The sequence below is a fragment of the Marmota flaviventris genome, chromosome 12 (assembly GCF_047511675.1).
Source record: "Marmota flaviventris isolate mMarFla1 chromosome 12, mMarFla1.hap1, whole genome shotgun sequence".
Lineage (NCBI taxonomy): Eukaryota > Metazoa > Chordata > Mammalia > Rodentia > Sciuridae > Marmota > Marmota flaviventris.
The window spans coordinates 96,851,272-97,133,273 of NC_092509.1; the positions used below are offsets into that span (position 1 = coordinate 96,851,272).

General features: G+C 36.9%; 1 protein-coding gene and 1 pseudogene across 1 annotated transcript; both read right to left on the bottom strand.

The window, feature by feature from the left end:
* Positions 1-12,613: 12,613 nt before the first annotated feature.
* Xpr1 (xenotropic and polytropic retrovirus receptor 1) lies at positions 12,614-192,965 on the bottom strand. Its single transcript, XM_027934953.3, has 15 exons — positions 192,724-192,965; positions 165,370-165,421; positions 92,113-92,214; positions 80,341-80,564; positions 77,474-77,623; positions 77,122-77,205; positions 72,161-72,242; positions 63,101-63,291; positions 62,707-62,886; positions 56,212-56,383; positions 54,875-55,069; positions 29,388-29,554; positions 26,082-26,221; positions 20,792-21,013; positions 12,614-18,557 (listed from the first exon to the last, which is right to left on the bottom strand). The coding sequence occupies exons 1-15, from the start codon at positions 192,790-192,792 to the stop codon at positions 18,497-18,499; spliced, it is 2,091 nt and encodes a 696-aa protein (XP_027790754.1). The 5' UTR covers positions 192,793-192,965; the 3' UTR covers positions 12,614-18,496.
* A 39,998-nt stretch (positions 192,966-232,963) lies between these two features.
* LOC114092325 (PIH1 domain-containing protein 1 pseudogene) lies at positions 232,964-233,808 on the bottom strand (annotated as a pseudogene).
* Positions 233,809-282,002: the final 48,194 nt, after the last annotated feature.

The window sequence follows — 282,002 nt, forward strand, 5'->3', positions numbered from 1 at the left end:
AGGCGGAGGCGCGCTCGGGGCGCTGGGTCCCCCAGCTCGGGGCTGGGGACGCCGCTCGACGCGGGCCGGAGCGGAGGAGCGACAAGCTCCTGCACTCCGCAGCCGCCTGTAACTCTACACCAGGCTCTGCGCCGGGTGGACGCCGAGGAATGCCTTTTGTGTAGGCAACTTTTTGGCTGACCTCTCGGTGGGGCCATCTCCGTGGTCTTAGGGCGCCCTTTCCTCCGAGGTCAAGGACATTGTCTCCCGCTTTGTAGAGGAGCTAGAGTAACCCGCTGTGGACGTGGGTTCGCTGGTCCGGTCTGCCAAGGCGAGAACTGGTACCTGCGTGGCCCGCTGCTTTGGGCGGGTATCGGTCCTCAGGATCAGACTTGTCACTTTCTCCATACCTGGGAGAAAGGAGCAGCAAAGGACTTAGCCTACAGCTGTGATCCAAACTTGCGATGGACTTCTTTCTCTCTCCTGGAAGGAGGTGACCGAGTCTAAACTATTACCGGACCCATTTTTCCACAGAAGACAGAAACAGTAAGAGAGGATCCAGGAGATTCCAGAAATCTCTACAAAAAAGGAAGTGTTCGTTCATCCATCTTTCCTTTCGTAAAAAGCTTCACTCTCAGAATGGAGTACTTGAACCTGTGAACTGAGTCACCTCTCAATGGCAGGTATAGCAACAGGAAAGGCCATGGCAGTGTCAAGTGCATGAGCAGATCATGGAAGGGGAGGTTCCCAGAGGGGCTGGCCTCCAATAAGGAGGATTTCCCTGCAGAAGGTGAGGAGGGGCAGCTGGGCAGGCAGAGGCACCCAGGGCTGACAGCCACCATTGGGGAACTGCCAGTAGTTTACAGTTACTTGGCCTGGGGCCAATTTAGGAACCTGAGAGATTATCCAGGGTAAATCCTCTATGTAAAGGAACAGAGCCAGGGTCACATAGCTCTGTTATGGGTAGTCTTCAGGGTCTGTGACCACTTCCTCCATGTTTCTAGAGCTAGTAGTTCCTCAAACTGGGCATTTACTGTTCTGTTTATTAGTATTGATCCCATTACCATATAGTTATGGTACCATCTGTGGATGGTGTACCTTGCACCAAATGTATGGCTAAGCACTTTAATCCCATTGCAATCTTAAGTACCGTGGTCTCCCTTTCTTCAGATAAGGAAACTGAGTCTAGTTGAGTGTCCAAGGACATAGGACCAGTAAGTGGCAGGTCTTCTAGAGTTCAAAACCCTCAGACAACACACTGTACAGCACTGTCACCAGTATCTACAAGTTCAACATGGAAAGACAGAGTTAAAAAAAAAAATCAAAGAATTTGTGAAAAAAATCATGAAAGGTTGTGATTCTAAAAACATGCTGCCCGGTGCTCTGGCCTGTCCTTTCTGGATTCTTTGATTTTTCCTTATTCTTGTAGTCCAGTGGTCAAATCCTGCACACCACACGAGACCCCTTCTTTTCTTCTACAGGCAATGTCAAACCTAACAGCATTGCTGTTACTATTACTGGGAACCTCCTATAAGCGAAGGCACTTCATAGAGGTTCTTCTAAATCTTTACAACAACCCTGTAAAATAAGAGTAATGGGTCTCCATTTTAGGGATAAGGAAACCTGGGACACAGAGAGATTGAGGGACTTACCCAAATCCACACAGCTAGCAGAGATAGAATCTGGACCCAGTTTTGCCTGCTTCCAAGATTTTCAGAGAGGCCTTCTCTGAACTCAGACTCTAAAAGGTAATTTCTCCATGACCCCTGCTCCCACCCTCCTCTAGAAGTTAATGATCTGTAAGGAATTTCTGAAAATTCCAGCGAAGGTTTAATGTTTAAAGGAAACCTGCCCCCCCACCTTTGGGGATGCAAATAATCACCTCTGGTTTACTCATTAAATTTGTTATTTTGCAAGGAGAGGGATGGGGTATCACATCTATTCAGAGGCTATAAAAGTCACCCCTCCTAAAGATACCAATAAGCTTTGTAGGATGCTATCAGATTATCATGGCATCCACATTCAGAGGGCATTTCTTATTCATCTGTATTCTGCTTGGTTCAGCAGACATTTGTTGAACTCCTCCTGTGTCGGGGACTGGGGAACAACATGTAGCACCACAGATCCTGCCCTGGAATTCTGGTCAAATTGAGCAAGGCAGGGGCAGGGGCAGAGAGTTCTGTGTAAGTGCTCCCACTCGGGTTAGCAAAGGGTGGCGCAGGTAACTCTCAGGAACAGCTAGATTGAGGTGGGAAGGGTATGCTGGGTAGGATGGAGGTCAGGGAGAACTGGGTCTCAATGAGCAGATAGAGGGGAAGAGACGGGTGGGAGAAGGCATTTAAAGCAGAAATTAGCATGTGCACTAACATGGAGGTATGCAGGCCTGATAAAAATGAAACCAAAAAATGCCCAGAAAGGACAGGATGAGACTGCGGAGGAGGGCTGGTGTGGGCCTGGTTGAGGCCTCAGGGACTCTTCAGGTTGAGAAGCTTGGTCTCCAGAGTCCTGTGAAGTGGGAGCCCTGGAGGGTGGTCTAGTCCACCCCCTCGCCTTAAGCTTGATGCACTCTGGGCTGGGGCTACTTATTTCCTCGTAGATCGGAAATGTTTTGTTACTATCTTTTGGAGAGAAATCTAGGAGGAAAAAACACATGGCAAATAGTGACCCTGTAGCCCTCTTCCTTCATCTGAATGAACAGGGAAGGCCACCATATCCCGAGAAGCCTCAGATAAAGCACAGCCTCCCCTCCTCCCCACCTCTCCCAACATGCCCTGAACACTCAGCCTGAGCTAGGAGGAGCAGTGTGGCATGTGAATTCAGGCCCCACATAGGATGAAGGGAGAGATGAGATGGCCTTCGAGGTCATGCAGTAAGGGCCCAGATGGAGTAGGAATGGGGTGGCAGGGACATCTCTGCCATGCCTCTACTGTACAGCATAAAGGAGTTTGTCCAACGGAAAACCTGAGTTCCACCGTCACTCGCCTTAGCCATGGGCACGTGTTGCCATGAGAACAAGAAGGCTGGGCAGCCATTATTCATAGCCCCTGGGCCTTCAGCAGCCCCCAATTCTTTCAACAGAGGGACAAGAGAAGTCAGGGCGGGTCAACCATGCACCTGCTTTGTCCCTGCTTGAAACCCTCCCTGGGCTCCCTCAGAATTCTAGGCTGGAGATTGCCCAGTTCCTGTGTAAACTCTCTGGGGTGCTACTTAAGGCTGATTCCAAGGTCTCACTCATGGAGATTCCAGTTCCGTAGGGTGGAGGAAAGCCCAGGAATCTGTTTTCCAATAAGCGTGCCAGGTGATTTGGAGGCCGTTAGTTTGGGGAGGAATAGGTCCTTGGGTCCTCAGCCTCATCTCTCACTATCACCAACAGTGCTCTTGTATTCCCGCCATATTGAGTTGCCTCTGGATCCTGACAGGCTCTGGTGGTGCTTGTATCCTTTCCTTTGTCCAGGCTTTTCTTCAGCCTGAAAGACCTTGCTTCATTCCCCACAATACACATGCTGCTATGACTGAATTATGCTCCCCTAATTCATAGATTGAGATCTAAGCTCAATCTTGGGTTCTTGGGAGTAAAGTGCATCATGAGGATGGGGCCCCCATAATGGAATTAGTGGCTTTATTAAGAAGAGACACCAGGGAGCTTGTTCCCCACCTCCACCACTATGTGAGGGCATAGCAAAAAGGTGGCCACTTGCCAGCCAGGAAGTGAACCCTCCTCAGAACCTGAGCAGGCTGGCACTTGATTTCTGAATTCCCACCTCCTGAGCTGTGAGAAATACATTTCTGTTGTTCAGATCCCCAAGTCTGTGGTAATTTCTTATTGCAGCCCAAGCTGCCTAGCATACATCCCCATCCCAACTTGTCTATCTCCTGACCTTCCACACCCAAAGCTCCAATGTCCCCTCCTCAGGGAAGCCTACCCCCAACACACCCTTCAGTCTTAATACAGCACTCATTATATGGAGTTGTCCACACCTGGTGCTGTGTCCTCCATGATCCAGAGAGCTTCTTGGGTGAAGTATTGTGTTTAATCCTTATTGTGTCCCTGGTCCCTAACGTGTACTCGCCACACAAGTATTGAATAAAGGACAGATGGCTTAATGAAGGAAAAAAATTCCCACTGGGTAAGGATACCTAGCTAAGAGAATCGAGGCTACTTCCAATGGATTTGGTTTTTCCATTCAGTGTGGCCAGTCCTATCCCAGGCCCTGTGACAAAAGTGACCACAGGCAGAGCCAGGACCAACCAGTACCTGGGCTCCTGAACAACCCCCAGGTACACACTGATCACAGAGAGTGATGGGAGCTTTGCACTTTGATTCTGAGTGAGCCTGAAAATTTGGGGGTAAAAGAGCTCTCCAATGAGATGAGGGATGGGAGAGGAGATGACAACAAGAGAGAGAAACACAAACAACAGGCTGGGAGAGAAGACCAAGATGAGTGCAGTCAGATGACATGACAACCGGACAGCCCCAGCCAGCAGCGCTATGTTTTCTTGCTGTGCCTCCCCACGCACTCCAACACTCACACACACACACACACACCCCTCACCCAAACCACACCAGCCTGGATCCTCAGACCCAGAAGTATGGTTCTTACCTGGTCAGGGTCAGCCTGCTCCACTTCTTCAGACTGGCAGGAAGGAGCCCACTGTGAGGGGACAGGGACCTTCCCCAGGAACTTTGACTCCAGACCTTATTGCCTTTGACGCCTGCTCACCCTGTAGGAAGCTGACTCTGCCAGGCATTGTTCCCTGGCTAGAACCCAGGCTGCAGCTTTTCATTTAATATCCTCATCCCAGGCAAAGGCCAGGATTGGGAAAGTATTGTAACTCTCTCCCTCCTAGTTCACCATTCCTGTTCAGTGCAAGGTCATCATCAATATGAAGAGAGGACGTCTGAGTTGGACCTGTCAGTCACTGTATCTTGCCAAGTCAGTTTTCTCATCCATGACAGGGAGGAAGATCTTGTGGGATCACTGAGGTCTGATGGCATTTTTGTGACACCTTTTGCTCTTGAGAAAAGACAGAAAATGATTAATACTGTACTAATGATTGGCTTGATACCCATGAGAGACTATGAAAAACTATATTAGATACTCACACCTACAGTTAAGTGAAAACAACAAATACTTCAAGGGAAGCTGGAAGAGTATTTGGCAAAATTCAATACTTGTACGGAGAAGTAGAAGCCTTTCTTAACATGGTAAAAATGTCCTTCTCAAATCCAAAATGTAACAGCCAACATGTTACAAGATGATACAACTCCAGGATAGGCCCATATTAGTGAGAATGTTTCCCATCACCATATCCATCTATAGTGGTCTTTGAAATGTATCATTATTTAAAAGGAGTGATCAAATCATACACTGTGGTTGATCTGATTGTTTACATGGAAGACTGAAGCAAACTGGACACAAGAAAAATGTTAAAATCTAGTTTCCCTAATACCAGCACTGATAAAGTAGAAGACAGAATTGAAAGAAAAAATACTCAGAAATATAATCCCCTATTTAGAAATAACCTTTATGCTAAGACATTTACAAAAATGTTAACAGTGACATTGCTCATAACATGAAAACCCTGAAGACAACTCAAATGACCATCAATGGTAGAAAGGATAGTTTTAGCATAAATGAAAAATGAAATACAATGCATCCATGGAAATGAAGAAACAGTAGCTATGCTGAAAACATGACTGATTCTCACCAATATCTTGCTGAACAAACAAAGCAAGTCAAAAAAGAAATATAGAACTAAGTGATATATTTTTAGGGACATACACATATGAAGGAAAACTAACAAAAAGCAAAAGAATTATTAATATAGATTCACGGTAGTATCCTTAGTGTGGGATGAGAAAGCAGATGGCAACTGGGGAGAAGGACTCAGAGAGGTTTAAGTGCAGAGGTGAGGGCAAGGGATAGAGCTCAGTGGTAGAACACCCTGGGTTCCATCCCCAGCACCACAATCAACAACAAATGCAAATGAAATGCTTTATTAAGTGGGTGGGGATACATTTTCTTCTTCTCATTCACATTGTCATACATATATTTATTATATATAATATTTCATATGTATATAGAATACATTTCATAATTTAAAATATGTGGAAGTCATATTTTGAAAAAACTTTACCATGGATATGACTAAAAAATCGACAAATGGAAAAATATTTACTCAGTGCTGCTGGACATTTACTAGATATGAAGAACATGGTGCTTTTTTTTCAAGTTAATTAAACTATGTGATGTAACTTCAGTCAAAATTCCATATATCAGTAAGAATATTTGAGAAAAAAAAAACTGTGAAAAAAGAAATACAGGAGGGGCTGGGGATATGGCTCAGTTGGTAGAGTGCTTGCCTTGCATGCACAAGGCCCTGGGTTCAATCCTCAGCACCACCAAAAAAAAAAAACAAAAAAAAAAACCAACAACAAAAAAAGAAATTGCATTATAAGATTACAATAATTAAAATAGGAAATGATGTAAAAATAACCAGATTGATATAACGTAATGGATAGCATAAAAACAGACTCTAAACTTTGAGATACCTCTCTGATAAAAGGTATCTTTTAAAAAACATGAAGTTAATCTGATACTTTGGTGAGATTTTGAACATTTCCCTAGTTCAGGTACAAGGAAAAGATGTTCTATTTCTATTTAATATTGTAACAGAGGTCTTCACCAGCATAATAAAGCTAGAAAGTATAAATGATGAAAGAAATAAAAATGTGATTATTTGTAGATGACATGATTTTGTATGAAATCCAAAAGAATCTCCAAACTCTTTTTTTTTTTTTTTTTTTTGGAATTTAATTTTCCAAACTCTTAAAATTAAGAAGTAAACTATCAATTTTTCTGAATGCAAAGTCACAAAAAATCAATTATAATTCTATACACACTTGGCAACAAATAAATAGAAAATGAAATTTATAAAGCAATGCAATTGTCAGAAAACATCAAATACCTAGGAGTAACCTAACTAAAGGCTTTTAGCAAGACCTTTACAAAACTACATAACATTACTGAGAGAAATTAAAGAAGATAAATAAATGGAAGGATATCTCACTTTCATGGATTAAAAGTACCATAAACTGCACGATTTAAACAACAGAAATTTATTGCCTCACAGTTCTGAAGGCTTGAAATCCAAAATCAAGATGTCAGCAGGACCATGTTCCCTCTAAAGATGCTGGGGAGGGTTCATTCCAGGCCTTTCCCCTGGCTTCTGGTAGATGGTTATGGCAGCGTAATTCCAATCTTCATGTGTCATTTTCATGGTGTGCTACTTGCCTGTATCCGAATTTCCCCTTTAGATAAGGACACAGTCATGTTGCATTAGGGTCCCACCCTACTCCCTTTATCTTAACCCACTACATCTACACAGATCCTGTTTCTAAACATCATCACAGTCTAAGATACTGAGGGCTAGGTTTGTGACATATGAATTCTGGGAGGAAACAATTCAATCCATAAGAGTGTTAAATGTATTCCTGTGTTAGTCAGTTTTTTGTTGTGGTGACAAAAATACTTGACACAAACAACTTGGAGGAGGAAATGTTTATTTTGATTCACAGTTTCAGAGCCTGAGGCGAAGCAGAACATCATGGCAGAGGGCATGGTGGTGGACAGCTGCTCAACCAGGAAGGGTGGGGGAGACATAGTCCCCAAGGGTGTGTTCCCAGTCACCTGCTTCCTCCAGTCATGCCCCACCTGCTTATAGTTTCCACCACATTCCAGGAGTCCATTCAAAGTATTAATCCATCAAATAAATCGATCAACTGATAAGGTCCGAGAGCTCTCCTGTTCCAAGCATTTTCTGAAAGCCCACCTCTAGACATTGCTGCACTGGGGACCACGCCTTCAACACATGAAGTGGGGTGTGGGCAGAGGCACAAGTCTTCTTGAAGAAGTGAAGTAGTTTTTACAGGCAAAGGGCAGAAGGGAGAATTCTCTGGAGAAATCGGCCTCATGCATGGAGGCAGGGAGAGATCTCTTTTTTCTTTGGTACTGGGGATTGAATCCAGAGACACTTTACCACTGAGCTGTACATCCCCAGTCCTATTTATTTATTTATATTTTGAGACAGGGTCTAAGTTGCTTAGGGCCTAAGTTGCTGAGGCTGAGTTTGTGATCCTCCTGCCTCACCCCCTGAGTGGCTGGGATTACAGGTGTGCACCACCGCACCAGGCTGGAGACATATCTTTCTGCAGGCTCATTTTGAGGTCAAAGATGAGGTTGGACTGCATAAGGGCCAGATCCCATCCTACACAATATAGGATTCATTGTAGCTAACATTTTAAATTACATAAAAGAGCAAAATTGAGCCTTTAGGTCAAAAGTATGTATTTTTGGCTTCTCACATCTCCTGGTACAACTATCAGTTGTGGCCCAGAAACTGCCCACAGCTGTAGAGGCTGGTTCATCTTGCTAACCTCCCCCTCCTAAGCTTCCCTCAGGAAGAGGAACCCCCAGAATCCTGGAGGAACTGCTGTTGAATACAGTGGACAAGGGAGCCATGTGGCACAGAGTGAACTGAGGTGGACACAGCAGTGCACGGCCAGGTCAGAGGTCTGTCTTCAAGGAGGGCCTTGCTGGGGGGAGAGGAGTGCCATGAGCACACGGGCTCCACTGGCCACAGCTGCAGGGGCTGTCTCAGCAGACAGCCACTATGCCCCACACCATGCTACTTCTGGTGGCTATGCCCAAAAGGCACAAAGCCCAGCCATCTTGTCCCATCACTTGACCCTTCCAAGGGGCAACACTCGCTGGCGATTTCCGCACTGGGTTGGCTGAGGTTTTGTCTGATCTCAGTGCAGTTCAGTTTCTCCCTCTGCCCCACCCTGCTTCCTCCCCACCACTTCACAGGTGTTGTCCTCTAATAAACACTGCACACTGCACACCCCAAGCTCCTCTCAGTGCCTTCTGGGGAATCCAACCTGTGGGGCTAGGCCTCTTGCTTCTAATCCATCCTCCCACTACAATCCTGAGTTTGTTTTTGAAAACAAAACCATGTCATCGCCAGGCTCAACATGACATTTTTTTCTACATCTATGTACCAGATATATTCCTCCTTTTTCTCATTGTGTAATAGCAGACCCGCCTTCTTCTAGTGATCAGGGCCAATTACCCTACCAAAATGAAGTCACTCTCTGCCTGTGGTCCCTGGTCACAGGCAACCTAAAGATCCCTACCTCATAATGCAAGAGGCCCAGGAATTCCCACTCTGCAGCTCAAAGATAAAGGGACAGAAAGAGAACGTGAATTAGTGGCCATGACAGTGAGTTGGGCTACTTGGTCCACTTCATGCTACTTAGATCCAGGTGTCCATCCTTGGGGGTATAGTAATGGAGTCCTTAATTCAATGCATACATTGACTCTTGCAGAATGTCACTCATGCTCATGGAGTCTTGTTCATGTCATCAGTATACCATTTCGGTGCCTTTCAGGTGGTGCATTATGTGCAACCATCACTAAATCCCATTTTCATGGGCTCATTGTCACCCCACCTATGGCTGTCAAGTTGGATCTCTGGTCTGAGGTGGTGTTATATGGAACCCCACAACAGTGGATCCAACATTCTCTAAGGCTTTGGAAGGTCATTCAGGGTGAAGCTCTGATTAGGAAGAGCAAATGTTTGCCTGTTCTTGTGAGAATTAAGAACAAACTGCTGGGCCTTCCAGGAGGGCAAGGTCTCATTTTGCTGATGAGACTTGGCTGGTTGGTTTTCTTGAGAAATTGTGTCATGTTGAGGACTTTGGTAGCAGCAGTAGACAAATTAGTGTCTTACTAAATGACACTGTCTGCTGTTGCCTGTGAATAGTTACCATCTCTGCCACCACAGCCACTTTGTTCATCTAACCATTGTGTCAACATTGGAGTGGCCAATGACAGAGGCTGGCTGAATCAGTGGGTTGAGGCCACCACTTGGCTATTCAGTTTTTAGTCAGTGATAGCTGCATGACTTTTGGTAGGATATCAATCTTTTCCTGCTTCTGTAAGTCTGTCCACATACCTCTACCCCAGACTCCCTTCCCTGATCTACTTTTTCTGACCAGAAAGATGGGCCATTTGCCACTAATATGCAGACTTTACGTCACTTCTTTTTTCCTGAGTGGAGGGGAGGTGCTCTATTCAAAACTCTGACCACTGGGAGGATTTTTTTTTTTTTTTTAACTACCATCTGATTTCATCTTGCAGCTTGCATCACTCCCGTGTGGAGCTGACCCACCCATAAAACAAACTAAGGATTTTTTCCTTTTCTTTCAGCAGGTCTTATAGGATAATGCCATCGGTGTGTCCTAAGGGAGGAGCTTTGGTGCAATAAATTGGCAGGTGACAGGGAGGTTTAGATATCTGCTTATGCCCTCTGATCCTGCTCGTGCTCAATCCTGGAGGTATCACTTCCATCTTATGGTGGATTGTGGCTGGATCTGCTGATGGGAAACAGCATTTGTTGGGAAGTTCTAGCCACTAGGTCCTTGGTGACCTATGATCAGACATTCGTTACCAGGTTAGGAGTTGTCTTTCAAAGGTATACCATTCTTCACTGCATGGCACAGTCTTGCTCTGAAGCCTGAGGGCCTTGCAGTATGGGAGGCTTTCACTAGGGCTTGCCGCAGACTCCCTACTTTCCCACTGTTTATACTTCCACAGGGTCTGTAGATCATAAGCTGCAGGATCGCTTGCATGAAGGCCTAGGCCAACTGCAGAGACCTTTCTTGTTCTGGATTCAAAGATGGGTCCCAGAACAAGAAAGAGCAAGGATGGAGAGGAATATGGTAAGAATTTGAGGCTTATCTATGCTGTGCCATCTTCTTCATAGCAGGAGGTACAATTTAATAATTTGCTTTGGGCATGATGTCTGATTACTAGACCCATGAAAACATTGACAGGTTCCTAATGTTTCCAGGTTTAATTTTCAACCCTCTGGCTCATGCATATCTTACTTGTCTCCAGCATGCTAGCCACCTCTTGCTCAACCCACCCAATTAACAGTGTCATTGATGTAATCAATGTGATATTCTGAGGATGTTCATCTGGTCCAGATCTCTTTGGACTTACCATGGCTCTTTGGAGCAAAACTATTAATGTATATTGTTATTTTCATGGAAATGTGAACCATTTCTGATTGTTTTGATTAGAAAAGAACACCACATCTGGTGCTGCATCTAATCACTCCCCCTAATTCATTTAGCTTCTTCAGGGACCAGATTTGTACAAGATGTGTGATCATTTCTATTCCTCTACCTCTTCCCGCACAATATGGCCCACCTCCCTTCCTGCACTGTTGCCACCTCCCTGACTGGAATTTCAACTTTGCTCAGCCCAGGCCATCACATTTTCCGTGCCTCCAGGGGCCATGTTAGTAGCAAGTTTGCACCAAATCCTGGATCCTAGCTAGGGAGTTAAATTCTATGTCTCGGGAACACTTCCATATAAAAAACTGTCCTCTATCAAACCTGCTCTGCTCTAGTATTTGTTTCTTCATAAAGAAACTCAGTGGTTCATTAATCCCCATGAAACTTCAATGCTATCTATTTGGAAAATGTAAGACTACAGGCATTCAGTGTTGAGTATGTTATCAAACTGTAGAAAGAGTGTTCAGTATCAAGTGATTCATATTCATAGCCTATCTTGACTTTGGCTTGGAATCTCCATATTAATTACATTATTGTTCAGCCTACGTAGAAATATAGGAAAAACAGAGCTTCTGGTATTAAAATAAAATAAAAAGTACCCCCCGCCCCTGCACTGGGGACTGAAACCAGGGGTGTTTTTTCATGAGCTACATCCCCAGCCCTCTAATTCTTTTGAGACAGGGTCTTGCAAACTTGCCCAGGCTGGCCTTGAACTTGTGATCCTTCTGCTTTGTGTGCCACTGCACCAGGCTCCTGAAAAGGCTTTAATGCTTTACTTAATAAATTACTTTACTCTTTTCAATTTTTGGAATATTCATCTTATGGCCAGGTAATTTTATAATTTTTTTCTAGACAGATCTTGGAAGTACTAATTAGTTGAGGAATTCAGCAGAAAATGCTATGCTCCCACATAGGGCACAGAAATGTTGTGACAAGTGTCCAGCTTTCCAAGATGTAATTAAACATATCATTTCACCTAATACTTGAGATTCTTTGTTTTGTGAGTTACTAAAAAAAACCCCCACCAAATTTGTTGGATTAATCTCATTGCTTTAGAGTCATATCTCATGTAAAAGGCCCTTTAAAATTATTTTTTAATTTAGTAAAATAATTTTAAAAAAAATTTCACCATGGTAGTCTGTTTTCCCTAAACTTATATGCTAGTAAGTCCCAAGGGGAACCAAGTTCAAGAATTTAAGACTCTCAGGCCAGGCATCATGGCACATGCCTGTAATCCCAAAGGTTTGGGAGGCTGAGGCAGGAGGATCGTGAGTTCAAAGCAGCCTCAGCAAAAGTGAGGCACTAAGCAACTCAGTGAGACCCTGTCTCTAATAAAATACAAAATGGGGCTGGGGATGTGGCTCGGTGGTCAAGTGCTCCTGAGTTCAATCCCTGGTACCAAAAAAAAAAAAAAAAAAAAGAGAGAGAGACTCCCAGAGAGAAAACCACAGTAAGACAAACCATTCACTAGTGACAAAGGAGTCAGCAAACTATTGGAAAACAGAGAGCTTGTAATAATGAAAAAAGGACAAAGTTTTGTAACCAATCACTTATTTTCTTTTAAAAACACATAACCACATTAACTTTTGCTTTATACAACCATCTAGAAACTATAAAACAGTACCACATTGTGCATTTAACCTACTTATCAAGAAGGGAAATCCACGTCTTAAGAATTCTACCCATATAAGAAGGAAAAAGGAGACAGCTAAGAGCACAGTCACAGATACATCATGGTCCAAGCAAGCATCAGTTCTTTGACGTCACCTTTTCCATTTACTAGAGTGGAGAGTAAGAAAGAAAGCAAGGGAGAAAAAAGAGAGAAAGAAAGAAGCACCCACAGAGGACTAATCACAATCCATAGTTACTTTGACAAGGGTAGTTCAGGGTTTCATAGTATCATTTACCAACACAGCGTGGAGGAGGTTGGGTATGTGAAGGAAACAGAGGGAGAGGGTCTGAAAAGAAAAATACATTTTCCCACCCCGTTCCTCTCCTAAATACTCTTCATTGATACAAGCTTCTGTGCTAATGCAGAAAATGGCAAGAAATTAATCTTTACAATCTGATAAAGCTTAGTTTTGTAGTAAATGAACTGAGTGGCTCACAATTTTACCGCACAGTTTGGAGCAATAAATGTCATGAATAATTACTCTTCAGTGATTTCCCACAATTTCTCCTTGTTCCCACCATGCTGGTGTTGCTACAGACAATCAGGGAAATGCAGGCAGGGATCTGAGGTAACAATCAAGGGACAGTGAGGTGGAATCCTTGCTCTCTCTTAGAAGTCCACATCTATCTAGTAGTGCTGCAGTCTGTCCTCTGATTTGCCATGTTACAGAGAAAAGGGAATAGAAGGCAAGTAACATAACTGTTTTGAAGGTACACAAGGTGAAACTGTGTAGCTAGCAGACATACTGAATCCAAGGCAGACAATAGGTTATTTGATTGTCCTTCGGTTGATGGCACCGTACAAAAAAACTGAAGGTAGCATTGATTTAATAATAAATAGGCCAAAGTTTTGCTACAAGGAAACACACTTCAGAGGAAAATTAGCATAACGATTTTCCCCCCTTCAGGGAAAACTCTTGTCCCTCATGCTTCCTCTTCCACCCTAAGTAAGAAATATTGTTCTGAAAGATTGTTTCTGAGGGGCAACTCAGTGCCAGAGTTTTGACAGTCGGTAAAAGAAAGGTTTCAGGAGCCATACCAATCAGCAGGTTCTTTCCCATTCCCAGGCAAGATCCTATGTTGCTTAACTTAAGCTTTTCCAAACCTAATGAGATGCTTTTACTTTTTCATATTTGTTGACTGGTGTGTGGTTAATGCTGGTTAGAAACTGTTGATCCGTAACACTGAACAGCAGACAATTCTTATGCTATAATACAATTAACTCTAACCCATATCACCATTGCCCTAACAAAAAGACTTGAAATACAATACAGAAAGTCAGGAGCTTTTAAGATTTAGTATCAAGACTGACATTTGAAATGCAGAAGTGTATGTATAAGTAATTAAGAAAACTTTAAAATGACGAGCGAAAAAAAAAATTTATATCAATGAGGAAAAAAAAAACTAAGCTGATATAATTTATTTTTCTTTACCTTTTTCAAAAGTCCTACCAAAACTTCTATTTCACCTGGTCACTTTAGATATTATCTGTAATGTACTGGTTTCTTATTAGATTTGAGAAAAGTATGGTGATTTTTGTAGTTGAGAGAGCCATGGATTCAACATGATTTTGCTTTAACCTAAGAAGCTATTTTAATTTAAAAAATTCAATATGTTGTTTATAGTAAGAAGTACTTATTTCTTGAAAATTAGGCACCTTTTATGCAAACTGTTAAAATAACAATAACCTGAAACCTGTTTATCAAATATAGTGGTAATCATTTCCAAGAATCCCAAGTTTCTGAATAAAATAACACTATGGATAGGGTTATTTTCTGAATTCTTTTCTTTAGAATAAGAAAATGTTCTAGTTACCTGCTTAGAAAATTTCACGTGGGGATAAAGAACAATTTCGTGAATAATGCAAAGTAATGGAAAATAATGATAGGAGAGTAAAGGCAGCTCTTTCTGGGCAGCATAACAACTATTGGTGAGGGATGGAGATTAACACCTGCATACTAAGCTCACGTACCTCCTACGCCACCCTGCTTCTGCTGCCAAGGGCCAATATCCTCTTGTATTTTGTTATTTCCAAAATTAATTTAACAACAGCCCTTTAGTTGAAGAGGAGTAATCTGCTGACTGTTTGACTCAGTACCAGGTGACTTTATTCTATTCTTATCTTGCCTTAGTTTATCACTTCAGAAATGGATGAATTGTTTTCTCTAGTTGTGAATGTACTTCAGTCAAACCATGGTGCAAAGATACAATGTATCAACAAATTGCCATAGTAAGAGCTCAGTTAAATAGTAGAAATCTCATGTCTAGTATATTTAGGAATTGTGGATCCCCATTCTCCTTCCTTAAGGGTTTATACTGGTCTCTACTGGCATTCTCCTCCTACACCCTTGCTTCTGAATCTGAACTTACGCAGTTCACTTAAGGAGTCTAACAACAAAGTACTGGAAAAGAAGATTGCAGTAGGGTTTCAACTTCTTTCCAAATTAAAAATGACCATCATGATTAATGATGACTTAATCTTTGACCATTTTATTGTCTATATGATATGAAATTGCCAATTATTTGTTATAATGGTATGGGCAGTCTTAAATATAGGCACTCATTTGTGCATAACAAATAAACCACTTTTCTGTTTTTCCATTTCTCTATGTACATCAATGCTTTCCATATTATCATAAAATAAAAAATGAATTTTAATTTTTTATTAAACACCTTCCTTTTCATTCTTCTGGGGTAGGATTTTAACTGATATTAAAAATTGAGTGGCTCTCAAAAATAAAACTAGAATTTTAAACCTAAAATCAGATCGAGTTTCTTTCACCTTTGGTTAGACTGTAAAATGACTCTGTGACAGTTATTTTTAAGAAAGCCATTGAGAGTTTCAGTGTACAGGAGTCTCCAGTAAAATTTTAGGTAGGACAGAGCATTCACACTGCTTAGGCATATACAACTGAGGAGAGAAAAATGAATATAGACTTTTTTGAAGGAAAAAATTTAAATATATACTTTGTCTTCCAAAGTCTCTTGATGAGGAAAATTCCTTTTTTCTATTTACAGCTTTAAAAGGAATGTGGAGCTGTGTGTTTAAATACATATTTGAGCATCTGTCATGATAAGCTGAAAGTTACATACACCTATTTTTGAGTAGACTACGCCAGTAGGACAAATGCAGCAGAGAATACATTCTATTATTGTATTTTATATTAAGAAGTAATGTGGATGAGAGCCTAGAATCATAAGAGTTGGAGAAAGACCGAAACGGCCATAGGATACACTGAAGTAGAAACATGGGGGGTTGAAATACCAGAAGCTAAGTGTAAGATTGTGTGTGTGACATCATCTAAATTTACTAATAGAGAATGAAGCTGACAATTCAAATGGCTCTGGATACACATTAATATCACCAATTTTATTTGTATAAGAGATGACTGGTCACTGGACTTTCTCTATATCCTCAGGATAATTACTGCTATTGCTTGACAGACCAGTGATATCTCCCTCATAGTTTTAAAGTACAAAACCCAGAATAATCAGGGGAAAAAATCCTAAATAGAAAAATGCAGTCTTTAATCCAACAAGGATCATTAAATTGGTACCACTGATTATTATCAAGGATTCAATTTATTTAATTTTTTTTTTTTTTTTTTTTTAAAATAAGCACTTTCTCTTCAGTTTTGGGACAAGGGGCATACTTGGCAAAACAAACAAAAAAAAGCAATAGAGGCCACAAAATTGTATGATTTTTTTTTTTCCAGAAAAAAAATCTTGATTCAGAAAGGGAACAAAGGGAAATAATTTTGGAGAGTTGTCAGAATAAAGATGGAAGAAACTCCTTTTAAAAGAAACTGTCAGTTAATTAGAATAATTTTGGTAATAACAGTGACTTTAATGTAATCTACTGGAATTATGACAAGGGTTGAGTAAAGATTTATGATGCACACAAGAAGAGCTGGTGACAAAAGGGGTGAACTAAAGGGCAGTAGCCATTTGTTTTTAAGACAAAGCAAGTGACAACAGCTGCCTTCCTACTTATTTGTTCCTTTGACTTAAATGAAGCTGAAAATGACAGAAGTAAGTTCAAGTTAACGAGTCTACAGATGGTGACTCTGTAATCTTCACCTGCGTCTTGGAGGGGTAATTAAAACACACTTTACTTTTTCCTGGTATTTATGTTAATTTTGTTAGATAATGAAATGCTATTTTTAACTATTTTTGCCAGGCTGCAGACTGAGCCCCAGGGTCCTGTACATGCTAGGCAGACATTCTACCACTGAGCTACACTCCTCACCAGGCCTGAGATGATAGATTTAATGCTAATTATATTCAAGAAAGTAAAATGTCTTATAGTTTCAGGGCTTATTTGGGAAGAAAGGGAATAAATGGGACAAAAAAGTGAAAATGGGCACTGCATATAGACTATCATAGACTGAAATTTCTAAGAAATATATGTTTTATGTCTGACTAGTTTTAGGCCCTCAAAAATTTAAAAGCAGGTTTCTATCATGGGAGGGCATGAAATTCCTGCATTAACACTGCTGGGAGAAATGGCTGCCAAGTTCTTCTGTATAAATGTAATATGAAGGAGGAAGGATAATTTGTTTCACATGCTCAAAAATATCCCATTATTGGACTTTTAATTTGATCAGACTCTGGCTTAAATGGGTGAGACCAGAGGAAAAACTGTCTAAAAAGGGAGTAAAATAGCCCTGCTTTCCAGAGTTAGTAAGGATTACACTACAATCACCCTACATGCTGAAGCATAATAAAGTGTAACTTCAGTTGTTATGGTTGGAATATGAGTAAATATTCCTAAACGAAAAAGTATCAGATTCTCTTATGTAATAAATTTCAATCAGTGGGGTAAAAGTGTGTGAAATACATGCCTTGTTATGAGAGATACTCTACAGCAGCAGCAACTTAAAAATTTAGTAATAAAACTTTGGCTTAAATTGAAAAGAAAAAAAAAAGTCAAACTGGTGCAAGTTGTCTCCCTAAAGAGGTATGTGGGACTGACCCTCATAAATGTCATCCACATTAGTTTCCCCCATCTTCTTTCACTGTTATCATTTTCATTGCACAGGAGTTATAGCATTCTTTTATGGTTAATTTCATAAATAATGAGAAAACTATATGTAACAAATACATCATATTTCCCACCCACCCAGCAACCCTTCCCAAATAAGAAAAGTTACATCAAATTAAAAAGTAGCTTCATGAATGAAGGTACTGCTCCAAGTTGCACTTTCCCTGCAAGTGCAGCCAGTGCCTTTGCGCTGGGTATGAAGGAAAGGAAAAAGATTCTCCACATAAACTGACAAAAAATTTAAAAAACAATGTCCGGTTTCAACCAGTCAAAACCGGGCCAAGCAGAAGCCAAGCTATCTCAGTACCATCCCATCAGAAGGTCCTTGCAGTGCCTGTTCTTCCTGATAGGTATCTGTGTCCTTGTGATTGTAAACAATCCATAAGGTACAATGTTTTTGTTCCTTAAAACGTCCTCTGATTGGCAAAATGAAGTAAATATTTGTTTTAAAAATAGAAAATTAAAATTAAACCAGAAGAAAAGAAAAGAAACACAGTGAGCTTGTTTGGAGTCCATAGGATCCGATCTGGAAGAGCTCGGAAAATGTGTTACGTGTTTTCTCCTGTTTTCAGCTGGAAAAAGGTACTAGAGGTTGCGTTGGTCGAGGAAAGAATTGTAGAGTAGGAAAACCAAGGATGTTAATCTAGACTTCAGAGAATTCAAGTGTTAGCTTCATCATCTGTGTCTTCTATCAATACCTTAGTGTCACGAGCCTTGGATCTGGTGGTAAGAAAGGGAAAGAAAAGCATTTAGTTCATTACTACATTATAAACACACACACTCACAATGTTAGGTACATTTCTAATCTCACCACCATTAATATATATAATAATAACAGGTACCATCTATTGCACAAGATGGTCTATTCCTGAAGTTATATGCTCAATTTCTGGCATTATTAGAAAAACACTAAGAGGAATGTAATAAGAACAATAGCAGGACATGTTTAACAGAGAAGAAATTTGAATAGGACCATCTGAGTTTGAGCACTGACTTTGATTTATGACATTAAACTCTTTTGAGTGCCCCTTTCCATATCTCTAAAGAAGGAATAAAAATAACTATTTCACTTAATATCCCTTTTACCCTATGTTCAGTATGCATATCAGGTGAGAAAATAGATGTAAAAATCAATAAAGCATAAACAAATAAATCAGGATGAAAGAAAGAATACCATTTGAAGTATGCCTGAAAAATTAGGAGCTGGCTAGCAGAAGACAAGACCTAAGGAAAGGCATGATAGTTGTTTGTCTTCAAATAGTTGGCAAAGCCTGATGCAGAAGAGGGAGGAGACTCATGTGAGAGAGCCCAATCAATGAGAATCAAACTGATGAAGTCATAGTTTAATCATAAGGACATACATTTCAACCCAATATAATCTATCCACTGCTATAATTATCCAACAATAAAACCAGGTCCCTCAGATTATTATACAGTTCATTAACACTGTTGATTTTCAATCAGCATAAAATGATCATCTATTCATTTTATACAGAAGGGATTCCTAAACTGGCTGAAAAATGGGATTAGGTAACATTAAAGTATTCTGGAATTTCTTAAGAGTCCATGAAGTCAAGTAGCAACTGGGGAAATAACAGTTAATATTCCTACTTGACAGAAGGGGAAATTTAATTCAAAAGGTTAAGGATGTGCTAAAGGTTGCATGAGTCATAAAGTCAGAACTAAGATCTTATTTTAGATTTCCTTCTCTCTCTCCATCACACAAAACCTATTCCAATCTAAATGTCTTTCCTTGGTTGCAACCTAAATTCTCAACGTTTTCCCACTAAACACCTGAAATTGAATATTATTTATTGCCAAAGGGTCTCTGTGTTTTTCAAACAGAAATAGTGTATGTTCAGATTGCCCTCTGCTGGTAACTAATAAGGATTAGACTTTCAAAATCAGGAGCTCAACAAGACTCTAGACTATATACAGCATTTTCTTCCAGCCTGCTGTGCTACTTACCTTTCTTCTATGAAAAAAATGTGATTTTCCCCCATGTACAAGATCAAGCTTTTACTTTTTGATCTTTGATGATATTTCATCTAGTCAACTAAAATTTTCTCATTATAGTTCTGTCACATGGTTTTCCTTTCTGCCCCTCATTTCTACCTTGATAGTCTTCACGGAGTCTCTAGCCTATTCAAACACTCCTTATCCGTCTCCAAACTGCTGCTCATGCTTAAATCTCCTCCTTCATTTCAGTCTACTGTGCTATCCACTATCTCTAAACTTCAAATGCAGTCACCATATATCCTACATTTATTATTTTGGGAACATACAAAGTCAATGACTGATAAAAATATTGTAGGTATTTAATAAGATAAAATAGTCATTGCTTATATTTATTGGGGACTTTCTGTGAAGGAACTGGAGTAATTTCCATGTGATAATGAACTTAATCCTCTTAATCACTGTATGAGCACAGGCTGTATTAATCCCAATTTATAGAAGAGAGATAATATTAAGGAATTTAATCAAGGCTATAAAGATGACACGATTCCTACAGTTTATAACTGTGTAAGTTTTATACAAAACTACTGAAGAGTCAAGTAAATCCTTCCCCAACAATTTTGTCCCCAGTGTACCTTGTAATGTCCATTAGTGCACTAATAACATTTACTCTTTTTTAAGAAATATTTTTTAATTGTAGATGGACACAACACCTTTATTTTGTTTATTGTTATATGGTGCGGGATTGAATCCAGTGCCTCATGCATACTCAGTAAGTGCTCTACCCCTGAACCACAACCCGGCCCTATATGCGCTAAGACATTCTGTAAGTTGGATCATATGAAACTGCTATTACTTTTTTTGTAGGTGAACAATGGTTAAATGCCTGTAATTTCATTCAGGCATTTAACCATTGTTAATTTGATAGCTTCTTAGTCTAATGTTACCTAATGCTAAAAAATAGAGGAATGCCTTACACTAGTAGCAGCTATACATACTGAGAAGCGAGGCGAGGCCGGCGCAAGGAGATGCTCTGGTTGTACTTCCATGACCGATTCTTCTGGCGGTTTCGTACCCCATCATCCTGATCCATCATCTGTTCTAGGAGTGTCTGATCATCTGCGTTCAGGGGGGCCACAGAGATGTCTCGCACAGCACGAAATTCACCACAGTTATTTAGATGTTCATTTTCCAAGCGGAAAAAGTTCCACACAAACCGCCTTAGCAAAATGGGGTAGAGCAAACACACTAATTATAAAAGTTGAATATACTACTACTATCTGTAAAGCTCCCAGAATATCAAGTTTTTACTGATGAAAACAAAACAAGGAATTAAGAGCTAGAATATTTAAATGAAATGGAGAAAGACAGCATAGAGGTGGGAAAATAAGAGTGGACTATGCAAAAGGAAAGCAGTTTTAGACTACTCATTCTTTCACTTCATCCAACAAATATTTACTGAATGCCAACTGAAGGGAGGAAAAGGCATTGAATGAGATAGATAAAACCTTTGTTCTTATTTTATGGTGAAGACAGATATAAAAATCAACTGATGAAAAGCTGGGGAAAGTAAAGCAGGAAAAGGGCATAAAGTGTGACATATGGCTGGTGAAGGAGAGTTGTATGCATCTAGCAAAAAATCTGAATATAAGTAAGCAAGTCATGGAGAAAAATATCCTCATTGTGGGCCTGCTCTTAAGAGTATACTGGGATCCCTGCTGCTTTCCTTCTCTTTTTCTGCCTTCTGTCTGCTTGGAGGTGAACAGCTTTGCGCCATCACATGCACCTGCCCATGTTCTGCCACACATTCTGGCCTGGAAACCATGGAGTCAGGTGACAGAAATCTCTGAACCATGAGCCAAAATAAATCTTTCCTGCGTTAAGTTGGCTTTTGTCACAAGTGTAATAGCTTTAACTCTGGGAGACTGTCTAGATTCAAATCATGGTTCTGCCACTTACTAGCTATAATGATCTTGGATGAGTTTCTTAGCCTATGTTTCAGGGTCATCGGTAAAATGGGATAATGGAAGCTACTTCATAAAACTGTTGTGAGGATTCAATAACTTATTAATTATAAAGAGCTTAGAACAGTGCCAGAGACATAACTGGTACTACATATAGCGTTTGCTCTATCATCATCATCATTAGTACAGTTATTAATAAAAATGGTATAGTTTGAATATTGGGAACAAATATTTGAATAGCAGATGATAAAAATGGAGAGAGAAGGAGTGGAGACAGGAAATGTAGACATTTCTTGAAGAATTTTGTCATAAAGAAGAACAGATAGACGGGCAAAGTTGGAGGGGGTAAGAAGATTCTAAAGTGTTTTGTTTTTGTTTTAAATGGGTGACAGAAAATTAAGCAAATGAGTTCTTTACATTTTTTTAATTTTCTTTTTTATTGTTGCATTTGAATTATACAAAATTATGGGTTTCACTGTGGATATTCATACATGCAAATAACATACTTTGAACATATCCACCAAGCAAATGATTTCTTAAAAAAGACTACCAAGAATTTAAAAAAAACTTTAAAATATATATATATATATATATATATATATATATATATTTAATTTACAAAGTAGCATATGAAAAAAAGAAGTGGGTGGAAGAGATGGTGGCATGATGTAGGATTCAGGCCCTAGACCTAGATATTTGGGAGAGTCAAGAAGGGAAGGAAGGGGAAAAATGGTCTGGAGAGAACACTGACAGCTACAAGAACACCGATTCCAGAGTTATTCTTTAACTTACAGGCTTTTAGTTTTATGTTTCCAGCTTTGATTACATTTTTATCAGGTAGTGTATGCCCACCCTGACTCAGAAATGTTATACACCTATCTGAGAATATCTTAGTATCATTTCATTTGTGAAAGATTCTCAGTGGGTGAAGAGTTCTCATTTTCTTTTCTGCACACTGAAGATTTCATTTTAATGATTTCTGACTTTCATTGTTGCTGTTGAGAAGTCAGCTGTTAGTCTACTGCCACTGCTTTAAAGGTAATCTTTCTGGCTGCTTTTTTTAAAATAAGCATTTTTATTTTATATAATATACATATATAAAAGTTTGCAAATCAGAAGTATGCAAGCTTAATTATCATCAAATGAAAATCTTACGTAATTAATATCTAGAAATATGAAATTTATTAATTACCATATAATTCACTGAAAGCTACCTTTAGAGCACCCTACTATGCTAACTTGATTTTGTATACAGTATACAGTAGAATTCAATATTCATTTTTTTCCATATGGATATCCAGTTGACTCATTTTTTTGAGAGGGTGGACTGGGGTTTGAACTCAGGGTGCTTTACCACTGAGCTACATCCCCAAGCCCTTTTAAAACTTTTTTTATATTTTAAGACAGGGTCTTGTTATGTTGCTTAGGGCCTTACTAAGTTGCCAAGATTAGCCTTAACTTGTGGTCCTCCTGCCTCAGCCTCCTGACTCCCTAGGATTACAGGTGTTAGTTGACTCATTTTTTAAAAAAGGTCTTTCTCCTATGTTATGTAGCTATCTTTGACATAAATCAGGCAGTGTCAATATATACATGGGTATGCGTCTAAATTCCCTGTTCTGTTTCAGTGGACTTTCCTTTCATCAACATAGTACACTATTTTATTCACTATAGTTACATGATCAGTTTGTATCTGAGAGTATAAATTTTTAATCTTGTTCTTTTCAGGATAGTTTTGACTATTCTTGATCCTTTATGATTCCATATAAATTATCAATTTTTACACACATAAATTTTTCATTAGATTTATGTCTAGGTAATTGATATATTCTAATGTTATTCAAATGTATTCCTTGTATTGAGGGGTATGGAAAAATGTAATAATTTATTTGTAAACTCGTTTGAACTTTATGTATATGTAATCATGTCAGTGAGTAGTTTTATTTTTTTCTTTCTAATCCTTATATTAACTTTTTTCCTCACTATACCAGTCATACTTAGAGCAAAATGTTAAATAGAAATGGTGATGGTAAATTCCTGCCTCATTCCTAAGCTCAAGGGATATTTCATAGTGTTTTATGTGGAAAATATTTTTTTCATGAACAGGTGTTGAATATTGATTAAAATTTCTTTCTTTCTTTCTTTTTTCTTTTTTGAGACAGAGCCTTATTGTATTGCCCAGGCTCACCTTGAACTCCTAAGTGCAAGTCCTACCTCAGCCTCCCAAGTATCTGGGACGATAGTCGCACAGTCCCGGCCAGGTCTGATTTTTAACAGAGAGGTTCTCTGCACCCCCCACCACTTTATTCAGTTAAAGTAGTAAACTATATTAATTTTTGAATGTTAAGTATTATATTTCTAGATGAACCTAATATGCTGGATTCATTACCTAATATTTTATTAGAACTTTTGAGACTATATTGCAAAGACAATACAGTGGTTGAGACAGATTAGTATATTTTCTTAGAATATTTTTATAGGTTTAAGTAATAAAGTCATGCTTTTTCACAAAAACAAACTGGAAAGTGTTACCTTTTTTTTTGTCCTTTTTCTCTGAAGCATCTTCTTAGTAAAGGGTAATATTTCACCTTCAAATATTTGGAAGAATTCCCTGAGCCTGGAGTTTTTATTGTGGGAGGTACTTTAGTAAGAATTTTATTTCTTTAATATATTCAAGTTTACCAGCTTCTCTGTTTCTTCTTTATTGGTTTTGGTGAATTATGCTTTTTGAGGAATTTGGCCATTTTTGTCTAAATTTTTAAATTTAAGACATAAAGATGCTTCTAATATCATCTTACTCTTTTAAAAAAAGAAGTCTTTAGGATTTTTTAAATAATTTGTGCCTTTTTTTCTTTATTCCATCAATTTCTATTCTTCATATTTTCTTCTGGGTTTGACCTGCTGTTTTAGTATTTTTTTTTTTAATTTCTTACACTATATATTTTTCCAATATACACACCCTCTAAGCCTGGCTTTAACGTCAGTTGATATTTTCCTTTTGTTATATTTTTAATTTCATTCTATTCAAGATATTCTGACATTTGCATTACAATTTCAACTTTGATCCTCAGGTTATAAATTTCTAAACATTTGGGAATTTTATCTTTCTGTGATTTGAATCATCTGAAATCTGTTGTGACTTCTTTTATTGTACAATATGTGCTTAATTTTGGTAAGTGTCCTATATGCATTTAGAAAAATGTTTGTGTAGTAGTTTATGGATGCAATGTTCTATATATGTAAATCATGTTAACTACTTATTAATCTATATTAAAGGAAATACATTAAAATCTTCCATTAAAATTCATCTACCTATAGTTTTTAGCAATGTCAACTTCTGCTTTATATATTTTCAACTTTTATTTTACATATTTTCAAGATATGTTATTAGGTATATATAAATTTAAATTGGCAATCACTCTGAATCCCAAAGCCATCAGATCTAGTAAATTTTTAGAAGTGCAAAAGTAGCTTTAGTGTTCTGTTTATCTTGGGGTTCCTATTTTCACTTAGATTTTGTGCTATTTTGGCAGATCACTGATACTTTCGGAAGACTTACTAAACCTTTTTTTTTTTTTTTTAATTTTTTTTGGTTGTAGATGGACACAATACCTTTATTTTATTTATTTATTTTATGTGATGCTGAGGATCAAACCTAGTGCCTTACACATGCTAGGCAAGCGCTCTACCACTAAACTACAACCACAGCCCCCATATTGAATCTTTTATCCAGCATTTTTGCCGCTTTCAAGTGAGAAAGTTTGTCTGAATAACTGAGGCTACCAAATTGCAAAATATAGTCCCAAAATATTTAAATTTCTTTTTAACACCCAATTTTAATTTATCACTCTCAAACGAATAAAAAAAAACTTTAAATCATCATCAATAATTATTTTAACTATAAGAATTAACCTCTGCTAGGTGTGGTGGTGCATGCCTGTAATCCCAGAGGCTCAGGAGGCTGAGGCAGGAGGATCGCGAGTTCAAAGCCAGCCTCAGCAAAAAGTGAGGTCCTAAGCAACTCTGTGAGATCCTGTCTCTAAATAAAATACAAAACAAGGCTGGGGATGTGACTCAGTGGTCAAGTGCCTTGAGTTCTATCCCCAGTACCAAAAAAGAAAAAAAAAATTAAAAAAAAAAAAAAAAGAAAGAATTAACCTCTAAGTCTTTTAGATAGGATTCTCCAACTCTGGGGCTGATGAGAAGTTTGAGAAAAGTTGGAAATTTAAACTTTTCAAAAATAAGTTATATTAAATTCTAATTTGTAAGTACTGGGCATCTTTTTGGTAGAAAGAATCTTTGATAAACTTTTCAATGGTTTGCTTACCGGAAAACCTCGAGAGGAGCAAAGACAGTAGCAATGATGTCCCCAGCATGAGGCAACAAAGTTGTAGAGGTAATTGAGATTTGGATAGTCCAAGCAAAGCGTAGTATCACATCCTCTATGATGGCACAGTAGTAGTAGGCCTAAGGAATAATAAGCAAATTGAGTATGTTTTCCATTATCTTTCTCACAAAGAAGCATACCTACCAAAAGACTCATGCATGTTCTACCAATAGGCATAGGTTCAAGAGGAAAAAGTTATATTCTATTTAATTTTGCATAAGTATATATTATATTTTAGGAAAAACTCATCAATTAGTTTTCTTCTTAAATGATGTGATATTCAAAACAAAATATTACTGAGTTTCAGTAATCATTTAACAAATATATTTCATTCCCATATTATATACCAACTCTCTTCTAGGCTCCAGAAAGACAAGCTACATGAGAAACTTGATCTATTGAGGTTACATTCTAGCAGCTACATGATAATGTCTTAACAGATAATATTAAGGATCATTAGCAGATTTACTAACTGTGCTTTTTGCATTTGTGTTTTCAAATTGCCTTACCTTGTATCTGAAGAAAGTTTTGCCTTGTTTTTTGCTGTTAGTAAATGAAATTAAACTAGGATAAATTTTTTATTTGTTCTAATTAGTTTGGATGAGTTTTTAAAATGATCTATTTTTTTACATGGAGAACATAGTACTCTACTAATACTTCCAGGTACTCAGCATGATTTAGGATTCTAGTTCTAGCTATACAAATGTCTTAAATACACAAAATACCAACATATATTTCAGGGATTTGCTCATTATTAATAAAAATTACCTCTTTAATACATTTATTTAAAGGTTGTGATATTTTGGGAACTAGAATTGCTATTTATTAAGATATAATATTAATTTAATTTTAACAAAGTAATACTAGTCATTGTTAGGCTATTAACCAAAAATAAACAAAACAATTAACCTTTGCTACCTTCTTTTTCCATTTCCTAGAGATGTTTTCAAAATTTGTAGTTACTCTACTAATTACCCTGTATATTTCTAAGTAATGTGTATATATGGTTTCATCTTGATTAATCAATTTTATACAATATCCATTTAATGCTGGTTATTTAGATTTTATGAGGATTTTAACACATTCTCATATCTCTGTATCCTTCCCCATCTTCTCTCTATAGTGATAATGCAATTTTTGGACAAATCCACATTCACTACATTCCTTCTAGACTTAAGAAATAACTACAATTTCATGAACCTTTAAGAGTCAACTGATATGCTATCTATAGCTGAGTGATGGCACTGTGAGCTTATGTTATCAAAGATGTGAAAGAGTTTTGGGAGAAAACACAAAACTTGGGATAAAGAGACACAAAACTTAAGTTTGAATATGGAGATAACAAAAATGGTTCCTGGACCTGGGTGCTCAGTATGCATTGCTAATTTCTAGGAACTAATTAATTTTTAATGAAGGTTCATTGAACTTCACAAATAGTTTCTTCACTTTTCAAGCTGGATGGATTTTTACCTCAATATTTTCCTTTTTAAAACTGAGAGGGATATGGTGATTTAACAGAACATTTTTCTTATAAATTTACAAACTAAAATACAGGAAAACATATTCTTTTATTTCCTAGCACAATGAAAATATATAATAACAAAGAAACTAAAAAGATTCTATTCACTTTTTAAAAAAATATTTATTTTTTAGTTTTAGGTGAACACAAAATCTTTATTTTATTTTTACGTGGTGCTGAGGATTGAACCCAGTGCCTCATGCCTGCTAGGCGAGCACTCTACCACTGAGCCACAACGCCAGCCCTATTGATTAATTTTATTACATAGAAACCAATGTCATAATTATTTGAAAAAAAATAACATTTATTTAAAGATATAAATAGTTCATCTAAGCAATCATTATAGTGAAAAACAAATATAGCTCTAACGCAAGAATAATATAAGCAGTAATAAAATACAACATTTTGTGAGCATAAAGGGCCAGTTTTATCTGAACTCATGACTATTCTCTGATTACTGATTTTTTTTCAAATGAGACTTATAAAAATACGTCTGAGGTCTTGAGCATATGTAAATTTTCACATTGGGATTATTGCTATAGTTTTAAGTTAAAAAAAAAAAAAAAGATCAACATCAATGAATGCCCACGCCCATCCCCTTCATTTGCTTATCTGAAGTTAACTTATATATACATCATTTATCTTTACTTTCCTATAATTTATCTTTTAATCTTCAGGCTTGAAACAGCCTTCCCTACTTATCAACTGACACATTCACATACTTTTAAAAATATAATTTTGAGTTATTGAAGACATTTTGGTATAGTATAAAATATTTGTGGCCCAATCTATACTTTCTTACCATAGAGGAATTTCAGAACTGGAAATACCTAAAGAAATAATTTAATCTAACACTCTTACCTTTTAGAATCTTTTGTAGTCTGGATGCCCAATGAGACACAATTGGTTAGTCAGAGAGCTGGGACCAGAATTCATGTGTCAGGATTCCCAATTCATTGTTTAATCTCTTTCAAGGTTACTAGAACATCTGAGTAAAGATACTTTTGGTCTTTTGACTTTTAAATTCAGCCTCTCTTGTCCTTATTTGTATGTAGGTTTAAATAAATGAGAGTTAGGCCCTCCCTTTCCTTTGAGTGTCCATAACACTGCTCCTTCAGGGATGTAAACATTCATTCATTGCATAAACATTAAGTGTACCACAGACCAGGAACTATGCTTGGCAGTGAGAAATAGAGATACCTAAATAGATAATTATAATACAATGTGATAATTGCTATAATAGAAGTTTATATAGGTCAAAAAGGACTAGTATAAATGGCTAAATATGCTAGGAAAAATAAAGGCTTTTTAGAGACAGTAACACTTAAACTGACTTAAAAAGGAGGAACAGGAATTTATAAAGCAAATAAAGAGGAGAAAGGGTACTTCAGACAGAGGGAATTCTATCTTCAAAAACAAACTGTAGTAAATTATTTATTCTTCTAGTCTTTATCATACTGTACTGCAATCTATTTATTTATCTGCTTAGATATAGCTTATGGCCTCCTGGAGAACCAAAATTTTATTTTATTTTTATTTCTTATAGTGCCTATCATATAGTAAGCATTTGATACAATTTTGCTGACTGAAAAATTTAGGTAATTATTCTTCTACTGTATTAGTTTAGTATAATTAGGGACTGGGTCTATAATTTTGATAGGACTTAACTAATGATTATTTATTTATTATTTTTATTTTTTAAATGAATACAAACACTTTGTACATACTTTTTGAGGGTATACAATCTCTTCTCGGAGGAAAGTGTTTTCTCCCGCATTCCTGTCAAAGAGACCCCAGTCCATCTTTAGATCCCAGATGAGGGTATAACAGGAACTAATGATATAAAAGACAATCCACAGGTAAAAGAATACCATGGTATCTGAGTGACCTCGTTCTGAAGAAGGAAAGGGGAAAAGGAGAAAAAGAGAATTACTAAAGTTAAACAAAATTCTTAACTAAATAAAACTATAATTAAACAGCTGATAATTTTTATAGTGCCCCATAAAGAAGTAAAACTTTAAATGAATCTCCTTAGTAGTATCACTGTTTAACAAAGGTTAAATAATACCATTTTTTCCCCCCTGTGGTCCAAAGTAATCATAAAATAATCAATGGGGCTGGGGATGTGGCTTAAGCGGTAGCGTGCTCGCCTAGCATGCGCGGGGTGCTGGGTTCAATCCTCAGCACCACATAAAAATAAAATAAAAGATGTTGTGTCCACCGAAAACTAAAAAATAAATATTAAAAAATTCTCTCTCTCTCTCTAAAAAAATAATAATCAATGAACATACAGAATTTGTACAATGTGAATTTGGAGTTTAGGAGGCTCTATACTGAATACATAAAAATCCAAATAACTGCAAAAGAGGTTTTAAAAATGTCATTTTAATTTTTACCATCAGGTGGCAGCTTAGGGTAAAAGATGAAAAAAAAAATTAGAAACAAAGAATGTGCTGCATTTGCTTTAAGCAAGTGTTGGGTTGTTTTTGCTTTAGAACATTTCCTTTGTACACTTACATCTTGTCAACACTTAATGTGGAAACAATCAAATAATCCTAGAATAAATGTCAGAAAGCAAAATTTAAGGACATATGAAAGTCAAATCACAAAGCAAAGCATGATATTTTTCTTTTATGGGTATTATTGATACAAAAGCCTAATTTGGCTTTATCCTGGAAACATGATAAAATAACTTTGGCTTTATGCTGAGAACACTATCAAACACACTACTAAATCAGAATAAAAATATTTTTCAAATGTAGTTATACAATTTAATTTTTTTTTGGCTTTAAGTGTTTCACATATTCTCTAAAACATTTCTTTGGTAAGTTCTAGAGTCATCATGATGCTCTAAGTGTTATTTAGATGCAGGATACAGGTATAAAAATACTAATTTGGTTCTGAATTACCAGAAAAAAAAAAGATGTAAAACATCTAAATTTTAAAAAAAGTTTCAATTTTGATCAGTTTCTCAAAGGTAGAGAAAACAAAATCTATATCATGCATTATCTATAATATTTCCTATTTACCTAGATAAGCATTTATTAATCATTTTAAGGCTATTAATATTATGTATAGTATGATTTCAAAGGTAATTATTGTAAATTTGTAATCTAGTATGTGAAATAGACATTTGTTATTGATGATAAATTTGAGCTCAAAATGAAGTACACACAAAGTTCTGTGAGAACATCAAGAAGAACGGGAATATTTCCAACAGTAGGAAATGAGAGGAAGTAGCCTTTGAGCTATTTCTAGTAGAACAATAAACAATATCATAAAAGTCAGATGAGGTAAGATCATTCAAGAATGAAGGAAGATAAAGAGAAGGCATGGGGCAGGAAAGCACAAGGTGTGTTTAAAAAGCTACAAGTAATCAACATCAAGTGAAGGTGACACACCGAGGATGTGAGAGAACTGGTATGATTTGAAATGAAAAGGAATTTTGGGTCTGACTGTGGAAGGCCTTCTTGGGTCTTAGGAAAGGGGAAAAGATCTGTATTTTGTAAAAATAACTGGTTGGTAGGTTACTTACATCTGTATTACTTAGTTGTTTTAAAAAAATAGATACCTCAGAGCTCTAATGTTATGTCAAAGTCAGTTTGTATCAGCTCATAAGAATGGATTTGCTGAATTTTTAGAAATTTTGGATGCTGGTTGTTAAATACAAAATTAAAAATCAAGTCACAGTGATTTATTATTAGCTATATTAAAAATAAAAGTAATAAATATAGTTCATCACTTCCTAATAGTACTAAATTTCACTGTTATCTATTTTTTGAGGTTATATATATTTATTCTATTTGTATGATGGAAATACAGTGCTGTGTTCCTGTATACCTTTTCCTAACTCTATATATTCAAGTTATTATTTTAGTAACCTAAAACTGGCTACAGTGGAAATATTTATACCATGGAAATCAGCAAACACTACAAATCAGTGCTCCCTATCACCACTCCCAACTAAGAGCTGGTTTGTTAAAGATATACTAGTATACATCACTGTTGAGCTTCTTCTCTTAGAAAGTCAGGGGTAGAGAAAAGCATCTGCTATTCAAAAAGTGGTTCACAAGTGATTCTTATGAACACCCCAGCTTGGATAAACATATTTTCAGGTTTAATTATTTCCATAGAAACTTTTCTTTATCAAAAGCATACTGGGAGTCGGGTGCAGTGATGCATGGCTGTAATACTAGCAATTCAGCAGGGTGGCGCAAGAGGGTCACAGGTACAAGGCCAGTCTCAATGAGATCGTGTCTCAAAAAACAAAACCAGCATGTTGCTGCACACATGTAATCCTTGTAGCTCTGGAGGATGAGGTAGGAGGATTCCAAATTCAAAGCCAGTCTCAGCAACTTAGTGAGGCCCTAAGCAACTTAGTCAGACCCTGTCTCAAAGTTTAAAAAAAAAAAAAAAAAAAAAGAGGGTGGGGGGTGGGGGCCGAGTTCAATCCCTGGAACCAAAAAATAAAATAAAAATAAAAACAACTAAGATATAGTTCAATGGTAGGGTGCCCCTGTGTTCGGTTCCTACTACCATATGCACGCGCACGCTCGCACATACACAAATGTTGAATTGAATATCTATACGACATTGTATATATGAATTATTAATTTAAAATGTCAAATTATTTATAACTAAATAGAGTTGGATGTATTCTGACACGTTTATTTCATTCTATACAGAAATACAGTCTTGCTGAGTAGAATCATTCAATCACTCCTATCATGGTTGTTTTAAAAAAGAATGCTATAATTCATATACAAAGGTTTGCAAAGAAGAAAGTAAATTTAGTAACTTAATAAAATTCATTCTCATGTTTCCACAAGATGAACACAAAGAGATGAAGACAAGCACAACTTAACTATAAATTATACCAGCAACTTTTAAGTTGAATTCCTAGCATGTGCCACTTACTCTACAAATATTACTTTACTAAATTTTCCAACACAATGATACCATTTTGTTTGCTAGTACAAGTGAGGACATGAGAATAGAGTAATAGATACATTAGGTAGAAAATTACAAAATGACTATTTTCAAATGAGCATAGGTACTATCAAGTCCTACTAGTGAAAACTGATTCTTTCTTTACTAATTACTGAAGAAATAACTGAGTTTAATTTATCAAATAAAATGAGATTGTAGAAAAAGTGAAATAAAAACAATAGATAATGAAACTAAAAGCAATGTACTAATTTTTCAGTATTCCTAGATTTTTAATCCTATCCTTACAGTATAATTCTTAAAATGGCACAATGGGTCAGGTATTTCTCTTATTCAAGCCCATATTATTTCTGTGAAACTTTAATGAAACACACATGAGGAATGACTTTTAAATAAACATATATTCTTACAGAATATTTCACAGGAAGCAATATTTATCTTATGGACTTCCTCAACGATTAGCATATACTTGGTCTACATTTTAGTCTCATTTTAATTATTGCCCTAATTTGATCTTCCCCATTTCCCAAATGAAGACTGCCTCTTCCTGAAATCATCTGCCTTCATTGGTATTCAGAGGATATACTGAAAAGATATTATCACTTTAGGCAAGCAATTACATCTTATTCTCTCTTGGCTAACCCCAGTAGTCCACTTTAGTGATGTTCAGAATCACAGAAAATCAAGTCATTGCTATTCTACCCTAAGCTTATATCTATTACACACCTGCCACATTAGAAGCATAATTCATACTGAACATATTTATGGTAATAACATCTGCTGAATCAAAAACAAACAAAAATAAATTTCTTAGAGCTGTGTACCCACAGTCATTGTAGGAATGATAAAAGTGAAATAATGAGTCAGGAAAAGTGGTAATAGAGAAACCAGAATAATTACAGAAATCATTCTAAATCATGTTTCAGGAAAGAAATTTTGAAAAATGAAAAAAAGCAATACCATGTAAAGAGAGAAAGTAAATAGTTTTCTTTTCACCTTGTATCTTTCTGCTGTGGTAAGCTTATTAGTATTTAATCTGAAATTAAACACAAAAATGAAAGAGTAGACATAACTTTCAAAACCACAGCCTATGATTGAGCTTTAATATCTGGAAAATCCTCAATCTATTCTTATAACCTAAACAAACAAAAAACTTGCTGAATTATAATTAGTGATGTTTTCTGAAAAATGAATTAATACACAATAGTTCCCAACTTATGATGGTTTGACTTCCAGTTTCTGACATTATAAGAGCGTGAAAGCCATATGCATTCAGAAGAAATCATTCTTTGGATTTTGATCTTTTCTTAGGCTACTGATGACAGGCAGCAGCAGTGAACACAGATATGGTAAACCATGAGACTGTGATTGTAAACAATTAACACTATATTATATTGTGTTTCTAAGCAAAGATGTTTAGAAGATTAGGTGTATTAAATGCATTTTTCACTTTGCAATAGTTTCAGTCTACAATGCACTTATTGGGCTCCAAACATACAAAAACTTGTAAGCTGAGAACTCAGTAAATATTCTCCTGATCTTTACTGTGTTTTATTTAAAAGGGGAGATCACATGTAATTACTCCCTTGGTGATTACCATTTTTAGCCTGAGGGCATTATTATTCCCATTTTACAGTTTAAGAGTGTCAGTAAGTGGGAAGATAACTGAATTTGAAATCAGAGAAGATCTGGGTTTGAATCCAGACCCCAACTTTGTGATTATAGAAAATTTATACTCTTAAAATGATTGACACAAAAATGGAACTGATTAGGACTAAGTATAAAAGGGAGAACCAGAAATAGGAATCCTCATGCAAGAAGTGTTTTGTACTAGACGGTGTTGTTTCTCCAAGTTCATCTTGACTTGAATATGAAAAAACAGTTTCACAAGACTATGAACATTAAAAACATTTCTAAGAGTACTGGGGGAATGGCTCAGAGGTCAAGTGCTTGTTTAGCATGCAAAAGGCTAGGTTTGATCTCTAGCATTGAAAAAAAATTTAAGATAGTGTAGAAAAATTGAATTTAAAAGCCAAGCACATGGGCTGAGGGTATATAATTCAATGATAGGGCACATGCTTAGCATGAGTGAAGCCCTGAATTCCATCCTTAGCACCAACCCACTTCATCCTGCCCCTCCAAGAAACCCGCAAAATCAAAACCCATACACAAACCCCCCAAACTATATACATATTATTATTTCACATTGTATGGAAAATTATGTCTATAGGAAAAGATAAAAGTGGTCATCCTAGATGAAGGATAAGATTAAAGGGTCTGTATTTCTAAATTATTTGAAGTTTACAGTCATATACGCCTATCCATGTTTTAATTATATAATTAAAACTAAAAGAAACAGCTAAAGTTCAAGAAATAAAACCAAGAATTAATAAGTAGGATAGCATAAAATTAAAGTTTCTTCACAGCAAAGGAAACATGAGCATGAATAGAGAGCCTAGAGTGAGAGAAAACCTTTGCCAGTACTCTTCCAACAGGGATTAATATCCAGAATAAAGACTTCAAAAAACTTCACACACACACACACTCCCCCAAATAACCCAATCAAAAGACCTGTTTAGATATTTCTCAAAAGAAGAAATACAGATCACCAAAAAAATATAAAAAAATGCTTGACATCCTTAGCAATCCATGAGATCCAAATCAAAACTACACTGAGATTTTATCTCACTCCAATCAGAATGGTAACCATCAAGAATTTAAATAATTACCATTTCTGATGAGGATGTGAAGGAAAAAGATAAACTTCTACACTGTTGGTGGGACTGCAAGTTGGTATAACCACTGTATTCCTGAAAACACTAGGAAATGGAACCACCATATGACCCAGCTATCCTACTCCTTGGTATTTATACTAAAGAACTAAAATCAGCATACCATAGTGATCAATGTTTATAGCAGTAAAATTCACAATGGCCAAGTTATGCCTAAACAGCTTTTTTCTTTTTCTTTCCCTCTCACTTCCTCACCCATTCCTCTTCCTTTCTTCCTTCATGCCAGGCAACTGTTCTAACACTGACCCTATAATAGCCACATTATGGAAACAACCTCAGAGTCAATCAACAGATTAATGGATAAAGAAAATGTGGTATATATACATACAATGTACACAAGCTAGGCAAGTACTCTACTGCTGAGCCACAACCCCAGCCCTGATATATTGTTTTTTATAGTAAAAAATGGCATGTAGGTACTCCTTTATTAATCCAACAAAGGTTTACTGAGGGTCTACTATAAGCTGCTTTGTTTATCTATTTATTTTTGGTACTGGGGATTGAATCCAGGAGCTCTTTACCATTGAGCTATTATCACCAATTGTAAGGAAGAATTAAATTATGTCATTTGCTGGTAAATGGATGGAACTAGACAACAATCACTGTAAGTGAAATAAGCCAGACTCAGAAAGTTAAAGGTCAAGTCCAATGAACTTCTTCTATTTTCCCCTCCCCTCCCTTCCTTAATGGATGTTAGCATCCACATATCAGAGAGAATATTCAGCCTTTGGATTTTTTGGGGATTGGCTTATTTCACTTAGCATGACAGTCTCTAGTTCCACCCATTTACCAGCAAATGCCATAATTTCATTCTTCTTTATGGCTGAGTAATATTTCATTGTGTACATATACCTCATTTTCTTTATTGACAAAGGGGAATGAAGGGAAGGGGGGAGGGAAGGGAATAGTAAAGACAGGAGAATGAATTGGACATAACTTTCCTACGTCCATAAATGAATACATGATCAGGTAACTCCACATCATGTTCAACCACAGGAATGGGATCCTAATTAGAATAAATTATACTCCATGTATGTACAATATGTCAAACACATTCTACTGTCATACAGAATGACAGTATATTTTAGATATACTGTCATGTATATCTAAAAAGAACAAATAAAAAATTTTAAAAAAAGAATTTTAAAGGTGGAATATTTTCTCTCATATGTAGAAGGGAGGGAGAGGAAGGAAGGAGGAGAAAGAGAGAGAGAGACAGAGAGAGGGAGGAAAGAAGGACACTGGGAACTACTGGGGTACAAAATCTACCAAATTATGCTATGTCTATGTATGAACATACTACAATGAGTCTTGCATACATATATGAACATATACATATTTATAATCCATTAATGAATATATAACATGTATAGTACACTAATTAAAATAATAATAATAAAAGGGAGATTAGTGGAGGAGGGGAGAGAAAGTGAAGGTACTGTGGAATAAGGCTGATCAAATTATGCTATATATATGAATATGGCATAATGAATCCCAGTACTATGTATAATTATAATACACCAATAAAAAGAAAAAAGAAAAAGGAAGACAGTGGACTAAAAGGAAACAGTTGTTATTAGGGTAGTTACATTAGTGATTTAAACAAGTCTTTTATATTGCTATATTGGTTTTTTCCCCTTCACCTTTACACCCATTGTATTATGACACTGTTAACAATAGCCAAAATGTGAAATCAGCCAAGGTGTTCAACCACATATGAACAGACTAAAGACTGTGTTATTGTGGTGAATAAATTGATATTACTTGTTGCTATACTGTTTTTTAAAAAAATATTTATTTTTTTAGTTGTAGCTGAACACAACACCTTTATTTATTTATTTTTATGTGGTGCTGAGGATCAAACCCAGGGCCTCACACGTGCTAGGCAAGTACTCTACTGCCGAGCCACAACCTCAGCCTTGATATATTGTTTCTTATGGTTAAAAAATGGCATGTAGGTACTCCTTTATTAATCCAACAAAGGTTTACTGAGTGTCTACTATAAGCTGCTTTGTTTATTTTTTTTTTAAAGAGAGAGAGAGAGAATTTTTAATATTTATTTTTTAGTTTTCGGCGGACACAACATCTTTCTTTGTATGTGGTGCTGAGGATCGAACCTGGGCCGCACGCATGCCAGGCGAGCGCGCTACCACTTGAGCCACATCCCCAGCCCTTCTTTGTCTATTTATTTTTGGTACTGGGCATTGAATCCAGGACCCCTTTACCATTGAGCTATTATCCCCAATTGTTTTTTATTTTTTATTTTGAGACAGGGTCTTGCTTAATTGCTGAGACTGGCCTTAAATTTGTGATTCTCTTGCCTCAGCCTCTAGGTTGCTGGGATTACAGGTGGTGTATGACTCCTGTTTTGTGTGATTTATTGCCTAGATATAACACTTAAGATTAAATTTAAAGGAAAAATCTGCAACCTGGTATGTTCTGCAATCATTGGCTGAATGTCTATGGGGAAAGCAAGTATATTCTGGTGAATTAGAATGTACAGAAGAACCATTAAGGGTTAAGCCTAAAAGAGGAAGAGACAAAAACACAATGTTTAAATACAATTTTAGAACTATGCTTAGAGGATTTAGTTAGCCAGGCTTTTAGGAGGGAATATAGCTAGGAAAGGCTTCCTAAAAGATTTGTTACTTGAGCTGAACCCTGAAAGGACTTGAGTTAAACAGGTTTATGGAGCAGAGACCCATTTCCAGCAGAGTAGAAACCATTAATTCATTCAACAAATGGGCACCTGCTATATGTCAGGCACACAGTAGTGAATATTTTTCACAAAAGGGCAGACATATTCCCTGACTCACTGAGGATCACTATTTATCATGGGTAGATAATCATCATATACACACACAAAAATCTAATACTTCAGAGAGCAGAAAGTACCATGATGAAAACAGAAGAAAGTGATATGATTGAGATGGGCAGAAGTGTTAAGGCACAGGCAGTGTTCAGGTAGAGAAGATCTTTTTTTTTTTTTTTTTTGATACCAGGGATTAAACTCAGGGGTACTCAACCACTGAGCTACATTCCTAGCCCCATTTTGTATTTTATTTAGGGACAGTGTCTCACTGGTTTGCTTAGCACCTTGCTTACAGGAGTGCACCACCATGCCCAGCAGAGACGATTTTAAGTAGCGTCTTGAGGAAGAAAAAGGAGCCAGTTATATGAAAAACTGAAGCAAGAGTCATATATGTAATAATATATTTTTTTTAGTGGCCATATTTGAAAAGGTAAAAAGAAACAGGTAAACTTAATTTTAATAATATATTTTATTTAATTCAACATATTTAAAATGTTATCATTTTAGTAAACATTTGATATACATTCAATGCAAAATTATTGAGATCTTTTACATTATCTTTTTTATACTAAGCCCTTGAAGTTGAGTTTGTACTTTATACTTACAGCATGTTTCAATTTAGACCAGGTACATTTTAGGGTAGGGGAGCTAGAACTCAGTGGTAGAGCATTTGCCTAGCATATATGGGGTCCTGTGTTTGACCCCATGCACTAGAAAAAAAGAAAAGAAAACTGATAGACTAAGCACATTTCAAGTGTCAATAGTTACATGTACTAGTAGTTATATCACCGAGCAGTACAGTTTAAGATATTGTAGGGGAGGGGCTGGGGTTGTGGCTTAGCAGTAGAGTGCTCGCCTTGCACACATGAAGCACTGGGTTCCATCCTCAACATCACATAAAACTAAATAAATAAAATAAAGGTATTGTGTCCATCTACAACTAAAAAATATTTTAAAAAAAGATATTGTAGGGGAGATGAATTGGGGGGTAAAGACTGAAAGGGCCCTGCTAGGCAAATGCTCTATCACTGAACTACATCCTAAGTACCCAAGTATGTTTTAATTATTATACTAATAAAGTTGTCAGTTCAGTGAGAGAAATGATGAGGACTAGAATTGAGCATGAGTATAAGGCACAAATATGGAAGGCAAAATCTGAAAAACATTTAGGAACTAAAACTGGCAGGACTTGGTACATTTTGAAGGTGAGATAAAGGATGCTTCCTACTTTTTAACCTGGGTAACTGAGTGGGATGGTACCATGAACTGAGAGACAGAACATGTCACCTAAAGCAAGCTTAGGGAAAAAAAAAATGAATTTTGTTATGAATATTTTGACTTTGAGGTATCTAAGGGACAACAAGGTGCAAGATGTCCAAAGATCAAAGAGAAATAAAAATAAGAAGCTTAAAATACAATTTTGGGAGTCATATAGACAGAGATTGTAACCATTTTGGAATCATCATAATAATTGATACTCCTTCAAGTTACTATTTCTGAGATAAATAAAAATTCAATAGTATAAGTTAGCAAAGGACAAAATGTAAATTTAGAAAGAATCTCTCATTCCTATGATATTCATTTTTGCACAGTACCTTACATTTCAACAAATATTTGGAGAAGGCAACAAAGATACTGAGCAGTCTACACATAATGTGTTCCTGAAAACGTATATAAAATTAATGTGAAAAACACAATGAACAGACTTATATGTTACACAGAGATTGTTTCTCCAGAATTAAAAGGAAGTAACATAAGCTGAGCATGGTGGCACATGCCTGTAATTCTGGTGACTTGGGAGGCTAGCAATGTTGATGTTAAATTGTCAGTTTCAGAAATTTAACAAGACCCTGTCTCAAATTTAAAAAAAAGGAGAGGGTGCTGGGGATGTATCTCAGTGGTACAGTGCTTGCCTAGCATGAGCAAAATCCTGGGTTTAATCCCCAGTACTGTAAACCAACCGACAAACAAAAGTAATAACAAATTTTAATAATACTGGATAATACTAGGCTGGGGTTGTGGCTCAGGGGTAGAGCGCTTGCCTAGCACACATGAGGCACTGGGTTCAATTCTTAGTACAACATACAAATAAATAAAAAATAACAACTAAAAAAAATTAATACCACCATCCCTTGCCCTCTAGTACCATCTTTAATGAGATATTTCTAAAACTTTATATGCATTATTTGTTTTTCCCTTTACAACAAACTACTGTTGAACTTGAAATCCAATAAGTACCATATTGATAAAAAAAATTTCTGATTTTTTAACATCTTATAATTTACATCTTTGTTTTAATCGTGTTTATGATATTCTGTATACTAAGAATTCCCATGCATTTCAAGAAAAATGGACAAAATACAATAAATATTCAATTACATAAATTCATTAGTATTTGTGAAGAAGTGATGTTGCCAAAACTCATTAGTTGGCAGTTAGTCCTATGAAGCAAAAAAAAAAAAAGAAAAAAAATATTAATCATAAGAGGTGTGTGTGTGTGTGTGTGTCTTTCTTTCACCCTCTCTTTCCAATCTCATAATACCCAAATGTCCAGGTTTCAACTGAAAATCATTAGTCACACCATTAACCAAGAAAGATCTCAAACTGGATGAAAAAAAAAATTAAAAGCTGTCAAAACTGAGATGCCAGTGTTGTTGGGATTATTGGATAACGATTTTAAAGTAGTCATGATAAAGAAGAGCCAAATGGAAATACTAGAACTGAAAATGCAATAAACAATCAAATAAATAAAAAACCCAGAAGCTCAGCAAAACAGAGGGGCTTAAGGAATAAATCAGCAAGTGGAAAGACAGAACAACAGTAATTATATAACTTGAATAACAGAGAGAAAACAAACAATGTGCCCCTGCAACTTGGGGATCAGTGAGAGCATCAAAAATGATCTAACATTTGTTTTATTAAGATCCTACAAAGAGAGGAAAGAAAGGATGTGAAAAAGTATTTGAAGAAACAGTGACTGTAAATTCCACAAAATTGGGAAGAGATATAAACCTATATTTCAAGATGAGCAAACCCCAAATAGAATAAATCCAAAGAAATCCATGCCCGAACACATAACTGAACAATTGAACTTCTGAAAAGCAAAGACAAAACAATAACAACAACAAACAAACAAAAAAACCTCAAAGTAGCTTAGCACCCCCACCCCCATTGAGGAATAACCATTTGAATGACAGAAACCTTCTCGAGGCCAGAAGGAGGCAGCACAATATTTATCAAGTACTCAAACAAAAGTCCTGTCAACTGAGAATTTTATACCCAGTAAAAATATCCTTTAAAAACGAAGGAAGCCAGGCGCGGTGGCGCACACCTATAATCCCCAAGTCTCAGGAGGCTGAGACAGGAGGATTGAGGGTTCAAAGCTAACCTCAGCAACAGTGAGGTGCTGAGCAACTCAGTGAGACCCTGTCTCTGAATAAATACAAAATAGGGCTGGGGATGTGGCTTAGTGGTGGAGTATACCTGAGTTCAATCCCCAGGACCAGCCCCCCACCCCCTGGAAAAAAGGAGAATTCCAGACATCTTCAAGATAAAGGAAAGCTAAGAGAATATCACAGCAGCAGACATACTTAAAAAACAAACAAACAAACAAAAAAAAAAACGGTGGAAATTCTCCAAACAGAAAGGAAACACCAAGAGAAAGAACCTTAGGACATTAAGAAGGAAGAAGACATTAAGCAAAAATATGGGTAAACACAATGGGTTTTTCTTCTCCTAAATTCTACATTACACTTAACCATTGCAGCAAAAAATATAAACACTGTTTGATAGGGTTTTAATATGTGTAGAGAAGGCATTTAAAACCATTATAAATGGGCAGGGCCAAAGAGATCAAAGGGAGGTAAGATTTCTACCACCATTCAAACTGGTAAAATGATGGTTAACAGAACATTCAGTCATGTATATTTAATGGAATACTTAGAACAACCACTAGAAAAGCAACATGAAGAGGTATGCTAAAAAGTACTATACGTAAATCAAAATAGAATTATAAAACAGTATAAATAAAATCATAAATTAAAAATAAGAAAAAAAGAATATACTTCAACATCTAACATTCGATAATTACATTAAATGGCAATGATCTAAATACACCAATGTAAAGAGAGATAGGCTGAATGGATTAAAAAACATGATCCAACTATATTTTGTCTATAAAAGGTTGGATGTAAAAGAATGAAAAATACATATTATACAAACATTAATAAAAGGAAAGCAGAAGTGGCTGAATATATAAAACTATCAGATAATATAGACTTCAGAGCAAAGAAAATTACTAGAGACAAAAAGGGACATTATGATACAAGAGTCAATCAACCAAGATGCAACAATCTCAGTTGTGTTTGTACCAAACAATAGAGCAACAAACTACATGAAGGAAAATCTGATAAAGAAAATTCAAAAAAGAAGCTGACAAATCCACAATTGTAAGTTTTGAAATTTCAACATTCCTCCTCAATAATCAATAGAACAAATATAGAAATAAACAAGGAAAACTCAACACCATCTACCAACAAGATCTAATCAATATTTGATAGTAACTCACCCAATAAACAGAACATATTTTTCAAGTGCCCACAAAATATATACCAACATAGACCAAATCCAAAGCCATAAAACAAACCTTGACAAATCTAAAATAGTTCAAATCATACAGAGTCTCTTCTGTGATTATACAAGTTAATCTGAACTAGAAATCAATGAGAGAAAGAGAAGAGGATTTGAACCAGAAATTAGCAACAGACAGATGGTAGGAAAATCTCCAAACAGTTGAAAAGTAATCAGTATACTTTGAATTAATTCACATGCCAAGGAGGAAGTCCTAAGGGATATTTTAAAAATAAAGAATTGAATAAAAAGGGAAGTATGTAATCAGAATTTGTGGGGAACAGCTATAGCAATGCTGAGAAGAATTATTGCATTAAATAGATATATTAGAAGAGAGGGAAGTCTCAAGTCAAGAATCTAAGCTAAGCCCCTATCTGAAGAATCTAGGAGAATCTGCTTCCTGGTTGCCATATCCTGAACTGCTTTCTTCCTCCATGTCCTTCTGCCATGATGCTCTGCCTCACTTTGGGCACAGAGCTACAGAGTTACCCTATGGTCGGAGACTTCTGAAACCACCTGATTTCACCCAGTACAAAACAAAATAAAACATGAGAAGTCTGAAGAGTGGGATTTTTCCAGGAAGGCAAAACAGTATATGGATAAGAGTCCCATTTGCTCCCCCCCCCGAACTTACCTCTGGATCTTGTGCCCTATCCCGAAGCCAGGTCATCTCACAATTGTAAGACCATGGATTCCCATGGACCAAAATCACTGGGCAATGACGATAATCACTGTTGAAGATACACCCCAGAATAAGGAATGGAGCTCTGAACCATGCTGCTACATGGATGAACCTCAGAGACACTTGGAACTGAAGCCTGTCACATATTGATTAATTCCATTTATAGAAGATATCCAAAATAGTTAAATTCATAGAGACAGAAAATGCATTGGTGGTTTTGAGGAGGGGGAAGGGGAAACAACTCCTTATTAATTATCCCCTCTGGGGATAATTAAAAATTTTGGACTAGATAGGTGGATGCACAACAGTATGAATATACTAAATGCCACTGAATTGTACTGACATTGCCTTTAAAAAAAGCAATTTACAGATTAACTTTGTATGTGACTTCAGGATGTGGTTTGCTCTATAAACCAGTTCCAATGCTTTTGAAGATGGAGAAGTGAAAAGAAAAATAATGGTGGTGCTTGAATTTCCCTCAATTGAAATGGTACTTGGTGCAGAACATTCCTGATGTGAAAGCCACCAAGGATTTCCTCTATTTATTCAATGCCTATTACTTGGGTTTGGGGACTTCTTTTTTCCTTTGGTGCTACAATAAAGTTCCATTCCATTAAAAAAAAGAAAAAAAAAGGTATCTAGGAAAAAAGAACAAACAATCCAAAAATAAACAAACATCCTACAATAAGCAGAAGAAAGGAAACAATAAAGAGCATAAATTAGTAAAATTGAAAATAGAAAAACAATTGAGGGGAAAAAATAAATGAAATAAAGATCTGGTTCCTTGGAATGATAAAAATGACAACTTCTAGCAAGTCTGACAAGGGAAAAAAAAGACACAAATGATCAATATCATAAATGAAACTGGAAATATCATTAAAGTCTCTGCAGAAGTCAAAAGGATAGTAAGAAAATACTTAGAGCAACTCCATATGCATAAATTTGGTGACTCAGATGGAATGGGATAATTCTTCCAAAAAACACATATAACAAATTAACAAATACTAAGTAGATTACCTGAAATAGCCTATTAAGAAAATCAAATATGCAATTTAAAAGACTCCCAACAACCAGTCTCCAGGCATGGATGATTTACCTTGAGTTTAACACTGTATCACTGGGAAAGGATCAGAAAATTCTATAAACTTAGAAAGCAGTATTGGGAGAACAAAAATAATCACAAGGTCTAGGTGTAAATTCCAGCTTTGACACCTACTTGCTATTTGATTTTGAAGCTATATTGTCTGCATCTAGATTGATATCCCAGGTTCTTCTACTTCTTAGCTGTATGAGTTAAGCAAATAACTTACCCACTCTGTTTTCAATTTCCTTGTCTGTAAAATGATAATCAAGTGCTGACCTATACTCTCTTTTACCTAAGTCTTACAAAGACTCTTTTTTACCTAACTCTAGTCAGACTTCTCTACCCTCTACATCTCTACCCTGGCATCTTAGTGTCTGCATCAGCCAGTTGCATAAGAATCTTGCTAAGTCAGTTGAGAATCCTACCACACTGTTTTTCCACCCTAGGTATCTGATCACCATATACTGCCATCAGCAAGAATCCTGTCAAGTCAGTTTAGCCAGAAATCCCCCCTAACTCTAATGTTTTCTTTTAGTGTTTCCCACCCAATGACCCTCACTCTGCTTCTTGGCTAGAAATCTCCACTTTTTAATGATACAGTTCTATGTGGAGACAATTTTTCTTCAAATGCAATAGTTCCTGAATAAAATTTTACATTTTACAGTTCTGTCCAATTCTGGTTTTAAGACCTCAGCTTTCTGTGAGCATTAAATGAATTAATACATGTTAACTGCCTTAAAATAAAATATTCCATAAACATTAGATTTCAATAACATCACTATTCTTTATCTACCATTTGTACATGCTTTGCATTACTTTTTAACAGGCTACCAAATAATATTTCTGTTACTATAAATAAACTATTCTATTGCCGGACACCTATTAGATGATTTCAGTTTTTCACTATATAATGCCATAGAGATACACTCATTTTTGCCAACTTTTTTACTTGCTTCTGGAGAAGTTATGGAATGGGAGTTACTAGGTCAGAAGGAATGAATGATTTTAAGACTCTTACCAGAATCTCCAAATTGCTTACCACTTTTTACTCTATCAATAGATTAAGGGTTCATCTCTCCATACCCTTGTCAACAATGAGCATCATAACTTCTTTGATTTAGTATTATTTTAACTTTCATTTCTTTGACTATTAGTGAAGTTTAATATTTTTCATGTTTTAAAAAAATTTTTTAGTTATACATGGACACAAGATCTTTATTTTGTTTATTTATTTTTATGTGGTGATGAGGATCAAACCTGGTGCCTCACATGTGCAAGGCAAGCGCTCTGCCACTGAGCCACAACCCTAGCCCTATTTTTTATATTTATTAGATATATATATTCTGCAAACTGTTTATGTCCTTTGCCCACTGAAATCAGTTAAATTGTTTTCCATATAATAGTGGATTAGATTATTGCTAAAAAATAGCATCTGGACCACAGAAATATTCCACAAATGGGGGAAGATAGCAGATATAAATCAAGTACAGGTTTTAAATGTACTTGTGAAGTAGGACTTGTTTTTGTCAGTGACACTTGAGAAGCTTCCCTGGAAAAATGCTGTTGCTTTAGTTGGGGTTCCAGTATGAACACAGAACAGACCTGAACCTAACCTGCAGTGAGGCCCCAAGTTCAGTTGAAAAAGAAGCTGGAAGCAGTGCTATCAAAATAAGCCCAGTCTTGTTCAGTCAATACCTAGCAGTCCTGAAGATGCCCAAACAGGAATAAATTATAGCTGTTTTAAGCTACTGAGTTGTGGGGTTGGTTTAATAGGTAAAAGTAGCAGATGAGCATACTTACCATATTAAACTATAAAACTCTGATGGAAAGAGATTCATATACACTCGATTACTAAGTTCCCTAGAGTAACACATAATAGTTCTTAGCAGAAATTTAAGGCCTTATAGTACATTCACCTATTCCTTTGTTTCCTTTCTCTTTCTCTCTCTCTTTTATTTATTTATTTTGCTGAGAACACCTAGACACAATAACATCATTTGATGTTTATTCTGATCACCAATAGCATTCTCATGTAAAACTATGTATGATATAAAACAGTACATAATAAAAATTAAAATTCTGTTTTCAAGCAATGGTCTTCAAATGTCTTTCCAACTTTTAAACAACAAAATAGTATAATTTTTGTGTATGAGTGTTTTAAAAGAACATAATTATACATGGAAATTCTAACTCTATCAGTTGTAAGAGCATTTAAGACTAGAGAAAATACAACAAAATGGTATCAGGGTGTAATCACGTGTCATTTTTTTAAAGTCCTTTTTTAAAATGACAGAGCAGACACAAAGGGAATTTAATTTACTCAAAGCTATAATTTTTATTATATACACATATTTAAGCAGATTTTAAACATTTTTTAAATTTATTTTTTCAATCATTTTATAGAGAAACAATTTTAACTGATTTTAATCGGCAAAGGACATATATTTTATATATTTATTTTATATACTTATTATTATTAATTTTTTTGTATGATTAAATCCAGGGGCACTTTAGCTTGAGCTACATTTCCAGCCCTTTTTTATTTTAATTTTGAGACAGGTTCTCACTAAGTTGCTTAGGGCCTCACCAAATTGCTGAGGCTGACCTTGAATTTGTGATCCTCCTGACTCAGTCTCCCAAGTCCTGGGATTACAGGCTTGTAATTAATATTTTAAAAGTTATTACTAGATATAATTATAACCATTTTAAAATTAGTACAATGCCAAGTACATTTTTGAATTAAAATCAAAATAATCAGAAAAAAAACAATATCTTTTTTGGCTTTATGATGTCAGTAGGTCTCAAGCAATACTGTCAAGATGAATACTAAAACAATCCATTTCTTTTCTTGCATTATTAGTCAGACTAGGACAATTACAGCAGAATATATCAAGTTCAAAAGCATTAAAAGTTTTGAGCTCCTTTCAATAATAAGGGAGAAATGGGAACATTTGTCCAAATGAGTTTAAAAAGTTTTCAAAAGCTAATGGAACAAAAATTTCCCTAGATAATTAAAAAAAAAAAATTACCATTTCTATTAAGATTAAAATTTGAAAATCTGGTATAATAGCCTATTCCCAAGGGTAAAAACAGGGTAACAAACTGACCATACCCCAGAGAAGAAGTACTTCTGGACTACGTGGATCCAATCAAACCAGTGAAATGGCTATTGCACTGAAGGCACTTGACTCCTGTAGAGGAATCCTTATTCGGTAGCACAAGACCCCTAGAGAATGTTAAACAAGAAGGGATCTAGAAGGGATTTGGACGCTAGAAAACAATCAACCTCTCAGATATAAATGAACCCGGAATGTGCACAGAACCTCTCTTTATTTTTAAGTATTTAAAAAAGTTTAATAGCAATGCTAACAACAAAAACAAACACACAAGAAGTCTATAGGAAAATATGTAGTATTTTTTAAAAGAAGGTCCCTTCACATAGTTAAAAGAATAGCAAAGAATTTAAAAATTAAGAATTTATAACTATTTGAGAATGTTAGGAACTAAATAAAAAACAGAAAATCCAAGAAGTGCTCTCCTTTAATAACTGGTTAGAAGTAACAACATAATGGCCTTTTCTGTTATTGTATCAGGGTGTACCTCCCACAGGTTTTTTCCTTGCCAAAGCCAAGAAACCTCAAGACACTTAAAAAAAAATATTTAAAACATTTTCCTGTTTCCTCTAATCCCAATTCCAACACTTGTGAGTTGGCTTCAAATTTAGCCATATACTGAAATGTGAATTCTTAAATACAGAGACTGGCTGCTACCTAAATTCCTTTGCTTTTGAAACTCAGTGAAATATTTCAAATGTGCTTTCTTCTTAATATAACAAATGAGGACTGACTACAATATTATTATATTCAGTCCCCCTAAAATGGGTTGCCTAAACCTTTTCCTTCACTTTCTAAAAAATGATTCTAAGTGCAGAGCTAACTCTTATAACTCCATTAAAAAAAAAAAAAAAGTCATGCAGTACAACGTAAAATACAACCTTTGAAGCAATCTTGAAAACTCCCCTAATATAATGCTGTTACTATGGTAACTCTTGCAGGCTAGTTCTTTGACTAGATTGTTGAGTGTGAACAAGGTTACCTCACTATCTTTTATTCTATTCTTATGAAATGTTATCCTTTTTAATAGCACACACATTTAAAAGAAAAGTTATCTACCCAGTTAGCCATACTGAACCTATTCTTTTGATTCAATGCTTATTTCTAAAGTCTATGTTTTCTGATGACTTTTCTCCTTGAATACTATTTCAAGAAAACAACAGAAATCAAATCTTAGTTGTGATCATCAATCAATGCCATATTTTCTGCTAATCATCCCTCTGAGTTTTCTTTGTGACATTTTCCCATTCTAGGCTTTTTGGGTAGAAAATTTCAGTTATAAATATTAAATATGTGGCAATTCAAATTATTTTTTAAAATTTTGTTGTTGTTGATTGACCTTTATTTTATTCATTTATTTATATGCGGTGCTGAGAATTGAACCCAGTGCCTCACACATGCAAGGCAAGCATATTCTGTCAGTGAGCTACAAACAACCCAAGCCCTGAAAATATTTTTAAAAACATTAGGGATAGGATTAAGGTACATAACCAATGATTCCTTTTTTTAAAAAGCTTTAAAAAAATTGATGGGTATGTGAATTGTGTTCAATGAGTGAACAGCTATATTACTTAGGCAAAATGCCAAAGACATTCCTAACTGATACTTCCCCTGTGCAGCCTCCCAACCCACGACAATCATGAGTTTCTCTTAAAAAGACTACAAAGGAAGACACACATAAACCAGCTCTAGTCAGCAAAGGGAGCTATATTTCATTTTAGCCTAAATTCCACTGATGTAGTACATTATAGTCTATAAGGTAATTTCATGAGTACTCCCTTACTGAATCCCATGACCAATGTGTAAAGTATACAGGATAGGTACTATTACCTCCATTTTAAAGATGTGGCTTTGTGTGAAGCACCTCCCCTCCTCCTCCACTAAAAAAGCCCTAGCTGATGAACAGAAGTAGTAAACTATCACTTCTACAATGCACAAATCACATGGCTAGGTAGCTCCATGGCCTAGGATTGTCTAGCATACAGGAAGCTCTGAATTCAATCCCAAGTACTACTTACACACACACAAAAGACAAAATAAAAATCATGGCTTTGGGCAAAGCACATGATGAGATAATTAGAGTCCTCTTAATATAAACAATAGGATGTAGTTCTCACAGATGTTACCTTACATACATAGGTCTTCTCTAAACTTCCTGATTCTATGGCATACAGGGCTGGGTCAGAGACTTGTGTTATTGGTTCTTCTGGTATTTTGCTTCTCTCACTGCATTCTATGTAAAGTTTTTTTTTTTTTTTAATATTTATTTTTTAGAAGTAGTTGGACACAATACCTTTATTTATTTTTATGTGATTTAAAAAAACAAAATTTACCATTTTAACAATTTCCATGTGTACAATTTGGTAGTGGTTAAGTATAGTCACATTGTACAACCAATTAATGCCTTTTCGGTTGTCTATTTTCCCCTGGTAAATTATAATTCTTTTTTTTTTTTTTTTTTTGTAATGCTGGGGATTGAACCCAGGCCTTGTGTATGCAAGGCAAGCACTCTACCAACTGAGCTATATCTCCAGCCCTAAATTATAATTCTTTTTTTTTTCAAACAAAGAATAATAATTTTAATGAGATGAAAATTACCCTGATCTGATAATTCTTAAGGGAAGAACTATGTTATGTTTTTAGTGCCTAGTACACCCTATTACACAGAATAGTCTTATATACTTCTGTGTGTGTGTGGGGGGGTGGTACTCAGGATTGAACCCAGGGGTGCTCTATTCCTGAGCTTGACATTCCAAATCATTTTTATTTAGTTAGTTTTTATTTTGAGACAGAGTCTCACTAAATTGCCCAGGCTGGCCTCAAATTTGCAATCCTCCTGCCTCAGCCTCCTGCGTGGCTGGGATTACAGGCATGTGCCACTGTGCCCAGCTTAATAAATACTTTCTGAATACAAGTTTCTGCTGCATGTTTGTCTGTCTATCTATCCATTCACCTAATTCAGAAACAGAACTAAGGAATGAGGTATTTCCACAAAAATGATGCAAATTTGTTAACCAGAAGGAAAGACTTTTTTCGACTAGTTTCCCAATTAGGGTATGAAGAGAATTAGATTATGTCCCCCCAAATATGCCACCTTGTCTAAAGACTAAACTAGAGCAACTGAAAAAACAGCAGATGCAAGAGAATCTCTTTGCCCTCTTCTTTTCTGTCTAAAAGCAAGGCAACAGAAGTTTTCATTCAAAGTTGTCTCTCTCTCTTAATTATTACAGATGACTGACTCTTAATGAGGAGACACCATTTGAGTCTGCACAACAAACATTACTAAAAAAATATTTTTCTTCTGTTAGTTTTCCCATAAATTTAACCTCCTACCATTTATATTCCCTAGAAACCCAATCACCTCACCCATGTCTACTTACTTTTCCACAATTTATTGCTCTCTGTAAAAATGATATATAAGCCCCTTGGTCTAACCACTTCTTTGGATCTTCATTTCTTTCCTATGAAGACTTCTTTATATATAATAAACCTTTTCTCCTGTTAATGTATCTTCTGTCAATTTAATTTGCAGGACATCTGTCATTAATCTAAGTTTGGATCTGGAGTGTCCTCCAAAGTTTCATGTGTTAAAGGTTTGGTCACCAGTCTGTGGGCACTAGCGGAAGGTGGTGGAAAGTTTAGGAGGTGGGGCCTAGTTGGAGAAAGTAGATCATTGAGGCCATGTCCCTGAAAAGAAAAACTTTTCTCTCCCTTCAGGTAAATTGCAGATATTTTCATAAATTTGGATGAGTATAATCTGTAGTTTCAAGATTTTTCTCAAATATACATTTAAATAATGTGATAAAATCAAAGTAGTTTAGCAAACAGGTATTGATATTAACATGTTGCCAGGTATGGTGGCACACACCAGTTATCCCAGAGACTTGCTGAGGCAGGAGGATTGCAAATTTGATGCCAGCTTCAGCAACTCAGCAAGACACTGTCTTAAAATAAAAAAGGCTGGTAATATAGTGCAGTAGTAGAGTGTCTCTGTCTTCAATGCCCAGTACCCCCACCCCTCCCCGCCAAATTAATATTTTAACTTTCCTATTATTTAAATATGTGGGGCTAAATAAGGATGGACTATTGTTGAGAAACTAAAAATGTTAATAACTAATGACTGGTTAACAGATCAATTTTTATTCAGTTTATGATCAATTCTTTGCTTTAGTTTATTTCTAATTCTGTTTTCAAAAAGGAAAACTTGCTTAGTATAAATAATTCATAGACTACTATGTAATTTTGTTGGCATATAACTGAATTTGTTCAAACACCTGAGTGACATCTGCAACATTCTCCTCTTCACAGCAATGTTAATAAGATTTTTCAGACTTTATCTAACTGAAAAAGGGAAAAGTAACATAAATTTATTTCATCAACAAATATTTATGTGCACCAGACACAGAGGCACATGCCTGTAATCCCAGCAATTAAAGAGGCTGAGGCAGGAGGATCACAAATGCAGGTCAGCCTCAGCAACTTAGCAAGACCCAGTTTCAAAATAAAAAAATAAAAGGGCCGTGGATATCCCTCAGTGGTAAAGCACCCCTTGTCAATCCCCAGTATAAAAGAAAAACAACAACAAAAAAAAAAAAAAAAAGGAAGAGGAAAGAAAAGAAGGAAGTTTGGTTGACTTATGTGCAATTTTTATTTTATTAAAACTTGTAATATATTTGTAAAGGTGCTTTGATCAACCATAGATAATAATCAGGATAATAATAATTACAACCCAGAAAAGAAAAAAAAATTAATCTTTAATCAGCACCTTGTAAAGAAGTAAAGAATTTAATTTCAATTTATATACATACATAGATGACAAAAGTCATTAAAATATAAAAATGTATTACATTTGTTACATATAGTTTGGAACTGGAGTGTCCTCCAAAGTTTCATGTGTTAAAGGTTTGGTCACCAGCCTGTGGCACTAGTGGAAGTGGTGGAAAGTTTAGGAGGTGGGGCCTAGTTGGAGAAAGTAGATAATTGAGGCCATGCCCCTGAAGGATATATTGGGATCTCTCTCTCTCTCCCCCTCTCCTCTCCCCTTCTCTCCCCACTTCCGTCCCCCCATTTCTGGTTACCATGAGCTGACCAGCTTTGCTCTACTGAACATTCCCTGCAACGATGTTTTGTCTGGTCACAGGTCCAATATTGATGGGAACAAGCAACCATGGACAGAAACCTCTGGAATTCTAAACCTAAATAAATCCTCCTTTAAGTTGATTTTTTTTCCCCAGGTATTTTGTCATGGTGATGGAAAGATGACTAACACAACATTAAAATAAAAATATATTACATTAAAATAAATGGGAAAGAGATAAACTTTCTATCGTAGACTGCTTAATTTTTTAATAAATTATGCTAAATATCAGACTTTTTTATTTAGGCAACCTGGATATATTTAGTAGAAATATTTAGCAGTTTTATTTTAAAATATGTTTTAAATGTACTAGTAATGACATATTTTATATTTTTTAAAACTTCAGATGAAAAATTTCAGCTGTAAATTTAAAAATGTTCACGAGATAATATAGCATATAAAATTAATTGTAGGGACTCATGAATGGCCAAAAATGTCTAAAGACCAGAAAACTATTAAAATTATTATTTTTCTGGCTTTGACTTTTTTAGATTCAGAGTGCCCCCCAATCTTACCTCCACACTAGGGATTTAACCTAGGGGCTCTCTACCACCGGGCCACAACTCCAGCCCCCTTTTAAATTTTGAGATAGGGTCTCACTAAATTGCCCAGGCTGTCCTCAAACTTGGAATCCTCAGCCTGAGCATCTTAAGTAGCTGGGATTATAGAAGAATGCCACCGTGCCTGGCAGGATTTAGGAGTGCTTATAGACTTAAGGAATTCAGGTTTTTGGCTTCTTAATGAATGGTATTAGTATAGTCATAGCTACATTATGTTCTAAAATATTCAACCAAAAATACAATGTTTACTTTCACCTAGGAATGGGAGAATGGTTCTTAATAATTTAGTAAAAGGAATCATAAAATACCATGTATCAAATCAGCTGGCTAATTTATACATTTATTATAACAACCTTCAAAATGATAATGTATTCCAACACTGAAAGATGGCATTTCTCAGCAAGAGTTAAAATTATGGGAGCTATGGGGATGTGTTTCCTTCACTGAGGTCCCTAAATTATATCAGTTAACACGAGTACCTATTAGTAGTAAAATTATTGGCCACATTTATCACTACTACTCTAACCACAGAATCTATTGCAAAAAAATACAAGTATGTTATAATGTGTTCTGCTGGACCAAATCTCAAAGCTTACTAAAATAATGCCCTAATCTTTCATGACTATCAGACACTTTTGGTAAGTATTTTGTAGCATTAGCTAAGGCTCTTAAAATACAGTCTCTCAATTAAAAAACAAAAATCACTGAAAAACTTTTACGCAAGTATTTAAAAATAACTACAATAATTTTAATTAGTTACATTTCCTTTACCAACTACAGATGAGAAGCACAGTATCTAAGGTGTGGGCTAATATTGATTTAAATAGATAAAGAAGGAATGCATTTTAGTAAAAGGAAGTGAGATCATTGATTGACATTTCTTGGAAAAAGGTTAAAAATTCAAAAGGAGTGACTGCATGTAGCTCAGAACTTAAAAGCTTTTTTCTTTTCCAAACAGAAGAGCACGAGCAAGTAATAACGGGTTGCCATGGAGACAAAAAACTAGAGGGATCTAAGAACTCAATTTGCAGTTAAATGGGCTGGAAACAATCCTTACTACTTGGTGAAGGAAAGCGATTAAAAGTATACTTGATTGCCAGAGGGACTCTTTTTTTACCTAGCCATTTCCCCACCTCATTAATGAGCAAGGAAGTCTAAAAAACCAAATGAAAACCCAAGGTATCCTTAGACTGAACCCATTAAACATAATTCAGGATTTCAAACATTATCACAATCCTTCCTATTCTAAGCGACGATATTACTTTTCAATGGTATTCATCAGTAAATATTAGAATGAGACTAAAATTACGTTTAAGAACAAACTGATATAAATGAAGGAACCATAATTGCAGTGAGAAAAAAGAACATGACCAATGGAAAAGTAACCAGAGTGAGAAATAGATTCAAGAAGTGAAAATTCAGACCCTGAAAAGTCTCTTTAAGTCAATTATAGTATACCTTTGTGAGTGCTGTAAAGGGCTGCAAACGTCACCATGAAGAAAGTTGTGGAGTATTTGCCAGCATTAACTAAATGAGGAAAGGCCCTTCTTGTGTCACGGTATCGACGCAGGCACTGGATGAAGCGAAGCCAAGCAGGAATGCACTGAACAATGGCTCGCACACCATATGAATATTTATGGCAGATTTCTGGTTCTGTGAAGATTCCAAAAAAGAAAAAAATTACAACTAAAAAATAAGCATGTTTACAACACATAGTCATACAGGGTAACCATTAGCAAGTTCACAAAGGCAAAAGGCTTAGGGTTCAGAATTACTTCCTTCCTTGCAACTATTATATTCTCAAGCCTTTTAGTGGTAGTTAAACCAAGGAAAAGAGGTAAAAATCTATAGAGGGGACTAGAAGGAAAATCTGCTCTCAGATTTATGGATATGTGTTCTAGAATCACTTTCTTTGGAGTTTGCCAGACCTTTAAGAAAATTAGAAAATGAGTACACTATAAAGAGGGGAAAACTAATTTGCTCTATAATTTGAAACATCTGGAAAATTAAAAAATGTCACAGGTGACTTCAGATAATTCGATGAACTGCAAACCATCACAGCATAATACATCCAACAGTACATGCTCTTGTGCTAAAAACAAAACAAAACAAAATAAAAACCCCAACCAAGAATAAACATTCTATTTTTAAATGAAAAGAAAAAGTTAATAAATTGTTTCTTGAATTCTGGTTATATATTGTTGTGTGTTCAACATACAATAGGGTTGTGATCCACTGGAAATCACTGAAAATGTGTCTGGCACAGACTTTATCAAACTTTTATTAGTCAGATGTTACATAATCTATCTAGATGCTTGTCATGAACATAAAATTGAATTCCTGGCACAAAATAGTAGTGGGACAAAGAGTCAGAGAAAATCAAGGTCCCAAATAAGAATTAAAAGTCATTATCATGAATTACTTGAAGCACTTATTCTGATTCCATATAATCAGAATTTTTGATCGCTGGTATAACATTCTAAAGCATACTGTGATGACACTTCGTTGGCATCACAGTATTTGTGATATATTAGAGCTTTAAAAAAATGGTTTTAGAATTCTTTAAGTATAACTTGTAAATCTCTTGGCAAACAGATGACTAAAATCATAGCACAATTTAAAAGCCAAATTATTTCAGATAAGGAATTGTTAACAGAGTGCCAAGTACATTTAGTTAAGTTTGTAATATTATTGGATGAGTTTTCACCATGACCTTAACTTTCTCAGTTATCATTCCCGATACTTCTTGGTTTACACTGGCAATTTTGTAGTGGGAATGCAAGTTCATATCCTACCTTCTGAATCATTTGGCAACAGGCCCTTACTTTTATTCCATTCAAGCTCAAAACTGTAGAAGCAGATCATATATTCCAGGTCCATTAGGATCACTGACAGGCTGTTCAGCTGATCAGCCAGCCAGAAATCAGCAAAGCCTACCTTATGAAAGGGGGCAGTAAATACTCGAAACTGAGAGAAAAAAGAAAAAAAAAAATCAGAAAACACAGAAAGAAGAAAAGTCATATTAGATTTCTCTAATTCATGTCTGAATACTTAGCATTATTACTTTAGTTGATAAAATGAAAATCAGTGGACCAATCACAGACAAACACAAGGACCAGGAAACTGGCTTGGTAGGGAAGGGAATGAATTCAATGGACAACTAAGAAGGAAATGGGCATGGAGGCAGGATTGCTACAGTTAAAAAACAAAGAGAAGAGGTAGGAAGAGTTGAAGCTGAAAGTGAAGAGTGGCAGATGGTATAAGTACTGAGAGGAAGTTTAATGTTAGGCTCTAATGGATAATTTGCTGGACAGGTGAATACTATGATCATTTCCAGAATGTTTTACTATCTTAGATAAATGAATACAAAGCTCTGTGCCTGCAAAGGACAGGTAGGAAGGAACACTATTTGAAGCACACTTTATTCTCTAACCAAAGTGAATTTCATCTCACTAATGTTATGGTAATAGTGTGTTCATTTTGAAATCAGCCCTCTTCACACTGTTCTAAAAACAGTGATAAATGTATTAAACAAATTAAACATTAAGATAATAAGTTACAGGGCTTATGTGTGCTTTAACCCTCATAACAATTCTATAAGTTAGATACTATTCACGTTTTCATTTTCCAGAAGACCTACACAAACTTAGCCTGCCCTGTTCTGTGGAAGCCTGTTTACCATGGCAAAGGGGGTGATTAATGCAATCATCAGAAACAGGTTCAATCTGCACAGACTGCCTTGATAAGCCTGTGTGAAGTAAAGATGAGATGAAGGGAGCTTTATTCACTCTTGGACCTCTGCTATCTTACTACAACAGGAGAAAATGGACTCCTGAAACAAGGAATTCTGACAAGCAGCAGTTTTGAAAAAATGAGTAATTCTCTTGCTCCCTAGAAATCTAGCTATATATATTCTTTTAGTAAACAAAATCAACCTGGGAGTATATGGCATTTCCCTTTCAGACTTGTTTTTTTCCCCCCTAAATATTTCTCTTTATTATTTTAGGAGGATAAATGGCTATATATAAATGGCTATATTATGAATCAATCCTGGGTGTCAACTTTCTATGACAGATATTGCCTTGGATCCTTGGAGAATTGGAAGCTAGACCAGGTATTTGTGGGATACAAAGCAGGTTTTGAGATGTTATTTTTCTGGAGCTGATATATCTTGGTTCCATGACTCAGTCTCTTGATTACTCTGACACTTTTTCAGTGAATCTAATAAACCAGAGAGAAAAGTTATACTATTTGTGACCATAAGCTCCAGATACAGAAAATTCTTTTGGATGGGTGTTGTAGGGTAGTGTAGGATGGTAGTTATCTATGCAAGTAGAGATTCTGGTGCCAGTTTTTATAATATTTTAAGAAACTCTAGGGTACAGGATAGACTTAAAGACCAAAGAGACAAAGACAGGATGATAATTAAGAATATTAATGCCCCCCCCCCCAAAAAAAATCAGGAAGTTTACTCAATCTCTTTTTTAAAAATAAAAATATATTTTTAGTTGCTAACAGACCTACATTTTATTTATTTATATGTGGTGCTGAGAATCGAACCCAGTGTCTCACACATGCTAGGCAAGCGCTCTACCATTGACCTACAACTCCAGCCCAAGTTTACTCAATCTCTAGTTATAGACTTTAGTGAAATTCATAGCCTAGGGAAAATTCTTCTGACATAAAGACATTCTCTCACAATCTGTCAACCCCATCCTCAAAACATGGCTGATATAGAAAGTCTCCATAGGAGCAGCAGCAAAAGATAATGCATTAAACAAGAAGCCAAGGGATGGAGAGATAGCCATAAAAAAAAAGACTGGTATGAAAATAAAAATGAGAGGAAGGGAAATTTTACAGAAGATGAAAAGAGGAAGAAATGAGGGAGTAGTAAATGTTGGTTTAAGACAACTAATGAAGGAAAGAATGCAGTTATAGTCATTAATGCATTTAACAAAGACTTATTAAGTATTTATGTCAGGCATTGTGGAGGTAGAGATAAATAAAACATAGTCTCTATCTTCAAAAACACACAGTCTAGGTGAGCAAATAAATACCCAGACATAAAATTATAACACCATATAGTAAGTGCTGTAATAGAGATAGACATATACTACCCTGGACATACAGAGAAGGGAACAAGTACATCTGTTAGAGGTAAGGTGACATGGAGAAAACAAATAGATAATACTTACTCTGACATTTACACATAGTCAAATTCATTTCAGATTTATCTGAACTCTCCTTCTGAGTGAGAATCTAGTAACTTGTCTTTCCTTTTTCTTGTTCTGGCTAAGGCCTTTCAAGTTCTCCACTTCTACTTTGTGATTATGATAAAAAGGATAAAGATTTCTAGAGTAGTAGTAGTATGAAATTGAGAGTTCTGAATATCTGATGTTTTACTATATACATATAAAATACCAATAATAAATTAGTCTAGGATGAGTATTCCTTATGTGAAATGCTTGAGGGCCAGAAGTATTTCAGATTTTGGAATAGTTGTATAGATGTAATAAGATATCTTGGGGATGGGACTCAGGTCTAAAGATAAGACTGAGATTCATTTATGTTTCATATATACCTTATACACATAGCCTGAAGGTAATTTTATATGACAGTTTTAGTGTGGCTGCATTCTGACTATGAAATGTAGAATTTTTTTTCTAGTAGCTTAATGTTGGTGCTTGAAAAGTTTTGAATTCTGAAGCATTTCAGCTTTTCAGATTTGAAATGTTCAGCCTATGCAAAGAATATGTTAACATGATCTTCTAAGTTAATATGAATAAACAGATAAGAAGACAAAGTTTTAATTTCTACTTTTTAGAGGTTTGTCAATAAATACAATACCTTTCCAAATTTGATTTTTATATTCCACTACTTTTATCCACTAGATCAAATAAAGTATTTTAGATAAAGTGACTAACAGGTCTAACTGCTAAATGTTAGTGTTCAATAGAACAGTTTATGGAGCCAGATGGCCGGGTTTCATATCCCATCTCCATTACTTACTATGTGATTTTAGGCAAGATGTTCAATTTTTCTGATATATAAAAAATGGGGATTAACAGCAGCTCCAATCTTAGGGCTTACTAAAAAATTTAAATAAATTATTACATATAAAATGCTTTATTAACTAACAATACATCCCTATACACTTTTTTCAGTGCTGGGAAGGAACCCAGGACATTGGGTATGCCAGGCTAGTGCCCCACCATTGAAGTACATCCTGAGCCTTCTATTATAATAGACATGTAAAAATTTTACTATAGAACTAAAGAAAATACTGTTAAAAACTGATTTCTAAATTATATAACAGAGAACTCTTAAGTTAAAAATGAATTAGCCTATTTTAAGTTCATGTTTTTGTTAGAAAATATGAGGCATTTTTTATGTTTTCTAATTGGATTTCTGATTGGGGCAAATACAGATTTAGAGAAAAGAATATATGATTTAATGGATGTAAATAATCTGCAAAAAAAAACCAACCTGCACTAAATTTGACATACAATATCAATATCAAAATAAGTCAGTATCTGAAAAAATTTTTCATCTTTTTTTCAGAAGTGGGGAAAGAATAGCATATATCAATTTCATAGACTCCATTATAAATATGACTATAACCCAGCTGCAGTGGTACATGCCTGTAATCCCAGTGACTGCGTGGCTAGGGCAAAAGGGATCACAAGTTTAAGAACAGCCTCAAAAACTTAGTGAGACCCTGTTTCAAAATAAAATAAAATAAAAATAGGTTGGTGATGAAGCTCAGTGGTAGAGTGCTCCAGGTTCAATCACCAGTACTGGGGGAAAAATATACACACACACCACCCAGTGCCTACCATTATGGTCAAGTGACAAATGGAATTTTCCCCACTAAAAATTAAAAGAAGGGGTAAAAAAGAGGAACTAATGAAATATAGTTTATTTTAGGATGAGGATTTACAACATAACTAAAGTGAAAACATTCTTGTTAATTTACTAAAAATAAACCTGGATTTCTCAGTGAGATTTGAATTAAAATAAGTCAACAGGTCAATTGATATTAAATGACCTATACGTAATAACATTAATAACAATAATAATAACAAACCACAATGTTGCTTTCTGTATCTCACTGTTTTTTGAAGGAGCATTTTATTATTCTATTATTTCTTCTTATATCATCATTGCCAACCTGTTTCATAAACAAGTCCTCATTTATCAACAAACATACAGCAGATACATAAACAAATGTCCACTCAATGGGAAACCCTTCTCTAGTAAGAGTAACTGGTCATGCATAAATCACAGCTTGCTATTTAAACAAAGAAGAACGCAGGGGGGAATGTTCACTTCACACACAATGAACACAACTATATTATTATCCTGTTGTTACAATGATGTAATTATAGAAACACCTGAGTTTTCTGAGTCTACTGAAATCTCATTTTAAAATAATTTTACAGAGATTTCACATTGAGGCAAGAAACAATAGTGCTTATAATCTAAAAGATATTTCTCTGGAACTAGAATAATACTACATCTTTTGTGGAAATAACAGCTGAAAAATTCCAACTCTAATAATAAAATGACAGATCATCTGAAAGAAGAAAGGTAATCTAATATTAAACTGACAATGACTTATTTTTTTGTACTATAAACCTCAAGAGATAAATAAAGGCTCAAATTTGTCTTCTATCTGCAAAAACAAACACAACCCCTGACAAAATGTATTAAAGAGAATGATTTTCTCATGACTGATCAAAATGCTTTTGTACATTTAATTTCCACAAGCAGAAGTCAAAGGTGGGTCTAGTGGTACTATTACACTTAAGATTTATGTCCCACTCTCCAATGAAATGGGAGAAAATCCCAATTTGTAATAAAAATCTTGATGAAAGGTGAATAAATTCCTATAAGAAACACAAATAGAATTCAATCAGCTTTGGAAAATAAAAGCCAAGGATCTGAGGTCCATTGCTTTGCTATAAACACTTACTTGTCTGTAACAGGGATTGAGCCCAGGGGTGCTTAACTGCCAGGCCACATCCCCAACCTTTTTTTGTCTTTTATTTTGAGACAGGATCTCACTTGCTAAATTGCTGAGTCTGGCTTTGAACTTTTGATCCTCCTGCCTCAGCCTCCTTAATCAGTGGGATTACACGTGTGTACTTAACATGCTTGGCTTTTTTTTTTTTTTTTTAAATCATAGACTGTTAAAGAGAAAACAAACAGCAACAACAATAAAAAAACACCAACAACAACTCCTCTGCTAACCCAGAGGGGCATAACAAAGGCAAACAAAACAAAATCCAAAAAACCCCTACATTTTTCAGGGAGTTATACTTATGTGGTTAAAGAGAGAAGACAATTATGGCAATTCTAAAGTTTATATGGGGACTTGTCATTTTAATCACTAATTCTCACTCTTGCTGGTTACAGTTTACAATCTAAGAAGTAATTATATGGGCTGGGGTTGTGGCTCAGTGGCAGAGTGCTTGTCTAGCATGCATGAGGCACTGGGTTCAATCCTCAGCAACACATAAAAAGAGATAAATAAAATAAAGGTATTGTGTTCATTTTTAAAAAAATTTAAAAAGAAGTAATTATATGACAGCATTCTTAATTGATTTTTAAACAGAGCTGGCCTAACTTAGGAGTAAGCAGAACAACTCTCCCAGAGCTACCTTTGTGCTACCACAAAACATACAGCTATCATTTTTATGGAAAACTTTATATCCTATTATTGAGAATAAATGATTTTGGAGACCATTAAGAAACAGCTAAAGTGGAAGAAATGATATTTATTACAAACAACAATTAAAGTTTGTTTCTCAAACTGAATGTGGTGATCTGATAAGAAATCTACCAGTTTTAGAAATCAATCTTTCCTAATATAAAGTACTGATTACTTACATCAATAACAAGAAAGTCATAATAGTTTTAACAATTTTTTTTTAAAGAAAGAAACTGACAAAGCCCTACATGTTATCACAGCTGGTTAAATAATCTATGTAATGAATTCATAAATCACTATAATTTGCAAAATCATTTCAATATCTGACCACTTTCCACTTCATTATAGGAGGAGGGGAAAAATGCATGAGCCCTTTTTCCAAGGGCCACCTTACTACACACCTTTCAGGAATCTCTGCTACATACATTCTTTGCTTCTCAAGCTGAGGTGCCACTCACACAGACACAATGTGAGTACTGCCTCTGGAGTTGTACAACCACATAGCCTTAGTTTTATCTTAGAAGAAGGCAATAACCAATATACTATTCTAAAAATACTACCAAGTTTCTGGACTTACCAGCAGTTTAAGCAGCCAAAATCGGGACTTATAATAGAAAGTTTTAGTGGGGTTGATAAGAAAGAAAACCATAAATCCATAAAGGGCAAGTGGATACACATATGTGGGGATGACACTAATTGGAGAAAAGAAGCATGCCAGAAGGCTCAGGCACCACAATATCCCCAGGAATCCAGCAATCTGGTAAAGGACAAGGAAGACAAAAAGAGAGAAAATTATTTCTATTTTTACCATTACTTAGAAATATCTCTAATAAACAAAAGTAAGAAAAATAATTAGTAATTAAGCAAATAATTCCTTTTAAGTAGAAGATGGATTTCAGTACTCTAATATTAAACTAGCTATACATATAAAGCAAACTACATTCACGGGTCTAATGTCTTGCTTTGATTACCTCAAAGAGATGCTGATGAGACAAATTGTTTCTTGGATTAAGTTCAAAGATGAGCACATGATTTACTCCAGCCTGTCTCCAACCATACGTGTTGATGCCCAGTAGAAAAAGGAATTCGATCAGAAGAAAGCCACCCCGATAGATTCTTACCAAGGGCCATATACTTTGATTTGTTTCAAGTTTAAAAATAGCTGAAAGAATATTAATATATTAGTTAGTTATAAAACCCAAAAAGTCTCCTTTAATTATTTTCTTCATTTTCAAAGACTCCGCTAGGAATTTTTCATAAATAAAACCCATACCTATGTTATTTCAAGAGCCTGATAAAGTTGCCTCCAGATTCTTTCCCTTCCTTATTTTACTCTGCAGAATATTATTACAATAATTTTTTTATTCCACTGGTTTCTTATATTAGAGTGAGGTACGGTGAAATAACTGAGAATCATAAGATCAGCTTTATCAGTTGGGTATTTTGGGTATGCTACAAACTCATTGGTTTTATTGTCTTAATGGTGAACTACAGTTGCACATAATGATGGGACTTCTTGATACCCATTCATACATGTACACATATAATATAATTGGGCCAATATCACTCCCCGGCATTTCTCCCTTCTTTCCCCACCTCTTACTCCCTGCTCCCTTTCCTCTACTGGTCTCCCTTTGATTTTCATGAGATCCCTCCCTGCTTTTCTTTTCATTTTTCCTCTTTGGATTTGTTTTCTCCACCATCAAACTAGATAGAATAATATCTACCTCACAGAGTTGCTGTATAAAATAAATCTTTGCCCCCTGCACCTCAGATAGAGCATTAATCTCCAGGATATATAAACAAACTTAAAAAAAAGTTAACACCAAAAAAACACAAATAACCTAATCAATAAATGGTCAAAGGAACTGAACAGGCATTTCACAGAAGAAGTAATATATGAGAAAAAATTCAACATCTCTAGCAATTAGAGAAGTGAAAATTAAAACTACATTGAGATTTCATCATACCCAAGTTAGAATGGCAATTATCAAGAATACAAGGAACAATAAATGTTGGTGAGTATATGGGAAAGATACACTCATACATTGCTGATGGGACTGTAAATTGGGGCAACCAGTATGGAAAGCAGTATGGAGATTCCTTAGAAAACCTGGAATGGAACCAGCCAATGACCCAGTTACCCCACTCTTCGGCATACACCCAAAGGACTTAAAATCAGCATACTATAGTGATGCGGCAACATCAATGTTTATAGCAGCTCAATTCACAATAGCCAAGCTATGGAACCAGCTTAGGTGCCCTTCAACAGATGAATGAATAAAGAAAATGTGGTATATATGCACAATAGGATATTACTCAGCCATAAAGAAAAATGAAATTATGGCATTTGCTGGTAAATGGATGAAACTGAAGACTATCATGCTAAATGAAATAAACCAATCCCCACCAAAACAAAGGCTGAATATTCTCTCTGATATGTAGATGCTAACAAACAATAAGAGGGCAGGAAAGGGAAGAATTGAAGTTCATTGGTTTAGACAAAGGGGAATGAAGGGAAGGGATAAAGATGGGAACAGGAAAAACAGTAGAATTAATCCGACATAACTATCCTATGTTCATATATGAATACACAACCAGTGTAATTCCACATCACGTACAACCTCAAGAATGGGAAGTTATAGTCCATGTATGTATAATATGTCAAAATACACTCTACTGTCACATATATCTAAAAAAGATACAACAACAAAAAAAAAGATATGGAAAGTACAAGTTTTGGTGAGAATACACAGAAATAGAAACTTTATAAACTGCTAGTGGAAATGGAAATGGTGTTGCTTCTACAGTTAAGAGTTTGGTGGGTCCTCAGAATGTTAAAAATGTACTCAAATCTAGTTAGATCCATGTTTGCAGCAGCATCATTCACAAAAACCAAAAGGTAGAACCAACCCAAATATCTGTATATAAACAAATTGTGGTATGGAACCTTATTCAGCCACAAAAGGAATGAAGTATTGACACATGCTAATGGACCCTGAAAACATATTTAGTGAAATAAGCCATACAAAAATACCACATATTATATGATTCTAGTTATATAAAATATCCAGAATAGTTAAATTTATAGAGACAGAAAGAAGATTGGTAGTTGTTAGCAGCTGTGAGGAGAGAAATTCAGGATTGAGGTTTCTTTTTAGGGTGATGAAAATGTTTAGTTAGATTGCAAAAGAATGTCAATGTACTCAATGCCACTAAACTGTTCATTTTAAAATGATTAATTTCATATTACATGAATTTCATCCCAATAAATAAAAATAATTGCAGAGGGGAAAGTAATAGATACAGTAATAATACAGTTAGCATTACTAACTCCAATGCTAGGCACATGCTCTGAACTAGTAGTAGTGATAGATTATGATTCAAAATTTTCTAACTGTATCTAGTTCGCATCTGTGGTCATGGATAAAAGAAGGCTAAATAGCTTACTCAAATATTTATAGCCCTAATAGCTGGGGTGTTCTGCTCCACATATGAAGGAAATTTCCATGAACAGGAAAATATAATACATATTTATAAAACCTAAATGCAGTCTGGCACAGGGTGCACACCTATAATCCCAGCAGCTCGGGACACTGAGGCAGGAGGATTGAGAGTTCAAAGTAAGCCTCAGCAAAAGCAAGGCACTAAGTAACTCAGTGAGACCCTGTCTCTTAACGAAATGCAAAATAGGGCTGGGGATGTGGCTTAGTGGTCGTGCACTCCTGGGTTCAATCCTCGGTAACCTCCCCACCCTAAAAAAACCCTATTAAGTTCTACTTAATAGTGTAAAAACTGGAAAAATCTCTAAAGGTTTTATAACTATGATCTTGAATAAAATAATATCCTTGAATTCCACAATTGGTAAGAAAAGTTAGTAAAACAAAACAAACAGCAACAAAATACCAAGGATTATTTGTAAAATAATAAATTTAAAAGATAAAGCCTTCTGAATGAAAATATAAAACTACATCTTGTAAATGAACTGATTTAGTTTCAAAAAACACATCACAATCTTAATGATTCATAGTCAAGTTATTAATCAAAGACCAGAAACTTCAAATTGCTCAAAATATAAAATCTAAGAATATAGATTAACTTCTTTCTGAAGCAACATTTTGTAGAGGTACTGGAGATTAAACCACAAAAATTCTTGCTAGGATAATAATAGATAATCTGGGAAATTCCAATATATTAAAAAACAGAATGAGTTAGCATCATTCTTTTAAGAATAAGGATATCATCTCTGTGATCCATTGTTCCACAAAATAAAACATATATATTGTTCCATTTCAAACTCTTCATGGCTTTATGAATTTTTAATTAAAAAACCCTAACATTCATAAAGCATTTATTCTGGGCTAAGCAATGTGCTCAGTGTCGTACATGAATAATTTCATTAATTCTCACAGCAACACTCTAAATTGGTTTTCCTTAGCAGATACATGAAGAAACTGAGGCTTAGTTAAATTAGGTTCCTTGCCTAGGGCCACAAGGATTTAATATTGGCAAAGTGGCTCCAAAGCCTGCACTTTTAATAATAGGGTTATACTGTATAGAAAGTAATATGTGCTTACAGAAAAACAAAATAAAACAGAGGCTTATCCTAAAACTTTTTAAAAAACTAGTCTTCTCTTTACTGTACCAAGTTGCCAAATCAGTTTTCTTTAAAAGAACATTAAAAAATTTTTGAACAATTTTAAAATTAAATTTTTTTTTGTATTTGAGAAAAAGCTCTTCAAATCATTAGAAAGGTGATAAGAAGCCTCTTCTTGCTCTAGGTCCTATTCCCCTTTCCTAGAAGTTAACAATTTTGTTTATTATCTTCCAAGAAATTCTTTTTTTTAATATTTATTTTTTAGTTATAGTTGGACGCAATACCTTTATTTCACTTATTTATTTTTACGTGGTACTGAGGATCAAACCCAGGGCCTTGTGCATGTGAGGCAAGTGCTCTACCGCTGAGCCACAACCCCAGCCCCCAAGAAATTCTTAATGTACAGAGAAATACTCACTGAATAACTTTTAAAACAAAACAACTCTGGGCTGGGGATGTGGCTCAAACGGCTGCGCGCTCGCTTGGCATGCGTGCGGCCCGGGTTCGATCCTCAGCACCACATACAAACAAAGATGTTGTGTCCGCCGAAAACTAAAAAATAAATATTAAAAATTCTCTCTCTCTCTCTCTCTTAAAAAAAAAAAAAAAAACAACTCATCAGATACAATAGGAAGCATGCTACACATGTTTTAAAACTTGCTTTATTCACTTATATTCTGGAATGACCGTATCAGTACATAAATTCCTTTCTAATGTAAAGTTCAAGTGTTACATGCATGTAGAAAAATGGATAAATCATAAGTACACAGTATAATGAAAAATGGGAAAGTATATTAGAAACCAGAAGAAAAAACAGTACAGTACACTGTAGCATTCCAAGGCCCACTGTATATCCTCTTTCACGGTGCTGTCCTTTCTAACATTGAACTAGAAATTGCACCCAGGGGCCTTACACATCCTAGGCAAGTACTCTACCACTGAACTATATGTCCAATCCTTCTTTTTTTTTTTTGGTGGTGCTGGGGATTGAACCCAGAGCCCTTCTTAGTTTATTTTTCAGACAGTATCTTGCTAAGCTGCCCAAGTTGGTCTCAAACTTGTGCTCCTCCTGCCTCAGCCTCCCAAGTCGAGATGGAATTACTGGTGTATACCACCATGCCCAGATGTGTCTGGCTTCTTTTGCTCAATATCTGAGATTCATCCATGTTCTTGTATGTAGTTAAATTTAATTATTCTCACCACTATATACTATTCCACTGGGCACAGATGTACTATTTTTTATCCATTCTATGGCTGATGAAATTAGGCCTGTTTCCAGTTTGGGGATAATTATAAACAGTAGTGTTATTAATGTTCTCATACGTATCCTTTGGTGAAAATACGTAGGCATTTCTATTATTAGAGCTGGATCACAGGTTATTATATGTTCAGTTTTGGTAAACAGTGCCAAAGGGTTCTCCAAAGTGCTATGTCCATTTTCACTTCTACCACTATCTCCTTTATTTTAACATCTCCACTGTATTTCATTGTACAGGGACAATATAATTCATTTAAATAGTTCATGACTGAAAGATATGTAAGTGGTTTCTAGGATTTTGCTATTATAAATAAAATGGCAGTGAATACCCTCCTTGGATATATTTTTTTGCAACCACGTACAAGTATTTCTGTAGGTTAAATTTCTAGAAATAAAATTACTTAACTGTATTTAAACTTTTTACATAGACTACCAAATTACCCTCTAAATAGATCACAACAATTAACATTATTACCACTAGTATACAAGTGCCTACTTCACACCCTTGTATCTACCATAAATGGTCATACTAATAAGTGAAATATGGTATATTGTTATTACATGAAATTAAGGTTACTAGGAATCTGTAAGAGAGACAAGTTTTTAAAAATTTATATAGGATTCAGATAGAGCCCTAATATCCAGAGTATACAAAGAAGTCAAAAAATTAGACAATAAGATAACAAATAACCCAATCAACAAATGGGCCAAGGACCTGAACAGACACTTCTCAGAGGAGGACATACAATCAATCAACAAGTACATGAAAAAATGCTCACCATCTCTAGCAGTCAGAGAAATGCAAATCAAAACCACCCTAAGATACCATCTCACTCCAGTAAGATTGGCAGCCATTATGAAGTCAAACAACAACAAGTGCTGGCGAGGATGTGGGGAAAAGGGTACACTTGTACATTGCTGGTGGGACTGCAAATTGGTGCAGCCAATTTGGAAAGCAGTATGGAGATTTCTTGGAAAGCTGGGAATGGAGCCACCATTTGACCCAGCTATTCCCCTTCTCGGTCTATTCCCTAAAGACCTAAAAAGAGCATGCTACAGGGACACTGCTACATCGATGTTCACAGCAGCACAATTCACAATAGCAAGACTGTGGAACCAACCTAGATGCCCTTCAATAGACGAATGGATAAAAAAAATGTGGCATTTATACACAATGGAGTATTACTCTGCATTAAAAAATGACAAAATCATAGAATTTGCAGGGAAATGGATGGCATTAGAGCAGATTATGCTAAGTGAAGCTAGCCAATCCCTAAAAAACAAATGCCAAATGTCTTCTTTGATATAAGGAGAGTAACTAAGAACAGAGTAGGGATGAAGAGCATGAGAAGAAGATTAACATTAAACAGGGATGAGAGGTGGGAGGGAAAGGGAGAGAGAAGGGAAATTGCATGGAAATGGAAGGAGACCCTCAGGGTTATACAAAATTACAAGTGAGGGGAAGTGAGGGGAAAGGGAAAATGAGGGGAAGTGAGGGGAAAGGGAAAAATAATACAAGGGGGAGAAATGAATGACAGTAGAGGGGGTAGAGAGAGAAGAGGGGAGGGGAGGGGAGGGGGGATAGTAGAGGATAGGAAAGGCAGCAGAACACAACAGACACTAGTATGGCAATATGTAAATCAATGGATGTGTAACTGATGTGATTCTGCAATCTGTATACGGGGTAAAAATGGGAGTTCATAACCCACTTGAATCAAAGTGTGAAGTATGATATATCAAGAACTATGTAATGTTTTGAACAACCAACAATAAAAATAAAAAAAAATTTATATAGGAAACTTATAATTTCCAAGAAACTAAATTCTGGAATATGTGATTTTTCAGACAAATTATCAAACACCAGGTCATCTCCCCTTGAGAAACCATAGCAATTATGCACATAATTTTTTTGATGTGAGTGCTGAAAAAAAAAAAAGACTCATGCTTGTACATGCATTATTACTGCTGTGTTTCTTTGAGACTCTCAACACTTATCTTCTGAACACCAGCTGTGAGACAAATAAGGATTGACAGCTGGTTTTCAAAATATTTATCCTGCCCCCCCCAGCAAGACACACAAAGATCAAACAAAGATAGGTTCTGAGGTAAGAAAATACAATGCACAACACTAAATGCATAAATCACATACATTTAAAAAACACACAAAATTGTATCACAAAAATATTCTATACTTACTATACAAAACTAAACCTCAGATTGTCCTGAATTAAAAAGATAAACCTTTCTTTTTAAAAATGAAAATAAAGAAGTTTGTTTTTTCTTATGTCGTACTTAACTATGACGATGATAATACCACCATAGCATCTTGGAAATAAAAAACAATTCTACTCACAAATGATTAAAGGTGTTTTCCAACAGAAATAACAACCTCCACCACAAATACCACATATACCTTTTATTGATGTACTGCTCTGCAATTAAAAGCATATTTTACTAACACTTCTTATCTGATCCCTATGAACTGTTATCAAAGCTAGATTTTCACCCTTTTCAACTAACATTCCCTGCTGTAGGTGCATTTACCATTTTTCTCTTTGATAACCATTTGCTTCTCCTGTGTACCTCCCTTACCCAGGATCAACTAACTATGCTCATTTCTTTTCTCCTCTTGGAATGCCTTTAATCCATTAATGTCTAGCATAAATTCCCTTTCTTCCATAAAACCTTCCGTAATGTTCTCATTTCAAAGTAATCAGGGCTAGCTTGGTGGCACATGCCTGTAATCCCAGCTGCTGGGGAGGCTGAGGCAGGAGGACTGTGAGTTCAAAGCCAGCCTTAGCAAAAGTGAGGTGCAACTCAGTGAGACCCTGTCTCTAAACAAAATACAAAATAGAACTGGGGATGTGGCTCAGTGGTCAAGTGCCCCTAAGTTGAATCCCTGGTACCCACTCCCCTCCAAAATTAAAAAAATAAAAATAATCAGTTGTTGGGCTGGGCTTGTGGCTCAGTGGTAGAACACTTGTCTAGCATGTGTGAGGCACTGGTTTTGATCCTCAACACCACATAACACACACAAAAAAGTTAATAAAAAAAAAAGTAATCAGTTGTTCTTTTGAACTGCTAAAATATTTAACATCTTCAATCTCATAGTGTATTATTATTGTTTTAATACATACCTTAATCTCTTTAGCACAACAAAGTTCATAAGGAAAGTGATTTTCTTTTCTATTTCACAGGTATCAAGTATAATCATGAGACACATAAAATTTACTTGTTGAATAAATGAATAAAGTCTAAAACAACCCTGTAAATTTAATATATTAAGTTCATTTAACAGATGAGAAAACTGTTTTTAAAAAGTTAAGGAATGTCCTTAAAGCCAAAACAACTAACAAACAGTGAAGCTGGGACCAAAAAGGCAGACCTTTCGTTGTTTCCACAACAGCTAGCTAGACAATCTAGACTTAGATTTTTATACAATTTCCATGTATTGTAAATATGTAGATTGTGTTCACCCTAAAGAAACAGAACAAGCTTAAAATGTTATTATAAATTACATCAATATATTAAATCATAAGCTTAGGTGTATAATACTTATTAAAGTTAATTTTTAGTAACTGGTCAGAAGAACTCAAATACAGGTAAAAACACACTATTAATAGGTTAAGTTCATATATTCTCCAAAAGCATTAGAACTTTTGGGTTATAATTTCATAATGTAAAACAGACAGTCTTAAGAAGAATGTTTATGAGGAATAATGCACTCTGCAAATTATTTCTCAAATATCTGATATATGCTTGGAACTTTAAATACAAAAATTATTTATATATATATATCTCCTGCAAATCAAGAATAGGAAAAAAAAAGAATAGGAATAGTGTGATAGTATATTAACCGTCTTTGTTCAGGTATTATTATGATTACTAAAAATCCAAAATGGAGTATCATGGATATTTATATAGTAATGTCTATTTTTAAATCATATTTCTTTGCAAACTTTACTGAGCAGAATTTACTTTAATTAATAATCAAGTTATCATAAACCTAATTCTATGACTCCTGAGGTACATCATGATTACTTGCTCTTAAATTTATAAGAAAAAAAATACTTATCCCTGACAAGTTTCTTTCAGTAACATTGGTAGATGTACACTTGATTCTTTACAGAGGAACAGAATTTGACACAGAATTAATTCAAAATTTAAACTACTTGCCTGCAAACACAAGGGTAATATTCAGCACAATGAATATTCCACAAAATAGGCCAACTCTAAAAGTAGTCCATGCTGGTGCAGGCTGTGAGCAGAAAAACAGAAGTGTAAATTTAAAAAAAAAAAATCAAATACATTACTTATATGCTGTAAGTCAATAGTAATAAGCCTCAAAATTTTATCACGAAATAGTACATTATGATCTGAATTTTTATAATCTGAACCAGAGAATCATTCACCCCTCATTATCCTATAAATAACTACAGAGTTGCCAGTTGAATTCTTTTACAGAAACCTGAGTCATGAAATAAACAAGATTATAATCTTAGGCATCAAATTACATATACACTGCAGTTTTCTAATGAGATTTAAAATGTCATTTCATTTTTCCAATGTACATACCTCTAAAATTTCCCAAGTTATTATTACTCAGAGCTTACATATCTGGTACTATGAATAATTAGAGACCTTGGTAAAATTAAACATTTATTTCACGAATTTTCTGCTAGTATTTAATTATTATATTAGGATAATTTTAAGTAAAATTTTCAAGACATACTAGAGATTTTTGACAAACTGGTATATCAGAATACTTTTAGAGTGTGCAGGTTCAAGTAATATTTTTCTTTATTATAACTTAATTTTATATTTATAATTGCCTTGAAAACTACTATTTTCTAAAAATAAAGAACAGAAAGTATCTGAGATTTTAAACATAAAAGGATGAGAAACACAGATAATCTTATGGACTTTTCAGAGGTGATATTATACTTCCTATATTTTAAATATTTTCTAAAAACTTTAACCCCTCTCCCCCCCAAAAAAACATTGAAACTTTGATCTTTTTCAGTAACAGATATCTGAATTAATGAAAGCATCCAAAAGGAAGATGGTCATAAATCTTTAAAAAAAAAAGCTATCTTTAGTTTCAAAAATGATTCAACATATACATACAAAGGAATGTATTTAATGTATTTGGATTATAAGAAATGATAAATAAAATAAACCTATATAATGCCTATCACTCATCTTTTTTTAAATATTTTTTTTTTAGTTGTAGATGGACACATTTATTTTATTTGTTTATTTTTATGTGGTGCCAGGAATCGAACCCAGTGCCTCCCGCATGCTAGGCAAGCACTCTACCAATGAGCCACAACCCTGGCCCCCTATCACTCATCTTTAGAAGGAAACTATTTGCATCAACTTTGAAGTCCCTTATCCCTTATTAAAAAAACCTTCCCTACTCATGGGAGAGAACTACGGCCATGTTTTCTTCAGCTTCACCTCCTCTAAATACATTCCTATTTTCTTCTTCTTCTTTTTTAAAATAGTTTTAATTGTATATGAACACAATATCTTTATTTTATTTATTTTTATGTGGAGTGGAGAATCAAACCAGTGCTACACACGTGCTAGACAAGCACTCTACCACTGAACTACAACTCCAGCCCAATATGTTCATTTTTAAAAAATTAATTTTCTCATTTTTAACAGCTTTATATTTATCCAAATATAAATAACACGCAACAAACTGCATATATTTAAAGCATACCATTTGTGTTTTTTCCTCTCTAGATGCTTTTAAGATTTTTCTCTTTATCTTTAGCCATTTGTGATATAGCTATTTTTTATAGTTCACTGAATTAATTGATATACAATAAACTGCATAGACTGTATTTAAAATATGCAATTTGATAAGCTTTAATATATATATACGTATATATATATATATATATATATATATATATATATATATATATATATATATATATATAAACACCTATGAAACCATTACCACAATAAAGACAATGAACATAATAATGACTCCACAGTTTCTTCAGGCCCTTTTGTAATCCTTTCCTCTCACCCCAACTCATCTGCATTTAACCACTAATCCACTTTCTATTATTATTGATTTGTCTGTTCCAGTCTCAGTAAATGAAATCATGCAATCATCACTTTTTAAAAATTATTTATTTATTCTAATTTGTTATATATGATGGCAGAATTCAATCCATTTCATAGTAAGTACTTTTTTTTTTAAGTCTTCCTTCTTTCTTTCAGCATAATTATTTTGAAACTCACCTTGTTATATGTATCAATAGGTTATTCCTTTCTATTGCTGAGAAGTATTCTGTTGCATGGATATATCACAAATTGTTTATCCATTCACCTACTGATAGATGTTATGGTTGTTCAGTTTCCGGCTATGAACATTCATGTAAAAGTCTTTAATGTACATATGCTTAGATTTATCTTGAGTAAACACCTAAGAATATAATGGCTAGATCATATGGTAGGTGTCTATTTAACTTTTTAAAAAATTTTTTAATATTTATTTTTTAGTTTTCGGTGGACACAACATCTTTATTTTATTTTTATGTGGTGCTGAGGATGGAACCCAGCGCCCTGCGCATGCCAGGTGAGCACGCTACCGCTTGAACTACATCCCCAGCCCATCTATTTAACTTTTTAAGAAAATGCTGAACAGTTTTCCAATGTGGTAGTAACATTTTACATTCTACCAGGGATATGAGATGAGAGAGTTCCTGTTCCTCTAACATTTAATATGATTGTTTAATTTTAGTCATTCTAATAGGTATTTTCTCACTGTCGTTTTAATTTGTGCTTTTCTATTGCCTAATGATATTAAGCATCTTGTGACATACTAATTTTCCACCTGTATATTTTTTATGAAGTATCTGTTCAGGTCTTGCCCAGTGGAAGTTGTTTTCATTATTGAGTACTGGAGTTCTTTATATATATTTTGTATACAAGACCTTTATCAGATATGTTTTATAAATATTTTATCCTAGTCCACCGATTTCCTTTTCATCCTCTTAACAGTGAATTCTCTTATATATTTATTTATTTATATGTGGTGCTGAGGATTGAACCCAGGGCCTCACGAGTACGGGGCAAGCGATCTACTATTAAGCTAAAACCCCAGCCCTTAACAGTGTCTTTTAAAAAATGTAAGTTTGAGCAACCAAAAATCACTAGGATTTTCTCTTACATGTCCTTCTAGAATTTATAGTTTCTTTTAGGGCTATGGTACATACAGAAACACATAATGTAAAATATGGATAAAAGTTCGATTTTTTTTTTTTTTGCATATAAAATCCAATTGTTCTAGCACTGTTTGTTCAAAACACTGTTCTTTCTCTAATGACCTGCTTCTTTGTATTGAAAATTAGTTGCTCATATATGACTATGTTACCCTATTTTTGGACTCTATTTTGTTCCATTGAAGTATTTGCCTACCTTGATACTAATATCACACTCTTTTTTTTTTGGTATCAGAGATTGAACCCAGGCAGGGGTACTTCACTACTGAGCCATATCCCCAGCCCATTTTTATTTTTTATTTTGAGACAGGATCTCACTAAGTTACTTAGTAGGGTCTCGCTAAGTTGCTGAGGCTGGCTTTGAACTTGCCAAACTCCTGCCTCAGCCTCCCAAGCTACTGGGATTACAAGTGTGTGCCACTATGATTGGCTCACACTCTTGATTACTGCAGTTTTAATAATAAGCTCTGATACAAGGTAGGTAGTGTGATCTTCTAACTTATTTGTTTCAAAGTTGTGTTGGCTGTTCTAGGTTCCCTGAATATCCATATGTACTTTAAAACTAGCTTGCCAATTTTTATATGCATACACAAAAAATGCCGCCTGCTAAACTTTTTAAGCTGAATTGTTGGTATCTATAAATCAATTTAGGAAATAACATCTTAAAAAAACTGGGTATACCCATTAAATCTACATAAACATGATGTTTCTAATTTAGGTTGAAGTTTTCAATTTAAAGATCTTTTACATCTTTTGTTAGAATTCCTCCAAAATATTTTCTATTTTGATGATATTATAAATAGAATTATTTAAAAAGTTTTGGTTTTGTAATTTTTTTTTTTTTTTTGGTATTGGGGATTTAACTCAAGGGCAATTGACCACTGAGCCATATCCCCAGCCCTATTTTGTATTTTATTTATAGACAGGGTCTCACTGAGCTGCTTAGTGCCTCGCCATTGCTGAGGCTGGCTTTGAATTAGTGATCCTCTTGCCTCAGCCTCCCAAGCCACTGGGATTACAGGTGTGCTCCACCACACCCAGTGATTTGTAATTATTCTTCCTAATTCACAGATGTACAACTGATTTTTTTTTTTTTGTAAATTGATACTGTATTCTGTAATCCTGCTGAACTCTCTTATTGATTCTAATAGCTATTTTATAGATTCACTGGATTTTTTTACATGGGGAAAATTTACACTGGATTTTTTACTGGCAAAACAAACAAACAACAAAAACCCAATTCACCAGTTTCACTTCTTCCTATCTATATAGAAACACATAATGTAAAATATGTGTTTCTATATAAAAATCTGAATGCCTTTTATTTCTTTTTCTTGCCATATCACACTGGCTAAGTCAGTACAATGTTGGATTAAAAGTAGTAAGAGTAAATATGTATTTTTATTTCTAGTCTTGGGGAGTAAGTTCTTGGTGTTATACCACTAAGTTTGATAGTAACTCTAGGTTTTTTCATAGATATCTTTTATTAGATTTTGGAAGTTTTTTCTGTTATTAGTTCAATTCCACTCTGGTCACAGAAGATACCTTGTATCAGTTAAATTCTTTTAAATTTATTAAGACTTGTTTCTGATACAGACATGTTTCATTATCTAAACCTTCCACACCATCAAAAAAATCTCATCTTAATGGTTTAATGAGACCAAGAAGTTCACATGTTAATAAGAGTAAACAAGAGAAGGAGTACAGAATAACAGAAAAGCCGGAAGGAATTTAAATTTGTCATGAAGCAAAAGCTGACATCTAGTTGTTTAAAAACTTGAACAACAATAGTAACAACTATTTATAAGTTTTGGCTCAAAAAAATGTAAGGTAATAATGCCTGTTAACAACCAGATTGTGCTGATTATTAAACAAGCAGAAGCAAATACGAACCTGAGCAGCTCCCAAAGGGGGGACACGTAAACGCTTCATAGCCTTTTGTCTGTCACCATCTTCAAGTTCATTGGTCACTACAGCCTAAAGAAACAAATTATTAAATTTCAACACAAGTTATTCTATACTTTAGTAATGTGTAGATAATTCTGTACCATTCTTATAAACTATATTTTGATAACCTCTTGATTAATGTACACTGACATATAGCAAAAGAAGACAAATCACAAGTAAGACTATACATATCCAAAGCTAACAACTATTTACAAAAGAATAGAAACGCAGACCTCTTTCTTTCAAGTAAGACATGAATGTTATTGAAAACGAGTTTAAAAAGGTAGGATTATTATACCTCAGTTTCAGAGATGAGCTGGTTGATTTTTTTGCATGTATAAAATGGAGCCACTTCTACATGAGCCACTCGCCAATCTGCTCCACGAGAAGTTTCCAGGATCTTGTCATGCTTTTTAAGGATTTTTCTAAACCCTGTAAAATTCAAATTCTACAGAAAAAAAAAAAAAAATCAGAAATACAACTGTAATTCTTCACCATCAAAAAAGATGAAAAATAAAAATCACTAAGCACTGACAGAGGTGACTGGATAAAGATTGAGTACCCAGGGAGATAGCAATGTTTTCATAAAAGTACTCACTACTAAAAGGATAAGATTCTTCTGTCTTATTTCACTCACTCGTTTCAAAGTAGTATGTTATTAGTCACACAAAGAGATACTGAACTACCAACAATTTCCCTTCCAAGTAAATTAAAGACCTAAACTGAAAACATTTTTAAAAATAGTTATCTTTAGTTGTAGATGGACACAATGACTTTATTTTTAGTTATTTATTTTTATGTGGTGCTGAAGATTGAACCCAGAGCCTCACACATGCTAGGTGAGTGCTCCACCACTGAGCCACAACCCCAGCCCAACATTTTTACTTTCATATTTTTATATACAACTATTGTCAAATTAGCTTAATTATGTTACTTTACTGCTTTGGTCAAAAATATTTTCAGAAAATGCTTTTTATTTATTGTGATCAGAACACATTTATTTAGTACTTTGCTTTTTGAAGGACTGGTATAGAAGTACATTTTCTCTTCTATCAGGTAACCCATGTAAGCACGTGCAAGGAAAATGGATGCTCATTTAGTTTGCTCAACTTTCCTTTTCCTTTCATTTATCTCAGATTGGGGATAGGAATGCAAAAGTCAGTAGGAAGGAAGAAATGAACTCAGTTGATAGTGTAGAAATTGAGGAAAAGTGGGTTCGTACCCTATAAAAATAGTATAAACACTAAACTTTTCCACATTTTCAAATTCTGTTGTTGTTTGCCCATTGTTTGAAAAAGCTAGAAATCATGGATTTCTAAGGCTAGATCTATAAACTAAACATCTCTCAAATCTGATGATTACACACTTCATTAATAAAAAAGAATGAGCACATACTCCAAAATAAGCTCTGCTTTCGTATTTTTAAGATTTTTTTTCCCTCTCAGGCTGGGAGTGTAACTCAGTGGTAAAGTGCTTACCTAGTACTTGTGAGGCCTTGGGTTCAATTCCTACCACTGGAAAAAAAATTTTTTTTCTTACCATATTTTACTGTTTGATATTAAACTCTCCTTGGGGTACACGTATTATAACTTGGACACCGCTTTTAATTTCCCCTTTTCCCTGATTCTCAAAATAAATGTACTCTTATAGTATAGAAACCCCCAAAGAATAGAGACGAGAGCAGAACTTTCATGATTAACAATTACTTTTGTTTTCCCAAGAAGCTTTTTTATAATTTCCCAAACAAAAGTTGCTGGAAAAAATTGATACAACAAAATTTAACAGGGTATTTTCCTGAAACATAAAAGCATGTTAAGGAACTATGAAATACTGTTTTTATAACATATGGGAAAGTACTTTGTTTCTTTTAAAGGTTAAGTTATGAACTATAAATTTAAAAATTAAAATTAAGTTATAAAGCTATAGTTTCAAAACAAAGGAGTTTATCATTATACATATTTTATTTCTTTTCTACTGTTATTTTCCAATTGAGTTCTTCTTTAAATGATAAAATATTAAATCATCAAAGAAGGTAGAATGATGAGGGGGCAAGTTAGAAATAAGTATATGCATTAATGACAGATTACTATAAATATGGGACTTTAATTATTTTTTATTTTAAAATTCGAATTCTTATCTCAGGCAATACTTTTGTTGAACTATCTTTACTTTTTACGTGTTATACCATCCTATGATGGTCTTAACCACTCAATACAATAATCACAAGACTAAAATGAAAAACAAATAGTACACCAGATCTAATTAGATGCATTTGCTTATTTAGAAGTTTATAGTTGAAACCAGATTTTTAAAATAATATATTTTATTTTTTAGTTGTAGATGGACACAATGTCTTTATTTTATTTTTATGTGGTGCTGAGAATTGAACCCAGGGCCTTGCATGTGCTAGGTGAGCACTCTACCGCTGAGCCACAACCCTAGCCCTGAAAACAGATTTTTTGTTCAATAATCTTTTATAATTTAACTATGTGAACAAACTTATAAAAAATTATAAATGAATAAATGCTCTGTATTTCCATAATTTAGCATACTTGGAAGTTCAATTTTTTTCAGACAGGTTTTTAAAATATTAAGTGATATAACAGCCGAGATGTTCAGTCTCAACACATCTGCTGTGACTTAATTCCTCTCTTTAGATTTTTTCTTTTAATTTGGTTATACTGAAGTCTGTGAACAATAAAATTGAAAGGATTCTGTTAGTGGCAATCTGAAAAAGTCAAGATCTTTTGTTTTATTAGTGCTAACTGCAGGAATGTTAACTGTTCAAATTTTTTTGTGGAAATTTTGCTATTGGTTAATAGGAACATAAATGCTCTTACATAGCCCAAAATGGTTAGATAGATACTACCAGAACTGCTTTAAAGAATAGAGCGTAAACTGTTAGTCCCTGAGTCAAGGGATAACCCCTCATGTAGAATGCTTTTTAGAAAATTAATGTTCAAAAATACAAGTCTTTCCTACCATTTTTTTGCTCCATGGTTTTTAGTCAATAAGGACATCTAAAATCCCAATAAGAACATCAAGAATAAATGTATGCTAATGACTTTCCTTTTTGGATTGACTCATTCGTATAGTTCAAGATAGTTCTATTAGAATTTCTCATTTACTTAAAAATACAATTCTCCAAGATGAGAATCTAAGTACCTGATAGTTCTGCAGCAGGATAAGACTGAGGTAGAACTCGCTGAAGGCCAGTTTAAGGTCTTTAATATTCCTATGTTGGACACGCTCTTCATGGGACAGGTGGAAGACTGGCTTTCTGCGCTGTCGCAGTGTAGTAACACCAGTACTTTCTTTCTGGGCATCCAGTGATGACTGAAGCTCATTCTGAAGTGTAGCAAATCTACGCTGAGCCTCTGCGAGTTTCTCTATTAGAAATAAAACAGAATTGTCAAATCAGTTAAGGTAAATATTTGATAATAAGAGTTCTCACTGGCTTATGAAGTTTTATTAATTATTATAATTTGCTTTCCTAGAATTTCTAGGGGAAAAATGTTACATGTAATATTTAGAACTGGATAGAAAAAATATTTTAATGTAATATATTTTTCATTCTACCCCATAATTCCCTTCAAACAAAAATGCTAGTACCCTTTCTTTATACAGATGAAGAATAAAATGTAAAGAGTTACTAAGAGTCAGAATTCAGAATGGTACCTCCATTCTGAAATTTGAAAAACAGTTTGACTGATCTCAAAAAGTAAAACAGAGTTACGATATGATTTAGCAATTCCACTTCTAGGTATATTACCTAAGAAAACGGAAAACATATATATATAACACATATTGTATTATTCCATTTATATGAAATGTCCAGAACACAGAAATTCATAGACAGAATATAGATTAGTGATTGCCAGTGGCTTGGGGACAAGGATATTGGGAAATGACTGCTACCAGGTATGTAGCATCTTTTGGGGATGATGAAAATATTTTGGAATTTGATCATGGGGATGGTTGTATATCCTTGTGAATAAAAATAAAACCACTGATTTATACATTTTAAAAGAATATCTTAATTTTAAAAAACTAATATGAAATGTTTCTGGTTGTACAGTTTAGTGGAGAAACAGGATTAGAATTTGGGACTTTAGGTTTTTAATCTTGTATTTCCTACCATGTATTATTACTTCTCTAAAGCAGGTATTCTAGGAAAAGACCAAAACTAAAAAATTATGTGTTTAAAAAAATTAGGTATATCTGGATGTATGTGCTTATACAGTTGTCCCTCAGTATCCCTCAGTATTTACTTCCAAGGACATACTGGAAATGATTGTGGGGAAATGATTGTGGTACCCCAAATCTGTAGATGCTCAAGTATCATTTAAAATGGTATAGTATTTGCATATAACATACAATTTATTTCCCAAATACTTTCTTTCTTTGCAGTGCTGAGCATTGAACCAAAGGCCTCATACATGCGAGGCAAGCTCTTTACCACTGAGCTATATCCTCAGTCCTCTCCCATAATATAAAGTGTCTCTAGATTACTTGTAAAAGCTAATACAATGTAAATTATTTATTATACTGTATTTTATTTAGGAAATAAGAAAAATGTCTGTACATATTCAGTACAGATGCCATTTTCTCCAAATATTTACCTATTTATAGCTACATATCTAAAATATTTAATTTAAAAAATATATATTTCTTTTTGCAGTGCTGGACATTGAACCCAGAGCTGCACTTATGCTAGGCAAGCATTCTACCACTAAGCTACACCCCCAGCGCTCCTAAATATTTTGGACTTATAATTGGTTGGTTAAATTCATAGATGCAAACCCACTGACGTGGAAGGTCAACTGTATTTAAAAATAATACTCTGGGGGGGGGGGGGAAACAGAAAAACAAACAATTACAGCAATTAAGAATAAAACTCTGTAACTTTACTTCCAAGGACATACCGGAAATAGGTAAATGTGGTTTCAAATCTTTGACTCATTAACTAGTCAATTTTAGTCTAGAGATTTTTTTTTTCAATTTTTCTACTCCTTTCATAGGTGAAAGAGAGAATGCTAACTCCCTCATAAAATGGTTGCAAAAATGAAAAATGACAAGGAACTTGCCACTCAGTAAATAATGATGTTAATGATTATGTAATAAAAAGCATTACTTATGACTCCTTTCTCAAGTTCTTCCCTTCCTTTTTTTTTTTACTGTTATATGATCTTGTCTTACCCTAATCTTTAGTACTGTTGTCTTGTCTGGCATTGCTTCTTTATTATTCATTGCTCTCTTTCTTTCAGTATCTTTCCTTTTTTGGGGGCAGTACTGGGGATTGACCAGGCCTCACATGTGCTAATAATAATAAGCAAGCCTTATCCACTATCATGGTATTCCACGTAGTCTTGCTTTTAAAGAAACTATTTACATAGCAAAGGCAACAAAGCCATGAGTTCATACCCATGGAATAAACTAGTCACAGAAGAACTTATTTCTCATGTTAATGTCTGTATGTGACAACCCAAAGCCAATGTCATACTGAACAGAGAAAAACTGAAAACGTTTCCTCTATAATCAGGAATAAGACAAGGATGTTAACTCTCAACTCTCCTAATCAATACAGTTTTGAAACACAAACCAGACCAATCGGACAACACAGAAGCAAATTAAAGGGATGTGAACAGGAAAAGAAGTCAAATTCTCTGTTTGTTGGTGACATGATTTTATACCTCAAGGACCCAAAAAAGTCCATCAGAAGACTTCTAGATTTGACAAATTCAGCAAAGTAGGAAGATACCAAATCGACATACAAAAATCAATAGCTTTCTTGTACTCCAACCATGAATCTGTCAAAAACTAAATCAAAACTACTCCATTCATAGTAGCCTCAAAAAAAAAAAAAAAAACTTAGGAATAAATCTAAGAAAGTGAAAGATCTCTATGAAAAGTATTATAAAACAGCAAAGAAATAAATTCAAGATGACCTTAGAAGATGGAAAGACCTACCATGTTCATGGATAGGTAGAATTACTACTGTCACAAAGGCCATATTATCAAAAGCAATCTATAGATTCAATGCAATCCCTATCAAAATACCAATGACATTATTCACAAAACCAGAGGGGAAAATCCTCCTAAAACTTATAGAGAAGAACAAAAGATCTAGAATAGCCAAAGTAATCCTGAGTAGCAAGAGTGAGACTGATGTCCAATTATTCTACAGAGATAATAAATATAGCATGCTACTGGCATAAAAACAGATGCAAAGATGAATGGAAGAGACTAGAAGACAGAAAAATCCAGAGTCATCTGATCCTCGACAGAGATGCCAAAAGCATACACTGGAGAAAAAATAGCCCTGTGCTGGGAAGACTGTATGTAGAAGAATGAAACTAGATCCCTACCTCTCATACTGTACAAAAATTGACTCAAAGTGGAGTAAAGACCTAGGAATTGCAACAGAAACAGTGTAACTTCTAGAAGAAAACATAACTCCAATATACTGGCACAGGTACTGACCTCCTTAATAACTCCTGAAGTTCAAAAAATAAATCGACAATCAATAAGTGGGATGGCATTAAAATAAAAAGCTTCTGCACAACAAAAAAAAAAAATTAAAAAAATACTGTGAAAATCAAATAATAATAAAAAAGGAATCAAGAGCATGAAGAAAGAATATATAGAACAGAACAAATTCTTTGCCACCTACTCTTCCTACAGGTGATTAGTAACAAGAATATATAAAAAACTCAAAAAGCTTAACCCCCCCAAAAAAAACTAATAACCAACTCAGTAAATGGGCAAAAGATCTAAAAAGACATTTCTCAAAAGAAGACATACAAAACTGGGGAGATGCAAATTAAAAAACCTTGAGATTTCATCAATGGCAATCATCAAGAATCTAAATAATGAAAATTGTTGGCAAAAATGTGGGAAAAAGTATGGTAGTTTATACATTGCTGGTGGAATTGCAAATTAGTACAATTAGTTTGGAAAGCAATATGGAGATTTCTCAAAAGAACAGTAATGGGACCACCATATGACCTAGCTATACCACTCCTCAGTATTTATCCAAAAGAATTAAAATCAGCATACTATAGTGATACATGCACAACAATGTTTATAGCAGCACAATCCTCAATAGTCAAGTTATAGGTACCCATCAGTAGACAATTAGTTAAGGAAAATGTGTTATATATACACAATGGAGTTCTACTCAGTCATAAAGAATGATATTAGGGGCTGGGTTGTGGCTCAGTGGTAGAGTGCTTGTCTGTCATGTGTGAGGTACTGGGTTTGATCCTCAGCACCACACAAAAAGCTATTGTGTACATCTACAACTAAAAAAAAAAAAAAAAATTTTTTTTTTCTTTTTGCCAGGTCCCCAGCCCTTAAAAAAAATAATAATAAATAAGAGATTAATGCTTTAATGGAGGTGGCTGTGGTAAAGATTTTCTCCCAATCTGTAGGCTTTCTCCTCACTTTATTGTTTCCTTTGCTGAAGGGAAACAAAAAAAAATTAGTAAATGGGATGAATCCATCCCATTTACTAATTCTTGCTTTTACTTCTTGAGCTTTAAGAGTCTTGTTAAGGAAGTCAGATCCTAGGCCAACATGGTGAAGATTTGGGCCTATTTTTTCTTCTATTAGGTGCAGGGTCTCTGTTCTAGTGCCTAAGTCTTTGATCCACTTTGAGTTGACTTTTGTGTAGGGTGAGAGATAGAGGTTTAATGTCATTTTGTGACATACGGATTTCCAATTTTGCCAGCACAATTTATTGAACAGACTATCTTTCCTCCAGTGAATGTTTTTGGCACCTTTGTCTAGTATGGCACCTTTTTTTCTAGTATGACATAACCACATTTATGTGGGTTTGTCTCTGTGTCCTCTATTTTGTACCACTGTACCACAAGTCTATTTTGGTGCCAATACCATGCTGTTTTTATTACTATACCTCTGTAGTATAGTTATGATGCCTCCTGCTTCACTTTTCTTGCTAAAGATTGCTTTAGGTATTCTGGGTCTCTTATTTTTTCCAAATAAATTTCATGATTGCTTTTTCTAATTCTATGAAGAGTGTCACTGGGATTTTAATAGGAATTGCATTAAATCTGTATAATGCTTTTGGTAGTATGGCCATTTTGACAATATTAATTCTGCCAATCCAGGAACATGGGAGATCTTTCCATCTTCTGAGGTTTTCTTCAATTTCTTTTTTTAGTGTTCTATAGTTTTCATTGTAGAGGTTTCACCTCTTTTGTTAGATTGATTCCCAGGTTTTTTTTTTTTTAAGGCTATTGTGAATGGAGTAGTTTTCCTAATTTCTCTTCCAGGGGATTCTTTGCTGATGTATATGAATGTGTTTGATTTATGATTATTGGTTTTTATCCTGCTATATTGCTGAATTCATTTATTAGTTCTAGAAGTTTTCTGGTGGAATTTTTTGGATCTTCCAGACATAGAATCATGTCATCAGCAAATAGTGATAGTTTGAGTTCTTCTTTACCTATTTGTATCCCTTTAATTTCTTTCTTCTGTCTAATTGCTCTGGCTAGAGTTTCAAGGATGATGTTGAATAGAAGTGGTGACAGAGGACATACTTGTCTTGTTCCAGTTTTTAGCGGGAATGCTTTCAATTTTTCTCTATTTAGAATGATGCTGGCCTTGGGTTTAGCAATATATAGTTTTACAATGTTGAGGTATGTTCCTACTATCCCTAGTTTTTCTAGTTTTGAACATGAAGATGTGGTGTATTTTGTCAAATGCTTTTTCTGCATCTATTGAGATGATCATATGGTTCTTGTTTTTAAGTCCATTTATTGATTTCCATATATTGAACCAACCCTGCATCCCTGAGATGAATCCCACTTGATCATGGTACACTATTTTTTTAATGTGTTTTTGTATGCGATTTACCAGAATTTTATTGAGAATTTTTGCATTTGTGTTCATCAGGGATTTTGGTCCAAAGTTTTCTTTCCTTGATGGTCTTTGTCTGGTTTTGGTATCAGGGTGATATTAGCCTCATAGACTGAGTTTGGAAGGGTTCCCTCTTTTTCTATTTCATGGAATACTTTAAGGAGTCTTGGTGTTAATTCTTCTTTGAAAGCCAATCCCACAAAACCAAAGGCGGAATGGTTTCTCTAATATGCAAATGCTAATTCACAATAAGGTTGGGAGCACTAGGGAAGAATAGCATACCTTAGATTAGGTAGAGGGAAGTGATGGGAGGGGAAGAAAGGGGATGTGGGGATAGGAAAGATAGTAGAATAAAACAGACATTATTACTGTATGTATATATGTGACTGCATGACCCGTATGATTCTGCAACATGTACACTCAGAAAAATTAGAAATTATATCCCATCTATGTATATCAAAGTGTATAAATGCATTCTACTGTTATGTATAACTAATTAAAACAAAAAAAAAAATTAAAAAGAATGAATTCATGTCATTTGCTGGTAAATGGATATAATTTGAGAATATCATGCTTAAGTGAAATAAGCTAGACTCAGAAAGTCAAAGGTTGGGTATTTTCTCTCATATATGGAACCTAGAGAGAAAGAATAAAAAGGGGGCTCTCATGAAAACAGAAGGGAGATCAGCAAAGGCAGAGACCAAGGGGGAAAGGGAGGAAGGAAAAGAAAGAGTAAGAAGTAGGAAATGAAGTTGGCCAAATAGTTCTATGTGCATGTAAGAATATATCACAATTCATCCCAATTTTATATAACTCTAATGTACCAATTAAACAAATAAATAAACAGAAGGAAGACTGATAGAGTAGAGGAAGATGATTAGGAGAAGGGATGAGGGAAAGGAAAAAGAACGTACTGCGGAGTGAAATGGAGTAAACCATGTTACATGTGTTTATGAATATATCAAAATGAACCCAACTATTATGTTTAACCATAATGCACTAAAAAAAGTTAACCAACCTTACCTGTTCTTTGCTTTTAGAAAACAGTTATTTCAGAATTACAAGCTATTTTCTGAAGAGCAAAGCTATTATATTTTTAAGCAAGTAAAAAATAATTCTTTATAAAATAAAGTTAGTGTCTAAGAATACTTTTATTACTTGTCTACTAGTCTTGCAATGTTATTATCTTGCTGATTCAATTTACGGACTTCAGTGTTGAAGCCTATAAGAATGTTCACCTATCACAGATGATTCAAGATAGTTAATCTTGTTCTATTACAAGCAATGTTTATACTGCTTTCATCTGAAATTCTTACCACTTGATACTCTACAACTCAAGTACCAAATATACCAAGAAGACTTCTTAGTCACAGATTAGTAATGTTTCTACCACAAAGGCTCCCCTCCTTTTAAAATTCCCTGCTCCTCTGGTGGTATTCAAATACTAAAATACTTTATCTATTAAGATAAATAAATGCCCAATCCTTATTAACCAACAACATAATAAAAAAAAAAAACAATAACTTATATCAGGTTTCCTGAATATTGACTGAATATAGCCTTTGACTCTTAACAAGCGGAATCCCAGAGGGTTAGGATCATTTTGCTCATTTTATAAGCAAGCACATGGAGGCCTAGGGAGTTTAAATAGTAAACTTCTTCTAAAGAAAAAAAAACAACATAAGATTCAAAAATTCAAATTGTAATAGGTAGATAATGACAGGTACTTTCATTCAGTTTTGTTTGGCTTTTTTGAGTGTGATTAGAAATAGAAACAATAAAATGTAATTTAGAGGAACATATGTCACTTAAAAACTGATCATTTTTAGATATAAATAATTTGGTAGATGTAAGTGGATGGAGGTAAGTTAATATTATCCCTATATTATTTATTATCCTTATATTATTTATAGTTTTTCATGTGCCCTAGAGTCTGAAGATTACAGTCTACAAGACAATCTCCCTTAGAGAAAGCAGCTAAATAAGAAGCAAAATGATACTGTTTACATCAAGTGCCAAACTCTATTTCTGTCAATCATGTCTTCATATTACCCATTACTTCCTGACCTGGCAAAAAGTCAGTCTGTAGACTATCCATTTATACCTACTCTGATGACATCAAGAGGTATGCCCCAATAGCCCTGCCAATACACACAAAAATGTAATACATCACGGCATCCAAATTTTTAATAGCTAGCCTAAAATTATTTTTAAGAAGTGGCCTAGTCTAAGACACCATTTTTCAAATTGAGTGTTACAACCCGTTATAGGGTCATAAAACCAAATTAGTGAATCATAACCACATTTAAAAAAATAAAACAGAAAAGTATGAAAAACAATATATTGCAATATATTGCAAGTAGTAAGGGTAAGTATCTTTTCATGAAAAATATTTAAATTATTTAAATATATTGCATACTCACAAATATAAATGCACATAAACATACATAAAACGCATTTGAATATACGTACTGAATCATAACATGGATGTATTTTATTTTACCTCAAAATATAAAAATTATATAGTGCTAAAAATAAACATTCTTTGTAAACCAAGAGGCATTATCTATAATTTGCGATATAAATCATCCATTTAGAAGTAGGATCAGAGATCCTTCCCAAAAAACAGCACAGTAAAAGAAAAATGCTAATCCAGGAGTGCTCAACCAGTGAGCCACATCCCCTTCCCTTTTTGTATTTGGAGACAGGGTCTCACTGAGTTGTTTGGGGCCCAGCTAAGTTATGGAGGCTGGCTTTGAACTTGTGATCTTCCTGCCTTAGCCTCCCCAGCCTCTGGGATTACAGGCCCTTGTGTCACCAAGCCTCCAACAGCCTTTTCTTAATTTAAACACTCTTTCCAATGCAAATACCTATTGTTTTAGTCATTTCTTCTTCTGCCTATCATTCCTGCCCTCATTCTCTAAGGCTGGTTCCTCCTTATCCTTTTACCTCCTAATTGTGGAAATTATTTGTCCTTGGAACATTGCAATTCCTTCTGCATATTTTTCCTTGCAGAAAACCTATCTATTTGCAAATAATATTTCTATTTTGTCTTCTATTTTGCTTCCCTAGGTATTTGGAATGTAGCAAAAAAGACATGCATACATACCACAGCTTTTCATGGCTCTCTTTGCACTAGTAGTTCCCTTTGACTAGGAAGAAGCCTAGCCGTAAATGAAAAATAATTATGAGGATACAGAGTGAAAAAATTTGCTTGTTTACTTTTGTTTAAAGGGAGTGACTTGCTAAGAAGACCAAATCAGTAAAAAGAGGAGTTTAAATAGATTTATATTGAATCATTCTCAGAGGAAATCATTACTAGAGCAAAGTCTTACAGTTGTAATTCAGTCAGTAGATATAAAGATCAGCTATAAAATAAAGAGGGACAGCTATTCTACAAAGATTAGAGAAAATTACATAAGGATGAGAATGTTTATAGGTACTTGGGGGAAAGGTGGAATACATATTCATGATATTATCCATCAATAGAAGTTGATGTCCTTCATTTATATTTGCAATGTGGGGGGTATAATGAGCATGATGAAGAAGATAGTGGAGTTAAAGAATTAAGAAGACCATTTATGTACAATGTGTCAAAATGCATTCTATAGTCATGTATAACTAATTAGAACAAATTTTTTAAAAAATTAAAAAACAACAACAACAACTAAGGAGAGAACCTGAGGTATAGCTCAGGTAGAGTGCTTGCCTGCCATGTTCAAGGCCCTGGAATCACTCTTAGCACCACCAAAAATAATGACGATAATAATAACAATGGTGACAATTCAGGAGAATGGGTTAAGGTTTATAAAAACACATGGAAAAGAATACTAAGTAGGATTCACAGGCAGTTTTGAGGACACAGTTAAGGGTGCAACAATGAATTTATAGTGGTTCCAATTTGTTCTCCTGTTTTCCTAAGCAGTTCTAGAAGTAGGCATGAAAAAGGCAAAGGTTATAATGGTCTAGTTTTGCTAGGCATATGCAATATAAAGCAATGAGGGTAAAAGGATTAAAAACACAAGGGACAAAATGGCTAAAATGATTGATGAGAAGGAATTAATTCTGGGAGGGGCATAATTGACTAGAAAAAAATGAAGGAGTTAAAGAAGTTGAGTTCTATGAGACTGAAAAACAGATGCTAAAGGAACAGGAGGATTTAATATTTTAAAGCAGAGCAATTCTGGGCAATGGGTGTGGCTATGGGAGTATATAGCCAAAGTAGAGTGGAACTAAATATGGATTGGAAGTCAAGAGTCTGAAGTTTTCAATGAGCAACCAAAAAAATCAACAGATGTAAATGTAGGAACAGCTCAGAGTAGAAAGCTCTATAAAATAATGAATGCTTAGAAGATCCATTTTTGTACAAATATGCAGAAATACTGATTTAGAACAACAATGGTAGCTAAAAGAATGCTGGACTTAGCTTTTTGTGTTTTGGCAGGTTCTTGTTACTGCCATTTCATAATCTCTCTCCGTGTCCCCTCTCCCACTATGTCATAAAAGAATAATCAGCCTGCTTTGAAAGGGCTGCCAAGAAAGGACACCTGAGTAAGATGCTTCCAGAAGTTGTAGACAAGCTAGGGAAAAAAAAAAATCATCCTCTGAAAAAGAAACTAGTAAAGGCATGAAACTATTCATTCTTTGACTAATCCATACTAGTATTTGGTTTATGATTATACGTGTTAAGATTATGGTATTTCCAAAGTTTTTGCCAAGAGATGAGGGTATATTCTCAATAATCATGGCTGATATAAAATTTAAATCTCTTCTAATTTAATAATATATTAAATAGCATTGATATAATTTGCATATTAAATACCAAAAAAGCAACTTTATAGCTTGATATCATAAAATATAGAGCAAAATTTATTTATCCATTGCTATGATTTGAATATAGCAAAGCAGGCTGAAAATTAATGTCCCCTCCAAAACTCATGTTGAAGATTAATCCCTACTGTGTGGGGGGAGAACTTAATCCAACTATGGTATTTAGAGGTGGGTCCTTCATTAAGTGGTTAGGAATAGACGAAGTCTTCAGTAGAGCCCTTGTGATTGAATACTAGTGACTTTAAAAGAAGGAGAAAGACTAGAAGACACATACACGTGCATGTTCCCCATTTCTTGCCATGGATTATTCTGCATTGCTGTGAAACAATGCCAGCAAAGCCATCAACAGTCATGGCTCCTTAACCTTGGATCTCTAGAATCATTAGCTAAAATAAACTCTTTTCTTGAAAAATTAGTCATGGTATCACCGTTCTTAGCAATAGAAAACAGACTAAGAATTCATTACTGCTTAAAGCATGGAGATATTATACCCAATAGGTATTCTAGTTATTAGGGTATAAACTCAGCAATATAGGGATTACATGTAAATTTTTTCCCAGAGTCTGGATGAAATGGCCCTATGAATCTAACTCACTTTTTTTTCTGATTCTGTACTAATGAAACCATCTGATCATCACCTAGGTTTCACAGGAATTATGATGTTTAAGGCAATACTCTCTAGAGTTTTAAAAATTTTTCATCATAAAGATATTGTTTTACTAATCCATATTATGTACCTTGCAATATATATACAAGTGAAATTTTAAAGGGTCAGACATAAGTACGTAGAAGTTCTAACATTTTCTTCCAACATTCCAATGGCATCTTGTAGACAGCACTCTGGAGACCAGTGCTCTAGAGAGATAGGGATGAGTGTTCTAGGCAATGGAAAAGGCAAAAAACTGACATAAGTGATAATCTAGAACTGTGCTAACTCAGCTCTGTGTAATATGATAAAATCATTCAGCACTGTGTAAAACGATAAGATGATTTTCAAAGGTCCTGAAATCTATACAACTACAAGAGAATCTAGGCAATGGACAAATAAAACTTTAACACTGAGGAACCAGATGAGTCCTGTTCCAGCTAAACAAAATATTCCTTTATTGCAATACAACAAAGAAAGCAAGTCTCAACCAAACAATATAGATATGGAAGTTTAAAAAGTGCTTATAGAATCTCTCCCCTCCCTAGCAACAGAAATTATCTTTTGTAACTACTCACCTGAATAAAATGTGTTGATTTTGGCAAGTTCTTTTTCACAGGTTTGGAAAAATTTTTCTTCAAACTTGGCAAAATACCTCTTTACTGTGTCCTCATCTGTAACTGAAAGGCAAGAAAAACTACTGAATATAATGTCAGAAGGCCAACTTGGAAAACTAGAAAAATAAAAATTTACATCCTAACTTTCTTAGTCTTTAAAATGGCGACTATATATGTATTATCAGAGAAAATGAATTGTAAATTATATTAAGAAGAGAATAATCAAATGTCTTTTCACAGGAATACAACCCTTAAGTTGAATGAGACTAAATCTCTACTACAATAAAATTTTTAATGTTGAAGAAAAGTATTCTAAGATGTCAGAAGAGGAAGAAACGTCTATAGAAAGAGATAATCTGAGTCTGAGTAGGATTCATTCAGCAAGAAAGTAAATTAATTATTTCAGGGAAGAAAAAATATAACAGCAAAGCATGAAGATATAAATGCATGGTATGTTTCTGGAAAAAAATTGATTTTGTTCTATGTTAAATTGCTACCTAGTCTTTGTACCTCAGCTTCATGAAACACAGAAAAAAAGTGTAGACTACTCAGTGTAAATTAGATGCTCCAAAGTATCAGGAGCTTGATAAGTAACATAAAGGAGTTGAGCAAGTAGATATGGCAAGTGTAGTGATAAATGGTAACTGACACCTTCAGGATAAGGAGTGGTATGGAGTCTGGCAAACTAGAAAGTACACGTCTGTCTAATTGCTGCCATGTGGTGATATGGGGCCCACTTTGTCAGATCTTCCCATTTTTTAGGAGACACCATTAGTTCAGATATTTTAAAAACACTGTGTGGGTCAATCAATATGTTTCTGCAGCACTGATCCACTTTGTGTTGTCTCACTGAATACTGTTATGGTCTAGATCTTGAATGCCATCCCCTCACCCCCTGCCAAATAATTCATGTGTTGAAGGCTTGGTCCCTAGCTGATGGTGTTATTGGGAAGTGATGGAAGCTTTAGGAGGTGGTGCCTACTTGGAGGAAGTAGACTATTGAGAGGGTGGTCCTTAAAGGGTATATATTGGGTCCCCAGCCACTTTTTTTTCTCTCTCTGCTTCCTGGCCACTATGAGGTATACAACTTTGCTCTACCATGCACTCCCCACTATGATGTTTTGCCTTGCCACTGACCCACAAACAATGGAGCTAAGTGACCATGGACTGAAACCTCAAAAACTGTAAGCCCAAATAAATCTTTCTTCCTTTAAATTGATTTTCTCGGGTATTATGGCATATTAATGGAAACCTGACTAAAACAAATATCAATCTACTAAATCCCAAAGTACAAAATACATGTAGCTTCAGGATTCCTAAGAACAAAAGGGTATATTTCTTCCCCCAGTGAGATTCAAATAGACTCTCCAGATGGTAATCATAATATAGAACTACCTTATTTCTGGATCTCTTGGAGTACTCTAAGCTTGAAATATGTAGAAAACAGGTTCCTTTCTCTTCCCCTCGTCCCCCAAATCTTAATGTAATCCCAGAACTCTTAAATAATGACCTGAGAACAAGGGAAATGGTATTTCCCTAAATAACATGCGATATACACATACATACAAATTCATAGTACTACAGATATTTTAAAGAAAAACAAAAGCTTTAAATAAATTCTAAAAACATATCAAATATATTTGTTAAAAAATTAACATTGTGTAAAATTTTTATGTATACATGCCAACTTCTCTAGACATGGAGAAAATGCTTTAGATCTGAGCACATAAAGCAGGATATTCTATTGATTTTACAGGGAAAAGGGGGGGATGGCCACTTTTATGTTTTTCATGAAACTTAATAATTTGGATATAATAATGAAATCAATTAGCTGCTGAAGGCCACTGAGAATTACTTTCTTAAAGCATAAAACAGGCCCCAGCTTTCTAAAACAGCTGACCTTGAGTTAAGGAAGCTCCATGGTAACAGATGTGGCACATATTATAACAGCATCTAGCTATAGCTGATTTAAAACAAGAAGAGTTACGATTATTTTACTTAATTACCTCCTTTTTCATTTTAATTTTGTTTCCTATTGTTAAGACAATTCAAAATCAAAAACATGGGCTTGTTCAAAATAATATATTTTGCTTTCCTATTAACAGGCAACTTTCATTAATATAAAGTGACTAAATTAAGTTGTTCAGCAAAATGATTTAAATATAGTTTCTGTTCTTGAAATAATTTTAATATAAGTCATTTATATAGAGGCTGCATATTCAGCAACATATACTATATAAAATGCTACTAAGAACTTAGAAATAAAACATGTAAAACAAAACATGTATTAAAGTGGGACCATTCTACCCATGAATCAGTTTCCTACGATTTCATTTCCTCACTTTAGAGATTTTTTTTATCTAAAATGCCAACAGTCTGTTATATAGTTTCCTAGTTCATATACAACTTAATAGCCACAAATTAGAAGATGGTATTGTAATGTTAAAATAACCCAAAGAAATAATAGCTGTGAGAAAAGAGGAAGAAAATCACAAATAAAAACAGCAAGGATTGTATAACTAATTACTACAAATTTAAAAGACGAAAACCAGTAAGGATAGCTGTGCAAAATAAATTAAATGAATAATAGTGTTCTTTATCCTCTCAGATTTCAAAAGACCTAGTCAACTACTAAAACCGAAAGTATACTATTGGTAAAGGAATTAGCAAAATACAACAGAAAAAAATAAAGTCCAGAAATAGATCTGCATACATATGGAAATTTAGATTAAGATAAAGGGGCTTCAAGTCAGTGAGAAAGGAATGGATTTTAAACAGAGAGGTTATTTTTAACACTACACAAAATACAAAAACCATGAAAGGAATGATTCATACTTTCACAAAATAAAAAGTCTTCATTCCACAACATACTATAAGCAAAATTAAAAGAGACAGGGAAAACATAATCTGCAACTTTTAAAATAAAGGATTCATATACAAAATATATTTTAAAAATTCTTACAAATCAGTATTAAAAAGACATTCAAGTTCATAAGAAAAATGGGCAAATTACAGCAATTCATAGAAAAAGAAATAAAAGGCCAACAATGAAAGGAGGCTCAACATTCAAATGTCATACAGATGCAACTTTTAAAAAATGAAATACAATTTTTCAACCTCAGACTAGAAACACTTCAAAACAGTGTTATCATTTTGGCAAAGATGAGGGTAAATGAACATTCTCACTCCCTGTCAACAGATATATGAATTTGTAAAGTCCTTTATGAAGGCAATTTGGCAATAGCTATCAAAATTTTCAGTATGTTCAATCCCAGATGTAGGAAACATATTCTAAAGGAATTTTTGCACAAACAAATACAAGGATGTTCATAGGCCATTATTTTTTTTCAAGTGATAAAACAAACTGATGTCCAGTAAAAGGGGGGTTGGTTAAACAAATCATGATAATATTACATAACACAATAGTCATTACACCATAGTAATCATTTAAATAAGTGACATACATACATCCTGGCATGTATGAAAGAATCTCCACAACACACTGTGGTGGAAAAAAATTTAAGTAACAGAATATATATATATATATAGCATGATTCCATTTATAAAAAAAATATGGTTATAAATATTCATCTATACATTCATAGAAAGAAGATTGGAAAGAGGCATAACAAAATGCTAATTGAGGTTACTTCCCTTGACAAAGAAGTATAAAAGGGATTCTCAAGTTTTGCTATCTACAATTATTGTATTGCTTATAATTAAGAGGTATTCATGAATACAGATAAATCACTTGTATAAATAAATGGTATTATATGTTAGAAGAAGAAAAAAAACACATGTCACATCCAACCTCTACATTATACATAGTAAAAGCTAACCAGCATAGCTAGTTAAAATGACTGTATCAGAATCTAGAGGTATTTAGAATGATTATACCTTCCATTCCAGTTATGGGAAGTTGGTAGAAGGCTGACTTATAGAATATAAACTTCTGTTATAGAATGCTTTCAAAAACATACCTACTGAACAATGTAGGAAAACATTAACTCTGAATTGGAGAATCAAAGAATTTCAGAGTTCAAAATCTAGTATAATGTCCTTATTTTGTAGGTGAAAAAAACTGAGGTGTAGATAGCCTACTATGAGAGAGGATTCCTCCCTCCAACAATAACAATATACATTTCATAGAAAATCCCTCTATTTTTTTTATAATAAAATAAAAAAACTATCTACATATCAACTAAATGAAAGTGACCACTGAGTGTTATATGGGTTTTATGGCTTGAATATATGCCTCCTCCAAATTCATATGTTGAAATCCTGATGCTCACTGTGACTGTATTTAAAGACAGGGCCTTTAAAAAAAAAAAAAAAAAAAAAACATGGTATGGATATCTTGCTATTAAGCAAAGAAACAAAATTTTAAATAATTTACTGCTTAAAAAAAAAAGACAGGGCCTTTAAAGAAGTAATTAAGATTAAATAAGACCTTAAGGTTGGGCTGGGGATGTGGCTCAAGCAGTAGCGCGCTCGCCTGGCATGCGTGCGGCCCGTGTTAGATCCTCAGCACCACATACAAACAAAGATGTTGTGTCCGCCGAAAACTAAAAAATAAATATTAAAAAATTCTCTCTCTCTCTCTCTCTCTCATTCTCTCACTCAAAAAAAAAAAAAAAAAGAGTACCTGACTTGTAGCATGTACTCAATTAAAATTTAAAAAAAAAAATTTTTTTTTTTTTTAAAAAGACCTTAAGGTTAATGGGGCCCTAATCCAATAAGTCTGGTGTCCTTATAGGAAAAGGAAGAGACACTTGAGTCCTCCCTCCCTCATTACATACAGAAGAAAGGTTACGTAAGGACACAAGTCTGCAAAAGTCAGGAAGAGAGGCCTTACCAGAAGCCAACCCCACCAAGCATGGACTTCAAATCTCCAAACATTGAAAAAGTAAAATTTCTCTTGTTTAAAACATCCCACCTGGGGCTGAGGTTGCAGCTCAGAGGTAGAGTGCTCACCTAGCTCCCGTGAGGTACTGGGTTCAATCCTCAGCACCACATATAAATAAAATAAAGGTATTGTATCCACTTACAACTAAAAAAAAATTGAAAAAAAAAAATCCAGCCTGTGGTATATTTTTATGGCAGCCTGAGCAGACTAATACAATAAGCTAAATATGTCAACCATTAGTCACTAAAGTCACAAAAGACTAATTCTAGTTCAAAGAGAATTAGTGTTTAAGTACAAATGTTAGCAAGATACAGTAACAACAAGAACAGCATCAACAGAAAAAGGGAAGACAAAAGGGTGAAAAAAAATCCAGAATTGGTGAAGAATTATTCAGAGAACACTGTTAGAGAGATCCCTTTCCTGAGTTAAGTAGACATGAATTCAATCAATTATACTAAAGGGGGAGGGGAGAGCAGGAGGGAATACCAGAATGAGAAACAGACATTGATTTTTTTGTCATTTGTATTGTGGTCTTATCTTCACCTCACATTTATGGATGACAATTTTTTTCTCATCCATCCCCCTAAATGACTATGTTAATAGAAATTACTTAAGAGCACCAATCAGGGCAAAATACTGCTACTGCATAGTAATCACCACCAAGTGCTTTTTACAGCAACTTTTAGGAATATTTTAACTTTTAATAACATAAATGTCACCTAACCTTGTCATGTAATCTCTAAGTTAGATAAAAATGAAGTCTATTAAGATTTAAACCCAATTAAGATTTAATGCAATTGCTCTTTCTGCAGCATAGCTTGTTGATGACGGAAATACCAAATACTGTATTATTTGCAACAAAAGTTAAACTTCCGCTGCTATACACTAACTCAGAAATTTTGATTTTTCATTAACTTGACTGATTAAAAATTTATGTAAATTAAAATAAAATAAAATAAAATCTCCATTAAAGCTGATTCATAGTGGGATAGGGAGCGGGAGCATGAAAGGAATAGACGAACTCTAGATAGGGCAGAGAGGTTGGAAGGGAAGGGAGGGGGCATGGGGCTATTAAAAATGGTGGAATGTGATGATCATTAATATCCAAAGTACAGGTATGAAAACACGAATTGGTGTGAATATACTATGGATACAACCAGAGATATGAAAAATTGTGCTCTATATGTGTAATAAGAATTGTAATGCATTCCGCTGTCATATATTAAAAAAAAACTCCATTAACTCCATTACGTATGTGATGTTACATTCAAATTTTTTGACTAGTCTCAATTTCCTTAATTTCCAGATCTATGAGATATTGAGGGTAGAATTATGTCTATTTTATTTTTATAGATCCTATACTCAACATAATGTCTTGCACACAGTATGTGCTCCAAGATGGGCATGGTGTTGCATACCTATAATCCCAGCGACTCAGGAAGCTGAGGCAAAAGAATCCCAAATTTGAAGTCTGCCTAGGCAACAGAGCAAGACCCTGTCTCAAAATAAAATTAAAAAGGGCCCAGAGGCAGAAAGCTCCTGGGTTCAATCTCCAGTATTACCAAAAAGCAATCATCAAACACAGTATGTGCTCTATACACTTGTTTTTTAAACTGCAAATTTGATATAATATTTGTGAAAAGTATGATTTATTAAAGTGAAAAAATCCAGCAATTCAATAGTCATATACAAAAAAACTGAAGATGGATCTCTATCATACCATATATAGAAATTTAGTCAAAATGTATCAAAGACGTAATGAAACAGCAAAAATTATGAAACTCTTAGAAGAAAACACAAGCATAAATCTTCCTGACCTTTGACAAGGCAATGGTTTCTTAGATATGACACCAAAAGCACAATCAATAAAAGAAAAAATAATCAATAAACTGGACTTCTCAAAATAGAAAAAGCTTGCCTGTTTAAAAAGGCAATATCAAGGGATTCGGGATGTGACTCAAGTGGTAGCATGCTCGCCTGGCATGCGTGAGGCACTGGATTCGATCCTCAGCACCACATAAAAATAAAATAAAGATATTGTGTCCATCTAAAACTAAAAAATAAACATTTTTTTTTAAAAAGGCAATATCAAAAGAAAAAAGAGTGTCAGAATGGAAGAAAATATTGTCAAACCACATAGCTGTTAAGGCTCTAGTAGTTAGATTATATAAAGAATTCTCAACAATAAAAAGAAAACCGTTTTCAAAACAGGTGAAGGATCTGAGTAGTCATTTCTCCTAAGAAGATACACAAAAGCCAATAAACACATGAAAATATTTCAACATCATTAGTCACTAGTGATATGCCAATCAATGCTGCAATGAGATGCTTACTTCATATCCAGTAGCATAGTTATGATAAAGGCAGGCAAACAATAAAAAATGTTGGTAAGGAAATGAAGACATTGGAACCCTAAAATATTGCTAATGAGAATGTAAAATGGTACAGCAACTTTGCAAAACAGTTTGGCAGTTCCCTGCAACAGTTAAATATAGAGTTACCACAGAATTCAGTAATTACACTTCCAGGTATATATACCAAAAGAAGTAAAACCATAAGTTTACAGAAAAACTCATATCAATGTTCATGGCAGCATTATTTAAATAGCCCCAAAATGGAAACAACCCAAATATCTATCAAAATGTGGCATATTTATACAATGAAATATTATTCAGCCATATAAGCAAGGATATACGTAAAATGCTACACTGCAGATAAGCCTTGTAGAGAAAAAATGGGAAAGCCCTACATTACAAAGGCTGCATATTATATAGCTTCACTAATATCAAATGTCCAGAACAAGAAAACCCAGAGACATAGAAAGAGACAGAAAGGAGATTAGTGGTTGGCAAGGGCTAGGGAAGAGGAAGATGAAAAGTGATGGAAACTATTAGTGGTGATGGTTGTACAACTTTGTGAATTTGTTAGAAACTACTGAACTGCATAGGGTGAATTTTATGGTGTGTGAATTATTTATCAATCTCTCTCTCCCTCTCTACGTGTATACACACACACACACACACACACACACACACACACACATTTTTTGAATAAAATTCAAACATCTTAACATGGCCTTTGTACATGAAAGTCCCTTGTCAACCACCCTAACTTTACTCTATCATCACCTGTGGTCAGACAGTAACATCATTAGCTTTATTCAATTGTCCGTCATGTACCCTAGTTTCTTTCCTAACATGCTGTTTCCTCTGCTGGAAACCATTTTGTCTTTGTTTTTTCTTACCATTTAGGTTAAGGTCCCAGATTAAACATCATCTACTAAAGAAAGGTCTTTTCTGATTATCTCTTACCCTGTCAGAAAGACAGTATCCATGTGGAATAGATAAAAGAGAAGAATTCTGTCCTTAAATAAATTTGGGAAATGTGTGATAAACAGTTACACTGATTTCTTTAAATTAGTAGTTCCCAATGATAGGCAAGTCTGCCTCCCAGGGGACATCTAACAACATCTGGAGACATTTTTGGTTGTCAAAACTGGACATCTGGGAGGATGTCATTAGTCTAATGGAATAGAAGCCAGGGACAATGCGAAACATCCTATAATGCCAGGGACAGCAATTCCTTCTTTGCCTCCTGCCCCTCCAAAGAATTAACCTGTCCAAAATGTTAACAGTACCAATGCTGAGAAAATCTGCTGTCAGGCAAAAGAAGCTTTAGTATGCTGGTATACACTGTTACTCTATGAACTGGGACATAGCATACTGTATTTCCAAAAGTTATGTATAAGAAAACCATCCTCCTTAGATATGAAGAGAGTAATGGCAGGAGAAAGATATGGAAGGGGATAGAGAGCATTAATCAAATCTCCAGGAACAGTAATCTGTGGAATACTTGAGAGACATTAACTTCAATATCACCATGACTACCTCTTTGCATTTCAATTACATTCCATATACAATAGTTTCTATGACTTTAAAGTTTCTCCTATTTATGAGAGAGATGATAAATAAAAATTAAATATGTAACTATGCTCCATCAAATATAGAAAGTACTTAGTATTACTGGTTTCATGTTTTAAGAAAAGGGGGTGTTTTTTTAAATTTTTTTTTAAGTGTGAATTATAACTGGGAATAGCTAACTTGAAATTTTATTTTTTTCCAGATACCATTACATCAACAGATGGGGGAATAAATTACATAAAGCATATGGCAAAGATGATTTCAAAGATAAAAATGTTACTCTGAAATCACTGATGTAGTAAAACTAGGGATAATTTGGGAATCATTCACTTAACAAATATTGAGTCCTTCCTATGCACCAAAGCAATCAATGTAGCAGGAATAGAGATAAAATAATAAGCAAAATGAACACAAATTCTGCCTTCAGAGATTACAGTCTACCTAGGGAAAAAGACTTTAATTAAAGGATAAATTACACAAAGCATATGGCAAAGAGATTTCAAAAATTAAAAATGTACCTCTGAAATCACTGATGTAGTAAAAACAGAGATAAATTGGAAATCACTCATTTAACAAATACTGAGTCCTGCCTACACACCAAGCAATGTGGCAGGCCAAATACCCAAAAACTCTGCCCTCAGAGATCACAGCTTACCTTGGGGAAAAGACTAATTAAAAAAAAAAAAAAAAGACACAAAAATACAAAATGAATTTTGAAGAAAAAATGAACATTAGGAAAAAAAACAGTACTGGAACCTTATAAAGAACAGAGCGAGGAGAGGTGTTGGAGTGTCAGAAGAAGTGTCACTTGAGATGAAATCTGAAGGATAAACAGGCATTTGCTAGAGCAAATGCTATAGAAAGAAACATGGTATATTTGAAGAACTGAAGAGAAGTCCTATGGAACCAGTCCCAGGAGCAAAGGGGGACAGTAATGGCTGTTAAGGCTAGAGAGGCAAGGTTGCCTGATTAGTTAAGGGCCAGGAAAACAAAGGGTTAGCCTTCATCCTGAGATACATGAAACATCTTTCAAGGACATTAAACAGAGGGATAATTATGATCAGATATGCTTTCCAGAAGAGGGGATGTCAGGAGACCAACCAGACTTAGCACAGCAGATATCAAGTGAGAGATCATGACAGCCTGAACTAGGGTAAAGGCACTGGAGACATCAGTGAAAAAATTCAAGAGATATTCTGAAGGTAAAATCCACCTATTTTAATGATCAACTGGATATAGTTTTGTTGCCAATTACCTATGTGAGCTTGAGTAAGTGATTTTTTGGCACTGTGTTTTCTCTTTTAAAAAGGAGAGCATGTAAATAAGCAATCCTAAATCCTCTTCTAATGCCAAATAATTAAAACTGCTAATTTCTACCAAATGATTCTGAATCCAGCCAGGATTAAGTGATCTCTAACAATATTTTCTGATTTCAGTCTATTTTGGAGTTTAATGATATGAGGTTTATTTCACATATACCCTCATAAATATTCTTGAAGGAACACACACACAATCTTCTAATCCATATTAGTGACACGTAATTGAGATGAAATGAATCTCACTGACACTAGCTCTTATTAATTACCCCAATGAATAGTTACCTAATGTCTTGCTAGCCAAAGAATACCAACACTAGAAATACTGATAAATAATTCAAAGAAGGGCAATAAATCAATAGTAAAGACAGTGGTACATATGAGTGATTTTTCAACTTTTTTTTGCTCTTGTAACCTCTAAAAGAATTATGAATCTTGCATATACAATGTGATTTCTGTTACACTGTAACTTAAAAAAAAAGTCATTATTTAAAGCATATAATGGAATTTAAATGCCCCAGCAATTTGGTAACTACCATCATTATCAAATACATTTAAAATATTATATATCTCCACACACATATGTGTATGTGTGTGTGGATATATATATATAAATGTATATGAATATTTGATACTAGGGAAAGAACACAGGGGTGCTCTACCAATGAGCCACATCACCAGTTATTTTTAGTTTTTGAGACAGGAACCCGCTAAGTTGCTAAGGTTGGCCTTGAACTTGTGATCCTCTTGCCTGAGCTTCCCAAGTAGTTGGTGTTGGTATTCTTTAAACCTCCTCTTTAACAACTGGAAAATAAATATTCCATTTTCTTCTTTAATTTTTATTCCCAGTCAACATAGATTACAGAATTTACCCTGATATGTTTTTATGTTTGAAAGCTGTTTATGAAATATAGCATCATACATTAAATATGTATATAAATTAAAATTTAAACATAAAACTTTCCTAGCCATAAAGTTAAATATTAAAAATTCTTCTGCACTGGAATATTATTACAATTTATTAGAATATACTGCATCAAAACAACATAAATATTTACAAATATTAAACATAAAAAATTAGATATTATTGGAAACTTTAAATCTCATATTTAAATAGAGCATTTTCTCCCAATTGGCTCACATTTCAATTGACAAATGTTACATTATTAGAATGATAAATGTTACATCATTTGCTAGAATATTAAATACTATAGACAATTATTCATTTCTATCCCTATTTTTCAACTTATCCATGTAAGTGCAGAGAAACTTCATATACATAAATAAGTAGATCAAAATGGAAGTTTATTGTAGCAATGAAATGTCACCTTTCCACATATTTTTAAAAAATCACACAATAATTTTAATCCTTAAAATTAGTTTTAAGGATTTTTAAGCTTCATGATTAAGTCTTCCTTCAATTTCACTGAATACAAAAACTTGGACTTGGAAAAGTCCAATACCTGCAATGAATACTGGAGTACAGTCAATCATCATGATGAGGCAGAGCAGGAAGGGTACTGAATCCTCTACCAAGGTTTCTCCCTAATGCAAACTGCTTCCAAAAATATGTTTCCACCACCGACCGGTTCAGAAGCTGCTGACTACCCTCCCAAGCTTTCACATAATCCCCGCATACACAATATGCCTGAACTAGACTGATAAATGACCTTCCTTGGATGGCAACAGCTAGCACCTTTACTATCTTTTACAAGCCCCAAAGAAAAACCTAACATGCATGCACAGACTGTCAGTCAAGTGCAGCCTCTGATGCTGAGAGCAAAGAACTGACAAGATATGCAGAAATCCTGAGATCATGTATAATAGCTACCTGCGCGGCTGTGCGAACTCACCCTTTGTGTATATGAACTTTGCTCAAGTTGGGTCCAGGAGCCCTACCCAACACAGTGTCTTCCTTGTGCTCATGTATAAGCCCTAATGAAGTCTCACTTAGATGTATTGCTAGCATCTTCATGATTTCTGCCTTGAAATAAGGAAAAGAACCCTGGGATAAGCTGGTAATACTAAAAGCTAAGAGCTGGTAACATCAAAAAGAGCTGCCTTTTACCTTTTTGTGACATCTATCCTGAACTGAGCCAAAGAATTCCACATTTACTGGTAACAACAATGGGATTCATTCTGAGACTGAATCATTAGTCAGTTCCTTCACTGTGCAAATATCATAGAGTGTACCTCTACAAACCTAGAGAGTACAGCCTACTATATACTTTGGTGATATGGTAAATATTGTCATATATGGAATCTATCATTGACTTAAATACTGTTAAACAGTGCATGACTAGATTGAAAAGTATTCTTTTGCTTGGAGGCCAGAGTGGCAAAGTATATACCAAAACTCAAAGTGAGTAAAAGATGAGTTTTTCTTTCATAGAGTCAGGGAAAAGCAATAGGAAAGGGAACATCTTGACTGCAGGCAATTCATTATTCAGGCCGAACAATTCCAGGAATTAGTATATATGGAAGATCTGGAAATTGATTCTATTAAAAGACAATAATAAGAACTTCTTCCAGCACTGTTCTATATTTAACCAACATGACAAAACTTGTATATAGATGATATTTTTAAGAGAATTATCTATTCTTTATTAAAAGATTTCCATCCACTAATTCTGTTAGCTAATTAATAGATCCACCTTTTTAGAGGATCCAAGATGGCGGGCTACAGGGTGGCTACATGCTGTGTCGCTTCAGGGCTTGGGAGTAAGTAGTGGGAATATGTTTCTCTGTGAGTGATTAGAGGACCCCTGACAGCTGCTCCAGTGCAGGAAACATGGCCGCCAAGCCATGCAGGTCTCCAGGTCTTAGTGCTAGCACAGGACTCCTGGCCACTCGTCCTTGCAGGTCTTCTGGGTGCCCGAGTAGGACCACCAGCATTAGCATCCACGCAGGACTCCTGATCGCCCACCTGTGCAGGAATCACGGCTGTGCTCCCAAGCAGGATACCCAGCTGCTGCCTACATGCAGGAAGTCTGGCCACTCCTGTGTGGACCCCCATCTACCAATGTGGGGCTCCTATGGTCCCCTTCATATTGGGGCACTGCAACTATTGCCAGTCCCTCTACAGGCGGTGGCACCTTCATGATTTCTGCCTCGAATTAAGGAAAAGAACCCTGGGATGAGCTGGTAATACTAAAAGCTAAGAGCTGGTAACATCAGCCGCCTTCATCTTGGGACACCTTTGTGGCCATCTTTAGTTGGGGAAAGTCCCAGCTTAGAACACCGGCTGGGGATTAGAAGCAATATCAAGGTACCAAAAGTCCCCAACTCCCCACTCTCCTGGCAGCCGCTAACCCAGCACAGTGCCTGTGGCTACAAGGTTGGTCCACAGCTCACAAAACCTTGTCCTGAGCTGCTCAATATAAAACAGCTTTCTGTGACAGCTCCCAGAGTGCAGCCCACAAGGCCTCTGCAGAGAAAGGTTCCTGATTGGGAAGTAGAAAGGAATGGGGATGAGTGAGATACAGTTTAGAGACTAAAATAGAGAGCAGGAATTGTGAGGTCTGTAGGCGATATAAGGAGATAAGACCAGATGTCCACATCACATGAGTGGGCTCCAAAAGAGAACCTTGAACCAACCCTCCTACCCTAATAACCTCCACCACCCTGAGGGTGGAGATATCGGCAAATAAAAGACAATCCCACCTACTGGATGAGAAGGAAGCTAGAAAGATACTGATCTCCAACAAAAACAATCCTTGTATCTTCCTTTGAGATTTTCTCTCTCTTCCTTCTCCCACCATCATCACATCCCCAATATTTGTGAAACCAAGTACTTTTCATGAATTAGGCTACTGAGAACTGAAATGCCTGAATAGTATATTACAATGGTGTTGTATATTCTTTTATCTCCTATTTATACATTTTTATTTTTCTTAATTTTTATGTTTGTTTTCTCTCTCTACTGTCTTCCCACTTACTTGTCTCCCCAAAATCACTCTCTCTCTTCTCTTCCTACTAACCAACTTCTTTAGATTCCTCTTTCACATTTTCTAAAATCTAATATCTCTATATCTTCATCTCCTACCCCCTCAACATCTCATCCTACAATTCACTCCCAGTTCTTTGTCCACCATCAGAAACTGCAGACCCTTTTGAAAATCTTTTGTAGATAATTATTGGACTTATCTTTATCTTTTTCACATATATTAAATTATGTAGAGACATTAATGAACAAGAGCAAGTCGTGGCAGCTGCAGTAAAACAGGCTTTAGATGCCAGAGACATTAATGAACAAGGGCAAATTGTGGCAGCTGCAGTAAAACAGGCTTTAGATGCCAGGCCAATAACATGCTACAATTGTGAACAAACAGGACATTTTAAAAGGAATTGCCCCATTGGAGGAGGGTTTAACAAAACTAGGTATCAAAGGAGTAGAATACCAGGTATTTGCCCACGATGCCGTAGAGAGAGACATTGGGCTAATGAATGCCGTTCTCAAACCACCATAGAGGATACTCCATTATCAAAAAACGAACAAGGACCAGGTGTTTATCCACGATATCGTGGAGAAAGGCATCAGGCTCCATTGCCAAAAAATGGACAGGGGGGCCCAATGCTCCGGGGCCCAAAACCACAAATATACGGAGCACTGGAGGAACACAGCAACCCCATCAGGGTAGTGCCCAGGACACATTGTCCATCAGATCCCTCATCAGACAAACCAGAGGGAGCGCAGGGTTGGACATCTGCGCCTCCGCCAGAGCAGTACTAACTCCAGAGATGGGAGTTCAAATCATTCCCACAGGGGTGAAAGGACCTCTTCCCAAAGGAACAGTAGGCTTATTATTGGGACGCAGCTCTTCTACTCTAAAAGGACTTATGATAAGTCCTGGGGTAATTGATCCCGATTATGAAGGTGAAATAAAAATTATAGCCAGTTCTCCAAAGGGTATATCAGTAATTTCACCAGGAGATAGAATAGCACAGTTACTAATAATACCCAGCCTACATGATAAATTTTCCAGTCGTACTGTAGAAAGAGGTTCCAAGGGATTAGGCTCCACAGGTGTAGATTGGGCTATGCTTTCTTTAAATTTAGATTCTCGCCCCATGCTTAAAACTAAATATTCAAGGACATGAATTTAATGGGCTACTGGATACAGGTGCAGACCTTAGCATCATCTCTCGTCAAGAATGGCCAAAACACTGGCCATTACAACAAGCCACTCAAAGGCTTCGAGGCCTAGGAGTGGCGACTAATCCCCATAGAAGTGCAATGGTATTAGATTGGAAGGATCCTGAAGGATGTGAAGGAACTATACAGCCATATGTATTGGATCATCTTCCCGTAAATTTATGGGGACGAGATGTCCTAGATCAATTAGGTTTGACATTAACAAATAACATCAACCAAAATGCACCCACTATTATGACTAGACAAGGTTTTAGGAAAGGAAAAAGATTAGAAAAACAAGAACAAGGTATAGCAGCACCAATACAAATAGATCAAGGAACAGACAGACATGGGTTGGATTTTCAGAAAGGGCCACTGAGACAATAAAAATTACTTGGAAATCAGAAAGACCAGTATGGGTTCCTCAGTGGCCCCTGACTAAAGAAAAGATACAAGCAGCCCATGACCTGGTCAAACAACAATTAGCAGAAGGACATATACAACCTTCTGTATCTCCCCATAATACTCCCATTTTTGTCATCAAAAAGAAATCTGGTAAATGGAGATTATTGCAAGATTTAAGAGCCATTAATAATGAGATGGTTATTATGGGACCTGCTCAATCAGGGATTCCTCAGTTGTCTGCTTTGCCAAAAACCTGGTATGTTTTAGTTATAGATATTAAAGATTGTTTTTTTTCAATTCCAATTCATCCTGAGGATAGTCCACGTTTTGCATTTACTATCCCTGCACTGAATCATGAAGGTCCTGATCAGAGATATGAATGGAAAGTACTCCCTCAAGGGATGGCTAACAGCCCAACTATGTGTCAAATTTATGTTAACAAAGCAATCCAGCCACTTAGAAATCAAAATTCTGAACTACAAATATTTCACTATATGGATGATGTATTATTAGCACACAAAGATAAAAACACATTGCTAGAATGTTATGCCACACTTACAAACTTATTAAAAAATTATAATCTAGAGATAGCAATAGATAAAGTACAATTAAATTTTCCAATTAATTATTTAGGAGTTCTATTATCCTCAACCATGGTCCGTCCACCAAAAATTCAAATACGAGTAGATCAACTCAAATCACTTAATGACTTTCAAAAGTTATTAGGAGACATAAATCGGATAAGGCCTTATTTAGGTATACCAACAGGAGAGTTGGGACCTTTATTTGATATCCTAAAAGGTCCATCAGATCCAAATTCACCCCGAATGTTAACGCCTGAAGCAAGAAAGGCATTAAAAATCATTGAAACATATATGGAAAATATGCATTTGGATAGAATTGATATATGTTTGCCTTTATTATTTATTGTACTACCAACAAAAAATATTCCTACAGGAGTATTTTGGCAAGAAGGTCCATTATTATGGATACATTTATCTTATTCTCCTAACACTATTCTTACTAGGTATCCTGAGGCTGTAGGACAATTAATACTCAAAGGAATAAAAGCAGCAAAGGGAGTGTTTGGAATTTCTCCCAATAAAATTATTACTCCATATACTATGAATCAAATTGATGAGTTAGCTAATGAGTTAAATACTTGGGCAATAATCATGTGCAAATCTAATGTTTCATTTGATAACCACTTACCATCTAATCCTTTATTGTCTTTTTGGTCATTGCATCCTGTAATTTTTCCAAAAATGACAAGAAAAACACCTATCATGAATGCTCCAAATATATTCACTGATGGGTCAAATAATGGTACAGCAGCAGTAGTTACCCCTGATCAAACTTTTACATTTTTAGTACCCAAACAATCAGCTCAAAAGGTAGAGCTTAATGCAGTTTTACAAGCTTTTGTGATGTTTAAAGATTCTGTATTTAATTTATTTTCTGATAGTCAGTATGTAGTTAATGCTATAGTATCTCTTGAAGATGCTGGTAGGATTTCCCCTTCTTCTACTGTTTTCTCTTTGCTTTCCACTATACAAAGTCTAATCTGGGACAGAAAAGATCCATTCTTTATAGGACATATCAGGGCACATACAGGATTGCCTGGAGCCCTTAGTTTGGGCAATGATTTAGCAGATAAAACTACACATGACATACATATTTTCTCTACACTAGAAGAAGCTATAAATTTTCATAAAAAGTTCCATGTCAATGCTAATACTTTACAAAAGCGTTTTAAAATAACTAAGGAACAAGCTAGACAAATAATAAAACAATGTCAAAATTGTGTGACCTTTTTACCACAAGTTAATCTTGGAGTCAATCCTAGAGGATTGATACCTAACCATATTTGGCAGATGGACGTCACACACTTGCTAGAATTTGGAAAATTAAAATATTTGCATGTTACAGTTGATACTTCTTCTGGATTTTTGATGGGCTCCCTTCATGCCGGAGAAAAAACTAAAGATGTTATAGCTCATTGCTTACAAAATTTTGCCACTGTGGGTGTTCCAAAACAGTTAAAAACAGATAATGCCCCTGGTTATACTTCTACCTCTTTTAAACAATTTTGCTCAACATTTGGCATTACTCATATAACAGGAATCCCATACAATCCACAGGGACAAGGCATAGTTGAAAGAGCTCATCAAACTATTAAAATGTACTTATTAAAGCAAAAAGAAGGAATTGGGAAGGGGTATATATTCCCCAAAGATAAACTTAAAATAACCCTTTTTACTCTAAACTTTTTAAATTTGGATTCATCAGGACTTAGTGCTGCGGAAAGGCATATGTGTCCAAAAAATGTACATAAGCCCAAGGTACTTTGGAAGGATATTCTAACAGGACAATGGAAAGGTCCTGACCCAGTAATTGTCTGGAGTCGGGGGTCTGTTTGTGTGTTTCCACAGGGAGAACAGCAGCCGATTTGGATTCCAGAGAGATTAACCAAGGTCCTGACCCAGTGATTGTCTGGAGTCGGGGGTCTGTTTATGTGTTTCCACAGGGAGAACAGCAGCCGATTTGGATTCCAGAAAGATTAACTAAAGCGATTTCTACAGACCAAAAAGAAGATGATTTGGCTCAAATCCATAACAACTGATATCCAAAACTCCAGTTTGGCTATTCTTACATCTGCAACAGAACCAGGATGCTTTTTTCAATATCTATTTTATTATTGCCCTTTGCCATATCATGAAGTTCTATTTTGTTTTTTGAGCTCATACAGACCTAGGTTAATGTTTTGCTGATCAGTTCTATTTTTTGACTATAGAGTTTTTAAACATTGCAATGGAGATTTCACCTGTAAAAAGTTATAAGGCCTTTACTATAATGTTATGTGTTGTATGTATTATGTTATGTGTGCACACTTGTGTTTTGTGTTATATGTTTGAATGTCCATATATCATATATGATGAGCGCTCATGATAAAATGGATCCAAATATTTTTTTTTTTTCACGTGATTTATATGGTTTAATTTAAATTGGGTAAACAACTGTTGAGGATTGTTTTAATATGTAAACAAAAAAGAAGGTTAACAGATCTGTTTGTTTACTTTCACCTTTCCTTTTCATTATATTTAATAATTCTCTTAAAGACAATGTAAATTGTTAAGAAAATTGTTTTCTTTTAGTGCCTTCTGTAATGTTACATAATTTTTTCTTTAGCCATTATTGCCAGAATTCCTATCTTCATCCCAGTGCCGGTGAAGACAATGTAAATTGTTAAGAAAATTGTTTTCTTTTAGTGCCTTCTGTAATGTTACATAATTTTTTCTTTAGCCATTATTGCCAGAATTCCTATCTTCATCCCAGTGCCGGTGAAGACAATGTAAATTGTTAAGAAAATTGTTTTCTTTTAGTGCCTTCTGTAATGTTACATAATTTTTTCTTTAGCCATTATTGCCAGAATTCCTATCTTCATCCCAGTGCCGGTGAAGACAATGTAAATTGTTAAGAAAATTGTTTTCTTTTAGTGCCTTCTGTAATGTTACATAATTTTTTCTTTAGCCATTATTGCCAGAATTCCTATCTTCATCCCAGTGCTGGTGAAGTCAAAGATAAAACCAATCTACACCTTCTACAATAGCCATCACTGAACTGCTTGCAGAACTTGCCTGGACACATTGTGAGCTCACCTGTATGCATTTTGAACTATCTGTTGGTGCAGCGACTTGTGGTAGTGTTGGGGTATTTTTGCTGATGATGTCACCGGTGGTACAATTTTTCAAAGGAGCCCTCAATTGGCTTAATGTCATGGCATTTTGCATCCTCCTCTACTAGTGATGGTCTAAAATTTGGGGGCCAACAGAGGTGAGGCAAAGAACCTCACCCCCCCACTGGTGCAAAGGCCTATCCACAAGTATGGCTGTATGCTGGACCGGTAGTCAGTGACGGGTATGATCCAATTGCAGTGGTACCAACCTAAGACAGGAGGCTGACGCCTAGAGGTCAGTTCATCCGATGACGGGTAAGGACCATATGTTGAATTGGACTGCCTAACAGGCACGGTCCCTAAGCCACATGCTTGTTGTTTAAACAGAGAGGGGGAGATGTTGAGAGCCACAGCCGAAGGGGCCCCAGCAAACTTCCAGCTGCCAGCAATCCAGCTGCCGGCTGATGATTGGCTCACAGCGGCCCCAGCAACATCTAGCTGATTGGCTCCTTGGCCCCAGCAACATCTAGCTGATTGGCTCCTCTGCGGTGATGCTCATTGGACTGTTTCCCTGCCCTTTCAGACCACGGAGCTGCTCATTGGGGGACTTTTTGGCTCTGCCCACGTGACCCAGCCAATCGGCCTCAAGAGCAGGAGGATTGTGGGAGGTGGGGAGAAGCTTGTGGGGGGAGAGAGAGGCTTGTGGAAAGCCGATGGTGGCAGTTGAGGCTCTGAGGGGTTTTTTCCTGAGAGGCTGTTTGTTTGGCGTGTTTGGTTCTAAAAATAAAGTTAGTTTCTTTTGACAAGTGGCTCCTGATTGTGCCCAGCCAGACTGCGGCACTTATCTTTTCTGTTTATTGTGATAAACTCATAAACGTCTTTATAGCAGCTGTTTGGTTTAAGGTTGTATATTGTTTGTATTGGGATCTATTCACATTGTTCTCCCCATTAAAAGAAAGGTATTAGAAACCTTCAGGGATACTATAAGCCTATAGGGTAAAAACTGTAACACCTTGGATCTGCAGGGCTAGAAGGGAAGACACACGAACAACATGAAAAAACAAGGGAAGAAAGTGCCCCCAACAAACCAAGATATTATATTATTAGAATCCATGGCCAGCACAACAGATGAAATGACAGAGAAGGAGTTCAGGATGTACATAATTAAAATGTTCTGTGAATTAAAGGATGATATAAGAGTACAAATACAGGCTGTAAAAGATCATTTTAATAAAGAGCTACATAAGCAAATATAGGAAGCAAGAGATTACTTCAATAAGGAGATAGAGGTTCTGAAAAACTATCAAACAGAAATCCTTAAAATGAAAGAAACAATAAACCAAATTAAAAGCTCAATAGAAAGCATCATTAACAGATTAATCACTTGGAAGATAGACAATGAAAACAAAATATATAATCTTGAAAAGAATGTTGACCACACACTGAAGATGGTCAGAAACCATGAGCAGAACATTCAAGAATTATGGGATAACATAAAAAGTCCAAATTTAAGAATTATTGGGATAGAGGAAGGCATAGAATTCCAAACCAAAGGAATGAATCTTTTCAATGAAATGATTATCAGAAAATTTTCCAAACACAAAAAATGAATTAGAAAACGAAATACAAGAGAGGCTTACAGGACACCAAATATACAAAATCAAAACAGATCAACACCGAGGCACATTATAATGAAAATGCCTAGCATACAGAATAAGGAGAGAATTGTAAAAGCCACAAGAGAAAGGAATCAGAAGAGGGAAACAACCAATTATAATATCTGCAGGTTTTTCAACCCAGACCCTGAAAGCTAGAAGATCCTGGAACAACATATACCAAGCTCCGAAAGAAAATGGACACCAACAAAGAACCTTATATCCAGCAAAATTAAGCTTTAGTCTTGATGATGAAATAAAACCTTACATGATTAAAAAAAAAAGTTAAAAGAATTTACACATAGGAAGCCTATAGAACATCCTCAGCAAAATATTCCATGAGGAGGAAACAAAAAACAACAATGAAAATCAGCAAAGGGAGGTATTACACTAAAGGAAATACTAATCAAAAGAGAAACCAAGTCAAGTTAAATACCAAAAATAAACAAATATGACCAGGAATATAAATCATGCTTGAATGTTAATAGCCTAACCTCACCAATCAAAAGACACAGACTGGCATAGTGGAATTAAAAAAAAAAAAAAGACCCAATAATACGCTGCCTTCAAGAAACTCTTCTCATAGGAAAAGACATCCACAGACTGAAGGTGAAAGGTTGGGAAAAAAAACATACCACTCACATGGACTGCAGAAACAAGTAGGAGTTTCCATCAAATAAGTAGATGGAAATAAATAAGTTAATCCAAAGGGATAAAGAAGGATATTTCATAATGCTTAAAGGAACCATTCATCAACAAGACATAACAATAATAAAATTTATATGCACCAAACAATGGAGTGTCTACATTTATCAAACAAACTCTTCTCAAGTTCAAGAGTCAAACAGACCACAACACAATAATTCTGGGTGACTTTAATACACCTCTTTCACCACTGGATAGATCATTCAAACAAAGGCTGAACAAGGAAACTATAGAACTCAATAATACAATCAATAACTTAGACTTAACTGACATAAAAAGAATATTTCAGCCTTCAATTAATAAATACATTTTCTTTTCAGCAGCACATGGATCCTTCTCTAAAATAGACCATATATTAAGCCATAAGGCAACTCTTAGCAAATATAAAGAAGTAGAGATACTACCCTGCATTTTATCAGATCATAATGGAATGAAATTAGAAATCAATGATAAAAAATAAAAGCTACTCCAACACTTGGAGACTAAATAATATGCTATTGAATAAACAATGGGTTGCAAAGAGATTAAAATCAAATAAGAGATTAAAAAATTCTTAGAAGTGAATGAGAACACAGATACAATGTATCAAATTCTCTGAGACACTCTGAAGGCAGTGCTAAGAGGAAAGTTCACTGCATGGAGTTCATTCCTTAAAAGAAAAAGTCAACAAATAAATAACTTCATATTACATCTCAAAGCCATAGAAAAAGAAGAACCAAAAGCAGTATAAGACAGAAAATAATTAAAATTAGGGCTGAAATCAATGAAATTGAAACAAAAGAAACAATTGAAAAAAATTGACAAAACTAAAAGTTGGTTCTTTAAAAAAATAAATAAAATTGACAAACCCTTAGCCATGCTAATGAAGAGAAGGAGAGAGAAAACTCAAATTACCAAGATCCATGATGTAAAAAGAAGTATCACAACGGACACTACAGAAATACAGAAGATAATTAGAAATTATTTTGAAAACTTGTGCTCCAATAAAATAGAAAACATCGAAGGCACTAACAAAATTCTAGGGTCATATGATTTGCCCAAATTGAATCAGGATGATATACACAAGATAAACAGATCAATTTCAAGCAATGAAATAGAAGATGCCATCGGAAGCCTACCAACCAAGAAAAGATCAGGACAGGATAGATACACAGCTGAGTTCTACAAGACTTTTAAAGAATTAATATGAATACTCTTCAATTTATTTCAGGAAATAGAAAAAGAGGGAGCTCATCCAAACTCATTCTATGAGGCCAATATCACCCTGATTCTAAAACCAGGCAAAGATACATTAAAGAAAGAAAACATCAGGCCAACATCTCCAATGGACATAGATGCAAAAATTCTCAATAAAATTCTGGCAAATTGAATACAAAAACATATCAAAAAGATAGTGTACCATGATCAAATGGGGTTCATCCCAGGGATGCAATGTTGGTTCAACATATGGAAATCAATAAATGTAATTCATCACATCAATAGACGTAAAGAACCATATATATGATCATCTCAATAGATGCAGAAAAAGCATTTGACAAAATACAGCACCCATACATGTTCAAAACACTAGAAAAACCTAGGGATAATAGGAACATATCTCAACATTGTAAAAGTTCTCTATGCTAAGCCCCAGGCCAACATCATTCTAAATGGAGACAAATTGAAAGCATTCCCTCTAAAAACTGGAACAAGACAGTGATGCCCTATTTCACCACTTCTATTTAACACAGTTCTTGAAACTTTAGCCAGAGCAATTAGACAGACGAAAGAAATTAAAGGAATACAGATAGGAAAAGAAGAACTCAAATTAGCACTATTTGCCACTATATGATTCTAATACCTAGAAGATCCAAAAAATTCCACCAGAAAACTTCTAGAACTAGTAAATGAATTCAGCAAAGTAGCAGGATACAAAATCAACATCCATAAATCAAAGGCATTTCTGTATATCAGTGACAAATCCTCTGAAAGGGAAAAGAAGAAAACTACCCCATATATAATAGCCTCAAAAAAAAATTGGAATGAACCTAATAAGAGGTGAAACAAAATAAAAGACTTCTACAATGAAAACTACAGAAGACTAAAGAAAGAAATTAAAGACAACCTTGGAAGATGAAAAGATCTGCCTTGTTCTTGGTTAGGCAGAATTAATATTGTCAAAATGACCATACTACCAAAAGCATTATACAGATTTAATGCAATTCAGATCAAAATCCAAATGACATTCCTCATAGAAATAGAAAAAGCAGTCATGAAATTCATCTGGAAAAATAAGAGACCCAGAATAGCTAAAGCAATCCTTAGCAAGAAGAGTAAAGCAAGTAGCATCCCTATACCAGACCTTAAACTATACTACAGAGCAATAGTAACAAAAACAGCATGGTATTGGCACCCAAATAGACTGGTAGACCAATGGTACAGAATAGAGGACACAGAGACTAACCCACATAATTACAGTTATGTTATACTAGACAAAGAATCCAAAAACATGCATTGGAGAAAAGATAGCCTGGCAAATAGTGCTGGGAAAACTGGAAATCCATATGCAACAAAATGAAATTAAACCTCTATCTCTCACCATGCACAAAACTCAACTCAAAGTGATCAAGAACCTAGGCATTAAACCAGAGACCTGAGTCTAATACAAGAAAAAGTAGGCCCAAACCTCCATCATATAGGATTAGGCCCCTACTTCCTTAATAAGACTCCTAATAGCGCAAGAATTAAGAGCAAGAATTGATAAATGGTATGGATTCAAACTAAAAAGCTTCTTCCAAGCAAAAGAAACAATCAATGAGGTGAATAGAGAGCATACAGCTTGGGAGCAAATTTTTAGCACTTGCACATCAGATAGAGCACTAATCTCTAGGATATCTAAAGAACTGAAAAAGCTAAACACCAAAACAACAACAACAACAGCAACGAAACAATCATTAAATGGGCCAAGGAACTGAACAGACACTTGATATACAATCAATCAACAAATATAAAAAAAAAAAAGTTCAACATCTCTAACAATTAGAGAAATGCAAATCAAAACTACTCTAAGATTTCATATCACTCCAGTTAGAATCGGCAGCTATTAAAAATACAAACAACAGTAAGTGTTGGCGAGGATGTGGGGAGAAAGGCATATTCATACATTGCTGGTAGGACAGCAAATGGTGTAGCCAATATGGAAAGCAATATAGAGATTCCTTGGAAAACTGGGAATGAAACCACCTTTTGACCCAGCTATACCACTCCTTGGTGAATACCCAAAGGACTTAAAAACAGTATACTCCAGGGACACAGCCACACCAATGTTTATTGCAGCACAATTCACAATAGCTAAATTGTGGAACCGACCTAGATGCCCTTCAGTAGATGAATGGATAAAGCAAATGTGGTATATATACACAATGGACTAATATTCACCATTAAAAGAGAATAAAATCATGGCATTTGCAGGTAAATAGATGGAGTAGGAAAATATTATCCTAACTGAAGTAGTCAATCCCAAAAAACCAAATGTTGAATGTTTTCCCTGATATGAGGATGCTGAACCATAATGGGGATGGGGGTGGGGAGGAGCATGAGAAGAATAGAGGAATTTTAGATAGGGCAAAGGTGAGGGAGGGGAAGGAAGGGGGCAGGAGGGTAGAAAAGACGGAAGAATGAGATGGACATCATTACCTCAACTACATGTATGAAGAACCGAATGGTGTGACTCTACTTTGTGTACAACCAGAGACATGAAAAATTGTGCTCTATATGTATACTTAAAAGCAGAGAGTAAGCCCCTACTGGACAACAAACCTGCTGCCACTGCCTTGATTTTGATCTGCCCAGCCTCTAGAAATAAACTTCTATTATGTATAAATTCCCCAATTTAAATATTTTATTATAGAAGCAGGAATGAACTAAGACATATAACTAGAGAGAATACATTGCTGATGAATACATTTCAATATTTCATTCAGATATGAAATGTTAAGAAACAGAAATTTATTTTAAAACGAGAAAGAGCACACAATTGAGACTGAAAAATCAAGACATGGTTTTTAGCCTTTGTTAACTCTTTGTTTTAAAAACATTCCTCAATATTTCCAAAATTTATTGACTTCACAGCAATATTCCAACTTAAAAAATTAAATTCTTAGCTTGAATTCCCTCAAAGCCAAAGTTGTGTATGCTTCCCCCATCCTCAACATTCTGGAACATTTTAATATTCTTCAAATTAGACTAAAGAGGCAGCCACTTATTTGGTAAAAGAATACTTCCACTGACTGAAAGAAAACTGACAAATTGCATCACAAAATCAATATATGCTAAGAAAGATGAGAGAATAAAGAAAAAGTACATAAAACAATAAAATTAAGACACAAAAAACTGACTACAAAAATGCAATTTTAAAATAAGCCTAGTGGTTTCATATCAAAGACTTGGACAGGTAGTAAAGTCTCTATTTTCTTGAGAGTAAGAGAACATATATAATACAATTTTAAAATCTTAACAATTTCTGATCTAAAAATCACTGTTTTGGCTCTTAATTACATAAAGATAAACTGAACATATAACACCTATAGCATACTTTATAGTTGGATTACTCTTAAAACATGCAAGTAAAACATGCCATCTTAGATAAGAAGGGAGAAAATAATTCTCAGTATTTCACTGACACATTCATTGATTCATATAACTGATTAAACTAATCTCTCTAAGACTCTTTTTAAAGAAATTATGTCAATACCTTTGTAAAATTATATGGGATACAAAGAAGCATAAATACAATTTTGTCCTTTTTAAGTCTAATAACAAAAAGTTATGCTAAACATGCTTTTCCACTGTAGAAAGGAGGAAGTAAAGGGAGTATAATTATTCAGCTTAAAATACTATAATTGACTCTATATCTCAACCTATATAGCTATGCTAAGCTATTTTCAGTTCCTGGATTCAATGATCCTTTCCTTACCTCTTGAGCTTAACATATGCCATTTTTCTCCTAACCACCTTCTCCCATTCCCAATATTCATATTCATTTATCTTCCCAGTTCACAGATACCCTCTTAAGTAATCCTTCTTAAAGACATTACTAGCCAAAACAAACCTGAGTCTTATTAACATACTAAATAAGTATTTACCAGTCTGTATCTCTTGACACAGAACTATCAGGTAAATTTCAGGCACAGAAAACATGAAAGAGTATTGGGAAACTAAACCTTAAGGAGCTGGAAAAGGGGGAGAGCTATAATAATTCTTGTGTGTTAGAATGAAATCAGAATTCATGGTAAATGGGTACATGCTGATTGGCAGATACAGAAATACAGGTAAGTATATGCAAGGTTAACACACACACACACACACACACACACACACACACACACACACTTACTTCCTAGCTCAATCCACTTCCCAGTTTTGGAACAATGATACTCTAGTAATAATGCAAACCCCTAATACTCAGATCTTGGTTTCTAAATACCATTCTCCAGTAAGAGAACTTAGGAATCTAAGGAGATGAAGCTGATTTCCAGAGCTGAGAAGGGGAAAATACAAGACATAAGACATTAAAAAATAAGATATATTCACAAAAGGATGGTGACATACCAAAATGACATAAAATGAATTCAACCAATATGAAGAAACTCCCAGTGGCCAAAGCAATAAAATAAATGATGTAATGGATTATAACCCATAAAATATGCATATCCATATTGATATAAAATAATTGAATAATAGGTCTGGGATGAAGGATAGTTCTTCATTACAGAGGAATTCTAATTAATAAATGTAGAAGGAATGAGAGAAATACAAAATCACCATCAGGCAAATACCACAGTATTATCTGTCAAAAGCAAGATGCATTTATGGATACTAAAATCAGTGTGCAAAAATTTTGAGGAGCAAGAGGATATTTATCAGTCCAAAAGGAAAAATAGTAACTTTACAGGGGATAAATTGGGCATATACCACTTTGAACAGATAATCAAGGTTAACACTAACAATAAACAGACAATAGACAGATCTACAACACGTGGTCCCTGAAATGATGCACTGTGAAGGACACAACATCACTTCTCTGAAACTCTTGATACAAGTCATAACCTGATTCTAATAATTAGAAAATAACAGACAAAAATATACTGAGATATTATATAAATAAGTCATCAAAGTACCAAAGACATGACAAAGGAGCTGTCTCAGATTGAAGGAGTCTGAAGAGAAAAGTCAACTGAATAGGAAGCGGGATCCTAAATTGGGTCCTGGTACAGAAAAGGACATGAGAAAAAATCTGGTAAAATTCTAATAAGGTCTATAATTTATTTAACAATGCTGTATGAACATGTTTCTTTCCAGGTTTTGAAATCTGTTCTGTAGTTATTAACATTAGGGAAAACTGGGTGAAGAGTATATGTAAACTTTTATACAATATTGTATCTTTTCTCTAAGTTCAAAATTATTTCATATAAAAAAAGTTAATTTGAAATTTCTAGGCCTTGAAAGCCTAGAAAATTTAAAAGTAAAAACAATTCAAACCTCATTAAGAGACTGACTTAAGTATAATACCATCCCCTGAACTACTTCATAAGATTATCTAATAAGGTGTCTTAAATATCAATGTTATATATTCAATAGTAAGTGGTGGGGGGGGGAATATAGGGATTGAACTCAGTGGTGCTCTCCCATTAAGCTATATCTTCACCCCTTTTTACTTTTTGGAAAAAAAAAAGTCAAGTTGCCAAGGCTGGCCCCCAAGTCGTGATCCCTCTGCCTCAGACACTGGAGTCACTGGGATGGTAGGTATATGCCACCATACCCAGCTTCAACAGCAAGTTTTTTAAAACTGTCTACTATGTGCCAGGAACTGTGTTACTGATGAAGGACACAGTGATGAGGAAGGTGAATTTAGTTCCTGCACTTCAAGAGAAAATAGATTGAATAAATAAGTAGAAGAACAAAGTAGTAATGAAAAGGGAAGCACAGGATGGGAGAAGGGCATGCCAATAGGCATTAACCCATAATAAAGAGGTCAAGCAAGTCTTCCTGAGGAAGTGACATTTCAGTTGAGATATAAAGAAGGAACTGAGGGATGAGGAGCACAAAGAGTTTTTGTAAAAGTAAGAACTGAGAACATGGCCCATGTTATGGTTTGGATATGAGGTGTCCCCCAAATGCTCCTGTGTTAATAATATAGGAAAGTTCAGAGGTGAAAAGATTTGGATGGTGAGAGCTGTAATCTAATCAGTCCATTCTCATTTGGGTGATAACTATAGGAAGGTGGGATGTGGCTGGAGGAGAGGGTAACTGAGGGTATGTCTCTGTCTTTCTGCTTCTTGGTCACCATTAGTGAAACAGCTTTCCTCCACCACTCCATTCCACTAGGATGTTCTGCTTCATTCCAGGGCCAGAGCAATGGACATGGCCAACCATGCACTAAACTTCTGAATCCATGAGCCAAAATAAACTCTTCCTCCTCCTAAATTGTTCTTGTCTGGTATTCTGGTCATAGCAATGAAAAGCTAACTGACACAGCTGACTTGAGAGAAATCCAATATTGTTGAACAATATCAGAAAGTAATACAACATGTAGCTGAAGAGAGGCAGGGGCCAGAGGAGGGTATTATGTAAGACTCAGTAAGGAGAGTAAAATGGCCTGATGTACTTTTTAACAAGGTTATTTTCAGCTAAGGGTAAAGAGATTGAGACTCTAATTTCTGGAAACAAGGGAGACACCATACCCTAAACATGTAAAAATGCTGCATGAAATTTAAAAATCATTTAAATTTTAGTTCCCCAGTTCATATGCTGAAGCCCTAATACCCAATATGATACGATGTGGGGCCTTCTAGGAGGTAATTAGGTTCAGATGAGGACAAGGGGCAGAAGTTTTTAATGATGGCATTAAAAAGAGGAAGAGGGGCAAGATCTCTCACATAAACAAACCAAGGAAATGCCATGTGAAGAAACAAACAGAAAGAGTAACCTCACTAGAACCTGACCATTCTGGCACCCTGATCTTGAAATTCTAGCCTCTGAAACCATGAACAATAAATGTCTGTTATTCAAGCCATTCGGTCTATGGTAATTCGTTTTTTGATGGGGAGAGGGGCTTGAACTCAGGGGCACTCGACCATGGAGCCACATCCCCAGCCCTATTTTGTATTTTTATTTAGAGACAGGGTCTCACTGAGTTGCTTGGTACCTCACTGTTGCTGAGGCTGGCTTTGAACTCACTATCCTCCTATCTCAGCATCCCCAGCCGCTGGGATTACAGGCATGCACCACCACGCCCAGCCCAGTCTATGGGAATATTCATTTTAGCAGCTTGAGTTAAGCCAACATCTCTTTAAATATGTAACTATAAGAAAGCAAGGGACAATTTCAAAGGCCAAAAATATGAGAGAAAACAAAACACAGAAAGGTTACTGAGCACTGAAGCAAAAGATTACATCTAGGATGACTGTAGGCTGATATGCTGACTAATAAAATAATAAAATCATTCAAATTAGCAATAGTTATATGTAACCATAGTAATAAACTCAAAACCAAAGCAATTATTTGGAAAAAATACTGAATTAAAAAACGTATATAGATGTCCTTTGTTATAGACAATTTTAGATATATTCTCCGAAAGTAATTCCATGATTTGTATTGCTAGGAGTACCTAAGTTGACTGAGATTTGTTTGTGTTTTGTTTTTTTTCGCCCAATTGATTCTATTCTTTCAATTCCATGTGCTATCATAATATCCCTAAATAAATCCTCATTTTACTTAGTCAATCAACTTCAGTTGCTTGAAACGAAAGAACCCATTGATACTTATTTCTATAACTAAAGTAAATCAGACATCCATGCAGGTGAGTTAATTTCTACCTACACTTACAATCTCTGTCGCTAAGTGAAACCACACTATTGTTTAGGGAAGTCAAAACTAGACGTTTAAGCAACTTAACTTGAAAACAAGCAAAGGAATAAACTCTTTAGTATAAATGCACCTCTTCAGGTGATTTAGCTATTATAATAATATTCAATTAATCTAAACATCTTTTAGCTTTCACTTTTGTCTTACGCCAAGGGCAAAAGACTTTATATATTCCTTGGCTTGTGGATTCATCCCAGGGATTTGTGTTAGCACATACTTGTTGTTCAGTAAGTCCTAAGAGAGATCATAGTTGTTTTAATCAAGATTACCCTTAATTTAAGGGTAGAAGGCATTTAACCCTATTTTTGCTTTGTCAATCTCACAGTAATGATCTGTTCTTTGCAAAACAAAAGGACTCTCTAGGTTTAACCCTGAAATATGTATTTTAGTATCTCACTCATTCTTTCATAGGAAACAAACTTTTTAAAAATATTTAAAAAGCATCAATAAAAAATAAACAATTAATGTGGTTTCTAGGAAGCAACAGAGTGGAAATTCTCCTTTTAAAAAGAACAAAATCTGTGCAGAAAGAGTTCCTAAAACACAAACAAAATCAAAGATAGCCCTAACACTGATATTCCTTTTTTTTTTTTTAAATGTTTATTTATTTATTTATTTTAGGTGTAGATGGACACAACACAATGCCTTTATTTTTTATGTGATGCTGAGGATCGAACCCAGGTCCCGCCCGTGCTAGGCGAGCTCTCTACTGCTGAGCCACAATCCCAGCCCCAACACTGTTATTCTTTATCAAAGGTTCCCCAGAAGAATATAAGGAATTCCTTCTGCAAATAGATGTAAAATGTTATAGACTCCAGAGATGGTCTATATTTTTCTTAAAATATTTAAAGTGATTCATTTATCTTAAAGAAAGTTAAGACCCACTGCTTCAAATGCTAAAATCTCTAAAGAGAAGCAGATACACAACTCTAGTCTATCTTCCCTGTTCTAGAATGCCTGGAACAAATTAGTCCAAGCAGACTGCAGTTGACTAAACTTATTGAATGTTAGCCAGTGAAAAAGTGTTACTTTTCTGAGCTTATTGAAATCTGTAGCCATCGACTTTTTTATTCACATACAGGGAAAGAAAGTTCTTTTATTTGGGTAAGATTCAGAGAATCAGTATGAATAGACAGCTTAGAGCCTTAAGGATATTGAGAAAGAGCTCATGTAACTAAATCGAAGGACTCTAACTTGTCTAAAGAGGTTGGAATAGAAGCAGTGGGATAAGAAGCCTTTGGTTTATGCGTTCTGCAGACTCATGAGTTCTACATTTAACATTTTCTATTTACCTTTGTTAAAGGGTGGTGTGGTCAAACCCTGTAAAGTGAAATAGCTATGATTATGATTTCATTGTACCAAAACCTCTTCAGAAAAATCCTTCCCACAGTCAAATTATATAAGTGAAATCACAGTCATGTTGCCAATGTAAACTCAGCTGGCATTCCTCAAAAGATTATAACAGAATTAAATGCCATTATGGGGCTTTAGGATCTCGCACAAAAGCATCAATTCTAACAGTTAATTTTTGATGTACAAAGTCCAAAAACAAATGAATCTTCTTTGAATGAAGTAGATCCTCCTAGAAAACTACATACAACTTACAGTACACAGTCTCTGGAGTTAAAGAAAGTACTCTAAATAAAACTCCATAGTAAAAACCTTAGTTTTAGATCACATCTCTACTCACTAACTTTAAACAAACAAAAAACTTTTTAAGTTTTTGTGGTAAGAATAATAAACCTTTGCTATCAGTACGTGTAACACTCATGACAGTTTAAGTCACTATCTTCTCCTTTTTTTTGGTTACTGGGGGGACTGAACCCAGGGATACCCCACTAAGCCTCAGTACCTCACTGTTGCTGAGGCTGGCTTTGAACTCCTATCCTCCTGTCTCAGCCTCCCCAGGCACTGGGATTATAGGCATGCACCACCACACCCAGCCCAGTCTATGGCAATCGTTTTAGCAGCCTGAGTTAAGCCAAAATATCTTTAAATATGTAACTATAAGAAAGCAAGGGAAATCTTCCAAGGCCAAAAATATGCTAATAAAATATCCCAGGGCTGGGGTTGTAGTTCAGCGGTGAGGTACTGGGTTCAATTCTTAGCACCACATTAAAAAAAAAAATAAACAAAAATAAAGATATTGTGTCCATCTACAACTAAAAAAATAAAATAATAAAATATCCCAGGCCTTTTTATTTTTCATTTGAGACAAGGTCTTGCCTAATTGCCAAGGCTGGCCTTGAACTTGTGATCCCTCTGCCTCAGTCTCCTGGGATTACAGGTGTGTGCCACCACAAATGACCATTTTGGCACATTTTTCCTATAAATACATATTTATGTACATGTGTTGTATGGAATTAGGATAACAATTTGCAGTGTGTGGCTTATAGCCTTTTATATAATACTGAATACTTCCCCATATTATTTTATCTTTTAAAAAGCAAAATTTTAATGGCTTCTTAATGTTCTTTCACATGAAAATTCTAGAGTTTATTTCATTTTCATTTCAGTCGGAATTTACATTGTTTTGCTATTTAATTTTTGTTTGTTTTGCTACTTTAGACAGTGCTAGAATAAACTGTTACCCATGCATTTTTTGCTCATAAGCTGATTAGGATAATTACAGTAAAAATGTATGTGAATATTTACAATTTTATTTTATCTTATTTTATTTTATTTGGTACTGGGGATTGAATCCAGAGGCACTTTACCATTGAGCTACGTCCCGAGTTCTTTTTATCTTTTGAGACGGGGTCCTAACAAATTTCTGAGCCTGGTTTCAAACTTGTGATCCTCCTGCCTCTCCTCAGTTGCTGGGCTACAGGCACCTGGCAATAATATTTATAATTTTAAAAGGGGACCTTGAGAAAATGCTAGCACTTAAAAGTCACAAAAATATTTCTAAGAGGCATAACATATTGCTCAAAATGATAATTTATTTACAGGTCCTGAAGAATTCATCTTTAAATTTCCTGCTCTATTCTTATACTGGTTTAATATTCTTAAATAAAATTACATACTGGACTTAGAGTAATCAAATAGCAGAACCAAAACAGTGGTTGAGTCACAGTGCTACTTAATAAATGGATGAGCTCAAATAAGTTACTTGAAATTCCCTGAACTTCAGTCTGAGAGCACTTGCCTAACATGTGTGAGATGAAAAATTTGTATGAACTAGTGACACTGAAACAGATATAACATCCTGATATATTTCATTACTCACATATTTGTGGTAAAGCTGCTAAAAACAAATGAATTACATTGCCAGTCATATAAAGGAACAGCACAAATCATTATGTACAGTACACAATATTTGATAATGATAATCAATTATTATGTTATTGCTTTAGGTATTTATATGTACTATGCTGTACTTTTAATCATCATTTTAAAGTGTACTCCTTCTGATTAAAAAACACTTATATTAGTCAACTTTTTATCACTGTGACAAAATACCTGAGAAAAGCAACTCAAAGGGGGAAAGATTTATTTTGGCTCACAGTTTCAGAGGTTTTAAGTCCGTGGTCAGCTGTCTTGTTTGCTATTAGCCTGTGATAAGGCATACTATAATGGCAGAGAGGGACTGACAGAGCAGAGCTTCTCACTTCACCACAGCCAGGAAGCAGAGACAGAGAGAAGAAAAGGCGAGGACAAGAAATGTCCTTCCAAGTCACACCTCCAATGACCTACTTCTTCCAACTAGCCCCAACCTCCTATAGTTTCTACCACCTTCCAATAACACCATCAACTACAAACCCATCAATGAGGTCAGAGCCCTCATGATTCAATCACTTCCCCAGAGTCCACCTCTGAGCACTGCTGTATTGGGGATTCAGTCTTCAATATGTGCACCTCTGGGAAACATTCCAGATCCAAACCATAATGCTGTAAAATAATATAGTGTGTTGCAGCAGTAATAGCCTCATACTTCTTGTGTTCACTTCATTTTTGATTGCTCAAGAGGCCACATCAAATGACTGACCTTTACCATCCAGGTTTGTGTTAAGTACTACAAGATGTTTGCACAAGAAAAAAGTAGCCTAAAGGACACACTTCTCAGAAGTATCTCTGCAGTTAAAAGACATGATTAATTATTATAAGTGCTGGTATAACAATATCATTTAGAAAATACACTTAAAATATCCTGGAAATAATAATTCTAAACAATGACTAATTAAAAACTCAAAGAATCAAGCTCAATCTTGTCCTACTGAATTAGCAGATGTTGCCTGCTTTTGTTTGGAATGCATGTTATTTCGTGGAATTAATTATTTAGCTAATATTTTCTTTCTTGTAAAATCTGGTGTTAATTGGAAATCAACTTTTGTTAAGTCTAAACAAGTTAAATGTCTAGAGAAAACCATAATGTAATATTCAAATCTGTTTAAAATCATTTAAAAAGACAATCCGTTTTCAAACAGATTTGGACTATTAAATATAGAACAGACACAGTCTGTCTAGCAATATGCATCTCTGGACTGAAGTGTAAGTATGCACTAGAACTTATTCAATGGATCTAGAGTAAAACCATATTAAAGACTAATTATCCCTCTGAGTAATGAAGGGAACTAATTTGCATTCCTGTGAGGAATGGCTCATTCTGTTTCCAAATAAGGGCACTTGATGGGTCACAAAATGACATCCCTACTGCTATAAAGACATTGGATCCTATGCTACATTTCACAAGTCTGACCACTCAGAGTTCTTCGCAGTACCCACCATTTTGATTTCCAAAATAATTCATGGCAGGTTATTCCAACTAAAAATTTCCTCCTATTAAAGACTGAAGTCTAATATGACAAAGACTCCAAAATCTCTAGTCCACCACTTTATTGGGCTCCAGACTGATATACCACGCTGAACATCTGCACTGCACCCATAAACTTACCCATGGTGCCCATATGCACCTTAAACTCACCATGTCCAAAACCGAATTAAGCAATTTGGAAGTATAATGATTAGAAGAAAAGGTTCTAGAATGAAGACTACGTGGGTTTAAATCCAGCCCTGTCCCTTTTTTATTAAATGCCTGACCCTGAAGAAGAAACTCCAGTCTTTGTTTTACTCCTCTGTAACATGAAAATAATAATCATAATTATCATGAGAGGACTGGTATGAAAATTAAATGAAATAATGTACGTAAGCATTTAGAATACTTGGCATATAGGAAGCAATGAAAATATCATCTTCTACTCCTCAATCTTCTGGTTTCCCTAATTCACTTGTCTATACTGACTATGGATAATGCCTAAGGAAGAAACCAGAAAGTTATCCTTGACTCCTTCCTCTTATTAATACAAAATAAAAGTCTGTCTTCTCTAGTTCTTTTAAGAGTTCTTAAATCTGACCATTGCTCTCCAATTCTACTCCATCTACTTCAATTTAGGCCCTCTTCACTTCTTGTTAGATTATTTACAGAGACTCTCAACTGTCTTCTTGTTTCCTGTTTAGCCCTTCTATTAATTACTGTCAAACCCTCCTTAAAATAGTTTATTCCCACTATTAGTTAAAACATTTAGCTTGGTACATACCTCTATACAGTGCTTTTTATCTCTTCTATATCTATCAAATCTGTCACTGAGAGCAAGAGCCAGAGATTTGCTAGGCAGTTAGGGCAGAAAACGAATGCAACAATACCATATTTCTTATCCCACCTTGCTCAGTTTCATATACAAAGTATCTCAGGAGTCAGACAGCAAGCACATGATCAGCACTGTGATCAGTGGCTGATCAACATCCTATTGGACAAGGAATGTAGGAACACCACATGTCTCACTCTGGATATAGAAACTCCCCTCCTTAAAGTCATTAATCAATAGCTTTAAAGGTCATCTCCAGGAACTCCTAAAAACCTCTACACAATAGCAGCCCTCTCTGTTTCCTCCTCTGTAGAAGCTCCACTTTTTTCTGTTTCAAAAATACATTCTCTTACTTTGCTCTCACCCTCTATTATCCATGGATCTCATTCTTCAGATTAGGAGAAAAAGAACCTATACTTTCCAGCTTCTAATCACAATACTGACTGTATTTGCTTTTACTCAATCACAAGGGAAAAAACAAGGAAATTATTCAATTTACAAGTCACCTTATAATTTCAAAGTCAAAAGAAAATTCTTATTAAAAAATCACACCTATTATACCAATTTTTTGCACATAATGTTTAACTATGATGTGCTTTTGAATACTCAATTTTAAAATTTTACTTAAAATTCTAAAAATATCTAGTGACAAAGCAATAAGGAAAAAATATGCAAGCTTTTTAGAAATCTTACTAAGATTTAAGCATATTAGTTAAGATACAAAATAATCTTGAGAAAATACATTAAACAGAGTAAATTGTTTTAGTTATCAAGTTTTTACTTGATATACTAAAAACAAAATGCTTTAGTTAAGAAATCCCAAAAATATTATTTAAGGGGCTGGGGCTATAGTTCAATGGTAGAGTGCCTGCCTTGCACATGCAAGGCACTGGGTTTGATCCTCAGCACCACATAAAAATAAATAAAGATATTGTATCCATCTACAACAAAAAAAAATTTTTTTAAAAATATGATTTAAAATTTTAGTTGAATTATGTAATAGTTTTGACCTCTGGTGTCCTCTCAACAGGTCTCAGAGAACACAAAGGGGTAACTGGACAACATTTTGAGAACTACTGACTTATAGATTCATTAGATATATTGCCAAAATTTATTAAGAATTATATGCCAAAAATTTTGTTAAATATTTTATATATATCATCTCATTTAATTCTTAAAGCATTTTGAAGTAGTTTATACTGTACTAGGGCTCTCTAAGATGAGAGTGCTAAGGCCTAGAGAGTATAAAACTTGTCCAACAGCATGCAGCAATTAAGTGGTAGAGCCAGGATTTCAATCCTGTTTTTCTTATACTGATGCCCATACTTGTAACTTATTTGTAATATTTCCTCTAATCAAGGATGCCAAAAATTCAGATTCACTTACAACAAGAGTGTCCAAATTGACAGATATCATATCTAGGTAAGTTCAAAGAGACCTTGGTAAATTTATTCTTATTCAATAAAAAGAGTTAATACATGTGGTCTTTTCCAAGAGAATGCAAAACCATGCTCTTCATTAAGTCAGAGTGATGTGGTGATAGTGTTTAACTATCACTAAATCATTACACATCCTTTCTTCCTCAAATTTTCACTTTCTCTTCCTATTCCTATTCTCAGTGACTTTCATCAGGAAGACCAGGCAGATTAAAAAAAAAAAAAAAAAATCACACTAACTTACTGGTTTGGTTCTCAAACTTTCCAGTTTTAAAAGTAATTTTTAAAAATGCACATTCTAGGACAACCCCTAATCAGGTCCTCTCTCAACCTTCAAGAACTCTCTCTTCTTCCCACTTGAATAAATCCTACTCTTTTACACTCACTCTTCCTAGTCTGTGGATTTCATTCTTTGGATTCATGAAACAAGAACCCAGAAAGAAGAAATAATTGTAGGTGAGCCGCTGGGGTCTGCTGTGAAACTCGAGTGCATAAACCATCATTAAGAGCTGCAACATGTACCTGAGAGTGGTGGAGAAGAATCCAGCTTTACCAGCTGTGACCCTCAAGCTGACAGGGGCAGGAATCCCCTGCCTTGATTAGCTGCTAACACTAAAACAGGTTTTCTTAGCTGCATAGGCCTGCAGCTTACATAGACCCCACCCACCAGCAGAAAATTGAGTTTAGTTTCAAACTCCAGTTTCAGCATCACTATTTGAAGGCTTACATAGTTATGTATCCAGTTCAGCATAATATCTTACATATCCTCTAACCAAGAATCTCATTGTAAGGCTCAGAAGAAATTGGAGCCACTGAAGCATTGTGCAGTGGTCTTACATACTGTTCTTCACTCAGAAACTTAATAATGATGATAAAAATAAAATAGTATAGCCTGTTTAAGACTCAGAGAAGCATCAAGTCAGTGACAATTGCTGTTGGGTCAGATGGTCTAGCATGAAAACAAATAAATTAATTTTAAAAATGCACATTTCCAAACTATATCCACTGAAATCCTCATTCAATAAGTCTTGAATATGGTTAAGTCTTGAATGTGGTTAAGACTTTAACAAGTATGTTTTAAGGTTTTTAACAAGAATCCTCAGATAGCCAATCCTCTGAGAAACAAAGTGTTGAAGTAAAGCCTTATCTCAGTTTTTCTAATTTATGCTTGAATACACAAGCTGTCTTTTCAGAATTCTTACCCAGGATCAAGAATAGTCAGGGTCTGCAATGTTCAATCCTTGTTTCACCCTGGAAGTTCATTCTATGTCTGTTAAGATGTGATTTTTATGATAATGAGTTTGTGAAAATGAAAAACTACAGTGCTTCTTAGAATGAAAGATGTATTCTCCACATCACCACATTTAAACCATGGCTCTGTTATCTGTGTTGCATACATCTTACAACGTTTCGTATTTTGAAAAGCTAATATTAAATTGATGATAACTGGGGAATGAAGATCTTACCTCTCAACACAATAATTATTTCATTGACTAAACTAGTGGCATCTTAGGATTTATTAGTTCTAGCTAAGTGCTGTTTATTTTTCTAGTCATTGTTGTGCTTCAAGTGGTAGTAGCATGTAGAAAATAAACAATATTTAAGTTCCTTAAAATGAATTATGGTTTACTTATCAATTTCTTACTCCAGGTTTTGCCAATCTTGGCTCCTCACATTCACATCTTTACTTACTCTTCTAGGCAAGGGATATTATAACTTTCGCAAGACCTAGGCACTTGTGCCTTTGTAAGCCATAAGCCACTTCCTCCATTTAAAAATATGCTAAAATTATATTTTACAACCACATTAGTACAAAGATGAATACAATTCAGGCTGGATTCATTATTACATATCCATCCCATTCAAATTCATTTTTTACTGATTTTGAAATAAGTTAAAGTTGAAACATATTTTGTGGGCCCAAGGTACTGTTTTCTGTGTCTAATGAATGATGGCTCTGCTTCTAGGCCCTGTGGCCCTGTTAAAAAAAAAAGTCAGCTCCTCTAGCTATTCTTTGATCTCTTAAATGTAACCTCAAGAAAGAATGCCACTCTCATACTTTTATAAGAACACTTGATTCTCTTTTCTTACAACATTTATTTCAGAGAACCCACTCTTCTCTCCATCTTTATAGAAAAAAAGGCAAAAATAAGAATTTTAAGAACAGAAAGAATTGAGGAGCAGAAATGGTGACACATGCTATACAGATAGAGCTTTTCAACACATCATCACAAAATAGCCAAATGTCTCATGAGGCAAGCCAATTGCCTCTCCTAGTAAATGAAGAATAATTTTATAATAATTTGTTAGTTAAATTAAATAAAAAGGAACATAATGAATTAAAAATTGATAGTTTGGGATGACTAGTGTAGAGAGAAGATTCTAGAAGATGAAGATACATAAAGGGAAGAGAAAAAGAGTAGGTTATTTTACTATCACTATCTTTCACAATGGGATTACATTATGTCCCCTAGTTTCTAAATGAGAGTAAGTTCTCAAAAACATGCACTCTCAAAAGGATAAAAGTAGTTCCTGCTACAAGGAAGAGACTTAAAGTAGTTTATGCATGGAATTTTATTAGAGAAGACAGCTACTATATTTAGATTGACTGAAAGAATTTCATTTGATATTTGGATATATTTTGTGGCAAAATAGCATTAGTATAATCATCAATGCATCAACTCTAAAGTTACCTATGTAATTAATATACAAATGAATTTAAATCCCCCAAATAGGTGCATATGCTAAATTTCAGGATTTCTTAAGTTTTAAAGTTTTAGCATGCAGTATAGCTAATTTTGGAATGAGAGAATATAACATCAAAGTTTTAATAATGTATGAAGCTATAAATTTCTACAGGGTTAGGCGTCTAAAAAAAATTCCTATAAAGTAGAAAGCCAAAACTGCGAGAGGGAAGTGGTATTTAACATTTGTATACTCTTAAGAAGACGTAGAGCTGGGGATGTAGCTCCTTGGATAGCTTGCCTAGCACACAGGATGCTCTGAGTCCAATTCCCAGAACCAGGGGGGGAAAAAAAAAAGGAAGGAAGGAAATAGTCTTTAAATATTGTCAATGACAAAGCTATGTGGTTTATCAGTTAGCCCAAAGCTCTGAAAATTTCCTTATAGAGGAGATCTGCTGTGCTGGAATGTAAGATTAAAGAGGATGTTCACCATCCACCTACATACTTATTTTATTCTTTTAATTACAAAAACTGATGATAAAATGAAATGCATTCACATTAAAGGTCCTGGGGGACATTTAATTCTACTAATCTATGTAAACACACCACCTGTCTAAAACACACTACTCTATAAATAATCACAGCTTTCCCCATCCCCAAAATGGAAACATTTCAGGAGGAAAGCAAAGCAAGAAAAACAACTGTATCAAGTTGAAAAACAGTCTGAATGCTATTTTAGGATTGGTATTCTGATGGTCAAGCATTTAGTTTTATTACATAAATAAAAAGTTAACTTATCAGATAATAACAAAACTAGTGAAATTATATTTGTGTTCAATTAGGTTACATTATATTTCAGATCATTTTATACTATAGGCCAATATGAAATGTCTATAGTTATTTCTAATATAATTTCTCATTTTATTTAGACCTTTCTTAAAATGAAGGTTCTAAATAAAATCAAAACATATAACTAAGTGTAAACCAATTAAAAAGGAAATTAAGTTAATTTAAAATGACAGTTTAAATTTTAAACACTTCTAACTCTTCTCCTTGAACTTTTTGTTCATAACAAAACACAAACACTGTTTCTTTGAAAGACATTTTACATACATTAAAACATGACTTCCAAACTGTGACCCACATAACCAGAGGCCAAACAACAGATCAGTTCCTGTTCAAATGGCAGGCACAATTTCTTCCCTTACCTTCCTCAAAGAGACCTAGTTTGATACTAGCCCAAGTGATATTCCAACCAATTAAGAACGACTACCTAAGCCTACCCCAGTGTGTTAAATGCGACACTTGTTGACTTATGTCAACAAATGATATCAAAAAAAGTAAAAAAAAAAAAAAAATGGAATGATAAATTTATCTCAAACACCAAAATCTGACAATCTAGATTTCTCTAGTGTCTGAGCAGAATGGAGGAATTTTTTTCTAAATTCAAATGATACATAACCATACCATGCTCTGATTTCATCCTCTGATCAATTCTCTTTTTGAAACATTCTTATACAGATGGTATAGGTGATTAAGATGCTCTATAAGGGCAATAATGTTAAACAGTATATATAGAATTTTATTTACTAACTGGTACAACAAAGGGCAATAACATTTAAAGTCCCTGGTTTAAAACTTAAGCATACCTTTGAAGAGACTATTAAAACCACAGATAGCTAGTACCCTATCCCAAAGTGTCCTAATTCTGGTCTAGGATGCCATCCAAGAATTTACCTACCTTTCTCTCCTTCCTTCTTTCCTTCCTTCCTTACATTTATTATGCTACCAGAATCATACTTAGGGGCCTCATACATGCTAGGTAAAACTCTGCCACTGAACTACATCCCCAGTCCCTGCTCCTCAAGAAATTACATTTCTAACAAGTACTCAGGAGATACTGATGTTACTGGTCCAATGACCATACTTTGAAAATCAATGATCAAGCAATGTTAAATTATTTTCATGTCATACAAAAATTGTACCTCAGATTGCTCTATCTCACCAATTTAAAAATTTACTTTATGCCAACAAGTTTTCAAATTTTCTCTTATTAGATGACATACAATTATCATGGATATATAATTATCATTGTCTACTTCTTTAAATGTTTTATGCTATTCCTCTACCAAAAGAAAAGCCTCCTAAAAAGCTAAGAGACCATGCTTTAAGATGTTGGAACTTGAAACTTCCCCAGAAATTATATCCTATGTCAATATATTGTTGTGTTTGCCATTCCTCATTAATCAAGTTTATTCTCCCAAACATTTTGGTTTAGTTTAAATAAACTACATTTATTTTTGTCTTACTAGTTCTTGAATGATGTTATGGTTTGGATAAGAGTTATCCCTCAATAAGCTCATGTGACCTATGACAATGCAGGAATGGAAGAGATGAAATAAGATTGTGAGAGCTATAACCAAATCAGTGGATCAATCCATTTGATGTATTAATAATTTAATGGAATACTGGGTGGAAACTGTAGGCAGGTATGGTGTAGCTAGAATAAGTAGGTCAATGGGAGTATATCCTTAAGAATTATATCTTGTCCCCTTGGCTTCTTGCACTTTACACATTCATCCCCACCCCCCCCTCTCTCTCTCACACACACACACACACACACACACACACACACAGTTTTGTAGCTGCCATGAGTGAAGCACCTTTCTTCTACTACACCCTTCAGTCTGTTCTGCTTCACCTTCAGCTTAGAGCAATGGACTCAGCCAACCATGGACTGAAACCATGAACCAAAATAAGTTGCTATTGTGAGGTTTTTTTAGTCACAGCAATGAAAAGCTGCCCAACACAAAAGATAATCTAATAAACTGTATTTTGAAATTCTCAATCTCCTAGCATTCACATTCCTCTTGTTTATTTTAGAACCACTTACCTTTTTATAAACCACTTTCTTGATCCCTACAAAATAAATATTAGTAAGATGCTAAAATACATCAATATTTCTTAAATATCACATTCAAACTATGGAAGAGATTTTCTCAGGTTCAGAAAAAGACAACATGAAGCCATCTGTATCAATGTGAGCTTTCCATAACTCAGTTGCAACATTGTTGCTACTCTACAGTATAGAAATAGAATGCCTAACCAGGAAGATGTATTACCTCATGTGAAACAAAGAACTGGTATGTAGAAGAAAACTAATATAGTCTGGCTGCCCTAGCCTTTATATAAGAATGAGCTGAGCCTGTGCCCCACAATTAAACATACTGCTTCCTGCTGAATGCCCTGGTATCTAGCATCTCTGTGTGAGAATTCTGCAACAAAACTAGACCAAATTCTAATTTACCCCTCCAACCTATCTTTTCAGATTCTTTTAAACAATCTCTATGTCCTTGCTAGTTTAACTGCTAAACCTCCCAATAGATTTCATCCTTCTTAACCATAAAGTTCCATGTACTCCTTTTATCAATTAATATCACCTTTAAAACAAGTTTGAGCCAAGTAGTAACTCAATTTTCCTTTACTTTTATTCATTTCAGTATTCTTTTATCTGTAAATATATAGTGAGTTTGAACTATGTTATTTTGTACCTTTCAAAAAACTGCTTTTTTCAGTCACTCATTGTATATTTTATTTAAAAAAAACTATGAAGCCCTTTGATTTCTTTCTTTCATTCCTTCATTTAAAGAAACCTATATTAATATAAGAAGGCATGAAAGAAGTGCGTACGGAAGATAGTGACTTTGAAATAAGCAAGTTTACTAAACAGAACAGAAAAGAGAGCTTACTGATATGACTGTATTTCCTCCTCTGCCTGGGCACACAAATGAATTATGTTCTTTAAGGTTTTTTTTCTAATTAGATATGGCAATGTGACAAAGTTCTGGAAATGATATATTCCACTTCTAGGCATAATACACACAATATCCTTTGCAATATATATAATATATAGTATATATGTGTGTGTATACATATACAAAAACAATATCCTTTTTTTTTAATACTTCTGTGGTGACCCTGGAGGTAACAGACTGAAAATGGTAGAAATACATGAAGGATCCTGATCAGGACTTCATGTAAATGAAAATTAAACTTTCACTGAAATTTTAGTGAACTATTACAAAATTAGTACTACTTTACACTACAACCAATAACGTTCGAGAATTTTTAAAAATCTTTGTATATTCCCAGAAATTTAAGTTAACTACACAATGTCCTAAATATAACCTGGGAGGATTAATAGCCTTTTCCATGCATCAGTCAACATGTTTTTCCTATGTTCATGTTACAGTAGGTTATGTGAGAAGATAATTAATTATTTGGGAAATGTGAGTAAAACCCCAGTTCACAAAACTTTTCCCTGCAGTTCATATATGGATATGTGGACAACTTAGATAGCACAGAGAATAATAATTAAATCACACAATTAAAGAATGAAAGAAATCTATGAAGTGAGTTCTGGTAGGCAACTTATACACCAAGAGCAAAGTCACTGAGCTGAAAAAGACCATACAGAATCCTCTTCTCTCATTTGATTCTCTGGATGAAAATATTGCATTAAACCTTACAGAGAAAAGCACTTGATATGAAAAATATTAAATTTGCATAAATTAGTCCATTCTTTCCATTGTTACATATAATTTTCCTTCAGTTTTCCATCCCTATAATATGTAAGGTATGATTATTTTATAATAATTAAATAAAAAATAATAAAAGTTATGGTTGAATTTTATTATAATAAATTTTTAAACAAAGGGTAGTACTCTTCTTTCTTGATTGTACTCTTTCATATCAATATGCCAATTTTTTTAGGTATCTGATAGATTTAGCTAAAGAAATGAGATACTCATAAAATACTTATTTTTTTTTCCATAATTTCTTTAGCCTCATTATGCAAAAACAAAGTAAGCCAGATTAAAACTATAAAAATTTCTAGACATGTTTGAAAAACATATATTTAACTCTTCTATTATACATTAAAATAACACTTAAGAATTAAAAAAGAAAATGTTTGTAAGCTGTATTCACCTCATTTTGGGAAACAGTGCTTTAAAATATATATTAGTCTATGTGGCAGGATGTAACTCAAAACCACTTACCTAGACTAAATTCATGAGTAACCGTTAAGAATAAAAATAAAGAAAAAAAAATGAACATTACACAAACCTTGAAATTATTTGTTGGACTTAAATAAGGAACCATAAAGACTCTTGAATAGTGCCATAATTAACATAATGCAATAGTGTCTATAAAATAATATTTATTGAGCATCTATGATATAAACAGAGGGTACTTCCTTCAAATATCTGATAACTACAGTACAAAGTTGGTCACTGTCATGAGGGGAAAAAAAGGCATTAGGAAAATATTATTTTAGCCTATAAGTATTACAAAAGGTTTTGGTGGAGACATTTTAAATTTAGAATTTTTACTGGTAGATATAGAAAGACAGTTAGTTATGTTTATACTAGAAAGAAGAGACAGCACAAGCAAAACTCAACGAACTAAAAAAAATGCTGAATTTTCAAGGAACAGTCAGTAATTTAGTTTAACTTCATAGAGAACTAGGAGCTCTGGCTAAAACTCATGTGAAAGCCATGCAAACAAGTAGGACTTCTAAACAACAGACAATAAAAGATTTTTTGAGAAACAGAATAATAATATTTGTTTTTAAAAACATAATTTGGCAGTTAGAAAAATCCAATTAGGATACTATTACATTGTCCCAAACAGGGATTCTCAAATCTTTGGTCTCAGAACCCTTTAACACTTAAAACTTACTGAGAATTCCAAAGGACTTTTGTTTATATGGATTATATCTACAGATACACATTATGTTAGAAATTAAAACAGACATTTAAAATATTTACCTACTAATCCATTTTAAAATAACAAACCCATTACAAGTTGACACAAATAACACGTTTACTGTTTTATGAAAAATAATTATACTTTCCCCAAAAAAGGAAATTTAGTTATAAGAGTATCTTTAATTATATTTTTACAAATGTCTTTAATGTATGGCTTAATATAAAATGACAGAAAACTCAATACCTGTTTCTATATTTAGTCTTCTATAGTATGTTGTGATTGAAAATTATAGTTGGAAAAAGTGGAAAAGAGCAGAGTATCTTGGTATTCTTTCCAGTTACTATGAATAGATCTATTGACACTATATACAAATATTAGCTTCTTAAAGGTTAGTTGTACTATGTATCTTTTCCCATATTGTTAACATTATAATCCATTTGTGTAACCTACACTTTGAATAGATTTTTGCATCACTCATTATTTTGTAAAATATTAGTCATCTGGAAAATATTAATTTGCGGAATTACCCAATACTTCTAAAAATTGACATAATTACATTATATAATATTTTAAAATTATTTTTATTAACTGAATATTTGTGTGCACACAAAAATTCATATGTAGAAATCCTAACCTCCAATGTGATTGGGTTATTGGGATATGAGGCTTCTGGGAGGTAATTTAGGTCACGAGGTTAGAGCTCTCATAATCAACAGGAGTGCCCCTCTAATAGACACCAGAGAGCTTTTCGTTCCTCTTTATGCCATGAGGAAGTCAGCTATCACCAACCCAGAAGAAGGCCCTCAGCAGAACCCAACCACACTAGAACCGTGATCTCAAACTTCAGAACTCTAAAATAATAATAAATAAATTTCCATTGTTCATAAGCCACCTAGTCTGTGGCCATTTGCTGTGAACTAAGACAATGACATTAGTAAATACTACCACTTGTCTCAAGAGAAAAAGTGTTAGGAAGCTATCAAACTTACAATGGCAGATAAAAGTTTCTGAAAATTTTAGCTTTTTTTAAAAGCTCAAATATTATTTGCAATAATACTGTAGGTTTTTCTTGAAGTGACAGGCTTACATTGCTCATTTTTGAGAAAATGTATGCCAGATATCCAAACATGAACAGCCATAGTCTGCCTGTCATTTGTTACTGTGATTTTTAAAAAATACATATCATTGAGAAATTTGTTAATGGTACATTTTTAAGTAAGATGTAAAGGTATCAACAAAATATTTGTAAGGTGAATGAATCATTCAAGGCCACATTTTTGAGAAAAATAAAAATATCTTTCAAGATATTTTCTTATGATCAATAGTAAGTCAGCTGGGTGCAGGGGGGCACACCTGTAATCCCAGCTGCTTGGGAGGCTGAGGCAAGAGGATCACGAATTCAAAGCCAGCCTCAACAACAGCAAGATGCTAAGTAATTCAGTGAGATCCTAACTCTGAATAAAATACAAAACAGGGCTGGTGATGTGGCTCAGTGGTTGTGTGACCCTGAGTTCAGTCCCTGGTACCAAAAGAAACAAACAAAAAAAAAATTGTAAGTCATCTCTCCTTGAAGTGTGGAATAGGGAAGCCAAATGGATTGTGCTGATGTTAGCAATCAAGACTTAAAGAAACAGATTCTAGAACATGGTAACATGAATGCAGGCTTCCATCTACTCTACTCCTAACTCCTATGTGACTTTCTTGAAAACAAAAGATTGCTGTGACTCATGAGAATTAAGTGTAAATGAGGCTTTAAGCTGTCTGGAGGTCTTTGCAGAGGTATTTGGTGTGCTTTCTTCTCCTCTGTGGCCTGGTCAAGCAACTGTAGAAAAGTACCGAACCTAAAGAAAAGGGGAAAAAAACTAGGGTTCTATGGGAAGCCCTCAGCATTCAAAAAACTGGAATCCTGAGATATAGACACCAGACTACTATTAATGGTCCACATCTCCGTAATAAAGAAAGAAATGGATGGACTGAATCCCTCTACACAGAGTACAGAGAAAAGGAGCAAACAATGGATTCCTCTGGCTATATCAAAAACACACTGACAACGTGCTTGTCTTTTACCACCACAGATCCATGGGGGTGGGAATTCTTTTGATTTCAACTACTATAGGATTCCCACCAATTCATATTATCCATACTTCAGTCCTAAATTCAAAAGGCCAATCAAAGACATGGAGATCTAAAAGGCAGAGGAAATAATGATAACAATATAGAAATAATCAGAAGATCCAGTGAAATAAAATGCTAGAGAACAGTAATGACAAACTGGAATGGAATAGACAACTGAAAGAAATCTGTAAGAACAAGAATTATTTTCAATTTCTAAAAATTATGAGTTCCTTGATTAGTGATAAAGTAAATATTTGATATCCAAACCCAAATTTACAGCCTTGAAAAGAGTGCAATAAATATCTCTAAGCACAGAAGAAAACATATGAGGATATATAGTGAACATGAAAGAAAAGTTAAAAAGACTTAGTACCCAGCATCAGGAGATCTAAATGCAATTTAGGTACCTAAAAGGAGAGGCAACATTTAAACAAATAAAAAATGTAAAGACTTAGATATACAGACCAAAAGGACTCACTTATAACTGGGAGGAGAGGGGGCAGAATTCACATGTAGACATAGGTAGAATTCCTATTCTCTAGGTGCTATATCTGCCCCAAAATTCATATGTTGAAATGAAGGTGATAGTAGTTAAGAGACAGAGCCTTTGGGAGATAATTTAGGTCAAGAGGTGGAAACCTCATAAATACAATTAATGCCTTTAAAAAGGATCTTATTTGGGGCTGGGGTTGTGGCTCAGTGGTAGAGCATTTGCCTAGTGTGTGAGGTCCTGAGGTGAATCTTCAGCATCATATAAAAATAAATTTAAAAAATAAAGATTAAAAAAAAAAAGGGCTGGGGATGTGGCTCAAGCAGTAGTGTGCTCGCCTGGCATGCGTGCAGCCCGGGTTCGATCCTCAGCACCACATACAAACAAAGATGTATCTGCCCAGAACTAAAAAATAAATATTAAAAAATTCTCTCTCTCTCTCTCTCTCTCTAAAAAAAAGAGTCTTTAAAAAAAAAACAAGATTTGAATTCTTAAAAAAAAAAAAAACACTTGAGACAGATGGGCAGCAAGAGACAGGTGACAGAGCAAGAGATAGGGAGCTATGGAAAGACAAATAGGGAGAAACAATGTATGGATTGGGGGAAAGAAATGAAAAAGAAAAGAGATGAAATGAAAATGAAAAGAGAAGAAACAGTGATAAACAGTCAAGAAGGCAGAGACACAATGAAACAGATGGAGACACAGGAAAGAAGATTAGCAAAGGTGAGACAAACTTAGGAAGACAAGGAGAGATAAAAGGAGAAGGGAGTGGGTGAGAGAGGAGGAGAAACTGTTGGGGAAGAAAGAGAGGCAAGGACAAATAAGACATCAGAACAGAGGAAGGACACATAAAAGGGAGAAAGATTAAGAGATAGAGAGGCAGTGAGCATACGAAAGAGAAGGAAAAAGGAAAGGAGACAGGAAGAAAGGAACTCAAGGAGGGTGGAAGGGGAAAGAAACTTCCTTTCATACCGCCTCCACCCAGGGAAACAGGGATTGCATTCATCAATTCATTACTTAAAAGCATGAACCCTATAGTCCACTAGTGCATGAAAAAAGAACTATGAATTATCAAAATCATTATTAATGACACTGAGTTCTGTACACTAGGGGGTTTTCTGACCAGAGGGTAGACTGCTGCGCGCTCGCTCGCTCTCTCTCGCGCTCTCTCTCTCTCTCCATATGATTAGCAAGTACAATCTGCTAATATTAATATTAATATTCTCAGAATTTTAGAGCTTTGTAGGCTTCCATGGTTCTCTGCTCCAAGCACACAATACCATGTGCCAATAATTTGTTTTTCCTAGAAATATTATAACCACATAAAATTACACAGGAACCAATTTTAAAAGGGGAACATAACAGATTTTAATGCATTTTGTCTTCAGGACATGCCTGCTACACATTCCCTTTCATTGTCATAAGACTAGAACTAATTTAGATTTTTATGGATTTTTTTAGCTTTTTACTAAAATTTCAAAACTAATAAAGCAGAAAGTAGAATAACATAATAAGCACCAACATGCCCAGCACCCAGTTTCAACAATTAACCTTTTGCCCATATCATTAGCACATTCTATCCAAAAGAAATAAAACTCTAAATATAAACACAACTTTTTTCTTTATTGTTTCATAATTTTTTGTTTATTACAGAAGGAGCTTTAAAGTTATAGGTGTCATATAAACATATTGTTGAGAATCTGTAAAACTGACAAGTAAAAAATAATCACTGCACAAACATATTATCATAATAAAACTACTGGCTTATGTTGATTCATCTTGACTGTTCCCTTAGGATGTTTTCCCTGAAGAATTAATTGTTAAATCAATGTCTCTATAGTTTAGCATTTCATTTTACTCATACTTGAAGAGTAGATTTTATGGAAACACTTTGAGGAAGGGTTGGGGATTGAACCCAGAGCAGTGTGCATGCTAAGCATGAACTATTGAGTAATATCCCCAGCCCTGGAAATATTTTTTAAAATAAAAATTATCAATATACATTAAGATCTCAGTAACCACAGCTATTTTTTGGCTATCATTAGTGCTATGCTATTATATAAAGCAAGAATCCCTAAAGTCTGTTCCTAAAGTCCCTAATCCCATGAACTTTTACTTTAAAAAATAATAAAAGATAGAATAGACAGACAAAACATAGTCCTGGGAATACAGCCCAGGGACAAACGTACTTGGCAATTTAAAATCTAACACATATTACACATTTTCAACAAGGCTATTTCATGGAATACTTGCTTAAATAGATGGAATGAATAATGATCCAAGTTGTGTTTTTTTTTTTTTTTTTAAAAGGTCCTTTGGTATTAACACTTTTTATCTGCTAATTCTGTGACTAATTTATAATCCTCTCAATTTTTCCTCCAATATCTTAATTGTGAGTATCTCCAAGATTATACCCTTGACTTTCTCTTTTCTACTAACTTCTTCTTAGATCTTAGCACACTTGCCATCATTTATATGCACATAATCCCCAAATCTACATAGCTGGAGCTATCCTGACCAATGCTCTAGTCCCAGAGTTTCCAATTTTCCTGGTCACAATCTCAGATATCCTGACCAGTGGCCATTACTCATGCTTATATTATTCTAGAAGCCTCCGAGCTATCCTCTCTGACTCAGTCTCCTTTTTAGTAGGCCTTGTCAAAGTTGTTATTTCATAACTTTAAATGTATTTTTATTTTAAAATGGTAAAAAAATCAATTATCTTGCTACTAATCACTATGAAATTATCACAAAAACATTTACCCAGTGTTTCCAGAATTAGAACATCTATTCTGGGATTGAATTAAGTCTATGTCTAAGCATTTCCTAGGTACCTATATATCCCTGAAAGTTTTATATTTATTTTACAAATTAAAATTGCTCAAAATTTGTTCCAGGAAAACAAAAGTACTGTCATTGTATGGTCAGAAGTATAACATAAAATTAAGTTGGAAAACTCATAGGATTTATATGTATGTTATTTGTAATCGTGCTACCATTCTTACTCTTCTACAGATTTTTTTTAAATATTCTTTTAATTGTCGACGGACCTTTATTTTAGTTTTTTATATGCGGTGCTAAGAATGAACCCCAGTGCTTAACACATGCTAGGCAAGCACTCTACCACTGAGTTACAACCCCAGGCCCTTCCTATAGATTTTTTAAAGTTTCCATCTATTCAATTCTATTAAATTTAATAGTGTGCTTGTAGTTGTTTTCTGGGGTGGTAGGCTGATCTGCATGTTTATCAATTTCTGGATTGTAAATACTCCTGCTGTTACAGCTAATTTCAAGCCACCAACACTGAACACAGAATTTGCAAAGAGATGTAGCAGGAAAGATGGTGGAATGAGATAGGCATCATTACCCTAGGTACATGTATGACTACATATATGGTGTGATGCTACATCATGCACAACCAGAGAAATGAAAAGTTGTGCTGCAATTGTATACAATAAATCAAAATGCATTATGCTGTCATATATACCTAGTTAGAATAAGTAAATTAATTAATTAAAATGTTTTCCATAAATACGAAGTCTGGAGAGAAAACTAAAGAAAAAGAAAACAGATGTAGACAACTATCTCAAGCTTATGTGAGATAGCTCAGGGACACCACCAAGTATAATTCAACATTCTTAGTCAGAACCTTCCATTACAGGCTCTAAAAATATGTTTGATAATAAAATTTCTCAACACACCCCCAAGATTCTGATACAGTAGATACAGACTAGGAGTCAGGCACTTGTATATTTTTAACATTCCCAGGTAGTTCTGAGGTATACACTGACTAATCACTTTCAGCTGCCACAAATCTGTTAACACTCTAAGGTTAAATTCCCCTAATTATTTTATCATTCATCTCGAATTTCTTTCCTTCTTCCGTAAGCACATCCTACTGGATTTTTAAAAAGTGTCTTCTTGAAATTTTATGCCTATGGCATTTTCCTATTTAATTAGGAGAACTAAGAACTAATTTTCAAAAGAAAATTAGGTGAGCAAATCATATAATTTGCTTTTGTGAACTAATATGAACTGCTAGAATATAAGCAAATTACTGAATACTCAAAATTAACCCATTTAAGAGTCCACATTTCTGTGTAAGAAGTGGCTGGAGATCAACTGCCATTCATGTTAATACCAAGAAAAATGAATTTACCTAAAGCATCTGTTTCAAAGTAGCAAATGGCTGCTAAAAGAGTAGAATCTAGAGGTAAAGGACCCAATAAGGGGGGGGGGGGGGGGCAAAGAATCTTAAAGAGGTAAGTTGGCCTTCTGCAGCTGCTTAGCCTTGCACACTAATTTATCTGGCATTCAGGCATTAGGCCTAGAATCTGGATTTTGCACATGCACAGGACTACTGCTGGAAGCCAAATACAGCAAAAAAAAAAAAAAACCTTTTTCTTGTGAGGGTGGGGTACCAGAGATCGAACTCAGGGACACTCAACCAATGAGCCACATCCTCAGCCCTATTTTATATTTTATTTAGAGACAGGGTCTCACTGATTTGCTTAGTGTCTTCCCGTTGCTAAGGCTGACTTGGAAATCGACATTCTCCTGCCTCAGCCTCTCAAGCTGCTGGGATTACTAGGCATGTACCCGCACGCCTGGCAAAGCAAGAAAACGTTTTAGCAAAGACAAAAGCTTACTTACACACTTACACACACACACACACACACACACACACACACCAAGAGAAAACAGAACAGAAAAGGGTAAATCAGACCTAAAGAACATAAAAAGGAAATAATAATAAATCAATTAGGAACAGACAAGCATTAAAAAAATGATGATACAAAATGTGGGGCTGGGGTTGTGGCTCAGCAGCAGAGTGCTCACCTCCCACATGTGAGACCCTGGGTTCGATCCTCAGCACCACATAAAAAATAAATAAATAAAATAAAGGTATTGGGTCCAATTACAACTAAAAAATACATATTTTAAAAAATTGATAAACTTTTATTCACACTGATCAGGAAAAAAAGATAATATACAAAATTACCAATCTCAACATGAAACAGGAGATATCACTGCAGATGCTAGAGACAATCAACTCAATCAAGAATAAACATTACTCCTACTGAAGAAAGTGAAGCTCTGGAAGGGAGGATAAGGCAAGGAAAGGGAGGATGTCAAGGAAGCTATCATGGCCATGCAGAAGAACCTGAACAGAGCCCTTTTGGATCTTCTTGCCCTAGGTTCTGCCTACATGGACCCCCATCTCTGTGACTTCATGGAGAACTACTTCTGGATGAATAAGTGAAACTTATGGAGAAGGTGGACGACCACCTGACCAACTTTTCATAAGCTGCCAGGCCACAGGCTATTTGAAACACAAACAGGGGCCTCCAGAGTTCAGCAGCTTTTGAGGGGCTCCTCTGCATCTCCTGCAATCAGGGCTTCTGCCACCAACCACCAGAGGCAGCTTTTTAATTACCCTGGAACACTCTTCCAAACACTGGATCAAATGAAAATAAAGCTTTGGGGGTGCGAGGATGCGTGCGAGTTAGAGGCAGGGGTGAAGTAGGGGTGTAATTCATCCTATCAGCAAAAGAAAAAGAAAAAAAAAGCCACACACATAATTGTCCAAATAAATGCAAGAAAAGCATTTGAGGGCTGGGGATGTGGCTCAAGCGGTAGCGCACTCGCCTGGCATGCGTGCGGCCCGGGTTCGATCCTCAGCACCACATACAAACAAAGATGTTGTGTCTGCCGAAAACTAAAAAATAAATATTAAAAAAAAATTCTCTCACTCTCTCTTTAAAAAAAAAAAAAAAAGAAAAGAAAAGCATTTGAAAATGTCTTACATTCCCTGCTGGTGAAATAGGAACAGAGGCAACTTCCTCAATGTGATAAAGAGCATCAAAAAACACCTGCAGTAACTCATGCCACCAGTATCTCCACACTCACTTCTGGGACTTAACATAAGTATTACTTCAGAATGATAATCAGAAGGTACATAACAGATCTGAAAAACAGAGTAATAGCAATAGTAATAACTATAAAAATAAATTATAATTATACTGTTTCACTCTGCAAACTGCATCATTATCTTATTTGTAGAGCAAGCTCATTATGAGAGTTAGATGACAGTAAGCCTCCTTCTAAATTTACTTGCTGCTTATTGTCTAACATCTTTTTAAAAACGTTCTGGTATTCTGATCTAAAACAGTCTGATTTCATCCTCACTTCCTACAGTAAAAACTTTGAGAGGCCAAGACTAATTATTAGCCTTGGAGTGAAAGATCTTCTAAATCCATGAGGTGGTTTGTTGATTAATGGATTTAATCAGTTGACATTCATGAAGACATCAACACAAACCAAAGGAAACCTATTAAATTGCACTTCTGGCAGACTCAATAAGCTTGCAATATACTTGGGGAGATAATCAAGTAAACATTTAAATAAACATGAGATATAACTACTTTAAACAACAAATAAATAAGTACCAAAAGTTCAACCTAATCCATAGGGAAAAAAAAAATGCCCTGAAACATCCTAGACCTAAAAAATAATAACAGTAATAACAATAATAAGCTATTTTTATTTATTTAAATGTCTCCCAAACTTTTTTGGCCACAAAACAATGCTTTGCTCATAAATTATTCAATATATCAGAGAACATTCTTTACAAAGTAATGGATCAATTAATCTCTAAAATCTATTGATTATTTACATACATGCATCTAAGTTTATATTTATCATATATACCACTAGACACATCACCAAATGGTAAAATGAGTAGAAAGTATTCATTTTAACACTCAAATACATACAAAATGCAATGAAATTGGGGGTCTAACTTGGGAAAAAGGACTGGAGTAGAACACAAACACTCTAGAAGAAAGTAATCTTCTAAACAAAATACAGTATTTCTTTTTATAAATTAGAAATAACAAAACTTTCCAGAGATCTTGTTTGACATGGGGACTGGGGCTGGGGAGGGAATGGCCCTAATGTGAGCAGGAAAAGGTAATCCTTAATCATGCCTTAGAATTGAAGAATGTGCCTCTTACAAACCACCCCCTGGGAATTTCAAGCTGGTATCAGCACTATTTTATTACTGGGGGCAAAGGTTTCAGCAAGAATGCTCATATTGGTGACTGGCAATTACCAAAGAAACACAGATTCAGATAGAAACAACTGCACAATGAATGTAGTCAGAGGTTTATGTAGTATATGGATACATCTATGACATTCCACTCTAGGAACTGTCCCATCTCTCACTAACTACTTCTAAGAACTGGGAACCATGTTGACAACTCAATTTTTTGTTAAGATTAGAACAACTTCTCTAACTTTTGGTTGTTGATCACGGATTTTTTCTCATGATTTCAAGAGCTCTAGCAACACTCTTCTGAGCCATATTCTGATGACAAAATAGCTTAGTAGAAAGAATGCTAAAATGATCTCTAGAAACTTGAAATCAAATCTTCAACATTTATCACTGATCATTTGTTGTTAACATTAGATAAACAGTTTCTGGTTTTGTTTCCTAGCTGAAAAAATAAGGAAATCTCTAAGATCTATAGCTCCTCTAATATCCTACGATTTCCAGAATTCATTATCACATGGTTTGTCCATTTACAAATTTGTTTATCCTAGAAAACTGTTATAGTGTATCTGAATTCTTAAGTTTGGAGCTCCAAATTAGAATCCAGAAAGTCTACTGAATAAAGAAGAATGAAGTCATTACTTTCCTATTTCTATTTACAATAATAAAGACTTTGATCAAGTCTGATTTTCTGAAGTAACATTACCTTCAAATAACTATACCTGGTATCTAGACAAATTAAACTCAAGGAAAGCAAAAGAAAGGCAATAATAAAGATCAAAAAGGAAATCAAAAATCAATGAAATCAATAACTAGTTCTTTGATGAGAATAATAAACTTGATGACCTGGATTGAGGATGATGGTGGAGAAAGAGAAAGGGGGAGAGAAATGTAACAAAACAAACTGTCAACAGGAGAAATGATTTCTATTTCTAAGGATATAGAAATGACAAAGTACAGATTCTATTGCCATTAAAAAGATAAGGGGACAGGCATGGTGGCACGTACCTATAATCCTAGCAGCTCAGGAGGCTGAGGCAAGAGGATCACAAATTCAGTCAGTCTCAGTAACTTAGCAAGGCCCTAAGCAACTTAGTAAGACCCTATCTCAAAATAAAAAGAATTTTTTAAAGGGTCTGGGGATGTACCTCAGCGTAAAGTACCCCTGGGTTCAACCCCCCATTACTCCCCCCCCAAAAAAAGGGGAATATTATGAATAACTCTGTGCCAATAATTTTGACAACTGAGATTAAAATGAACAAATTCCTTTTAAGGATAACAACAGTTCACTCAAGAAAAATGGATAACCTACACTTACCTATTAAAATCTTCCCACAAAGAAAACTCCTGATTCTTTCATTGGTGAATTCTAACAGTTAAGGAAGAAAATACCAACTCAAAACAAACTGTTCAAAAGAAAATTAAAGAGGAAAAAGAGGTTTTCCCAACACACACTCTCTCCCTTCCTCCCTCCATCCTCATTGGGACTAGGAAATCAAACCCAGAACATCATGTGTGCTGCAAGGACTCTGCCACTGAGATACAGGGTCTCACTAAATTGCCCAGCTAGCCTCAAATTTATAATCCTTCTGCCTCAGTCTCCTAAATATTTGGGATTACAAGTATATTGCTACTGTGCCTGGCCCAACTCATTTTATGAAGTCAACACTACCTGATGCCAAAACAAAATGAGACACTATAACAAAAGATACCTACAAATATCTCCTATAAATATAGCAAAAATGCTAATAAAATGTTAGTAAACCTAATTCAGCAATAATATAAAGGCTATATAATGACCATGTAGGGTTAATCCCAGGTATGCATACTCAATTAACATATGAATACCAAACAATGTTATTCACCATACTAACAAATTAAAAAGAAAAAAATTATGACCATCTCAAAAAATATAGGAAAAAACTCTTAAAAGGAGTAGAAGAGATGTCACCACTTCCACCATAGATTTTATTGGTGATTTGGCCCAGTGAAACTGGGCAAGTAAAAGAAATAAAAGGCATCTGGATTGAAAAGGTAGAGATAAAAGTGTCTTCAGTAACATATAACATGGGAAAAAAACTGCTAGAACTAATAAGTGAATTTTGTAAGTTTTCAGGATTCAAGATCAATATATAAAAATCAATCTTACTTCTATTTTTATATCCTAGCAATGAACCATTAGAAATTGAAATGAAAAAACAGCATGATTTATACCATTAAAAATATAAACTACTTAGGGATAAATTAAAAGATGTAGAAAACTACAAAACAGTATTGAAAGAAATTAAAGAGAACCAAATGAAGATACATATCTTCTTCACAATCAAAAGATCAAATGTTAAGATGCCAATGCTCCCCAAATAGATCCTAGAATTTGATACAAACACAATCAAAATCTCTGGAAAATTTTTTGTAGAAATGGACAGTATATTCTAAAGTTCATATACAAAGAATCTAAAATAGCCAAAACAATCTTGGGAGGTGGGTAAAGCCAAGCCAGAGGACTAAAACTGCTTGATTTTAAGACCTATTATTAAAGCTACAGTAATCATGAAACAGATACACAATATATAAGGATTACAGATTTTTTGACAAATATGCAAAGACAACGTAATGGATAAAGGATCATCTTTTCAACAAATGATTCTGTAACAACTAGTATGTATATGCAAAAAAAAAAAATGTACTTCATTCCATACCTCACATAATATACAAAAAAAAGAAAAAGAAAAAAAAAAAAAAGACCAAAATGGTCATGGCCTAAGTATAAGATCTAAAACCCTAAACTTTTAAGATGAAAAAACAGAAGAAAATTTTTGTGACTTGATGAATCAAGCGAAGAATTCTTAGATTAGACCAAAAGCACTGTCTTATAAAAGAATTTAAAACTTTCACCCTTATAAAGATTGTTCATGAAAAGAAAAACCATAGATTGGGAGAAAAATCTTTGGAAAGTCTACATCTTTTATCTAAAATATAAAAAGAACTCTCAAAACTCAAGAATAAGAAAATAAATTGGGTGTGGTGACACACACACCTATAATTCCAGCAACTCAGGAGGCTAACAGAAGGACTGCAAATTCAAGGCCAGACTCAGCAAACTTAATGAAACCCTATCTCAAAATAAAGAGAAAAGAGAGCTGGGGGCATAGCTCAATGGTAGAATATCCCTGGTTTAAACAGAGAGGAAAGAGAGCAGTGAGGCAGGCAGGCAACACAATTTTTAAAATGGACAAAAGATTTGAATAGACATTTCCCCCAAAGAAAATACATAAATGGCAAATAAAAGGAAAATCTTCAATATTGTTAGTCATTTGGATAATGTAAATTAAAAACATAATGAGATATCATTACATTCCTATTATAATAGCCAAAATTAAATAGACTCTCTATACCAAGTATCGGTGGAGGCATGGAAAAATGGAACATTCACAAATTGGAGGTGGAAATGTAAAATGGCAGAAGCACTCTGGAATTTGAAAATAATTAGGTTGAATGAAAAAGTCAGAGTAACAAAAATTCATAAAACTTTATAAAATGGAAACTAATTGACACTGAAAGAAAGCAGATCGGCAGTTGACTGAGGAAGGATAGGATGCAATTATGAAAAAAGTTTGGAGAGTGATAGATGTTTCCTATCTTAACTGGTGATTGTTTCACCAGTGTATACAAATATCACAACTTATCAATTGTACACCTTAAATATATACATTTTTAGTATCAATTATAACTCAATAAAGCTGTTAAAAGTATATTTACCTGGAAAGAAAAACTGCTTTTCTTGACACTACATGCCTGTAAGACTACAGCTATTTAAAAATAAGGTTTTTAAAATTATCTTTTTAAAATGTACACTAGACATTTCATTCTGGGGGAAATTTTTCTTTAAAAATAAATGCTTAATTATACAAATGCTTAATTTGCTGATAAAGGGCAGATCCCAAAAGGGAAAAAAAACACAACTATGAGAATCATTAGAAAAAAGGACAGCAGGAGACTAGATGGTACCATAACTGAAGTCTGCATTCCTCTGTGAAATCAGTTCAAAATAGCACCAAGCTTAAGTATTTAAGGATTCAAAGAACTCACAAAAGTCTCTAAATTCAATCTGCATTAAACTAATGAACCCTAATGTCAGAGTATACTAGTTTACCAAATAAAGTTCAACTTCTTAAATTACTTAAGGCCCTTGGTAACCTGGCCTCATATACTCACAGCTCACTATTCTCCTATACTAATTCTCTGTTCATTTAAAGTGTTCTAATAAATCTTCCCTGAATGTCTCATATGTTTGTACCCCTTTGGCTTTGTTCTATTTCTTTTCTGTACCTAGAAGGTCCTCCCCTTCAGCTAGAACAATCACTATGAAAATCGGTATAAAGATTCCTCAAAGACTAGGCATGGAATCATATGATCCAGCTATACCTTGTCTTGGTATATATCCTAAAGAATTAAAGTCATCATACTGTAGTGATACGTGCATACCCATGTTTACAGCAGCACAACTCACAATCGGCAAACTATGGAACCAGCCTAGTGTCTATTAATGCATGGATGAATAAAGAAAATATGGTACATATAACAATGAAGTTTTCTTCAGCATAAAGAACAATGAAATAATGCAATTTGAAGAAAAAGGGATGAAACTTGAGAATATTATTTTAAGTGAAATAAGCCAAACTCAGAAGGTCAAGAGCCATATGCTTTCTCTCATATGTGGAGGCTTGAGAGAAAAATGAGAGAAAGGTGGCAAGAGGGACCTCATGAAAATCAAAGGAAGATCAGTAGAGGAGAGAAGGAGGTCCAGGAGGAGAGGGAAAGGGAGAGCAAGGGGAAATAGTGGGAAATTATATTGGCCAAACTATATTGTTATATTGTGATTGTGTCTTTATAGGTAATGATTTTATAATATAATTTTCCATAGAAAGAGAAAGATAACTGTGCTCATTTAAAAAAACCTTAAATCCCTTCTCCTCCTTTAATCATTCTCTTACTACTTCATTTATAAAGATTATTTTATAGTCATTATGAATAAATTATTTCTGAAGATATCTACCTAATATGATGTTATTTTTGTGTTCTTAAAAATTCCTGTTTTAAACTTATTTACCTCATTTATTTCCTGTGTTGAGTTAACCATATCACATTTCCCTTAAGTGAAAATGAGTCACAGTCTTTTGGAAAGATTACAACACATTTTTTTTACTAACATGCAAGAGTTCTATATTTTTCTGTATTTTTAACATAAAACAATAAATTTTACAATATAAATTATTTTATTTTGATCTATTTTAAAGGAATGCACAAAATTAGCTACTTCATTTTCTTACTATAATGACCCATTCTGACAAACATGTTTTAGAATTAAACAGTAATTGTGAAACAATAGAAACTCTTAAATATACTTAATAACACTAGATTTCCAATGGTTACAGACATTTCAATCTCAAATAAGATTCATGTGCCTCGGGTGTATATGTAAAATTAATTGCATGTGATAACACACCAATATAAATTCAATTTCCTTTTCTAATCTCACTGATTGCATCTCTTGGTACAAGCACATAGCAGGTCAATTTTTCATCAGGAGCCACAAATTGGCACTCAATCTCCTAGGTGATAAACAAGGCTTCACCTCTCAACCTTCAACTAAGAAAATGAAATTTTAATCAATATACATTCCCCACCCTCAACACTCTAATCCTAAAGAGCTGTATTTGTGGTTGCCATGTCTAAAAACATTATTCAATCCTAAGCATCATAATGTCTCAGCTAGAACAGATGCTTATTCAAATCCAAAGCATATTTATTAAAAATCCAAACTATAAAGAATGATGTATTTTTATCTTTAATTATGTACATGCTTACGTGTGTGTGTGTGTGTGTGTGTGTGTGTGTGTGTATGCACGTACAGGTATATATGCATGCATTTCTATCCAGTTACAAAGAAAGCTAAAACAAACAATAACCCAGTAGCAATGACACTTCCAAAGCAGTGCCCAGTACACGGCTTCTAAAGGAAGTAAGACTCCCTAGTAAATCACAGAAGAACTAAGATAGGTCCCAGATTGGAAATGCAGTCTGGAAATTTTTGTCATATCAGAAAGAAAAGCTGTATTTTTGGTATCAGGGATTGAACCCAGGGACACTTAAAACATTGAGCCACATACCCAGCACTTTTCTATTTTTTTTTTAATTTTATTTTAAGATAAGGCCTCACTAACTTGCTGAGGCTGACTAAGCCTCCTAAATTGCTGGGATTACAGGCATGCACCACTGTACCCACCAGGAAACCTTTTCATAAAAGACTAGTAGGATTGTATCAAAAAGGACCAGAAAACCATCTGAAGAAAAGTTGAGAATATGATCATGAATGGGGATAAAACAGCAGTGGACAAAAAAATACCAAATATGCTTAAACATACAAGTTCATTAGAATACTTTAAAGAATCAACATTATATTGATAACTGTAAATAAAAGAAATAAGCATTGATCTTACCTTTCCTACACAATCTGTATCTAAGAGTAACTAAATCACTAACAAAACGGAAATTGCTCTTCACAGCAGAATTCTAACTAATGAACACAGGTACATGAGAATATAATCATTTTATAATCCTTAACAAATTAATGGTTTTAATGGTAGGCAACAATCATCATAGCCAATAGATGACAGAGAGAAAACCTGATTTTTTTTAGAGAGAGGGAGAGAGAGATTTTTTTTAATATTTATTTTTTAGTTTTCGGCGGACACAACATCTTTGTTTGTATGTGGTGCTGAGGATCAAACCCAGGCCACACACATGCCAGGCGAATGCGCTACCGCTTGAGCCACACCCCCAGCCCAGAAAACCTGATTTTTATTTATAAAAATCCATATGCCCCTCCTGATGGAAGTACACACTGGCACTCATAAAGGGTTTTGGGGGGGAAACAACATATGCACATAATATGTAGTCAGTATTAGACTGACCCTCTAAATTTAAATGCAAATTTATGGTACAGCACAGGACTATAATCAACAAAATCCAGACTCTGGTAGATTTTTTAAAAAGCCAATTTGCTCCATCAAATATTGTTATTATAATAAAAAATTAAAGAAAAATTAAACATGCAAGAAAAAAGAATTGGAGGAAAAACCTATAGATAGGCTCTAACAAAACTTTCTGTGATCAGAGAAATGGGTCTGTACTGCCCAATATGAGACCCCAACCTCATGTGGCTTCTGAGCACTTGTATGTGGGTTGGTTAAATGGGGACCAGAATATTTCGTTTTCATTTTAATAATTTAAATAGCTATATGTGGCTAATACTACCATATTTAATGATGCCAATACAGATCAAGAGAAAATTAAGAGACCATGGATCTTATGAATCCCTATTTAAACTGATTAATCTTAAGATATGTATAAAATGATTAGGAAACTAGAAACCCTATCAGATATTTAGCCACTATAAGCAAATCTTGTTAATTTTTTAAAATGTGGTAATTATATTTTTTGTAATTAGGGAAGGACAGACTCTTCTTTTTAAAAAATACTAAAAATCTTCACAGATAAAATGATATAATTTCTGGATTTTGCTTCAATACTACCAGGAGGTGGGTGGATTGATCCTCAGCACTGCAAAATAGTGGTGGTGGTGGTGGTGATGACGATGATAATGATGATGATGGGTAAAACAAGATTTAGTCATTGTATAGATATTGATTAAAGCTCTCTGTTTTCATATCTTTGAAATTTTCCATATTTTTTTTAAAAAACTGGTGAGAGTTAGCATTTAACCTCTATACTAAGAAAAAGTTTGCTTTTTTGTTTTCCCCAGGAAAGATAATAAAAATAAAGGACTTAAGGGAAAATCTGTAATATTTTATAAGGGAAAATCTGTAATATTTTATAAGTGACTCTTGTTAGAGGCAAATAAATATGCACTCAAGCCTGTTCAATAGTGACTAGTTTATTTTTCACTTTCTGAGAGTCATACCTAATTTTTCTCCTTGACACTGTTTGTTCCTTTCACAAAACAGTAGACAGTAACGTTCATTTGGATCTCTAACTCTGGTTCAAAATTTTAAGAAAAAAAAATTTTTTTTTAAGTTTAACTTACATTGCAGGACATGGCAGGCAAAAAAAAAAAGAGAGAGAGAGAGAGAGAGAGAGAACACCTATAACTCCCAAAATAGATTTCTATGCCTAATTCCTAGAATCTATGATGTTATACTATTTAGAAAGGAGTATTGGCAATGTAGTTAAGGATCTTAAGATGAGATCATCCTAACTCAAAGTGGATCAAGGAGCTAGATATAAAATCAGAGACTCTGCGTCTGATAGAAGAAAAAGTTGGCTCCGATCTACATATTGTGGGGTCGGGCTCCAAATTCCTTAATAGGACACCCATAGCACAAGAGTTAATAACAAGAATCAACAAATGGGACTTACTTAAACTGAAAAGTTTTTTCTCAGCAAGAAAAACAATAAGAGAGGTAAATAGGGAGCCTACATCATGGGAACAAATTTTTACTCCTCACACTTCAGATAGAGCCCTAATATCCAGAGTATACAAAGAAGTCAAAAAATTAGACAATAAGATAACAAATAACCCAATCAACAAATGGGCCAAGGACCTGAACAGACACTTCTCAGAGGAGGACATACAATCAATCAACAAGTACATGAAAAAATGCTCACCATCTCTAGCAGTCAGAGAAATGCAAATCAAAACCACCCTAAGATACCATCTCACTCCAGTAAGATTGGCAGCCATTATGAAGTCAAACAACAACAAGTGCTGGAGAGGATGTGGGGAAAAGGGTACTCTTGTACATTGCTGGTGGGACTGCAAACTGGTGCGGCCAATTTGGAAAGCAGTATGGAGATTCCTGGGAAAGCTGGGAATGGAACCACCATTTGACCCAGCTATTGCCCTTCTCGGACTATTCCCTGAAGACCTTAAAAGAGCGTACTACAGGGATACTGCCACATCGATGTTCATAGCAGCACAATTCACAATTGCTAGACTGTGGAACCAACCCAGATGTCCTTCAATAGATGAATGGATAAAAAAAAATGTGGCATTTATACACAATGGAGTATTACGCAGCACTAAAAAATGACAAAATCATGGAATTTGCAGGGAAATGGATGGCACTAGAGCAGATTATGTTTAGTAAAGCTAGCCAATCCCTTAAAAACAAATACCAAATGTCTTCTTTGATATAATGAGAGCAACTAAGAACAGAGCAGGGAGGAAGAGCAGGAAGAAAAGATTAACATTAAACAGAGACATGAGGTGGGAGGGAAAGGGAGAGAAAAGGGAAATTGCATGGTAATGGAGGGAGACCCTCATTGTTATACAAAATTACATATAAGAGGTTGTGAGGGGAATGGGAAAATAAACAAGGAGAGAAATGAATTACAGTAGATGGGGTAGAGAGAGAAGATGGGAGGGGAGGGGAGGGGGGATAGTAGAGGATAGGAAAGGTAGCAGAATATAACAATTACTGATAGGGCATTATGTAAAAATGTGGATGTGTAACCGATATGATTCTGCAATCTGTATTTGGGGTAAAACTGGGAGTTCATAACCAACTTTAATCTAATGTATGAAATATGATATGTCAAGCGCTTTGTAATGTTTTGAACAACCAATAAAAAAAAAAAAGAGATCATCCTGCATGATCGAGGTGAACCCTAAATCCAATGACAAATGTTCTCAGACACAAATAAGAGGGCAGAGGACAAAGGCAAAGAGAAAAAGCAAAGACTGAATGTAAGTGGCCACATGCCAAAGAAACCAGCATTCTTTTGGCTAGAAGATGCCAAAAACAGATTCTCCACCGAAATTCCAGAGGGCAGCCCTATACATACTTTATTTTCAGGTTCTGGCCTCTAGGATTCTGAGACAATAAATTTCTGTTGTTCCATAAACCATCAGGTTCATGGAAAACTTTTATGGTAGCCACAGGAAACTAATGTTCTACTTTTTTGATTATTGACCATCTCTTTCTTCATATTGCCTCAAGAAGAAGTTGTTGCTCTTTTTTTTTTTTTTTTAAGAGAGAGAGAGAGAGGAGAGAGAGAGAGGAAAGAGAAAATTTTTTTAAATTTATTTTTCAGTTTTCGGTGGACACAACATCTTTATTTTATTTTTATGCGGTGCTGAGGATCGAACCCAGCGCCCCGTGCATGCCAGGCGGGCGCATTACCGCTTGAGCCATATCCCCAGCCCCAGTTGTTGCTCTATTAAATGATTTTTCGAGAGTGATAATTAACTTGAAGGAAGGAATTTTTCTGTTATTCAATAATATATACCTAGTGCTGGAAAACTATCTCTGGTTATAACTTCTTATGCTTCTTTCTACCTTTTTTCACCGTTTCTTCATGAAACAACTAAAGTAGCCTTACCTAAGGAAAATGAAAGGCCAAAGAGGAACCTGTCTTATTTTAAACTTCACCAACTTTAAGCTTTAACAATTGTTCTAGCTTTCTAATGGCTGGTTTAGGAAATTCTACCTGAAATTATCAAATTCATTCACATGGTTGTTATCTTTTTCTCCACAGTTGAGAGTCTACACCAATAATCCCCAGAGTGTTTTTGTTTCATGATTTAATGTATTATAGTTATCCTTTCTTTATTTCATGACCTTCCCTCAAGCTTAATAAAAGAAATAGCACTGTGATAATTAATGATTTTTTAAGTTTTAAATTTTTATAAGTGAAAATTTTAAACACTGAAGATATTTATTAAGTGCTCAACAGTGTCACAAAATAAATTATAAGCCTGTATTCAAAGCACTTCATTTCCTTCAGCTTTCCATCTGCATGCTACTCTAGGTTGTATTTATTTTTATAATATAATTTTACTGTTCCTATTATTATCTAATGTCTAAGAATGAGCATTAAATTACATCTGATTCTCTAATTCTAAAGTGAAGTAGATTTTTTTTTTCGATTCAAATAGTAATGCTATTTGTTCTTTAGAAGCATACCTTTCCTGTAAGTGAACTACACTGAAGCTGGCAGCAGCTTTAAATACACAAGTCTGTTTTTTAAGGTAATAATCCTTGTTATCTACAAACTGTCATTTCCACAATACAAATGAATATGCAATCCTTCTCTAACATAAACATGAAACAAGGATCAATAAGGCACACCCTTCAGAAATAACTCCATTACATGACTTCGAATATCAATCAGGTCTTTTCATCCCTTTTACAGGAAGCTAATGAAAGAAAATACGTCATTCTTAAAGAAATGACCATTATCTTGCTGGCTCAGTTCTTCCACTCTTAGCCATCTATATTTCTTTGTGGTTCTTAAAACAAAGTTGCAGTGGTTAAAGAGAAATTCAGCATTTCATTTTAGAGGTTTAATTCATTACCAATCCCTGGCATAGTCTTCTCATGCAACATTAAACCACTTTTAGCAGAAGGATTTTTTTAAAGAGACGATAAATGGCTAATGCACAATACCAGCAAAAGAACACTAACAATGGACTGGGGTTGTAGCTCAGTGGTAAAGTGCTTGCCTTGGACACGTGAGACCCTGGGTTCAATCCTCAGCACCACATTGATAAATATATTGTGTCCATCTACAATTAGAAAAAATTTTTTAAATAAAAAATATATAATAATAATAATAAAACACTAACATAAAACTTTTAGAAAAGCTACCCTTCACAGTTACCCAGTTAAAAATGCAGCAAATTAATACAGCTTTCCCTATTATAAATATCAAATGTTTTTATTTCTGGTGAGAAAAGTCATGTAAATAATGTTTTTGAGAGAGAATGATGCAGCCTAACAAAATGGAAAACTGGGGAGAAAGGACAAGATCATAGCTAACATGAAAAGGTAATGTATTATATATGTACATATTTAACAGTAATCCTATACATGCAAAAACTATTTCATTAATTTCAGAAATGCAATCCAATCTTCCATTCTCCAGAATTTAAAAAAAAAAAAAAAAAAGCTCATATTTGTTAAAACAACAGAGATCTGGGGACATAGGAAACGAAGAAGATGCCTGAAGTAGAGTGGACTCTGTTCATTCAAGCGTATAATCAGAATGAATAATTTACAAGCATACTTTCATCTTCAATGTCACTAAAAGCTGAATTCTAAGGAGCTCAGGAAAACTGTAAGACATCTGCTAACCAAGGAGAATAAACAGAATGAACCTAAGTCAAAATGTTCCTCAAAATCCTGTACTCAAGACTGAGGAGAAGATGGGGAAACTAAACAAGAAATGGCAGAAAAATAGCAAGAAGCACAATATAAAAGGAAAACTATCAAACAATAAATCTTTTTTCTTTCTCCTTCCTTCCTTCCTTCTATCCTTCCTTCTTTCCCTCCCTCCCTCCTTCCTTTCTTCCTTCTATCCCTCCCTTCCTCCTTCCTTCCTTCCTTCCTTCCTTCCTTCCTTTCGCAGTGCTAGGATCCAATCCAGGGCCTCATACTGGTTAGGCAGGTGTGGTACTATAAAGCTATATCCTTACCCTCAAACAATAAGTCTTTCTATTTTATTTCAAATAGAATCCAAAATTTATTCAACTGAGTAAATATAATATGAAACAAATCCTCAAACAGCTCACCCATGCTCTTTCAAATCATCTATCTTTGAAAGGAAAACATGAAAAAGTAGTTTAGTGTCTTGTTAAAAAAAAAAACATGTCCCTCAACAGTTTGCAGAATAAGGTTTCTCAACATGGCCTGGCATCAAAACAACACAATGCTACAAAAACACAAAACTTTAAAACTAGGATCTCACATCATCTACTCATTTTAAAGAATACTACCTTTTGAAATTACAGGTTCAGCAACAATATGTTTAACCATCCAGTCAGCAGATAAAATGCTATACCACAAAGTGTTAGATCAGGAGAATTTTTAAATGAAAAAAAGAAAAAAACAAAACCACAAAGAAGTCAGGTTAATTTACTTTTTAAAATAAACAATACTTTGGCTTCATGTAAGACTGAATGTAAGGATTCATTTTTATTACTACTCATTGATGTGCTAAGAAGTAAATATATAAACTTCATGCCTCTTTGAGATACTAGATATGAAACAGTTAAAAGATAAAAATCCCTGGTCTTGGGAACTGAGATTGTGGCTCAGCGGTAGAGCGCTTGTCTGGCCATGAGTGAAGCACTGGGTTCGATTCTCAGCACCACATATAAATAAATAAAAAATAAAGGTCTATCAACAACTAAAAAATATTTTTAAAAATCCCTGGCCTTAAGACACTTATATTCCAGAGAGATACAGAATTAATAAATCAATCTGAAAACATGCATACCTACAGAAGAGATTGGAAAGTGGCAAATGCTATGAAAAAAAAATAAATAAATGAAACAAGGTGATGTAATATAATATGATTGAGTGACTGACTACGTTAGACTAGATATTCAGAAGGCTCCTGAAGGATATAGCCATGAACACTCTAATGATTCTCAAGAGTGGGACAGAGCAAAGCTCTAATGCAAGGGTAAGTTCAGCCTGATTTAGATACAAAAAGAAAAGCAATGTGATAGGATCCTAACATACAAGGGAAGAAATGCAGAAAGTGAAATGGTTGGCACAGGACCAGATGAGGAATTTCAGGTCACAGTAAGTTTTTATATTACCTCTTTGAATTACAAGAAGCCAGCCTTCTTGCATGCTTTTTGTAAAACTGTTATTGGAGATACTATTATCACACAAACCAAAGCAAGAATGTTTCTTAAATCTCAGGTTCAGTAAAAGCTGACCTTTCCTGAGGAGCTGGTATAAATTTACCTTGTATGAATTTCTTTTAAGGTATAGTTGTATCCTAACTTTTTTTTCCTCCCCAGTCCTGGGGTTGTAATCCAGGGCCTCACACATTTATTTTATTTTATTTTTAGTTGTTGACAGACCTTTATTTTATTTATTTATTATATGTGGTGCTGAAAATCCAGTGCCTCCCACATGCCAGGCAAGTGTTCTACCACTGAATCACAATCCTAGGCCCTTTATGTGAATTTTGAAATCATGTTCTCCTCTATCCTCTGAACTCTAAAAATTCAGTTAAATTTACAATTGGCTTCTGGCAACTATATAAATCATTATAGTATCTACTGTCTTTTTAAATAAAGTATTTACTTAAGCACAGTTTTAGATTTACCAAAAAATTCCAAAGATAGCAGAGAGTTCCCATACGTTCACTACCCAGTTTCCCCTATCATTAACATCTTCCAAGAGTATGATACATTTGTCAAAATTAATGATTCAAAATGGTACCTTATTATTAAAGTCCATCATTTATTTAGATTTCCTTAGTTTTTTAACCCGATATTCTTCTTCTCTTCCAGGAACTGATGGTATCTAATCTATCATTATTTCATCTTCATTTTCATGTTCTCCTTGTTTTAAACTCTCTACCTATTGTTACCTAATGTATTTTATCTAATTATAGAATTAGATAAAATACACTACTTCTGGGAACTATATGGAGTAATAAAGTTAGCAGAAATCAATTTATTTATTTTAAAATTCAGTTATTTTTATTTTTCATTTTGGGGGAATTTTGAATAAAGTTGGTACAAATATTAATATATAGGTTTTCATGTAAACGTAAGTTTTCACTCCTTTGTGACGAATGTTGAAGAGAACAAATGCTGGACAGTATGTTAATTTTGGAAAATACTGATGTAGACTCTTCTGGAGTAATTATACAATTTTTTATTTTCATCAACAATGAAAGAATAATCTACTTTTCTTGCTCCTAATGAATATTTAGAAATTTTTTTATTATTCTTTCCTCACTTTTGATTAGTGCATTATAGTTGTATATATTGATGGGAGTTGTTATTACATATTCATATATGTACACAAGGTAATAATAAAATTTGGCTAATATCATTCCCCAGCATTTCCCCCTCAATTTTTGAATAAACTTGTTTCGATCTAGAAACTACAGATAGGTTTGGGGAGAAATGAGTCTACTATTTTGAGTCTTCCTCTCTAGTAACATGACATGTCTCCATTTATTTAGGTTTTTGTGATTTTTTTTTTACATCAGTAATTTATAATTACCAATTCTGTGCATATTTTGTAAGATTTACAATTAAATGTTTCATTTTATTTAGAAAAGTTGTAAATGACATTGTATTTTCTTTTTCATACTACAGAATCAATTTATTTCTATGTATTGATAACAAACAGAAACTAAAAAAATAAGTTATGGATAGTCCCCAACTTAACAATGGTTCAACTTACTGTTTTTCAATTTTATATTGGTGTAAAAACTATATGCATTCCGTCAATTTATGTCCTAAAAGATAAAATTAGCTTTTTTTAAACTAATAAGTTAAATAGTCTAATACCATGCAAAGTAATGCTTATAAAAACTTTTTAAAAATACAGAAATTCAAGGAAATGTACAACTAAAAATTTTATTCAAAGATAACATTTGGGAAAATAGGTAAAATCAACATACAAAAAAAGTCTTATGCGTCTAAAAGGTTTAACCTCTAAAATTCTCTTTTGTTGGCAAATTGATCAACAGTAATCCTGTCATTATTAAGCCATGCAACCTTCACTTGGTCCCAGAAGGCCCAAATCTAAAATGATCTCTTAAAATCCCTTTCAATTAAAAATATCAGTGACTTTTTTGTTTCAATTCTGTGACCTAAGTTGAGTGTTAAAGAGTTTCATGTTTTCATCACAAATCAACATTGAAAGATATTAATGTTTCCAAATAAAAGAGGCTACCTTTTTCCTCTAGAGCTAGGGATTGAACTGGGGCATGCTAGGCAAGCTTTCTACTTCTGAATTGTGCCCCTAGCCCAAGACACTTAAAGATGGCAAAAGGAAATTTAAAAGTTCCCTTGAAATTAATTCAGAGTGAAAATAAAAATAGATTTGAATATAATATATAAATTTTATACATCTGAGTTCAAAAGTATCCTTGGGGAGAGAAGAGGGCAGATCATTTCCCCCAACCACAACCACCACCACCAAAAAAGGTGTGAACATTTATCCAAGTAAATTAATTCCATAAAGTAACTCATACACCATTGAAGAAGAAGAAAAAGGTAAAAAATACAAAAGCTTTATTTTCTACTGTTCTTTGTCACTGAAAATTTTTAATATTTCTAATGTCAAATGAATACTGCAATTAAGAGTTCTATTTTCAGCCAGGCATGCATGATAGAACACACCTGTAATCCTGGCTACTCAGGAGGCTAAGGAGGAGGATGGCAAATTCAAAACCAGCCTCAGCAACTCAGTGAGATCTAACTCAAAAATAAAAAATAAAAAAGGGCTGGGGATGTAACTGTGTAGTAAAGTCCCCCTGGATTCATTCCCCAGTACCTAAGTACTAAGAGAGAATTCAGTAAAAAACTAAATATTTTCAAATCTCAAGTGTCTTGAGTTAAATGTTGAAGAAATAAATACATTATAATCCAAAAGTAAGTGACATCTTATAAAACTAATACCTTGCTGCCAATACCTAGCTGGTTTATAATAGTAAGAGATAAAATCTTGACATGCTGTGAAGAAGCACATTTTTAATTCAGAATGTTTCAAGATGAAAAACATGTATTTCTGTGTCATTAAACAAGATTTATATTTATAGAGCTATAGTCTTATCAAATACTTTAATCATCTATCATATGTCATAAAAAATAAGCCTCTAGTAGCATGCCCCCAGAATGACTTCAAAGAATACTAGTGAGCTCTCATAAAAATATTATCCAGGATGCACTGTAAGAATATTCTTAACAAATATGTTTTCACATCATTCCCCTTAAAAAATCTGATGCATACTTTTAAAAGAATATCCAGCCTCAGAAGGGACACTCTCTCAAGCATAGTTTCTAAATTAGTTCCTAATTATTTCCTGACACAGAACTCATACAACTTTTACATGCATCTCTCCAAACCTATCAAAACTTAACCCTGTAAATAATAAGCTAGTGAGTAGAAGCTGAGGTAACGAAAAAGAAAAGATTTAATAAAGATAATTGGAGAGGTAACCACTGCTTTCATGTCAGTTGTTTTATAACTATGCACATGCTTGCTTACACACACACACACCCAGTAAACATCCTCCATTGTTTTACTAGTCCCACTCTAAAGGTAGTACATACAAAGGAAAAACTTGCTGCCCTAACCAATTATGAATGAATGATTCACTGAAGGATAGATTGATGGTTAAATGGAGGACAGATATAAAAATACACTGAAGGATGGAAGCAAGACATAGATAAAACTTTGATTAAAGTAATAAATGAGTCACAGTTCTCAGATAACATACAAGCATAATACAAGATTCACCATAGGTAAATACAAATCAGAAAAAAATGGATCACATTATCAAAAGCAAAAAAGACAATGGGTAAAGATATATTGGTTTCAGACTTTGCCGTTTATCACAGCTTTCCTTTAAAAAAGCTTTTATGTCACTAACCCTAAAGGGTAATTCATCTTACCTTCCACTGAAGGTGCCTGGTCCTGAGCTGAATACAGCATTTCCTTGAAAGCCTATCAGAAAGAAAGAAAAGCAATACATGAAATAAGTAGTAGAGTTTATATCAAAAGCATCTGAAGCTAAACACTTCTTTTTTAAAAAAGAAAATTTATGTTTTAATTAGTTATATATGACAGTAGAATGCACTTATATATTTTGATATATCATACATAGATGGGATATAATTTCTCATTTTTCTGATTATACATGTTGTAGAATCACATTGGTCATACAGTCACATACATATATAAAGTAATAATGTCTGTTTCATTCCACTATCTTTCTTATCCCCATATCCCATGCCTTCCCCTCCTTTTACTTCCCTCTACCTCGTCTAAGGTAATGCTATCCTTTTTTTTTTTTTTATTACAATTCTTAATACACATATTTACTTCTTTTCCAATATCCAGTATAATGACTACTTATAGCTCCTTAAATTGAGAATTTAATGAAATACATCAATTAACTTTACTAATCCATTAAATATTATCCAATCTTTAACAAGAGAGCCAATTTGTAAACTTTAAAATTAAAGGGCATTTGGAAAAGAATGAAAAAAATCACCTGAGAGATCATAAGCCCTTTAGACTAAGAAAAAATAATGAAATAAACTGAGAGCAAAAGTCCTGGGGACTGCATAAGAAAATGTGAAGAACTGGACACAAATACAGTTTTTGAGTGGGTAAGTAACATTTATATAACATAAAATTCTTAACCATTTTTACATGTACAATTCAGTAGTGTTAAGTATATTCACACTGTTATACAACGTATCTTTAAAATTCTCATCTCTACTTTCCAGTAGCGTTCTATAAGGTCCTCCAGAAGAGTTTAGAACTACAAAGATATTACAGGTTTTATAGTTTCCTTCTTAGTTAACAACCATATTTAAATAATTTAGATAGTTACAGTTTTTTCTCTCAAGAAGTAGTTAGGCAAAGGTGTAAGAAGTAGTTCTCCCTATCAATCAAAATGGCTCAAGCAATGAGTAGATAAGGCTCCAAGGCTGAGAGGTTAGTCAAAAGCTTAGTGACTTTATCCAGTACCATTGCTTCGAATACAATCTAAACACTGACAATTCCCCAAAGGACCTATAGCAGGGTTCCTTCACCTTTATTCTTTAGGGGTAGGGAGTGTTGTGCATTCTAGAGTTTTTAGGGGCATCCCTGGTGATTCGAGGCACATTAGATATCACCTCCTAGTTTTGAGATTACCAAATATCAAATATCCCCTGGGAAGGAAAATTGCCCCTCCTCAGAACCACTGGTGTACAGTTATTCAAGCACATATGTACCAAAAAGGAAGAAGTAAATCTCCAGGGTAATCTACTTACAATCTACTTTTTTTTTTAAGTATTCAAGTCCAATAACATTTTTCCAAGTGAATTTACTATTTGTTTTCAGTTAGTGATCAACCTGTTAGTACCATGACTAACTAAGCCTAACAATGTACAGTAAAAAGATTTCCAATGAAAATTAAAATATTTAAATCAATTCATGTCTGTTCATTCTAACTCATTTTATGAAAGTTTGTAGGAAAAGTATACATCTATAACGTTTTAATATTACATATATTTAAATTCAAAAATATTCAATAAGATTCACTCTATAGAATTTAAGGCAATGTAGTAATGCAACTGTGGTATAATAGAAAATAAATATTTGGTCTTTGTGTCCAGTTCCTGGCATAGAGCTCCTAAAACCTTTGGAATGTATTGTTTTACTAATGAAATGGATCAATGGTGGGAGGGACCCCAGATATCTTCTGGATAAGGACTGGCCACCAGAAAAAACAAGCGATTAGAACATTACAACTTGCCAGGCACAGTGATTCACGCTTGTTAATCCCAGGGAGTTCAAAGCCAGCCTCAGCAAAGGCAAGGTGCTAAGAAACTCAGTGAAACCCTATCTCTAAATAAAATACAAAACAGGGCTGGGGATGTGGCTCAGTGGCTGAGTGCCCCTGAGTTCAATACCTGGAACAAAAAAAAAAAAATATTACAACTTAAGCCCCACAACCAAACTTCTGAAGGAAGAGGTGCTAGAGATAGAATTCAATCACTAACAGAAATGATTTCAAGTCTGTATAATGAAACCTCCATAAAAGCCTCTGAACATCGAGGTTCACAGAGCTTCCATGTTTGTGAACACATCAAGGTGAGAAGTGTGCATGGAAGCTCTTATGCCATACTCACCATTATACCTTGCACTATGCTTCTCTTCTATTAGATTGTTTAAAAATTGTCCCTTTTATAATCCATCTGTTGCACTCAGTATTTTTTCTGTGGGAATTATTCTGGCAAATTGTCAAATCTGAGGGAGAGTTCTGGGAATCCCCATATTTGCAGTCAGTCAGGCAGAAGTCTGGCACCCCAGTTGTAGCTTACATCTTAAACAGGGACAGTTATAAAGAACCCTTACTAATCTATGGAGTCTGTGCTAACAACAGGTAGGTAATGTCTGAAGTGAACTGAATTGTCAGACACACAGTTGCTGTTGGAGACCTGGCTGTTGTTGTCAAAAAAGAAACGCATTTGGTGTTAAAAGAAATGGTGACACAAAACACTATACCACACTATAACTCTTTAGAAAACCTTTATTAGTCAAACACAAATTTTCTAAGATTACATTTTAAAATTATTCTCTTTTTTACCAAGCACTTATTCTTAAACTTCTTTGTAATCAACCCTAGGTGACAGTGACAAAAATCTGGAACCTCTTTTAAGAACATTACATACACACTCAGTATTTTCTTTACAATTTTATGTCTCAGGGACCACTAACTTCTAGATTAAAATAAGGAGTTATTTCTAAAGAGCTTATCAAACATTAAAAAAAAGTCTTTCTTTCATTCAGTTGACAGATTTAAATTTTATATCAAAGTCCTATACAGGTAGAGTATGGTCAGATTACTGTTCTCTGACAGGCTATTTCAAGAGGATAAATGAGTAAAAGGTTGCTGAATGCAGAACAAATTTCTACAACTAAAAAAAAGTAATAGAAAAATATGAGGAAAAAAATAATTTTAAAAAACTAGCCAGAGAATAGTTACAGAAATAAATCTATCCCAACAGGTAATATCAGAGGCTCAAATGTCTGAATGAAGATTTACTATTTGTGCGGTATAACAGGAATGTGTGCCAAAATTAAATAATGCTAACAGGAACCAAATAAACTGTCAACAAGCAAAGTGACTTGTATACAGTAGGAGCTTAATAGTTCTTGAATTCAAAAGAGTTTCCTCTCTGGAGAAAATTAAAAAGGATTCACAAAGCACACTAAGTAGAATTTCTGACATGTGATGAAAATGAATTAAATTTGCAAAAGCAAAGCTTACCAAATTAAGTTCAAGTAAATTAAAGTTTTTAAAAAAGACAAATTACAATAGTCTTCATTCAGATTAATGAAATCAAGACAAATTTCGGCGAAATCACTGGCAACTCATTTCTGCTACTTCATTTTCCGCTGATTTAAGAGACATTCTATGTTTTTGGTAGTAACACTGTCTAGAGAACTCCATATATAGGACCATTCTATAGCCTGTGATAAGAGAGAGTCCACATCAGGAACAAGGAAAAAAAAACCTCCCGGGTATTGTCTACATTAGTACTTATGGACTGTTCATCTATGAGTCCATTCAAAGCACTTACCTACACTGGGAATTCAAAGGAGTTTCTTCAATTCATTTTTACTTTAAGAAAATCCAATACTTTATATAAAACTCTGAATTTATATAAGTCAATATGAATTCATGTGCATTCCTGAAGTTTTTTGATTTTTCAAAGGCTTAAAAGCAATCTTTCATATCATTTGACTCCCTTCGAGTGATAAATTATTTTTGTTATTGAAATCTATATAAACATAAACTAGGACAAAATTCCTAGTGCTTAAAACAACTCATGTTAACAGTAAAATCTTACAAATTAAATAAATAAAAATAGCCACAAACCAATACTATACTACCAATAATATTAACATAAAGGAAAAAGATTCACAATCTGTTGTTGTTTCTTGGTACTGGGGATTGAACCCAGGAGCTTATATCCGCAGCTCTTTTTATTTTTCACTTTGATACAGAGTATCACTAAATTGCTTAAAGCCTACATTGCTGAGGCTGGCCTCAAACTTGAGATTTTCCTGCTTCAGCCTCCCAAATGGCTCGAATTATAGGTGTATACCACTGCACTCAGCTGAAAGTGATGACTGACACAAATATACCTTCTTTTGAGTTTGGAATGCCTATCCTACTTTGATAATAATTTTCTAAGCACTTAACTATACAGTAAGGCAGCACAGCAGAGTGGTTAGAAGTTTTGGGGTCAGAAAATGTGTATGAAAAACAACTCTTAACACTTAGGAGTTGTGCAAACCTAGGAAAATAACTATCTCTGTACTTCAATAGCCTCATCTGTAAAACAGGAATAGTGAATACACATAGCTTACAGATCTATATTAAGAATTAAAAACTCTTAAAACATTAATTCTTATACTAATTTTGACTCACAATCATACATGAAGAGTACTTAGGACATTGCCTAGAACATAAAAATATGCTGAAAAAAATGTTAGCTAATAATAGAATTTGAACTACGACAAATTACATCATACCATGGGCTATGGCAGGAATACATCAATCATGCATGAGATATGCCTCAACCAGTTATGCTGTTGTTGCAGTGCTGAGGATGGAACACAGACTTCACAAATACTAGGCAAGCATTCTTAAATTCAGCTATAACCCCAAGTCACCAGTTGTTAACAACTCTTAGTAGTATAGTAAAACATGGAGCTAATATGATGCAACAAGCATAAACATAGACATTGCAATCTCCTGGCATTGCTAGTTTATAAAATAGTAATCTAGATGACCTAGAATATGTTCCTATTTTATTTTCAGATGATAAATTATGTAACCACAAAATATTTTTAGTTCTCATAGGAAACCTACAGACTCCTGAAGAAAATATATGCAGATTCCAGTTGAGTATGCTTTCTTTCTATAACATCTCCTAATTAGATTATTCAATATAAAAAAATTTAAACTTTGTACAATATAATATAAATGGGTATAGTTCAAACTTAACATGTATGTTTAATGAGAACATTAAAATAAATTTCTTAATGCTGTTAATTTTTAATAACCCAAAATAGATCATCTCTAATCTCCTTTCCAGAACACAGAGCGCTTTCACAGACCTACTTCCTACTTCCCCATTAGGCTCATATATAACATATTATAAATATTATCACTGCCATCAATAAAAATATCTAACTTGGGGTTGGAGATATATCTCAGTTGGTAGAGTGCCTGCCTCACATGCACAAGGCCCTAGGTTCAATCCCCAGCACCACACACACACAAAAAAAAATTTAACTTGTCATTTCAACATTCATTTAAACTCAGCACATCACAATCTAGTGGATTAATAGACAATAAAATAAACAACAGGCATTTGAAGAAGAGCAAGGAATATTTGTTTTCATAAACAAAGTAGTCATAACCCATTAATAATATTTCCCAATATGATGAAATTTATAGACACATTTTTATCTGAATCAATTTACCAAATGCAGCCCTTAAATAGAAATTTAGATATATTCTTAAAAATATATATTTTATATGCTGACCTACAGGCCCCTAGAAAAATTCTCCAATTATCTCTTTTTCAGTTTCCATTTCCTGTTTTTGCATTCCCTTTTAGGTTTATTTCACCAGAAATACTGGATAGTCTATGACTAATGTGCAAGTCAATTACCTCTAACATAGTTTATCTTGTCATCTACATATTAAGTGTTTTCCTGATGCTAAAACACACAAGGCAACCTGTAAATCAAATTATAAACCTCAAAAGCAGTAATCTAGCATTTTCTCGTGTCCTGTACAAGAATCAACATTTTTTTTTAATTTTTGTTATATATGGCAACAGAATGCATTACAATTCATACTACACATATAGAACACAATTCAACATCTTAAATTATATTCATTTCTATCCCTTAACAAAAATAATCTGTTTTGGCTATAGAAATAATCCTTAACATCAATAAAAACCTAACATAAATTCTTATAATCATACTAATTGAAAAGTGCTTTTGTACATTAACCTAAAGCCTACAGTATTATAAAACATCACACACATTAAAAAATTTTTATGGCATTTCAAAGTACACAGTAAGAGGCAATTCAATATGCAAAAGTTGTTACAACCTGTATTTGGGGTAAAATTGGGAGTTCATAACCAACTTGAATCTAATGTATGAAATATGATATGTCAAGAGCTTTGTAATGTTTTGAACAACCAATAAAAAAAATTTGATAAAAAAAAAGTTGTTACAACATTAAATTGTATTGACTTTATTAAATTAAATGTATGTTAAATATATAAATATACATAATTTGTAATAAGATGAACTAGTTTGGAATATGTTATATTCACATTTATAAATTTCTGCACTATATACTTTAACACCCCCCCCCCCCAACATGGTTTTCACTATTTCCATATGGACATCCCTGAATGTATTTCCTTGGCTACATATCCAGTAGCACAGATTCACAATGTTCAGAATTTTCCCCCAAAACCTGATGTACCATGATCTTTATTTCTATTAATGTCATCACCAGTATCCAAATCACAAATTCATAATCTCACTGTGAATAATCCCAAACTGGAAATGTGGTTCATGGTCTCATTCATTCCAACAAAAAATTATAAAGTCCCTACTGTGTGCCAGGCATTGTTCTAAACAGCTGAAACATATCATGATGAAAATAAAAGTCTCTATCCTAGAGGAATGCACATTCTTAAATTTTTCTTATTTTCACTTGTGCATTTACAGATCTGGTTCAGCCAATTTTGCTACCAAAACTTCTCCTGCATTCATTCTCTTCTATACTTTTATCTAAACTAATTCAACAGACTCTCAACTGGTTTACCCACCTATAAATTTTCATTTCTTTAACACTTTTTAAAAACTGCTGCCAGACTGGGATTGTGGCTCAGTGGCAGAGTGCTTGCCTAACACATATGAGGCACTGGGTTTAATCCTGTGTACCACATAAAAAACAAATAAATTAAATAAATGTATTTTGTTCATCTACAACTAAAAAAAATTTTTTTTTTAAATCTACTTCCAAATCAATCTTTCCAAAAATACCAAAGCACTAGTCTGATTTTTCTGCTCACAAAAATAAAGTCCATACTGGCTTTTAAGTCACTCAGAATGATCTCCACTCTACATCTTTCCAGGTTTATCTTCCAAACCGGTTTCATTTTTACAATTTGACTAACTTTTTTCATTTTTACAATGTGACTCCCAAGCCAAAATGAATTATTATTTAGAACCTCAATAGTTCTTCCATCTGTATCTTTGTTTACAAATATTGCTTCCACTTGAAACAACTTCTCCTTAACACTGTTTTAAATCTAATTTCCAAGAAATTCTGAGAAGATGGAGTAGGAAGCACTGGTCTATACAACTTCAATGGCAAAATCTGTCTGTCATAACTATTTTGGAACTCTAGAGTCTACTGAAGGCTTAGATAGTAAACTGGAGTGAATCCTAATCAATTTTGTCGCTTAGCACAGCAGAAGCTATTCATTCCTCTCTCCTGGCCCTATGGCAGGTAGTTGTGCACATGTTCCTGGACCAGGGTGCAAACACAGGCCAAAAGGACACTAACCCTACAAATGTCAGGGATCTATGCTGTAATTATTCATTGTGTAACAAAGACTTGGAACTGGTTTTGCTAAAAACTCTCTTACCTTGGGCCTGCAAATGTAAAAACTCTAGCATCTGTCTCATTTTGGATCTGTTTCCTTTGCTTTGAGTCAGTCACCTTGGATTCCAGGAACAACAGGTCTGATCAATAAACATCTTGTGATGATGCAAAACTATACCCCAGACAACTTACTTATCACTGCTTAACCAATCCTGAAATAATGATCAACCAGACCATAATTTGACCAAGAAGGTTTACACTTCTAGTCCCTTTTTATATATAATCTTGGAGTTTATGTCAGTATTCCCAAAGAAAAGGCTGGAAATGCTGGTGCTCTTGTCTTCCCATTATAGCTATACTGATTAAAATTGCTTTCCTGTTTTTTTTTTATTTGTTCTTTATAGTTATACATGACAGTGGAGTATAATTTGACATATTACACACAACATGGAGTATAACTTATTCTAATTAGGATACTTTCCTGTTTTTAATGAACTGGAAATACTATAAAATAATTCAATAACAAGAGCTGACATTAAAATTTTAGCAGAGAAGCTGATTTTAAACATTTAGATTTTGCAATAAGAAAGTCTGTGCAGTTTACAAACATGTTTTGAACTTGTGCTCTGAGAGATGCTGTGGCCTATAAAAGTTGAAGTAAAATTGCTCTCTGTCCTCACAGACTTTATAACTGATACTATAATAATGTCAGAATGAGTTATATAGATTTAATTAGTACAAGAGAAAGATTGAAACCTTCTCCTCTAAGATCAGGAACAAGACAAAGATGCCCATTTCCTCCACTTTTATTCAACATAGTAATGCAAGTTTTAGCCAGAGCAATTAGGCAAGAAAAAGAAATAAAAGGCATCCAAATTGGCAAGAATAAAGTAAAATGATCTCCTTGCAGATGGATCTTATATATAGAAAACCCTAAAGACTCCACACACACACACACACACACACACACAAAATTAGTACTAATAAAGGAATTCAGCAACTAGCTGATCAAAGTCAAAGACAAAGTCATGCAAAAATAAGTTGCATTTCTATATTAACAAAATAATTTGAAAAGGAAACTATTTGAAATAACAACCTGGAAACAATTGATTCTATTTACAATAATACCAAAAATTAAAATAAAGCACTTAGAAAGTGAAAGACTTGTACAAGAAAACTACAAAACATTGTTGAAAGAAAATTAAAGAAGACATAAATAAATGGAAAACATCCCATGCTCCTGGACTGGAAGACCTAACATTGTTAAAATGTCAATACTACCAGAAGTATTCTATGAATTTAGTGGAATCATCTATCCCAATATTTTTTATAGAAATAAAAAAACCTATAATGAAATTCATAGGGACTCTCAAAAGACCCTGGATAGCCACAACAATCTTTAAAAGAAAGAACTAAATCAGAAGACTTACGCTTCCTGATTTTAAAACTTACTACAAAGTTATAGGTATAGTAATCAAAATAGTATGGTATAAAAAAACACTAATAATTTTATATTATATAATATTTGCTGTTCTTCAAAAAGAGTTTTTAAAAGATACTATATGAGCCAGCAATTTCATTTCTGGATATATACCCAAAAGAGTTTAAAATATTCATTTTCATGGTAGTCTTATTCCCAAAAAGTAGAACACAGAAGCAACCCAAGCATCGAACAACAGATGCATGGATATTATTCACTCAAAAAAATGGAAATTCTGCATTATGCCACACATGCATGAACTTTGAGAACATTATTCTAAATGAAATAAACCCCTCACAAAAAGATAAATACTGTACGATTGGTACTTTCAAGGTTCTTAGTGAATACCCTAAAGACAATGTAGAATGGGGGACATTAGGAGCTGAAGGGAGATGGAAATGGGGAATTGTTGTCTAACAAGGGAAAAGCTTCTTTTCTACAAGATAAAAAGTTATAAAGATGTATAGTAATGGTTCCAAGATAATATGAATAAACATGCCGCTGAACTGTACACTTAAAAATGATTAGGATGATAAATTTTATATGTATTTTACCACAATTTTTTAAAAAAGCCATTGGGAAGTAAAAGAGCATTTTAAGAAGGAAGACATATTAAAAACTATCAAAAGCTGCTTACAGACCAAGATAATTAAAAAGAGGTAATAAGATTTGAGGATCATTGCTCACTGGTGACTTTCAAGAATTAGTTTCAGTAGGGCAATGGGGCCAAAGCTAGATTAGATCTGGCTGAATATATGTGACAACTAAGTATACGATAGCCACAAATACTGATGAATAAGAAAAGTAATACTAATTAATTTATTGAACATCTACTACCAGATATTGTTTGTAAGCATTTTAAACACACTAACACTACTCTCTAAGGTATAAGACTCGCATTTTACCAACTAACGGTTAAAAGTCCTTTGCCCAGATATTACCAAGTACTACTCTTTTGACAATTCATACTTCTTCAAGAAAGACAACAACATTTCAAAATTTACCTCTTATTTTGGTCTCTTACATATTGATATTCTCCTATTTATTTCCAAAACTTCCCTATACTATTAGATTTTTATATTCTATGTAATAACCAGCCTCTGAGATGACCCCCTGATGATTCTTTCCTTTTGGCAGTAACACTTCAATACTAAATAGGGCTGATCTATGTAATTAAATGGATATTGCAGGGGCTGGGGTTGTGGCTCAGTGGTAGAGCACTTATCTAGCATGTGTGAGGCTCTGGGTTCAATCCTCAGCACCACATTAAAAATAAATAAATAAAATAAAGGTATTTTGTCCATCTACAATATATATAAATATGTGTGTATATGTGTGTGTGTGTATATATATATATATATATACACACACACATACACACACACATTTTTTAAAAAATGGCTATTGCAGAAATGGCAGAATACAACTTCCAAGGATGGGTCATAAAAAACACTGTTTTTCACCTTTCTCTCTAGGATCACCCACTCTGGGGAAAGCCAACCATGAAAAAACTCAAATAGCCCTAAGGAAAGATACAGTGGTGAAGAACTGATACCTCTTGAAAAATGCCAGCACAAACATGCAAGCCATCTGAGTCATCCTAGAACTGGATTCTCCACCCCTGTCAGGCTTTATAGCTCCAGCAAACATCTTGACTGCAACCTCACAAAATACCCTGACCCCGAACTACTCAGTTAAGTGGCTCCCAAATTTTTGCTACACAAAAACTGTTAGACAAGAAATGTTTATTACTGTTTTAAGCCACTAGGTTTTGGGGTGACTTGCTATACAACAATAGATAATTAATATAGCAAGCTAGATTTGAAAGACATTTTTGTAGTTATTAGATCATAAGCAACATCATTGATTTTTCTCGGACAAAGTAGTTCAAATTTTATTCCTATAATGAGTAAAAACTATGGAAAGAAATACTATGACATTCAAGTGATTTATTTGGCAATAATAAAGAAAATCACGTTCCTATGTTAAAGTCACCAACAGTATGATTTAACTTAAATGTCCTTGAAAAGTCACACAGTCACACTCCTGAACTGGAACAGATCTGACAGAAGATTAAGTCAGCTTCTTCTCTATCAAAGGATCTTACCCTGATAATAAAATAAAACTTTAACAAAATGCTCTTTTGTACTAATTAAGTCTGTATAGCTCATTCTTACATTATTACAGTACCAGCTATGAAGTCTCTGAGGACAGACAGCAAAATTACCTCAACTTTTATAATCCACAGTATCTATCAAAGCACAAATTCAAAATGTTTACAAACCACACAGACTTTACTTTTGTAAAAATCTAAGTGTCTAAGATCAGATTCTCAGCTAATTTTAAATGTCAGCTGTTGTTATTTTTATTGAATTATTTTATAGCATTTCCAGATCATGAAATATCAAACTACAAAGTCCCTTTTCATTTCTCCCAATTTTCATTTATATTTTCCCTTTTTGTACAAAATTCAAGACTCTTTCATTTGCTAGATACAAGAGAAGTTCTTCATGTTTTTGCCTTCCAGCCCTCCTTAACATATAGTAAAGTTCATCCAGGTTAGTAAAGCATGTTGATTTTGCTCAAATAGAACAGCTGACACAACATTCATTCTCATGCTCTTAGTAAAAGTTTGCCATTTTCTCTGAAAGAAAACAAAAAATAATAAAAAATTTCTACAAAGTTATCTCCTATGTGATTATAAACATGATTTTAAAAAATATTTTTAGAAGTTGATTAACCTTTATTTTATGCATTTATTTATATGCGGTGCTGATAATCGAACCCAGTGTCTCACACCTGCTAGGCAAGTGCTCTACCACTGAGCCACAACTCCAGACCCATATAATGGGTATCAGACCAGGTTTTAGTCAGCTTTTTCGCCAATGTGACCAAATGATGAGCAATTTTAGAGGAGGAATGTTTATTTGGGGACTCATGGTTTCAGAGGTCTCAGGCCATAGATGGCCAACTTCGTTGCTTTGGGCCTGAGGTGGGGCTAAACACCATGGAAAAAGGATGTAGAGGAGGAAAGCAGTTTAGGCCATGACAATCAGGAAGCAGAGAGAAAAAGAGAGAAAGAGAGATTTGCTCACCAGGTACAAAATATACATCCCAAAGGAATACCCTCAGTAACCCATAGCCTCCAGTCATGTCCTACCTGCCTACAGTTACCAGCCAGTTAATCCCTATCAGTAGATTGATGCACTAGTTAGGTTAAGGCTGTTATAACATAATCTTTCACCTCTAAATTTTCTTGCATGGTCTCATACAAGAGCTTTTGGGGGATACCTCATATCTAAGCCATAACAGACCACTTCATTGCAAACCTTTAATAAACTAACCATTATCTATTGGCCAAATAATGTTTCCTACAAATATGCTACTGCATTACAATATATAAGATGTTTGTATTAATAAAATATTGTTTAATCAAATCTAAGATACTATAGATACTATACTATACTATAAGGTGTATCATTATTTTATGTACAATTAAACTATGACATCTGTAAGATGCATTCCAATGTTAATGGTATTTGGATATGAAAGAGGGAAATGTGCCTCTTAGAATCTATGAAATAAAGTGACTCATTTTGTCACAATCACAATGTAGTTTCTGAGGCAACGGTGAGTTTTATTTCTGTAACAAAATACCTAAGGGTAAGAACTATATTTTTAAAAGAGATTTATTTAGATGGATTTATTTAGGAATGAATATGCTGGAGATGCAATAGCATGGAACTAGTACTACTGAGCTCTGGTAAAGATCTTCTGGTTACATCACAACATTGGCAGATGGTATCATGATCAGAGCACATGTAAGAGGAAACAATCACATGGTGAGAAAGGAAGCCAGTAAATCAGGCAGGAGCCTGGCTAGCTCTTTTTATAATATCACTCTCATAGGAATTAATTAGCATCCTATGAGAATTGACATTAATCCCTTCCAATGGTAGGATCCCAATAACCTAACCTCCTTTCTCTAGGCCACACCTCTTAAAAGTTCCAACATCTCAACACTACCACACTGGAGACCATGCCTTCAACACATAAACCTCTGAGGTCCAACCATATTCAAAACATACCAAATGAATTCTAAATGTCCATCTACAATCATTTGGTTTTCAAGAAAATGCATGACCCCAAAAAGAGGTCTGGTTATACAAAAAGATTGAGTATCAACATACGAAAACAAATATCCATTAAATATACAAAAAAGTTATTTCCATGGCTATTTTTATTGATATAAAATAATAACTATAAAATGTATCAAGTCAGGCTTTCCTGTATTTCAGATATTATTACATCTAATTCTCACTATGGTCTTTTTTTAATATTTATTTTTCAGTTGTAGCTGGACACAATATCTTTATTTTATTTATTTTTATGTGGTGCTGAGGATTGAACCCAGGGCCTCGCAGGTACAAGGAAAGCACTCTACCACTGAGCCACAATCCCAGCCCCCTCACTATAATCTTGCAAGGTAAATATTATCCCCACTTTAGGCACTAGAAAACCAAGATTTGGAGAAATAAACTGGTTTTTTAAAAGTGTCATAGCCAGTAAAATGAAGAAAATGCAGTTTAATCAACATATTTAGTTAAAATTAAAGCTACTTTATTACCTTCAAATATGAAGATCTCATATAACCTGAAAGAACTTTTTGTTTTATTCTATTCATTCCTAAAAGTTCATCCTATCTTCCTTACCATTAGTTGGACAAATTTATCAACAAAGAGTACCTATGTTTTGTCTCAACGCCCGTAACCTCTTAAAATCTAGAAGAAAGCAAAAAACAACTGTGTTCTGAATATATCAGCAAACTCCTTTTGTCATATCCAAACCAGTCAGTGTACTCATTTTTGAGAAACACTACTCAACATTTTAGAAATAAGACCCTGGTTCGAGGCAGATGAACAGGCATTTCACAGAAAGGCCTAGAATCTTGGCCTCTGCTGTCACAGATGCTAGGAATCCCAGAATGACCCAAAAATTGTATACACACAGAGACAGTGCAATAAAAGGAAATTAAATTGAGATAATTTGTTGTAAGCCATCTACGTTTTAGAGGTATGCAGTAGCTGCTAGTGACATGTTGCTATTAAAATTATAATTTTGAGTAGCTAAAATTAAAAATTCAGTTCCTCTCTTTCATTAACCATATTTCAAGTACTTAAAAGCGACATAACTAATGGCCACATATTGGAAAATGAAGATTCAGAACATTTTCTGTATCTCAGAAAGCTCCATTATATTCTACAGTTTGTCTATCAAGAACACAGTAAGATTGCCAGTGATAAAACCTATAGTAGTCAAGTGCCTGGTCTGGTTTGATAGTAAAATAACATACTATTATTGCCTACAAGATATAGCCTAGAATGTGAATGCTAGGTACATTTCCTATTGTGAATTAGTAAACTGGCACATCACTCCGTTGTAACCTTAATAACATTCAGTAAATCACTTATTAAATACCTACAATATCACAATTGCTGAGAAAGTTGGTCATTTACACTGTTCTACACATAGAATCTGAAGCTCAGAAAGGTCTTACATCTAACAGTAATAAAATCAGAATTCATATTAGTCTTTTAAAGTCCAACTAAACTCTAAAAGCAACATACAATATATTAAAAGATACATGCAGAGTTATGAAACAGTATGGAACCATACAGGTAGTATTAAGGTTTTTTTAAAAAGAAACACAAGGCAGGGATCAGAGTTAGGAAGGTCTCAAAACAATAAGAATGGCAGCACATTAAAAGCATCATACAGGGGCTGGGGATGCTCACTGGTAAAATACTTACCTGGCATGCACGGGGCCCTGGGTTCAAATCCCAACATGATGAAAATGAATGAATTAATTCATTCATTCATTCATTTATTTCTCCCTAACATGATGGGGAAAAATGGTGTGTGTGTGTGTGTGTGTGTGTGTGTGTGTGTGTGTGTTATATCCAGGGAAAAAGATATCCCACCAAGAACCTGACCCATCCAAACACCATAGGACCTTGGCCAGACAGCATTACGTAAGTGGGTGCTTAACTCTCCCTTTCTAATCACATATTTAGTTAGTCACTTTCTGGTTATCATTCATCTTCCCTTGTATGTTAGTGGAAGGAACAGGGAAATAACTTGGTGATAAGAAAAACATTTGAGCCTAGAATGTGAATGAGGTACATTTCCCATTGTGAATTAGTAAACTGGCACATCACTCCCTTGTAAGCTTAATAACATTCAGTAAATCACTTATTAAATACTATTGCCCAAGCCCATCAATCTAGAGTCACTGAAAAGACCAATTCTAATCAGAATTTGAACCACAGTGAATTCACCAAGATAAAGATATTCTGTGAGGCTTCTTGGCAGCCAGAATGTTCTCGAGAATTGTGCTGATCTCAAATAGTACCTTTTATCCAAATTCCATGAGTATTTATTAGTCCCTGTAGCAAATGTCCTGACAGTTCTGACTACCAAATTTATTTTAAATCTATCCTTCCCCTTCAACCCTTCTCTTACCTCAATGGAACCACAGCACAGAAAACCTACAAAATGATAAAAGATTGGAATCTGGAGCACAGGCCTTGGTTCATAATCTTGATTCCACCACGAACTAGTAGTGTGACCTTGCCTAACTACTTAAATGATATTTTTTATATAAAATGGGATATAAACATACATCAACAGGCCTATTGTAAGGATCACATTCATGTGAGTTACTAAATGTGACAAATGCTGGATGACTGTATCTACTACCTTCCTGACACCCAGTAACCATTCAAGAGATGCTATATATTGTTACTAACACATTTCACCAAATCTAAGATACTACTAGTAACTTACATCATTGTTGTGTATATATACTTCTAAGAATGAAAAAAGTTTACCAACTTAACTATGACATAGCATTAATTGGAAGAAAATCTGATTTCAAATGTTAAAATGTGAAAAAGTACATATAAAAATCTATTAAAAATTTAATTTAAGCCTTCATTATCTTTGGATATACTATTTGGTTTTCCTGTCTTTGATGTCGATCTCTTCAAAATCATACATCTTATTTTGAACTGATTCCTCTCCCTAATCTTTTATTTAAAACCCTCTATAGTTCACACCCAGGAAAATGTTTAAACTCCTTAACATAATATTCTAAGCCCTATCCCCCGATCCTTCCCAGCTCCTTTCCAACTTCATTCTGCTGGCTCTTCAACATATCCAGTGAACCAGATTTCCTTAACCATGTCTGGATATTTCCACATATGCCTTTGCTCTTTCCGTCTAGACTGCCCCCAATGTCCTTTTTCCTCTTACCCATGTGATAGAATCACACTCTATCTCTAGTATCCAATTTATATATACCATTACTATAGATACTTCCAATATAAATGCTTTGCTTTCTAGGGCAAAATCAATTAGCTATTCCTCCATAAAAAAATTATAGTAAACTATGATTAAAAACCCAAAGTTAAGAATTCCTCTAATACAAGGACTAAACCTCACTTATTATCTCTCTACCACCTATCATGATTCAACAGTATAACAGCATGTTAACAACCCAGTCTATGAAATAAGACACATCTGTGTTTGAATTCTGGGCTCTACCACTTACTAGTTACATGACTTTGGGTAGCTTAGTCTAAAACTCAGGGTCTTCTGAAAAGGGGGATAACAAAACCTAATTTAGAGGGTAAAGATTAAATGTAAAATGGCTGCCACGCAAGAACACCCAATAAACATTAGCTGTAGTTATTATTATCATTATTGTTTTATTATCTTTTTTTAAAAAAAAGAGAGACATTCATGAATACTTAATAAGCAGGTTTAATACACAGTCTGATATTCTCTAGACGTATTTGCCCTGACTTTGGCTTGGCAATTTAGGGTATAAGGGGTAACACATGTAACCAGTGCTAAAAGTCAAACACAGGTGTATAACCAAGTGTATAACACAGGTGTATAACCAAATCTTCCTTTCACTGCTACCTGACTTCTCAAACCTTACATAATTCCTTAGTTCTGTCTCCTCACTTAATATGTGTTTCTACTTGTGACCATACCTAAATAGAATAATGGCTAATTCTAAGTAGGTGAATAAAGAATAATACTGTTGGCATCTGAATCTCATAATTCACTCTGTCTTTTAATTAGCATACAGAAGAACCATTTTATATTGTTAATGTGATCTAATGGATGATTAGATTCAGATAAATGTATTAGTGCAGAGTATTTGAGCAATCATTTACCAAAACATTCAAATCCCTACTGAGTCTTACAAAGAAAATTTATTCTTAAAACTTAAAAGCAAAGAAATGTTTATATGGCAGTAATATGCCTCAGCAAGGAATAGCAGTAAGCAGAAGGCCAATACACCTATACCAGGTTTTGCTATCAGCTAATTTTAAGACTGACCACATATCTTGCCCTCTATAATTTATTCATCTATAAAACAAAGGGGTTGAGAAAGTCTTTTGCAATTCTAAAACTAACTGTAGAATTAAATATTAAATTTTCATTAGAAAATTGAAAAGAACTAAAATTAGATATACCCGAAAAATTCAAATAACTCACTTAAGCTATATTTAAGAATACATCTGAATATCACCTGTTTAAAGAAAAGACTTCAAAGACACAGGCTATAATCAAAATGAATACAAGTTATAAATGACCTGGACAACTAATTTTGACCAAGACAACAGCTACATAACTGTTCTCATCTGGTTTTCTTACTACACACAAAAAGGTTAAGAACAATTTATTAACATGAACATACCCATAAGCAGAAATATTAGCCAAAATCAATAAAACCATTTTCCAAGAAAATCAACACTGAACACCCTAAAGGCCTCATTTCTCTCATATAAATAATGTTCCCAATCATTATATAATGCCACTGAGCTCTATATGAGAAATAATTTTAATAGCAAATATATTGCTTTTACTATGTACCAGGCATTGCTTTAAGAACTTTTCACATTTTAACCCATATAATCCTCACACCAGTCTCATAAGTACTGTACTATTATTTTTCCCATTTTACAGATGAGGAAATTGAGGTACAGAAAGGTTAAATGATTTGCCTGAAATCACTCAGCTAATAAGTTGGTAGAACTGAAATATGAACACAGGCAGTCTAGATTTAGAGTCTGTTGTCTGAATGTGTTATCAACCTACTAACATATGCTATAAATTAATAAGCAATAAAATGAACCAGTATGACTGTATTAATTCAACCACTAACTAGGCCACGTGACCTGATTCACTTAATCTATTTGACCTATATTTCCCATGAAAGTAAAAAAGGAAAATTGAGCTAAATATTCTCGGAAGTTCCTTATAGATCTAACATTCCATGACCTATAATCCTAAGGCCACAACTATAGTGCAGCAACAGCTTTAACCACTGTTAGCTTCCTCTTTTCACCCTTATCACTACATCTCATTGCCTTTTTCTTATGTCTCATCCTCATAAGGTCCTCTATCAGTTGCTTGTTCAGTAATAGTTACTATGATAATCTTAAGGAAAATATAAGTCACAGAGGGAAAGTCTATCCTACTGACCACACTGTACCACCTTCCAAACCCTGCAGGCTGAGACCTGGAACTAAAAATAACCCAGCCATAATTGCACCGTCCTACCAAACAGATGCTACAGAACAGTCAGTGGTGCTTGAGAACAGGTGGAACAGGCCTAAATGTATATATTAATAAAGAGATGGGTTTATTTACTTTTTATAAAGCAGTATGATGTAGGACTTAATAGTAGGAGCTCTTACAATCTCATTCTACTGTCCACAATTAGCAGTATCAACATAATCAGTTACTTAATGGCTCCAAGACTCAGTCTCCCTCTTCTACAATGGTGATAACAACCTATATAAAAAGCTTGCATAAACAGCTTTAGTTCTTTTCTCAAAAATAAAAAATAAAAATAGGGCTGGGGTTGTGGCTCAGTGCTAGCGCACTCGTCTGGCACGTGTGCGGCACTGGGTTCGATCCTCAGCACCACAATAAAAATAGATAAATACATAAAATTAAGGTATTGTGTCCATCTACAACTAAAAAAAATCTAATAAGTAAATAAAAATAATCGGCTGTTACTGCCACTACTACCACCACTGATATATTTACCATTCCTGTACAAAAACAAGAGCTCTAGAGTCTGACAGATTTGATTTCAAATTCTGGCTCTACTTAGTTACTAGGTGTATAGCCTTGAGCAAATTAACTAATTTCTCTAAGTCTGGGTTACCTCCTCAAGTAAAATGAAGATAATATTTATCCTGCAGAACTGTTGTAAAGACTAAATGAAGATAAACATAATGTAAAGCAGATGACACCTGGTTCTTAAGCACTCAATAAATGTTATTTCTTTTCTCCTTAATGACAAGCTGACCACATTTCTGCTAATTCAATTCAAAGAAAGGAAAGTAGAGTTAGGAATCAGATGAAATCCCGATAAGCCAACTTTTTTTTTCCTCTCTATTGTTCTTTGCTGTGGAAAAGGTATCAGAAAATCCTCTTGCTATGGTTTCTTTTACCTCTTATGGGATTCACAGAACTAGAGAGGGATTTTTCATGGCATCTCCAAACTTCCCTTGGGATCCTCAAAACCCTCTCATGGAATCAAAGATGTCAAAAGTATTTTCATAATAATACCACAACGTCATCTATTATGTTTCTACTGGCTGGTAAAAGGTGCTCTTGAATAGTCTTGTGGGGTTTTTGTTGTTGCTGCTATTGTTGTTTAAAATGATATTTGTATGTGTGTATGTTTGTTGTTGTTTGTGGTACTGGGAATCAAACCCAGGGTCTCAGACATGCTAGGCAAGCCCTCTACTACTGAGCTACATTCCCAACCCTGCTCTTGTGTTTTAAACATTTCTCAGTTTTAGTTTCTAATAGAGTATATATTAATAGACATTGAAATCCTCAGTACTTTTTAAGAATTTCAAGTGGTTCTGAGAGGAAAGAATTTGAGAACCACTGCTCTTACTGCTCTTAAAAAAAAAAAAAAAAAGCCCACAAAGCACATACTCTGTGAAATTACAACTTTATCAATTTAGCCTAATAAGTAACTCACACAAAAATCTAAATATGTCCCACTTTCCTCTATGATTATATTCCAGTCTTTCAATCTTCAAAAAATCACTTGTCCACTAACCATCTGTGAAAAGTCAATATCAGAGCTATATCTGAGGATTTATCTCCACATTTCTAGCCTAAGGTCTTTATAATACTGCAGGACACCTTCAATAAAAGACTATTTTCTTGATCAACATGTTAATCTTGTTGAGGGAGTCAGGTGCAGGTGGGGCACATCTATAATCCCAGCAACACAGGAGGCAGAGGCATGAGGATGGCAAGTTCAAGGCCAGCTTCAACAACTTAGCAAGACCATGTCTCAAAATAATAAGGACTGGGGATATAGCTCACTGGTAGAGCACCCCTGGGTTCTATTCTCAGCAACAAAAATAAACAAACATTAATATATTACAGAAAATTTGAAAACTGTTATGTTTACAATAAGATTATTTATATCTTCCTTTGGCCTCTATCAAATAAACAATTTTTAAAGGATTTTCTGATCTGTCTGAATATATACTATATTTGGTGACAGGAAGAATAGATGACCATATTTCAATCTGACTAAACAAATCAGACTTCAAGATATATAAGCATCATTTACAATAGTGATCAAAATGTATAAACACATTCCAAGTCCCTAATCGACCATCTTCTCATTCTACACCATTTTAAATTTTGGAAACACCAAGTTGACTGAAATACAATACCAGAAAAACACACATGTATTTCATTTTTTCCTCTATTTTTTAAGGTTATGAGAGAGCCAGAATCTATCAGCCTACATAGCAAATAATAAAGTTCTATAAATATTTATTTATTGAATCAATAAATGATTTTTAAGATTTTTGTTTGTGAACTTTGTGTACTTGGCTTTTTTTTTGCATTTACTCAGTAAGAAAAGATCTGAAAAGGCAAATACACTGGGCAAGAGAACCCTAGTAACTTTTAACTCTCTCTCAATCCTAAAAACCAATTCAACATCAGGCAACCCATAAACCAGCTTTGGTTAATCTTGGGCAACATCTTCCAAACTTCTATAATGGCACATGCCTACCCATTTTTTAAAAAATTTTATTATGCACCTCCAGTATATGTATATCTATTTATAACTTATACCCATCTACAACTGTGTATGCTATAAAACAAAGAATTTTAAATTTTTTTAGTTGTGGTTGGACACAATATATTTATTTTATTTATTTATTTTTATGTGGTGCTGAGGATGGAACCCAGCGCCTTGCACGTGCTAGGCGAGCACTCTACCACTGATCACAGCCCCAGCCCAAAATAAAGAATTTTTAAGTTAAAAGTTTTACAAAGATGAAACAAGGATAAAATAATTTTTATCTTTCATTCACAAATAGTACAAAGATACTTTATATCTAAGAGATAATCAAAGTATTTCAAAGGTCTAATTCAAAATTCAAGTCCATTTTGAACTTAATTATAATGGATATGAACTGAAAACTAGACCTTACAAGGCAGAATATTCATAATATATAACACAGAGTGGAGTTAACTGTGGATGACAGTGGCTGTAACTTTATTTCAGAGTTATCCTAATGTCTTCATAATTTTGAAATTTCTCAGTATACTTAGCATTAAAATGTTCTTGTTTATATCTGTAATTCGGATGACCAAAAGCTAGTACTAGAAATAGAACTGTCAGTTCTGTTATTTTCTTCTTGTTTACTAGTGCTTGGTATTATTGATATTATTATTTTGGCTTCCTTGTTGTTATTGTTGTTGTAGTTGGACACAATACCTTCATTTATTTTTATGTGGTTCTGAGGATGGAAACCTAGTGCCTCACACATGCTAGGCAAGCACTCTACCATTGAGCTACACCCCCCAGCCCTTGTTTTGACTTCTTTACAGGGACTTTTTAAGTTTTGTCCACTTCATAAGGTTAGTTTGGTTAAAACTTAATAATATTTATATATTAACTTAATTAGGCTCCCATTACTGGATTAATTGCTATCTGCTGAAAGAGAACAAGTAAGAAAAACATGGGCAATCCTGTTTCCCTCAGAATTCTTGTGTATAGGTTCCTTAGCAAGAGTACTACATCAATCCACTTGTTAAATATTAGTGAAATTTTATTTCTTCCTTTCCATATGCATAAAAATAAATAAAATGAACAGTTCTAATACTATCTTATTTTATTCCATGGGGGTACTGGGTATACTGCTTTGGGGCCTTCAACTCAAATATACCTGAAATCACTTGCATGACTCGATCAGTCTCTCAAATACTTTCCAGAACAGGACTAAGTTTGAAGCCAGGACTAATTTTCCATGGTCACCTCAGGTCAAATAAGATTCTTAGGTTCTTATGATCTGGGCCTTCACCCAAAAGTTGATCCAAAACCAACCTTCAGGGATGGATGGACAAGGATAATCTTACTAGCATACTCACACTAGCATACAATGATAATAAAGAACAGTTACAGCTTCCTATCTCTACAACATTCATTCACTCATGGTAAGAAACATTTACAAACGCCAGACATCTCACTACCATAGTCATTTACAAGTGTTATCTTAAATATACTATACTGTACTTTCATTTGCAGAAGTGCCTTAGAGAAAAAGTGTGGCTTGTGCCCCATCGGGTGGCCAAACTGGAAATTTCAAACAAGTTCCAGCAAGGCAAGTTAACCCTAACTAATCAACATAATACCTTTGAGAAATTGAAGCCTGCAACAAAACTGGCCTCATGGGAGAGTTCTATAATTGAAAATCATAATGTTATTTCAATGTTTCCTTATATTTAAAAATAAGAAAGTACAGTTTATGCAGGATCTCTCCTTTCCCAAATCCTGCAATTAAAAAAAAAAAAAAAAAAAGACCAGCCTTCTTTTATTTAAGTTAAAAGTTAAAAGAGTTTCATTGGGTTAGCTTTCTATTCAAAGATCAAAACCTCATCAAAAAAATTTTAAAGGGTATTTATTAATTTAAGATGATGATTTATAAAACAATCCTTTAAGTTCTATCCTTTCATGAAACAAACATGATTAAACTATAATAAAGCACAAAAATTTAAAGTTAGATGGGTCCTTAGATAATAAGAGTCTGTGAGCTTAGAAACCATCAAGTTTAGTTCTCTTAGCATTATTGATGAACCTTAAACAAGCCAGTGAGAAAGTGATTAAATCAGGGTTACACAGCTAGTGTGACCTGACTCCCAATGCTTACACATCTAAAGCCAAAGAGACTAGCTGTGTGTGTGTGTGTGTGTGTGTGTGTGTGTTGGGGGAGGGGTGTGCATGGTGCCGCATGATTGGGGGCAGTGCACATAGTGGGGTGGGGGTGCCATACACTAACCAAATGGCTGAACCTCTTTGGACCTAAGTTTTCTTGCCTGGAAAAACAAAGAGGTAAACAATCTTTCAATTCCCTTTCAGCTCTAAAATTCTGTAATGTAAAGGCCTCATCATTTTATTATCTTACACAACTACAGTATACACTGGGGGGAAAAAAAAAACATTCTGGATTCCTGAGAAACCAAAAAAGCACAGGACCCTAGGGAAGAAAACAAGTCAGCCGCTTAAGTCACCAAATATGTTTGCTTCTTTTGCTAATATTCTGTAAAATATTAACATGGTCATACTAGTCTATTTGGATGAAACTGGTCTAAGTTAATTTTGATTAATCTATTACAGAGCTCTAAAAAAACACAATCGCTGATTCTAAATCAAAAAAGTCTGATAAAGACATATTCGTGTGTGTGTGTGTGTGTGTGTGTGTGTCTGTGTGTTGCTGGGGATTGAACTCTGCATGTGAGGCAAGTACTCTACCAACTGAACTATATCCCCAGCCCTCTATTTTATATGTTGAGATGTATAATCAAATATATTGCTGGGAAACAGATAGTCTCTGCTCATTTATGTTGTTTCTTCATAAAAATTATTCACAAATGCAAATAGATTTTCTTCACATGGTTTCTTCATGTTGTTCTATTCTTTTATGCTTTTATGCTTATTATTTTCCTATTAAGACTAATCCATGAACTCCACATTTTAAATTACAAACTTTAATAATTTCAGGATATTGAAGGGCTACAATTGTTAATAATTTTAACAATCCATTAAAAGTGTGGTGGTGCATGCCTATAATATTAGCTACTCAGGAGGCTGAGATAGGAGGAGCACAAGTTCAAGACAGCCCAGCCATCTTAGTGAGATCCTATCTCAAAATAAAATAATCTAGGGATATAGCTTGGGGGTAGAAAACTTGCCTACCATGTGTGAGGCCCTGGGTTTGACCCATCCCTTCTCACACACAAAATAGTTAAGTAAAAAACTTACGAAATAGAAGAGACCTTGAGAACTTCTGGTCCTATATTCATTTTTTTTAATAGAAAAGAGTTCTGGAAAGACAAAAAGATTGTCCCAGGGTCTCAAGGCTAACAAACACAAGAACTAGCACTTATTATGCCGCCATGTATATAAAATGTTGTATATAACTATTACATAAAATTATAGTTGTGAACAAAATTTTCAGCTTCTATCTAAAGCTCTGCTTAATTCAAGTAATATTTAAAATAGTAAGATGACATAAAAACCAAAGAAGCTGAATAGGTCACATTGGTTCACAGCACTAGAAAGCAGCCTAGGCTAGAAATCAAGAGTAGTATACCAAAATGTCATCACCAGTGCCTGAAAAACAAATCCAAGTGTCTGTTCTACTAAATGTGTTTTAGGAGCATCATGTTCAGACATGAGAAAGTACGTATCCCTGAATTATGAGAAGGTCCTTTTCTCTAGCCAAGTCCTTTTTCCCTAAACTTTTAAGCTGCTCACATTCCTGGAACCTATAAATGTGCTCACTCATATCCCTTTATTGTTTTTAAAGGAACAGCATCAACTCTTCAGAAACAATACAACACAAAGATTCCAACCCTCTACAAATTTCTCTAATGATTTCAATTAAAAGAAAAATGCCCCTTATTTAATTTTGCCTATCAAACAATAAGTTTTTCCAGGACAGGAGTCACACAGTAGGAACTCTCTATAGAATCAAATTGCAAGTAATTATAACTGAAAGCAAATTATCCACAATATGTGAATTTAAAAAAAAAATACAATTGGCCTCAGAAAGATAATGCAGTCACACATAAGCTCAAGAATTTTGTCCCTATGTGTCCAACCAAGAGTAATCATTTAGAAATAGCATCCAAATGGACTATGTGAATGAGGTTACTCTATGTACAAAGCTGACATTACAAATCAAGAGTTAATTCCATTTTCAAACTTAATCTTTTGCTTCTCCTTTTGGCTCCAGATTTTCCAAATTAATTCTATGAAACAGTGAAGTGTTGAAATACTTAAAATGAATCACAGAATATCCAGCCACTGTAACTTCTGCCCAAATCAAGCATTCTACACTATGTAACAAGAATAAGCTGTGGTTCAGCATTCTCATGTCCTAAGCCTCTATGAAGAACTGGCAGTGGTGCTGAAAATTACTACTAGAAAGATGGAAGACCAATACCCTTCTTTCAATAAAATTCATCATCTGGACTCTAGCCAAGGCTTTAAAACTAACCGAACATATTACAAACAATAAATCAACAACTCTACAGACCAAAGTGTTAGCCCCTTCTCTTACAAAATCTGGTCACAAAACACTACAAGAAAATTAAGTGACAAGAAGGCATTGATAATTCTAGAGCATTCTTTTCTGACAATTATCAAACACTCTGTTATAAGTAAATTTAAAATCTTTAAGATTCTGTTTAACCTACCTACATCTTTTTATCTATCTTCTTCAATTATTAAAATGAATAAATGAATTCACTGCTGTTACCTAAACATCTTATTACTAAACTTATATAAAAATTAAATAGAAAACCAAAATAGTTCAATTCATAAAATCTGGCTAGTATATATGTATTCATATTGATTTTATACTCTTTGTTCCTGAACATAACATAAATGTGAATTCCTGGAGGTTACAGATAAGTCTTTCTCTATCCAGGAGCTGAACTAGCTACTGAGAATAAGCTATTGCAATGCTTAAAGCCCTTCAGGTTTCTTACCTTCTAAATATATAAATATATTCTAAACATATAAATGGTTTCATTATCTTTACTTTTTCCTGTATTGACATAGGTTTCTTATCACTAATGAATACCTTCCAGGAGCTGTTATCACAGAATCTGGGAGGAAAGGGGAGCATAATTTCTGTAATACATAGGTAAGATACAGTGTTTACAATATAGTAATAATCTCCCTAGCTAACAAAAACTTAGCAGACAAACTGAAATTTTTATATAATTTTTCCTCCCTCCTCATTCTTCCCTTCATCCAAAACATATTAATATAAGAGCCCAAACCAAAGAATGTGTGATTACTCTGTACACTTCATGCAATCAGTAAAAAGACAAGCCACTGTCTTAACAAAACCGAATCGCTGGTTACAATACGTCTGTAAACTATAACCACTGCATTTGTGATACACATTTAAACCAAGTTTCAATCCTGTTACAAAGCCTTTGTCAACACTGGCCAAGTGGGGGAAAGCCGAAGCGCTCCGCTCGGTGGCATGAAGGAAATCAGTGGAGGGGCTAATCTCAGAAAAGCAGGATTCCTTGGTGAGAGGTGAGCGGAGGGAAACAAGACCTAACCTTGTCAAGGGGGCGCTCGCCCAGGGTGGGGACGAGAGGTCAGGGTGAGCCGGGAGGAGGTTAGCGCGGAACCGCGGCAACCCGGGGCTGCCCTCACACCGCGACTCCCCCACCTGCGGCTCGCCCTCCCACTAGCCTGCCCCGGCCCCGGCCCGGGCTGTGCCCTTCCTCCCGCCGCCGCCAGCATATCCGTTACCCCGGCGGCAGCGGGCTGCGGGGGAGGGGAAGCACAGCGGGGCCGACCGCGGCGGGGATGCCGCAGTGGCTCCCCGCAGCAGCCGGTCAAAGTCCGCCCGGGCGCAGGGAGGCAGCAGGCGCGGAAAGCAGCGGTGGAGGTCAGGACTGGAGAGATGGTGGCCCCTCGAAGTCCTCCCACACCCCGGCCGCCGCCGGTACCTCATACTGGATGTACTGCTTCCTCCACTCGGGAGTGATGTGCGCGGAGAGGTGCTCGGCGAACTTCATTCTGCCGTTTCCCCCTCACTCCCACCCGGGTCCAGCAGCTACAGGCGGCGGCGGCGGCGGCGGCGGCAACAGCGACTCCGACTCCTCCCCACATGGGCCCCGGCGCGGCGCGGCTCTGCGCTCTCTCCTCCTCCGCCGCCGCCGAGGTCTCCTCAGAGCCGCCCTCCCGCCATCTTCCTCCTCCTCTCCATAGCCCCGCCCCGCCCCGCCCTCTAGACGTCATCGCCATGGTAACCGCCTACGCCGCACCGACGAAGGGGCAGGGTAGGGGGCGGAGCTTGGGTGAGTTCCTTAATTCTCCGCCCCTTCTGGGCCGGACGTACTGGAGGCACCTCCCCTGACCTCTTCCGTCTGGCTCTCGTTGGCCTACAGCTGCTCTGTGCTGCCTGCCTGTGAAGCATCAGTGTTGTTATTGTAATTAATATTAATACTGTAGCAACAATAATCCAAGCAAGACGTTTATATTTGCAAAGAAAGAACTGTGCAAATGTTTTTCTATTTTAATACTTATTCTTCATAAAACCCTCAAGGATGGATCAGCATTAATCCAAATTGAGTAGTTAAAATAGGTAAGGGCCAAATGTATTTAACGAAACAGTATTATGTATGCTCAAAAAATGCTTGTTGAATTTAAAAACAACACCAAAAAGTGCATGATGCTTCCGAATTTCAGTGTAATTTTTAGTCCCAGGGCTACCAAAAAGCTAGTAATAACCTGGATCCAACCAGTACTGGGGACACCAACTAGATCTGTGACTGAGCTTCCTGGATGGTTGGGAGTGAGGGTTAAGAGGAAAACTGATGCTGGGAGGAAAGAGAATTCCATAGAAGTACAGTATCTAGCCCACCCCTACTGAGACCAGAATTGGCCCAGCCACTAGGCTTAACTGTGTCCCTGGGAAACACGGGGAAGAGATCACTCATGCAGTTCAGCACTACATTGAATGTGGGAGTGATTGTCCAGAAGGGCCTTATTTGAGACAAAAACCCAGGTCCTGCCCTGGGTGGAGGAACCCTGGATAATATAATAGTTAACATTTATTGGACACTGTCCCTGCAACCACTGCTCTAAACCTCTTACATATACTTTGACTTTTAATTCTCACAATTTTAATGAGACCCAAGATTTACTAGGAGGGTATTGTGCCTGGAACAATATCCTGAGATATAAATCCTTGCTATTGGCTTCTCCCACCACCTCCTCCATGTATCTTTCCCCTTTCTCCCCCACTAATTTATGCCAGTGGGAGTTCTGCAATTGTTTCCTCAGGGGAAAGATGAGGCATGATGGAAAATAGGCATAGGCTTTGAGTCTTTCTGGGTTTTTATTATACAAAAGCCTCACTCTCTAGTGAAAGAGTAATGAAGGACAAAACAAGAAGAAAAAGATGAGGAGAAGAAGCATGAAGTCTCCCCTCACTTTAGCCTTGCATTGCCCCCACTATAAAAATTCCCTTCTACTGGGGGTGAACATCCTGGGACACAGGCAAAAGAGAGCTAAGCTCCCAGGATGGAGGCACACCACAAAAGGAAAATGACTGCCTGGTGTCGTTTTCTGTCAGAAGACAGAACCAAGGCCAGAAACAAGAGAGATTCTTGGGCCTTTAGTCAGATATGACCTAAAATGTGGACTCTTTACAGCAACCTTTATAGACCATCGCACACTGCACCCAGCAGTATAGTATCTGCATGCCTTAATTTCACACAGATCCGTGGCTCAATCAAGGGAAAAAGGAAATCCTCAATACTAGCTCTAAAGCCAAAAATTCTTATTTTTTCTCATACCTAATCCAGAGCCCTGCCACCAGATAGACATGAAAATTATAATTTATCCACAAGTAAATTTAGTAAGAATGCTCCTTATTCCTAGCAATATTTCAGATATCTCACAACAAAACCATCAAATAACGTGAATGGTTTTTATCGAATACCCACTCTCTGCAGAGCATCATGCCTCGTGCTATGAAAGACTATCCACATAGTTTTACTTGAATCAGAAGAGCTTTTTGTTTAGACTTCCACTTTTGAATAGGCAAGTAATTATTCATCTGATAAAACTTTATTAAGTACTATAATATTACAGTTATTCTACTTTGGGAATGAAGGACAGTTTGAAAACGTTTAAGACTCTATCTTTTCCTTGGAGGAAATCACAATCTAGTCAAATGGTGGGCATATAGATCAACAGCTACTATGTGATACATTCTGTAATTGCTTCAGCAAACAAATGTCCAGGTGATCAGAAAGTAAACAATGGTATCACAGGGAAGGTGATTTTGAAATCCAGGCTTAGATAAAAATTTGACAAGGAAAGGGACACCTCAAAGATCTCAAAAACAAAAGGTAAGATGCCAGAAGTGTGAAAAGACTTAACAAGAAACGCAGGCACAGTGGTGCATGCCTAGAATCCCAGCAACTTTGGAGACTGAGGCAGGAGGATCACAAGTTCAAAGCCAATCTCAGCAATTTGGCAAGGTCCTAAGCAACTTAGCAAGATGTTGTCTCAAAATAAAAAGGGCTAGGGATGTAGCTCAGTAGTTAAGTGCCCCTGGGTTCAATCCCTGGTAACAAAAAAAGAATGATGAAGAAGTTATCTGACTAGAATATCATTTAAGGTAGCAAAATTTCCCCTCCTCAGTGAAGCTTTTCCTACTCTGTCCCTTTCCCCAGTCTGGCTCCTACATCACCCTACTGTATTCCCTTCAATATATTGTCATTAATAATCTGTATCAGACCATGCACTCCTTGAAGACAAATTGCTTATTTATCTTGTCTACAATTTAGTATACTGCCTGGCACTCAAGCATTCAATAAGTGTTGAAGGAACAAGGGAAAGGAGGAAGAAAAGAAGAAAGGGAAGAAGGGAAGGGCAGACCACATGGAGGGAAGTTGCAAGAAATGTGAACTAGAACAAAATTGTGAAGGAATCGATTGGCATAGGCATAGAGTTCTTTGAAGAAGTTTAAATGGTAAGCGACTAATGCAGGCTTGGGAAAGCAGTAGGTATAGTGTAACTTTCTAGTTTTGAACACTGACTCTGGTAATAGACAGACCTGAGTTAAAATTCTAAATCTGGCATTTACAAGCTTTGAGAATTGGTCAAAGTTCATTAACTCTTAAAGTCCCAGTTTCCTCATCTCTCAAATGGGGACTAGAACACCTCCCTTGCTGATTATTTTAAGGATTAAATGAAATTATGCATATAAAGCATTTAGCATGATGATTGGCCCCTAATTGAACATTTGATAACAAGTAGCCCCTCAAAAACTTCTGTCAGCTGTGTGATGGATACATGAGAGTTGGGACAAACCCAAGATCAATTTATTCATAAGCACTCACTATGTAGGAGGTGCTGGCCTAATAACTTTGTAAATGCAAACTTTGTTTAACCCTCACAAGAACCCTTAGTGGTAGCTACTATCATTATCTTCATTTTAGGGTTGAGTAAACTCAGAAAGAGAAGTTATGCATCTTGCACATGATCACCTACCTAGCAGGTAGTCCACCTGGGTTTGAACCCCGGCAGCTCAACTCCAGGGTCCTTGGTCTTGAACACTACATTATATGATTGTTGATGTAACAACTCAGGTTCCATCATGGTAATGAACTGAAGGAGATGTGACATATGACTCTAATGACACTGTAGATGCGGCTGCTATGAACTGAGATAAGGAACACAAGTAGAGAACAGGTTGGGGGCATTATCAGATGTATTAAATATTTAGGAATCTATGGGACATGGAGTACTCTGGTTGGATATACAGATCTAGAGCTCTAGAAAGAGAGGTTAAGACTGAACACTAGGGAGCCATTCACATTTAAGTCATAATTAAGTCTGCTTAGTCTGCTTGAGGAGAGAGTATTGAAAGTGAAATGGAAGAGGCTAAGAGAAGATCCTGGTGTGGGCCAAATGGAGAAGATGAGCCAGGGAAGGAGGCTGAGATATGTCCAGAACAAGCAGCAAGACAATTGGAGAGAGTAGTGTCAAGGAAGCCATAAAATGATGAAAGTTTCATAAAGGAGGCAGTGATCCATAAGTTAAATGTCATAGAGAAATCAGGGAGGGTGACCTCTAAGCCACTGTGTTTAACAAGTTGAGAGTCATTAATAACCTCTGGAAAAAATGGTCCAGACAGCATGAAGGATCACAGAAGGCTAAGCAATGAACAGTGCTTTGTCTTCAAAGATCCCAAATTGCATTTATGCTGGTACGTGTTGTAGGATGACCAGGAGTGAGAAGTAATAGCATACTCAGCAATTAATCTAGAAATCCATAAGTGCTGAGTTGGAATGCTTTATATTTATCACACATAATTCTAAGTTTTAGAACAGTTATACTTACCACAAAGTAACTGCTTTAAAACTTAGAATTATGTGTGATAAATATAAAGTTAAACTGTTGCTTGAAAAAACAAAACTAGTGATCATGCTGAAAGGTGAGGAACTGATCTGCAGATAAATCAAATCTTAATGTACACATCCCACTGAAGCTGGATAAGCTACCGTGTCACTGAAGTAAAGATCATGTTCAAAATACAGCCTAGTCACAATTATTTGGGGCCCAGTCCAGCTTTAAAATATGATAGACTTATAAACCCAATAGGATTCAGGATATGAATATCAGATGGTCTGTGACTCCCCTAAAATCACATGCAAAACTCCGTGTGCTCCTTGAACACTTTTCTGGAAAGGCTCCACCTACATAACTTCTCAAAACTTTCCACAAATCAAAAACATTCAGAACAAAAGTACCAGAGTACTAACTTCCACTTCCTCCCAGTGGTGGGGGGGGTGGGGTAGGGAGGGCTAACAAAGGATTCACAAATGAAATTTCAAACTACTATTCAATTCTGCAATTTTTAGAAATACTTTTATTTTGACACAGATTAGATTAAGTACACCTTAAGTATTTGTTTTTAAGGAATGAGGTTATTTTGCAAGTTATGAAAGAGCACTTCTAATCTAGGGATGAATTAGTAGTGGAGTGCCTGCTTAGATGCACAAGGCCCTGGGTTAAATACCCATCACCAAAAAAAAAAATTATAGTATTCATTCGTTCTATCAACAAATATTTGTTGAGCAGCAACTACTTACCAAGCACTCTTCAGGGCACTGTGGATGATGGAGCAGCATCCAAAATTTCCTGACTTCATGGAGTTTGCTTTCAAATGAGAGAATACATACAATAAGCAAATTAACCCTATGCAGCAGGTTAGATGAGATACACATGTTAAGAGGAAAAGGGTGGGATAAGAGTTTTCTATATGATTTTATATAGGGTAGTCGGGAAAGGCCTTATGAGAAGGTGATTTTTAATCAGAGATCTGAAGGAAGGGAGAGAGAAAACTATGTGAATATGGGCTAGAGATGGGAGTGGGAGGTGAGAATAGAATTCAAAGCAGGGGAATCAGCAAATGCTAAGGCCCTGAAACTAGGAAGTGCTGAGAGTGTTGGAAGAACAGCAAGAATGCCAGTGTGGCTAGTGTTCCAAGGAGAAAGAGAAGGTCAGACAGGGAATTAGGAGCCATATTGCTTAGGATCTTACAGGCCAAGATAAAGATTTGGGCTCAAAGTGAATTGAAGCCTTTGGAGATTAAAAAAAAAGGAAGAAAATTGTTTTGGATTTTTGGAAATTCGATGTGTGTGTGTGTTGGGGGGGGGTCTTTTTTTTTTTTTTTTGCCTTTATAGGTGCCACCTTACTTCAATGCATTTAGAAATTGCAGCCTATATATATAACATAAAAGTTACCGTTTCAATCATTTTTATGTGTAACATTCAATGGCAGTGGATACATGTTAATCCACACTACAGAGACACTCTATGGACACTACTAAAATGATCAAAGTGAGAGATGATAGCAATTGGATCAACACGTTCACAATGTTGTACAATCATCACCACTATCCATTTCCAGAATTTTTCATCATCACCAATTAAAACCTTACACTCACTAAAGAATAACTCGCTATCCCCACTTCCCCATGTCCTAGTTCCTAGCAATCTCTACTCTACTTTCTGTCTGTATGAATTTGCCCAGTCTAGGTACTTCATATATATGAATTTATACAATATTCATCCTTTTGTGTTTGTTTAGTTAGCACAATCTTTCCAAGGTCTACCCATGTTGTAACATGCATCAGAACTGCATTCCTCCTCAAGATAGAGTGGTATGCTATTGTATGGAGGTACACACTCTTCATCTATTTATTCATTGATGAACATTTGAGTTGTTTCTACCTTTTCATTATCGTGAATAATGCTGCTATGAACATTGGCATATAAATATCTGCTTGAATCCCTGCTTTAAATTCTTTTGGGCACATATCTAACAGTGGAGTTGTTGAATCATATGGTGTTTCTATGTTTAACTTTTTGAAGAAATGGAGACTTTTTGAGTGATAGCATCAATCAGATAAGTCATATATATTTTTTTGCTGTGTGGTGGAAAATAGTCTTCAGAGAAGAAAAGGATGGCAAAGTGTATTAGTTTCCTATGGATGCCTTAACAAATTAGCATAAACTGCTTAATGCACAGAAATTTATCTCTCACAATTCTGAAGGCTAGAAGTCCAAAGTCAAGAATTCAGTAGGTGGGGCTGGGGTTATGGCTCAGCGGCAGAGTGCTCACTTAGCATGTGTGAGGCCCTGGGTTTGATCCTCGGGACCACATAAAAATAAATAAACAAAATAAAGGTATTGTGTCCAACTACAACTAAAAAAATAAATATTTTTTTTTAAAAAAAGAATTCACCAGGGGGTCTGGGGTTGTGGCTCAGTGGTAGAGCACTTGCCTGGCACATATAAGGCACTTGGTTCAATCTATAAAAACAAATAAATAAAATAAAGGTATTTATCCATCTACAACTAAAAATTAAAAAAAAAAAACTTTAAGAAAAAAAAGAAGAATTCAGCAGGGTTGTGCTCTCTTAAAGGCTCTGGTGCAAAATCTGTTTCGTGCCTTTCTCTGAGCTTCTGTTGTCACTGGAAATCCTTGGTATTTCTTGGCTTGCTGCTGCATAACTCCATCTCTGCCTTCGTTGTCACATGGCGTTCTGACTGTGTGTATCTCAGTGTCTTCTCAGGGCATTCTCCCTCTTGTCTCTATTTTCTCTTATAAAGACATCAATCTTCTTGGGTTAGGACCCATTCTAATTCAGAATGAGCTCATATTAACTTTATTACATTAGCAAAGACCCTATCTTTAAATAATATCACATTCCCAGGTACTAGAGATAGGATTTCAACATATCTTTTTGAGAGGATACAAGTCAACCCACAACACAGAGTCACTCAATGGACACTACTAAAATGATCAAAATGAGAGATGATAGCAATTGGATCAGGAGGTAAATAGTGGAGGTGATGAGAAGCAGATGGAAATTGAATATATTTTGAAAGTGTAGCAAATATGATTTGCTGGTAGGTTAGATGTAGAATGTGAGTAAAAGAGAAACATCAAGGTCTACTCCAAGGTCGTTTGCCAGGGTAACTTGAAGAATGGGGCCAAGGAATGTTGCAGAAGGAGCATGTTTGGGGTGGAGAGTGGAACTCAAATGTTCATTTTGGGATGAAATGTGTTAGGGATGCCTGTCAGACAACTTGGAGTCTGGAGGTGAGCCGAGAAGCCCTGGATGGAGATATAAATTCATGAGTCAACAGGATAAAAATGGTATTGAGAGCCGTGGGACTCCATGAGATCATTCAGGGAGGGAGTGTGGATAGAAAAATGAAGAGCTCTGAAGACAGATCCCTGGGGCACTCTTGTGCTTAAAGTTTGGGAAGATGAGGAGGAATCCACAAAAGGACTGGATCAGAGGAAGTCAAAGCAGTGAAAATTGATCATTCCTTCAGGAAATGTTTTCATAAAGGGAAGCAAAGTAATAAGGTGGTAGCAGGATTAGAATGTAATAATAGAGGTCTTTTTTTTTTCTTTAAGATGGAAGAAATAACAGCATGTATACAATCTGATAGGAATGATTCAGTGTGGAAAGAAAAAAAATGATTATACAGGAAAGAAAAGAGACATAAGTTTTCTCTACATAACATACCCATATGTTTAACTAGTAACTAGACTCAAGAAGGATGTTCAGAATAATTTTCTCTGGGTTAGAGATTTCGAGTGATTTTTACTCCTTGGACTTTTCTGTGCTACTTTTAATTTTTATAAAACTGCATTAATCAAACTACAACGAGAGTTCCATTTTAATAACCTCAGACCAGTGATGTCCAATGGGCATGAAAAGATGTCTGGAACATTTGACCCTGCAAGCTGTAGAGGAGAAGCCAAAGATGAATGGTCAAGCAAGGGCTCAGAGAAGGCCCTTACAAGGAGGCAAAACCTGACATCATTTCAGGCTTGGAGGTAGGGTTGATGATAATAATAACCAGGGCAAACAGGTAGTAGTAGAGGTACTCCATGCATAGGAGGGAAGCTCAGGGAGGTTTCATATAGACCCTCCCTTTCCTCTCAAAAGCAGAGGAGTTCATCCATTTGCTTGAGCAGGAGGCATGAGAGCAGTCCCGAGGGCCTCTTGAGTTTGGAAACCTCATCTGTAGTAAAATCAACTGGGATGGTTTCCTAGTTATTCCAGTATTCCAGAATAGGGGTTGAGAGAAAGGACTGTGGGATTGATCCAAGGTTAGGAATTTTGAAAGTAGCTTCTGCATAAGGAGATAAAGACATTGGAGTGGTAACATAAACATTAACAAGGAAGATTTATTATATTTCTTGGGCATTATTTAATCCTCATAGCAATGGATAAAGATAAAAGAATATGAAGATAAATATCATAGCAAAGGACAAGGATTTTAAAAGGATATTATTATCTCCATTGTACAGATGAGAAAACTGAGACTTAGATGGTATAGAAGACATTCATTAGGTCTTGGCTATCTACATTGGAGCTGTCATTTGCGGGGGTGGGGTGGTACCAGGAATTGAATTCAGGGGCACTTGACCACTGAGCCACATCCCCAGTCCTATTTTGCATTTTATTTAGAGACAGGGGGTCTCACTGAGTTCCTCAGTGCCTCGCTTTTGCTGTCTTGGAATTCACCCAGCTGGAGTTGTCTTTCCAGGTAGTGGGATCTCCTAAGTCTCAATGGGAGACAAGACCCCATCTCCTACTAAGCTTAAAGTGAGCATATGTCCCTATCTTAAGCCCTTGACAAGAAGCATGTGGCCCAGATTTGGCCAAACAGATGCTCCTGCCACAGATTTTGCCTTATGTTGAAATACCCAAAGACACAGCAGTAAGAAGAGCATATTCTCAGAGGCTGAAACTGATTTAAGTGTCCAGCAGTGAAAATAGCAGAGTGTCTGAAGTTAACTGCCAAAGGTAGGGAACTACCCTGACTCATCTCTGGCCTGACTTCTGCCCTGTCCTTGGCTATGAGCTTTCCTTGGCTTCCACCTTTTTCTTAGATTTGTTTACCTGCCCTCACATTAATACTGCAGACTACCCAAAGCTATCCAATAAAATCTATTTCTGTTTAAGTAAACAGAGTCAAATTTTCCTATTTGTAGCCAAGAGCCCTGGTTGGGTCATAGGGATTAAGAAATTTGCCCATAGATGTTGCCAAGAATGTATCCAATAATCAGATACACAGAATGATTTTCTATAGATGTCAATCAGCCCCTTTTTACACCACCTGGGGCTTGGCCACAGTAGAAGGGATATGCAAGGGGTTTTCCTTACCAAGACTGTTCTGGCTAAGTGTAATTTTCTAACCTGACAGCAACAGGGACCAATGCTGAGTCCCTAATTGAAGCGGGTGGGGGAGATAGATCAGTCAAACACATAGTAGCAGGTTGATTACATTGATCTCTTTCCAACATAGGGGTGGGGGGCAGAAGCAGTGATTTATCCTCAAGGGAAGAGATACTGGTTCTAGACATGGATCTGCCTTTTTCTGCCAGCTATGTTTGCATCAGTAATATGTCTGTGAACGCCCTTAATCTCCATTCAATATTGCTCCTGCCAAAGAAGAGAAAGAAAAGATGAATTTTACTGGTCTCACCACGTGTCCCATCACCTCCAAGCACATGCTCTTACAGAATGATGGAATAACCCGTTGAATACTCAGCCATGGTACAACAAGGAAACATCACTCTAATGTTGGGGGTGCTGTGTTATAGAAAGGGATAATGATCTAACCAATAGCTGATATATGGTGTGGTTACTCTGATGGAAGGGTCTGGAAACCAAGAAGTAGAATGGTAGAATGGTAGTATCACCTTCCATTATTACAGATAAGAACCCAATCGCCAAGTTTTGGTGTCTGTTTCTTATCGCTCTTGGCTCTCTTGTGGTTTAGAATGCTTAATAACCTGAGAAAGATTGCTCTATCCTGGGGATTCAACAATGGTTCCATTAAAGTGGAAGTTGAGGCAGGTAGGGGTTATTCATGACGCTAAGTCAACAAGTGAAAGGATTTCCCTGTGTTGGAATGAGTGATCCTGATATTCAAGGGGAACCAGATGAAAATGAAATGGATGCATCAGAGTCTAAACCCAAGGGAAATCTCCAGGGCACCCTCTCATGCTGCTCTGTCTGGTGGTAAAATACTTGAATGTATACCAGCCCAAGAGCAAAATTACCAAGAGTTCAAACCCCTTGGGATGAAGGTCTGAGTTGTCAGGTAAAGAACATGAGCAGCTGCAGTGCTGGCTGAGGGTAAAAGAGGAACATGAGAAGGGAGTAGAAGAAATTTATAATCTCAACTATGGACTTGGGAGCAGGTGCAGAAATAAGATCTGTCTGAGGGACCCCAGTTTTCTTTCCTTGCTTTGTTATGCATATCGTAATGAATTTCCTTGGTTTACTCTTTCTTTCTCTAGTGTTTTATATTACTATGTTGGAGGTGGTGGAGTTTATAAGTTAGACCTCAGTTTACGAGGTATGGATGGCATTATGACTAGAAGAGGAACAACATCCCTTTGGAGCCAGGAGTCCCTTTTAGGACCTTCCTGATTTCTCATCTGGCAGCCCACCCATCTAGCCCTTCCATGAATTTGTAAGCAGCTAATTCCCTGTATTCAGCCCTTTCTGCTTGAAATGGCTAGAGTGGTTTTCTGTTATCTGCAGTAAGCCCTGGCCAAAAGAGCAAAACAAACAACACAACCCCCACAAAGAATGAAAAGGTAAAAGACAGGGTTGTTTTGTTATCGAATTAAACTGATTAGGGAATAGTGGTTTAGATTATTTGTTTGGGTTACTTAAAAGAACTTTTTGCTTTTTATTCAGGCTATAAAAATTGCTGCAGGCCATTATGTAGCTCACGTTGACATAGCTTTGTCTTTTATTAGTCTCACAGATGTCTTGATCAAAGAAGAATCACTACTTTCTGCCAAAGCTTTAAAAGTTGGAGGAAAAAAATCTTTCCCAAATTGCAGCTGGCTCCTTAGGGACAGGAACCTTATTCTCTCTTAACAGCACTTAACACAGTAGATGCTACATAGTAACATAAACAGGTTCTTTAATACATGTTTGAGGTTGGTTTTTTTTCTCCCCCTCTCTCTTTCTCTTGAAGTGATTAGCGTGACAGTTTTGGGATCCATATAGATCTATTCTTATTTTGGAAGCAAATTGTCAGAATCTGGATTCTCTTTTAACACTTAGGATGACCAGAAACTTAAGCTAGAGTAAAAAACCTGTAAGCAATGGGGGAGACAGATTCTAGAAAACAAAAAATCTAAAGCTTGCAGGGAGTGGGGGTCTTGGGCCAGTGGTATCAAATTTGCAATGGGATCCCAAAGTCCTACTGGGTTACATAACAGTCTTTGTATTCAGTTGCAAATTGGGTACAATTAAAAAATTCCCAGTATAAAAAAACACTTGGATTGGGGGTGTAGCTCAGTGACAGGATGCCTGCTTAGCATGCATGAGGCCCTTGGTTCAATCTCTAGCACTGCAAAGAAAGAAAGAAAGAAAGGGAGAGAGACTGAGCGAGAGACATTCCCAGTCTCAGGGAAGCCTAACTTTAAATTTGGGGTTTTTTTCCTTCAATTCTCAAATTAATACACCCTAATTATAGAGAATTTAGAATGCACAGGAAAGTGCAAAGAAGCATTTAAAAAAAAAATCTCCTCCCCAGAAGGAACTGATGTCAACATTTGGGCATATTAATTCTGTCTTTTGAAATGAAAATAGTGTTGTTTTGTTTTTTTGCCATGTTGGGGAATTGAACCCAGGACCTTACCAAATGCCAGGCATGCACCCCATCACCAAGATACACCCTCAGCACAAATTAACATTGTTCTGAAGCTAGGCAAAAGTGAAAGTTTAGGAGCAAAAGCACCCTCTCTCTCTCTCTCTCTCTCTCTCTCTCTCTCTCTCTCTCTCTCTCTCTCTCTCTCTCTCTCTCCTTCTCTAGTGTCCCTGATATCAGCGTGCATGTCTCTGAGGCAAGAGTCCCTTCACAAGACTCCTCCACAAGCTACCAAAAGCCGCTGACTTGGGTCTTAAAACAGAGAGTTATTTTGTCTTGACTGTAGGGAAAAGGAGTTCCTCTTCTTTGCATGACAGATTGATATTAGGAAAAACCAGTTAGGGAAGCCCAGCGTGTCCTTCCCACCAGTTTATAATGCATTCCATCTCACATCTCTCCAGCTGTTTTGTGAGAACCAGGATATAGGCAGGAGGGAAGGAGAGGGCCTGAGAAGGACCGGTTAGATCCTGGGAGTTAGGAGAGTACATCCACGTGACCATATGACTGGCAGTACATCAGAGTTCAGACTTGGGTATACATTGGGCAGGTATATTTAGAAGATAACTCCTGCAGACTCTTGGTAGTAAATGTCAAGAAAGAAGCAAAGAATGGGGAGGAGACTGTCAACTTAATTAAAAAACACATTAGTTACTTTCTACTTCCCTTTTCTGTATCTCTATTCTCAAAAGCTGGATTCAGATGACAATCACAAGGTTTTTTGTTGCTTCACTTTCTGAAATCCTGAAATGGACCAAAAAGCCCCAGGCAAAGCATACACTGAAATAAAAACCAACTTTTCAATCCGTACATGAGTTGGGAGTTAGGGTCTCACTCAGTGGAATATCCTTGAGAAACACTGGAACAGATTCTCAGTGATGACTCCAGTGCTAAGCAAATAATTCATTTCTAGTTTCTTTGGATTAACACCTAAATAGTTCAGTCATCTATATTTATTAATGATTTCATTTCATACTCCTCTAGAAAGAAACTGGTTGACTTTACCTCCAAAATGTCTCGTGAATCTGTTTTCGTCTTCCAGACTCCACAGCACACCAGCCACTGGCTTCTCACTTCAACCATGCTAACAGCCTCCTAGTGTCTCCCCAGTCTGGCCCTACTCCATTGCCCACAAACAGAATGATCTTTTAAAACATAAATCTGATTGTGCTTTTTTTTTTTTCCCCTTAAAACCCTTTGATGTTTCCCATGGCACATGTGATAGAATCAGAATCTTTACCGTGGCCATTCGGGATCTGGACCTTGCCCTCCCTCTTCATCATCTTTTCTCACTTTCCTCCTAGTTGGCTGTGCTCCAGTTTAGCTAGCCTTTTTCCAGTTTCTTTAAGGCATCAAACTGTTTTCTACTTCTATGCATGTGCTGCTCTTCTGCAGAAGATGTTACTCTTCCCCCTTTCTTCCCACTCACCCTTCAAACCAGAGATTAAATACCACTGACCGTCCTCGCCCAATCTAACCGAAGTTCTCCCTATCACACATAGCACCCATACGGTTCTTTTTAAGTTTATAGTTCTTCTTAAAGTTTGTGACTATATATTTCTAAGACTGTTAAGGATTGGGTCCTCCATCAGACGATGGATTCTAAGAAAGTACAAATGTTTGCTCCTGCTCTATTCCCTAGTGTCTGGTACAGTACTGATACACTGAGTTGATGTTCAGTGTTTCTTGGATGGAGGGCTTAGATAGTCTAAGTTTGAAGAGTTCAAAATTGCTAATTAACAAAAAAAGTAATTTGCTGTGTCAGTTTTCTGCTAGTACAGGATACATAAGAAACACTTAATAAACATTTGTCGGTAGATTGATTAACTGCAGGTTGAGATTCTGGGTGGGAAGAGGTATCACACCTAGAGGTAAGCAGGATCAAGGTCACTTAGGTGTAATTAGAGTCCACCCTTATTGTGGTGAAAGTGAAAACTGTCATGGTGAGGATTAGGTACAAACATTTATAATTACTTTAATGATAGGGGCATTCATAAGAAAAAGAAATCAAGACATGTTGTAGCTGACTATTATTGGGCATGGTTGTGTTATCCACAGTAAGAGGCTATGACTGGCCAGAAGGGGCTGTGGGCTGGAATTAAACATCTTAGTGGATTTCGCAGACTTGGAAAGAGAAGGAAAATCAACATTAAATGTGAGGGGCATGGAAGAATCCTTTTCTAAAAGACAGAAGATGGTGTTTGATATCTTCAGCAGCAGCCCTAATAAATAGCACAATTTATTGTTATTGATCATAACTGTAATTTTTGTGAAAAATTAATTTAAATATATGTCATAGGAAGCCAGAGTCTTGGCTACAAAAGTTAAACTACACTCACCCTCGGATTCCTCTTGACACTTCCAGGCTTTTATGGGTATAGCTGAAGTTTTATTTGTACCAAAGGGCACCATTACAGCTATTGAACTAGGGAGAGATGTGAAGCTCACAAATTTGTTTCAAGGGCCCTGGTTCAAGGTCAGTGTCAGCAGGAGAGATGATTAAGCTTCAAACAGCATCTGCCATTATGAGAGTCCTCTAATCTAGCTGAGCTTAGGGAGCAAGATCTGTAGAAGTGTGGACAGTAACAAATCATAACACAGAAAACTACTTTGCATGGGGAAGAACAGGTATAAGAAGTGTAAGAATTCAAATTACTTCATGGCCTATACATTTGCTGTTCTTCTGCAGAAGATGCTACTCTTCCCCTTTTCTTCCCACTCATCTTTCAAACTAGAGATTAAATACCACTGACCGTCCATGCCCAATCTAACTGAAGCTCTCCCTCTCACACATAGCACCCATACAGTTCTTTTAAATGTATAGTTCTTCTTAAAGTTTGTGACTTATATATTTCTAAGACTGTTAAGGATTGGGTCCTCCATCAGGCGATGGATTCTAAGAAGGTACGAATGGATCAGAGAGGGCTCAGGTGCTTTTTTGCAGGCTTATGAGCATTTGCAGCAGTACATTGACCATGGCAGCAGCACAGGAGACATCACTATAATAAACCAAAACAGGAGAGGAGAAATGCTTGTGGAAACCAAGTACTAATCCATGACTACCTGGGAGGACTCATGGGCATTTTCAGAGCTAATTGGAAGAAACGTGTTACTGGTTACATTGTGTGTCCTAGAAAAAGAAATGTTGGAGGCCTAACCCCTAGAACCTCTCAATGTGACCTTATTTTAAAATAGAGTCATTACTGATGTACTCAAGTGAGGATGACAAATCAGGATGGTCTGAGTCCAATATTACTGGTGTCCTTGTAAGAATAGGGAAATACCATGTGAAGACAAAAACACACAAGAAACTCATGAGATGACAGAGGCAGAGACTGGAGTGTTCAGCCATAAGCCAGGGGATGCCAGCCACCACTAGAAGACAGGAAGAGGCAAAGGAGGAGGCTCCTCTACAGAGTTCAAAGGGAGTCCCTCAGCAACCACCACCAAACCTATCAACCCATATAGATCCATGGCTGTCCTGGATTCCTGTTGTTTGGTACCCTGACTCCTTTCTAATCCAGATGTTCTTTCTTTATTCTTCCCGCTTCTTCATTCACACTTTCAATCCATAAGCAATATTTACTAATTCTACCTCTTGCCAATCCACACACTTTGGTCTGTCTTCATGACCACCAGAGTGGCCCATGCAAATCTGATCATCTTACTGTCCTACTTAACATTTTTCAATGATTTTCTGTTGCTCAGTGGATCAAGAAAATCTTTCACATGTTTACAAGAATCCTAGCCTGGGTCCCCCTTAATCTAAGCTCTATTAACTTTTCTCACCTCACCTGTCACCCTGCTCTGTATTCCTACATGCTGCACCTAGACACGAGAGTAACTCAAAATACCTTCACTCTCTTGTTAAAAGAACTGACATCTATATGATGCTTTCTATGCACTGAGAACATAGCAACTCATTTACAAAGGCCATAGTGAGATTAGTACTGCTGCTCTCCCCATTTAAAGATAAGGACAGCGTAGAACAGAAGTGACTTGCCCACAGTTACAAGGAAAGTATCGGCAAGACAGAATTTGAACCAAGAACATTGGCTGTTCAATGCATGCCACTGTGCCATTCTCTGACCTGCTCTCTCCCCCAGATTATTCCCTGGGCCCCAGCGTTCATCCCACCCTCTTCATTTGGTTGGTTTCATGTGTCTGGGGAAAGTCCCTTCCTCAGGATGTTGCTCAGTGTCCCATGTCTTCTGTCCATCCCTCGTTATTATTAATATCTATTTTCTCTCCTTGACTGTAAGATCTATAAGACCAGGGGACATGTCTGCTTTGTTAACAGCCACACCCTCACTTTTAATCATATGCCTTACATAGCAGTTGCTTATTAAATATTTCTTGATTAAATAAAAGAATGGATAATTACTAATCACCTTGAAGAACTATGTATTTGGGGCACATAACACAATACCTGGCACACAGCATGTACATAATAAATATTTGATTCTGGGTTCAGGAAATGGCAGGGAGTCCACTTTGACTAATATCAAGGGTTCGGAAAGGTTTAGTAAATGGTTCAGGTTTGTTTAGTGAGCTAAGAAAAGGAGATTGCTGTGTGATGAGGGGGTTATCAGCAGTATGTAATCTTGCAAAGGCAAATATTAGCATTTCAAAATCCCTCCTTCCCAGCCCAAGATGGTTTTGAATTTTTTCTTCAACCACACCATCCAACTGTGTCGTAGCAGACTTCAGCAAAATGTAATTGGTATAAGCAGGGGACCTTGGCATAATCAGAACCACGCACTAATGACCCAGGCAAAAACAAAGATCTACTGTGGTGTACTCTGACACAAACAGCTACCACCTCAAAAAAGGTCTGGCTATCTAAAAATCTAATCTCTGTGAGCACAATTGAAGATTTTCTATTCCTATCTCCTTTGAAAAAAGTAAATAATTTATTACCCTCAAAAGGCTTCCTGGACACTGGGCTAATCCTTTTAAAAGGATACATCTGGCCACCCTAACTTCATTATAATTCTAGACTCAAACGCTACCAGGTACATTTTTTTCTTCCCCAAACTGAGTGGTGCCAGGGAGTCTAGAGACAGCAGTCAGCAAGCCAGGTTCAAATCATTGTTTCTTTGAGGCTGTGTTTTGGCAGCCGCAGCAACAGCAGGCTCAGCCTCCACGCAGCATAAACTTCTTGTCACCCTTGAGTGACCCTCTATGGGAAAACCGGAAAGAGAAGAGGATGACTTCAAGGGAAAACAGCTGACCCACCTCCTGCACAAATATGCACCTCGCTGGCCTGCCATGAGAGTCCTCTGAGAAGCAATTTGGTGAAACCCAGGAATTGCCAACATGTGGAGTCGAGCCGCGGCACTCCGCGCGTGCCAGGACCACAAAAGACCTCACTCTCTGCCAGAAACCACCAGCATTACAAAGCTGCTTTATTCCAAACCGTTTTGTAAAATCACATTCCCACCAACTAAGGGTAGTGATTGTACAGGGCTCTTGTCATAGGATCAGCGTATTTGGTTCTATTTTCACACCACAGGAGACATCTACCCGTTTACAACATTTCTGATCTCTGGCTAGCTCTTAATTATATTGGCCGCCAAGAACCAGTTAATGAAGGGCTATTTCGTGGCCCTGGGCAGAAACCTCAGACTCAGCAACCAAGGAACTGAAAGCCCTGACCTCAAGGCAATCTCCACACCACGCTCCTGCCTGATGCATATTTCAAAGGTTTCCAGGTTTTAAAGCATGGATTACCTTTTCAAATGAAAAATTGAACAAGCAAAAGCATTTAGTGGCATGTTATTGCAGTTCCAATGTTTTTGAAAAGGCTTTTCCATTTAAGTAGAGACAGAATTTCAAATGAACATAGGAATAATTATCCTTGATTTTTTCCCCACCATTTTCTGTTTACTCAAACCATGATTTAAAATATAGTACATATTGATCCCCACCTATGGTTTCTTGACATTATGACATGCATATATCAACCTACTGAAATATTATGCATATTGATAAAATAGCTAATAGCTTCAGGGGCATTCAATATCCAGCCACCCCCTACCCCCCCAATTGTTTGTTTTTATCTAGCTAGGATCTTTTATGGTAAAGCTATTTTAAACTTCATTCAGAAGGTAGTCTTATTCTTTCAAATATTTCATACTTTTTATTTATGAAAAAAATTACAACAGAAAGTAAAAGAAATCAGTGTTATCTTCACCCTGAGAGCAGTTAGTCATCACCTGCCAGGTAGGTGACATTTTACTAGATACCATTCATCACAATGCATTCATTTTACATTTGTGATGTATCAGGTACATCTTCAGGTGAAAAGATAACAAACATGCAATCTCTGCCCTCAGAGAACTCAAATCTAAGAAGAGAAACGAACAATTATAACAATGTGGCAAATAGTATAGGAGCACAATAAGTGTTAGTAGATATATAAATGTGTAAATGAAGGAATAAATGAATGGGTGCATTAACAAGGATATTTACAGTGCATTTAAAAATCAAAATGGAAGACAAGCAACAAATATATAGCTTTCAGCAAAAAAAAAAAAAATGGAGCATGGAATATTTTTAAATGCAGCATTTAAAGAGAATTCTAAACTAAAGACTAAAGGTGCAGGGTTACCAAAGAAATGAGAAGTCCTGCTGGGCGTGGTGGTACACACGTGTAATCCCAGCAGTTTGGGAGGCTGAAGCAGAAGGACTGGAAGTCCAAAGCCAGCCTCAGCAAGGCCCTAAGAAATTTAGTGAAACCCTGTCTCAAAATTAAAAAGAAAAAGGAGCTCAGTGGTAAAGTGCCCCTGGATTAAATCCCTAGTCTCAAAAAAGAAAAGAAATGAGAAGTCCTACATTCAATTTACCATAAGGTGCTGGTAAAACCAGACAAACACAAAACACATGTGACAGTGAAGAGCTAAACTGCATAAGATAGGAAGAATAACAGGGATGGGAATCAGATTGTCACCTAATGGTATTGTTACTCAAACTGTAATTTTGGATTTATGAGTATTTATTATATTCAATTGCCATGACATTCTCATATTAATTTCTCCATTGTTGCTGCAATTAACCACAGTTTAAGTCAAGTGAAGGCTCTGGAAAGAGGTAAAAGGCATAATCAGGCCTTGAAAGTGCAATATAATATCATTTTCACAACAAAAGGAATAAATCCTCATTTTTCACTCCCTCAGAAGAGAGAGGAAAAAATGTGTACATCAAACAAAACTTTTCAAGGACCTCTTCAGGCCCAAACTCAATGACAAAGAAAAGAAAGAAAATGAATATAAGTTTGTGCCCAGAAACCTGGTAAGGTTTTGGTCTAAAGAGGCCATATGTTGTGATAAATTAGATGTTTAGGAAGTGTGTTCCAATGTTATTATAATTTTGCTGTGTGATCTCAGCCTCCATTGCCTTGTCAATAAAACAGGAATAATAATACATGCCTATGTACATGATAAGAATATATGCTTATCAAATAAAATAACATTTTTGAAATGTTTAAAATATTGTAAAAATAGAAAAACTCCATATTGAAGTTTTTGCACATCTGAATGATAAAGTTCCAACAGGATAGCAGTTTTTCATTTTTCAAGGTAAAAAACTTTTACTATATGGAAATAAAAGCATATTATAATGTATATAATATCTTCTAACAACCTGTGCAATAATAGAAATGAAGTAATAGAAATAGACATGCATCTATTTCTAATCTAGGGTCATTTATTTCCTCATTTCTCTTCTCCCATCCCCTTGCTAACCCTTTCATAATGTTTTCATAAACATTTCTTTTTTTTTTTTTTGCTTTTCTTTAAAAATATTATTTTGATTATTAAATCTTAGTGGAAAACGTGAAGGAAAAAAAGATAAAACTGTTCTTTCCTCTAACAAAGTCTGGCCTGGGTTCTGCCAAGAACATCTAGAAGTTATTAAAAATAGCACAATTCTTTATTTGGATTCAATTGACTTGTACTTCTATGGACCTGTCAAAATGTTAAATAATAAATTGTTATCTCTGAACAGATTATTCCTTGCCCAAGATACGTCGAAATGCGTGTTCTGCATGAGTCATTTAAGTGGAATAATTTCCCTTTGGATTATTAGAGTCATTGGCGGGGCGGGGGGCGGGGATCAGAACCATGTGAGTAATTTTCCATGTGTCCAGGGTTCAATATCTCAACTGTTTTGCTGGCCTTCAGCATCACAAGGCAGCTTATTTAAAAATATGGGCACCTCCTCCTCTCTGCTTCTCCATGTCCCTTCCTCTTTAGCAGCCAAAGGCAGGCTCGTCAGCGATGAACAGTGTCAGCCAGGGCCCCTTGTGCTTGTGTGTCACCATTCTGAGCTAGGAACAAGCATGTCTGAAAGAGCCAATGCTGAGAGCCCTCCTCCTCCTTTCCATCATCATCCTGACCTTTAACAACAACAATCATAACCACAAAAATAACAAAAGTTATTAACAACCATCAAAACAGCGTGTGCACAATACAAAGGTACAACTTCTGTAGCTAGATAAAGCTGCAGCCAAATAGCCACCCACACATTTGCTGCTGTTAACTAGGGAAAAAAGGGAATGTTGCTTTGGCTCAAAGAAGAGGTGGAGGGAAAGGAGGGGGGGAGGCGGAACCCTGCGTTTGACAGCAGTGTTCCAACTGAGAAAATCATTTCTCACTCCCAGTAAGGAGCAGGTGAACCAGAAGCAGGAGAGCATGTTGTTCGTGACCTCTGCCAGAAATTACAAGGAGATCCGGACACTCCTTAGGAGGGGTAGTGCCCTACGTGGAGACTCAAGCTTTGTTTTTTGTTTTTTAGTAAAGGAGACATTAAAAAAAAAAAAAAAGGATAGCCATCATTCCATCTTACTATTGTATATTGCGTGGATGCTCTGCTAGGGAAACTTGATCAATATATTAGATTCCTGGCAGGAAGATGCTATCAGACAATGCATGTATGCCTTGACATAGCTCAATTTCCATCCATCCAAGAAGGTATTGATTTTTCTCTCACGGAAGTGCACACATACATACTAACAGCACTTGCGGAGGAGGAGGGTTGGGCAGGCACTTACTCGAGAATAGATAGCTCTGCCATTCCCCAAATGCATTGCAAATACCCTCTGGCTTGGCAACTTAATATTTGGATGATCTATATAAACTCCTCACATCAGGAATAAATCAATGGCTGATGAGCAAAGACAGTATTCCTATGCTCACTCTTTGAATATCGAGAACTCTGTCAGACTCAGGAACATTTCAGCAAATGTGGCCCCACTCTCTGTCTATCATCTATCTATCTATCTATCTATCTATCTATCTATCTATCTATCTATCTATCTACCTATCATCTATCTATCTATATTTGTCTATGTCCATATCCATCCAGAACCACATCTATATGTATATCTCATTGGTTCTGTTTTTCTGGAGAAACCTAATACAACATGCTTCTTTTTTACTTTCTCCCCATGTTTCTGTGTGATGGAAATGTCCTGTAATTAGGTAGTGGCATTGGTGGACAGCATAGTGGGTATACTCAAAACCACCGAATTGTATACTTCAAAATGATGGATTTTATGTTGTGTGAATTATATCTCGCTTTTAAAGAAGAATGGGGTACATATATTTGTGCAGGTACACACACCAGTCCATCAGTAGAGGTTTGTGCCTCAGAAAAAAACTTATTTGGCAGAGAGAAATGAAAGAAAGGCTCACTTTTTGCTCTACATACTTCTGTGTGAATTTCTTTACAATAAGCATATATTGCTTTTATACTTTTAAAAGCAACAGAAATGAAAACAAAAAGCACTTAAACATAAATAAGTGAGTGAACAAACTTGTCTCTGAAAATAAACGATAGGTAACATTAATAGAATGTCATTGGAAAGCCCCGGACTTGTAGCTAGGAAGCTACAAGTATCCTGGTCCAACTCTGCCTAATGCCAAGACTGTCTTTAGAAAATTTGTCTGGCCTCTCTGGTCCTCAGTTTCCTCATCTGGAAAGAGGGCTGGACTAAATGACCACCATGAAGCTTTCGGCTCTAGTATCCTTGGATTCCACACAGGCCATTCTCCCTCCTTGCTTTGTTGCCAAGGATATTTGAAGCTCCAGCCTTTCTGACCGTATTTTAGACGAGACATCAAATATGGCCATGAATTTACACACATTCCAAGATCATAACCTTGAGGGGAAAAGATCATCGGCCTCATTGCTTGGCTTCTACTTAATTATGACCCTTTTTGTTTTATCCATTAGCAGTTTGTTACATGGACCTTATGACTGAATGGAGTAATAAAATAATTCTTGGACAAAGACAGTAATTGGCCAGACAGTTTACATTTTGTTGAATACATTGAAATCTCATTTCAGAAAACATGCTCCCCTAAAATAAATTATTTTCCTTTCAGCATGTACATAACCTTTCAGTTGTCTTTTCATTAAATTCTGCTGTCCCTGGACAGAAAAAGAGGAAGAAAGGAAGTTAAAAGAATGACAGAGAGAGAGAGGGTGGTGGGGAGAAATTGCCCTGGGAATTCAGAGGTGCAGAGGAAGAGGGTTCAATTAAATACTTATATGAATGAGCAAATATATATGAGAGGAGGGACATTGCTGTCCCCGTGTCCACCAGCTTTCCAGCTGTTCTGCCTGGTGCTAAGCCTGCTGAGGTGCACAGTGGAGATTGGGAACATATCTGAAGAGCTCAGAAAAGGACCCTCCAGAAGCAGAAGCTCCTTCTCCAACAGCTGGACCAACACCATCAAGCACAGTGCTGGCCCCCTAGATGCTCAGAAAGTACAGCTTTCTACCCCATCCCATCTGCCCCACCAAGGCCTCACCCGTTTCCTTAACCTCTTTCCACCCCTCAACTGGAATAGAAATAACCCAGATTTTGCAGCCGGTGACACGTTGGCTCATGTCCTATGTCTGCCAGTCTTACTATCTGCATGACCATGTAAAACCTACTTTAAACAGACCAGAGGGTTAAACAGAATAAAATATGCCCAGTGCCTGGTCCTTAGTAGACAGCAAATACAAAATATACCTGGTTTTCATCTCTAAATTTCTGAAGGACACTGACCTTGGGTTTATCCAAAGTGGGCCTCAAGCCTATTTTACTAGGATTTGTTTCTAACAGCAATGGTACAATGGTACATTTTAAAGAAAATAACAATTTAGTTATGTTTTTAAAATTATTTATTTATTTATTATAATTATAGGTGGACACAATACCTTTATTTTATTTTTATGTGGTGCTGAGGATCGAACCCAGTGCCTCACGTGTGCTAGGCAAGCACTATATTTTTGAGTCACAACCCCAGCCCTACTTAGTTACTTTTAGTGCCATTTCTTCCCCTGCTTTTTGAACAAGGGTCCTCACATTTGCATTTTACACAAATTAGTTAGCTAGCCATGAAAATGTGTCAAAGTAACTGTGTTCCATTGAAACCTCTTCTCCTGGGCCCGAGGTGAAAAAGAAACTGGCTCCTGTCGCTGGTGGATGAGCAGGACGCATGGCACACCACCCATTCTCTCCTCCCTAGTCAATCCTCTTGACCAGTAAATCTCCTTCACTCTTTTCGACAGCTAAGGTGGGTGATGGGTAGGCTGGCAGGTTCTGCAGAAGTGGTCTAGCCCTGTGTTTTGGAATGGGTGTGTCTTGGTGCTTATTTTTTTTTCTTTGGAACCTGGAGATTGTGACTAGAATGATTCCATTTTAATATCCTTTTACTTGGCAATGTTCAGAAGCCCCTAGATATATGAGTTCCTGAAGGACTTGAACTCTACCTCATCTGTGTATACAAGAAATTTTAGGATGGTGTCCACATCTGTGTATATGTGTGTGTGCAGAAATATAGCCATGTAACTAAGTCCTGTGAAAAGCTAAAAGCCATAGAGTTTCTTATATCAGTATATTTTTATTGTACAAATGAGGCACTGGGATTCTTGTTCTTTCTACACAACCCCTTTCCCTCTTCATTACACTTCTAGGTTTGATTTTATTCTGAGATGGGTTAACTTTTATTCTGATTGGTTAAATAGGTAGACCAAGGGTACCTATGTATGTAGGTGAGAGGAATTTAGTATGTAGCCACGTGCAGTTTGTGAGTGCGTCCATACTATTTTTTTAAATATATTTTAGTTGTTGATAGACTTTTAATTTATTTATTTATATGCAGTGCTGTGAATTGAACTCAGTGCCTCACACATGCCAGGCAAGTGTGCTACTGCTGAGCCACGGCCCCAGCCCCAGTGCCTGGACTATTTTTAAGCTGACAAATCTTCTTGGCCTTTTTGTTCATAACATAATTGTGTTAGTCACCGATTCTGAGACCAGATCAGGCCTCATCTGCATGAGGAATTTATGAGATGCAGGGCTGCCTACACAGGATGCAGATTATGGCAAGGTCGTGCATTGGCCCACACCAGGCCCATCAAGAATCTGAAGGTACACATTATCAAAAATGTGACTGTTACTTTTTGATCCTCTGCCCTGACCAACAGAGTCAGATTTGGAGCAGTCAACCCAGGAAGGATATGATATATTCTGATAGGCAGGTAGCTGTTTATTCAGATCCACATGCAATCGATAGCAAAGTCAAGCTGCAGAACTCACAGGGCCTTGGCCATGAGATAACTTTGGTCCCGTGAAACCACAGGGGTGCCATTCTCAGGAAGGTAGATGGACAGGCAAGGAAAAGAGGTGGGGTCCCTTCAATCCTGGTTGGCTTCCTACCCTGCTGAGGAAACAGGCAATTCTTGATGGTGGAGGTGGGGTTCCCTGAACAGGGCACCTTTGTGTGGAGTGGTACTTCATTCCAGAAAGTGATAGTAGCTGTGCTGTCAGCCCCTGAGAATTCTCAGACAGTTCATCATGGAGGGGTCAGCCAGGCTGTTGGAAGTGACACTCGAAGCAGCAGCACTATTCCAGGCAGGTCTTGGGCCAGGATCCAGAGGCCTGCTGTGGAGTGGCTAACATGATCTTAACCTGCCTGAGCTTGCGAATGGCCCAGCCAGTGCTCTCCACTTGGATCAAATTTCTGCACAAGAAGCACAGCTTACCCCCAAATGCATCATGTTCTGCATGGCAAAGAGACCAGGGGAAGCCACATGCTCAGTTCCACTGGAAAATGGGCAGCCTGGGTCATGAGGATCATGAAAGTTTCCAGTGATAGCAGGAAGTAGAGTGGATCTTGATCAGGGCTCAGTCAGGACAAAACTGGATAGGCAGAGAGTGAGGAAACTGACCTTGGTCAAAATAGTAATTCCTCATATAATCTACTACTCTCCCCTCAAATTCATGCATGTTGCCTGCAGGGTATCTACTCCCTTTCACAGAGCAAAGAGATGAGTTGAAAGGGCCATTAGGATTCTTCCATTTGGACTCCTCCAATGTTCTAAGGATAGTGCATTTGACCCTTGGGCTTCAACCATGGGAGGCCTCGGAACTCTGGCCTTCACCACCAGGACTGATGACCTGCCTGGATCATAAGACATGGTCCTCATGGGCTAAAGTGCAGCAGGAGGAAACCACACACTCGGGTAGAAGACCTGGATACAAGTGTCATATCTCTAGCATCCACTGGCCTCACAGTGTTACTCAATAATCCTGATCCTTGCTTAAGTCGCTTTACCTTTTCCCTGAGTGACCATCCAAATTGTCACTAATCTTCAAACCTCTTGCCTAATCTCCATACCCCTTGCTCTCGGGGGAATCCTCACCCACAAATTTAACTGCACCCATCTTGACTGTCATCTCATATCTTAGAGGGTGAGTTTTCCCATCCTTTGGCCAAGGCCTCTACCCATTTTCTTAACCCCTTTCTACTCAGAATTCTATCCCATCAATTTCCCACTTTCTGCCTTGAATGTCATCTAGTGGTGCTCCCCTTTAATTAGTCTCAGAGTGAGACCCCTTCTTTGGCTCTATTCTTTTCTGTCATGTGCCTTATATATCTCCTATGAATCGATTCTGCTTCAAACTAGGGCTCAGGAATTCAGGACTAAGATGCTTATCTGGGAAAGAAGTAGGATAGAGCCTCAGGACATGGAACAAAAAGGGAAGTGCAGGCGACATCCCAAGCCAAATAGGGTGAGAACCAGAGAGACAGTCACATACTGTATCAATCCAAAATATTCTAGGCAAAGAGGGGGAAATGGTGGGAGTTAAAAATCTATAAGTAGGGATCAGAAAATAGAGTCAAAAGTTTCAGGAGGCTGGGGGAGAGGCCAAATAGGAAGATTTCTCAAGGTACTGATGCTTAAAGTCATGCCTCTATTTCTAGGGCATCTGTAGTCTGGCCCATGGGTGGGTGGACAGGGAGCATTTAAGGATGCCAAGCCTGTCTGGAGCTTCCTGCTCTACAATCCCCTTAAAAGTGTTATTAGTGATTACTGTTCTACTCTCTTCATTCAACTTCATTTTGAAACACACAGCCATCTGAATTCTGTGTCTACCTTCCCACCAAAGCCTCTTGGGAAAGGATCAGGAGTGGTGTCTATGCTGGACTGTTCTCTAAGTTTCTCCTCCTCCTCTGCTGCCCAGCTTGTATATATATCTGCCAGGTTTGTTCCAGGCCCTTCCAACCACACTCACAATCACTGGACATTTTCCTCTATTCTTGTGGATTTTTTTATATTTATTTTTTAGTTATAGATGAACACAATATCTTTATTTTATGTGGTGCTGAGGATCAAACCCAGTGCCTCATGCATGGTATCCGAGTACTCTACCTCTGAGCCACAACCCCAGCCTCTCTTGTGGATTTTAAATCAGCAGTTATGTTTTCAACTGCCAGATCTAGATCTCTGGTCCCTACCTCTCTCCTGGACATGACACATACATCTGAATTGTTTGGCTCTGAGGTCCCTCCAATCTTACTTGTGTCTACATTGCTGATCAAGTGTGTCGAGTGGTAATGGGGAAGAGTGGGAATCGCTGCAGAGCCAGGAAGGATCAGGATGGTCAGCCAGAAGCAAGCTTCCGGAAGAACTTATTTCAAAAAAGTGAAAGAGGATCTTTGAATGACCTCACCACAAAGAAGTGATAAATGTTAGGCATACACAATGCATACATGTATCAAAATGTCATATTGTACTCCACAAATATATACAATTATTATGTGTCAATCCAAAGTAAAATTTTAAAAAAGATACAGTGATGAAACAATATGTTAAAAAAAAAAAAAAAAAAAACAGAACTTTAAACTTCTCTCCAAGCTGCATAGACATTGCAAAGCCACTTGTCTTGGAAGACTAAGTGAAGATATGCTTGCATATATGTCTGTCTTGACTTCTTCGCTAACTGTGGAAGCAAACATAGACATTGTCACAAAATTGTCCCTTTGGGGTACTATCCACAGAAAAGTCCCTCAGCAAGTGGGTTCCTCTCTTCAATGGCAAATTCTTTGATTCTATTAGTTTGATTTCCTCTGAAAGAGAATCTGATTGGCCCAGTTAATCTTCACATGCTAGGCTCCATTAGATGGGGCACCTTGGGTTATTTTACAGCTTGTTTTGTCTAAGACTTACAAATCCAAATGCAGTAATGATTGTTACAATACATTGAATTCAAGAAACTGAGGCTCAAAAGTATTAAGTCATTTATTCAAAATCAAACTTCAAGTATAATAGGGGGAAAGACTTGTGTCTATGTCAACCCCTCTAATTCCTATGTACTTTTCTCCAGACCAGACCAGGATAACTCACAAGCCCCAGAGAAACAGTATGCTAGATCTGACATAATTAATTGATCTATGTATCACTAATTGGCCATAAGATACTACTGAGCAACATCTGACCATATTCTAGCCGAACATTTTCCTAAACTGAGGGTTTAGATTATGGAGCCAAAATAATCTTTGAGTTTTAAAAAGTTTTCTAAACAGATTAAAAAACAAGTTTATTTTCAAACAAGTTTATTTACATAATGAGAAATACCCAAAGGAAATTGACTCTACAGAATTTGTCTTTTCCCCTTGCCCTGAGAACACATATACACATATCTACACACACACATCTACACACACACACACACACACACACAGATTACACACACATATCTATATACAAATATATATTATATAGAATATTTATTAATATATAACAACGCCATCTTCTATATTATATACCATTCATTCGTCGCTGCTAAACTACTCATGTTTGCATAGTTAGCTCAGCCAGTTTGATTATAAGCTAAGAAACCAATTTAATCCTTCTGAGTAACTTTATTTTTGCATCCCCCTTCCCTTTCGGATTGGAAAAGTAACAGATGCTTATGTAGAAAAGGCAAACCATACAGATGTCTTAGGAAGTAAAAAGCCCTGACAATCCCACCCCCAGACTAACAGCTATTAATAATGTGGTGCATAGTCTTTCAGATTTCTCCTATTCATATATTAACACATATTATATTTACACATGTTTTTACATAAATGGGATCTGCCATCCACACTACTTGGCAACTTTTGTTTGTTTTTGACTTGACAGCTTCACTATCTTTGTCAGTACCTATAGGTTGGTTTCAGCTTTACAATGACTTTTTTATGTCAATGAACATTTATTTTATTTATTTGTATGCAATACTGAGAATCCAACCCAGTGCCTCACACATGCTAGGCCAGTGCTCTACCACTGAGCCACAACCCCAGCCCTTTATGGGGACTTTTGACAAAGGAAAACATTTCATTTCACAGAAATAAACAACATTTGAAATATTTTGCCAATGGACACCTTAATTAAAGCAAGGTCTAGGAGAGAAAGTGGAGGTAATGCTATCCATGGCATCCATAGCCATTCCTGGAAAAAAAAATTGAAGTAGATTAATAGTTGTTACTATAAAACAGGAGATTATTATGTCTAACTCAGCCTTTGAAAAACAGGGAGGCAATCACATCTACTTTTTGAAATAGCAGCCAATGGAGCAGAGCTGAAATGTGGAATGTTTGGAAAATCCCCTCCCATGGAGTCGCCTTCAGGTGGTGCAGGGTGAGGCTCCCAGGCATTTTCCGACAGCTTGCCGTCAGCTAGAAACACACTTCTCAACACCTCCGCACTGATCTGTGAAAGCCTCTCATTTAGTGAGAAACACAAGACAGATGATTCAGTGTGCTGGGCAATTCATTAACCCGTCAAGGGCTTTCTCCCTGAGCCCGGGATAAGAGGCAGAAAAAGGAATGTAATCCTTAAGGAACAACAAAGGACGCAGCTGGAGGGTCGGGAACACACACAGGCAAGACGGGAGATGGGCTTTCCTTTTCCATCTGGAATGACCAATCATCCCTTGAACTCACAGATTTTTACCATAGATCGATTCTGCCTGGCAGCAAAATAAGGTTGTCCCCCCCGCCCCAGCTGTCTTGGAAATGGAAAGTGATATATCTGATAGACCACATTCACAGAAGGCAATGTGTCCACTATCCCAGGGCTTGGGCTGTCCATAAAGAGCCAAAGAAGCAGACGGAACCCTGAGAGAATTTTACAGGACACTAAAGTGAATCCAGGTCCTCAGCTGAGCCACAAAAATTAGCATTAGTCCAGGAACTGACTACTGGAAGTTTGATCTGCTGGAACTCCAGCCAGAAGCCTCAGAAAATTGAATCGGCCCATGTTCTTTTTTATCGCTTTTATACCACTTATGGGCGTATCAGGGAATGCTGTAGCTAGAACTGTAGGAAACAAACGTTTTCTGACAATTTTCATTACTATTTTCCAGAACATTTCCCCCTCTTTCCAAAGTGTTTCTTTGTTCCATGAGATCCTTTGCCATCCAAATATGATCCTTGGTTTGGGTTCTCTTTTAACTGAGAAGTTTAATAGTGCTAACTATTTAAAACTGAATCCTCTCCTTTTCTTCCTAAATCTTTTGTTTGCTGTCATTAACCCAAGATCCAACAAGTAGATTTCTGGAATATTCATATACTCTCAATGTAACACTGTGAGAGCAGGAGAGTAAGTTGGAAGAATAGAAGAATAATTGAAATTTCTTAAGCTATTTGCAGACCTGTTTTAAATTTATAATGATCTTATTCTCATTAATAATGTTTGTTTGTTAATAATTTTTAGGGTGACCAACCATTCCAATTTGCACAGGATAATCTTAGTTAATGCCTACGGACCTAGAATAACAGTTAACAGCATCCACTTTCTTTCTCAGAAGTGTCCTGGTTTGGATGCTAAATCATATGGTCCCTCTATTAACTATATAAGATAACACTTCACTATTACAATAGCAATAGATTCATATAACAACTATTTATATTGAACTATATAATAACTGTATATTAAATAATGAGTTTTCCATTAAGATTTTATGTGTACCTATCATTCACCCTTCTACGATTTTATTCTACAGAAATTATCCTATGATCAGAAGACACACAAACAAACATATAAGAATCAGTGAAAACTGGAAAAGATCTAAATGTTTGTCAATAGGAGATTAGTTAAATATGGTGGAATTCTACTATCGAAGAAGGTGGTGGATGGATATGTGTTGGTGATCTGTGAAATGTTCAAGACATATTTTAAAATCACAGCAGGGAGTTGTGGAAGCAGGCCTCATGGCAGGGCTTGCAGTGGCTGGTTCCAGGAAGCCTTGAGCTCCTTGCACAATCTCCACCAGCTCCCACCCCACAACTCATGCCAAATCACCATTAACCTAAAAACCATGTGCTTACTATAAAACTTAGCTTCTCCCCTAGCTTTCCCATCTCACCAGATTGCCTCCTGTAAGCCTCTCTGATCCAGAAATTCTGGAGATGCCATGAGCTACAATATATCCTGTTGTAAAATATGAATATTGGAAGAAGATCCACAAAGCTGTTGACTGTGATTACTTATGGGGAATGTTATCGCCTTCTGTACTTTTATTTTAATTCATAAGCATATATATCGCTTACAATTTTATTTAATCCCTAAGCATCACTTACAATTTTAAAAATCAGTTGTAAAGGAATATATATATATATAGTCAGTTTGCTCTATACAAATATATATGCATATATATGAGAAAGTATATATATAGATATATGTGTATATATATATATATATGTATGTATATAGGCACATATATATATATATAGGCACATATATATATATATATATATATATATAGGCACATATATATATATATATATATATATATATATATATATATATATTAGATTCATCTAGGGCATCAGGAACACTTCATTTAGAGAGAAAGACAAGAGAGCCAGATCTCTGGCATTTTTCTGGTAGCTATGCTTTGGAGTGGATATGGCATGCTGTATCGTTATCTTCCAATTATCAGGCTAATTGAGGAAAGGGATAGCTTGAGGCCATAAAGTCCAAATGTAGCTTTACATTTCCAACTTTCTCATAGTCATTTTAACCAAATCAGTTAAACAGATACATTAATTGTTTCCTCTGAATATCTTCGAAAATAGATTATAAAGCATAAATCAACCACTTAAAAAGGATCGGATTTCACCCCCCCTCCCCCTTTCATTTCTCTGATTTGGCTCCTAGAACTAGTGTAAATCCAAAAAGGCTAACCGCAGAGGAATGAAGATTTGAAGAAGCTCAACTATGTGAAATTAACAGGTCAGATTGTACCATTTCCATTTTCAAGGGCTACCAAATGTCATATCCATTTAATTCCGATTTTAGCATTGAATCAAAACAAAAGAAAAATAAGCTGATGAAAAATATAAAAATCTAGGCTTGGGGGTGGTCATAGCTCAGTGGTAGAGCACTTGCCTAGCATATGTGAGCCACTGGGTTCGATCCCAGGCAGCACATAAAAACAAATAATTAAAATAAAGATATAATAAAACACATTAAATATATATATATATATATATATATATATATATATATATATATATATATATATATCAAGAGTTGGAACTCTCTTTAGTAGATGGAGGAGCTGTGGTCTCTTGTGTCCCCTTTCTCACTTGCCACTCGCCCCACTCTGGGGTTTCCTGCTCCTCCCTGCCCCAAGCTTCCCTTCCCTCCACCCACCCCATTCCCACCTCCACCTCAGTCCCAGCAGGGACCTTAAGCCCTTTCCCACCTCTGTTCTCCTGTACTGTCTTACAGGACTTAATTATTTTATTATCTTATTTCATCATTTACACCAATCCCAGTTTCCGCCCTAACTAGATGATAGCTTCCTTCAGAACAGGGCTGAGCCACATTACAAGCATCAGTTCCTGACACAATGCTTGGCACATACAAGGTACTAATAGACGTTTGTTTACTGAATGAAACCTGGAGAGAAATAAATATATTTCCATATCCCACAGGTGTATATACAATTCCACCTCTGCTTCATGGACAAAAAATAGAAAAAGAAAGGCAACAAACACTGTCCACAGGTACAACCTTGTTTTGAATTGACTCACTGGCTAAAGGGCAGAAGCTGGTCTGCATTTCTCGCCCTGTCGGGTGCTGGTTTGAAGTGCTTTTTGTAGCTGCTTCACTTTGCAGTTTCCTAACCTTTTTTCCTGGTAAATTGGAGTAGATTTTTGGAATTAATGCTGGAGACCGTGTGTGTTCTGCATGCACCTATTGTTATTTGTTGGCTTAGCTGCGGACAACATTCTGGATAAGCTGGCTTAGGAGATGCAGTGACTCATGTCATTTTTCTCCGTAACCAGGGTGACCTGGAGCACTTCTGGCTGGGAGGAAATTGGTTTCTCGAACTCCAGCTCTGTAGCTCCAACTGCAGATGAGTCTGGGCACCATCTCGGCATCCATCAACATGACTGAATTAGTTGCTGCTCTATCTGATATTAATAGCGATGGCGCCTAGCTACAGGAAACCTTCCCTGCTTGGCTAAAAGAGGTTGTGACCTACTTGCACATGGATTTAATGGGAGCGTGAAAATCTGCATTCGACTATAGCTTTAACATCGCCAATTAGAGACACAGTAACGTGAACTGGGCAACCTCTTTTAAAACCCAGTGAGTATAAGCTATTAGCTATTCAAATATTCTAAATGAGTTTAATATGTATTGGTTCCATTTCAAACATCTAACTGAGATCCACCTGGGAAGTCGACACTGGTGTAGAGGGTGGGAAGATGGAACAATACAGAAAAGTGCCAGAGGAGGACAGGGCAGGGGATGGGGAGAAAAAACAGATTTGGAAGCACAGGAATTGGTTACTAAAGACCACACACCTGGTAGTGCATAGAGGACTACAGGATGCAGGGAGGCTGTCCTGAGCACTTGGAAAGCAAGGTAAGTAGTAGAGAAGTGTTTTAAAAAGAATTCTGAATCAGAAGGGCTCTCAACTGTGCATAACAGTGATCCCTTATCAGTACTTGTGATCTCCTGGGTTTAGTAAGATGAAGACTACTAGGGTGATCTAAGGTGGGACTTGCACAAAACACTAGTGCTAATAATATGGGGGAGATGGATGAAATTATGAGAACCTTTCCAATAGAGCATAGTGCTTTTCTTTTCTTTCTTTCTTTTTTTTTAAAAAAACATTTTTCATCTTCATTTATTTATTTATTTTTATGAGGTGCTGAGGATCAAACCCAGTGCCTGACACGTGCAAGGCAAGTGCTCTGTCACTGAGCTATAACCCTAGTCCCTCTTCCTTCCTTCCTTCCTTCCTTTTTCCTTCTGAGAAGTAATGCAGAAAATTTGGAAAACATAATAAAAAACACCAGGAACCAAAGAAACCAACAAAATCAGGAGTAATTCCACCCCCACCCAGAGATAATAATCTTTGCCACTTGGGACACACATGTTCCTGGTCCTTTGTCTGTGCGCACGTTCACACACATACAGACCTTTCTTAGAATGTAAGCCATAGGTTCTGCACACAGGGTCCTACAGCCCAGACACAGAATATCTTGGCACATGCTGGTAAGCTGACTGTGAGCAATTGTTTCTCTTTCCGCCATTCTGTACCCTCCGTCCTCCCACCCCACCTCACTCCCCGACTGCAGGACTGAGCCCATGCAGACTGCCTGTCATAGACCAACCAGGGACCTCCTGTGTATTGGCAGGCGAAAGCGCTGCACTGAGAATAATGACGCGGCTCTGCTCCGTACATTCCTTTGCATATATTTTCTTTCTAAGAGGCTTTTAAGTTAGCATGAAAGATAAAACGAAATAGATTGATTAATGTAATCTACAGCCTAACATTCAGGGAGTCCCATTTGTGAAACTAAACCATGTAATCACAGCCTGGGGTAAGAAAGCCGACTCTGCACCCAAAGAAAAAGGCTGAGATATGCTGACAGGAGACACATTTACGGTGTACCAAAGGTTCCCGCCCTACGCCTTTTTCTCCCTCTTTTATGCTTCATGGTTTAAGGCTGACCAGAGAGCAGAAAGTGTGGAGCCTGAAAGTTTCTCAGTGGGCCCCTTCTCTTGCCCAACCATTGCCTGCACTGCCCTCTCTCGTGCGTGGGTTAATGCAAAAGCCCCAGACCTTGTCTTTCCGCCTCCAATCTTACTCCCTTCTACTTCCTCTTTATCTTTTGCAGCTACATGAACTTTTTAACATGAATATATCTCTGTTCCTGTTGCCTATCACTGGGTTACAAGCCACTCCAAAACTTAGTGGCCTGATACCACCACCATTTTATCATGCTCACAGATTCTGGGGGTCAGGAATTCAGACAGGGCATAGCAGGTATACAACTGTATTTACCCAGGGCTCAGGCAACTCTGAAAGGCTGGAACTGGCAGGTGTACCCCTCATGGGCTTCTTCACTGTGAGCCCTGCGTCCTGGCCTGCAATGGTAAAGAACTGGCTCAGCCGAGACTCCCACCATCATGGCCTCGGGGTAGTCCCATTTCTTCCCTGGTGGCTCAGTGCTTCAAGTGCCAGTGGCCCCAGGAGCACAGTGAAAGCCTCAGGGTCTCTTATGACGCTGCCGTGTAAGCCACAAGCTTCATTTCAGCTGTATTCCATTAGTCAAAGCAGTCACAGCCTGCCCCAATTCCAGGAAAGGGAACATAAACTCCGCCCTTGAAGGGGAAAATGTCTAAAATTTTGTAGCTATGGTTTTTTTTTTTTAATATTTTTTTTTAGCTGTAGATGGACACAGTACCTTTATTTTATTTGTTTTTTAAGTGGTGCCGGGGATCGAACCCAGTGCCCCACACATGCTAGACAAGCGCTGTACCACTGAGCCCCAGCCCCAGCCCCAGCTGTGTTTTAGAATGGTCTGTCTTTCTGCCTAGCTAGAGCTTCTAGATTTGTGTAACCATGAAAGATGATTTTGAAGGATATACACCAAACCACTCAGGTTGAGAGGAGGAAAAGACACGTTACTGTTTAACCCCTACACTCTAAAAAAAGGAAAGAAAAGAAATACTAGTGGGATTATGGGTAATTTTTTATTTTGTAAAGAAAATTCCAACTTCTATTTTCTAAAGTCTTTTTTTTTTAAATAGGGTCTTTTTAAAATTTATTTATTTTTTAGTTCTCGGCGGACACAACATCTTTGTTTGTATGTGGTGCTGAGGATTGAACCCGGGCCGCATGCATGCCAGGCGAGCGCGCTACCACTTGAGCCACATCCCCAGCCCCTTTCTAAAGTCTTTAAAAACTAAGAATTCTATGGTAAGTCCCAAGTTGGCACATTCTGAAAAGATGTGCTAGACCATAGAGCTACGTGTTGGGCGTGCAAAGAGATTGTGACATGGGCTCATTAATGTAAGCCTGCTACCTACCTTCAGGAAATGGAAGACAGCCAGAAACATCCCTTGGGAGGTTTAAGAGACCAAAGTCAGGGCTTCTTTTTAGGAAGTGGCCTTGGTGCTATTTTACAACCCACCCCACCCCTATCCTGCCAAGAGACTTACCCTCTCATCTTAAATCAAAAAAGGGGGTTTCACAAAGTCATTTGGAGGTCTTGACCTGTATCTCTTGGAGGTGGGGGATCATAGCACTGGTGACTGATTGTCACCAGAGGAGCCTATAGGTGAGAGACTGGAATAGGATAAAGAAAGAGGACTCATTGGCAGAGAGCCACCCTTTTGCTGATGGGTGGTCCACAAAAGGAGGCTATCTGCTCACAGGCAATGTTAAAAGGGATACCACCCAAGATAACCACCAGCAGGGAGAAGTGACCTGGCAGAAGGTCAGGATAGCCAGGGCCCTGGTAGAAGAAGCTGCAAGGTATAAATGTCACACCATACAACAGCTGTATTTATCACATAAGTGTGGGCTATCTGCCCCTAGTCCTTCCCCAAGGACCTGACTAGGGAGACAGCAGCTAATGGGAGAATAGAAAGAGAGAAAAAGCAGACCATGTCCTTCTTCTTTACTAGAAGCTTCCAAGACTGAAGCGAGCCTGGCCAGAGTGTGGAGAAGAGTTTTAAAATTGAAGGATTAACACTAGACTTGACCTAACTTTGACCATCCCCGGTCAAGAGCAGGCTTATGACCAAAAGGACTCAGAGAAGCTGAGGATTTCGCTTCAGAATGGGTTCTCTCGAGTAGCAGGAGAACGAAGTTAAGAAGTCCCTTCTTCCCAGAGTCATAATGTGTCCAATACATTAAATAAACCTTATACTTTTTTGTACTTTTCTGATCTTCAAAATCTTACTTGGAACATATACTGTTTGTTATTATTATTTTAAAGAGATGTTCTGGATTCAACAAGTAGGCTTAGAAATGCATTTTTAATAGAAACATTGCTCACTGCTCCCCCTTTTTAATATTTTATTTTTTAGTTGTAGATAGACACAATATCTTTATTTTATTTTTATGTGGTGCTGAGGATCAAACCCAGAGCCTCACACGTGCTCTACCGCTAAGCCACAATCCCAGCCCATGTTTGTTATTATTTAAATACTCATCTAATTATATCATTTCTGATGCCTTTGTGCTGGGATCAAAACTAAAACTTGCACATTATCAAAACTAACCTGAAACATGGCTTGCTTGGCTGGTCATGACCTAGCCACCACCTGCCCCCTCTCTCCCAGCCCCACCTCAGCAACGTCTCTCCTGCAGTCCAGCCATGTGGTCATAAAGGTTCCAAATGCATCAGTTTCCTGTGTCTCAACTCAGATTGTCCTTTGGCTTGGAATGTCTGAGTCTCCCTCACCCTCACCACTGTCTGAAGGGCCAACTCTTGTCCTGTCCAACCTCAGGCTCAGGCACTACCTCTGCAGACCAAGCCTCAGTCAGGGAGTTCCGTTAGGTGAGAGGTTGGGCTTCCCAGTTGGTACCTCCAGTGCCTGTAACCAGGTAACACCTAGACACTGTTTACAACCCTGTGAACAAGCCAGCACTCAGAGGTTGGTTGGTGCTGGTTAGTATTCAAGGTAAGTCAGCCAGCCCCAGAAGCATTGTTGTTTATTATCTGACTGAAGATCATCAAAGGAGTTAAGTTCTTCCCACCTTGCTTGAAGGAAGAGAATGGAAGGTTTTGGAAGGAAGAAGACTCCCCAGAATTGCTGGAGGGTATCTTCTGCCTGAGTCCAAGCCTGACCACTGATCTACCCACTTTTACTTGAACTAGACCTTGAAATCTGAAAGGTTTTTTCCTTGGGGCGTATTGCTGCTCTGTTCTAATTTGGTCTCAGTAAAACTGCTCTTTAAGTTTTCAACTTTTCACTCTTTCACTCAAAACCTGCTTGTCCAGAGAATTTGACCATAGACATGGGGACCCCATGGAATCTCATACAGTTTTGATAACTGATAATTTTGCTTAGAAGATCATGCCACACCTGTATTACTCTGTCTCTCTTTCTGCACTTCAGTCTAATAAAACACATTAGTGTTTCTTTGTTTTTGCTTTATGCATTTTGTTTGCCAGAGAACCATTACTTTCTTATTAAATAGAAGGTTGTTACTTAGTCAGAATCCTCTGTTGATGTTGTAAGCTTTAGTTCTAACTTGATGTAGGTCTGCTTCTTGGTAGCCTGTTAATTTGAATGGGTAGATTATGGACTTCTCAGATTCTCAGATAAGGAGTGTTATAATACTTCATATTTGTGAACTGTTTAAAGATTTACAAATATTCTGGAGTTTAAAAAATGCATTATATCACCAGAATTTCACAAAAACCTATAAAGAAAGCGTCATTATCATTTTAAAGATCTTATAGATGAAGAAAGCAAAAACCAGTAAGGTCACAGAGTTTGTCTGAAATTGCAGAGTTAATTAGTGCCAGGTCCAGGTCTAACTGTGCTGACTCTGCTAACACCATAACTTTCTCTATCTTGGTTAGTACATGTCAATATGATAAGGTCATAAATAACTGACTGTATAGTTTCCTGTGGTTAAAAGTTCAGAGTAAAATCAACATTGACTGTATCTCCAGGATAAATGTTTCAAAACCCTTCCAGGAGGCAGTTAGGTTGTGAAATGTCCAAGAGAGTAAAAATCATATCAAAAGGGGCTGGGGTTGTGGCTCAGTGGTGGAGTGCTTGCCTAGCATGCTTGAGGCACTGAGTTCGATCCTCAGCACCACATAAATGTAAAATAAAAATATTGTGTCCACTTAAAACTAAAAAAAATATTTAAAAAGGTGTAAAATTTAAAAAAAAAAGTCATATCAAGAATTGAGTTCAATTCCAGCAGCTCCAGAGGCTGAAGCTCAAGTATCATAAGTTCAAAGTCAGCCTCTAATTTAGTGAGGCCATAAGTAACTCAGGGAGACCCCAGTCAGCCTCTAATTTAGTGAGGCCATAAGTAACTCAGGGAGACCCTGTCTCTAAATAAAATATGAATAGGGGCTGGGGATATGGCTCAGTGGTAAAGTGTCCTTGGATTCAATCCCTGATACTGAAAAAAAAAAGGAATTCACTTAATGTGCTAGGCACAGGGGCACATAATACCACACATACCCATAATCCCGGCAACTGTGGAGGCCGAGGCCAGGAAAATTGCAAGTTCAAGACCCGTCTGCAAAGTTTAATATGACCCTGTCTCAAAAAGTAAATAAATGAGTAAAAAAGGCTGGGGATGTTGCTCATTGGTAGAGTGCCCCTAGGTTCAATCCCCAGTACGGAAGGAAAGAAGGAAGGAAGGAAGGAAGGAAGGAAGGAAGGAAGGAAGGAAGGAAGGGAGGGAGGGAGGGAAAGGAAAGAAAAGAAATAGGATTTGCTTAATGTATTTTTCTTGAAGCCTGCAGAGTGGTTCAAATCATTTTGTGATAAATTTAAAAGCATGCCCTGTATCTTTTATGAACAATCACATTCCCTTTCTTTTCCTTTGCAGCAGAACTTGGCCAATGACTTATTGGAAAGAGGGTTCTACCTCCACAGAGGGCTACTTCTAGCCCGTCCCCTCAGATAAATTTACAGGACAAAGTGGGAAAGATTTTTATTATGGATAATTCAACATCATTTATTCTAGTTATGCATTCTTGTTTTTATTTAAAGATCAAACACATTTACTCTAAATAAATGGAACAACAAATATAGTGTGTCAAATAAAATAGGATTCAAGTCCCTGTTTTAACAATTTCTTGCAATGACCTTGGGCAAGTTTCCTAAGACCCTTCCTCAGTTTCCTCATCTGACAAACACTTAAAAGGGTTATGAAAATTTTGTACTGCCAGCATCTCCACACACACATACCCCCACCCCGGTTTCCAGCTGGGACTGTTTTTCCCCTATTCTCTATCCCTCTGGTCTGGTTGGGGCTTCATCACCTTAATTCAGGAATGCAGAACACGACCCTTAAAGCCCCTAGCCATGAGGCCAATTCAGAGCTGAGCCCGTGACCCTGTCTAATTAGAGGGCATCTGAGCACTCAGGAGGAAATCGAGTGCTGCCCCTAGTGCTGCTCTCTTTTTCCTGCTGAAACAGAGACACTGGAAGACTGTCTGGCTGGAGCAGCTCCAGCCACCTGCCCCCATAGGGAACCTGAGAACAAAGCCAACACACAAAGGAAGGTGGAGCCCAGCCAGGAGACAGAGGCTGACAAGGTTTTGATGACATTGTTTAAATTCAGTCATGTCTGAAGCCAGACCTACGTGGACTTCCTAATATTTTTAAGGCAAAACTCTTTTATTTCAATTTAGAGAAACCATCAGCTTTTTCTCCACATTTGGAAGGCATTCTAGTCAAGAAGGCAGTGGCAGAGGGCATGGCCACCATTGGTTGCTTTCTCTTCTGGTGAAAAGCTGCCTTGCCCTCCTCAGAGTTGCACACAGGGGTGGAAGCATGCAGATGATACAGCTGCTGGGGGCTCCCCATCACCAGTTGGTTCCCCCTGATCTCCAGCAACAGCCCCAGGTCTCCATCCAGTTGTGGGAGGTCGGGTACCTCCAGCCAAAGGGTAAGGTAAGGCTTCTCATGTCCTCCCTCAGCTGTCTGGGAGCCAGGGGCACACAGGCTCCCCAGCTCTTGGATCCTAGGGCTCCTGGGAGCAGATGTTCTGCTGCAAGATGGAGCCTAGAAAAGGCTGATTTTTTCAACATGTGCTGTTCTGGATTCAGCTACAAGCTGTATCTGTCCACAAGGTCCTTCCTGGCAATGGTGACCACGACTCCTGCAATAAATCACAGTTCTGCCATAAACATTGGCCTTTTGCATCCAGTTCAGCCTGTGACCAGATACATGGGGATGCAAAAACAGCTTGGTCTTCCTCCAGCATTTGAAGCAGCTTGTCCTGGATCATGTCACTGAAGGAGGGGGTGGAGGGAGAGTGACAGATGTTAATAAAAGCCTTCCTTTCTGAAGAGTTGGTCTTTATGCAGAAACCAGGTTGGGGTTGGGTCTGTGTAGAGTCTGATCTAGTGGTCTAGGCTTGCTGGAGCTCCTTCGAAGGCTGTAGCAGCAGCTCTCTGAACCACGTTATGCCATCACCCATTGTCTCTTAGCTCTGGTGCCAGCAACTCTGAGGCCACCATGGCCTTCAACCAATCAAAAGTCCTGAGACAAGATGTCCAAATGTCACACTTCCACTGATACCTAATAACCACTGTTGACCACGTTATAGTGCCATCAAAGCTTGCCACACATTGGATCCAAATCCCCAGTAAATGTATTATGAACAAAATTCTGCATTTCTTCTTTCCAATAAAAAATGGGGCAGGAAGACACATCAATACGGCCACCCTTCTAAACCCAGAGCCCTTGTGATAGCAGGGCACTCTTATATCCAGTCTCCCCTGCCTCCTCATTTGAGTTTACCCGTTCTGAATTACATTTCCTTGTGCCACTGAGTTTCCCCATTTATTGTGAGCCAATAAATGCCCTTTGCATTTATACCATTTTGATTCAGATCAGAGATTGCTATACACCTGAATATGAAGACTTAAAAGAAATTAATGTCTTATAAAGTGCTTTGTAAAATACCTGGAAGATAGTAAGTGCTTCATAAAGGTCAACTTGATTGTACCATGGCAGAATTTAGTTCAGAAAAGAGAGGACTCTGTGCTTACCAGGGATGGTAGAGAGTCAGTCTTTGGGGTAGACTGAATCCCATGAAGTCTAATATCATAAAACCCAAGAAGGCTTTCCTACCTCTCCCCCAATACCCTTCTCTTCTTGGCACTGACAGTTCTAGATGTCAGATGTAGACATTGAAAACTTTTCTTAAATTTTTTTTTAAACTTCTCCTTTAAGGAGAAGTTTCTTATTTAGCCATAGTACCTGTGTGAATGGGCTCACTATTCCATTCCTGAAGGCAGATTATGAGCAGTTTATAGAGTAGTAAAGTCTACTCAGTCCCCTGAGAGTCAAAAAGAGACACTGTCACACCCAGAAGAGGCCACAGGACTGAATATCCAATAATCTTGCAAAATTTTGCTCTGGCTGTCCTTGCTAGGCACCCTCAAGAAGTTCCAATCTGAGTTTTAAAGGATATGTAATATATATATTTTTTTAAATTCAAAGAAGAATACTTGGTTAAAATGACCTGGCAAACCTCTGTTAAACAAGCAGTCTGTAACCCAGTGCCCCTCTTCTTCCCTGGCAGCCCCCAGACCCTGCCCGCAGCTGTCAAAGTTCCAAGGGAACCAAGGATCACAGGGGCTATAGCAGCCCAGTGGGAGGGGCAAGGAAAGGCCACAGTGACAAGAGATTCAAACATTTTCTTCTGGCAGGCCTGTGCGAGGTGGATACCTCAGTCACCTGCGATTCTTGGCCTGTGAAGGAGATGGCTGGAGACAAAGATTGGAGAAGCTGCCTGGATTGAGTGCAGAGTAAATATTTTAAAGTTCTGTCAGAACAAGGACGCACATGCCCCTGGGTAAGGACCTGAGTCATATTTCAAAGAAATTAGGCGGAGCTTCCTGGAAGCCCACAGTGTAAACAGCTACCAACATCCAGTTTCACCTTCGAGATTTTGATGTCTTCCTTCTCTCTTTCCTCTTTCCTTCCTTTCTCCCCTCTTTCTTTCCTTTTCTTTTTCCTTTTTCTTTCCACTGACAGCCTTAGTCTTCTTTTAAGCAAACCCTTACAAGAAGCATACCCTTCTCTTCTTGGCACTGAGAGTTCTAGATGTCAGGAATAGTCATTGAAAACTTTAAGACCTTTAAGGAAAAGTCTCATATTTAGCCACGGTACCTGGGTGAATGGGCTCACTATTCCAATGGAGCACCTTCTTTTACCACCCTCCACCAACCATGAGAGTTCTAGTCTGTTGATAAAAGTAGTTTCCACCTCAAAGTCCCATTCTGTGACTATGTAGACATTTTCTGCTGCTTCTCATTTGCTAGTTAATACCTGTCGGGTAGCAGGCCGTGGAATGCCAATTATTTGTACCATCTGCTTTGCTTAAATGGCTCTAAGCCATTGTCAGCTTGGTCAGATCTTCAGAGAAAGGTAGACTGCTACTTCCTGAACCCGGAGACTTGTGAAAACAAATCTGTCAAAAGAATTTAGAGAGAATCATAGAGGGCATAAGCTTTTTGTACATCATTGTTATTGAAGGCTAAGTACCTGTACCACCTAAAATTATTTTGAATGTGCTTCCCACGCTCTGAGATAAATTATATTCTAACATTTTATCATTTTCTACTTAATATCCTTGCTGCCTCCCCCCCAATACTGCTTCTATTTGAATACATTTTCTGTACACATCCCCCAATTAGTTTTATCCCCAATACAAATTAGCATTTCTAAGTATCCCTATCTCTATATAACATGCATAAAATAATTTGTCTGACAGCAAGAAAATGTATGCAAGATACCCAGCAGTGAAAGGGAATTATTTATCATAGATACCAAGGGAAAGAATACTGAGACTAAACATCAAATTAGGGTATGTTACCTTCCTCAAAATCACATCCCATAAAAAAACAGCTTCTCGATTAAATTCGTAAGCAACTTGATCCCACTATTTAGAAATATTTTTATATACTAAGGAGCCTTTTAACTGGCTCCATGATGAAAGTAATGATTTTAGCTGAAGTGTAAGCAGTGGCTTATCTGAGGTCTCAAAATAGCAGCACACCTCAATGATGTAAAGATTCATTCACTAAATACTATAGTGTTCCAGGTGCTATATGGACTAGGTAAGGTCAAGGGTGACTGACCCTGATTTAAAGGATCAAGAAAGGTTTTACAAAGTTGGTTATACTTCAAGTCTGGTTCTCCAAGAAGAATGGGAGCTATAAGATTACAGGGAAGAGGGGCTGGGGATGTGGCTCAAGCAGTAGTGCGCTCGCCTGGCATGCGTGCGGCCCGGGTTTGATCCTCAACACCACATACAAACAAAGATGTTGTGTCCACCGAAAACTAAAAAATAAATATTAAAAAATTTAAAAAAAAAAGATTACAGGGAAGAAGTATATTCCAGGTTGGGAGAATAGCAAGTGAAAAATCACAGAAACCTATTCTGGAAAATGTGATTGGTTCGGTATGACCAGAATCAAAAGGGACCATAAAGGAGAGGAGCAGAAAATTCAGCTAAAGAGATAGGTAGAGGCCAGCTCACAAGAGCCTTCCTAGGTTAGGCACATACCATAGGTTGCCATTCCTTTCGCCATTTCTCTTTCTTCAGGACAGAACTTTGGTTTTTGTTTGGGTGGTGGAACACCCAGGGGCACGGCATAAATCACAATTTTCTTAATTCATTTTGTACTACTGTTATAGAATACCAGAGGCTGGGTAATGTATAAAGAAAAGAAATCTATTTCTCGGGCTGGGGTTGTGGCTCAGTGGTAGAGCGCTCACCTTGTGTGTGTGAGACCCTGGGTTTGATCCTCAGCAACACATAAAAATAAATAAATAAATAAAGGTATTGTGTCCAACTACAACAACAACAACAACAATCAAATCTATTTCTCATAGCTCCAGAGGTTTGAAAGTCTAAGATTAAAGGGCCAGCATCTGGTAAGGACCTTCTTGCTGTATCATTCCTTGGTGGAAAGCTTAAGGGCATGGGGTTGGGGGACCAAACTCATCCCTTTGTAAACAACTCACCCCCAGAATAACAACATTAATCCATTCATGAGGGTGGTGCTCCTTGACCCAGATACCTACCTGCAATTAAGCTTCATTTCCCAACATGACTGCATTGGGGATCAAGATTCCAACCAGTGAATTTTGGGGGACACATTTAGACCATGGCACTAATCATAGCAGTTCCCTTTGCCTTTGATAATAATGCTTGGTCTGGGGCTTGGTATGGAATTCAGTTCCGGCCAAAGAATTCTGGTGGAGAACATCAAGAAAAGAAAGAAAGACAGAAAGGGAAGTTCTCTGTTTTCTTCCTTTCCTTCCTTTGTGACTTGGGTGCTGTCATATAAGGACATGATATCCAGAGTTGCAGTGTATGTGTGTGTGTGTGTGTAATTTTTAAAAATTTTTTTGATGCCAGGGATTGAACTCAGGGGCAATTTTAACCACTGAAACACATCCCCCATCCTTTTTTATTTTGAGACCGTATCTTGCTAAGTTGCTGAGGTGGATTTGAACTCATGATCCTCCTGTCTCAGGCCTCCTGTCTCAGCCTCCCGAGCCAATGAAATTACTGGCATGCACTACTGTGCTGTTTCAGTAGCCATATTTTGACAATAGCTAGAAGCCTAAGAATGAAAGAGAAGGGACAGAAAATGATGAGGTCTCCAGGGACAGCACAGAGTCTCCAGACTGTCCACCTTAGTTGGGTGTGCCATCAGATTTATCACACTGGCTGTCATGCCAAGGATAATATTTGTGCACATGACTGAGGAGTTGGGCCTTAGCATGAAGAGGACTGAGAGCTTCAGGGAGGCTTAGGTAGGAGAATGAGCTGTCAAATTTGTGCTTAAAAACAATCACACTGGCTGCCATGGGCTCAACGGACTGGCCAGGGGAAACCAAGGTGAAGAGACTAGTTATGAAGCCACTGAAAATCATCCAAGGGACTAGGTCTAACCTAGGCAAAGGCTGTACCAATAATTGGGGGTTGGGGTGGATAAAGCTGAAGACTAGTAAATCAAAATAACCTGCCTTGTGACTTTGTGCACATGAGAGGTGGGGAAGACGGGAGAATCAAGGCTTCTGGCTGGGTTGACAGGAGATCTGACAAAAGTTCTGGCTTTGCCAGGAGCTATTTGAGTGATCCTGGGCCCATTTCCTCCTTTCGAGAGGGTTGCATTAAGTGACTGCGGCTCTCCTGACAGCTGCAGCTCCAGGAGTACTTTTTTCCTGCTGTGAAGAGGAAGAAAGGTCGGGATGACCACTCTGGGCAGGAAAACAGCCCTCTTCCTTGACTGGACCCTTGAATGTATTTGTGCAGAGCTGGGTGGCAGGCACCTTTGAGCTTTGGTCTGCTTTTTTCCCTTAAACTGGCAACAGTTCGAGAAGTGGGGCAGAAAGCTCAATGATGCATGGGTGATGATCAGATATGTGAATTAAATCCAGCAAAACCTCACTTCCCATGTACCCTCCGAGTTATTCTTTATTTCTGTTCTCATACACAGTCTTACTTGCACCCCCTTAGATTCACCACTAGGCATGGGTCTGCCAGCTGCAAAGGAACCCTGCTTCTTCCTCATAAGCGAAGAAAATAAATCAGGTAAAAGCGATGCTCTTACCCTGGGGGGAGGGGATGATGCAAACCAGGCAGAAAGCCCAGAGACTGTTGCCAGGTTACATGGATGCTGGGTGGCAGAGGTCACAGAACATGGCAAGGGTTTCACAAATGACTAATTAGTTTTGTTTTACTTGTCCTTATAGAAGGATTGCCTCAGGTGCATGGAGACTCACAACAGTTCAAATATTTAACCTCTCCTATTTTCACACCAGAGTTTACATACATGTTTCTCACATGATCTCATCTGATGGGGGAGGGGAAGGCAGCTACAAGGTCCTTCCTTCTACTCAGGGCAACTCTGAAGGGCCATCCCAGCCCCAGAACTCCCCCATGGGACCAGCCGGAGCCTCTGTTGCAATTGCATCATAATTTAATACCTCTCGCCACCAACTGGGTTTCCCTCACAGCTTTAGAAGTGTTGTTTCTGATAGTGCTCCCCAATAACATTTATGTGGGGCTGGGGATATGGCTCAGTGGAAGAGCACTTGTTTGGCATGCATGAAATCCAGAGTTCAACCCCCAGCACTGCAATAAAATAAAATTCCCTCATGTGACAAAGACCAGGACTGTGCAGTAAAGTAGTAAAAACAGATTTTATTTAGGAACTATTGTAAAAGGGTGGTGGGGGAGCCTCAGTCTGCAGCTAGGCTCAATTCCGAATACAACAAGGACACTTGGGAATTTCTAGCCAAGGAGCAGGTTGAGGGTTCAGTGGATGGAAAACTACTGAGATGAAGAATCAGGGGGAAAGGAGATTCTAGCAAAACCAACTTGACAGGATTCTTGCTGAAAGCACACCAGGGCAAAGGTAGGGGATGAGGAATCTGATCAGATACCAAGAGTGGTGCGTCTCTTTACAGGAACTTAAAAGGATTTTTTTTTTTAGAGCTGGGCAATGCAGGCTTAACAAGAAAGGACAACGAAGCCCAAGGTCCAAGCCTAGTCTAGAAGAGGGCTCAGAGGAGCCCGCCTGAATGTTATCCAGGAGAGTTTCTGTCTCCTAGGGGACCTGACCTATGACACCAGCGTAGAATCATAAGCTGACGGTTTTACTAGGCATACACATACAGACTTCTATCTATTGATACTGTCATATCTTTATTATATTTAAAAAGGTACTTTAATTCCTGTTGGGTGTATGTGGTGGAGCTGAGGCAAGAGGATCACAAGTTGGAGGCCAGCCTGGGAACTCAGTGCGACTGTCAAAACAAAGAATAAGAATGTCTGGGGATGGGCTGGGGTCGTGGCTCAGCGGTAGAGCGCTCGCCTAGCACGTGTGAGGCTCTGGGCTGGATCCTCCCGCACTACATAAAAATAAAATAAAGGTATTGTGTCCACCTACAACTAAAAAATATATATTTAAAAAGCAATGGCTGGGGATATAGCTCAGTGATCAAGTGCCCCTGGGTTTAATTTCCAGAGCTAGGGAAAAAAAAAAAAAAAAGGCAAAACTTCCTTCATCAAAGATCTTATAAAAAGATGCTCCATGTCATTTATCAAGGAAATGAATATTAAAACCACACAAAATAATATTACACACATTAGGATGACAAAACAGCAAGCAAACAAAACCCTGATAGTACCAAGTGCTGACAGGGTGTGACTTGAACAGTCATGCTTTACTGATAGGAACAGAAAATGGTACAGCACTATTGTTTTTTGTTGTGGGTACTGAGGATTGAACCCAGGGGCACTTTACTACTGAGCCACATCCCTAGCTCTTTTTTAAATTTTTATTTGAGGCAGGGTCTCATTAAGTTGCTTAGGGCTTCACTAAATTGCTGAGGCTGGCTTTGAACTTGCCATCCTTCTGCCTCAGCCTCCCAAACCGCTGGCATTACAGGCCTATTCCACTGAGCCCAGCGGTATGGCACTATTGGTAGTTCTGTATAGGGTTAAACATTGCGTTGCCATAAGACCCAACGATTCTACTCCTCAGTATTTACCCGACATGGGTCCACACAAAGAACTGTACACAAGCATTTCTAACAGCTTGTTCATAATTGCCCAAACCTGAAAATAATCTAAACGTCCAGTGGATGAATGCATAAACAAAATGGGGACCTACCACACAATGGAATCCTACTCAGAAATTAAAAGGATGAAGCAGTGAACCACACAAATGGATAAATCTCAAAATTATTATACCAGGTGAAGGAAGCCAGTCTGAAAAGCCTCCGTACTTTAGAACTCCCCTTACATGACATTCTAGAAAAACCCAAACCAAGGGACGAAAATTAGATCAATGTTTGCCAGAGGCTGGAGGAGGAATTAACTTCAAAGGGGCCACATGGAATTTGGGGGACTAGATATTGATTATGGTGGTGGTCACACAACCTATATGCTTCTTAACAGTTGTGGAACTATATGCATAGAAAGAGTGAATTTAGTATATTAAGTCTTAGGTCAGTAACTTAACTTTAAAAATCCCTCTCTGCACTATACTTATTGATTCGTCCTTATTTGACATTTTGCTTTTGCCTTTGACTAGGGAAATACTTCATTTCCTGCAGCCCTGGCCTGTGGAAATGGAGGAGATGAGGGAGAACAGCAGTGGCTACAGGGAGAAAGAGGGTTTTGCTAGCCGGGTGGAGCCTGAAGCGTGTGTTTGGACTGAAGAGAAACAGTTCTGAGAGGCCAAGGTTACTGGAGAAATCAGGGAACCATTGATGGAGAATTAATCAGAATTCTGGTGGCAAACAACAGAAACCTGAATCATACACTCAATTGAAAAGGGAAGTTCTTTGCTCCGGTAATTGAAAATTCAAGGTTTTGTAAACAATGTTGAGTCCTCTGTTTCACAGTGTCTCGCCTCTCCTTAGCCCTCTTCTCAGGCAGGCTGACTGCAGACAGGATGACCAGGCTTACATTGGTCACATAGCTGGAATACCAAAGAAGACATTGGAACTAGCTTGTTGTCCTCCAGGGTCCAGATCCACCCTGGAAACAGACTCTGGCCTCCTTTGGGACCGGGGCTCACCTGTGCGAGGCACGGTAGTGTCACATTACTAGCAGCTCAAAGCAGATAGAAAGAGGAGGGAGGAGGGAGAAAATGATGGCGTGCCCCAAAGACAAAGAAAAAGTGATGGATATTTGTCCCGGAACCACATTTGGGAGGGAAAGGAATTCAAAAGGCATGAACTCATTCTGCTAGGGCATTCCTTCTATGATGGCTAATTTTTTTTCATCAACTGACTGGGCCAAAGGATGCCCAGATAGCTGGTAAAGTACTATTTCTGGGTACATCCGTGAGTGTGTTTCTGGAAGAGATCAGCATTTGATCGGTAGACTAAGTAAATAAGATAGTCCCTCGCCAGTGTAGGTGGACATCATCCAATCCATTAAGGGCCCAAGTAGAACAAAGAGACAGGGAAGGGTGACTTTTCTCTTTCTTCTTGAGCTGGGACATCCATGTTTGGCTCTTGGACGTGAGCACTCCTGCTTCTCGGGTCTTTAGACTCTAGGATTTATACCAGGGGTTCCCCTAGTTGGCAGGCCTTCACACTTGGGCTGAATTACCCCTGGTTCTCTAGCTTGTGGACAGTATATGGTGGGACTTCTCAGCCTTCAAAAATCACATAAGCCAATTCACATTATTGATACACATATAATTATTTTTACATATAACCCATTGGTTATGTTTTTCTGGAGAATTCCCAGTACACCTTCCTTTCTGACAGATGGGAATGAGGTCAGCATGGATACAATGTAGAAGGATCAGGAATTTTACTGGGAAGAGGGGAGTATGGCCATTCACAGTTGTCTGTCCCTATTGTCTCTAGTAAGTAAGAAGTAAATGGTGGGATAGAGGCAGGGGACTTAAAAAAGAATGGCAGAAGGTTTAGAAGGGAGAGTTGGGGGGGGTGGAAGAGGGGGACAAATAAAAGGATTGTCAACTAATGAGGTTGGAGACAAAAGCCATGGCTACCCAAGACTCAGTTCAAATAGGTTCTCCATAAAACTGTACCCCACTGGAAGGTATCTCGCACCACTGCAAAATTCATGGCATTGGGGCCACTCCTGGTATCTCTTATCATGTTTACACAGTTCCGAGTGTCTGCGGGCCACCTCAGTCAGGTTTCCGGGTTTGGTCACTGGCTTTGACCAGGAGCTGATGACCTGAGGTTCTTGAGTTTTGGAAAGAAAGTAGTAAAAGTTGGGCTAGAGAGGGATTTATTCCAAAATGGACAGAATCTATTTAGTTTTTGAATTTAGGTGGCAAAAGTTCTGAGAGTGAATTTGATTATTTGGGGTAACAGGCATGGGTGGGTGGGTGCCATGTATGTGCCTACGGACCTGCCGCTGTGTCTGACCCTCTTGAAGGTGCACCTCTTGTCTGACAGGTCCTCACGTGGTGCCCTCCACATGCTGGGGGCTCGATATTTGCTGAATGAATAAATAAAAACTTCCAGCCATCCCTTTCCCCACTTTTCTTTGTTCCTACTAAACGTCATAGTTCCATTAAGATAATTCAAGGTGAAACCGAAAGAATAACTTTAAAGAACTGCTCCTGTAATTGGGACCGCTTCCAAGTGCAATTATAATCACATGCCTTTTCTTTTTCTGACCCTCCTATCAGAGAAAACCCGAATCCATTTCAGGAGATGGATTCCACGGCACGTATAAATATTCTGGCGTCTAGTCAAATGGACATTGCAGGAGCATGTAAAAAATGGCTTTGTTCTCCATACAAATGAGTTCATGTAGACAGTTTCGATTTCTTACTACCTTTTGGGAGGGTGGCACAGTAGGGAACGTGAAGGTATCATTATTGTATGAAAACTGCTGAACAGGGAATACCTGCGTGGTAAACAACTCCTTAAACTGCCTTAGTGCATCCGAGATAAGGGAGTCCATTGTTTATTGTACCTGAAACCTGTTTCCAATACAAGGATTATACACGCCTTGCTTAAGAAGGAACGATAATAGTGTGTAGCTTTGAACATACCCTCACAGCTCTGCGGCTTGTCCTTCATTTGTAACTGTATCCTAGACAAAGATGATTCTCCCTGACTCCAACAAAAAGATGCAAAGATTCTGATAATGACTGAAAAGTCTTAGTTTCTGCATGTTTATGTGTAAATGAGGCTGACACTAACACAGGGTGGATGTTTAATGCATATTCGATGCAAGAGTGGGTGAAAAAGAAACACAGACTCCGCCAGTAGGGATTAATGAAAACATTTTCCCAGAGGCAGGCAAAGAAACAATGTCTCAGGACTCCATTTTTTATTAGTGCCCTAAAATTGGGTTAATAAGATCAGGAATTTGGAGAAAGAGACAAAATGCACACCTCGGAAAATGGACTCGGGACAGAGGTTAGCGGAGTCCAAAGTGACACATTCATGTTTCAATTCAAAACAGCCATAAATGAATTTGTCTAACTAGGAGCACGTGAGAGGCAAGAACATTGGATTTAATATCTACTTGTGCTACTAACTAGCTTTATGGTTTTTGACACATCATGCCATTCTCCTGAGCCTGTTTCCCCCTTTATAAAATGAATACACCTCATAGGGCTTTATTGGAATTAAATACTTAAGGCTGAGCGGGGCAGCATTACACCTATAATCCCAGAGGCTTGTGAGGCTGGGGCAGGAGGATCACAAGTTCAAAGCCAGCCTCAGCAACTTAGTGAGGCCCTAAGCAACTCAGTGAAACCCTATCTCTAAATAAAATATTTTTTAAAAAGGGCTAGTAATGTTGCTCAGTGGTTAAAGACACCTGGGTTCAGGGCTGGGGCTGTAGCTCAGTGGTAGAGCACACATCTCACATGTGTGAGGCCCTGGGTTCGATCTCAGCACCACATAAATAAAATAAAAAGGTATTGTGTCCACCTACAACTAAAAAATATTTTAAAAATAAAAAAATAAAAATAAAAATAATTAAATACTTAATATAGTTTGGGGTCTTAAATGTGCCCAAAGGTCCATGTGTCATTGGTGTCATTAGCAATTGGTGAAAACTTTAAGAGGTGGTACCTAGTGAATGGTCTTCTATCATGGAAGGCATGTCCTCAAAGGAGACATGGTTAGAGCCCCTTCTCTCTCTTTGTCATCCCTGGCCATGAAGTTAATGACTTTGTTCCACTACACACCCTTGCCATGATGTGCCATCATAGGCCCAAAGCAACAGGACCAGTCATGGATTGAACCTCCAAAACCGGGAGCCAAAATAAATCTTTCCTCTTTGTAAGTTGATTATCTTAGGTATTTTTGTTATAGCAACAGAAAGCTATCCACCAAAAAACTGGGATCAAAACTATGACTAAACTTCATGATGTGGAAGAGACTTTGGAACTGATATTCAGGAAGTATTTGGAAAAGTTTGGGGAAACAAGTTAGAGAAAGTCAAAATGCTATAAGTGGAGTTTAACAGGCAGTTCTGGTAAAGGCTCAGAAGACCATAATGCTGATATGTGGATAGTAAAGGCTGGGCTGATTGGGTTTCACTGGGAAATGAGGATTCTACTGGGAATTGGACTCAAGGACACTTTGTTAAACTGAGGCAAAGAAGTTGGACACACAGCATCCATCCCCTGAAATTTTGTGAGAGGTTGAGCTGACTACCTGGTGGAGGGAATTTCAAGGTGGCACAGTGAGAATCAGAAGCAAAGAGGAGCAGAGGGGAACTTGAGGAAAAACTTGAAGTTTCCTAAAAGAAGCAAGTTTGAGCTCTGTGCAAGGTGGGCACAGTTGCAGTTGTAATGCCCTTCAGAGAAGCCAAGTACTTTTTTTTTTCTTTTTTGTACCTGGGATTGAACTCAGGGGCGCTTAACCCCTAAGCCCCATCCCAACTCTTTTTATATTTTTATCTTGAGATAGGGCTTCGCTAAGTTGCTTAGGGCCTTCCTAAATTAGCTCTGAACTTGTGATCCTCCCGCCTCAGCTTCCAAAGCTGCTGGGATCATAGGCGTGGGCCGCTGCCTCTGGCCGAAGCCAAATATTTTGCATTGGGATGATAAGAAAGAGGCCTTGAGCACTTTTTGGGAATCAGCAAGACCCCACCCATCACATTTTCTACCACAATTCCTTTCAGTAAGGGAACGTTTACTCTGTACTATTGAATGTTGGAAGTATGCAACTTTCTTTTTGATTTTTATAATAGTTCACAGCTCGGAGTTTGCCTGAGTCTAGAGGAGACTTTGGACTTGGACATTGGAGCAATTCTGGAACAGATAAGATTTGGGGGACTCTTGAAGATGAGCTGAATGTGTTTGGCATCATGAGATGGACATGAGCCTTTGGGGAAAGGGCAGAACACTATGCTGGAGTCTTAAATGTGCTTCAAAGGCCCATGTGTTAAAGGTTTATCCCCCGGCTTGGTGGTATTGGCAGGTGGTGGGGCCCAGTGGACGGTCTTCCAATCACCAGGGTCATACACTCAAAGGAGACAGTGGGACCCCAGCTTTTCCCTTTCTCTCTTTATGGTTCCTGGCCATGAGATGAATGACATTGTTCTACCACATGCCCCTGCCATGATGTGCCATCACAGACCCAAAGCAACAAGGCTAGTCATGGCTCCAAAACTGTGAGCCAAAATAAACCTTTTCTCTTTGTAAGTTGATTATCTCAGGTATTTTATTATAGAAACAGAAAGCTAATTAACACAATACTACATATAAGCACCTGTAAAGTTGAGCCTGGCATATTTATTCACTCAACAAATACTTAACTGCCAGGTACTAGGGAAAAGACTGCAAAAAAAAAGACAAGATCTCAGCTCTCGAAGAGCTTACAGATGAGTGAGAAAGACATACAAATAAATGAGTACTGATATACTTAGGAATGGTGAAAGACGAAGAATGTCTAAATCAGATTGGGGAACCCAGGAAAACTCCCTTGTGGGGCAAGTGCTTGAGCTGAGATTTGAAGAGAGAACTACATAGAAAAATGGGAAGGTTGTTTTAGACCAAGCAGCACATGTGCAGAGGTAAAATGAGGTGAAACAGTAACCAGGGAACTCTGGGAGTCCACTATGGCTGGAGCAAAGGTTGTGTGTGGAAGAGAGCAGCAGATGCGGCAAGAGAGGCGACAGAGGCCACATCTTGAAGCGCTTGGGGTGCTATGCTTAAAGAAAGTGAACCTGACCACATAAAGCATAGAAAAACAACTGGAGAGTTTTAAGGAGGGGGAGTTGAAATCAGGTTAATATTTAAAAAGAACACTGTGGTCCGAGGTGGAGAGAGCCTGCAGCAGGAAGTTCAGTTTAAGGGCCCTATCATAATCCAGACTAGAAAAGCATGAGGGTCGGAGCTCTTGTAGTGGGAACAGGGAGGAGGTGAGGATCTGAGAGCCATTTGTGAGACAGGACTAGCAGAGCTGGAGTCGAGGGCAAGCAGTGAAAGGAAAGAAGGTGTCTAAGATGATTCCCGTCCAACTGGGTGGATGAGCGGCACTGGCCAGGGTGGAGATCACAGCAGATCGGAGCTGGGATGGCAGTGTGTGCGTGTGTGGGCACCACGCTGCCATTTAGCCGGTCTCAACTCTGAGTCATCTGGGTAGAGACATCCACGAAATGATTGAGCATGTGGATCTGGACTGAAAGCATGGCTTACGAAGAGTGGCTAAGACTATCCCTGTTCACAGTGCCTTTTATTCTAGGGACAATTCCCACCTTGTTTAACTGAGTACGTGGCCACCTGGAATAAAAACTACATTTCCCAGTTGCTCTTGCAACGCATTATGGTCATCTGATTAAGACGAGTGGCCTAGACACTGACACCTAAGTGACGTGGTGTGCACCGAGATCTAAAGCCTTACTGAAGGTTCAGCCCTGCACCCCTTCCTGTGCATTGTCCCTACATTTTGCTGCCTGGAAGACAGAGGCGGCCACCTTGGACGTAAGGTTGAGACCATTTATATAAGAACCAGAGAGTAGGATCCTAGGCAGGGCCATTGCCTGGCACTAATCCAGGAGAGACCATTCTCAAAGAACGTGTGACTAATACTTCCTGGAGTCGCGTGGCACTCAGGCTTTTTTTTTTTTCAGAAAAAGATGATGATTCAAAACTTCCTTTTTTTGAAGCTTTTAGACCTCTGGTATTTTAGTTGTATCTCCCTTGCAGCAAAATCTCATCCTAAATCACATAGGGAGTCATCAACCACTGGAGGAAGCTAAAGCCACAGAAAAGGGTCAGGTCACCCAAGGACCCTGCAAGGACAGATGATGACAACGAAGGCTGGAGGGCAGAGCTGGAAGTGTCCCTCTTACCCTCTCCAGCTGTTCTAAAAGGGGCCTTTACCATTCATTCTTCTCTTCCCCTCCCCCACCCCCATGACGCCAACTGTTCTGCCATCACGGTCTGTCACAGCCTTTCTCACTCTAACCATGAAGAATCCCAGGTGGGTGTGGTTGGGTGTGGGCTGAGAAAAGCAACAGCAATGATTTTTTAATAGTTTTATTGAGTTATAATTCACACACTATATAATTCACCCATCTGAAATGCACGACCCAATATCTTTCACTATTGTGGGGAGTTATTCAGCAATCCTCCCAATCTAATTTTAGAACATTTTTGCCCCGTAAAAAGAAATGGTTTTCAATGTCCATTATAAGCAGTCGATCCCATTCCATGGCAATGATTTTTTTTTTAAAACTGTTGTCATTGCTGGTTCTTTTCAAATCTGAAATAAACCAACTTCACTTCTCTGATTAATGCTGAAAGCATTCCCTAAGTAGTCTTTGAATGGACGCAATAAGTTACTACAGTAGGACAATGACGTTGTTTTCTTTTTAACTGTTTATTTAGAAATGATTTCAAACTTACAAAAATATTGCAAGAATACTGTATGCCCTTCACCCAGATTCCTCAAGTAAAAATCTTGTTACTGTGTATAAAGTACTAAAAAATTGTGCCCCATTTGTCTTTTGTTCTCTGGAAATTTATATACATTATTTTTCTGAACAACTTAAGAGGAAGTTGCAGACATAATGACCCATTATCTTTTCATACTTTAGCATGCAGAATGGAAAAACAGGGACATTCTCCAACAGAAGTGTAACACAAACTTTGATACAACGTTAACATCTAATTAGTAAACAACATTAAAATTTTTACCATCTATCAGAATAGTTTCCTTCATGGGTCCGGAATCCAATCCAGGGTCACACAGTGCATTTGTTTGTCATGTCTCCTTGGTCTCATTTGATCATTTAATTTGGAACAGTTCCTCGGCCTTACTTGTCTTGACATTTTGCAAAAGTACAGCCAGTTATTCTGTAGAATATTACTCAGTTTGGGTTCGTCTGATGGTTGCTTGTGATTAGGTTTAGGCCACACATTTTTGGCAAGAACACCACAGAGTGATGTTTTGTTCTTCTCTGCATAGTACGCATCATGTCGATTTGTACCATTACTGGTGGTGTTAAATTTGGTCACTTAGTTAAGATTATGTCTGCCAAGTTGGTCTAAAGAAAAGTTGATTAGTGTCTTGTACTTATTAACAAGGAATTAATAACTGTGATTTAAATACCCTGTTTCTCATCAAACTCTCATCTGTTGACTTTGCATCTATTGGGAATTCTTGCCTAAATCAATTTTTATTATCATGGTGATTTTTCTAACTCCATCTTTCTTTCTGTGCTCATTATTATACTGGGAGGTAGACTTTTCTCTTTTGGAAAAGTTTTCTCTTTTGGAAAAATTGATGCTACTTGGGACTCTTTTTACTTATAACACATTATAATACATTATTCTTTTTTCATATTTTTATTGGTATATTATAATTGTACGTAATGGTGGGATTCATGGTTACATATTTGTACATGCACTGTAATATACTGTCTTGATATTTATTTTAACTCTTAATTGTCCTCAATTTGGCCTATGGAAGCCACTTCAAGCTTTTCCTTGTGTCCTTTTGACCTGTTTGTATCATTGCTGAGCGGTACCTTACTTTCTGGAAAAACAAGCTATTTGGGCTCATCTTGTCCATTCCCTAATGCTGGCCTATCTATGAGGTTCCTGTGGCTACTGTAACAGATGACCACAGATCTGGGACTCTGGGAGTCTGTTCCTTGCCTCTTCCAGCTCAGGGTTATGGGTTTGTGGCTAAAACCCTCCAACCTCTTCTTCTGAGGTCACATTGCCTCCTCCTCTTCCGTCTATAATCTCTCGTTTCCATCTAGGGATCTTGGGCTCATTGTCTCTGTTCAGTAAAGACCTAAAGAACAGGACACAAAGATAGCAAGGAAACAGCAGGCTCATTGCAAAAGCGACAGTAACAAACATCTTGGAAGAGAAGGGGCCCTGGAGCCAGGAGTCCAGTAGGGGAGTTCTGAGTTGATCTTTTTATGGTCTCCGGATTTGCTTCCTATCCTTATCCCCACCCCACCCATCTCTGCTCTCCTCACTATAGTTCACTGGTGTCTCCCGTGTCCATGTGTCCATTTTAGATTTCCACTGGATTCCCTGCTCAGGAGCATGAATATGAAAGTGTCGTCTGACTGGGTCCCCGACTTGTGTCCACGAGCACTTTCATCAACCAGGAAGTTGCCCTATTAGAAGACTCTCGCCAGGCTCCTTTGGCCTGGACCTGCCCCTGACTTCCTACCACCTTGCCCTGGCCTCTTCCACCCTTCTCCATCTCCCTCACTCTGTCTCTCTAAAGACATCTAGGACCCACCCAGAAAATCCAGGATAAGTTCTTCATTATAAAATCCTTAATCACATTTGCAAAGACATTTTTCCAAATGAGGGGACACTTACACATTCCAGGCAGGGATCAGGATGTGGACGTCTTTGAGTGGACCAGTTTTAAGCCTCCCACACCCTGGAATCAGTCTTTTCTTGAAGGAACCATTTTTCCTTTTAATGGAGAAGTGCAGTTAGAAGGTGAGGTGTGAACCACAGGGATCCTCATTGCTACTTTGGAGTCTTTATACTTCCAGGCACTCTGGGAATAAATAGAGCCAGGAACTTAATGTACAGATATATACGTTCATGTATGTATCTAAATATATCCATACAGAATCTACGTAAATCTATGTTAATTAATTTGTCTATCGATTTACATTAAAACCCAGGAGTTCACACTAATACCTTCAATTCTAATCCAGCACTGTGGGGCTTATTTTAGACTTCCTGCTTTCTATGTTTGTAACTCAAGTATAGATCTCTCCAGCAGCGAAAGACCTGGCTCCTGCTATGCTCAATACGTGTATGTATTTGCTCTGTTCCCCTGTAGCCAATCTCCTGGCACTCCCACTGAAGCCACTCAGCCCTGCTGATGCCAACCACACTGACTACAGGTGACGAATCCCATCTGCCCTGGGGAAGAAGGGCAGATAGGTTGGTCTAGAAAAGAGGTACCATGCGATTTTATTAGAGAAGCAAAATTGTCTATGTTGAAGGCAAACCTTTCTTCCATTGAGCTCAAAGAACCTGTTTGTGAGCTCACAGTTGTTATGCTCAGAGAGATGTCCTCAGAAATGAGAGAATGACTTTTATAATCCAACATCCTCAAGAGCTTCCATCACAAAGGCTTAGATGACAGTGAAAGGTTCAGAAATCCCTGAAACAGCATCCGTGTTCACATTTCATGCTGCATTTTTTTCATTCTTTAATAAAATGTGAATTGCTAGACATGCCGAATCTTAAATTGCTTATAGACATGAATTTTTTTTTTCAGTTGAATGAACACCTTTATTCTTAAATCCCCTAGGAGATCATAGGGAGAGCAAATTTAAAATCTACTCAGAGACAATAGCAGATGATTTTGTCCCTCACTAACTCCCTTTCTGATACTATTAGTAGGAGGAAGCGTGGAATTTAGCAGTGTCATTTAAATCATCCTAGACAAACACTGGATTTATATTTACACTCTGTAATATTATTGTAATACCTAAAGTGGTTCTCCTACGGGAAAATAGAGATCAGGCAGTGGGGTGGCCACAGGGGGAAATATGCAGATAAGAATGCATTTGGTTGACTCTCCCAGACACCATTCTTTTCCTTCTCTGGATAAAAAAATAAAATTAAATGAAAAGTGGGGAGTAAGAATCTCTCTCTCAGCCATCGCCATCCCTGAGCTGCTTAAGCATTAATAACATTCCAAAAATGCAACAGACTTTGTTTTTGCTGCAATCGCGTATGCCAGGCATCTGGGGTGAGATGAGGAAAATGGAAACCTGAAAGTCTCTGAAACTGTGGGGTAATCACGGTAGCTTCTGGGAGCAGGGACTGGAGGTTCACTTTCCTGCGTCGATTACAAAGGTTCGGAAAATCAAAGGGAGGACAAGGAAAAGGAAAAACTAGTTTCTCTGGCTACTACACATCAGTGTTCTAAAAAGCAAGATCTATACTTGGACCCAAAGGCAGTGACAGACAGGTTTGCAATAACTAAGGGTCCTCATATGTGGTGTGACCAGGAAGCAGGAATTTCCCCAGTCCCACACCACTTATTTAAACAATTTAAGGAGTCGAATCCTCTCCAAAGTGGCCACCCAGCAAGCACAGTTCCAAGGACAGTGTGGTCCTGTGGAGCATTTTGGAAACATCTTTTGAAGTTAACTTCAGAGTCACTTAACGAACCGCAAAAAAATTTTAGGCTCGTGACTATAGCAACAATTTTTTCCCACCCCCAAACTGCCAGCTACTTATTATTCACTTTTACACTCCTAATTTGACTTTAAGAGACTTGTCTGGTTTTTTTTTTTTTTTAACCACTCTCAGAGATCTTTCAATGCTATTCAAAAGACATGTCATTAGTGACAGTTACAGTATTAATAACTATTTACTGGGCTACCTGGGATGTACAGACACTTGACATTCATTTTCTCTTATTCTTTTACTCATTTTACCAATGAAGAAACTGAGGCTCAGAAAGAGATTTTTCAAATGTGGCCAAGGTGGCAACAGTTAAAAAGTGACAAAACCTGGTTTGCGGCAGGTCACCTGCCTCCAAAACTCATACTTTTTTCTTGTGCCACACTATGTAAGAACCCCACAACTTTTTTTGAGCAATATGCCCGGATGCCCCAACATGGCCATTTCAAAGGCACAATGCTAATTCATTGCACAAATTTTTGTTTTGTTTAAAGTCAGCTTCATTATTCCACTGGTCACATCTCATATTTTATTTTGCAAAAGAAAATGTCTACAACTGAAAATGTTAACAGGAAATTACCCATGAGTTAACATGGAAAATGTTAATATTACCATTTAGAACAATGATTCTCAGGAACTGGAGGTGGGGGGTAGGAGTTGGGGCGTCCACACACATACTCCAGAATCTCAAGGGAGCTGGGTTGGAGGCCTGGCTTGAAGACAAAGTAGTGCTTTCTTTTTGTGCTTTCGTTCCCCCTGATATTTAATTTATATTGAATTTCAGAAAATGAGATTTTAAAATCTATCAAAGGACATAGGATTTTTAAAGTTTGTAAAATACAAGACTGACATAATTTGCTTTGGTGTTGTACATATCTTTGCTTTGATACAAGAAAACTCTTGACAAATAAAAGCTAGAGATACTGAAGTAAAAAAAAAAAATCCTTCAATGTTTATTGTTCAACAACCCAGTGCAAATCCTCCTTATTATGCTTCCTCCCAAAACAATTCTTATTGTTTGGAGAAGAGAGGTGGGGAGAGAAGCCACTGCCTCTGGGCACATTTTGAGGATGCAGCGTAAGGCTGCAGGAGCTGCGGATCCTGAAGCTGCTTTTGTCTTGACCAGGACCCTGCTGGTGAGATGCGGCGGCTTCTGCATATCTGTTCAGGAGACAGTTGTGAATGGCCAGGATGCTTTCTGAGCCGATTGGTCACCACTGTATACACAGTTGGGCGTAAGCAATAGCTCCATTTGCACTAGCCTATTGTTTGGTTAAAGAATTTGAGTCTGTGACCTTGTACCTTAAGAGTCTGGGCATTGCTTGGTGAAATGCCACATTTGAAAAGCACTGTGAGCTCAGGCACTTCAGTGCCGTCCCCATTCTGCTCAAGTACTTCCATCCCAGCTTTCCTCTGTATTCTTCTTTTTTTCAATCATATGTGATGGTTGTAAGATTCACAGGCTCCAGGGACCACAGCTGTTTGATTTACTTGCATACACTCAGCATATAGCTGGTGTATAAGACTCAGTGAAGAATCCAAAAGCTCCTTCTGTATCCTGCAAGGGCCTCTGAGAGGTCATTGTCCAAATCTCATCTGAGTCTTTGGGTTGAATTACAAGGGGAGCCCATTTTCAATGACGTCTGGGAGTGTGGGCCACGCCAGGCCCTTTTGATTGCCATTTGGAAAGCAAACCACTGCTGACCCTTTTCTACTGCCCATGAGCAGAGGCCGCCCCAGCATGCTGTAAGGACATAGGCACTTTGGCACACACCAGCCTTGAAAGGCTCACCCATCCCTTCCCTGGAAATGCAAAATCTGTATTTTTACCCCCTCTGGCTAAACATATGGGGCTGGGCCCTCCTGGGGCAGAAACTGGGGAGAAGTGGAACCCTGGACAGCAGCCAGTGTCACCAGTATGGTCTGCAGAGGCAATTCTCCAGAGGTGGTCCTTGATTCAAGCCAGAGGCCAGCCCCAGCATGGGCCCAACAGGAGGAGACCAGCTGCAAACTGGGAACTGATATGGTCTGCAGGGAAGAAGGGAATGCCAAAGCTGGAGAGAGGCTGGAACAGGAGGCAGCAGGGACAGAGCCAGGAGGCAGCATGAGACAAGGTCCCGGATGGACAGGGACTCTTCAGGTCAGTCCCATCTGTGCCACTGTTTTGACACGGAACAGGCGCTATAGTCGTATTTTCTGGATTGTAAAATGGCCCACCCTGGGGTATTTGAAGGATAGAAATCAAACAGCCTCCACTGAGGCCACTGAGATCAGAGTGAGGGCACAGGACCCTGGTTATCATGCAAACCACCTGGGGAGCTTTGAAACCCTTGGATGCCAGGGTCCACCCCTAGAGATCCCCATTGAATTGGTCAGGAGAGGATCCCAAGCACCAGAGGCTTTTAAAAGCTCTTCAAGTGATTCTAATGTGCAGCCAGGGGTGAGAACCACTGGCCTAGCAGATCGAGCAATGGTGAATGTCAAGCAGGGTGAAGGTTATCCACTTAGTTCCTTACCCCACAGCCTAGGACTCTCACTGGTTCAGCTCATCCTAGGTACTGGGACCTAGTCCTGGCCATTGCTAGTCCAGAGAAATATAAGGAAACTGATTTCAGTTAGGTGAGTGAGTTTACTGAAACAGCCCCCTCCACTTTCTCCTTTTGGAAACAAGACTCTTCCCCAAATCAGTTGAAGACTGATTGCCTTACATTGTAAGCTGGATGGTGGAATTAGAGTGTAATACAGTAGTTTAACTTTAGGCTAGAGTTGCCAGCAGCAAATAAATGCAGGACACTTAATTAAAGTTTAATTTCAAATAAACAATAATAATTCTTTTTTATGCCTTGGGAAGAATTTAGGATATATTTATGCTAGAAATACATTTATCTGAAATTAAAATTTAACACAGAGTATCTTGTATTTTATCTGCAATCCCACTTTAGACCCAAATGCTATGTTTGAATTTAAGAGGATGATTAACTTTCTGTGATGGAACAGAAAGGACTGGGTTACTCTGTATGAGTATAGTTCTTGATTGTCCAGAGCCATCCGAATTAGCACTAGTTTTGCCCATATAATGAATAGTGCTCCCTCCACTCTCAAAAGTGTCTATCTTGAATGATAAGTGACATGGTCATCCTGTGCCTGGTGCTCAGGCTATGAATATTTGTTAAGTCCTCTAAAACAGATAATCTCTGGTTTTCTTTCTGGAAGCCTGAAGTGACACAACGTGAACTCCTGGGCAGTTCCTGTTAAACCCGTTGTAACTCGCTGACTCACTGTTCCCTTTCCTGACTGGCGGAGTGGACCCAGGCCACCCAGAGGCCTGCAGGAGGTTGGCATGACTAACGCCTCTAGGCCATGAGCAAGCCTGCACCCTGCTAGAGTGGCAAGCTCGGTAAGGTTTATTCTCCTTTGGAGGAGGAAACTCTTCTTAACCACTGGATCTGGAGACTAAGGGACACATCAGTGAAGCAGCGTTTGTATTTACCTACGACAGTCGTCTTTAATCTGCCTGTGAAGGATCACTTGGCTAGAGGAAAAAGAATGTGCCCTCAATTCTGTCTTTGGAGCTAGTAAATTAGTCTTTCACCAGCTGAAAGCGCTGGGCACTACACTGACTCTGCTATTTGTTCCTTTCTATCACTCTGCCCGTTGGTGTCCCTCTAACTATAGTGGCCTGACCACAGATCCCGCCTTAGGCAGCTCAGAAAAATCAGCCTAGATTCACATTTGTTCAGACTTCCTCCCGTGTGCACGCCCCACCCATTACCGAATAGCATGTACTGACTGGGCGCTTGGCTGTGCAGGTGGCTCCCGGTAGCAGCCTCAGTGGCCTCCTTGCTTTGGTCACCAGACTTCTCTGGTTTATTCAGTTTGCCCCCCCCCCCTGCAGGTTCCTCTGCTTGACTTAGGACTCTGCAGATCCCCGAGTTATGGCTTCTTAAAGCTCTAAGATGCATGAGAGATATACCCTCCATTACTTGCGCTCTCTAGGGACTCCTCAGGTCTTACACTTGAACCCTCAGCACTCTGGCTCCCTTCCTGCCACTTAACTGGAAGCAACCCTCTGTGTGGGTAATTCACAGCACAGACAGGTTACTCAATTGTCCCAGATCTCACCAGCTTGGAAGTTCCATACATACATACTTCTTGCCCAGCATCACAGTTAGTTCAGCTTTCCTGGTCGGTGTATCAGCATCCTGAAAAGAAATAAGAATTCGAATGAGTCCTTGCAGACCAGTCAGTCGATCCCCACACTTGTTGGTCTCTAAACTACACCTGGTTAAAGTGGATGCTGGCCTTCCTGCTGATACCTGGACAATCTAGGAAGGCCAAAGGAGAAAAAGGAACCCCAGTTCCAAAAATTTTAATTATTATCTTAGACCCACTTGCTGATCTTTAATTTGCCAGACTGAATGCTCTTGGGGGTATCTACGTTTTTGCAAAGATCAGGATGGACAGTGACAGGGAAGGACTTCCCAGATCACTTCAGGGAAGCAGTGTACCCAACCTCTTCATATGGGCCATGCAAAGCTCCTGCTCTGAGCTGCCAGACAACCCAATGCTGAGCGCTGTCTGCATGACTGGATCTCCATGGATCTCCTGTTCCCCAATCCCTGCTGTGTATTCCACCCACCTTCTGCAACACCACCTGTCACTCTGGCTGGATTGTCCCGACAGTGAATGAATGCCAGTTCCCCAGTGCCCACTCCATTCTCTGTGAGCAAGGAGACTCCCTGGCTTGGCCACTTCTTGCTGAGACTGCTGTTAAGCATCTGGCTACCTTGGAGGTTTAGGTTTGGCCTTTCCAAATACTCACAGTCAAATACCTACTAAACTTCCACTTTAGCGGTATGTATGCTGGACAGAAAAAAGAAAGCAGATACATAGAAAAGAGGAGGTGCCTGGGGACAGCAGTGTAAATATACCAAATAAACCTGGTTCCTGATAAACTTTCTCTGTGCCCTCTCCTCTTATCACCACTTCATAGAGGCTGTAACATGGTGACCCAAACCCCACTGTAGAACTGAAAATAGAAAAGCCAATACAGAGTTTTCCTACCTTAAGATGACTTACAATATTAAACCTTTAAAAAAATGTAAGCATAGTGTTCTTCAATATTAAACAAAAAAAAATGGGGGGCTGATGTTGTGGCTCAGTAGTAGGACACTTGCCTAGTCCGTGCAAGGCCCTGGGTTCAATCCTCAGTACCATATAAAAATAAATAAATAAAATAAAGTATTGTGTCCAACTACAACTAAAAAATAAATTTAAAAATGGAATTGGATTAAGCAGATATTAAAAAGTAATTTGTTACAAAAATTGTAACATATACATTTTCTTTTATAGTGCTGAGAATCAAGCCCAGGGTCTTGTTGCACATGCTAGACAAGTACTCTACCACTGAGCTATAATGCTATAGTTCTTTTTTTTTTTTTTTTTTTGGTACCAGGGATTGAACTCAGAGGCACTTGATCACTGAGCCACATCCCCAGCCCTATTTTGCATTTTATTTAGAGACAGGATCTCACTGAGTTGCTTAGTGGCTTGCTTTTGCTGAGGCTGGCTTTGAACCCGTGATCCTCCTGCCTCAGCCTCCCAAGCCACTGGGATTCCAGGTGTGCACCACCACGCCCGGCCAGTGTACACACTTTTTAAAAGGAGCTTGATTACTGTGTAAGCTAGATGCTAACTTGTCGGAAGGCCAAGTTACAACATTTGTATAATAAGTAAGTAGCAAATTTAGTGAACAGAACTTTCTCTGTTAACTTATCCAGTAAAGGAATATACTATGCAAAATCATTTCAGATGTAGTCCAACCACTTGGAACTATAAAATAAAATGTAATTTTATTTACCAAAAAAGTTTAACATATACATTTTCTTTTATAGTGCTGAGAATCAAGCCCAGGGTCTTGATACTTTCAGGCTGGGTATGGTAGCAGAAGCCTGTAATTGGAAGGCTGAGTCAGAAAATTGCAAGTTCGAGGCCAGCCTGGGCAATTTAGGGAGACCCTGTCTCCAAAAATTGAAAAAACAAACAAACAAAACGTTGTAGTGTTCTTCAAAATGGCCCAATCTCACTTTCACCCAAGGGGCTATAGGTCTATGAATTGTTTAGATATAGGAACCAACTGAGGAGCATATCAAATTAATTCTGGGATACCAAACACTAAATAACTGTAACATACACCTAAAATACATTGACAAATAAATTTTTTAAAAAAGAAACTAACATTAGGTTGCAGAATTTTCCAGTATATTTAAGAGTGTCATGTAACTGACTGTTTTGATATATTAAGGGGAAAGTCACAAAAAAAAAAAGAAAAGTTAAGCCTAACAGTCAAAGTAATAATAAAAAAGAAAATGACGAGCCAGGCATTGTGGCGCACACCTGTAATCCTAGCTACCGGGGAGGCTGAGGCAGGAGGATGACAAGTTCCAGGTCAGCCTGGGCAACTTGGTGAGACACTATTTCCAAAAAAAAGCACTGAGATGTAGCTCAGTGGTGGGGCACCCCTAGGTTCAATACCCAGTACCACAATAAATAATTTTTTTAAGTGAAAAAAAAAAAACCACAATTTTTTTGTAGTTGTAGATGGACAACATGCCTTTATTTTTTTATTTTATTTTTTTATGTGTTGCTGAGGATTGAACCCAGTGCCTCACATATGCGAAGCAAGCACTCTGCCACTGAGCTATAGCCCTAGCCCCAAAACCACAATTTTTTAAGTGAAAAAAAAAAACTGAAACAAAAACCAAGGAAATAGCCCACAGTCCACCAGGCTTTCTCATAACTCTCCCACTCTCAGCTCCTAATTACATTTTCCTTTTTCCTGATCAAAATCTGGATTAAGGAGTGTTCCAGCTGGGTGGATGCCCAGGGCATCAATTAATAAGTAGGCAGTGAAACATCAATAGAATACATTGCCTATACGGTGTCAATTAATGCAGGTCTCCACAAGAGAATTTCTTATACAACGGGCTAAGATGTAGCCAGTTGTACTCCCATCAAACTAGATAGTGATCTGATATGTGAATTTGAAATATTCCTCTCCCAATGAATAAATAGTGAATAAATATTTCAAAAGTATTGGTCTAAAGAGGGGCTACATTATTAGCTTTCCTGACCTGTTTTGGTCAAGTCCTGCCCACCTGTCCCTGTCAGCATCATGGCCCTCAGCTGGCTTTCTCCATGTCCCAGCTATTATCAAAATTCCTCTGAGTTAATCTCTTTTTCATTTGATGTTCTGGTTAATACTCAGGAGGTATTTAAAGTAACAGAACATAATACATGGAATTGGCCTAGTAGAGTTTCCCAGTGCCCCCTCTTGGGGAAGATGGCCACCGTTTTAGAAGGAGGCAAGGCAACTCGTTAGATTTTTCCATTATTTTATGGGACTCAGACAATACACCTACAAAGGCTGGAGACTTAGAGCACTTTGTAAAAAATTTCAGGCAGGATTCTGCACATGTTGGCTGCTTCTTGAAGCTTTAATAATGTCTTAAAAAGAAATGAACTTTCATCTAAGCTGGACCATCTGAAAGCAGAATGAAAAAACAGACAACTTTAAATACAGACTCTTTTGCATAACTAAAAAATCATGCACCTTTCGAGACCAGTGGTATGCTTCTGTAATCCCAGCAATCCGGGAGGCTGAGACAGGAGAATTGCAAGTTCTCATCGTCAGCGACTTAGCAAGGTCCTAAGCAACTTAATGAGATCCTGTCTCAAAATTTAAAAAAAAAAACAGGCTAGGACTGTAACTTAGTGGTAAAGCATTCCTGGGTTTAATCCCAGTACAAAAATAAAAAATGCATCTTGCAGAATTGTAGCCAAATAGTAGCCAAATCAGCCAAAATTTCTGGTTTAATCTCAATGACTGTGAATAAGGTCAGGGATGCTAGATACAGAAGAACCATAAGACTAAGGTTTGGAAAAGCCAAAGTAATAGAAGGGACATGGTTGCCTATGCCAATTCTAGGTAGTCACAGGCACCTATATAACATAGTGTCCCTGTTGTGTTAAAATATATGGAGTGGGGCTGGGGATGTGGTTCAAGCGGTAGCGCGCTCACCTGGCATGCATGCGGCCCGGGTTCGATCCTCAGCACCACATATAAACAAAGATGTTGTGTCCGCCGAAAACTAAAAAAAAAAAAAAAAATATATATATATATATATATATATATATATATATATAGAGAGAGAGAGAGAGAGAGAGAGAGAGAGAGTAATGGCATAACTAAATATTTAGTACCAAATGTTATAGTACCAGGGAAAGGGTAGTGAAACAGACCACTGAGGGTGCAGGCAATAAAAGGGTGCATTGTCAGTAGAGAATTTTAAAATATTAACAGACGTCTATACCAGTTTGGCATCATCTATGCTCATATGCTCTAATATAGACTATTACTATAGAAATTGTAAAAGTCAAGGAAAGAGAACTTGAGTTTCTTGAATTTTGTCATTCTATGTGATGTTTTGGGGTGTTTATTTGTGCTTAAAATTGAGAAAATAATGAACCAGAATGAACAGCAAGGTGTAATACGATTGTTGACAAGTAAAAACTTTAGTTCATACATGAAACATGTTATAGATTTTGAAAATTTTTAAAACTGAAATTTATTTTCCATTTTTGGTTATTAATTATTTAAAACTGAAAAATAAATCAAGATAATGAAAAATGACATTTTAATGATTTAGCAATTTAATAATTTAAATTGAGCCTTTTGTAAACATTTCAGTTTTATTAATATCCATGTATTAGTTACTAGACAATTATGTTCATAAAATATTATTACATATCAAAGGATCAAAGTTTAAATTACCAGATAGATGTAAACACTTGTACCATTTTCTTTTTTGGTACTAACAACATTGTATTTATTCATTCATTTATGAGATGGGGGTTTCACTATGTTGCCCAGGCTGGCTTTAAACCCCTGGATTCAAGAGATCTTCCTACATAAAAGGGAAATGTTTTCTGATAAAAACAAATATTTAGTACAGGTTCTTGACAAAATAATTACAAAATGAGTGTTGTTTGTAAAATAACAAAATAAGCTAGAGAGATAAATGTATCATGTTTTAAATTAGGTTTGTGAGTAGACAGATATAAAGTTCTATTTTAAATACAAAATTTATGAAAATAAATACTTTTATATCAGAGAGAGAGAGAGAGATCTTCCTGCCTCAGCCCCCTGAGTAACAGGGACTATAGGTGCATGCCACTGTGCTGGCCTCATTTTATTTTACATTTTTACTGGTATGATTACATCTATGGAGTTCAACAAAGAAAAATTTTACTTCCTGCATTTGTCTCCTCCTCCTCCTCCTCCTCCTCCTCCTCCTCCTCCTCCTCCTCCTCCTCCTCCTCCACCACCACCTTCTTTTTGGTACCAGGGAGGGAAACCAGGGACATTTAACCAAGCAACCAACAAGTACAGAATCCTGCCTGAAATCTTTTATAAAGTGCTCTAAGTCTCCAGCCTTTGTAGGCGTATTGTCTGAATCCCATAAGACAATGGAAAATCTAACCAGTTGTCTTGCCTCCTTCTAAAACAGTGATCATTTAATCACTTAACCAGCCCTTTTTAAATTTTTTTATTTTGAAACAGGATCTCACAAAGTTGCTTAGGACCTAAGTTGCTGAGGCTGGCTTTGAACTTGCAATCCTCCTATCTCAGCCTCCTGAGCTACTGGGATTACAGTTTTGCACCACCGCCCCCAGTTCACTTTCTGCATTTCTATTGTGATTATTATTACTATTTTTTAATTTCACAATATTAATAAAACTAATGTCATTGTATAGAGGACAAGAATGTTTAGAATAATCTGGGCTTCAAATTTAGTTGTGTGTCAAACAAGTTGGTAACATGGAAACTCAGTGATAGGTACATTGGGATTTATTAAACTATGTTCTCTACTTCCCTAGGTTTTTTTCATAGTAAGATTTTTTGTTGTTTTTGTACTGGGGATTGAACCCAGGGGCACTTATCCCCTGAGCCACACTTCCAGCCCTTTTTTGTATTTTATTTAGAGATGGCATCTTGCTGAGTTGCTTAGTGCCTCACTAATTTGCTGAGGTTGGCTTTGAACTCGTGATCCACCTGCCTCGGCCTCCCGAGCCACTGGGATTACAGGCATGCGCCACCACACCCAGCTCATAATAAAAATTTTAAAAGTGAAATTATAAATGTCTGAAGTGATAGATACACCAATCTCTCTTATCTGATTTTTACACCTTGCATAAGTGTATTGAACTATCACACTGTGTCCCATAAATATGTACAATAATTATATATGAATTAAAATATTCTTTAAATAGGAAAAGAAGCTTTAGAAATTGCAGAGCTCACATACAAGCCATGAAGGGCATGTATCTGGAGGAGTTTGAGGGCCAGGATTATGAAGGTAGTCAGCAGTGCGATGAAACAGTAAACAGATGAGATCTGAGTAAATTCCTGGAGAGGTGGCATTTAATGGACCTGTTCAAGTGTGAGAATCTGAAGAAAGCTACATTCAGAGGTTCAGGGATGGAACAGACTCAGGGAAATTTGTAGCTGTCAACATGAATTTTAAAATGGCAAAATAGCTCTCAGGTCTTTATTACTATTGTGCATACCCTTAGGGACCCTAGAATAAAAGAATCTAGAATAGAGAATATATTGTTATTTTACTTTGTGGACTACACCCGAGAAGTTAATTAGGGTAAAGGGAATAGCAATAACTGAGGCTCACTGATAACAGCAAGAACTAAAGAGTCCTGGTGGTAAATAATCTTCCTCTGGAGCCTGCTTCAGTTAATAAGATCCTTTATTATCCTAGGAATTACCAGGTGCTGGTAAAATAAAATTCCTGGATCCCTAAAATAAAGAACAAAGGACCAGGGCTATAGAGTTCAGAGTAAGGCCAGTCCAGGCAACAGTGATGATTTTTGCTTCCTCTAAGCGACATTGTGCCATGGTGCAGTAATTTCCATGAACCCCCCTTTGCAGACCTGAGTGCCAAACCCAGGGTTTCCCACCGACAGTTATAGAAGTGCAGTCATCTTGCTTTGTTTTGTTTTGTTTTGTTTGAGAAAATGAGCTACGTGTAAGTGCATTTCAAATGAATGGGTTTCGGAGTCGCTTCCTTATTTAATGTTATCTTTTTTTATGTCACGGTCATCTTTCCCCCATATTGTTTCTGTTCTGCAGTCAGTTGGTCGTGGACCAGGCGCTGGAGGATCTCACCCTGGCTGCCTTTCCTCTACAGAGCTTGGCTTCCACATTATTGGATAGGCTTTCTCTGCATCTCTCTGGTCTCCCCCACTGTTGTATTGAATAGTAGCATTTTAGAGGCTAAAGTTGCTTTAGAGCTAATTTAATGCAAATCGTTCATTTAATAGATGAGAAACAGAAGTCCCATGAGGTTGGGCAATTTTCCCAAAATAGCTCAGCAAGGCCATAGCAGAGCTGGACCTAAAAATGAGGTTTTTGCCTCCTAATCTGGGGCTCCGGCACAAAACTATGCTGTTGCCATGGTTCTACAGCTAGCAAGTCAGACGGATCTGAGGTGCTTATGGATGGATGAATGCACAGCATCAAACAATAGCTCTCCCGATGAAAAGAAAACCTGGCTAGTAATTGAGCCCTCAGAACCACAAACGTGAAGAAAAGTAAAAGGCTCTGTAGGCTGCAGCCCTGCTTGGGGTGGGGCCAGGCAGAGTTGAGGGTGGGTGGACCCAGACTCGGGCACAGCCCTGGCTCCACTATGTCCCATATGGACCATGTGGGAAGCCCTTTGGCTGCATGACACCGTTGTAGGCACCCTGTGGATTTTACATCACCCAAGGCTATAAATGGTTCTGCATGAGGAAAAAAACAAAAAGAATTACAGGTCTCCCATAGCCCACAAAAATATGCTCCACCTAAAAAGAAGCCCATAATTTGGCTGCATCCAGCTGGGTTAAACAAAATCGGAGCCAAGGTTGCCCTGTATTGTCCTGAGAGGTGGCCTAGCATTAGCAGGAATGAAAGAAATGTAAAATCGCTCACAATGGGCTAGCTTTTTTTTCACAGGGAAAGCTCTCACTGAGCAAGACCTTGGCGTCAGCCAGGTTAGGTCTACTAGCTCCATTAAAATCACTTCCAAGCTATTATTTATAATTTTATAGCATCTCACATTTGCAAATTGCCTAGCGATGAATTGAAGCAGTTTCTTACAACAATTCTGAGTGGGAGGTTGGGATTTTAACCCTTCCTTTACTAACACAAGGAAATGGAGACAAATAAAGTATATCAACCATGATAAAACCTGGAAGATTTATTTATTTTGGCCATGGCCAGAGATCTGTGACTTGGCCCACTCAAGGGTGACCCAATGTTCCCATTTGCCTAGGACAGAGGGTTTCCTGGGATGTGGGACTTCCAGTACTGAAGCCAAGATGATAGTCCTAGGCAAACCCAAGATAGTCACCCCTACCCCCTGTGCACGGAGGAGCTAATTCCTGGCCATTTCTATCTGCATATCTTAAATGAATATGGGCTCCTTTTTGGCTTTTATCCTAATTTTCCTTATCTTGTGTGTTCAGAAGACAGAGCCTAAAACTGAGAGGATGGGAGGGGTTGTTGCAATTTCATGTAAGAATCCCTTAAAATGATATTTACCAGCTGATTGTTTGTGGTTGTTCCATTTCAGAGGGTACAGATGCAACCACTGGCCTCTGAAATGTTCCTGGCATTGTGTGTCCAAAAGGTGGCTGAAAGCAAAACACAGTAAGAGGATATGATTTTGTTTTTATATTAAGTAGTCCAACTCAGATAGCACTCTGTCTCCCTAGAATACCTTGGCCAAAGGTCACACTTTGTGTCTGGTTTATTTTCTTTGACAGGAGAACGTTTAAATGTATAAAATTCAGATGGCCGCCAGGATAGATAGAAAGAACTAATTTACCGCTGGCTAAGAAATCCCTTGAGTCAAAATCATTTCCAACTAGCATTGCAGACTATTGTATCACCAGCCAAGAGGATAAGAAAGGGCCATGCATGCCAACATTTTTATAGTGGGATGTCATAAATTGGATAAAGCTTTCATTAGCATTACAGGATTCGGAATCCGGAAGGGTCTAAGTGAGACAATACAACTACTGGCAGGACCTAGTGACGTGACAGGTCAGTAGGCAGGCTGGCTCCAAAAGTACTGAGGGTAACAGTGACAATTGCAGATTAGGCTTTATCTGCAGAATTCTGTTATTAATACATTCCATTGCCTTCTGGCGAGAGATAGCATGACCTATTTACAGAAGGTAGAGAAAGCACACAGGGTGCATAGAAGGAATCCCACCGATGCAGAAACGGAGCAGGGGGCAGGCTGGATTGTTGCCTTAAGTGCCCCCTTTTTTCCTTTTCTTCTTTCTTGTTTTTTTTTTCTTTTTGGTACCAGGGATTGAACCCAGAGGTGCTTAACTGCTTAGCCACATCCTCAGCCCTTTTCTAATATTTTATTTTAGAGACAGGGTCTTACTAAGTTGCTTAGGGCCTTGTGAAGTTGCTGAGGGTGGCTTTGAATTTGCAATCCTCCTGCCTCAGCCTTTCAAGCCACTGGGATTACAGGTGTGCGCCACCATGCCTGGGCTGAGATGCCAATTTCTAAAGAGTAGTTTCCAGAATAAGGTACAAATATGGTGCCAGGTAAATTCATCCCACGCCTCTACATAGAACTGGCTGAAGTGTCAATTGGCCTGACTCCCGTGAACTGGTTAAATGTCAATTGGACTCACTCCAGTAGACTGTGTCTTCCAGAAAAATTAACACCTTTCCCCACGGCCACCTCCCACCAGCTCAGCCTATTTGAAAGGCACTACACTCTCAGTCCACCAGGGATCCCCCTGTTTCTTGGTCTGTCCTATTTCTAACACCAAGTACATGCTAGTCCAGAGTGCCCCGTCTCCAATTCTGGATATGTTGTCATGGGCGAAACTGTAATTTTCTGAAACCTTCACATAGAAACAGTTGGGATAAACACTGTGGGCCTCAAGAGAGGTACTTAAAAGTTGTGACGGCCTAAGCAGAGTGTAGAAGTGACTTAAGGTCATCCTCTGCCTCTCTCACATAGCTCCTCCCTGGGGTACATCTCTTAGCCTGGACAAAGGGTAATGCTGGTCTTTTGGGATCTGCTGAAGTCAATCCATGTTCCTTTATCTCAAGGATCTTTAAGTCTCCGCACAAAACTTAGGCTTCTAGCCTCAAATCTTTCTTCTTTGCTGGGGAGTTTCTCTTTGAGGGCTGTGCAGAACCAAACTGGTTTTCTCTCCACTCACACTCAACACAGAGGAACACTTCTGAAGCCAGATGTGTGGGATTATTTTTCCCCTCACTAAGCAGCCTCCTACTTCTCAGCAGGCACTGACCAGGCATCCTATAATTTCACTCATTTTGACACTACCTACCCGGAGTTAGCATCGCATCTCACAAGTGAATGGCTTGATCTGGCAAGGCCGCTTCAGATCTCAGTTGCAAATAGTGGGTCCCTAGGTCACCCACAACTTCTGTCTGACCTGGCTACAAATCAGAGGTTACCCTGGCTCTTTCCTCAGATTGATCATATGCTCCAACAGCTCATATAACTCAGGGAAACGGCTTATTTATTAGATTACTGGTTGTTACAAAGGATATATTAAAGGATACTAATGTATAGCTTCATAAAGAAATAGCTAGGGTGAGGTCTGGAAGGATCCTGGGGATAAGAGCCTCTGCTCCTGTAGTATCTGGGGTTATGTCACCCTTCTGGCACATGGATGCATTCTTGTCTGCCATCCCAGAAGCTCTCAAACCCATACTTCAGGCATTTGCATGGAGACTTCATCATGCAGGCATGATTAATATCAACTCAATCTGCTCCTATCCCTTCTCTTTCCTGGAGGATGAGGTGGGGCTGAAAATCCTGTTTCTGATCATGGGAGGTGGTAGGCAGAGATTATTGGTTCATCCCAACCTCAGCAGGTCCAAAAGTATTGCATAAGGTCTGGCTTTGACAGACCTCAGGAGGTTCCATTTTCCTGGAACCCTGACCATGTTCCAGTCAGCATAAGACTGGCTGAGCATCAAGAGTGCCAATGTACCTAGGAGCTGGCCAGGGGTCATTACAGCAGGGAGCTGGTCCAGTGGAAACATGGCTGCGGAGAAAACTAGCTCTGTTGGATTGTGTAGTCCCAGGTTCTGAGTGTCTAATTGACCTACTTGGACCATTTGCATACCTCACAACTGATGACAATGGTCAGAATGATGAGCTTGATCAACGTGGGCCAAAATATTCCCCAGTGGAGCAGGAGAGGGATAGGATACTGTGATTGACAGCTTCATAGGGACCTGAGTAGGCAAGGGGGAATGAATTGCCCAAAGAAAACAGAGAGCGTATTATCAAACAAAAAGGGGAACTAGCAACTTTGGGTGAGCTCCTATTCTTTCTGTGCTCTCACTGTCTACACGAAACAGTGTTCTTGCAAGATTCTCATTTCTTGTAGTCAATGGAAGATCGACAAAGAGATAACATATCCCCCTTTGTTCCATGTGAAAGACCCACTTGGAACACTGCTCTATTGAACTGCTAGTGGGAATACAACTCAGCTTTTCTCTAAAAATAAGATTGAGTCAGAAAATAATATAATGGACTGAAATAGAGAAGAGACTTTTATGCTTCTCAAAAATCAGGTCATTAATGGAAAAGATAACTGAGTAAAATGTACAAAGAAATGGCATAATTCCTGCTACACATAAAGGTGTTTTTTTCCCAGGGACTGGGTGCAAATAACTAGTTTATTAATTCTTAAGAAGCCCAGAGTGGGAAGAGGTAAATGCAGAAGTATGGTGTCTCTCCCTGGCTCTCCCAATACAGTTCAGAAATTCAGAAACTGAGGTTGAGGTAGCACCAAGGTGATCTCATTTACTATGATCATGGTAAGTAGCTGACCTTTTTTTTTGAATAGGGCGTGAGAGAAAACAGCCATCTTGGATGCCTGGGTCCTGAATGAACTGTAGTCCTCTCGCGTGGTCTCCTACAGGATCCATCCGAGTGATGTCTGAGAATAGGCCTGGCTGCACCCTCCAGCCACTTGCATTTGTCCATTAGGTATTTGTTCTCAGCCACATTGTAAAATAGGTAATTTATAAGTCTGTCTTCATCCTCCCTGTGCTGCCTCTGGTTTTCCCCAGCAAGAGAGAGAAGAATGTGGTCTTGGTCTTTTCCTCTCCGGGTGAATGCATGACAGTCACAGCCTAAGAATTTAAACACTGTAAACCAAACTCCAAAGAGGAAAAGAAAGAGGTTTCTTCGCTCTTCATCGATAATTTTAGACAGAGAGGAAGGGGAAATATTCCTGGAGCAGAGGCAGCCTGTCCCAAGCCTTGCACTGTTGCACCAAGCCAATTCAGAAAAGTATTGCTCAGAGAATCTCATTTTAGGGCATGTGGACTCTAGGGCAAACAGTAATTGTTTTTTTGGTGTTTTTTTTTTTTTCTTCCATCCCTACATGTTTTCTGTTTCCAGAGGAAAGGCTAGCAAAAGACGAGTCCCATGCTGCTGGAAACAGGCTAGCACATTCCAGGGTGTGCCTAGGGGCACAATGGCCTGGACACCACCTGCGGGCAGCCGTGTTTTTCTACCATCAGGACCTCTTGCCTCTTTCCCCAGTCTTCGCCCCAGAACTGGTCTGCCTCCTGCCCACGCCCCAGGAGTCCAGAAATCAGTTCACCAAAGCGCTTGACTCCTGTGACCCCCGTGCTTTTGCTTCTGGTCCAGGCACCACTGTCCCTTATTGCATCCTTTGCCATCAGCTGCTCAATCCCTTTGCTCACAGCCTCACAGCATTGGGTTTCCATCATCAAAAAAATGGTCAGTAACACCTTTATCATTTTTTTTTTTTTTTGGCAAGAGGGCAAACTTAGTAAAGCAGAGAAAATAATATGCCAATCACCATGTTCAATAATTAACAAGTTTTTGTGTCACTGACTTGATCTGTTTCTCCCTTTTCTGTTTTTTATTTGCCGAGATACTTTAAAGCAAATTCCAGACAACATACTATTTTACCTCTGAAGTCTCAAAATACTGACTTAAAAAAAATCATAACCACAATGCCATTATCCCACCTAACAAAATTAACAACAGTATTTTGGTATCATTGAATACCCAGTCTGTAATTAAGGTTCCCTGATTGTCTCCAAAATGTCTTCTTATGGTTGATTTGTTGGAATCAGGACCCAAACAGAGTCCCCACATTATATTTGTTTAGCATTTATGATTTAAAATTAATTTTCCCACCCCAGAGTAGTTTCATTTTGAGTTAATGTTTTTAAAAAGCACCCTAAACAACACACTGTGGCATATTTGATTAGAATGCTTATTTGGGTTTTTTGTTGTTGGTTTGTTTTTCGTTGAGTGGAGACCTGGTGGTGACAGTGATGGCCAAGTGGAAGGTGTTATTAAGACTTAGTATCTGAAGAGACAAATGGCACTGGCCTCATCACATACCAGAGACAAAAATAATAATTATAACTAGCATACATTCAGTGCTTAATGTATGCCAGGCATTGTTCTGAGAGCTTTATATGTAATGATCTCATTTTCAAAAGATAACCCAGGGAGGTTTTTTGGATGCTGGTGAAACAGGAGGAAAGTGCTGCCTGTTTTGGTGAGAGGTACCTAAGTGGGTCACAAAGCTTGTGAGTGAATCAGGAGGCTGGATAAATTGTCCCCTCCACTGCCACTTGTAAATAACGTACAGGAAATGTTTTGTTATCACTGGTCTCAGGAGAGAGAGGAATACTGGTAACGCTTTAGTCCTTTGTCCTGGACAGGTCTATATCTTTCTCTCCCCATTGTCATCTTGTGTCTTAAGTCATATGTGCATGGTCTGAAAATGTCACATCCCTGGCGTTGGCCTCTGTGATTCATTACCCACGGTGGCGGCAGGAGGCTGCCTGGAGTTACGTGGCCTGGCAAGGCTTTCTCAATGCTCCCGTGAGTAAGTGGAGTTCTGTTCACTGGCTGCAATGGTTTTGGTTTCTGATCCCTGAAATAGGACTGCAGGGCATATTGCAAAGATTGGAGGGCCCTGTGTTGTCAGACCCTGCTCTTCACACTCAGGGTGGTCCAAAGTCTGACCTTAAAAAGATGAGTAGACAGCTTAGCCAGAGTTGCTGCTCATGGACTCTAGGCAGAAGCCCCATGGGACATGGGCCTACATGTAGGGAAACCTCTGCGACTGAGGGGAGGCAGGGTAAGGGCTTTCTGGGAACCCTAGTTCCTGGCACACTGTGCAGATAAAGTCAGGGGCAGGCCAAGATTAGCGCTGGGAAAAGCTGGGTCTGGACACTAGAATCTAGTCTGGAACCAAGGAAGGGTTGAGGCAGTCCAAGTTCTGGTACCTGCTTACATTAGAATCCCAAGTGTAAAATCTAGGGTATATCTGAGAACCAAGTTGGAAGAAAATGTCAAAAAGACAAGACATCAAACTAGAGGCGGCACCAGTCAGACTACAGACCTGCTAGATTCTCTTCAATTTGGCCCCTGTTGAAAATGACCTGACTCCACAGCAAATTGACATCCACCTTAAAGGTGGATGAACTCAGTGCCGGCCCCACACGTCTGCCCTTGCAGGGCCTTCCCCACCTCCTCCTGCCATAAGTGTCTTCACAGAGCTGAACATTGCAGTGTGGCCAGGTAGGTGACTGAAGGAAGGAATTCTTATCTTGGACAGTCCCTGGTCATCTTAAATAACTGAGAAATAAGGCAAGAAGTCATTGTTCTGGCTCAATATCTGGGTGTGAATTTCCACCACTTGTTGAAGACTCCAAGTCTTCAAGGAAAAAAATACATTTTTAAGATCCATAAATGCCATTATCTTCTTTTCTGCCTCAGGGACACAAATCTATATAGAGATTCACCACCAAAATAAATAGAAATTTAAGGCCAATGGGCTTGCACCACTAATGACCCCCTTCAGAGGTAGAAACGTTTAATGATAGTTTAGCTTATGGAAACCCCAGCGACCAGGTTCCAAACAGTCTCAGCTGGGAAACCTAAGTCTTTTTCTTTTGGATATTCTCAATGATAGGTTTTCAAAACAGCTGATAAAACAGTTAATTATAGTGAGGTGTTTGGCTCCCCTGCAACATACACTTTCTCTGACTCTATGATTGGAGCTTCTTGTCATGTACCCTAAGTAGGGTTAGTAATGCTACCATCTATTCCCCACCCCTAGTCGCTGCCTTGGGCAAGAGACTCCTTAAATTACAACATAGGTAGAACTTCAGATCAAAATGCAAAATCTAGCTCCAGAACATTCCACTGAGCCTCCGGGAGGGACTTCACCTCCTTCACTCCTCTGCTACCTGGGGCTCGTTGCACTCTATGGTCATGTTGGCTTCTTACACAAAAACTTTCACACAAACCAAGTAGACCTTTGCTCTAGCTCTGAGGCGCTCCAATTTTAGGGAACATCATAATCTCCTAAGGGGGCTTCTTAGGTCTCTCAGAATTCTAAATGGGACCTGAAAAAGGTGCATTTCTAAATATTCCTCACTGATGCTAATGCTGCAGGTCTGGGCGGGACTCCCACCTCACTCCTGCTTCTCCTCATCACTCTGCCCTGCTCTGCTTTTTTTCCATAGTGATTACTGCCTCCTAACATTCTATGTAATTTATTAATTTTTTGTACTGATTGGTAGTCTCACCCGCTAGAAAGAAACTCCTCAACCTTTTAATTTTTCACCAATGTGTCCCCAGCACCTAGAACAGTGCCTGGCACAAAGAGGTGTTTTGTGCCAGGCACTGCATGAATGATCCAATAGTTACTGTTCCTATAAATTTGCAAAAGCAAGAACCTAGTTTCTTTACAGGCTCTGAAAGATTTTTCTTCCTGCCTCTGTTCATACTATTTTCCTTATATAAAATGGCTCCCTTCTCTCAAGCTCTTCCTCTTAAATCTATCCTTTAAGCCAGATCATTCTAACTCCTTTCTACTACAGCAGTAGCTCAGCTCTTTCTAACTATTCCCATTAGCTTCCTGGGTGTTATTTTGACGTCCCTGTTTATAAAGCCTCTGAGCACAGAAACCATTGTCTGAATACATAGCCGAATAGTAGGATCTGAATAAATGCATGTGGGGGTGATTGAACATTCTTTTCACTGTACAACATAAAGAGTATTTCATAAGACAATAGCTATTATATTCGAATTTATAGGAAATGGCAATTTGCAAAGTCCTTTCACATTAAATTCTTTTAATCCTCATAAGAATTCTTTGGGCTAGGTAGGAAAGATATTATTAAGTTCCTTTTACATTGGGGAGAAGTGAATTTAGGTTAAATTTAGATAACAGCAACTGCTTCATAAATTAAATGATAAAGTCATGGAAATTTCTGATATGAAGCTGGACCTCAAGATTTATCAGATTCCCCTCACCAAGCTATTTTAGAAAAGCTACCGAGATAAACTAATATTTATTGTGTTTCTACAATATGTCAAGAGTTTAACAAATCCTGAGCTCTGTTTCTCTAAATCTTAAGCTACAATCTTGTGAAATATAGTTTATTCTCATTTACTGGTGAAATAACAGCCTCTGAAAAATTAAGTAGTTTGCACAAAGTCACCCAGCTAGCAGTAATGGAACCAGAATTTGAACTCATCTCCCAAATCACAATTTTTCCACTCCTGTAGGTGCAATGCCCAAAGAAGCTGTGAGTCAAAATTTTTACTGTGACAAAATCTCTTTGATAATCCATTCATTTGTTAATCAACTTGAAAATAGAAAAGGTTGTTTTGGCTCCTGGCATCAGATTCAATATTAATGTTCTTGTAAATTACAAAGGCAAGAATCCTAACTTCATAGGTTTCGAAAAGAGAGTTTTGTCCTGTCTCTGTTCTGATTTTCATGCTTTTTGTTTGCACAAAATGACTTCCCTTGGTTATTTGACCTGGTGGCCTTTGGGTCTGTGACAAGGTGAGATCATGTGGCAGAGTAAGCTGTTCCCCTCCAGGTTGCCTGGAAGCAAAGAGAGACCCAGAAGTGAGGAGAGCCCCAAGTGCCCTTCAAGGGCACATCCGTCCCCCCCCCCACCCCCGCCCCTGCTCCCCTCCCCTTTTCCCCTTCCCCCCTCCCATCCTCCCCATCCCCTCCCCCCACCACCACCCTGGACCTAACTTCTTTCTACCAGGCTCAACCCCCTAAAGGTTCCACTACCTCCCAATAATGCCATGGCTGGGGACATTTAGCACAGGGCCTTTGGGAGACAATCAAGATCCAAACTACAGCAGGTGGCTTACAACTCATGGTGTTTGATTCAGAGTCCAGAGTTTCTCTGTGAAACCAAGCATTCATTGTTATGCTGCCCCGGTACTAAATGTCTGAAAAATATTAACACTGATTCTCTTGGTTCAACTACAGGGCAGTGACTGAATAGCTCCATCTCTTTAGTTCTCTTTGACTTTTATATACACAGAATCATGAAAAGTTAGAGCTGAAAAGAACATTTAAAGTCATTTGTCCCTCCTCTCACCACACTTTATTTTTTTTCGAATAAGGAAGGATAAACGAATTGCTTAAAATCAAGATTAGGGACGGGGGTTGGGGGAGTCAACGCGTGTTCTGCCCTCTGCACACTCTGATGTTGGCAGCGTGCCATTTTGAAGGTCTGTGATTCGGGCTAGATGGACATGCGGGTTTGGGTTTGCATGTAAAGCTGACGGCAGTGCTAGTGGTGTGGGGTGGCCCTGCTCTTTCCTCTTTCAGTCACTGCCGTGGCTGCTCTGGTCTCCTGTCACAATTGCTGCATGATGGTGAGGAGATCCGGATCTGCATCACAGGACAAAGTTCATGCCTGAAGAAATGGTAGATAGAAGCAGCCAAGACCCTCACTGCAGCAGCACCCAAAGGACCATGCTCAGAGGAACAGGAGGCTGTAGAGACGGCTGAACAATGGCTGCTGTCTGCAATAATAGGCAGGTGTGCTAGTGCTGTGTGCACACGTAAGATCCCAGGCACAGCCTTCCGACCTCAGAAGACATGTTCATTTGAGATGGAAATCCTAGGACCCTTTAAAATGCCCACAGGGGAGGTGTTCTTGCCATTCACTAGTAGATGCAAACACGGAATCCACAACCATCGTGCTGAGGACATTTCTGTTAAGCAGATCACACAGCACAGACCATGTCTGAGACTCCTATTGACCTGTATCATCACAGAGACATTGAAATGCAGTTAGTGGGGCATTTCTCAGAGCAGGTTGTGGTGTTGGGAATAGGCAAATGCTTAACTGGCCAAAAGCCTGAGGCGGGGGTTTACCCACCTGCTCTATCCTTAAAAAAAAAAAAAAATTCCTGGAAAGGTTTCCAGCAAATTCCTTAAATTGTTCTGTAGTGGATTTAAACTGTAACATTGAGTATGATCTTGGGAGCGGTACTAAAAGCAACCCCCACCCAGCCCTACACCCGCCAGTACCTTATCTCTTTTGCACTTCTGTATAACTTTGACTATATTATCAATGAATTGGGGACTAAAAGCTACTTATCCACACTGCAATGTATCCATATTTCAATTTGGAGCCTTGAAACTTGTCAAGCATTCCCATGGCACAGAGTAGAAGCTCAGTAAGCCTTTGTTAAATAACCTCTTTAAAAAAAAAAAAAAAACTTCTTTATTTGAAATAGAAGCTTTTCCAAGGCATAAACCTTTTGAACAAATCATTTAGAAAGCTTCTTTCTTAGACAAAACTGTGCTCCGTGTTGAGCATGCAGCAGAGAGTCAGCACACCTTGATGGCTACCGGCTGGGCCATGAGAACTGAGGAAGCAGGAATGTCATCGTATGTACCCTGAACACCTTGTCCTCATGGTCTGCACTCTCAGGCTGGCCCTCCCTCCCCAGCTCAGGAACTCGCCCATGACGTACACCTTCAACACACACCCTCTGCCATCCATCCTGTGCCCTGGCACAAGTGAGGGCCACCTGAGTACTTCTTCTATGTGGATTCATCTGAGGGTAGATCTCTGCCAAATCATTACTTTCCAGGAAGCTTACAACTCTGTTCTGTTTCTGTAATGCAGCCAGAGTGATGTGCCAAAGCGCTATGTGCAAAGATGGATCTTACTCGTGAATGCCATTGTATCAGAAAAACCCACCATTGGGCTGTTTGCCCATTAATTAAATTGCCTAGCGGAAGGGTGGAGAAGGATCTAAGCAAGCTGTTTATTCCCATGTTTCAATGAGTGTACATTGAACTTTGAAAGGGGATTATGAGACTTTCATCCTTGGGAGTAAAACCATTTTACGAGTAGAAAGAGGAAAAGAAATGTGATTATGTGATTTCCTTTTTCTATTGAATTATTTTTACCGCTATTTGTCATTTTAATGTCTTCATTAGGAGATGATCTTCCTTCAGAATAAAGGCTGGGTCTGATTTCAGGATGGTTAGAGCGCACTGACCATAAGGGCAGAGGGCCTGCCGCTTTAGAATCATATGAGGCTTCAGGTTGGATTTCACCTCTCCAAGCCAAGGTGGCAATTCTATAGAAAGGTGTTCAGCAGGGGTATTACTCCTGAATGCCTTCAGAGGGGTATTACTCCTGAATGCCCCTTGAAAACTGTGTGAGTGCAATGTATTGTTTTTCAACCTGTTAAATATGTGGTCCTTGGTTTTCTTAAGAAACTGCTGCGATTGGTAATGAACATTCTATTGTAAGAGGGACCAGAAACCAGGTCAACAACTTGAGAATCCTGTAGGGGAAGGCAGGCGCGAAGATGACATGGAATGGGATGAAGGCATTAGACTGCCCCCCAGTGGCAACTTGGGCATGACACCTGGAAGGCGGGAGGGGGCGACCACCCTGCTAGCAAGGCCTGCAGAAAAAAAGGAGCAATCTAAAGAGGTCATGCTCATCTCTCATAAGAACATTTCCATATCATAGAGAAAAGCAGGAAATAATAACATATTTCACGCAAATGGTGCTGCAACTCGCTGACTTCCCTTTTAAGGCCTCCCACTTGATATTCAATTCACTGCTCTGGTGAACACAATGAAGTGTTTAGATTCCATTAAGAAACCTCAAAGAAAACAAACCTCGGGCCTTTGGAGTTAGCAGGAAAGCACTTTAAAAGCTTCACACCAGCTCTCATTTGTGCATCCAGAAAACTATTAAGACTTCCTCCTTTGAAAATATGTGTGATTCTTTAGCTTTTGATTTTAAACATTAATATTTGCTTACAGTGACCCTGATCCTCAAGAGTGAATTTCCCACGCCTCACCAGACAACGCAATCAATTTCTGACATGTGGAGATTGTGGGCCAGACTTCTAATACTAACGTGACCTATCTGACAGGAGGAAAATTGGAGTCAGGAGTTGGGATAGTGGAATGCAAATGTACCCTGAATGCGCAGAGATGCAGAGGATGCCCGAGGGCTCTGGGAGAACAAGGTGGCTGGGAAAGGTGCCTGCCAGTTGGTGATGGGGATACCAGATGACCAGACTGATCATACTGCAAACATCTCCTTTTCCCTCCCAATGCTCTCAAGAAATAGGACGTGGGCACGTAGTGGCTGCAGAAGCATGTATACACTAGGGCAGACTCCTGGTTTGCTCCCCAGCTCTGTCACTGCTCAACTGGCCAGGCATCATAGTACCCTATCTCACATATCAAGGATGAAAATAATAAGCTGCCATTTATTGAGTGCTTACTCTGTGCCAGGTACAGAGGAAGAATCTGGGGGAGAAAGTGGCCACTTAACTAGTAGGTGGTGGGATTGGCATTTGAACCCTGGCTGGCTGGCTCCGAGGCCCACACTCCTCACATCTACATGAACTTGAGCATCATGGCTGCATAAACTTGAAAAGTGAGAGGGGGGTGTCTGCAATAGTCCTGAGAGAAAAAACCCAATGTAACTCAAATTGAATTCCACAATCTTCTATTTAGCAAGACTCATATCCCCTTCTTTACCCATCAAACCAGGTTTTACTGGGCTGGGGATGTGGCTCAAGCAGTAGCGCACTTGCCTGGCATGCGTGCAACCCTGGGTTCAATCCTCAGCACCACATACAAACAAAGATGTTGTGTCCGCCGAAAACTAAGAAATAAATATTTAAAAAAAAAATTCTCTCTCTCTCTCTCTCTCTCTTTAAACAAAACAAAACAGGTTTTACTGAGTTCACGGATTGGATCAGCCCTCCCTGTTCTCCTTGCAAGGGAGAAAGCAAGTGCATATGTAGATGTGAGGAATATGGGCCTCGGAGCCAGGCTGCCAGGGTCCAAATGCCAATCCCACCACCTACTAGCTAGGTGGCCACTTCCTCCCTCAGATTCTTCCTCTGTACCTGGCACAGAGTAAGCACTCAATAAGTGACAGCTTATTATTTTTATGTTTTATATGTAAGACAGAGTATTATGATGCTGGTCAATTGAGCAAGATTGGGTTATCAAAATATCACTTGTCTAAAGGTTTAAATCACAAAGTCTTTCAGCATATTTGACCTTCCTGTCTCTCTTTTTAAAAAGCAGATTTAGTAGCTTCTATTCCTAATTACAGCAGTGATGCATGAATGCAATATAAAATTTAGATATTTTAGAAAAGAACAAAAATAGCCATTGTAATTATTTGATATATAACAGTTCTTAAATATGTAAATATATGCATATGTTTTGAATAAAACTGAACTTCTACTATCCAGTTTTATAATCAGCATTTTTTTTCATTCAACAATATGGTTTGAACATTGTGACATTTATTCTTTATGAAAATATGATGTTTAATTTCTGTGTACATTTTACTGATGAATATGCAATGATTTAATCAACGCCATAGCATTGAACATGTAGACTGTTTCCAGTCTTTATCTATTATAAATTATGCTGCATATTTCTTAAGTTCAAAAATCCCAGTAGAGAAATCTATGACCCTTCTAATTAAGACTTTTGATCATGTTGTCTGGTGTCTCACCTGAGAAGTAGGGCCACTTTACATTCCTCTAGTAGCATAAAAAAGTGTCCATTTTTCTGAATAATTTAAAAAGTTTATCAATTTGATAAGTGAAAATGAGATCTCATTCACTATTTTGCATTAGATGTGTTTATTGATCACTTGTGTTTCTCTTTTGATGACTTCTCTGTCCATACTTCCTTTCCCAACTCTATTGAAGTGTTCCATTTTTCCTCTTAAACTTGTAAGAGCCCTTATCTATAATAATATTAATCTTTTATCTTCCATGTATGTTGGAAAGTCAGAAGGGAAGTGAAGACTTCCTTTGCCAATTCTCATGGCAAATGAGACTAAGTAGAAGATGAACATAAAATTTTATACATAGTATACCAGTTTTATTTTTTAAAACACCTACATATGAAGAAAAATACTTTGGGGAGCCCTATGAAAAGTTTTCTGATACTTTTTGCTTTCCTCCAATTTTCTACAAGGGACATATTTACATTGCAATTATTATGTACTTTTCCTCCCAATTAGACTATAAGTTCCTAGGGATTCTTCCACAGTTGTCAATAAATATCTGTCAAATAAATCAGGGAAATAATATTTTTATTGTATTTGATCATAAAAGCTTCATTCTCATTGATATTTTCCTGTGGAACTGCCTCTGCAGTATTATTTATAAGCAGGGAAAGGAATTAGCTTAAGAAACTTATTTTAATACCACACCTCAGTGTTTATCCTGAAGAATTAAAATCATCTTACTACAGTGATATGTGCATTCCCACGAAGCAACACAATTCACAATTGCCCAAACTATGGAACCAGCCTAGGCCTCCATCAACAGCTGAATAGATAAAGAAAATGTGGCCTATATCCACAGTGGAGTTCTATTCAGCCATAAAGAAAAATAAAATTATGTCATTGGTAGGAAAATGCATGTAACTAGAGACTATCATGTTAAGTGAAAAAAGTCAAAATCAGAAGATCAAGTGTCATATATTTTTCCCTTATGTGGGAGCTAGAAAGGAAAAAGGAAAAGAAAGGTGGGGGTGGATCTCTTAAAAATCAAAGGGAGATCTTAGAGGAAAGGGATCAAAGGGTAGGAGGTGGGGAGGGAGGGGAGAAGTGCTGGGGAGTGATATTGGCCAAATTATATTGTTATATATTGTATGAATGTACAAATATGTAACAACAAATCCCATCAATATGTAAAACTATAGTGCACCCATTAAAAAATGTGGAAAAAAAGGCAATTGGTGGTGCTCAGGTTACATCCAGAGAAGAAATAAGCACATCAGTTTTGAAGCTTTCAATAGACATCATTAATGAACTCCCTTCTCTCCAAAAAGGTTTATCCAGGCTTGCTCACACCTATGAAAATGCATTGACACAAGCAGGACAGTCTGTAGCTAAGCAAAATCCTGCTCAAATAAAAACTTCCTTCTCTACCTTTTTCAGAGAAAAATCAGTGTCAGAGCCATCACTGGTGATGATAAGACCAGGATTTGTGACTTCTGGTGGGTAAGAGATGCAGCCGCAAGAGATGAGAGAGAGTGTGAGTAGAGAAAGTGGCCCTCCTGGGTCACATTGCTACTTGGCATTTCCTCCACCACATCCATTTCCTCCACAAGGAATTGGAAGGAAATTTCTGGGGTTACTTTGTTTCTCGACACGTTAGGACTATAGCAACTGGGATCCACAACTGGGTGATGAGGAACTGGAAGGTTCCACAAGGAGGGGTCAGGACCGGCGTTTCTGCAGATGGGTGAAGGTATTCAAGTAACACTGAAGAGTGACTGAGAAATAATATTGCATTTAGCAAAACTGGGGCCACAGTTGCAGCTTATTAGAATCAACTAGTGCAATGTCTTTGCCTCAGGTGGAAATGAATTAGAAATCGAGCTCTTTGAGGATAAGTTCCAGGTGGGGACAGTGAGCTTTTGGGTATTTTAGGCATATCATGCTTGAGACAGCAAAGCTACTCCTTGGGAGATTGAGGTGTTGCCATTGCTTTGAAGACTTCCCTCTTTTCTTGAGTAACAGATCATGGCCTTTTTAGAAAAGTGCTGTAACATTCTTATCGATCAACCTTCAAAAGAGAGTGGATGGATGGGTGGGTGGGAGAGGTGGGCCGGGCTCCCTAAGTCCTTCAAGCCAGGCTGAAGCCAGACACCTTCCCAGGCTGCGGTAGACTTGCCAAGCACCATACGACTGGGGGGCCTTGTTGATCTGACTACATTTCTGAAGATACCTCCTATGGTTGCCTGATGCTGCTTCTCCTGGTCTGCTCCTCTCCATCTTCTTTTCTCCTTCTCCTATATCCTCTCCTCCACCCGCCCTCCATCTGACTTGCTGCAACATCCTCGTTTCCTTGCCTTGTGTGAAAAACATATTATATTGTCAGATAAATCACCAGGCTCACCAAGCGCGCTGCACTGGAGGTAGAGCCGAGAAAGTCCTTTGTCTCCAGGCAGAAGACACTTAGAAAAATCTCACCCCATTATCTTCCAGGTGATTTGTCTTGTAAGTACTTTACTTCAACAGAGAGAATTCCAAATGACAAAGACAAAGAAAAATAGTTCCTTTGGAAGGCTTAGTTAGAGCGTAACAGTATTTTCCTAGGGTATTAATTAATGATCATCTAATTGCTGCATTTAAATCACATAAAATGGTAGATATTACAGTCACATTTTTTTTAAAAGAAGCTTTGTACATCTCTCTTCCCCCGCCTCCCCAAATAGTCACCTCTGTGATTCCTTAAAGTGTTCTAGGAAATACTTTTATATATATATCCTCAATTTGCTCGTTATGTGTCAAGGCACAATGGGTATTTTCCCCTTATTTTCTAAATGAAGTTGCCAAGACCTAGTTCAAGGTCGCCCAGCTCCCTGCAGCCCACGTTTGCTCACTACTAGTTCTGGGCAAGTTCACAGGTCCGAGCCGTTTTGTTATTTAAAACAAAATGGAAACCAGTGTATTAGACTTGGCACTCTTTTGTGGCTAGGTTATACTTGGCTTAGCTTTGCACCTAGGTACCCTTTGAAATATGATTCTGAACTGGGAAAAAGGCTATTTTAATACACCCAAGTGAGGCTTAGTTGAATTTTTCCTAGTATGTGCTTATGACTAAGAGAACACAATGTCTCAAGTAGTCAGTCTTTCTTTCAGTACTCTGATAACAAATGTTTTTGTTCAGCTTTTTATTTTGCTAAAATCATGAAGTGAGGAATAATTGCCTTCCTAAATACTCTGGAAACAGAATGTCCACTTAGGAAAGTTAGGTTATTTTAAAAATAGTTTTAAAAGATATATATATATACTTTTTTTTTTTAAAGGAGTTTCCTATAACTTTTAAGTTAGAGGCTGCTAGTATTCTTCAATAGAAAGTACTGGGATGACTAGTAAATCCTTAATAGAAAATACCAGAAAAGCAAAAATCTTCCTGTTTCTCTCTTGGAGGTGGCTGACTCAGTGCTGGCTGGGGAGCCTCGCCCGGCAACCTGTCAACTGGCCACCATGAATACCTTCGGAAAGACCAGGCTGCACCCAGAGCAGCCCTCTAATCCTCAGGAAA

Excerpts from the sequence above, each read along its gene's own strand:
- Xpr1 (XM_027934953.3), bottom strand. The coding sequence starts at position 192,792 with ATGAAGTTCGCCGAGCACCTCTCCGCGCACATCACTCCCGAGTGGAGG. Across the intron at positions 77,206-77,473 it reads AGCTCATCTCTGAAACTGAG|GCTGTAGTGACCAATGAACT; the intron begins GTATAATAATCC and ends TTGTTTCTTTAG. Across the intron at positions 29,555-54,874 it reads CCTTTACAGCACTCACAAAG|AACGAGGTCACTCAGATACC; the intron begins GTATACTATAAT and ends TTCCTTCTTCAG.